Source organism: Periplaneta americana, chromosome 13, assembly GCF_040183065.1.
Source record: "Periplaneta americana isolate PAMFEO1 chromosome 13, P.americana_PAMFEO1_priV1, whole genome shotgun sequence".
NCBI lineage: Eukaryota > Metazoa > Arthropoda > Insecta > Blattodea > Blattidae > Periplaneta > Periplaneta americana.
Window position 1 is genome coordinate 56835118 of NC_091129.1, and position 288358 is coordinate 57123475.

The window sequence follows — 288358 nt, forward strand, 5'->3', positions numbered from 1 at the left end:
CGCTTTAATTGACATCTGTAGTACGTGTAATTCCATTGTTGAAGGTCTGTCATTATTTTTTTATAATATGTGACATTTTGCCTGTCATTTTGTACTTTGCATTTCAGTTGTGTTGAAGACTTAATACTGCAATCCTGTGTACATTCTGTGGATTTTTCACAAATGGATACAACTCCACGAAAATGGTCTAAAATTATAACATTAGCAGAGCATTCTTCTATGACACAGAGGCAAATTGCTGCAGAATGTCACATCGGTTTGGCTACTGTTAATTCGATCATAAAACGATACAGGGAGACTGGATCCATCACACCCCAGAAAAAAGGAAACTGTGGCCAGAAAAGGAAGACTTCACCTGCAGATGATCGTTTGTCAGGAAAAGTAAATTAAATCCCAGACTAACTGCTGTCGACTTGACCCACGAGTTAATGGCTACCACTGGGGCGAATATTCACGTCACAACAGTGCGGCGAAGGGCTCGTAAGCCTATTAAGAAGCAACTGCTAACCCCTGTTATGTGCAAAAAACTCTTAATGTGGACAAAATTACATCAACACTGGACAGTGAATGACTGGAAGAATGTACTTTTCCCCCAATGAGTCTCATTTCGAGGTACACGGCCACCGTGTTTCTCACGTACGGAAAGGATCCGAAAAAGTAACAGCAGCTCATCTCCAACAAGCACCCAAATACCCCCCTAAAGTAATGTTTTGGGGTTGTTTTACACATGAAGGGCCTGGAGCATTAATACCTATCAAGAGAATGATGAATTCTGACAAATATATTCACTTATTGGAAACCAGAATCGTACCCCAGCTGCAAAAATCATTTCTGGATGGCAGAGGTGTGTTCCAACAAGACCTGGCACCATGCCATACGTCTCGAAAAACTACAGAATTCTTCAACAAGAAGAATATTCAGGTACTCCCCTGGCCAGGCAACTCACCCGACATCAACCCCATTGAGAACTTGTGGTCAATTTGCAAAAGAAGAATGCAAAAAATGGATTGTTCTACAAAGGAGATGATGATTTCTGCCCTCGTTGGTTATGGTTTCGCAATGAAGAATATTTGTGGGAAATTAGTGGAATCCATGCCAAATCGTCTCAGAGCTGTTATTAGGAACAAGGGAGGCCACATAGATTACTGAGGTAAGTCTTAGATCCTTTTTTTTTTATATCCCGTTTGAATGTTTTTGCATAAGTAATTACGTTGTTCGGATTAATTTGCACGCTACTGTATTTGGTAATAATTTAGATTAATAGTATGTGGTTTTACTGATTGCTACTGTGCTGTTACTAATAATATGCTATAAAAACCAGAGCCTTCAAGTGGCTGAGCAAGGAGCAGTGTTACACTTTTTTCAGTATTATGTACAGTCAGAAGTTCAGTAACTGGTTTGACTTGGTTTTTCAAGGGCCGGACCTGGCATGGATTCTTGCACTTAAGCTTACTTTGACCTGTTTTGTACCCTATACAGGGTGTTAAGAAAAGAAGCATTCAATATTTTGAGAGGTGGTAATGTGTCAAAAACAAGAACAAAAGTTTAATAAAAATAGGTCCTAAAATTATCTTTTGATATATGAGTATTTGTTCATCGACATCATGAGAAGTTCAATGTGATTTTCATTAAAAAGGAGCACTCAATATATTGAGAGGTGGTCGTATTCATCAAATCAAGGGGGGGGGGGGGGGGAGTCTAAAAAGCATGGGTCCTAAAATTAATATCTTCCACGATTACTTGTTCATCAACATCATTGGAGATGCTTAATGTGATTTCCATTCATTGTAACACATTCTTCTGTGCTATATATTAGGTAATCACACCTTGTTACCCTTTGGTAAAAACGATGTTTTTCTCTTTTTATTTCTTATGTCCTGTAATTTAAGGAAATGGCCGAAGACGTGTTATTTGTGCCTATACGACTGTTTTAAGTACCAGATTCAATTGAATGGAAATAATTGTCAAGTTTCCCAAAAACAAAGAATTGTAAGGACCATATAATGAGGTTATGATTGATTTGAGTATTGTAGCTAATGATGAGAGGAATAGATAAACTCTCTCTTCCATTAAGGCTATTGTGGACGTTCAGTATAACATGGCCCATGTAAGCTGCACTGAATTGTACAAATTTATGTGCAGTGAAAAGGAATCAATGTATCTTGACCAAGTAAAGTGAAAAGTGGAAATAAATTGTCCTGAGATGTCAGAAATATTTGAAAATGATTTTCACAAATTTTTGTGAGAGTCTTCATGAACTTAGAAATAAGATAATTGCTTTCTAAAACATAATATAAATGTGAAAGTTCTTAGTAATGTTTGTATGAGATTGCTGGTAGATAAGTATTTCAATGTCCTTAAAAAAAAAAAGCACATGTAAAAAAATTAAACAATTCATTTGTGACTTTCAGAGGCGACAAAAATATTAAATGAAAGAAGGTAGCGCACAGCTAATATATTAAACAAATAGTTTCTTTCAAATGACTAGATAATCATTATTTTTATTTTTCTGGTAATTTTCCTTCCTCCCATTACCTTATTAAAATTCAGATTTTATTTTACAATTCATATAGATGACAAGGGTACAAAAACAAAAAGAAAGAGCTTTGAATTTATTTAGTTATTACGTTTCTTAAACTATTAAAATTCAGATTTTATTTTACAATTCATATAGATGACAAGGGTACAAAAACAAAAAGAAAGAGCTTTGAATTTATTTAGTTATTACGTTTCTTAAACTAACATTTTTCTCTTTAAGTTTAAATATACCCTATGTATTTGTTCTCATAGCGAGTCGCTAGATGGCACTGGCGACACTCGCTAACCACATGTGTGTTATTAATCATTACTTTCCACTATTGTAGTAGTAAGCTATTTGATACTACCACCTCTCAAACTGAATGCTTTTTTTTTTAATGGCAATGACATTGAGCACTACGTACAATGACAATGAACAAGTACTCATATCTCGCAAATTATTAATTTTAAGATCCATGTTTAATAAGACTTTTTTTTCTTGCTCTGATGATCAATACAATCTCTCAGAATAATAAATGCTCTTTGTTTTGATGGAAATCACATTGAGCATCTCCTATGATGTTGACAAACAAGTATTTATATCTCGGAAGATATTATAGAACCTACGTTTGTTAGACTTCTCTTGTTTCGATGGACACTACCACCTCTTAAAACACTGAATGCTTTTTATTTTAACAGCCTGTATATGCGATGGTGGCCTGGGTAGCATCCATAAATCTGATGCCAACATGTAGGCCATCATGCCTCAGCCCCAACAGAGCCAGGTCCCATTCCTAGACGAGTACTTGATAAGACAATAAAACCCAGGATTTGAAGCCTCAAACCATCTTATATAAGCACTGGAAACCTGTACTACACCAAAGACATTGTTCCGGCCTATTTTTAACTATTGCAGATGATAAACGAAATGAGGGGAAGATACTGTGTTGGTGGAATATGTAGTACCATGGATAAGTTATCAAGACATTTGCTAAGGATCTATTTGTTGGTTTATCTATTTGGTTTTAGTAAAGTTCTTGTGCACAAATGGTGAATTGTATTATACACTGCTGGGTTAAAAAAAAAAAAAAAAAAAAAAAAAAAAAAAAAAAAAAAAAACACACCGGACACCTCATATTTTCGGTCTCAACTATATTTTATGCTTCGAATATGGAATTTTGATACCGCATATCGTCGGTTTCTTGGTAAAAGTGACCAAGTCACATTCCAAGGCTTCCAAGCATTATGAAAATTTAAGACATAATTTTATATTAAAAACTAATAATGTAGTACATTTATCTTCAAAATAACTTTTTACTGACATCTAAAGAAGTACAGTTATCTTTGGATGGATCATTAAACCTTTAAATGCCTTTTTCCAACAATTTTGCATTTTGGACTTGGTCACTTTTACCAAGAAACCGACAATATATGGATCATTAACTATGAGTATGTAGAAAACAAAAGAATAAAAAAGTACCGACATTTTCATTTGTTTTTTATTTTAAAAACTAAATTACATCAAATTAACTTTGTTTCTGCCTTTGTCAATTCTTCTGGCATCTTCTCCTTCCGATTTTTATTTTCTATATCGAGTATTTCCTCCTTGGCCTCTTAATAATGATTCCCAAGCGACAAGCCATGCTACTGAAGACACAGCAATCTCTTCTTGATCGATATTCCTCCATTTTGATATGAGAACTTCTCGGAGAGCTTCCAGTTTTTCCAGAGGTGCTTCTCTTCTCCTAATATGTCTACCAAGATTGCCTCACACATGCTCTATGGAGTTCAGGTCTGCACTGCATATTAATTTCGACCTTTTGTAAGTAATCTGCACAATTCTTGCAGTGTGCATGAGCATTATCATGCATCAGCTGGAAGTTATTGCCTATAAATGGAGCATACAGAATGACATGTTCTTCTAGACATTGTGATGTATCTGGCTGCCGTCAATGATCCATTATCGATAATCGCCAATTCGGTATGAACAATAGTACTGATGCCTGCCCATACCATTATAGAGCCTCCATTGAAAGGTCTTCTTTGTGCAATAACACACTGTGCATACTGCTCTCCATGCCTCCACCATACTTTCTCTTGTCCATCTGGGGAATGTAGGCTGAACTGCAACTCGTCTGTGAATAATGCAGAACTCATCTTCATTTGTCCAATGGATGTGCTGACGTGCAAAATGCAAGCAGGCTATTCAATGTTCTGGAAATAGTTCTGGCCCAGTGGATAGTCTTCTGGAGTTAAATCCATGAGTACTTAATCTTCTTCTAATTGTTCTGGCAGAAACATTTACACCCCTCACTGTTAACAAGTGCTGACCGACAATTGACGCTGGTGCAAAGTGATCACAGAGTACTGATAACACAATAAATTGGTCATCCCGTTCATTTGTGACAGTTCTTCTGGTGTACTCACCTGTCTCCTCATTTTGTTTGATAACATCATATACAGTACTACAATCTGTACCCAAAATGTTAGCGATATAGCATATGCTATGGCCATCTTCCCTCAAAGCAACAGCTGTAATAACCTCTTCCAGCAACTTTGCTCATTTCTTTAGAATATGACCTTTTAACAAATTTAGACTGTTCAACTACGAAACAGTTATTGAAGAATGCTTCAGAAATCTTAAAAATCTCTGATTAGGACATTATAACTTATGCTCGTTTCATCCACTTTTGTTTATATTGTAACGTCATTGAATTTTGAGAGTAGTCTTTCTTTTGTTTTCTACATACTTATAGTTAATGATCCATATGCAATATCAAAATTTCATATTCGAAGCATGAAATACAGTTGACGACGAAAATATGAAGCATTAACTCTGCCAGCTTAAATAAAGCCATTATTATTATTATTATTACTACTATTATCCGTTTTTTTTACCAGCTGTGTATATTAAATTATCATAACTATCTATAAAATAATACTTGGTGCCAGTGGTGAACACATTTAAAAACCGTCAAAATCAATGCATTCTGATTTATCAAACAATATTTCATCCAGTGATTTAAATAAACAAGAGAGAAAGTTTTCGCTTCCAGGCGAGTTCACATTTGAAATGCCAGAATTGAGGAAAGAATATATAAAACAGTTCCAACAGTTTTTATCTATTTCTGGAGATTAAAAAAATAAATAAATAAATAAACAAATGAAGGTTGACATTTTTGTTATATTGTTTAGGTGAAGGAGCCAATGTGACATTATGAACTGCTCTTTTGCTCTTTAAATGAACTGATAGAGCAGTTCAATAATTACTTTTCCCTGAAAAATATAATCATTCATGAGAGTTTCAATTTAATACAAGTTTAATACAAGGAAACAATTGTTTTGAAAATGTTAATAATTTCATTACTGATCTATATAGAATTGTAGAAAAGTGTGATTTTAAAAAACTAACTAAAGAAGAGATTATGAGAGAACTGATGTCTGTGTATTCGATAAAACTATTTTTGAAAAACTACAATTTCAAAAACAACAAAAAGAACAAAATAAACTGATATATGCTTCACACACTGATAGTATGTATTAATAAACCACAAGCGACAGAAAAAAAAAAAATAAATAACATATAAAAAATGTTATCACTGTCTTGGCAGGGCACATCTACGTGAGATATGTCTGGCTAAAAATACTGTATGTCAAAATGCAAAAAACCTTGGCCACTACACCAGGGCTTGTCAAAACTAATGTAAACACAGTAGCTGATTAATACAAGACATCCACAATGCATGAAACAGTAGTGAAAATAAAGATCTGTGGTGTTCTTCTTTCTATATAAGGGTGTACAGCACTTGTAGGTACGAATGCTCATTGTGCGCCCCATAAACTAGAAATTAATCAAGAAGACTGCACTGTGTGACCCACTTTGTGATGCTGCTGGGTTTCATTTCCTGAAAATTCTTTGGGAGACAACACATATCTGTACCACTAAAAAATTTACAACTGAACTCTTGAACATGAACATCAGTTTGCAAATTGGTTCTTTTTACTCTAGAAGCAATGCTGGCCCATCCCGCTTAAGCGCTTCATACAGCTTAGATATAGTAGACTCTAGCAATGCAGATTTTTCAGTCATTCAGGTTAGTACATTTGAAACCTATTTATCACAAGTCCAATAACTGGCATAAAGAAATTTTTTATATTTGAATATTAATGCTCCCAGTAAACACTGATAGCACATGTACATAAATGCCTGAAAAGAAGACTAAATGACTCAAAATTAGAAGATAAAAAGGCCTAAAAATTCAGTGATCTATAAAATATGTACACACGTGACGTTTTATATATACAGGGTGTATCTATATATATGTGTCCACAAATGTGGGGGCGTATTCCTGACACCAAATCATAACAAAAAGTTCATATCAACCCTTCGTTAGGGAGTTATGGGTTTATTGGTACATTTAACAACACACATTTATATTGGTACATTTAACAACACACATTTACAAAAATTGCTCAAAGTGACCTCCTCATGCTTCGATGCATGCCCTGAGGAAGCATTGGTGGATGCGTGCAAACATTTTTCCACAAGGTAAGTGCCTCTCAGGGTATCTTTCTGCATAAAGTTGACATGCTGCTACCGTATTCCCATCTGCTAGGCCATAAATGTAGTGCATATCCGTCATTTCTCTCACTGAATACATCTTGTGATATGATGAATGTTACTGTGAATAACACAAAACAGAACAAAAGGCAATCAGACAAAACAAAACAAATGTCATGACCAACTGTAACGAAGAAAGTGGAAAATATGCAAGTTTGAGGTGAATTACATAATCGGAAGTCACTACAGGAAATTCCTTTCATAACTCCCTAAAGAAGGGTTTGCAGACCCATGTTCATATGAACTTTTTGTTATGTTTGGTGTCAGGAACATGCCCTCACGTTTATGGACACATATATAGAATACACCCTGTATGTATGTATGTATGTATGTGTGTGTGTGTGTGTGTGTGTGTGTGTGTGTGTGTGTGTGTGTGTATATTGTGACAGCGACGTGAGATTCGAACTCACGACCAGCGTCCCGCGAGAGAGAGCATATCGCGCGGGCTTCATGAAGCATGAGGGACGGCGCGACGAGGGGAAAGGGAAAGGCCCACGCGACGAGGGGAGAGTGCACGCGCAACTGCTGCTTGCGGAGTAAGGGAGAATGGACCTTCTCGACCCTTCCAGAAAATGCGTCGAAGTGGAGATATCCAGATAATTCTCTACACACCTGTAGAAGGTTCTCGCAACTATGATTTTGCTATAAAAGAAGCGCCAGCGAACTAGAGCAGAGTTTTCAGTTATTCCGTCAGTGAGTAAGCCAGAGCAAGCAAGCCAGAGTTCGACTCGAGTGTGCGTCCGCATCTGCGTCAGCATCCGAAGGCCTGAGTTCGAGTGCAGTGGACCGCAGTTGGAGGGACCTGAGTTCGAGTGCAGTGGACCGCAGTTGGAGGGACCCGAGTTCGAGTACAGTGAACTGTCTCTGAAGGTCTGTGGTTCGAGATACTGTGAACTCGAGTGACTGAGATAGAAGAACTGTGAACTGAGAACTGGTAGTTCTGATTTGTAAATAGTGCTTTGTAAATATTAGTTAAGATTAACAGTTCATTGTTGTGCGTAATAAACCAAGTAAACTGTCATTGTCGTCGGTGGAGTGCTATAACGAATACGGTGTTGAGTGAAGATCCAATTGTTGACGAGAGCGTTTAAGGCGAATTGTAGAAAGGAATTATTGTTGTGGCGAATAAATTACATTGTTGTAACTAATAAAACTCACAATATATATAATTTTAAAGGGACAGCATAATCAAAATCTGGGCACTGCTTTTAAATATATTTAAAGAATGAAGTGTACAACAGAATAAGCACAAGACGTTTAAATGCAACTGTTTAATATATGAAACAAATACAAAGAAGTTACATTCTAAACATATTGAAAACAAGTGAAAATGTTACAGTAAGAAACCCGAAAGTGGGTAACTAGGTTTGCCTGTAACATTCAATAATGTTTGCCATTCATACCATTTTTCTCATATTCACATTCACAATATACCCTCTTTAAATTCCATTAATAATAGAATGTTTGTTTGCCTAAATCATGACGTTTTTCTTAACTACACATTTGATGCTGCCAACTATCTTGGGAGCAACCTCAGATTCATGACTCCAGCTTGGCAAGAATATCTGATTCTCTAAATAGGTGGAATTCACTATTTTCTTCTAATTCCACTTTTGTACCACCATATTCAGGCAGCAGTACCTGGTCTCCAACCTTCACAGATAATGGCACATGTTCACCTTTCTGTAAGAAAGGAAAAAAAATCTATATAAACTTCTACGTATATAAAGATTAACAGATGGAAAAAGGAATACAATTTAATATGACAAGGCATAGTAAAAAGAATATTGATAAACTATATCATCTTTATGCAGCTTTGAAGTTCACATTACAGGAAACGACATTCCTCGTCAGGCTCATAATAATGGTCCTACCATGATCACCTTTCACAATGCAAAATAAAAACATCCGATTATTCTCTTCACAGCTTATAAACTGTCACTCCATCACCAATTCCATTGAGCTAAATAGCTTAAAAGTTGACACAGGATCTTTCAATAAGGAAAAAAACATGTTTGCTGAACAGTTGTGTAACATTTTTAGCATAATATGAAGTTCAAGAGTCTCCACCAGGTACTGTACATGTTAAAGCATAAGCATGCTGCCATCTGTCGAGTTTTGCTATATATATTAAATTAGTATTGCTCTGTCATGGGCACAAGACAACCAAGACAGTATATATGTTTATCGCAATTAATAAAATACAAAACAATAAAATAAATAACATTCACACAGTCATCAGGATTCTGTGAATCCTCTTTTTACAATATATTAAATGACTTTTCAGTTACAGCTTGTCCAAGTCAATTCTGCACATAGGATTATGAGAATGGAATGTGAAGGTAAACACAGTTGCCACATAGATAATTTGACACTGATTTCAATACGTGATACATCATTTAAAATATACTATAGAACACAGAATATTTTCTGTTCTTGTTTTCCAATCAAGGTAACCTGTGATAACATTTGTGCTCTCTTCCCAGCCCACAAATATTCTCTCCTTCACCCATCCTAACCACTAGGAAAGCGAAATCTCTCTCTCGAGTCTGTAATAACATCAAGCAGAAGTACAGTCTATTTCAAAGTCGCCTTATATTTTGTCCTGAGCATTTGAAATTACAGTTATTGTGTAATCAAGTTCTGTTGTGTGTGTGAGAGAGAGAGAGAGAGAGAGGGGGGGGGGGGGTCAACTGACGATGTGAAATGCAGTGGGAAAACTGTTGGATGTTATTATTAGAGAGCGGAATTTTAGGCTCTAAAAAGTGGCATTTTAGGTACCTAAAATAGGCTTTTAAACTCCTTCATTTAGGGTCTATAAAATAAAAAAATAGGCTTTTTTTTGTTAAAGAATGTCACTAATATAAGAGTGTTTTTCATTCACCAATCACATTTCCATAGTTTGCTTCACAGTAATGATCAGCACCTATTGTGTCGCTCACTGCTATACTTACGAATGGTGAGAAAAATGGAAGGGGTTGTTTCTGTCTTGAAATGTAAGAGAATGCTTATTCGAATACAACCCAGAGAGTTTGTATTAAATTGCTGACAGACAGAGGAAGATATATAGCCTAATAATAATAATAATAATAATAATAATAATAATAATAATAATAATAATAATAAAAATAATAATTTGTCCCGCAGGAGTTCTTTTACATGCCAGTAAGTCTACTGGCATGGGCCTGGCACATTTAAGCACACTTATGCCATTGACCTGGGCCGGGATCGAACCTGCAACCTCCAGCACAGAAGGCCAGCGCTATATCGACTACTCCACCCAGGCCGACTGAAAGTTGGAACTTTAGAATTGAAATATTAGAGGGGGTGTCCCAGAAGTACTTCTCTATTGGGTTGTTCACTGCTAGGAAGGAGTTATCAGTCTTGGAATGTGTACAGTGAAGGATATTAAGAAAAACAGTAAACAGTTACGAAAAATGATGCAAAAATTAAAAAAAAACTTAAAAAACAGGCACTAACATCGAAATAGGCATTTTTAGGCTCTATAAAACCCCTTTATTTATACCTATATTTCCACGAAAAATGTAAATATTAAATCTCAAGCCTGTATGAATCAATGAAAAAAAAAAAATAGGTTTTTGCCTAAATTCCTCTATCTAGTTATTATACAGGTTTCCTCTCGTTACCACCTTCTTTCACTAGAGCACAACCTCCAACTTACCCTCTTGGCTTGCAGACTTGACTTGGTAAGGCTGTATTACGGATTATTTTTATATAATTCTTTAGAAATTTGTAGACCACAGCTCTCTCTATCACTACACAAAAAACTCTTTCTTTCACTATGAACTAAAATTCAACTTCCTTGAGGTTAGTTGATACTGTAAATAGGAATATTTCACATATGCATGGTTGTTGAGGCTCAGAGATGACAAGTCATGCATTAAAAAAAAAAAAAGAGGTAAAGCATTATTAAATGAGTAACATTTAAATATTGATATAAGTTAATGTCGGCCTGATTGGCGTAGTTGGTATAGTGCTGGCCTTCTATGCCCGAGGTTGCGGGTTCGATCCCTGGCCAGGTCGATGGCATTTAAGTGCGACAGGCTCATATCAGTAGATTTACTGGCATGTAAAAGAACTTCTGCAGAACAAAATTCCAGCACACAGGCAACGCTGATATAACCTCAGCAGTTGCGAGCATTGTTGAATAAAACATAACATTTATAAGTTACTATTCACATAAATGAAATAAATTTTAATGTGGTTAAAATTAGGTTACAGACAAATGAATCGAGATTCTAAAGATATGTACTTCAGGTTATAAGAATGATATGATTAAAAATGTAGATAAGACAAACTAAAATAAGTTAGATCATTTAATACTTACAGATTATGAATTGACTAATTAGAAGGAGAAACGCAGTATAACCAAAAAGAAGATATCAGAATTGATCCGAGTCATAACAGAAAAAGCAGAAGAAGAAAAAAATAGTTTTAATATAATAAAATACTCAGAACACTGCATTTCCACCCCATTTGTTTTCTAATATACCACTAATGTCTGTGATGTTAACATTTTTATCTGAAATGTTGATAGCTTTGCAGTTTAGTATTATATTTTAATGGGTAGATTTAATTAATTAAAATGTTATAAATTTTAGGTTTATACCGAGTCCTTCATGCAGCCGGACACTAGTTAGTCTCTTGCATGCTTGATCCTTATTATAATAATGAGAAATCTACTTTGACACACCTTGCTATTAGATGTCGACGGTGTTAATGTCAAAGGTCGTAACTCTCAAAAATGGAAAAATTGAGAATTTCATACCATTCTATTTGTGTATGGCCATTCTACGTGTATGTAAAAAGGATTTTACCCTCAGACAATTATTTTGGTATAAGTAACAATTCTTAGAATTTCTAACCCTCATTCATTTAATAAGCTTATGTAGCTTGGTAAAATATCATCTTTTGGTATTGGGTTGCAGCATTTTACTGAACCTTGCTTTTAAATTGATGGTTACGACCTTTATCTTAACACAATGATATAAGTACAATCTTAGAAGGGGAAGGGGAGGAAGAAAGAAAAAAACAAAGAAAGAAGACCAACTGCCATACACTTCAGAAAACTTTGGTTGATTCCGTGAAAGCTTAGGTTTTCATGTGAACGAATTTATTATGCACAACTCTGCTCCGTTTTTTCTTTGTTTTGTTTGTAGCTTTTTCTGTCTGTTTATAGACTAATATCCGAGGAATAAATTAGGTGCAAATTAAACATCCTTTCCCTAGTCATGTGAACCATGTGCTGCCTGATGTGGATTAGACAATATGACACTACAGGAGATCGGTCATTTTTTATGTCTAACAAGGCTACACATGTTATTTGAAGTAAATGTTCGAAAGGATAACGAGCTGTTTGTACATACGAATGTTTGCAGCAATGGAATGTGTTCCTCAGAACCTAGTGGAGTTCTTTACATTAAATTAAAACTGGAGAAATTCGGAGATTACACAACTCAGTGACAGTCACCAAAGACTTCAGTTGATAATGAGTACAATGATATTATCCTCGATAAAGTATGTGTAACTGCTGTCTTTCTGTGTTAAGTTGGCGAAATATGGAGTCAGTTTTAAAGCAACATTTTTTTTTTCTGAAATTATTATCTAGAAAAAAGTTCAATAACCTTGTGAACAATACATTATGATTTTCTGCCATGTCATGAACAGTATGTAATTTGATATGCATCAAAATGTCGTATTCATGATTAAATACTGAAAACATGCTGAATAAAGATTACACTGTTAAATTCTTAGCACTAGACTTCTTTCTTTAGACATCATCCTAATAGTGCTGTATTTTCAAAATTGTCTCATAATAATCTCTTTCTATTATCTAATATTATTTGAAATATATTAACATTCTATGTATTTTAGCTTAATTCTGCTACACAGTTTATTTCAGTGTTTAATTAATAGTTAAAATAACAACCATATTAAGTCACGTATGGGCGAATCCAGAAATGCATATAGAATGTTAGTTGGGAGGCCGGAGGGAAAAAGGCCTTTAGGGAGGCCGAGACATAGTTGGGAAGATAATATTAAAATGGATTTGAGGGAGGTGGGATATGATGGTAGAGACTGGATTAATCTTGCTCAGGATAGGGACCGATGGCGGGCTTATGTGAGGGCAGCAATGAACCTCCGGGTTCCTTAATAGCCAGTAAGTAAGTAAGTTTAATTAATAGTTCATAGTATTTTGTTGTTTAAATCGTAAATAACTCTTGTATACATGTAACTCTCATCTAAATCAAATTTTTGAATTCTTTGTAAGTTCATGCATATGTATATATACTTTTTGCTGGTTGAGTGGAGGAGAAGGCCTTATGGCCTTAACTCTGCCAGCTCCAATCACCTTTTACCCTCAGAATAGACTTGGTACTCAATTTAATAGGAGTGAACATTGAGGCTGTTCTTTACCAGGCCACCATTGTATTCATTAGCTTAAAAGACACAAGTATCAGAATGCATGTGTGTACCTTACATAAATATATATCATTTAAATAAGCACAGGGACAATGAAGAATTGGCAACATAGCACTGTTAAGCATAGCTTGTCAATAGAACGTGATGTTTTGTTTGTAGTACGTGCAGTCTCAATGTGATAAGCAGCTTGAACTTTTTTTATAATATGGTAACTACAGTACATGGATTTTAATTTAAAAATATAACTCAAAACACAGACCCTCTCATCAATACATATTATCGACCTCTCTATAAGTTACTGCAGAAATGCAGAATAGGTGTGTAAATATTGTATACTCACAAAAAATAAGTTACTTAAGTTATGTATTCACAAATTCGTTTTTTTTAACATAATGGTGGTAAATTATCACTCCAGCTAGAATAAGCAGTGTACAAGATGGGGGGGAGGTTTTTTTCACAGTGAGTGGAATCACCCTCATACTCTACCTTCTCCTTACAAACCACACCATAATTAGTTGAGGAATTTTCCAACGTTTTATACGAATTTTTCATATTCCAATAACGTTAATTCATGAGATTGTATCACTGTTCACTAATGAAGTTATAACTTTATCAGCTAAATATTTATGAACATACTGCCCTGAAGTCTGACTAGCGTCAGCGATGTACCCAATGGAGGGAAAAGGAAATGACCACCCTACCCCATTATCTCCTGGCCTAGTTGCCTCATAAGTGGTGTCTTCTTGGTATCACTTGTGGGGTTCAGACCTGTATTCGGATAGCCGACTAAACAACAACTGCTAATATGATCTAAAAAAATTCACATTCCTGCCACTCACACTTGAACCAAGAAGATTTTTTAGTGAATGTTTTACAAATAAAAATCTGTTCAATGAAGACTACATTTTATAACGTTTTCATCAATTCAGTTTGGTGAGAGGGACTTGTCTACAAATACAGTAAGAGTCTCACTAATTCGGACTGATTTGAAGAAAAAATAAGTCTGAATTAGTGATGAAGTCCAAATTATTGGTTACAATTCACAAATTCAATTCATGTATACATCTAAATGAATCTTATGTTGAGTAATTTGAATTTATCACATTTTTAATTCTTTGTATTCACTTGTACTTTCAATATGTGGAATATTAATTTCCAAGTGTCTTGTGTGGAAAAAAACCTGTCCGAATTAGTTTCACATTTTTATATAGTCTATGGAATACATATACTTTTAGTCAGTTATTTAACAATGCTATACCAACTACTAGGTTATTTAGTATCTACGGAATTGGTGATGGTGAGGATTCACCATGGGTTTACCTGGACATTCGTCTTATAGTTTGGGAAAACCTCGGAAAAAACCCAACCAGATAATCAGCCAAACTGGGAATCGAATCTATACCTGAGCACAAATCCACATCAGCAGGCAAATGCTCTACAGTCTGAGCTATGCTGGTGGCTATATGGATTGTCATATTGTAACTACCTGGTTATCTTAAAAAAGTATTGAAAGATGAGGGTTAACTTAACGAAGATAATAAAAGGTTGAGTCATTTCCGTAAGTCCCGTGGTAAGTCCAAAAAATACCTTATACTCATGATTGATAAGTTAAAGAATAAAATTTAAAAATACAGCATGAAGTCTATAGACCTGAATCAATAAATTAGACAAAATGAACACTTTAACATGGATTCATTTCAAAACACTGATGTGATATGCACGTGTTTCACATGATCCAAGGTAAGTGTCTCTTGCGAATTTTACCATTTTGCCTTATTTGTTTGTGAATTGTAGACAAGACATCGTGTTCTGTTCTGTAAGAATCCTCTGTATTGTATATTAATTTGTTATATGAAATTGCCATGGTTAGAGAAAACAAAAATTACTACTTTTGTATTCTAGATTTCTATACAAAATTATAATAATATAAAGTTAAATATGTTAAGATATTAGCTGAAAAGGGGGGGAAATTTTGTATAATTACGTACCTAACTCAAGCATAAATTTTCCAAATCATAAATTTTCTGTTAATTACAGCAAAACATGGAAGTAGTGAATTATGTGTTACAATTTTCATGCTTATCTTATACTTTATGTGAGTTAATGATTCACTACGTCTATTATTCATTTTTATCTACTCTTCTGACAGGTGTACTGTAAAATATTCTAACATCTAGGAAAGTACAATTTATCAGACTATGCACATTTATGATTTTGGGTTTAGCTCTTTATGTCAATAAAAGGCTACAGAATATAATTTACATACCTGATTTCGAGCTCCTGGTCCAACTGCAACTATTGTTCCACGAAGGACCTTAGCCTGAGCCTTTTCTGGAATAACAATACCTCCCTTTGTTTTTGTCACTGCTTCTGCTTTCTGAACTAAAACTCTATCGAAAAGAGGAATCAACCGCTTTGCCACTTTAGTAGCCACTTGCGTTGCCTAGAAAGAACAAAATACAACAGACAGGCACTTCTGTAATATTTTGAAAGACCATGCTGATATTCACTACAATGTTAATTAAAATCCGCTAAACTGGAGAATTTGCTATGGTAGCTTTAAACCGTGGCATTACGGTTACGACCAAATTGAACTAAATATACAATGTCGCCAACATAAGGACATGGCATTGGTCTGTGGCGTCGTTAGAAGGAGAAATGTATTTTTTTTCTCTCTACCGCCTTCATTCTGAACATTACTGAGAGATAGCACCACTGTTAGCGACAAGATGTATTTAAGTAAATATTGCGAGTAGATTACGTAGCTTAGATGAGGGGCTCGCAACAGGAACAGTTTTCCTGTAGTGCATGCGCGGACCTCTCATGCAGTGGCAGCATGATCTTTACTTGAATTTATTTTCGTGTGTACATTCCAGATCAAATCAAGAAGATCCCTTCTTGCTCCGATTACACATGTTGCATATTATACGAGGGTTAGGTTTGGTTAGTTTAGGTTTTTATTAACCAAGTCCGCGCATGCACAGACAGACGAGATGATCCTGTCGGTCATGGCCCTTATGGTAGTTTTTGTTTCGTAATATTGATAAACAATATGATGAAAGCACTTGGAGGAGGAGAAATTGTGAATTGTATGAATTATATAAGGAACCTGACTTAGTGAAATATATTAAAATTAATAGACTGGCCTGGGCTGGGCATTTGATACGCATGGACAATAATAAAACTGTTAAAAAGATCTATATGACACAATCATTACAAACAAGAAAAGCTGGAAGACCGAAATTAAGATGGGAAGATGTCTTGCAGGATAGTAGAATTAGTAAAATTGGAAATTGGAAGAATTTAGCAGCAAGGACATTCTGAAGAAGGCTAGGGCCCATAATGGGCTGTCATGCCATGTATGATGATGAATATGATGAAAGCGGTGAATAATTTCATGGCCACTAAAAGTTTTTTTCATAAAAAACGAGATATTTTCTCTGGATCACAAATAAAATGGCAATGCGGTCATAATTACGTACAGTACTTAACGCTTTGGTGAACATTAACCGGAAATTTACCTTCCTTCATTTGAATGATATTCCCTAAAACATACATTTTCCCCTCTTTATTTCTTGTGATCACTTATTTTAAGATATTACTACATTTGCAATTTCTTTTGGTGCATTTAAAACACCACCGTTGTACTGCATAAACCTTGCACTTGAATAGTGGAGTGAATTATTTAAGAATATAGTCGTGAATTTTACTACCACCATTTCGATTGTCTTTTGTTTGACATGACTCTGTATGGCCCGGTGACTAGTGGCCAGCGAGCAACGTCTGGTATTACCACAGTCTAGTATATACAGTCGCGAAGCTCAATATGTAGTAAATATGCAAACATTAGATAGTTGCTCACCACTAGGAACGCTAATATCGCCTCATTACAGGCAATGCAAAATAGTACCATCACAGTCTATTGTTTCTCGCACCCTCAAAACTAAAGCTTTGTGACTGTATATAGTAGACTGTGGTATTACCGTGCATATTCTCCAGTTGTTCCTTAAAATCAATTATTAGAAACAATTTTACCAACTTCTAAGTTGGTTCGGAGTGAGACACTTTATACAGCCTGACCAATTCCTAGTTTTAATTTTATTGCATTACACTAGTAGAAATTCCGTATTATTCAATTATGTTTGTATCCTGTAGTACTGGCAATATTGTACTACTTTCCAGTTAGATAGGTTTTCATTTTACACTATATTACTGCCTTATAACTTCAGAGGACAAAACAAAAATTGTCATTTAACAATGCTGTATTACATAAGCGGTTATCTAGTGTTAATGAAATGAGAGAGAACGAAATAGTATTTTGCAATGAGTTCGAACATTCTTCATAAGATTATCTAGGATTTGTCCTTGCAGTTTGAGGAAATCTCGGAAAAGCGAGTCCAATCGAGATTCGAACTTGCATCTGAACAGTTTCGAAGTATCGTTCGTCACCTCTAGGTAATGTCAATAGCCTCTATTACTATGAAATTCATATAATAAACCTATTATTAAATGTAGTCTTTACTTGGTTTTGTGCATAACCATTTAGAGTTTCAGTTTAAATTTTTTTGGCACGTACAATATAGGCCTATTATGAATTTATTCCTACCTTTACAACGGAATCATTTCATAATTTTAGAACATCTCCCACAGGAACACATGATCTAGTCTGGATGGTCGACAACAATGAAATGACTGAATAACATGGAAGTACTACTACATGAAAACCAACACTACTTTTGAATGATCTAGATCTGAACTCGGATATTGTAGTACCATCCGATCTATGCCCCTTCAGCGCTGTCATCATTCTTGGAAAAGTTAACGCCTCTACTCACCCCATTCCACCCATTTCTCTCCCACTACGTCAAACAGCAGGCCACGAACCTTGCCGAATAGGGATGTTGCCAAACTTTCGTCAAACAGTGTCATGTCTCTTGAATATTGCTTACAATACTGTAAGGTTAATTATTACTTATTCATAATTTAATTTAAGTAGGTCTAATGACGCTGATTGACTTATGCAAAATGCTATTACTTGCTTAATAATATTTCTTTCACCACTCCGTGCTACAGTATTCATGTTGAGTTGACAACACTGGACCGCAAGTGCAAATAAACTGTCCCGCAAGAAGGCTCAAAATTGCTTAGTAGTGGGGGAGAGAAATGAATTGCCGAGGCTGAAAAGGAATTAGGGTTCAGTTCGCATATCTTACGGGGGCACAGAACCGATGGTCGGATTATACCTAGTGTAAAGACAAATTTATTAATTACAAAATTTCGTTTTTATATTCAAACACAATCTTTACTTCTCTGACATCAACAATCACGAATTGAAATTTAATAGATCTCTTTCGGCCTAATTCAGTAGTTTTTCCTATTACCGTAACGTGATTCTTTTTGCCTGCAAGAATAACAAGCCTGCGAACAAGAATCCACTGAAAATGCGTGAGGGTAAATTCCACTGTTGCAATTTAAGGTTTTAAAATAGGGCTTGAATAGGCACAATTTTCTTTTATTTCACTGTCTTCTGTGAAATATACACTTAGCGGCAAAAAGAATGGGTCAACTCTTGGTTGATACAAATGCTAAGTTCTATTGCGCGGTTCACTCGTGTAACAGTAACCCACTGCAAGGCATTGCTGTGGTGTCTCTTCATTGAAAGTCATCCATCTATAATGTAGTAAACCTTACGAGCAGTGTGTGGCCCAGTGGTAATAAGTCTGACATCCGTACCAGATGTTGTGAATTCGCCTCCCGGTACGGTAAAATTATTATTTTTTTTTATTTTAATTTTTACTTAATTTATTAGTTTAAATGTGAAATGGCTTTTGTTAACGAACTTCGTGATGCCTGCCTTGTAAAAATATTATTGCCCATCACCTGTAAGCTATTAATAGGCGAGACCTGACCTGTATAAACAAAAATACTTGTTTCACATCCTAAAAAACCGGACGCATATCAAACACAAATAATTAAATTAACAAAAACAAACAATTTGTTAATATATTCACAAAAAAAAAGGCCTGTGGTGGGGACTAGTATCTCGTTCACAAACCACCTGCGTCAACAACTGCCCTCATTCTGCGCGGCATGGAGTCCACAAGATTATGGAACAGGTCTAAATTCTTGGCCATCTCCTCCCACGCATCTAGAACTCTGTACCACAATTCCTCAGGTTTCCGAACGGGTGGTTGTTCTGCCCAATTAGAGCATAGGATCCTTTTCACTGCAGCCCACTAATTTTGAATCAGATTCATATCTGGTGAATTTGGAGGCCAGTCGACTGGGTCGACATCACGCCTCCTCGTAAACCATCTTTGAATCTGGTTGACGGTGTGTACCGGATAATTATCCTGCTGGAAGAAAAGTGTTCCTTCTGGATATTGTTCTTGGGCGGAAGGGATCATTACATTTGCCAAAATGTGTTCGTAGACTTCTGCTGTAAACTGCCCGTGGATCGTTCCAGAAGTCCTGCCTCAACATATGACATCCACCCCCAACACGCGACCCTCACGCAACCTGACTTGTTAATTCGTCTCACGAAGCGTTCATCGTATTGGTGGCATTCATACAATAAAATAGGGCAGTACTATCGTTGCTATTGGAGACAAATACCTCGTCGGAGAAAATAACATTTCTCCAATCGAAGTCCTGTCGGAGAGTAGCATATGCAGAATGCTACTGGAGACAATTACCTGGTCGGAGAATATGACATTTCTCCAATCTAAGTCCTGTCAGATAGTAGCATAAGCAGAATAACCTATGCGAACCAGGGCAATATTATTGTTTCTGTGCCATCTTCAATCGTAATGACGAGACAGAACGTTGTATTAACAGATAGCAATATTGCTTGAAAAAGAGAGGGAGGTTTATTATTTATTATAGCTTTGATGGCAAATTTGTAATTAAAAAAAAGATTGGGGGAGATTCGAACCTTGAGCTACTACTATCAACTTGTTCATTGTAACGACTTAAGCTACTGTGACTGTTAATATCCGTTCGGCATAATATGTGGTTTTCCTGTTCATATTCACTCCGGTTGATTTTGTATTTATCAATTTTATTATTATTTCACTCTTCAAGAGCCCTGATGTATCTATAATCAACTCGCCATTCGATTTTATTACATATTTTAGACTGAAACAAAATACAGCAAGTTTAAATGGTTTAATTAAATGTTACCTGGTTGACTACAGCTTTGACGAGACGAGTATGCGCAATGTTATGTCTCTGGAACTTAGAATTATGTCTTAGAATACTAAAAAGAGCAGATTTGTCTGCGTTTGTCGAATGCGCATCATTATATTTACGAAAAGGCACTTTTCAGTGCCAATAATTTATTTTGTGTGCACAAGGTTGGAATTTTGAAGTAAGAGGGAAAGGGTGCAATCCATGTTCTGGAGTTTATCCCAAAAATGGACAATGCGCAACAAGCAGATTAATTCAGTTTTAAAAAATAAACAATTCATTAGTTGAGCAGAAGCTATGAGTATACAGCAAGAAGACATGAGTAGACCTTGTGTATAGAGTAGGTTATAGCTATGTATAAAGTTGTATTTTTTTTTTCGTACGTTCTTAATACAGCATAGCTCTCAGACATACAATCTTCAACAAAATTCACAGCCTCCTTTATGCTGAAGTCATTGTATTAAATTCCAATGATAACATGAAATCTGATCAAGCATTAATCGTAAATGCTCCGAAATAGAAAACCCGGCTTCATTATGTTAATTGTATATTAAGTACGCAGAAGTAACACTTACCATTTTGACTACCGTCAATTTGAAGTATATAATAAATAGTGCGTACTCTTCACTATAAAATTAAGTTTTCTTCCAGAAACAAATCTAACTCCACTGCTCAAGAAACTTCGAGTCCAAACCTCTTGGCAACCACACGAGGTATCGTTGATGATTTGATAACAATTCATTTGTGCAAACTGACACTATGCAAAGTTTCTTCAATGTCCATCTAGTAGAATTTATGTTAAATTATTTGCGTTTGTCTCAATACATACTAATGTACATATGTTAAAAGAGCGATATTGCTGGTGTAACAATAATGTGAACAATTATATGGCTATTGTGTGCAATTTTCCTCACATGTGCATATAATTTATGATATTAATATTGGGTATAATGAATTAGTTACATATTATTGTCACTAGGTGACAGTAACATCATGAAACATATTGACGCAGTATATCTACAAAATTTACAAATCATTATACTGGTAGATGTAAATATTATTAACTGCACTCAAAAATGAATTTAAAGTCTTAATAAGACTACAAATTTTTAATGAATATACACTCTCCTGTGTAAATAATGTGGCATAATTGAGTGCTGAGATTTAATTTAGTGGAAATTTTGAAATATTATATTGCATCATCCTCATGGTACATTCTGGAAAATACGGCTCCGTAGTGAGCATAAAAATATCAAATGTACATTGATCAAATCAGTATAGATGTACTTAACTCTGACGTAAACTTGCAAATTTACATTTATTTTAAATAAATGGACATGTATAAAATGCATCAAGAAATGTAGAATCAGTAATATATAATTTAAAAGGAAATATATCACAAACTGAATTATGCACTATTCGGGGCCAATGATTGAAATTGCCGGCCATGTGCACTCCTCTGCCCTCTCTCATCGCAATCTAAAGCATTGGCGTGGTTGCTAGGTTTTATACGAAGGTTTATTGAGTAGAAGCGAAAAACTCACAAGGTAATAAATAACATATCAGAATTAAAAAGAAAAAGCAACCGTGTTTTGTTTAAACAATTATAAAAGTACATTCTCATGGCTTCTTTATAAAAACATCTTTGTTTCAAACGTATCTGTTCCCTCTGAACTTTGGCATAAACAAATTCTGGAAGCCGATATTAGCCTATATATTTCTTGATGTAGGTAGATATATTCATAACGTTATACATGGAATAAGTTATTGTGTAGTTTGTTTGAATATGGTGTAAATGCAACCCATTTCTTATTTATTGTATATGTTGTCTTTAGGTTAAGAATGAATTTTCCTTTTTTAGATGCATCGATTGCCAAGTGTTCTTCGCTCAAAAGCGGCAAGTCACTTGTCGTCCCAAGTCAGATTTATGGCAAAGGATGTGCGATTTGGACCAGAAGTGCGAGCTCTAATGCTACAAGGAGTAGACATTCTTGCTGATGCTGTTGCTGTTACAATGGGACCTAAGGTTTGTTTTAATGTCTATTTCAAGCTTAGGAATACATGTAAAATTCCAGGACATACACACGCAAAGGAACTAGATGTATAACATTATCAGCTGAGGCATAATTGTTACCTGACATGGTCACCGTAGCTATTTTATGTAAGTTGTAAAGAATACGATCATTCACTTTGTTGTGTGGTGACGTCTGATCTCTCATACAGTGAATGTGGTAGCTGTCTAAAACATTTCATGCCTCCTAACTTCAACAGTTTTACAATGAAATTTAAATTTTATTATTTACGTGTATGTCCTTTTTATGGTTATATTTTTGCATAGTTTGGTCCAAAGAACTGAAATTACTAAGTTAATAGGCCTGAAAAATAAATTATAAACTATTAAGCAAGATTTCAATTGTTACGATCATGCTATTGCAATCGTGTCAAACTTCGACGACGTCACAAGACAGGGAGTCGTATCATAAGTCAGTGTATTATTAATTATCAAATATCAAGTAGACCTTTCGCATAATTTACGGTAATTCTCTTAGACAATCACACTGAAGGAAACACAATAATTGTTTTTTTGTTTTACTGACTTCTGTGAGATGTATATAGTGATAGTGATAGGTTTTAGTTAACCGCCACAAATACTTTCAATATAAAAATTGTTTATTTACCTAGGCTAGGTCCATTACCATTTCTGGAATTCGTTCTGGGTCTCTCCCATGTTGCGTTAGTAATTAGTAAAGGGAGGAAATGCGTCTTCTTCAGTGTAATTCTTCTGAATTTTCCTTCCTCCTCTGCTAATTACCAACATAATATGCGAGAGGTTCAGGACGAATTAATAGGGAAATGGGTCGTTTTTCTAGATACAGGCAAGTATAAAAAAAGAAAGTATTCATGGCTGCAAACCATGTGTCTCAGAAGCCAGTGGAGCGAAAAAGAACTGCGCCTTCTTTATTGTAATTTTTTCTGGAGAATTACGAACTAGTAAAGTTGTTATAAATATAAGAGTCAGGCATACCAACGGTAGACTATCGTAAAAATCGCACTCTACTTTCTCAGTATCTGGGATGCTGAAATTTACTCTATTTGTTCTATTTTTTGTACAGGGAAAATACTCCCTGTCTGTTTTCAAAATACATGTCAATTTAATTCTTCCATTGTTTTATTCTCATGTGATGTTGCTTCAATGAAAGGGGAAAGTTTGAAGCACTGTAAGACACTTAAATAGGGCCTATTATGAATATTTGAAGACCCCACACACCCCTTCCCAAATGAACTGAGACGCAAATAACGGGTAAGTCCATGTGCGCTATTACACCCAATCTTGTTAATATTACCAGTGTAAAGTTTTCTTCTTCTTCTTCCTCCTCTTCCTCTTTCCCTTTTGCCTACTGTGTTGGGTCTGCCTCGATCCATCTCCTCCATTCCTCTCTATCCCTCACCATTCTTCTAATTTCCCCAATTCCTTTCCCTCTCCTCCCTTCCATCATGTGTCCATATCACTTACGTTGTTTTCTTCCTAACTTCTCTTCCATTGATTTCTGTTTTAATGACTCTCTAGTTATCTCATTTCGTACTTTGCCCCTCTTTGTTTGTCCTACTATTCTTCAGTAGCATTTCATTTCAGTTGCTGTTATATTACGTATTCTCTCATTCACCATTGGCCAACTTTTCCCTTCATACAGTAGGGTTAGTTCTACAATTGATTTGTATATCTGTAACTTTGTTTTAGGCAATATTTCTTTTATCCCCAAATATTAAGTTACTTAATGGTAAAATTTTTCATAACAAATATTTTACTATAATTGTCCTTTCCCATAAGCAGTTTATGTTATTCCTTTTTTGAGATATTTTTCCCGTAAAGACTGTAATTCCTGTCAGAATCAAAATACACCATACACATGTAAGACAATTTATTACAATATATATATTTAGAGTTCCTCTTCATCATTAAAATTCTATACTTTTATTAGTCTTTCCTCAGTAATGCTTTAGAAATTTTAAATACTTGTACATATTTTACACTCATATTAATTTAAGCTAAATATTTTAGGGACGTAATGTGATTTTGGAGCAGTCGTGGGGCAGTCCAAAAATCACAAAAGATGGTGTAACAGTAGCAAAAGGAGTTGAACTCAAGGATAAATTCCAGAACATTGGAGCAAAACTAGTACAGGATGTTGCCAACAATACAAACGAGGAGGCTGGAGATGGCACTACAACAGCAACTGTGCTTGCTAGGGCTATTGCAAAAGAGGGTTTTGAAAAGATCAGCAAAGGCGCAAATCCCATTGAGATAAGAAGAGGTATTTTTAACTTATCCTTTTATTGGACTCAGTTTCTGCAATTTCAGGATTTCATATACTGTATGTTTGAGTAAAATGTAATTTTTTAATGAAACGACAGCATATGTTACTGTGAAATTTGAAAGTAATTGGTCATGATGGGCTAATATTTAATTATATCTGCATAATAAAATAGCTTTAGAATTCAGCAGTAATATTCTTAGGTCATTCTCGCATATTTCCCTGAATCAAGTAATGGATTAAAAAAATGACATAGTTACAGAATAAATGTTGAAACTGATTTACTTCAAGAAATAAAGAAACCTAACCCAATCTCATTACCTGAAAGCTCGCAAAACTTGTAAAGAAAACATTAAATTAATTAAATAAACACTTTCAGTTTAATAATTTTACCAACAAAATACCATATATTCTTCTTGCCAAGTATGTTTATATTTATGTAGGTGGCAATTTATTAATATCCATGAAATTTTAAATACGTCACAACTCTCTTGCATAATAATACAGTGACGTGCAATAATGTAATGGCTGATAAAACACTTGTGAGAGACAACTATTTACTGCTCTCTTTAAAAAGAAAAGTGACACTACATAACTACGGGTAACAGGCATGCACCAATGATTTATTATGTTTTGTGTCGAGCATGTCTGGAAAGTGGTGTGAAGGAGGCCGTCTACTTGGCAAGAACTGTATATCATATTTTAATTGAAAGTCTGTTATTCATATTTTGCTATCAGATGTTTTTAATTAATAATTCATGATGTGAATTAAATTCATGTTAAATATTGGTGATTGTCAGGTGTTATGATGGCTGTAGAAGCAATTAAGGATAACTTGAAGGCCTTGTCCAAGCCTGTCACAACTCCAGAAGAAATTGCACAAGTAGCAACAATATCAGCTAATGGTGATAGAAATGTGGGTGATCTTATATCAGATGCAATGAAGAAGGTAGGTGGAATTGTCATGTATAGCTGCCTAAGGAATAAATATTTGCTCTTTAATATTTTACATACAACTTTTATCTGTCTAGGTTGGCAAAGAAGGTGTGATTACAGTGAAAGATGGAAAGACTTTGAATGATGAACTTGAAGTAATTGAAGGGATGAAATTTGATCGAGGATATATTTCTCCCTATTTCATCAACACTTCAAAAGGTACAGGTAATCTTGACAATTATTGTTCATTTCTACTTTGTAACTTTATAGGGAAATTTTAAAACCATATAGCATAATTAACAATCAAGTACTGGTTAGTTATTTGGTAGTGAACACATCTGCATGTCAGTAGTGTTGAACAATATCAGTGTAATGAATAGCCTCCCAGAAGAAAGATGGTGATTATCATAAGAACCCTAAAACTATTTACACATTTTAAGACTTGGTATTTTTGTTGATGGCATTCTTCATTTTCGGGAATATTATTATTTGTAAAACAAGTTACAATACTGTCAATTTAGGGTGGTGGTGTGTTTCTCAGGTGATGAAGATGTTGGTGAAAATATATTTAAAATAATTTTGCATTAATCAAGTCACAAAATTAAGGTAATAAAATAAAGGTGCTGCATCTGTAGAAATATGAAGTAATTGCAATGCTGTTTTACTTTCAGGTGCTAAAGTCGAATTTAATGACTGTTTATTGTTGCTAAGTGAGAAGAAAATATCCAGTGTTCAGTCTATTATTCCAGCTCTTGAACTGGCAAATTCACAAAGGAAACCACTAGTTATTATTGCCGAAGATGTTGATGGTGAAGCACTGAGCACATTGGTTGTAAATCGGTGGGTATGGACGAAAATTAGTTCGAACTATAAGAGTATAGGTCAAAATATTCATTACAACATTGAAACACTTGGAAGTTCATTTCAGATTTTTACAAATAATCTGCAGACCAAACAGAGAAAGTATTCTGAATTGATGCTCAGGTTAATTTGTGGGTTTCTTTATAGTATGAATGAATAAAGAAATGTTAAAAGAGATTGATGTAAATACAGATTGCACTAATATAAGATAAATATTTCAGTTTAAAAATTGGGCTCCAAGTAGCTGCTGTGAAGGCACCTGGATTTGGTGACAACCGTAAGGCAACATTGCAGGATATGGCCATTGCTACTGGAGGAATAGTATTTGGAGATGAGGCCAATACAATAAAGATGGAAGATATCCAGCTTGGAGACTTTGGTCAAGTGGGCGAGATAGTTATCACTAAGGATGACACACTTATTCTTCGGGTAAAAATGCTTATTTAAAGATGAATTTAAGGAGTGATGACTCAAGAATACATAAACAGTAAAATCGGAATCACGTTATTTTACATTAATCAGTTACATTCATTTTATACTTACACAATGTAGAAGATAAATCACAATCACACAACACTAAACTTAAGTTTCTCCGTGAGAGTTTCTTTGTTTGAAAATTTATCCAAATGTACAATTCAGATTGCACTGTACTATTACTATTATGCTATAATTTTTATATTTGCACTATGCTTACTCCTGTGCTTCAACTCCTGACACTTCTCTAGTCATCATTACTGCTCTTGTTACAGTCACTCGTCTCATTGTTACTTTTGTTCAGATTAACTGTATTTCCCTCCAGTCCCTTAATGGCGAGCTCTCAAAAATTGCTGTTATTCACCCCCAACTTTATGAGCGGTACTGAGTAGCACAGACCACACCAGAGTGCATGTCAGGTGATGAGATACATTCCATCACTTGTTTCCTCCAGAAAACTATTGTTCTGGTAGTTCTCGATATATTTAATGTGATTGTGCGTTCTTCCACTATGTTGCAGTAATTGTGTTCATAACTTCGCAAGTAAGATTTACATTTTTTGTGTCACCCATGTCTTAAAAATATTCCAAATATGTGGAATTCAGATCACAGTAGTAGGGCAATATTTGCATGACTCTGTGACTGCACGTGAAAAGAGATGACAGTTTTAAAGTTCTGAGAAGTGTGGAACATTTACAAGTTGTAATGATTTTTCTATTCTTCATTAGGATGTTAAATGAAATTTAATTTGTTGAAGCTAGCTCTAAATATGAAGACTACAGGAAGAAAAGGGGGAATGTCAAGATTTTCAGGAAAGCTAATTTAAAGTTCAAAACTAATTTATTCAAGAAATGTGTTACAAATGATAAATACCACCATGCATTTTGAAAGGTGGTTAATCTAGTAATCAATATGCTCAATTGTTATCTAACAATAAACTTCCAATTTTTACCATTATCTCAATTTTCACAAAAAAGTGACATTCCCCCTTTTCTTCCTGTGGTCTTCATATATTATTTCTTTGTGACAGTAGTTAGTAGGTGATTAGTTTCCCCCCCCCCCCCACTTATTATGATAAGGAATGTTATCCACAACAATATTATACAGTTGGGTGGAAAATTAATCAGCAACTTTTCGTGATACCATTTGCTGAAAATTCATAATTCATCTTGTGATAATCCTTGGTTTTCTTCTGCCTTTACAATTCTGTGCTAACAAGGAAGCCATTTTCTGTGGAAGTGTGCTTGCTTGTCTGTTGAGATCTATATTTATTTTTCGATCACCAGACTCACTTTCCCTGTCAGTGTTATGGTAGGGATGGATCGACATTTCATCCAGATAAATGATTGAAGTCGAAATTTTTAGTTTTAAGATAGCAAGCTCTCCATGCCATATGTCATATTTCCACTACAGTCTATACAAAACTAGAAAGGTATTGACAGTTCTCTCTCGCACACGTGGGAAGGGAGCGACGTGCGGTAGTGCAGTGCAGCCCTTTGCGCTGCCTGTCTGCCATGTTGAAGCTAAGCAGCTGACACGAAATCGTAAACTCATAAATTTGTATCACACGGTAGTCCCAGACTAATATAATAATAATGATAATAATAAACGTATGAATGAATGCAAATATGGTACATAATATAGACAAATGTACAAAGTGTGTAAGCGATAAGTTCTCTCCATTCATATCTTATGACCATTGATTTTTTATACTTGAAACGAATTTTGCAGCTTTTTTTAACGTAGTAGGATGCTCATTCCGTCTGTAATATAAAATACATATCACCAGATTGCATCCTTCTGAAAGGCATCTAAATTTGTCACCCACTTTTCCTCTTTTCTTTTTCTTTCCTGGGGTTTCAAGTCGGGAATGTCCATCCTCTCACTTATTCAATTTAAATTTCTCCTTTCCTATTTTAACAATGGTGTTCTTTCCTATTTTGAGAGCCTCTGCAGTACTATTTACCACCTGTTGTACAGGAATAAGAGGCCTGTCATTGTCTCTTCTTTCTCGAAATAGTCCCGCACATTACAAACCATTTCTCTCGCCTGACTTGTAAGAGGAGCACCTTTCCTGTTACTTCTAGACCTCTTGCTGTCCCTTGTAGCACTCCTTTCTCCCTCTGAGCCTGTGGTTTGTTTTGTGCCGCTAACTGCAGGAGTGATGCCTTGCGACATCGCATAAGTGAAACACACGGAGACTATAAATCGCATTACAAATACACTCACAACTAAATTAAATTTAAAATTAAACTCTAATTCTACCTTCAACAACAACAAAATATCTACAAAACCAATAGCCACGACAGAACACCAATACCTGATGTAACACAGCAACAAAGATTCACCACTTCTGAACAAAGCAATTGGCTACCACGTGCTCGCTGCAAAACAATCGGCATTTTGTCATGGTCTCTGATTGGCTAGTTTGAGTAGTTGCCATGGTGACACTTTGAAGCTGCTGAACTGTCAATACTGTCTAGTCTTGTATAAACTTAGGATGCATCTATTTTTACTCTTTTAAAAATCTGAAATCCATTTCCTTTAGACAAGTTATTTCCGAATTCTTTTCCTTTTTCTTCAGATCCACACTGCTTTTATGCTGCTGCAACATTTTTTCTATGGTGTATACATTGAAAATTGGTTAATGTAACATTCTGATATAAAACTTTACAGCAGTTGATAGCAAAAATGGACAAAATGAAATGTGTTGTATCTGTCTTAAAATATTATGTTACAGAGTAATTTATTTTAGTGTTCTTTTATTTGCAGGGTAAAGGTAAAAAGAGTGACATTGATCGTCGTGCTGAACAACTTCGTGACCAGATTTCCAATACAACATCAGAATATGAGAAAGAGAAATTGCAGGAAAGATTGGCACGATTGGCTTCTGGCGTTGCAGTGCTCAAAGTGGGAGGATCTAGTGAGGTGAGCAACAAGTGTCATAGTTACTCAAATAATTGTATGTCATTGTGTGTCTGTTAAATGATGACATTTAGGCCGAGGATTTGAGCATCTCCTGCTCTCCAGTTTGGATTGTAGCTGGGAGTTTCATGATCATAATACGAAGCGAATATTTTAAACTGATAACAGACTGATCTCACGTTATTTGAAACATGTAGCTAATAGAAATCTTGACAAAGTCTTTTTATTGTAGGTTGAAGTGAATGAGAAGAAAGATCGCGTGAATGACGCTTTGAATGCAACACGGGCTGCTGTTGAAGAAGGCATTGTTCCTGGCGGTGGCACTGCTTTACTGAGATGTATTCCTGGACTTAATAATATCCAGACAGCAAATGATGACCAGGAGACAGGTGTGGTATCATTAGTATTGCCTGCTTTGTTGAGCAACAAAGTTTAAGAGGATATACTGTACTTTCAATTCTGTGTATGTGTATCATATTCCTTATGAAAATAGTCTCTGTCACAGTGAGTAATAATCATCTATCATTACATGTTTTATCATAATGGCAGGAGACTTTGCATACCATCTCACATCATGTGCGAAATTCTTGTAGCAGAATTCTTGCATTTGTTGTTTCCATATTAAAGATAGTAGCTTTGAAAAGAGAAGAGTTTCTTAAATATGTAATTACATTTAGGATCATTTAATAATATCATACTTGTATCTTTTCTAATGTATAATTTTGAATGAATGGGATTATTCTATCAATGCAGTATTCTTCACGTTTCCATACTTAAAAATGGATTTGACTTGTTCCTTTGTTATGACATAGAAGAATGATGTTGATTTAATTTTTCAGGTATTGATATCGTCCGTAAGGCCCTACGAATGCCATGTATGCAAATTGCAAAAAATGCAGGCATTGACGCATCTGTAGTTGTTGCCAAAGTTGAAGAATTAGAAAGTGAAGTTGGCTATGATGCAATGAATAACGAATATGTCAACATGATCGAAAAGGGTATCATTGATCCTACAAAGGTACGTGTCGTTTATCTTTTTATCTTTTTACAGGCAACATATTTGCAACCAAGACCCCTTCAAGTGATATCTCTATCCAGGGCTTTTGCTTCAGTAGTCTCATTTTATAAACCTACGGATGAACAATTGGCTCTCTTCTGACAAAGGAAAAATTTTACAGTCTGTACAAAAGAAACCAAATGACCTGGAAATGTACAAAAACTTCCCCAGACATGTTCAAACAATTTTTAACAAGAGCCAGAACAGGTCACATTGTCACACAATTGTACCTATACCGCTTTCACATTTCTGATAATCCTACTTGACTGTGGTGTAATAATCATGATGAAGATCTGAAACACATTCTTCTATACTGTCCATCCATAAATCACAAAAGAAGTAAATTAAAATTGCAGAAGACACAGCCCTGCAGTGTATGTTGACTACACCCCAACTCTGGCTACTAGCAACAGGCATCTATAATGAACACAGATCAAAATACCCCTCATTTCTCGTGAAAAACAACTGAACAGACTACAGTGGACTTTATGTAGTCAGCAAAGAAGATTGATTGATCTTTTTTCTTTCCCCTTGTTTTCACTTAAGCCACTTTTTCCTCATCTACGAACTGGTTTATATTCAACCGCATTTTCATTCTATGTAATTATATCCATTTGTCTTTATTTTCGTGTATCTTGGTCATTTTCCTTGGAATTCACCTGGCTGATGTGAATGTCGTCATCTTCAAGAATCCTCACAAATCTGATTCCATTCTCTTAAAGAGGTATTCCTTCCATTGCCAACTGTACTTGGAGGAGGTAACTGAGAGAAGGACCATTTAATGGCTGTAGCTCTATCTCCAGAACCAGTAGGGATGGGGAACTCGTATTGTAAACAGAGCAGTCCGCATGAGCACTCACATATAACAGCAATTGAGGTAGCAGGAGAAATTAAGCTCTCTAAGAGAGGCTGTTCCCTGTCACTGAAGTAAATGTACATTCTGAGACTCCGAAATGGAAACATGATTCATTGTCACAGCATGTCATGTTTATGTAGTATAATTCAGTTAATATTAGTAGTAGTATTTACTGTTAAGACTAAAAGTTTCACTTAGATGCTTACCTTTCTGATGTTTAATCCAGATATCTTGTATGTAGGCAATTCCCTTGCATCATTGTCACTGGAACTGCTGTCACTGATGATGACTGTTCCTCTGCTGTGTCTGGTCATTCACAATTCATAATTTTCTCCCCCAGCCTCCAGGTTAATTTATTAGACACTGATTGTGACACATACAATACCAGTTTTTTTTTCTTCTCATTTCTGATGAGAAAGTTGTTTATACATTTCAACACATATATTTTTATTTCTGTACATCATATAATTACTTGTGTGTGCTGAATAAGAGAGACATTTTCATTCATTGCAAAGATATACCTGAATAAGTTAAGTCTATTTAGCTGAAATTACACCTTCCAGTGCATGAGTTCTATCATCACCACCACCACCACTACCACTGCCACTACTTTGCCATGGTTACCCAGTAGGAGTGTAAAGGCAGAAACACACATCAGGCCTTTATTTACTCTTTTTTTTTTTTTTAAGTCTGTGATTAAATGTAGCTATCTGAAAGTGAGCTGCTCCATCCACTATTCAGAGATATTTTTGGATATGTAACTTCGAGATTGTGATCTTTATTACATGACTTATTCTCTCTAGTTTATTGGATTTTAAGGCCATTTGCATGACATTTCTGGATCTATATATTGCATGAATTCAGTTTTGAATTTTGTAATATTCTTCGGAAAATTTAACATCAAATTGTCATTGTAATGTTGTGTCTAATTGTCCACTGCTTTGGTGTAGTGGTTAGCATGTCTGACTGAAACTACTTGTTACTGCTCCCACTACTGAGTTTTTGTGTGTAAGAGAACCTTTGAATAGAAATGTGGCATTCAATAAAAAAAATCACAAATTTAACTTTTTTGTTTTCATTGACAAACTTAAAGTGTTTGCCTTCTTACAGGTCGTCAGAACAGCCCTAACAGATGCTGCTGGAGTTGCATCTTTGCTCACAACAGCTGAAGCAGTTGTTACCGACATTCCTAAAGAAGAAATTTTAGGCACTGATGGTGGTAGAATGGGAGGCATGGGTGGAATGGGAGGAATGGGTGGCATGGGCGGAATGATGTAAATAATAGGCCAGTCAACAAATTTAGAATAAAAGACTGACACAAAGAAAAATATGCCACAATCCCAGGTAGTGTAATTGCGATAGGTACGAATTATTTTGCAATGTGTGTGGTTCATGTGTTGCGTATGTTGCGAATGTTTTTGTAGAAAAAAAATGTTTAAAAAAGTATAAAAACAGTAGTACAAGCTCGAAGTCTTCTTGGAATGTATGTAAGTACACGGGATTTCAATTGTTCAATGATAGGTATTTTTAATTGAAAATTTAAACTCTCATTTACAAAATGGGCAGTTTTGAGAGGTGTAAATGATTGTTAAATGTTAACCATTCAATAGGTCTGTTCACAGTGGACAAAGTTGTTACCATGTGTTATCTGCTGCTGAAGTACCTATTGGCTATTTGTTAATATTTAAATAAAAAATCTGGTGCTACTATCAGGTCCTCTCTCTAATTGGCAATCATTTCTGTCTGCTGATAATGTTATAATCTCATGGACATTGTTCTGACCTCATACATTGAAGCATTTATTCATTCCATTGTTCTCATGAACATGTTACAATAAATCGTTTGTGTTATGCTGTTACTAAATTTTGCATTTCTTGAAAGAATTTATTCTCCTATAAATTAATTTCTGGTCTGTAAAAAAAAAGAGGAAATGAGAGTGTCGTACACTTGTAAAATTCCTTGAGAATGAATGGAGCAGCTTTCTCACTTAATACACAAGAGATCTGAGCAATTGAACTGTATATAGCTAAGATTCAGAGAAATGGCTCACATCTTTCTGTGTCACACAACTGAATATACAATTTGTTTTGTTTTTCAGTTTTCATATTCCATGTGAATTTTGTTATACTGTAATAAAAATTTATATTGCAAAAGTGTATCCTTTTATTTAATACTCTCCAAACAATATAAAGAATTGCACAAGTATGTACAGGAAATTCGTACATAATACTTTAATAATTACATATGTATTTGGTCATTTGCAACACTTACATTTTCCATTTACACCCATACATAACTGCTACCACTGACCTTTTCCAAATGTCATGCTCTTATTGTTTTTCTTGGAACGTTTGCCCTTTTTACCCTGAAATAGAAAGTAAGCACTTTATTCACAATTCCAAGGTACATTCTTGTTGCTAAGTTAATAAATAATATCGTATTTCTGAAGATTTACTTTCAGTAGCCAATGAATAAACACCATCTTTTAAAAATGTCAAGGCATCATGAAGAATCTCTGTTAAAAAAGTGGTATTGGGATGTAAGACTGTAAATGAAGACTATCCAAAGTCAAGAACATTAGAAAATAACTTCCAGTGGTCATCATATCAGAGTACTATCATTCTTACAGGGAGAGTAAGACTGAATAGCCACCAGTGTAGCTCAGTCAGTTAAGGCACTTGCCTACCGATCAAGAGTTGAGCGTTGGTTCCATTCCCGCTAGGGCTGATTACCTAGTTGGATTTTTTCCGAGGTTTTCCCCGACCATAAGCAAATGTCAGGTAATCTAGGCAAACCTTCAGATTCATCTCGCTATCACTAATTTCATTGATGCTAAATAACCTCATAATTGATACAGCGTCATTAAATAACCAAGTTAAAAAAAAAAGACAACAGAATAAATTCAATTACAAGGCCTTAAAATTGTAGAAACTACTTCGTCTGAAAATATACAGATTAATGGGAATAAGTGGTCAGTGAACGTTAATGATTCAAATGAGTAAGTTAACAACTATGGTAGAGTTCAACTAATGTAAACAATGTTGGGAACAATTAATAAGAGTTTGAGAGAAGTGATTGTTTAGTTAAATGAGATTAGTAAGAATAAGATAGATAACTAGGAAAGGGAAGGGTAAATAGGTGAGTGACGAAATAGAAAAGTGATCAGGGTCATTTATATGTAACAGCCAGATGTTTAAAAAAGCATAAGGAGAATATTATGTATCCAATCAAGAGAGTGATGGCACTTTATGCAGAAATGTGAAGGGCCATCACGACCGATGTAAGCTGGTGGAATAAATATATATCAGAAAATAGGCTATTTATATAGATTTGCTCTTATAAGCGCATCAGACAAGGACAGCAAAGTTAGAATTAAGATATTGAAAATTAAACTTTTGTATCTAAATAGCATATAATTATGCAAATTTGATTTCATTATTGTATTTAGGAGGAGACAGTAGTATTAGAATTAAAATGTAGGAAGCTAACCTAAATTTAATTACATAAATTTGATTTTACGCATTTTAAATATCTTGGAGGAGAATAACAATCTTTGAATTAAAAAGGATGGCAGAAGGTTCTATGTTGTGAGTTGCATCAGTCCACTGTCACTAAGGAACGATATGTTGCAGATTGCATAGGTGCATCCCTCTAAGTAGCAAGAGACACGTGGAATATTACAGAAATGGTAACAAACGTTTTTCCCAAATAGATGTCCATTTAAACGTACCATGTTAATACAGAAAATTAAAATTAGCCTTCTGTATGTTCCTAAATGTAATTAAAATATTAACAAGTTATATACTGAAATATTAAGAATATATATATCATAAAAAACAATGAAAATATTACAATTGGTATTATATTACATTTATAAGGAACTATATTTGTAACTTTTAAATTAAGGAATTTCACTTATACATTTCGATGGTACTGTAATGGATAGGCTAAATCTTTTAACAAACCATTTAAAAATAATACAGTACATTACAAGCGATAAGGTAAAACCATTAGCAGAATATTACTTTTACTTATTCAAACTTCTATGATTCTTATTTATAGACGTTGTTGTTGTTGTTTTCTAATGCCAGGTGTTTGACAATAAAGTCATTTGACCTCTTGCACTCCAACATTTTTCAAAGATATTATCATGACCAGCCAATGAAGCACAGATTTTGAGGTGTTCTGAATCCATTTCTTGGTTTGAGTTGCACAGTGGGCAGTTAGGGGACTGATATATTCCAATTCTATGCAGGTGTTTGGCCAAACAATCATGCCCTGTTGCCAATCTAAATGCAGCTACAGACGATTTTCGTGGTAAATCGGGAATTAACTGTGGATTTTGATGCAGAGAGTTCCATTTTTTCCCTTGGGATTGTGTTACCAATTTTGTCTGTTGAAGTCTAAGTATGTACATTTAATAAATCTCTTCACAGAGTAATACGTAGATTTAGTAACAGGTCTGTAAGTAGCAGTGCTGCCCTTCTTTGCTAAAGCATCTGCATTCTCGTTTCCCAGGATTCCACAATGGGATGGTATCCATTGGAATACAATTCTTTTATTGAGTGATATTAATTGAGAGAGCATTTTAGTTATTTCTGCTGTTTGAGATGAAGGTGTGTGTTTAGAGACGATTGATAGAATAGCTGCTTTGGAGTCTGACAATATAACTGCATTCCTAAATTTATTGATGTGGCATAGAAGATTCCTGAGACATTCACTTATTGCAATGATTTCACCATCAAAACTTGTTGTTCCATATCCAAGTGATCTATAAAGTGAGAAGAGACAGCATGTAACACCTGCACCGGCACCTTGTTCTTTGGAGATCAAGGATCCGTCGGTGTATAAATGAAGCCAGTTTTGTGGAGGGTACCTAATATTAATTCGCTCTAAAGACAATTGTTTCAGTGTTTACTTCTGATTTCAATATTCCTTTGTTAAATTTAGATTATATTCTATATTTAATAGAGTTAAAGGGTTTGGTTTAATTTGTAAGTTTTCTTTTAAATTCGGGATATTGATTTTCTGTTTTAATTCTTGAACAATGGATATGAAACTTTTTTGAGTTTTCAATCTACAGAGAGTGCTGTGGCGGAAATATAAATTAAGAATTTGTATTCCATATTTAACTTTTTTGGAACTCCTATTCCCTTTCGACAGTGATAATTGTACAAATATTATATTTCATGAAGAAAAAATGCAAGTTGTAATGTTCTGTATTATACTGTACAGTACTATCTTTCACTCCTACAGCAAAAATGAAATCCCATTTGACAGTATGCAGAAATATTTATTAATTTTTAAATGCCGATCAAGGAAGGGAATTAATTTTTCTCCATGAAAACACACCATGTACAATTACAATGAAAATGTAGCTTACCTTTGGTTTTCCTCCGACATTTTGGTTTACTTGAGGAACTTTACTGCCTCCTTGGAATCTGTTAAAATTGACTCTGCTGTAGTCAAAGGGTTGGAATCCTTCTTCATGTTGCTTTTTCTTCCGTTTCCCTTTCTTATTGTTGGTAGGTGTAATCTCAACAGATTCCTCTAACCTCGGTTTCTTGTTTACATGCAAGTCTCCATCACCTCCTGCAAGCAGTTCCTTTTGACCAGCGAAACCCTTTTTGGGCCGTGTACGTTTTTTGGGTCTCTAAACAAATAGAGAAAAATAGTTTTTGAAATTCCCATTATTATTTTGTGAATGTGACTATTAAATAACATGGCATCTGAACAGCATTAAATGAAGGAACTGATTTGTACAGCTGTCAAAAAAAAAAGTGGCCGCACTCGTGAACAGCGAATATTTTCAAAGTCCACTTCGGGTCGCGGCGATGTTACACGATGCATGTGCTTGTACAAGCAGTTCCGGAACTATGAAAGTATTCCATATCTGCGCCTCGTAGACCAGCGGTAGAGTGCTTGTTTAATGATTCAAAGGTCGTGGGTTCGGGCCTTCTTCAAGTTTTTATTTTATTTTTTAATCTTTCTTTAGTGATGTAAATGATATTCAAATTATCATTTATATCCAGTTATCGTTCTTTATGGATATCACGTTATTTATATTTTGTTATCGTTCTTTAGAGATATGAATAAAATTCAGGTCATCATTTGTATTCTGTTATCGTATTATAACGATATGAATAATAATTATTATTGTATTTCCAATGGGGGTTAGCCCTATTTTACATATGTATGCTAGGGCTATAGTTTTATACACAAAAAAGATAAGCATAAAGAGAAATGGAAAAGAAAATTAAATTATCTTACGCGATGTAAACAAAACATAAACAATCCGTAAATTAGGCATTGCGATTGCAAAAGAAATATCAGGTATCAATTTGTAACATACAAAAACATTAACAACACACATACGTAACACTTCTATAACACAAAGATGCAGCTTTCCGTACCATACATCATAAATTAATACACAAGAGTCACACAAACACAATCAAACTATAATTACGACATTGCGATGACATCAAGCATCCCATAACTGACTCACATACATAACAAATCAAGCATCCGTTACAACACATACACTTCAACATAGTAACCACACTTTTAAAAGTTACAAATTTGGCTCCAAGAAGAATAAATAGGACACTGTTACTAATTACTATTCTTCTACAATTTCTTAAATACATCTGTAATAAATCTGTGAAATTCCGATATGAATAATATTCGCGTTTTTTATATTGTTATCGTTCTTTAGCGATTTAAATAATATTCAAGTTATTTATATTGTAATCGTTCTTTAGCGATATAAATAACATAAATTTAATATTAGGTTTGGAAAAATCCAGTTGCATAATACTGCTATTAGTTTTTCTTTTTGTATTATTACATTATACTATCTTGAACCACAATAAAATGAAAAGGAGTAACGAGGAATTGAACCTGAGACGTTGACATCTAAATTCCGACGTTCGTCCGCTGAGCTACGAGAGCAAAAGTGTGGAAACATTTTCGGAAAAATTGGCCCAATCACACTCTAGGATTTTCTGATGATTCGTAGAAGCTAGTCCAGGATGCGGGGGGCAAAGGCTAATTGAGATTTCCCGGTTTCTGACCGGGTCAAACATCCTGATAGAATTAATATTTAACCCTTGCCGTGACTTTCGGTGAAGTCCGGAGGCCCAATTAGTCAAATCCACTCTCCTCATCTCCACGCTTGGGCCCCCTGGAATTTAATAAGATGCGAAAGAGATAGTGGTGTGCGGAAAGCAACGGGATGTTACCGCATTTAGGCCTATCCTTCCCAAGAAAACTGCAAACATGAACAAAGGAAGCTTTTAATAGAAGAAGAAGGATCTTCTGCGGACCTCTGGAAAAAGAACTAAGGAAGAGACTAGTGAAGTGCTTTGTGTGGAGTGTGGCATTGTATGGGGAAAGAACATGGACATTACGACGAAATGAAGAGAAACGAATTGAAGCATTTGAAATGTGGATGTGGAGAAGAACGGTGCGTGTAAAGTGGACAGACAGAATAAGAAATAAAATTGTGTTTGAAAAAGTGAATGAAGAAAGAATGGTGCTGAAACTGATTAGAAAGAGAAAAAGGAATTGGTTGGGTCTCTGGTTGAAAAGAATAATAGACAACATTAGGATATGTGGATCATATGCGGAGACTAAGAGGAAGGCAGAAAATAGGAAAGATTGGAGATTGCTGGGTTTGCAATGTAAGACCTGCCCATGGACAGAACATTTATGTGTGTATGTTCAGAATGCCTGAAATATCGTGTCTCAGAACAGTCGCTATTTGCAAAGACTAGTCAATTCCATGCCCACTCGACTGCAAGATGATCGATATAAGAGGAAGATAGACTACATATTGAATTGTGGCTTTTTGTTTTGTTTTTTGAACGCTTAATTGTTTGAATGTTTTAAGGCCGATGCCAGTAAATTTGTTATGTTTATGCCACGAAAGATATTTTATTGAGAATAAAATCTTTTTTCTTTCCATTTGCAGCCACAATATCATAATGATAATGATAAAGTCATGGCATAATATATTAATGAACCTGATGTTAATTACTAAAATAATCATAAAAAAGAAAGGAGCCATTATGTCTAGTTTGTCTCTCTCAAAAACAGAACAAAAAAGGACATAAAAAGCACGAGGTTGTAGTCGAACGCAGGACCTCATGAATAAGAGGCCTGAACGCTACCATTATGCTATCGAATAACACACAGTATACTTCAATTATAACTGTAGATATCAGGCAACGTGGTCCAACAACATGTAACATCGCCTGTCTCCGAATTGTAGCGAAGATACCCGAAGGGAACTTTGATTCAGGAGAGCGGCCACTTTTTCTTTTGACAGCTGTACATAAAAAAAAAATATTGCATTTATCAAATAATATTGTAGACCAGATTCCCTGTTTTTTATGTTTCCGTCTCAGCAGTATTGATCTTGTGTTCTTTTTGTTTTGCATGGATCTACTTAATATCTCAGGAAAAGATCATACAGAATACGGATAGAACATATGATAAATTATTTTATAATCACCACTTCATTAAGATGCCAAGCTCAATAAATAATAAACACAGACACACCAACCTTTTGTCTCAAAGGTTTCAATTCAACCACTGGGTCTTCGACAAGTTCAAGCTCAGGAGATGGTATGCTTGTGGGAACATTTACTTCATCTGGTTTTCCATCTGTTACCTCTTCCTGATCTCTTCTCTTGGAACTTACGTCCATAAAATGATCTTTAATCTAGAAATAAAAAGTGTCAGTTATATTCATCATCACATCATCATATACCAAATATTTTGTAAGTAACATTGTTATATACCCTCTGAATTCTTTGTTCATTATCAACATCCACATCTTGTTTGTCACCGTTCACTGTTGGAACAGCCTTATTGCTAATGGCAGCAGCTGCAGCTTCAGCTTCTTGCGACTGTACGAATGGCTTCATCTTCTTGTATCGCTCATATGGACACACAAATGTAATGTGATTCAATGTGTCACTCTCTATTTCTGTTAATTCAGCCTGAAAAATATCAGACACCAGAACACACCCAAATTAGACCGACACTTAATTTATCATTTTGAACACTAAGAAACAACATTTTTGTCATATTTCTCAAGCAAAACTGGTAGATTCCTATGGAAATTAACTAGATACACATTGACATCATGCAGCTTCAGTTACTATTACAGTTACTCGAGTTCGTTGCCAGAACATTTTTAATGACATAGAAAAAAATCACATCTAAAGTATTTTAATATATTAATTTGTAATACAGGGGTTCAGAGTACAAGCAGAGCAACTCTGCATGAAACAATTGTAGAAAAGGTGCATAAATTCATAAAATGAATATCCATAGGAACAATAAAAGATCTTTATTAACATGTCGTATGTTTCAACATATGACATATTATGTCCATTTTCCTCATTAGAAATCTCACTGAAAGATGAGAAGACCACCATTTTGCTAATTTTTAAGTATGAAACGCAGGAGAAGTATGTCTAATAAACTTTAACATGTTTTTTTTTCTTTTCTGGAGGGAGGAAGGACAATTGTCACACTACATCTGAAGTCAGAAGTATTGAAGTCAGGTTTAGATAGCCTCAGACTTTAAAGTCCATTATTCGAATTCATAATTTGGGCTGAATCTCTCTTCAAACTTCATGCCAATTGGTGCTGCCCTGTCAAACTGTTTCCTTCTGACCTTTAGCTCTCATGCTTAACATGATACATACATCCAAGGTTTATAACGAGACCTTAAAGCGGGTAATAAGAATGTCAAATGGTTGCTGGCCCAAAAAGATATAGTTGTGGGGTTTCCACTAATACATGTAGCATTTCTCTACATTTTTAGAAAGAGTGAATGATTTGATGTATTTTGGTTATAAACTGTCATTTTATGATGAATTAGACATAATGGAAAACATTTTAAAATATTATAAAACAATGGGAATCATTAACAGCATAATGAAGCCTTCCCTAGTACAAAGGCATACTAGAATACACCTGTACACAACCTTGGCAAGACCTGTACTTTGTTATGAAAGTGACGCACGAACAATTAGAGAAAAAACAATGAAAGCAGAATAACAGCTAACGAAATGAGGTTCATGAAATCAGCAGCAAGATGTACAAGATGCGACCACAAGCGTAATCAAGATACAATGGCAGAATCTTCAGTTGAACCAGTTCTGCAATATATGCAAAAATATCAGACTAACTGGATGAATCGTCTACGATGTATGTGATCCTTCAGAATACCAAAAGCCATGTCAACCACACAGGAAGAGACCACTGGATCAGAAACAATAGTGTGAAAACTCCTCTTTAAGACCGTAACAGGCCATGTGACTTAATAATTGTTCTTGAAGATGATGATGACTTAAAATCATTTATTAATACTCCTTTTTCTAACTCTTATACCATCTACCATCTAATAGCTCTATCAGGAGATATTATTCTATCTTTTTTTCCTGGTCTAAAGGTTTCCACATATACTCACACTTTCTGTCCTTGGGTGAGGTGGGCAGCTATACTGCTGCTTTCCACACTTCCCAAGCTGATGAGGTGAACTGAAGCCGAAACAGAAAAGATAGCAAACTTATTCTTTGGGCAAATGCCCTAAACATTTTTGCATTTTGACCAAGTCACAAGCGTTCACAAGCTTTTCCCTTTGTGCAAAGAGATAACAGATTCAGAATCTTTATGATTATCCATCCTCCGCATTTTGGGAGCCAGTGAATGCCTTTGTGTCAAGGCACACAAACTGGAATTTTGATTTTATAACCTATTTTGCATCTTCCGGTTTTCGAACTGTCTGAGTCTCGTCAGCAGAGTGAAGAAGCCCTGAAACTAGGATTTTCAATTCTGTATTTCATATGTTGTCAAAGTCAAAGACAAAAGACGTAAGTCAAAAGTCAAGACAGGAGGCGTGACTTTGTATGGTACAAAGGAAATATAAAATAATTAAACGCATTTATAAAAAAAAGGCCAAAATATGCAACATAAAATTGGTTTGATAAGCTTAAATGTTGACGATTCATGAAGATAATTAATCAGCAATTAATTACAGCCAATGGGAAAATATATGCAAATGCATGAACTTCCTGGCCCTAGATTAAGCTATGTGGAGCCATGTGTCGATTCAGTCCTGTGGGCTCAAGATTCGGTGAAGTTCCACCACAGTGTCCTTTCACACCCCACTCCCCTGAGAGCATACTATGCCTCTTTAGACTAAAATGCCATCTGTGTGCCAGTTCACAATACTATATCACACTACACTATTTTGGGTAGATACTATTAAAATGGATGAATTCTGAAATGGAGAATTATGGTGGAGGGATACGAGAGAACCCTGAGAAAAATCCTCAGGAACTTTGGTTTTGTCCACCACAAATAAGACTCTGCCAACTGAGCTACCAAAAGCAGTTTAGGTTGGTAGTTAAAAGACTACTTACATTGTGCAATAAATAAAAGAAGAAAGCATTCAATGTTTCAACATAGCACTGTCATATATGAAAAAATAACTAGGTAGTGAGTTAGTTATAACATTGGAAAATACTTAATATAAATATAACTCAGTTCTCATAAAAAACAGTAGAGTTACGCTACATGACTGTGCTCACAACTCCTCAAATTTTCACAGGCATAAAAAGGATGCACTAATGTTTGAAATAAAAATTAATATGCTATAAAGTGGCGAGATAAATCAAGCATTTTCTGGCATATTAACTTTCCGAAAAAGTCTGGTTAATGCGTCTAAAAGTAGGCAAATCTTATAGTTCATCTATTTATTTGTAGCATTATCAAGATGGCTAGAATACTTCAGAAATTGAGTGTACAGTTAGTTTTCACAATGGAATCTATTCTCCAATAAATTACCCTTAATATAGTTTGTACAGTAGTTAAATGAAAAAGTGTGTGTGTGTGTCTAATGCTCTGGATTTAACAATGAAGTCATCATCCTTCTTGCTTCCCAATATTTTTATGGAAGGTCCACAAATGCCCTAAGAGTTTCACAATTAGCCAGGTGCTCCATCTCCATGTCCTCTTCTCTGGTGCACAGTAAGCATTTAGGTGAATTCAATACTCCATACGATGGAGGTGTTTACTGAGGCAATCATGACCAGTAATCAATCTAAACATGGCCACGGCAGATTTTCGAGGTAGATCAGGAATTAGTTTTGGATCTTTGAATGATTCTTTCCATTTTGAATTTTGATGTTTTGCCTGTTCGCTGTAACTTATTCTTTTTATGACTCGCTTTATTGATTCATATGGGAACTTGAAATTTGTTTTTAAGTTGATATAAGTTCCTTTCTTTGCTAACATATCTGCTTTCTCGTTACCGTTCAGTCCGCAGTGGACCGGGATCCATTGGAAGACCACTTTTTTATTTAGCATTTGAATTTGTTTTACCATGCAATGAATTTCTTTTACTTTTTCCATTTTAGGCGATGTAGTTGAGCTGATGGACTGGATTGCAGCTTTGGAGTCAGACAGGATGACTATGTTTTTGCACTGGTTTAGCCAAACAAATACATTTTGAAGTGATGTATAAATGGCTTCAACTTCGCCATCAAAATTTGTTGTGTACTTGCCAACATTTTTATAAAGAGAAAAGTATTGGCAAGTAGCTCCTGCTCCAGCTCCTTCATTTTGATCCATGAGAGATCCATCAGTGTAAATGTACAACCAGTTCTTTTGTGGATATTTTCTATTAATTGTTTGTAGGGCAATGGCTTTTGCTATTTCTGGATTTATATCTTATTTGTTGAATACTTCATCAAGATCAAGGCAGCAATCTACTTTGAAGTTATTAAGTGGATTATATCGAGACATCAAGTTTTCCTTTTCACTTGGTATTTCTAGAATTTGCTTAAGCTTTTCTACCTCTTGTATGTATCCATTTTGGGTCCTCAATGTAAATTTAGAATCTTTGTATTTATTCCATTTATCCCAATTTGGAAGCCTTCTTAATTTTTCATAGGTTAAAAGAGCTTGTGTTTCAAGATCTGTTACAACTGGTTTATTAGATGTGATTATTTGCATGGCTTCAATTGGAGTAGTTTTGATTGCACCAGTGATGAGACATAATGCTTGGTTTTGAGTGCGTTCTAATATCTGTTTATTTGTGGTTGATGAGGTTATTAGTGCTTCACCACAGTACATTAAGATAGGCTTTATGTATGTGTTGTAGGTTGTGTTGAGTGTACTCCTTGAGCTACCCCATTTCGTTCCTGCCTGTCTTTTTAGTAATTTAAAACGATTTGTTGCCTTTGTGCTGATCTGTTCAATGTGATTTCTCCATGTGTGCTTATTGTCGAAATGTATACCCAGGTATTTTGCATTTTCAGTTCTTTGTAACTTATCATCTCTATAGTTTAGATTTATTTTCACTGGTTTCTTTCTTAATGAGAAGAGTTGAAAAAGTAGAAATATCTTTTCACTGAGCAAAAACGATTTTTTTTTTAAAGAACTTTCTTGCTTCTTCCTGTAATAAATAGATGTCAGTATTGTGCTGCACGTTCTATTATATGTCCCTGGGAAGTGCAAACATATATTACTGTAACGAAAATGGAAAGCAAAACTCTTACAGGACATTCAAAGCACATGCTTCTTGGATACGTGGGTAGAATCCAAAGTGAAGGACTTCACAGAAATCAAAACCTATAATTCCTCCTCCCTGACATTGCAAATTAAATTAATTAAAGGGAAATGGTCTCTGCAAATCTTCACTAGGAGGAACTGGCCTGATGGCTCAAGATACATCAGAATGTATCATATTAGATCCCATTTTCCTAATCACAATAGATATTTCTAACATACAAAAGTAGCAACAATTTGCTGTATATGATTTAATAGTTCCCACCAAACCATGAGGACAGCAAGATTAAGGCTCTAAGTTCTCCATGCAACATCATCTTCAGATTAGTTGTGCAGATTACACAACACATTTTGGAGCCCACATTACTTCCCAATTGCCAATGCTGCAACCGAAATATAGAGAATATGCGGTTTTGTTTACAATGTAAACTTTTTTACGTTTAAAGGTAAGTGCTCACTTACCGGAGTGGATCTGTGGAGTGCGTTCAGATTTTTTTATTTGTATTATTTTAAATGGAGCATCGCCCACTTGGCCGTATCACCTCTGTCTGCATGACCGGATTCCGTCCAGAATTCTGGCCAGAGAATTCTAAACGAATTTCCGTATGGTCCAAAATCGAAATAGGGAATGTCACGGCAAATATATCGATTGCAAGGCCTCCAATCACAGTAATATTGAAGGTATAACAAAATGGATGACAAGAAGCTTATTTTATTAAGTTCAACAGTATGAAGAGCTTTATAATTTATGAAATTAGAATTACAGCAATGTAATATGGAGAAAGAATATATGGGATGAGATTGGGAAAATACTAAATTAACCAGGTATATCCTTCATAGTTTATTTAAGTTACAGAGCTATTCATTGTTTTCAGGTTCAGTTCAGAACACTACAATGAAATACTGAGCTCTAGCAGTAAAGTACAACACTATTTGATGATTAATTCGGAAATGCGGACAAGTGAGTGATACTATAATAAAAATCCAAACGCAATGAAAAAATTTTTTCCAGTAAGTGAACGCCTACCTTAAGGCTATGGTTTAAACCATTCACATTCATAATGAACTATCTGGGGGATTTAGACACTCTCTGAAGTCAATTTTAATTATTATGGGTCCAAATCAATCATTATTGGTGAATGTGAACTTACAACAGACGCCACTGACTTGTACTCATCAGCTAGCTACATTGCTATAGATGAACCACAAACAAAATGCATGCACTAGGATTAGTATGATGTCATGCTCCCCTGCCACTATCAACCACACAAACAAAATGCACTGACACTGAGCATGTGCTAGAATTGGTATGTCATGTTCCCCTGTGATCAAGAGAATTCCCTGCACAGCTGAATGTTAAGTAATACAGGACTGGTTAAACCCCAGGGCCATATGCCATGATGTGGCTGGAAGGATTTCATCAATTGGAGAAAATTTATGACTCCATTGGGAATCAAACCTGCGACCATCCAGTTTGCAGCATTATGCCTTAACTGTGACAGTATTGCATGCCACAACAACAATAATAATAATAATAATAATAATAATAATAATAATAATAATAATAATAATAACAACAAAAGACATTACTTTTTTTGTATAGTCTTAACTTTTCATGGACCTTGACTTCATGGATTTCAATTAACTGAAGTGAAGGCAACAGCTACTTTAACTATGACAGCTAGCTGACTATGATCTGTACATTATTTTCCTTAGGCACAATATTAGTCGAATGGCTAGAATATCTACTTTCAATGCTGGTAACCCAGGTTCGAATCCTGGTACGTCCAACTGGAATTTGTGGTGGACAAAGACTGTGTTTGGTGGTATGTTTTCGCAGGGTACTCCCATTTTCCTTACCAGCATTCCACCACTGCTTCATTAATCATACTCATCATATGGTGTTACGTAGTTCGTTTTGTATGATGCATCATGAGCAACACCTTCATGTCAGCTGAAAGTACAAGCTTTGGCATATTGCCCACTAGATGAGGACGCTTGGATGAATGATGCAAGTCAAGTGCCTGCCATCAGTAAATAAATATTACTTTTTCTAAACTTCAAATAATAGTGTATGTACTGACTTCCGCATTTTCTTTTCTTAATTTCTGTTCGAAGAATATATTCATATGAAACTGAGAGTTAACAACTGATCCGGTAAAATGACACAATGAGTAACAATCAATGAGGTAAAATTTAACATTGTTTATATTATGAACCTTTTTCTGAGAATCTACAAACTGAACAATATGTATGAGAAAACATGAACAGAATCGTACATAAAGGTTTTACTGTATTTTAATATTCTGAATGAAGGTCGACAGGAAGACCCAGGATGACGTATCTCAATAATATCAGCAGAAGATGGCGAAAGACTATGGTAGAGATGAGAGCAGCAGTGACAGAAAGGAAAAGTTGGACCACATGGACTGATGCTTTAATGCAAAACAGGTCAGGCAAAGAAGAATAAAAAGAATAAGAAGATTTTGAATGTGTTGGAAGACTGAATATACTATGTATGAGACTATTATACAGAGTGATTCACGAGTGAAAAAGTTCATATGAACATAGGTCTGTTTTCGAACGATGGCGGAGCTAGATAAATTTTTTTGGTAAAACATCTTGCCCCAATGTGAATCAGACGTTACCATATTCTGGTGACATGAGAAAAGGTCACCGATCGCAATGAATGACGTAACATTGGAATCTGCATTGTAAGCAATGTAGATAAGAGAAGAGAAACAAACCGGGTGGTGCGGCATTACAAATGTTACAACAAATACACTATCACTTATCGGTTCACAGCAGTTCAGTCAGCTATCTACAGTACAGTAGTTATACAGGTACAGTTATCGGAAGTGTTAAGTTGTGTTTTTCAAGATGCCTTATAAATTTTTGACTGCAGAATACGCTGATATTGTGTATGTTTATGGTTTGTGTGCCGTTGCTGAATATGAACGACGCTTTCTGAACAGAAGGCTACCATATCGAAGAGCATTTACTGTCTATGGGGTTGGATGAAAGACTTGGTATAGCAAAGGAATGGGGAAATGAGAGAGGCTCTAATCAACCGTATTTTGGATGCGGCATAAAGACAGCCATGTGCAACTCTCCCGACCAATGAGCGCAATTCATGCCCGAGTGCAACAGTGCATTGAAGCAGAAGGAGATACCTTTGAAAATGTGCGAAAACATCGACCCCGACTTCTAGAATATTAGGTATGTATGCATACGTGAATATAAACTTTAAAATTGTCCGTTATCTGTCTCTAAATGCGAGTTAGTACATTGGAATCTCAGAAGTTTTTGTGAAATCAAAGAGCCATGTCTCCGTAACCATTCGAAAACGGACCTATATTCATATGAACTTTTTCACTCAGAATGACTTCAGAATTCACATCCTAAATTTTTTACCTTTCCTCGTGAATCACCCTGTATAAATGAGACACTCGGCAGTTTAGTATCCACATGAAAAACTGATGGGATACCTCAAACACTGATATTGTCGGACTTGTCATCTGTATCTCCATGGCACTGGTTTCCAATACATTGGCACTGCCTCCAAGCAGGGTCGGAAGGTCATTTCTGAAGTCCTGACTGTATGTAAGATCGTGAGGGCAGTGAAGAGCTCCATCCAGGTTCACTTTAATCCAGGATTGTGTACCAATGCGACTTCTCGTCTCCTCTTCCAATATAGGCTAAACAGGATAGAAAAAACACAATACCAACAAGTTCGTTATGACCTGAGGATAACCTTCCACATTCAAAGTAAACATTTTGTCAGTTATTCGCATCATGCTGTTAGCATAAAACTTTACAACATTTATGCCCATGTTTAAATAGACACCTACAGTCTTGCTGCTCATTATGAATACTGCAAGTTAGATGGAACTGATACTCAACACAATGTCTATTTAAAAATACAGAGTAAAAGTTAAGTAAAATCTTTACAATTATCTCAGGCATTAAATGTTTGAGCATCAACTCTGAATGACAAACATATGTAATAATTTCACTACATGAGTTATGGTTAATTAAAGAAAAAGATTATTTATTAAATTTTTAATATAAAATTCCTATATATTAAGAAAATTTTTAATTAATAAGGTTGTATCATGTGTAGGACGACAATGTAAATGGATCAAACTAGCAAAATTGATTTCATATTGTACAATGGCTTTTAACTACAGTGAAACCTGTTCAAATCGGAACCTGAATAATCCGGAATCCTGTCTATTTCGGAACAATTTACTGGTCCCGGTGAAATTCCTATGTATTATGTGTAATTTTTCCTGAATAAAACGGAAACTGTCCAATGCGGAAACGGAAACTGCCTGCTACTGTTCAAAACGGAAGTAATATTTTGGACACACTATATTTTGTAACTATATTTTGAAACAGCGTGTAATTTCAAGGAATATACGAAATATGTAGGTCATTAAGACAAAAACAAGTTTTCTTTGCAAAATTTTAGAGGGTACGAGGTGTGTTGGCCTGTCGGTCATAAATTTTATTACCCTGTTGACTAGGCAGACGAGTCCCTTCAAAGAGTTGCAATGCTTCACCCCCGTATACTGTCTTATAGCTAGACAGAGTGCAAGTATAGCGATTTCCTGGTAAAAAAAGTTGCATAAAATGTGGCATTAACAATAAGTGATGAAGGAAAAGTTACAGAGTTAAAGGAAAATTAGAAACTAAGTGTATGTGAAATAATATTGAAGTTCAATTGTGGAAAACTCAGATGTGACACTTTAAGATAAAGATGATAACGAGTGAGTGGCTTTGGGCCAATGTTGGTGACATAAAAGAAACCAGAAAACAACTGTTTATGTGGAAATAAATGAACTGTTGTGGGAGTGAGTTCTTCATGACCTTTCAAAGAACACGCCAACTTTTGGATCTATTCTGCAAAGCAAGCCATTGTACTGGGAAAGAAATTACATAAACCAGAATTCAAGGCTTCTAATGGATGGCTCCTAGTCCAATTACGGTAATTAATAATGTGCAGTGATATCAGTGGCGGCTCGTGATAAAATATTATGTGTGTTCACAATTTTGTGGTTCCAAAATCGAAGAGAATTTGAAATTGTACGTTTAGTCTAATATGAAATGTCATGATTCCAATGTTTCACTATCGAAAAAAAAAAGTATATAAATTCAAAACGACATATAATAATAATAATAATAATAATAATAATAATAATAATAAGAGTAATAATATTCTTTACTGTTCCAAATTTCATTGAACAGAGTTCATTGTTTACGTTTGTTAATAATGAATACATACCACAATCCCATTATTTACAAACGTGTGTGTTCAGTAATATATTTTGATTCACAACACACTGATACACTATAGCCTATACCAGTACTGTAATCTCATTTGCATAGATTGATTGCTATAAATACATGCCAGTAAATATTATTCTTAAATATTATACACTACCATACAGATACTTAAATTCATACCACCACCACAATCAGCCAGCATGTGTTTGAAAGTCAAACTATGCTATTATGCCGACACTGAAGTATAGTAATTCACAAACTACACTCTCGTAGCAGCACTGTACACACATCTACGTAAAGTAAACGTTCCTACAGTCAGATGCTGACATCTACAGGCTTTTTAATTTCCTCCTCGAGATATAGCACGTGAACGATAGGCACCGATGCACCTGACATCTGTAGGATAGATTCACTGTTCACTTAACGCTTTGTGCTCTTGACGAGTCATAAGCGGCCAGCTAAAGACAATTTTCTCCCGCGCATGCGTGAAATTCCTGTAACCATCTCGAAAAGAGCACGGCTTGTACGTGAACGGATGTTGCCAAGTTTACATAAGAAGTTTATGCAAGATGCTCGATTCTGATATTATACATCCCCACTACGTCAATACGGTATCAAATAATAAAACTAGTAGTGCATTAATGGAAACAAGGTGTTCACGTGCTCTTGTGCTCTTATTGACGCACCGCCACTGAGTGATATACAGAACAGTATTATAATATAGTGTTAGATATTAAATTGAATGAGATTAGTAAACTTTACCAGTGTTTAATGACTGATGAATGAGTTACGATAACATTTACACAGAAAATGAGATTTTAATCAAGATGATCCACCAACGGAATAAGCGACAGAAAGCTGATTTAACGTGATTAGTATTAAACGGAATATTTTGTACTTCTTGCAGTTTGCGGCATGTCATTTTCTTTTTCATGTGTAAGAATGATGAAATATGCCATTTTAATGTATCACCTGAATAATACGAAAACCTGTCCACAACGGAAAAAAAATTAGGACCATGTCACTTCCGTCTTGAACAGGTTTCACTGTATTAGAAACAAATCAAAGTGAGTAAGCACACCACTTAGCTGGAAACTCCAGGCTAAGCATTCTTTCAATATGAATGTAGTAAAATCTCGATTATCTGTTACAACGAAAAGACGAAGAGGAACAGTTAATTAAAAAGGGGGGGGGGAAGATAATCTGGTAAAGTAGTTTATCGCAATTAAATTGTGTATATCAGACATATCTTTGTTTTTTTTTTAATCTATTATATTTTTCAGCACTTGGGCACAAGCATTTTTTTGACGTTCATTCTAATTCTTGTAAGCAAATAAAATCCGAAAATAAAGTATCATTTCGTGAGCAATTCAAATGAAATTTGTAAAAAAGCAAGTGTTTTTTCTTTCTCCCACTACTGATGGGCTCTCTATTCATGTTTACAATCTTACATCTGTGTTCGACAATAAAATTATATCATTGTCATCAGGGGCTGCTGGTTCTTCAGTGCTACTGGGGCCAGTTCCCCACTAATATTTCGTCCCTCATAATTTTTTTTCGCATATAAGATATGTAAATTTTGTTCTGGACAGTGTACTGGATTCATAATTGTTTAAGTAAATTTCGACACATTACGCGATGTGTGCCAGTAAAATGTCAAAGATTGTATGACACTAAATACTGTGAGCTTGGACCTGCGTCAAAAGATCTCATAACTTGGATCACTTTAGCACTCAACTTCCATGGTGCGCAGTGTGCAATATCGCATTTGCTACTGATGGAAATTTACAAAGCGTTACGAAGTTACCGTTAAAAGTATATGCTTCATTTGGGGCCCATCCAAGTTGGCCCGCCTGACAGATGGAAGCAACTGTCGCAAATATATGTTCTGTGAGTCGCAGTGAGTTGAATCTAGAAAATGCTTGTAAGTTTAAAATATATGGGACAGTAAATATCGCAGCACAAAATGATTCCACAGTCAAAATTTCAATCCAGAAACACAACGAACAGGTCACAAAAAACAGGTATATATTAGGGAGAATGATTAATTCTTTAGTATTTTGCAGAACTCACGAATTATCACTGAAGAGTCATAACGAAAATCAGGGATCAGCAAATCGGACAAATTTGTTAGACTTGTTATCTTTAATTGCCAGCCTTGATAATGTATTGGATGAACACTTAAGTATACAGCACTTCTGTTTTAAATATACTTCACATACTATATAAAATGAATTATTAGACAGTATGTATGAGGTATACATGGAAGATATGAAGTAGGACATTATTTCTACAGATTTTGTTGCTGTGCAGGCTGACGAAACAACAGACATAACCTGCAAAAGCCAATTTGTTATTATTTTGAGGTACATAAAAGTTGTAAACCTGTGGAAAGATTTCTTTCTTTCAAAGAGGTGAACAATCGCACGGTTAATGGTTTGAGTGAGGTTCTAAAACAAAGTCTACAATTTTTCTATTTAGAAAATAAACTCATAGTTCAAGTACATGATGGTACTGCAGTAATGAGTGGAAACCAGAGTGGGGTCCAGATTTTGACGCAGAAAACAATTCCTTATGCGAAATTTGCTCACTGCTACGTCCACCAATTTAACTTAGTTATAAAAGTGCATGTTCAAATCCCTTTAAATCAATGAAGTTGTTTTTCTGCAACTATTATTGGGTTCACAACATTTTTCTCTACTTCACTTAAATGCTGTGATTCACTGCGATCTGTGTGCAGTAAGCGCATACCAGCATATCAACTGTTTCAGCAACATGATGAAACTTTCAGTCCCGAGTTGTATCCTCCGTTAAGGGAAATAAAGTGGAGCTATCGAAATGCTTCGAAAAGGATTGAAGAGGGAGATGACTCAAATGAATGGGATGATATAACAGTGAGAGAAGCTTTAGGCCTAAAAAAAATTATGCATTACAACATTTTGAGTCAGTTTTAATTGAAATAAGAGAGGACACTAACAGATATGAAATAAATGTCGATGATGAAGAAGAATGTTCGTTTTCTCCAAGAGAAAGGCTGAAACTCAGTAGGCAAGTAAACCTGTCCACAGATGTCAAAGAAGTATACAATATCATTATCAATTAATTCAGTGGACGTTTCCTGCAATCACATATATTTGGCAACTTTAATATAGCCTACTTGATCCAAAGAAATTTGCTTCATACAGAGATAAGTCCCCCACCAACATGGCTAATATTTTTGTAAAAAAATTACAATCCATTAATTCTGAAAGAAGAATTTATTAATGAATTATCAATGATCTAGCGAAATGATACATTTAAAGACATTTCCTTTTTGTGTGATTTGTTCAATTTTTTTTATGGATTACTCCTTTGAAGATCCATTCTCTGAAGTGGGCAAAGCCTTTCGAATTGCAATAACAAAACCTTTTTCAACAGCTGAGTCAGAACGGAGTTTCAGCACATTAAACAGGATAAAACATTTCTCAGAAAATAGGCTGAATTCGTTGGCTTTCTGTTCTATTCATAAGAAGCAACTCCAAATTCCGAACTTCATGAACAAAGGCATCAAAAAGTTTGCTAGCCAGGGCAGATGAGCACATCTTCTTTATAAATAATTCTGCAAACTGGTGAGTTTAATGTTGAATTTTCGTTATTATGTAGTTGGTAGTTTTAGTTGTATTATACAGAAACAATTAACCAAAATTAAAAAAAAAATCTTGGTGCATTTAACGTATACCACAAAATTTGTGGAATATCTGGCCCACCAACAAAAAATGATCATGAGCTGCCACTGATTGTCATTCTTGTTTCATGCCTGAGAAGTGTAAAGGTCTGTATCCAGGCACTGTTTAATATTTTTAAATATTTTCTTCATTGATACCATTAAATTGATAATTTTTCTTGAGCAATTTTTAAATATTTTCCATTGATATTCTTTTCTGCATACCATCATTCTCCTACTTATTTCTCAACACTTCCAGCTTCACTTGATGGTGATAACTCGATGTCTTCTGTACACTTCAGCTGCCAATATCTATATGGATTTTCAATTATAATATTATTCAGTCTTTCGTGATTATTTAAGGCTAAATTCCATATTTAATTATCTGTTGTGCAATCCAATAAGATATGTCACAGAATAGAAGTGGTAAGCACTATAAGCCTCAGGCTGCAGTGCAAGTCTTCAGGCCACTCCTTTGTAAAAGGAAGAAACAAATACTGAGTAATGTGCAGCATCCATTGCAAGTTACATGGTTCACACATATAAAATCCTACATAAAATTTACCCCTGTAGAGGTCAACTAAACCATCACTCTGCTCTACATTTGAATATAGTAATTATAACAGGAATGTATTCTTTCAAGAACTAGTTGCTTACAAGCAAACGTTCTGATGGGGGCAGATAAAAATGTTAAATTTTTTCTTCCACCATGTTAATAATGTCAAAAGAAGTGCTTGTACAAATTTTGGCCACTCGACTGCAATTACGAGGGCCGTAAAAAAGTTTGCTAGGGGTCGTTAACAGAAAAAGAACACAAATTCATTGGACAAATTTATTGGAAGATACACAGCAATTGTTGAGCTATTTTTCAACATATTTTCCATCGGAATTGAGACATTTCTCATATCATGGAATGGACAGAGAGAGGTCAAACGCTGGTTCCGACCTGAGAAGGCTGACTTCTACGACACAAAAATTGGTCTCATTGTATGACAAATGTCTCAATTCCAGTGGGGAATATGTTGAAAAATAGCGCAACAACTGCTGTATCTGTTTCAATAAATATTTCCATGCAATTGTGCTTTTTTCTATAAACAGCCCCAGGGAAAATCACTTTCTGAATGGCCTCGTAATTGCGGTCGAGTGGCCAAAATTTGTATAAGCACTTCTCTTAACATTATTAACATGGTGGAAGAAAAAAATTAACTTTTTTATCTGCCCCCATCAGAACGTTTGCTTGTTAGCTATGTACATACATTCACTTTTGTTTACATCCACCTATATATTGTGTGATTCAATTCAATTATTAGGTTATTAGATATACAGTAATAGGCTTCTTTACAGATACATTGAAAAACATACAATACATTTGAAAAACACAAATATAATTGATTGAAACATAATTAATGCAAATGAAGAGATGAAACACATCATAAGATGCACAGCATCAGGTTCTGCTAGAAATTGCTCTTAAGGAATTTAACCTGCTTACTGTTTCCTCAGTGATGAAGTTTACATGATAGTTCCATAAAAAAATGGAGTCAAATTTAATACCTAATATCTTGGAGTTGGAATTTAATCGTAAATGTTATTTCTTTATGGATTAGGTGTGGTTTAAAGTCCTTTAACTTATAACATTATATAAAAATGCACTTTTAGTTTTTGCTATAAATATCTTTCTATTTCTGCGACCTCTCACAATATTACCTATTGCCTGTCATAAGTTTAAGTGACTACTTGTGGATTAACAATGTTGACCAAAAGTAACTTCATCTACAAAAATAATGGAATCTAATGATTCTTCAATGTCATTTTTTATATCGTGGAATGCAATGTTAAAAAGTGAAGAGCTAATCCTTGAGATATTCTGTTTTCCACTTCCTCCTCATTTAATTTGTCATCAATGATGTCGGTTTTAATTTTTCTTTGTTCTACAAAATTATAAAAATACTGTAATATTCTTCCATTTATTCCTAGTTTCATCTACTGAAGAATTATTGTTGTCTGTGCTATTTGAAGACTGCTTCAAAATCTATCATGACAGCATGTGTAACTTCACAGTCCTTAAAGTCTGTGGTAATTCTCTGAGTGAAGTATAAAAATACAGCCGCTGAACTACTTCTTTATCTAAATCTGAACTGTTTATTATTTAATAGTTTCAATGCTTCAAGCCTCCAGGTTACCTTATTATTGGCTATTTTCTCCAAGATTTCTCCAAACATAATGTTAGTGATATAAGTTGACAAATACTTACTTACGAATGGCCTTTAAGGAACCCAGAGATTCACTGCTGCCCACACATAAGTCCGTCATCAGTCCCTACCTTGAGAAACATTAATCCAGTCCCTAGCATCTATCTCACCTCCCTCAAATCCATTTTAATATTATCCTCCCAACTATGTCTCGGCCTCCTCAAAGGTCTTTTTCCCTTAGGTCTCCCAACTTCTGGATTCACCCATATGTGCTACATGTCCTGCCCATCTCAAACATCTGTATTTAATGTTCCTAATTTATATAAGCTGATAAATAGTAAGATTTTTTTGGCGTCTATTTGATTTCAAAAGGGTTATAATCATTGCTGACTTCCAACTTTCTGGAATATTTCCAGTTTCCCAGGTCCTATTGAATTGCTTAAGTAATGCTGTAAGCAGTTCATCTCAGGCATGGCTCATGAGGCTTTGTCATCTCCAGGTGCAGTCTAAGTTCCGACAAAGCTTTTTGTAGCTCATCTATATTAAAAGGATTATTGCTATTATCCTTGTGCTTCAAGAGGAACTGCATGTTACAAGTATCAATTTGTTTCACAGGAGTTAATTCATGGGCCATGGAATTTTGTTATCAGATATTCCTCAATAATATCAACTGAACAACATTGGTTTTCCAGAGTTCTTCATGATTACTTTATGTCTCTCATTTTCAAGATGTCCTATTGGTTTAAGAGTTTTCCTTTCTATTGTCTTGAATTTCTTCCATGCTGCAGATGCTGGGGTACTGCTATTTAATGTACTTACAAATTTCTGCCAAGCATTAATTTAAGCTAGTTTTATGGTTTTTCCTTCAAACAGCATTTGTCCAGTTGTATGACCTAATGCACTTCGTCCTGTTTCTTCTCCAATCCTTACGAACTTTTCTTCGTGTCTTCTTAATTTAGCAAGATCACAGCTCCACAATGCATTAAAGGATTTTGATGTGTATTCTTATTTGAGGTATGCTTAGTTCTTCGGAGGTTAATAATATAATCTATTACTTGTTTCTTATTCACCTTTTAGCTTAGTTTTATGGCTTGTTTTATTTCTCTTTAACAGAGTGGCCAATTTGCATCTTTGATTTTATACTTATTTTAAATTTCTTGCTGTCGTCATTGTGTGCACAGATCTCTAGTTTTAGAGTTATATATACTGAGAAATGATCACTTTCTAAATCACTATCCACATGTCAGTCTGATGTCTGATGGCAGATACTAAGTGACACTATTGTAAGGTTGAGTGTGCTCAGTCCTCCATTTTTGTTACCTTGAAAGGTGGAAATTTCATTCTGATTTGGTAATATTAGGTTACTTTCTTGAATCCATTTGAACAATACTGAACCATTTCTATTTTCGAACCCATCACTACAACTGTAGTGCCTACTATTTACAATAAATATCCCATGATGATAAAATGATTATGTTGTGGGATGAGTTCATCTAATTTCTATTGGGTAATCATTTGTTCAATTATGTAAATATTCACTACCCATATCAATAAACTTCTATTTTTATTGATATTAATCTCATATGTAGTTGCTTCCAATTTGTAGCTTTGATTTATTGTATCAGTTCTGTCACAAGAGTATTTATATGAACAAAGCTTGAAATTCGAGTACTCTAGTCTCAAAGGAACTTCAGCATAAAAATAGACTGACCGTAACAAGCCAGCTCTACCCATTTTATTTCCTGATGCAAATGTTATTGTAACATGTTTATAAGACTTATATGTATATTTCTCAACTGACGACCTCATGAAACAAAGGCAACATAACATTCGTACTTGTATAAGAAATAATTTTAATAAATCTCGAAAGCAAAAGAACGTCATTGATTATTTTTCATCGAAAGATAGGAAGTGACATTTTTATGATCTGTGTAATTGTATTACATTTTTACAAACAGCAGAAATTGTAAATACTTTGTAATTTTATATTTGCCTTTCGTATCATTAAAAGTGATAACTGGATGTGTTAAATGTCTGGATAATTGCATCTTAAAACATAATACTTTATGCCTAATAAATAATAGGGTTTGTTGTGTAGTAAAAAGCAAAAATCGTATATCTGTGTTTTTAGTTAACCATGTGAATTTGTCTGGTGATTATTCCACAAAATCGAGAATTTTACTGTATTTTATGTATATGTTCTAAATATTAATCTTCATCCAGTCTGGATGATCTATCTTTAAATATCTTATTACTGAAATTGGTATACAAAAGGACTCCCTCAAAAGCAAACAACTGCTGATGTTCATTTCACACTCAGTACTCTCCACTCAAAAGAATAAACTGATAATTATTTAGATCAGAACGGTTGCTATCCAAGGGCATTACCAGAAAGAATCAACTTCACCCCTCATTTTCTTCCAATCCTCCAAATTTCTCTACAACTTCAATGTTGGAATATAATATCCTCCATGTTTGTACAACTATGTTCTCACTTTTAATAAAATCCTATGAATTGTTTAATATGAAAATGAACGCTTTTATGTTCTTTCCAGAACTGAACCAATGGAACTTCGTCCACAAGTGAGTTGACAATTCCCTTCTGTAAAGCCTCTTCATTGTCACTATGACACCTTGATTCACTGATTGGAGTAATGACGTCAGATTTGGTAGAAAATATTAAACGGAAATAGTCCCACCAGTTGTAAATAATACATTGTCAAGAGTGTGGGATAGTGCATTATCTGTGAACAGTATACTTTCTAACTTGCACACTTTCAGAAGATAAGAATTTCGTAACACATATGACAAACTGCCAGGCTTGAATATATCATGAGTTATGTGCAGAAAAAAAAAATAATAATAATAATTGCAATGTTAGTCGATTGGCTAGAGCATCAGCTTTCCACACTGGTACCCTGGGTTCCAATCTGGTGGATCCAAGTGAAATTTATGGTGGACAAAGATGATGCTTCACCTCACATAGTGCACAGAAGGTAATTCCAATGGCGGGAAAAAGAACTAAAGAACTACAGCTTCAACTTATCGCTCATAGATGGGGATGGGGATGTTTGGACAAATGACTTAGTCAAGTACCCGTCACTGAATAAAAAAAATATTGTGACAGTCGGGAGTCAATCGAGTCCCACAGAGGTCGGGGGTGCACGAGGAAAATGAGTGACGCAGCCACCTTCTTCGCTGCGGCCACTCGGATCTGGAGGGGACAGATGTAAGAGGGGGGCACGAGGTGGAGGCGCGGACGTGACGAAGGGTGAGGAGGGAGTAAAGCAGCTGGTGACTGAGGGGAGAAATCCAGAGAAGTCTGGATAGGCGTTATCTTCTAGGTATCTGTCGACTGATCGCGAACTCTCCAGAAACTATGGTTTAGTTATAAATACAACACGTGAGTGAACTTGAGCAGTCGTTGTTGTAATCGTTGGACAGCAAGCCAGCCAGTCTTGTGTAGCAGTGAAGCCAGCTTCGAGACCGGAGTTCGACTTGAGTGTGTCCGCAGCGGTGTGAGCATCCGAAGCCCTGAGTTCGAGTGCAGTGGACCGCAATTGGGGGACCTGAGTTCGAAGTCCAGTGGACTGTCTCTGAAGGTCTGGGGTTCGAGATACTGTGAACTCGAGTGACTGAGCTAGAAGAATTAGCCAAGGCAAACGAACTGTGAACTGAGAACTGACAGTTCTGATTTGTAAATAGTGCTCTGTGAAATTAGTTAAGATTAACAATTCATTGTTGTTCTCAAAAATTCAAGTAAATTGTCATTGTCGTCTGTGGAGTGCAATAACGAATACTGTGTCACTGTGTGGAGTGGAAATCCCATTGTTGACGGGAGTAGAATTAAATTGTAGAAAGTGATTATTATTGTCGTAACAATAAAGTTACATTCTTATTTTGTATAAAAGTTACAATATAATAATAATAATAATAATAATAATAATAATAATAATAATAATAATAATAATCATCATCATCATCATCATCATCGGCAAGGGACTGTTCCTTTAAATGAACGCAGACATTTGTTTTACCTATAACCAAACGTTCTGGCTCATGCTTTCCAGTAAGATTTGCATAATATAACACAAATTATTAACCTCCTCTTACTTGATTCGTTTCTGGGGCTGATTTGTCTGGTACTGTGGTCAATCTTTCTGTTGGAAGACATTTTCAATAAATGTCTTACTTCATCGGCATTGTACACTTGACTTCACACAAAAACTATGATTCTCTATAGTATATTGAAGCTCATTTTAAAACACTTTATAGCACCAACATCAATGGTTAAGTTTTTGCCTTCAATATTTCATTTGTGGATGTCACAGTGATCTTTAAGTTGCAACCAGCTGATAGATGCAAAAAATAATGTAATAGTTTCAAGTTTCTCATGAAACATTTGTGCTTGTTTTGTTCACTTAGTCTCACTTACTGGAACTTTACCGCATTTCTGCTGGAACTACTTAACCCTCCACAAGCTGACTTGATATATACACACTATAAGCTAAGTGGATATAGGGTACAAAATGCATCCTACCCAGCTTGCTGAAAGTTAAATGAAGCATCCAGAGTCTTAAAAGTAGATTACTTTATAGCTTTCCTTTCCTACAGACTACCGAGATTCTTCGAACTCGAGCAAACTGAAACATACTGCCTTTTTTTAATCATATCCTATATTTTCGTGTTATAAACTCCAACTTCATTTGTCAATTAACCAATCACCACACATTGCATCTTTCTATAATTTTCACTTTAGTTTTGTTTCCAAAGTATTACATTTCCCTGTAGCTGACTTCAAATACAAGCTAACATGAACTTACACTACAACATAAAAATGTGGGGTGAGGCATGCGTGATGTTTTTCACTGTATGAATTTCTGTGTTATGTAATATTTCCGCATATAATAGCTTCATGCTTCTGCTTATGCTCTGTCCCTTTTTGTGCATACAGAATTCTGAATATATGTACACATGTCCAAATAAAGAACAGCTGATTTGAATTCCAATTAATGGAGAGATGGTAATAGAGGTTTTACTTTTTTTTTTTTTTTTTTTAAATCAATTTGCTAATTTCTTGATTTAGTTAATGTCTTATGCAATAATTAATAATTTCTACCTCTTAACGAGATACAAAGAGATTCAAGAATCAAGATAAAGTGAAACTAATGACTTTTACTATACAAAGCATTAGGCACATAGGTTAACGTCATTATAGATAATTAGAGAAAAATGTTTCTTTCTCTCTCTCTGTCTAAAAAGAAAGTTATTTGAATAGGTACTCTAAATTAAAAAAATACAACGTAAGTAATACTGAAAACTACCCACATGTTTTAAAATACTTTACTCACATATTTTCTATAGCTTTATATACAATACTCACACTGTTTTTGACATATGCATAAGATGTCATGGATATATTTCGACAAATATGCTTTAATGCATTATTGCAAGTTACAATTTTGTATGCTATGACAGGTCTGTAAATGGAATGGTAGCCTCACCTTGATCAATGGTTGATCTCGAGCTTGTAAAACCAAATGGTGGAGAGCAAGTAAGTTCTGTCGAACAAGAGGGGGGATAGGATTGCAGCATGCCAGTATGCCTTGCATCTCTCGAGGCAGAGTCTCTGCAATCTGCAGCATCATGTGGTTTGGCAACACATATCTGTGATAAACAAATACCTAGATTGTATTACGGAAGAATGGGTTAGAGACATGCACATTAACATCACAATAATTTTTTTAGATGAATAATCACTGGTTTTTCATAAGGAGATCATAAACATAGCCAAGCTATCTGAAAGGAGTTGCATCTAAACTGTTTAAATTCCAAAAATGAAGAAGAATGCATCCAAACTGATAAGACCTATATACATATCTTTGTATATGTGCATGCATATGCGTGGTGTGTATGAGTGTATTCAATTATACACCTACAAGAAAGAAAATATGTCGTCCAAGAAAAAGATAGAATGATAGTCTTAAAAATATTATTTATCGTTTCCACAATTGGATTGGAGTTTGCTGTAATCTGTGTTGCTAATAACATTACTGAAAATGAACCCATAGCAGCGAATATATATTTAATTATTAATGTCTGAAAAAGTTATGTTTGAAGTTATAACGATAATTCAATTTAAAGATAATACAAGGAGCAGAAGACTAACAATATATATAGCCTACCGGTACGAGTATGTATGTATGTATTATGTATGTATGCATGCATGCATGCATGTATGTATGTATGTATGTATGTATGTATGTATGTATGTATGTATGTATGTATGTATGTATGTATGTATGTATGTATGTATGTATGTATGTATGTATGTATGTATGTATGTATGTATGTATGTATGTATGTATATAGCAAAAAAAATTAAGTAAACAAAGTACACTATCTAATATTGCGTACAATATGAATACATTTATACTTCAACTTATATTTGGACTTCCGGATCTTACAGACATAGAGACAAAATTCAAAATTCTCCTCTTAAAGCTCTAACTCAACTACATGAATGGAATACATCAAATTTTATGACACTCAATTTAAGCAAAAGTAACTACCAAATATTTTCACTTGGTAAAAAAGAAAGAGAATTCAATATCCAATATAATAGGACTTACGAATCCAAATATCTTGGAGTTATTTTCGATAGTAAGTTAACATGGAGCAACCATTTGAAATACATTTCTGAAAAAGCTCGTAAAAGATTCTCCCTTCTAAGAAGACTAGCAGGAAAGAAATGGGGATGCTCTAGGAATACTTTGAACATTGCATACAAAATGTTTATACCACCAGTGCTGATATACTGCGCAGAAATTTTAATTAATTCACCTTTCATAAACGACGTAGAATATGTTCAAAACCAAGCTCTTAGACTCATTACTGGTGGAATCAAAACAACTCCAATAGATTCTATGAGATTCCTCACTAATATTAACAGCATCAAAATGACAATAGAAGAAAAAGCACTGATTCAATATGAAACACTTATCAGATTACCAGGAAATAATTGGCATTCATAGTCCTCTCTGTAGATTTAAAATTCAAAAAAGTTTCATATCCATTGTTCAAGAATTAAAACAGAAAATCAATATCCCGAATTTAAAAGAAAACTTACAAATTAAACCAAACCCTTTAAATCTATTAAATATAGAATATAATCTAAATTTAACAGAAGAAATACTGAAATCTGAAGTAAACACTGAAATACTAAAACAATTGTCTTTAGAGACAATTAATATTAGGTACCCTCCACAAAACTGGCTTCATTTATACACCGACGGATCCTTGATCTCCAGAGAACAAGGTGCAAGTGCAGGTGTTACGTGCTGTCTCTTCTCACTTTATAGATCTCTTGGATATAGAACAAGTTTTGATGGAGAAATCGTTGCAATAAGTGAAAGTCTCAGGAATCTTCTATGTCACATCAATAAATTTAAGAATGCAGTTATATTGTCAGACTCCAAAGCAGCTATTCTATCAATAGTCTCTAAACACACACCTTCATCTGAAACAGCAGAAATAACTAAAATGCTCTCTCAATTAATATCACTCAATAAAAGAATTGTATTCCAATGGATACCATCCCATTGTGGAATCCTGGGAAACGAGAATGCGGATGCTTTAGCAAAGAAGGGGAGCATTGCTACTTACAGACCTGTTACTAAATCTACGTATTACTCTGTGAAGAGATTTATTAAATCTACATACTTAGACTTCAACAAACAAAATTTGATAACACAATCATAAGGGAAAAAATGGAACTCTCTGCATCATAATCCACAGTTAATTCCCGATTTACCACGAAAATCATCTGTAGCTGCATTTAGATTGGCAACAGGCCATGATTGTTTGGCCAAACACCTGCATAGAATTGGAATATATCAGTCCCCTAACTGCCCATTGTGCAACTCAAACCAAGAAATGGATTCAGAACACCTCAAAATCTGTGCTTCAGTGGCTGACCATGATAATATCTTTGAAAAATATTGGAGTGCAAGAGGTCAAATGACTTTATTGTCAAATGCCTGGCATTAGAAAACAACAACAATAACAACAACAACTTATATTATTTTGTTTTATGATTTCAGTAATAGCAATGGAGTATGATAATAGTGTGCAGCTTTCAAGAACTTCATTTCCCAGAGAATCTTTTCACTAATCACATATGCAAGTAAGATGGTAAAGGGAAAACAGGGACATAATGGAAGAAGAAGAGAAAGCTCGCACACACAGAGAACGTTTTTCTACATTTCTATATTAGAAAAGCAGGTAAATATTAGCAATGATTGCAACATCATCATTATCATTGTTGTTATTATTGTTATTATTATTATTATTATTATTATTATTATTATTATTATTATTATTATTATTATGCAGAAGAGAAATCACGAATTCAAAGAGCGATTATTATTCACTTGATGATCATCCAGCAAACAAAAAGGTACATGAGAATTCTGCACTTAAGGTATAGGCTACATATGTATACAGTACGGTACTACAGAGAAGCCTCTATCTTCTATAAAGTTCTCTACTCTATGCTACTGCGAGTGTTAAAAATACATAGATACCGAGTTAGAGAACTTACTACAATGTTTGATATATTCCAGTAAAAGTATATTAATGAAACCAAACAGAAAGCTTTATGATTTCCAGAACTAAAAATTATCGCAAGTATATTACGAATGATATGGACATCTATGATGACAAATACAGACTGTGACATTCAGAAACGGGACTTCAAAGTCATATAATTCTAGTTATTTACCTGTTTAAAAAAATGCAAATCAGCAGTATCATTACATCTTTAAATAAAGAACAGGCATTATGAATACACTACTCTTCTTTGTATTTATCCTAAGCTAAACCAAGATAACCTAATCTTTTGCACAAGGGATAACTATTCCCTCACCAAATCCTCTAATCCTATCAATGAACTCTAGGCTGTCACAATTCTTAACCATAAAGTTCTAGTATCTTTGCTAACAATATCATTTGGTCATAATAGAAAGCACCAGTAATTATCAAATGATTGTGGCAGAACAGCAAGGACAATATGTGCATAATTGTGCTATGTGCTTGCAGGTGAGTGTATCCAATAAGAGCTCACATTGTTATATGAATTTTGAACTTTACCCTTTAAAGATTGGAATAGCATTATCATAGAATAACTTCTTAAATAATTAAATTTATATAGTGAACGGTTTTAGTTTCATCTATTACACTTATGTAGAGGCGGTCGGGTAGCTCAGTTTGTAGAGCAGCTGCCTACAGACTGGAAGGTCTGGAGTTCGATCCTGGGTGGTGAAGGCATTTTCTCGTTGTCAAACATCCAGAATGGCCAAAAGGTTCACTCAGCTTCCTATCAAATTGAGTACTGTGTCATTCCCAGGGGTAAAAGACAGTCAGAGTGTAGTGCCTACGATTCCATCTCATTCTAGTGTCAAGGTCATGGAAAACATGGGGCTCTACCTCCATGCTCCCCAAGTGCTTTCATGACATGTGAAGGGAATTCCTAAAGTGGCGAATCTATTTGAAATTTCGATCTGATAATGTTGCTTAGTTTCCTCGTTTTTTCATTTCGGAATATTGAATTTCCTAACATTAACTTGTTCTCTACTCGCTTGGCTACTGATAGTCCTTCTCTTAATTCTCCAATTACCAAATAATGGTCAGAATCACAGTATGCCCATCTGAAGGATCGAATGTCTATTATACTAGTAAGTCTTCGTTTATCTATCAAGATGTGATCTATTTGATTGTGTGTCAATCCATCTGGAGAAGTTCTACCTTTACCTTTGTACTTATGTAGACGTAAAACAATGACTCACTAATTAATGTTCTAATTAAATCTGTCGTACATATTTACGTTTTATGATTTTTCTATTTCATATTTTTGTTATGTTCATCTGGAAAAGTTAATATAATCCACATTACAGCAAATAGTAGTAAACCAATTTCAAATGCCTATGTCGCCACAACTTGGAAACATATAAAGGCCTATAAATAAGAAACACTATGTAAAACAATACATTAAGTACTGTAATAAACCCACTATCTTTATTTACATCCATTTTCTTAACTGAACTTGATTATCATGCTTCAGATTTGTCTGTGTCCCTGTAACATTATACACCACCAGATGTAAATACGTAGACTTAATAATCTAGCTCACTACTTCATTGTTATCCAAGAGCTGAAATGGCGCTGCTGAAAGTTGTTATACTATTAAATCATGATATTAAAGATATTTAGACGCCAAACATTTTATAGGCTCTAACAATGCAATTAATTCTCATGATTTCAGTTTATGAATTACAACTGACCTTGAGACTTTCACTACAACTGACCTGCATTATTATACAGATAAAAAAATCAATGTTTCATCTGCAGTATGTAGCAACAATACATTCAAATTATGAACTTAATATAACGAAGTTACTGAAACACAACTGCAGGAAGACATTCCTAAATAAACAACAAATAACTTAAAATCAGCAACAAATCATTTAAATTCACAAGACTTTGTGCATGTAATAATTATACTTTCTATATCTGCTCCGACCAAGTTCGTTGGTTACTACTAATTGCACCAAAAAGACTGCTGCTTCGGTGGATAATTTGTACCATATGCGGTGTATATAATAATTTTGCATTTTCTTACTAATTGGGAGAAATTCAATGGATTTTTACACACCACTGGTGAATGACTGTATAAGTGAAACAGACATTGAATTCCTGTTGCTGTAACCTGATGGTTGTTAAACAACAGTAGTCTTTCAGTTTTCTTTACACACAGTTCTTTAATAAGTAATTTGCCATGTATATTACCTACTATATTTTCCTAGTTAGTTATGTGCTGTTTATTCATACAGTTCATAATAACAGTAACTCTTGCAGAAATAATTCAGGATTTAATCTACCCTTAAAAATATAAATAATAAATAACGAAAAATCAATTCAACACAACTTACCCTATACTCTCATCTTCCTGTCGCGCTATTTTATCACGCCATCGGTACAATTCTCGCAAAGCAAAGAGTTGGCGATTGTCAAACAACTTCTTGTTTCGTCGATACAGAAGCATGTGACTGTCTTCTCGAAGGGCTGGCTTCTCATATCTCTGTATAAAAATAAATGTATTAGGAAGATGGCGACATCACTCAAAGAACGACAATAGAGAGAGTAGGGGAGGGACAGAAACAGAAAATATGTTCTATATGGAGAAGACAAATATTTTGTCAATGTGGGTGCTAACATAATCTAGTTGTCATTCAACTTTGTGGGATGTTTTGAAAATATGTGTTATCACTCACCGTCTTACAAATTTCAGTACTTTGTCTGAAGACTGACTGCAGGAGATTGTCTTTTCCATTAGCTGCATCCAACAATGCATTGTTCATCATATCATAGATGTAAAGCAAGTAGTGAGTATCTTGTCGGGCATACATCACCAACTCTTCAGGCAGAGGTCTGTATTAAAATCAAGTTGTACTTAACATTTCAGACTAAATCTACATACTTAGACTTCAACAAACAAAATTTAATAACACAATCCCAAGGGAAAAAATGGAACTCTCTGCATCACAATCCACAGTTAATTCCCGATTTACCACGAAAATCGTCTGTAGCTGCATTTAGATTGGCAACAGGCCATGATTGTTTGGCCAAACACCTGCATAGAATTGGAATATATCAGTCCCCTAACTGTCCATTGTGCAACTCAAACCAAGAAATGTATTCGGAACATCTCAAAATCTGTGCTTCAGTGGCTGGTCATGATAATATCTTTGAAAAATATTGGAGTGCAAGAGGTCAAATGACTTCATTGTCAAATGCCTGGCATTAGAAAACAACAACAACATTTCAGACTAATGACAAAGTACATCAATGCCATTAAAAACATAGAAAGTACCAAAAGATTAAACTTCAGTGCAGAAATAGAACTGAACTGAACAGTATGTCTCAAAAATAAGTTACAAGTTCAGTGATTATTTTAACAACAACAACAACAACGATGATGATGATGATGATGATAATAATAATAGTAATAATAATAATAATAATAATAATAATAATAATAATGTCGTTACTAATACTATAACATATTATATAATACGCCTTCAGGCATAAATAGTGATAACTAGACATCGGATCTTTAGGTTTTTACCTATAGTTTTCCTTAATAGCCTATCAGCCCTATCACTAACTGCTATTATACACTAATGTAGTGGTCATCAGCACTCGCTGAAATGGGTAAAGGGTATTCGATGCAACATCATATGCCCCATCGTGCAGCAGGCAGACAGGAGAGAACATACCTGCCAGCAGCCATGGATGCACCATAGTGCAGTCTCTTATCCGCAGGTAAGAGACACTAGCCCAAGGGTGCACTGTGCTGATGACTGCTGCACTAATGTTTGTGGAAATTGCAGCACCAAAAAAGATACATGTGACTGAAATGAAATTGATACCACAGATTAGGTACTTGACAATACACAAATGATTAGAATTACAGAACTGTACCTGATATGTGACCATGAGATTTCAGTATGGTGTGAAGCCTCCATGTGATGCAATCAGAGCCTTTAAGTGTCGTGACATGGAAGCAAAGAGGGCCAGGATATGTTCCTGGGGAATCTCCCTCCATGCAGTTTGTATGCGAGTCCACAAAGCATCAAGAATGGGTGCTGGAGGACCATGACGAACAAGATGCCGACTAACCATATCCCAGACATGTTCGATGGGCAACATGTCTAGCAAATGTGCATGTCAGGAAAGCAGTGATATCTGTCGTTCTTCAAAGAAGGCTTGCACAATCCTTGCCACATGTGGCCGGGCATTGTCCTGCCGAAATATGGCATGTGGAGTTGTCTGAAGGAGAGCTCTAAAACCTCCCTAATGTAGCAGTCGCTGTTCAGATTGCCCTGAATACATAGGGGGCGAGATCGCATATTGTATCCAATGGCGCCCCAAACCATCACACTAGGCGTTTGTCCACTACACCGCTCAGCAATGCAGGCTCTCAGATTGCATTCACCACAGTAGTATCTAACACGTATGCGGGCATCATTGTAGGACAAGTTGCAGCGGGACTCATCCGAAAACACTACATTTTGCCACTCAGCACACCAGTGATGGCAGTCACTTGCCCATTGCAGTCTGAGGCATTAGTGGTTTCTGAACAATGGAAGCCGATGCAACGGCATGTAACCCACTAGTCCAGCACTCAAAAGACGACGACGACGAACTGTTGACGCACACAGGTCCACACACGCTGCAGTACTCCAACGTCGACTCAACACTGTGGATGAAGCTGTTCAGTCTGTCATGGCCATGTGGACAAGATGGCGGTCATCCCATGCTGTTGTCACATTACGTGGTCCAGTATCCACTCGTCTCTGCATACGACCCTCTTCTATCCCTGGTTCCATACAAGCATCACTGTCATAGCAGCATCCCCTGTACGAGCTGAAATGTCACAGTATGTCAACCCTCCTTCCTGGAGACCATTCTGCTCTGTTCGAACTCACTCACATGCTGATATTGCGCCCTTCCATGTCAACGAGGACTAGCTAGGCAATACCAGCACGTGAGTTCCCCCCACCCAAAAACAAGCAGTAAGAATTCAAAATAGTCGACCTGGTTGGCGAGTTGGTATAGTGCTAGCCTTCTATGCCCAACGTTGCGGGTTCGATCCCGGGCCAGGTCGATGGCATTTAAGTGTGCTTAAATGCGACAGGCTCATGTCAGTAGATTTACTGGCATGTAAAAGAACTCCTGCAGGACAAAATTCCGGTACATCCGGTGATGCTGATATAACTTCTGCAGTTGCGAGTGTTGTTAAATAAAACATATCACTATCAATTCAAAATAATAAAAATATTAATCCTGGAAGACGGAATTGGTGAGGAACAGACACAGTCACAGCATAACAATAAATTATATTGCAGTAGTCGTGTAAACAGGTGCGGCAGTCTTTGTAGGCAGAAAAGTATTGGTCCTTTTATTTATGGCAGCAGTGGCAGCCAGATCAAAAGACCTTGTCAACAATAGTTATCCACGTAAAATCCATTGTGAAAAGTTTAAAACTTCTTTCTTCACACATTTCCTAAACAGTTGTAGTTAGGCAGTCTAGGGAAGTGCTTCATAATTTTGGCATTGTGCTTCTGTGCTTGTGCTACAAAATGCCGAAACTGAAAACTTCCGAAAGTGTATTAATAAGACAATGGATTACAGATTTCCAGTGTTTTACAACAGATGGGAAAGTGGTTTTGTGCCAGGCCTGCAATAAATGTTTATTATAAAAGTAACTTTTTTCTTATCCATGTATGAATATGGATCTGATTTTTTATTTCACAAAAATATTTGGCCCATGTTTATATAGGTCTACACGTTTATATTCAATATTTATATTCAATAAGATACCGTGGCAATATTTATTGACTTTCAATTAGCATATGACTCTGTTTGGAGAAATAAATTATTACTAGAACTCCAGAAATTAGGTATCACCAGCAATATGTTCAGATGGATATCAGAATTCCTTAGTCAAAGATTCATTGCAACTAAATTCAATAACTCACTTTCTAGTTACAGACAAACATATCGAGATCTACCCCAGGGTGCTGTCCTCAGCACTATTTTATTCAATATTTATATACTGTAAATGACTTACCCTCCCTATTAGAGGACTCAAACATGAAAACAGCACTATTTGCAGATGATATAGTTTTGTGGACTTCCAGATCTTACAGTCATAGAGACAAAATTCAAAATTCTGCTCTTAAAGGTCTAAATCAACTACATGAATGGAATACATCAAATTTGATGGCACTCAATTTAAGCAAAAGTAACTACCAAATATTTTCACTTGGTAAAAAAGAAAGAGAATTCAATATCCAATACAATGACCAACACCTTCCTAGGACTTATGAATCCAAATATCTTGGAGTTATTTTCGACGTAAGTTAACATGGAGCAACCATTTGAAATATATTTCTGAAAAAGCTCGTAAAAGATTCTCCCTTCCGAAAAGACTAGCAGGAAAGAAATAGGGATGCTCTAGATATACTTTGAACACTACATACAAAATGTTTATACAGTCAGTGCTGACGTACTGTGGAGAAATTTTAATTAATTCACCTTTCGTAAATGAAATAGAACGTGCTCAAAACCAAGCTCTCAGGCTCATTACTGGTGGAATCAAAACAACTCCAATAGATTCTATGAGATTCCTCACTAATATTAACAGCATCAAAATGACAATAGAAGAAAAAGTACTGATTCAATATGAAGAACTTATTAGATTACCAGGAAACAATTGGCATTTATACAGTCCTCTCTGTAGACTGAAAACTCAAAAAAGTTTCATATCCATGGTTCAAGTATTAAAACAGAAAATCAACATCCCGAATTTAATAGAAAACTTACAAATTAAACCAAACCATTTAACTCTATAAATTTAACAGAAGAAATACTGAAATTAGAAGTAACACTGAAATAATGAAACAATTGTCTTTAGAGACAATTAATATTAGGTACCCTCCACAAAACTGACTTCATTTATACACTGACGGATCCTTGATCTCCAGGGAACAAGGTGCAAGTGCAGGTGTTATGTGCTGTCTCTTCTCACTTTATAGATCTCTTGGATATGGAACAACAAGTTTTGATGGAGAAATCATTGCAATAAGTGAAAGTCTTAGGAATCTTCTATGCCACATCAGTAAATTAAAAAATGCAGTTATATTGTTAGACTTCAAAGCAGCTATTCTGTCTCTAGACACAGACCTTCATCTCAAACAGCAGAAATAACTAAAATGCTCTCTCTATTAACAACACTCAATAAAAGAATTGTATTCCAATGGATACCATCCCATTGTGGAATCCTGGGAAACGAGAATGCGGATGCTTTAGCAAAGAAGGGCAGCACTGCTACTTACAGACCTGTTACTAAATCTACGTATTGCTTTATGAAAAGATTTATTAAATCTACATACTTAGATTTCAACAAACAAAATTTGATAAGGGAAAAAATGGAACTCTCTGCTTCATAATCCACAGTTAATTCCCGATTTACCACGAAAATCGTCTGTAGCAGCATTTAGATTGGCAACAGGCCATAACTGTTTGGCCAAGCATCTGCATAGAACTGGAATATATCAATCCCCTAACTGCCCATTGTGCAATTCAAATCAAGAAATGGATTCGGAACATCCCAAAATCTGTGCTTCAGTGGCTGACCATGACAATATCTTTGAAAAATATTGGATTGCAAGAGGTCAAATGACAACAACAACATATTCAATACATGGAAATACAAACGTAGATCAGAACATAAGGACAGTTTTCGGTAACATGGTACCCCTACACTACATGGTACTAACTTAAATGCACATTACAAGTTTCAGCCATCAGTGAAATAACATTCTAAAACTGTAATCTGTTTCAATTTCGTAATGTTAAATTTATTTCAATTCCAGCAATTTATTGTCTTTAAAGCCTATATTTCTCAAGTATTACCAATACTGTCATTTCTCTATTTTTTAAATAGGTTTTTTTTTTTTACTTATATCCCTTATGATATATTTTCATAAAGTTATTGTACCTATTTTAAAACAATAAGAACCTATTTTACATATTATGTTTCCAACCTATATAGGCACCTAAAACTTAATTTTTTTAGGGCCTAAAGATCCGATGTCTAGTGATAACCTTCATAATTGAGAGTTACAATTTTCTGTCTGTAAACTGCCTGTAAGAGCAGACTTGCTGAAGATATATCACTGTTTGTGGCCGAGGATTAATTCACAGTTGATACTTCTCTTTAAACATCTCTTTAAACCAGACAATGTATTTTCGGTTCCAATACTGAATGTTAGTTGCAGGGAGGTCACTGAACTCACTGCTATGCTCTCTCTGCACGCAAGGGACGTGATGTAGTGTCGCTGTGTAGGGACCGAAAATCCACTGCCTGCTTATAACACAAAAATATAGGTTTAAATATAGGTTTTAAAATGTGTCGTGACAATTCAATTACATGGAGGTCTAGTGTATGTGAAGGAAACCACTACCTGAAAGCTGTATGATGATAATAAATATGAAATGTGAATAGTGTGATTACAAGAAAGTTTGTTTTTTCATCACTGTAAAAAGGAAGATATTATTGTAGCTTACTTCTCATAAGTTTGTTTGGTGACATAGCAGCTTCCTCCATTCTATTACGTTATGCCAAAACACCCACACAATCTGTGCATAGTGTATGATCTATGATAATCATCATCATTACTCTGACTTACAAATGCCTCAATTTCAGAATAGAAATGTTCAGGTCGAGGCTTAGTAAAATATCTGAAGATACTATTAAAAACTAACAACATATATTCAAGTAGTAGGTACCTAATTCTCCAATCGGCAAGCTGAAAGTGCTTATTTGCGTAAACGTTGCAATAGTGCTTCAGCAGATATGCCAGGGACAGCTGTGCGAAGTTGAGAGCTTTGGCAGCTTGGTGTGTGTCGAACATGTTCACGACATAGAGACACAAGTCTCTCTGCAGCCATTCCACATCACAGTCTGCCCCATGGAACACCTGAATATCAAGAAGTGTCACTTTAAAATCAATTTTATGTTATGTTACTATATTAAAGTTACAGTTTAGTCTAATGATCATTTTCCAACAAGATAAAAATATGAATTCCACAGATTCTGCGAGATGAGTATCCAAGTACTTAAGTTTCCACTACTAATTTCGCACCATCTTTTAAACAGCTAACTGTATTAATTGTTTAAAATTAAAGTGAACTTAAGTGACAAGAACTTACTGTTGGAAGAGTTAAATACGACAATTATAAATGAAGTAAAAATGGAAAGGAAACCTAAACAAAATGTCAAATAGTAGAATATCCTAAGCAGTATGGGCCTATAATCTTCAAGGGAAAAAGAATTCAGGAACACTTAAGAAAATATGTTCTCAGTAGTTTGAAGTTGAAGCCACAATGGACTGAAACCCAAATGGTGGTGGTGGTGGTGGTGGTGGTGGTGGTGGTGGTGGTGGTGGTGGTGGTGGTGGTGGTGGTGGTGGTGGTGGTGGTGGTGGTGGTGGTGATGATGATGATGATGATGAGGAAGAAGAAGAAGAAGAAGACGAAGAAGAAGAAGAATAAGAAGAAGAAGAGATGATGATGATGATTAAAGTGCGGCCAGTCAGAGTTGATCTGGTATTTGCTGAGAAGGTGATTTTGCTTTTTTCACCTTTCAGTGTGAGCTTGTTTTTCGAAAATAGGAGTTACTGGTTGACACAGCGAACATGCATATCAGCAACTAGTGGAATCGTACCATGTGACGTCATATGTCTTGACATACAACTCACTGCTACCCAAGGTTATCAACACTGGAGAAAGGTCGCTAAATGTAATAGATTTAGATCAGTGAAGCAATTTTTGACGTGGAGGATTGTTGCAACTAACTAAATGTACTTTTAATGAAAGAACACCGTACACAGAAATATCTTCTTCATTGCTGCTTGCTTTCAGACTGACTGACTGACTGATGGCAATGTGTAAAGTTTAGCGATGTTCTATATATGACCGTTGGTACAGCTAGCTATTGTGGCGAACTTCACATAATCAAGCAACAGCAGCACCTCAATCCGATTTACATGTTCACTGTGTCGACCAGTATTATTTACGAAGTTTCATATACTGTTTTGAAATAAATTATTTGTTTATTGTTTATTTATAATCTCCTTCTGAAATAAGTCTTTAGCAAATGCACGGAATTGTAGTTAACTTTCCTTTATTTATATAAATAACACAATACAGTGGGATGTCGATAATTCGAACGTCAATCATCCGATACGTCAAATATCCGAACTCGTATTTCCTATGAATAATTTTTTTTTAATTAGGTATACTGTACACATTCTACAGTACATATTTATTTTCCTCTGTAACATATTGAGAAAGATCCCAGCTGACATGATCAACAGTGATGAAATATGAACGAGTTATATTATTGTACACTGTATTACAAGGCTCTTCTCAGAAATTCCTTGTGCACTTTGTTTATGTCAATCATCTCGCTTCAGTGAGCTTTGACAAATTACCGACAGTAATTGCTTAAGAACTCTCTCACTCAGAATGCTTACTGTTTGCAGAAATAACCAAATTCTTTTCATTGCCTTTTAATGCAAGGAATCTAACGGTACATTGACAAGCAGTAGTCTTATGTTATTGAATAAACACGAACAGTTTAATTTTCAGTTTGAAGAAGTTTGTTCAAGTGGTGGGTTGTCTTGTGTTCTGTGCTAAAGTGATTGGATTGTTCTTTTTCGATCGTCCTGTACACACTACGAGGCATGGCATCTTCTAATACAGAACGAAAACGTAATTTGTTAACTATAGACACAAAATCACTTCAGCAACGAAAAATCAGCAATTTCTTCAAGCAATAAGGTACGTACTGTACTGTGTCATTGTTATCATTATTATGTATAGTACATATTTTGTATGTGCAGTGCAGTATTTTAATGGTACATTATCGTAAAGAAACTTCATACATATTTTATGTTCCATTATCTGACAACTGCATATCCGAATTATACTTCGTCCCAATCAGTTCAGATAATAATCGACGTCCCACTGTATTGTACAAGATATTTTTTTATAACGATGTTAATACAAGGTATGTTTATTATTATTATTATTCCTACAAAGGTAAAGTTATAAATTGAAAGTAGCCGAGAATGAACTACGTTCTTAGGGTTATAATTAGAAAGGTTAGGGTGCTAGTCAAGCATTTTGTGAATGATGTGAGACGTGTCTAATGTTGTTCTCTGTTAAGTACTGAAGTCTGGTGCTCCAGAATGTTAGCAAGGTATTCAGTGAACTTTCTGTAACATTTCCTACAGCACCAATTGCAAGTGGTGTGCTCTGTAGTCAGGACATTCCACATGCGTCTTATTTATACTTTGAGATCCATATATTTATTTCAGCAGATTTTACCTTCCTTTTTTACTAAACAGTATGTGCACAGAAAATCTTCATAATTACAAATTAGCACAATTTTGTAATGGTTTATATTAAGAACCCCATTCTAGACAGAAAACCTGACTTTATTGAAACAAGATAGAGATAAAGCAAGAACCAAAGCAGAACATAGCAAAACACCAGAAGATACTCAAGATTGGAGGAAAAAGACTGCCATTCTTAAAAAAGCAATCATAACAGCAAAAAAGAACAGTTTCAATAAATTTATTGAAAATATTAATTACAGAACCGATAGCGCTAAAACATATAAATTTCTGAAGAATATTTCCAATACACAGGAAAATACTAGCCAACCTATTATTCATAATAACAAAACACTAACAGATAGTAGACATATAGCAAACGCATTTAAAAAACACTACTCAAACCCTCACAGATTACATCCCAATACCAAAAAAACTGACAAATTTATCAAAAGAGAATTACATAAAAATAATAAAAACAATATTACTAGTACAAAACCTGAAATATTTCATCAAAATTTTACTTCCAAAGAATTAACTCTAGCTATACAAAATTTAAAAACCAAGAAATCTCCTGACCCCAACAACATTCATTCCGAATTTTTTAAACATCTGGGGGAAAAAGCCAAGTCTGTACTTTTATCCATTTTCAATTTATCATGGAACACCTCAATTCCTGCAGCTTGGAAAAAAGCAATCATTGTACCAATTCACAAAAAAGGGAAACCTGCTCATGATGTTAATAGTTATCGACCAATAGCACTATTAAGCATGATAGCAAAAACCATGGAGTCCATGATCTCCAACAGATTAACTTGGTATTTAGAATCCCAAAATCTTTTATCACCACGACAAGCCGGCTTTCGACAACTACACTCTACCAATGAACAAGTCATACGCCTCGGCCAAGAAATAAAAGACAGTTTTAACAAGAAAGAAGATACCTTGGCAATATTTATTGACTTTCAGTTAACATATGACTCTGTTTAGAGAAATAAATTATTACTAAAACTCCAGAAATTAGGTATCTCCAGCAATATGTTCAGATGGATATCAGAATTCCTTAGTCAACGATTCATTGCCACTAAATTCAATAACTCACTTTCTAGTTACAGACAAACATATCGAGGTCTACCTCAGGGTGCTGTCCTCAGCACAACTTTATTCAATATTTATATAAATGACTTACCCTCCCTATTAGAGGAATCAAACATGAAAACAGCACTATTTGCAGATGATATAGTTTTGTGGACTTCCGGATCTTACAGACAAGGAGACAAAATTCAAAATTCTGCTCTTAAAGCTCTAAATCAACTACATGAATGGAATACATAAAATTTGATGACACTCAATTTAAGCAAAAGTAACTACCAAATATTTTCACTCGGTAAAAAAGAAACAGAATTCAGTATCCAATACAATGGCCAACACCTTCCTAGGACTTATGAATCCAAATATCCTGGAGTTATTTTCGATAGTAAGTTAACATGGAGCAACCATTTGAAATACATTTCTGAAAAAGCTCGTAAAAGATTCTCCCTTCTAAAAAGACTAGCAGGAAAGAAATGGGGATGCTCTAGGAATACTTTGAACACTACATACAAAATGTTTATACAGCCAGTGCTGACATACTGCGGAGAAATTTTGATTACTTCACCTTTCATAAACGACATAGAATATGTTCAAAACCAAGCTCTCAGACTCATTACTGGTGGAATCAAAACAACTCCAATAGATTCTATGAGATTCCTCACTAACATTAACAGCATCAAAATGACAATAGAAGAAAAAGCACTGATTCAATATGAAAAACTTATCAGATTACCAGGACACAACTGGCATTCATACAGTCCTCTCTGTAGATTGAAAACTCAAAAAAGTTTCATATCCATTGTTCAAGAATTAAAACAGAAAATCAATATCCCGAATTTAAAAGAAAACTTACAAATTAAACCCAAACCTTTAACTCTATTAAATATAGAATATAATCTAAATTTAACAGAAGAAATACTGAAATCAGAAGTAAACATTGAAATACTGAAACAATTGTCTTTAGAGACAATTAATATTAGGTACCCTCCACAAAACTGACTTCATTTATACACCGACGGATCCTTGATCTCCAGAGAACAAGGTGCCGGTGCAGGTGTTACGTGCTGTCTCTTCTCACTTTATAGATCTCTTGGATATGGAACAACAAGTTTTGATGGTGAAATCATTGCAATAAGGGAAAGTCTCAGGAATCTTCTATGCCACATCAATAAATTTAGGAATGCAGTTATATTGTCAGACTCCAAAGCAGCTATTCTATCAATAGTCTCTAAACACACACCTTCATCTCAAACAGCAGAAATAACTAAAATGCTCTCTCAATTATTATCACTCAATAAAAGAATTGTATTCCAATGGATACCATCCCATTGTGGAATCCTGGGAAATGAGAATGCGGATGCTTTAGCAAAGAAGGGCAGCACTGCTACTTACAGACCTGTTACTAAATCTACGTATTACTCTGTGAAAAGATTTATTAAATCTACATACTTAGACTTCAACAAACAAAATTTAATAACACAATCCCAAGGGAAAAAATGGAACTCTCTGCATCAAAATCCACAGTTAATTCCCGATTTACCACGAAAATCGTCTGTAGCTGCATTTAGATTGGCAACAGGCCATGATTGTTTGGCCAAACACCTGCATAGAATTGGAATATATCAGTCCCCTAACTGTCCATTGTGAAACTCAAACCAAGAAATGGATTCGGAACATCTCAAAATCTGTGCTTCAGTGGCTGGTCATGATAATATCTTTGAAAAGTATTGGAGTGCAAGAGGTCAAATGACTTCGTTGTCAAATGTCTGGCATTAGAAAACAACAACATATTAAGAACATTCCATTTGGGATAATGGAGACACTGTTCTGCAAATTGTGTAACTCTAATACAGAGATGGACCGACATCACCTTTCAGTATGTCCTGGCCTAAAGTCACTCATGGAAGTGGAATGCTACTGGGAAGCCAGGAAGATGTCTTTTTTTTATAAAATTGTTTCTTAATGTCTGTTCACTTGTTGTTTTCTTTGAGGGTTAATGATTCTATAATCAATTTACCAGCCATTGGACAAATAAATATTAAGAACATTATACTGTACTAGTGTCATAAGAAAGAATGACTCAAAGAATTTCTGTTTTGAATAATGCAGTACATTATGTTTAATTGCTAGTGGAAACAACTGATGGCAGCAAAAATTAATAGAAGCTGTTAATATTGGTTTCACTCATTTGGATTTCCAGTCTGTTATTTTCAGTTTACAATTCATTGTTGAATTTCTAATAAGTCAATTTCTAATCACAATATCCTTACTTTATTAAAACACAGTCAATTGTATAATAAGTCACATTGACTGTGTTTTAATAAAATTGGAATAATGTGATTTGTTATTTTTGCATTGCTGAATTGTAGCAAATAATGGGAAAGTTTATTTCAACTCATTTCTGAATTCTGCAGCTATTTAGTGACTTAATGGTGAACCTGAAGAAATGTAATTGGGATAATACGTGAAGTCAAAAAGTGTTGTAACAATGTAGAGTGTCTTTAAATGGCAGTTTCATCATTAGGCACCCAGTGACAAAGGCAATAGTGAAGTGGTATAAACTTTCTGGAGAAGAGATGGCATGTGGTCAGAGGAAAGGTTGTTCAGGAAAACGACCTGTCAATGTGGAAATTACGGAATGAGGGAGTCATTTATACATAATCCTAAGTAGTTTGTGCACAGAGCTAGTCAAGAGTAATTACACATACTTAAATCTACTATGTCTAAGATGATATATATATATATATATATATATATATATATATATATATATATATATATATATTTTTTTTTCGTCTGAGGTTTCACTCTTACAAACTACAATTATTAGTACTTAAGTTGAAACCGAATGACCCTCCAAAAAGACTTGCTCTCTGTGAAAATTTACTGGCACTAATAGAGGATGATGAAGATCGACTTTCAAGAATAATTTTAGTGACATGGTAGTCTTCCACATCTGTGGAAAAGTGAACACGCACAATGTCATGGTTTGGGGAAGCGAGAATCCACATTGCGTTATGGAGACTGAATGTCACTCCCATAAGTTAAATGTCTTTTGTGTTACATTGGAACAGAAAATGTACAGCCCCTATTTCTTCCAGGGACATCGTTGAGTGGTCACTGAGGTCCCCCCCAACTGGAATGTCTGCGACTTCTTTTTATGGGGTTACATAAAATATATCATCTATGTACCTCACTGCCTCAGAATCTGCAAAAGCTTTGATACCATATCTCTGGTGCCAATGATTTATTTCTAGTATACATGTTGAAGAGAATGTGGTATGCATGGGAATAACATCTCAATGTGTGCTGTGTGACAAGTAGGGAGCACAGTGAGTGTCTGTGAGGTAGGCACTATAAAATTTTTTGGTTGCACCATTTTCATGTACATATGACTATGACAAGGATGCTACATCCATTTATAATAACAGAGGTGTCCAAATAGCTATATCAATAATGTAGCAAATGTTCGCGTTATTGTCACGTATTCTGTCAAATTTATTTGTTTGTACAGTTTCTAACTTTAGAATCTTTAATAAAAATAACTAGTCTACTGCTCTAAATCAAGAGTTTCACGGTATATTTAGTCTATAAGATGCAATCATGATTATAACATTATACCTTATGTAGGATCTTCAGGGCTGAGTCAGAGATTTTCATTTGCCTACTATTTGTCCTAATCAAACATTATTACTTCAGCTTCGAACGTCTGTGGTTCTATATGTTTATCACTCAAGTAAATTAACTCTTGAATAATGAAAAGTTTAAAATGTATATATACAGATTATACAGAGACGAGGCAAAACTATACTTTCGTAATGAGAAATCTATGCACGTCTTGAAAGGTAAAGCAAGCTAACAATATACAATCCATTGCACTGTGCAGAATAGTAGAATTATATGTAGATTCTGACCTTGACAATAGTTGGCTTAGTGAAGATCTCGTTGAGGCAGTGTAGTTTATCCCTGAGAGTCAATGTGTCGATAATGTAGTCTGTATCCCTTGTTGAGATCTGCATAAGGCAGGTGAACCCTTGGAATGAGCGGTATGAGTGATGCTGAAACAAGCGACAAGTTTACAATTAGTAACACTTGCAATGTAATACTATATAGCAAGTCTCTTATTTTATTCTGACAGAAGAGAACTCAATAAGCATTTTGACAATTCACAGTACTTTAGAGGTAAATGTACTCTCTTCTTTCTTATTGTGGGTCCAAGAATAGTGAGTTTGTTTGGTGAAAAAACAGAAGCAAAAGTGTAGATCCTATGTCACACTAGTTCTGTGGTATTTGAAAAACTTATGACATCCAAATGATTTAAATCATAAGAAAAATTCCCAAAATAGTTACCGAACTGTCCGCCTACATTACCTACTTTCCATTGTGGATGATCCTAATAACTCAGATCTCCAATGTTGCTCCCTAGTGAGACTCATGATCTAACAGACTGATGTGGATATTGTGTAATTGACTAATAGTAACGTAACCAGAGACATTCCACCAGTAACCAGAACCATTGTTGCTCATGCCCAACAAGAGTAACAATTGAGTTGGTCCCTTACATCATGTTTCGGCCAACAGCATAGTTCAGACAGAAGCAAATTCGACTGGAGATGAGGCTGTCCTGGATTCGAATCCTGTTTGTGTTGATTACCTTTTCTTTTCTTAAATTGGTTATTTAATAATGCTATATCAACTGTTAAGTTATTTAGAAATGATGGAATTGGTAACAGCGAGATGAGGCCGAGAATTCGCTATGAATTACCTGACATTTGCCTTACAGTGACGAAAACTTTGGAAAAATCCTAATCGGATTATCAGCCCAAGCAGGAATCGAACCCACATCCAAGCTCAACAACTCCAGAACAGCAGGGAACTGGCAGCTCAGGTTTCTTCAATGATTTTCTCCAACTGTTTAAGGTGAATGCCAGGTAATCCCATGGTGAATCTTCAGATTCATCTTGTCAATATCATCTCACTATCACCATAATAAGCACAGAACAGAAAGAGAACGATAAAAACATCCAGACAATAGAGGCTGCAGCCACCCACTCAGCTACCAGCAACAATGTTGGACCATTAGGCCTTTGAGATCATGGCACTGTCATCATGCCAGTACTGTGCCTGAATCCTCAATGACAGCAGCCCCAGGAGACAAGAGAATTTAGAGGCAACTCAGTAACTTGAACCATGGCAGAAAGAGAGAAAGAAAAGTAAAAGGGCACTAATATATTGAGAAATGAACTTAAAAACAGAAAAAAAAAAAAAAAAGAACTGCAGGAAGTCCACTGGAACCAGATTTGTCTTTGGTCACTCCCCCCCCCCCCCCCACAAAAAACCGCGCACGCACACGCACACGCACGCGCACACACACACAGACAGGGCCAGATCACACATATCTGTGTACAAGCATTCTCACTATGTGATCATGTCACTGTTTCCTCCTATTTATAACTAATGTAACATGTGTAAAATGTAGTTGGTTTGTTATTTTTGTGTTTCTTTCATTATTTTGTAACAAACAATCTTAGTACACGCACCTTTGTAGTAGCCTGTATTCTTTTAATTGTGTTGTGGTCCAAGTGTATGTTTCTGAATCATATAATAAAACAGAAAAACTATAATTTTCATAAAATTTCATTTTTTACTGAAAAAAGCATAAAATTCTAATTTCCCATTTATCCTGGAGTTGCTGCAAATCTGAGACTCATTCAACAACAAAACACTGAACCAGTGAAGATCTAATAAACAAATCTTAGAATGCAAAATGAATAATCGTCAGAACAATGGATGTGGAGCACTATGAGGTAATGGTGAAACATATTATATACAACTATAGCCCAAACTGGAAATGAGCTACTTACTGCACTGATCCAGCAGAAGTACAGTTGTCATGAAAAATTACACGTAACTTATTACAAAATTATTTAGGAACAAATAAATGTATTACATAGTTTAAAGAAATATCTTGGCCTACTTACATAATACACATTTCATCACAAATGTTACAATATTAGACATTAAATATTTACAAACATAAACCTCTTAATCCTTTTATGATTTGTTATAGGACACAGTGACTATTGTGACTTTCTTCTATTTTAACCACAGCACACCCGACAACAATGTGACTTTTATTCTTAATAATTCACCCTACAACAATGGGTATTCTACTCAACACAGCAACACAATAGTCGTTATTACACTCCACACAATGACAATGACAATACACGACGTGTATTATTGAGAACAACAATGTACTCCTAATTTCAATTAATGTTCACAATGCACTATGTGCAGAACAGAACTGTCAGTTCTCAGTTCACAGATCGCTTGCCTTGGCTAGATCTTCTAGCTCACCACTCAAGTTCACTGCACGTCGAATTCGCCTGGTGGACAGTCACAGTTACGGACTCATTCACTCAGTTCACTGCACGTCGAACCCGAGTCTCCCAGCGGCAGTTCTCTGCACGTCGAACTCAGGTCTCCCAGATGCGGTTCATTGCACGTCGAACCCAAGTCCCCCAGATGCGGTCCACTGCACGTCGAACCCAAGTCTCCCGGCTGCGATCCACTGCACGTCGAACCCAGGTCTCCCAGATGCAGTCCACTGCACGTCGAACTCGCCTGCTGTCCAAGACTTGAAGACTCAAGACTGACTTACGACTGCTCGCACTTTTATTACTACACCACATATCCTGAAATCTTCGATTCGCGTGGCTTTCTGGATCTTCGAGAGAATTCCGCTTCTAGATGTTTCCCTTGCTCTCTCCACTCTGGGTCGTCACTGTAGCCTTCTCCCCTCGCTCCATACCACACTACAGCTCCTACTGAAGCTCGAGTTTCCGTTTCCCCGCGCCTTCCTTCTCGCTAGATGTGTGTGCACACTCCTGACGCAACCAGAACTTTCCAGACTGGCGCCACAATATAATTTTTAAATAGTCCATTGAAAACGATACTCTGTTACAAAAGAGAAATACTTATATCTGGAAAAACTGTGTTCCACGTCAGCTGATACAGTTGTACATACTTGAAATTAGGCACATCACTTAAATCTACACTTTCAATGACGTCATCATGATGTGTTCGATAACACATTTGTAATTTGACTATATGTATTATATCCACTATTCTGACATATGTCTATAAGTTCGGTCCAGTACTAGGACACCATCCTATAAGCTCAACGGACACATTTTCAGGTGAGGTTTGTTGCACCTATAATTTCTAAACTACACAACATATTTCAATGAAGTAAAGAGTGATCGACAAACAAAGAATCATAACCTTAAGTTGAAGCGGGTAATGCCATCCAGCAATACAGAAGAGAGAGAATTTGAGGCACGAATTGGTGGATCGCATGGCAGCCGAGGGAGTGTAACTTGAGTTTCAGAATTAAATTTGTCACCATAAATACGTTTGTGTTTAACATTACTTACATAATGCTTCACGTTGACACCAGTGGCATATACTGGTTTAAGGGTCTGGGCTACCACTGACCCTATTATTACACAAAATATATTTTAAAATCCCTATAATAAAATTCCTTACCTATTTATATGTGAATTCCAGACGTCTTGATTGGGACGAAAATACTTTGATGACTTCGTCATTGAAATTACAGTTGGGCCGCTTGCGAAGTTTCTGTAGAAATGACTTTTCAATGGACATCAGTGCCAAGCCGGATAAACGTTCTTGTGTATGAGTTGACCTACAGTAGGATTTTATTCTCTTCAATGCAGAAAATGTTCTTTCTACCGATGCTGACGTAGCTGGTATTGTCAGAATTAATGTTGCCAATTTAAGGACTTCAGGAATAACTTGGTTCAGCTGGTTTTCATATATGGTAGATAATATTTCATGGATAGGTTTGTTCGAAAAATCAAAGACTTCTGCTGAATATATTACACTTAATTCATTTTTCAAACGTACTTGATCAAAGTGACTGTTATAGGACTGAAATAATTTGTTTAGTGCCTTATTCGGGAAGTTTTCTCTATAAGCAGAAAATTTTTGAGAATCTAGAAGATGTGTGAACTGAAGCTTTCCATAATCAGAAAATCTGTCAGTAATTTCCATGTGCATACGATCTAGTATGCTGTAGTACAGCTGCCTGTATTTCAATTCATCTCCTTTTCTTCGCTTTAATGGTGGTTCCATTGTATTGGCTGAAGAATTTTCATTTTCCATATTACTCTATATGGACGGAAACTCACTACGTCTGAACTCGGATATAGTATTTTTTAACTTTGATACCTCTTGCAAGCAGTATGCTATGTCTAGAATTTTTGTCTGAAGAATATTGTAGAGCACATCTGTATGTGCGAACACTCTAGCATAGACTTCAAGAAGAAATATATTCTGAAACTGTGTGAAAAAATACAAATATCCTTGAGCCTGCACAATTACATCATTATCCTAGTTTTCTTCAGAGTCATTACAAATGATATTTTCAAAGAAAACAGTCAGTTGTTCTCTGTATTCCTTTACTGTATTTACAAGCCGAGATGTAAAATTCCATCTAGTTGGTGCTACTTTTGGGAGTTTCTTTTTCATAAATTCTAGAGTTTTTCTGATCTTTTAGGAGATGATGAGAAAAATGCAGCTAAACCCGACAGTGTTTTGAAAAAAATGCGGCATTCTGGAATGGTTGAAGTAGTTTGTTGCAAAACTAAATTGAGAACATGGCTGTAACAATGGACAAATAGTGCTTGAGGATACTTTTCCTGAACTTTTGTTTTTAAGCCATTAATATTTCCTGCCATAACTGAAGCACCATCGTATGTCTGTGCAATTAACTTATTGCCGACATTGTATTCTGCTATAACACCTTCCACATGCTGAAACACAGCAGCAGCAGTTTTGCCCGAACTGACATTTGTGAATCCTATAAACTATTCTTGAACATTGGCAGTACTGTCGACGTATCTTAAAACAGTGGACAATTGACTCTGATTAGAGCAGTCACTTGTTTCATCAACAACAATGGCCACAAAAGGTGCTTCTTCTATTTCAGATTTTATGTTCTTTATCATAACCCCACTTACAGCAAATATTAAGTCATTCTGAATTGCGGGAGAAGTACCGAGGAATACTGTTGAACTCTCAAGAGGATTGGCCAGTAAATGTCAAATTCACTTAAGGAACTTAAATATTCAATATAATTTCCTCTATTGTCTGATTCCACACTCTCATTATGACCCCGAAAAGCCAATTCTTGTTTTCCTAGAAAGCAGACTGCGTTAATAAGACGCAGTAAAATCTCTCGATTTTTTTTTCACAAGAGCATTGTGTTGGTTGATGTGTAGAGCTTTTTGCTTATCTAGCTGTAAATCAATTCTTGTCTTCCCAAAGTTTGCAAAGTTCATGCTACTATGAATATGAGCTTTTGATTTGTCGTGTTTTAGGACTGCCGTTCGAAGGGAGTTTATATTAGAAAACCCCTCTTTTGACCACACATTAGTTTCGCGGCTAAATAACAAACATGGCCAGCAAAATAGTTTAGACAGTTTAGAACTACCACACAACCAATTCCACTTACCATATGATGTTGAAGTGAAATGGCGTGTGTACTCACGGTGTTTTTCTTTTACGTCCATGGACAAATTTAACTCAGGAGTTGGTCTTTCCATTTTCACAATTTCAACTTTCTCGTGGTATGTACGACGGTTAAAAGGCACTTTTAATAAACCTTCTATTACACAGTCATTTTCAACACAAACCTCTCCAGAAACTTGTTCTGCCATATTTTTCACAATATCACTTAATTGGGAAATTAAAAACTTAATAATTCACAATTAGTATAACTCTTAGACACTCGAACAAATCACAAATTTAAAATACTGCACTGCAAGAACACAATCACATTAATGAGCTAGCGTACTAAGCGTATTGTTGCTTCGCGCCTTCGAAGAAACCGATCACGAGAGCGGCAACTCACCCGGCCTACACTGCACGATAGAAACAGAAGGGAGAGGGGGACGGGCAGTTGTGCGACGTGAGCGGAACGGCCACAGGCTACCCCTCGTAGCAGCGGTTTCTCCAGTGATGCCGCCTTGACAACTTGTTTCTTTTCGAGAGCAGAGAGCGCATATAAATCTAACAATTACTTTAATTTTAATTACTGTGGTAAAACTAATACGGTAATACAAAATTATTACATTATGTTATATTATAAACCTTTTCTTTTGTAATTTCCTTGGGCTACCGCCGGTAGCCCCGGTAGTCCGCAAAATACGCCCCTGGTTGACACTCCTAGAATCTAGCACGTAATATTTAAAACATTTGCAGATTATATAAATCTGGCTTTCAGGTAGTAGCTCCCTGTAAAGCAGGTTTGAATAATTTCAAGGAAAAATTGTTCCGGAGCCGGGTATCGATCCCGGGACCCTTCGCTTAGCGTGCAAACGCATAAAGCAAGTTTGAATAATTTCAAGGAAAAATTGTTCCAGAGCCGGGTATCGATCCTGGGACCCTTTGCTTAGCGCGAGCGGGAGCTACTACCTGAAAGCCAGATTTGTATAATACATTCGTTACTGGAGATACGTTAACAGAAAGCCACAAATTAAATCACACAGTATTGTGTGTAGTTGAGTTCTGGCGTCTTGTCAGCTCATTTGAGTTGTGTGGATATAAAAAGGAAAAATTGTGACAGTGTCGTGTATAGTTCCTGGGGTGGCTCAGTCGGTAGAGCGTTCGCGCGCTAAGCAAAGGGTCCCGGGATCGATACCGGCTCCGGAACAATTTTTCCTTGAAATTTGCAGATTAGTTAATTTTTTTTTTCAATAATAAGCACACCATCAAATTCTGAAATACATGCTCTTAATTTTGTATACACTGTACTTATTTTATTTTTTGACTTATCTCTGCAAAAAATGTGCGCAAATTGATGACTGACACACTTCAACACAACTGCAATGCTAGTTGTTGCTTATACTCTGACGGAGCAAGTACTGTGCAGATTTGCAAGGAGGGTGCATGTAATCAGTGTCACAAACTCATAATTGGGTTTAGTCATTACTTGATGAGAAGAATCGCTAGCTTGTCTACACCTTTTGCGAAGTTCAGAAAGAATTGTTTAGTTCAAAATGAAATGTATATTATGTATGTATATCAAAATATTTCTTTAAACTATTACATTCATCTGTTCTCAAATAATTTTTCAATAAGTTGGGTGTACTCCTGCTTGCTCATTGCAGTAGCTCAGTTCAAGTTCATTACACCTTGGGCTATATATGCAATGTTCTACCATTATTTTATAGTGCTCCAAATCCCTTGCACTGATAATAATTCAGTTAGAAGACGCCAGAACACTGGATAATTTAACAGCTTAAAAGTTTACATAAATTTGAATACTGTAATTACTATCTTCTAAAGGTTATAATAAAGGAACTAGGTCCTGATGTTACAGCCACAGCCTACTTACCTCCAGATCTATAGCAATTTCTGAGTACTTGGCAAGGTCTTGCAGCAGACCTGGCAATTGATCTGGCATATCCACCATGACCAGAGGTGTATCCTCCACTGCACTGTACATACGTGGCTTAACTTCCTTGAGTCGATCAGCAGGTGGAGAAAAGCGCATCAATTCATATTCATATGGATGACTATAGCTGAAAGGTAACACAAATAAAGTGTAAAATGATTTTTAATAGTATTCAGTTTCAAATAAAGTTGCATCTGAGAAGTAACTTTTGATTACATGCTTATAATTCATTCATTGTTCTGGCCAAGGGCAGGTCTTTCACTGCAAACCTAGCTTTCTCCATTCTTTCTTATTTTCTGACTTCCTCTTTGTCTCCTCATATGATCCATATATGTATCTTAATGTCGTCTATCATCTGAGATCTTCTTCTGTCCCAAACTCTTCTCCCATTCACCGTTCCTTCCAGTGCATTCTTCAGTAGGCAGTTTCTTCTCATTCAATGATCCAACCAATTCCTTTTCCTCTTCCTGATCAATATGAAACCGCATTTTGTACCTTTCCTGTATCAGTCTGTATCTATATTTAGCTGGCTGAACAAAATGTTAACATGTGGCATTATTCTGTGAAAGAAAGTAAGCCAGAAAGCAAACTCTTTGTCCTTCAAATTGTGATGCAGACCTCTAACTTCTTGTACTGTTGTGTTTGACAGTGAATCTTCCAGGTTTAAAATCAGCCAATTGAAGAGTCTTTGTGCTCATATATAATACTGAGAGAACGATATTTGAAATTCTACCTTACTGTTGACACACCAGGAATTCTCAGAGCTACAACTGCCTTTAATACTGCTGAACACTAAAGAGACCTTGAAAAAAATTGGAAGTGCTGAAAGACTATAGAAGAATACTATTGCGGACTTATTCTGGAATGCTGCCTTCTCCATTATGAGGTTTAGTTGATGTGCATAACAGTGCACGTATTGTGCAAGTGGACAGTGCTCTTTCACTCTGGTTTACATGCCTCCTGTGTTGCCACTGATGCACTATCATAGAACTGAGTGATTATTTTCCTCCGGTCATCTTCAGAAATCTTATCTACCTCTTTTAAGGTAGAATCTGTAATAGAGTTCGCAGTCTGATCTGCAGAATTAAAAACTCCCCAAAATCGCTCACAGACAGGCCCATTCCACTCATATCTAAACAATTCAGTGTACTATAATAGCAGCACACTTAGCGTCCTTCAGTTCTTCAATCTTTTCATGGCATACTTTCAACATACAATGAAGTAAGTCATTTTGAATGGACTTAGAAGTATCTTTGAACGCTTTGTTATTGTCAATGTATTCTCTAATTGCACAGTCTAGGCTTCTTATCAGATTAATGAACTATGAACACACTGGGATTGTCTGATGTTTCTATGTCATTAATAGCCATGCAACACTAGTTCGAATGCCCCACAAAATTTAATGCACTCTATAATTTTCGACAAAATGTATCGATTATTTTAAACTTGGCCATTATGTTTCTAGACAGATTCTTGATAAGCTCTACTTTGTAGCATTGCAATATTACACTGCCAAGTGTACCAACATCCAATGAGTTTGTAATATGTTTCTTTCTGTTTCAATTCTTCTTTATACATATTCATTCAGATGACCAAAATCTTTAACACTTGTTGTAGATCACTATCGAATAGGAGGAAAGGAAAGAAGAACAGAGCATTTCGTATTTCGCATGAACATACCAGTCATTGTCACAAACAGTTCTGTTAAATTTCCTAGTGTATACATAGTTTTTACCAGTGTATACATAGTTTTTACCACAATTTGCTTTCTGCACAGTAATAAGATCTGGCATTGGCCACCTTAGATTTTAATTCTAGTTTTGACTTCTAATGGGTGCTTTGAGAAAGTAGTCTAGAGTGGTGAAACAAAGGTTCGTGATGTACTGTATATTTTTTAAAACTGTTTATACAATACAGTAATTCAAATGATAAAACTTACCTCTGGATTAACAGAATACTTAACTTATACCCTAGATATTTCACAATAACTAGGCATAAAATATAGAGAACAGCAGAAAATACATTTAAAATTACCACAATACAAGATGATGAACCACACAAACTTACTCACACTGTTTTGAAAGTGGAAAATAATCTCTATTTTAACGAATTCCCCTATAAAAGCATACCTACTGTACACAGACCCATACTGGAAGACAATAAACTTAACCATTTGTTGAGATTATATGAAAATAATGGACCTGTTTACGCATATATTAAAATGTATTGTATTATAATTATTTGAAAAAATGTAAAGGACAAAAATATATATATATAAAATAAACATCTTTCAAAATTATATTTTTAGTAGTGCCTAGGCAACCTTGTTCCATCACTGCTATGTACCAGAGTATAAAAGGTAAGATAGTAAGTTTCACCAAAGAAAATGACGAGCACACCATGCTGGATAATAACAAGCATGGTATTGTGTGAAAAAAATGCCTTGGAGGAGAAAGGTGAAGTACTGTTCTGCACATAAATAGACACTGCTATCCATGCAATATGTTAGTATGAAGGGAGAAGCTGTCACTGGACTAAACACCATTTTAACTTGGACAAAATATGCAATACTACACTACAAACTATCGTAAATGTACTGAAAAAATCAATATCAGAATTCATTAGACTCTTCACTGGATATGACTGTCTAAATAAACACAACAGAATAGGAATAGCAAAAATAAAATATGCAGCTATGAATGAGAATGTTTTCAATATACAAAACTATATGCAGAAAAGCAAAGAAGACAAGATCTGTCAAGCTTACATCATTAGAAAGCAAGAGGAATGATGCCTTGGAGTTTTGTTCTTCAATATACAAAACTATATGCAGAAAAGCAAAGAAGACAAGATCTGTCAAGCTTACATCATTAGAAAGCAAGAGGAATGATGCCTTGGAGTTTAGACTAACATTCAGTTATTAAGAAAGGGAAGAGAAGTTTAATAATAATGGGTTGTCTGTTCAGTCAACTGTCTGAAAACAGGTTTGAACCTCATAAGTGACACCAATAAGGCACCACTCATGAGGGAACTAAACCAAGATATAATGGGAGGTAAATTAAAGGTTATAAATATTTAAAGGAACACAAATCTTTACCTACATATTAATTTTCTATTATATTCAAATACCCTTGAATGCTACCAGTATTAAGGGTTATTTCTGGCTACATTATGAATACAGTTTGTTATCAGCACTTCATTTTTTGCCTCCAAATTTGCAGGGTGCTTTCGTAAATTTACCATGCCTTATGTCTATATCTTCACCATAGTTCTGAAGTTTGCCTACTCTATTCATCGACTAATGCCAAGAGAACAATTCCCGAAATAAATAACAAAAAATCTGAGTATAAACTCAGAGGATATTGATATACTGGATGACCTCTAGTTAGACGAGAGGAAAATTCCTTTCAAATTCGGAACAGGCCAATACTCATAAACCCAAAATTAGATGACGATGATGATGGTGATAATTATTGTTATTATTACAATCATCATTATGATTTTAATTAAAATACTCTTGCTATAAGAATTAACAAAATTATGTACCATATTTTGGTAATTTTTAACGTTTGAAGTAGAGAGGCATAATCTATAGTAAACAATACCTTTCTTCTCCATCTTCTGATATCTGCAGCATTATTGATAGAGGCTTTAACGAATTTGGTTTCTCTTTTATCCGAGGCTCAAATGGAGATAATGTGTTATCTATCTTATCCTTGAACTTGATCTGAGGGCGCTGGATATTCTTCGCAGTTAGCAGTCGGATGGGCTGTGGATTTGGTATGTCACTGTTGTTTGCAGCCTGTTGCAAAAAAAAATCACTTTTAATAAATATACCTAATTTACACTTACGGCCATAGACCATTACAATGATTTAATTCATCATCTTTTGATAGTAAATCTGTTTTGTAATGTAAGCATGTATTCCGATGTAAACGACATAAAGGCATAGTGGACAATTTACCTTTGGGGAAAGCTCAAAGCAATTGAATATGCTATGGTAATAAAAAAAATTGTCTGGCCTACAATCGAAATGTGCCTTCTTCTCGTTTGCTTAAGAATTTAGTCCATTTTCTGCAATATGAAAGTTTTAACTTTCCAAAGAAATATTGAAAAATAAACTCCTGTAATTTTTCTAACCTAAGTAATTGTTGCAATGAAACTGATTCGTTAAAGCAATGATTTGATATTTCTCATCATAACTTAAGAGAATTATGTTTTCACAATCAGTACTACAGTCAATAGTAATGATAAATAACTCCGACAGTTTGATTCACACATACTTCCAAAATATCGACCAGTAGTTTAACAATAAGTTAAATGGTTATACCTTACCAGTCTATTTACATTCCAGCTTCCACTGATGGGTCGAGTACACGATCCCACGGCTTCAACGAGAACAGCTGGTTCTGGATTTCGCCGAATACCAGATATTTCATCAAGGTTAAAACCCTATCACAAAAGAAATGGAATGAAATAGCTATTATATATGTTAAAAAATTAGGTAATTCGCTAGAGGTGAACCAAAGAAGGCACAATTACCTCCCATTTATCCCCTTCCTGAAGTTCACACCACACATCACAATTCAAATCCAACACAGGATTGCATATTATGTTGAAATACGATCTCCTCCGACAATAATCTTTGTCATGGGCTTCCACCTTGCCACTGATGTAACTCCACAGCCCCACAATGCACTATACCATACGTTATGAAGGAAAAGATTTTGGTAATTATGCAGCATGCATTCGACCAAGCAGCCTCATAATGTAAATTATCCATTTAAGGAAGTATGTGCCCTGGACCTCTATTGTGGAAGGCAGTCATAGAAGTAGACAAGTTTGTGAAATATTAGTATGCAGTAATACACACATAAGTGCTTGTATATGGGAGTAAGAAAAATGGTGACCTGGTCAATGCATCCTGCATAATTACAAATATTTCCATTCTATTTCAATATTCAGTTACATATTATATCATAATAAGATGCTTTTACACAATAACCTCTTTTCTAAACTTCCACTTTGCTGAGTGATCCAGGAGTATTACTGGAGAATCGAAAATTTCAGTTCACATATTATGCTGATTCGTTTATTCCCACACAATAAAAAAATCCTACATTACACCCACGATATAACCCACACCAATTCCCAACAGACTAATTATGCCTAACTATAATTCCCTTTCATCACATCATTGACAACGCACAATCTTAGAAACAATAATTGATGGTGCGACTCTTGGTGGTGAAAAAGTTCAAGTTTTGAAGATTGATCACACCAGTACATTTTTATGTCTGCTGTCTTCTTTGAGTTCAAATAGGGCAGCTGTACCTCTGTTTGTGCTGTCTCTGTACCATTCACAACAGCTGAGCAGTCAGCAACATGAAGGCTTGCGACATCAGGGTCCTGGGTTCAAGTAGGGATTTCAATTTTTTTTAAATAACGTCGCTAATTTTTATACCTGTCTGCATTCAATTAAAAAAAAAGTGGAACAACTTATACCCAACACCTGTGCGTTAATACTTGGCTCAACTTGGAGATTAAAAAAATATATAGTAACTTTTATACAACCATGTAACTTTTATTTCTACCTTTAACCATGCACCCGTCAACAATGTGTATTCCACTCAACACAGCAACCCAGTAGTCGCTATTGCACTCCACACAGCGACAATGACAATACACGGGTATTATTGAGAAGAACAACAATGTACTCCTAATATCAACTAATGTTCACAAGCACTATGTGCAGAACAAAACTGTCAGTTTTCAGTTCACAGTTCGTTCGCCTTGGCTAGTCCTTCTAGCTCACTCACTCAAGATCACTTACGCCGAACCCAAGCCTTCCAGATACAGTTCACTGCACTTCGAACCCAAGCCTTCCAGCTACAGTTCACTGCACTTCGAACCCAAGACTTCCGGATACGCCGCACTCGCCTGGACGCTACCAAAGTTACGGACCTACTCAAGTTCAATGCACGTCGAACTCAAGACCTCCGGACGCGTCGTCTTCGCCTGGACGCTGCCACAGTTACGGATCTACTCAAGTTCACTGCAAGGCGAACTCAAGACCTCCGGACGCGTCATCTTCGCCTGGACGCTGCCACAGTTACGGATCTACTCAAGTTCACTGCACGTCGAACTCAAGACCTCCGGACGCGTCGTCTTCGCCTGGACGCTACCAGTTACGGACCTACTCAAGTTCACTGCACGTCGAACTCAAGACCTCCGGACGCGTCGTCTTCGCCTGGACGCTGCCACAGTTAAGGATCCACTCAAGTTCACTGCACGTCGAACTCAAGACCTCCAGACGCGTCGTCTTCGCCTGGATGCTGCCACAGTTACGGACTCACTCAAGTTCACTGCACCTCGAACTCAGATCCTCTGGATACGTCCCTGGTGTCTAAGACAAGACTTGAAGGCTGACTGAAGACTAACTACTGGTAACTGAAGAAGACTGCTAGCGCTTTTATTACTAAATCACATGTTCTCGAACCTTCGATTCGCGTGGCATTCCGAATCTACAAGAGGATTCTGCTTTTAGAGGTTTCCCCTGCTCTTTTCGCTCCGGGCCGTCCCACAGCCTTCCTTCCCCTCACTCCGCCACAGCGCCCACAAAAGCTCGAGTCTCACCTCCCCATGCCCTCTCGCTGGATGCGCGCAGTATAACACAATAACTATTCCCAAATTTCTGATGTGGTAAAGGGCATGAAATTAAACATTTTTTCTTAATAAAATAATGTCCGGAAATGCTTCGTTTTCAAGTGATAGTGGTATGAAGGAAAAAAAATTAAAGAATCTCAACTGGGAAAGTTACTTTATTTACTTTCTATGGTTACACAGTAACTTTTTTTATCTAATACTAGATATTAAGAAAATTGACAAACTCTAGGAACTGTTCAAAATTGCGACTGGCAATGTTGATACACAAAATATAATGCCGTATGATTGAACGATGAATCCTTCGAAATATCTGTGGTCGGTTATGTAGATCGTCAAAGGCAAGAATAATTCTAGTAACTAATTCTTCTGCTGTGTTGATGGGTGTTTAATAAACAGTTGATTTAATATGACCCCAAACACAAAAATCAACTGGAGTCATATTTGGGGAAAAAAACGTGTCGGCCAAGCAACTGGACCTGCTCTCCCTATCCAATGATTCAGAAAATGTACATTTAAATAATTTCGACAATTTAAGCCGAAATGTGTGGGTACACTGTCGTGTTGTAAGATCATGTTTCTCGGAATATTAATCAAGACATCTTCAAGTAGCTCCGGAATATGGCTCCTCATAGATTCACTTTGTCAAATTAGCATTGCCATAAGCTACTCCAAATGTCTTACGGATGTCTGCAATTTCAATATCTGTATACTGATGCATTTTAATACCATGAAATTAAATAAACAGATCTTACGACGATATTTTGTGACATACAACAACAAACTAAGTTCAATTATTATTTCCATGGCAACAAGAACAGCTGAAACATAAATGCAGGCCATAATGTGAGTGATGAGGTCTGTCTTTTATATGAAGCATTTCCGGACACTACTTTATTAAGAAAAAAATGTTTATTTTAATGTCCTCTATCACATCAGAAAATTAGGAATAGTTATTATGTTACATCCTGTATATCAGTTAGGAATTATTTTCTTCCCAAAATAAAACAAAGATAAACAAACAAATTAATGCAAAAATATATATGTCCACCTGTCACCAGCATTTATCCCCACCTGGCATCTTTGAGGCACAGAGTCGACCAAGTTGTGGAAATAGTTCTCGTTCTGAGCAAGATCTTGCCAGGTAGCCAGAACTTGATCCCACAACTGAACTGGATTTTCAGAGGTGGGTTATTTAGATATTTTCCAATCCTCCTCCATTTCAGTTCAGCCCATACATTCTCAATAAACATAATCTATACTAAAAATAAATCTGTAACCGAAACTTTTCTGGTAATTTTCGCTTTTTCAAAAATAATTAGTGTTAACATGTATAATTAACCATCCTGAAACCGAAAATCGCTTCTTTTTTTTTCTTTTTTTTTTTTGTAAGTCTGTCTGTCTGGATGTTTGTTACCTTCTCACGCGATAATGGCTGAACTGATTTATATGAAAACTGGAATATAAATTAAGTTCGTTGTAACTTAAATTTTAGGCTATATGGCATTCAAAATACTTTATTTAAAAAAGGAAGTTATAAGGGGACCTGAATTAAATAAATCGAAATAGCTCTTTTATTATTGATTTTCATGAAAAATTATACATAATAAAAGTTTCTTTAAAAATGATTTCCGTTAAGTTTTATTCTATGCGAAATTTTGATAGGAGTGTTATTTAAGGACATACATTAGATTTAAAATAACAATGTTTTTTGTGTCATGGCCATCTCAGATTATACGAGTAATAAAGATAAAACAAATGACTGCATTTATTTAAAACGGTCTTGGACAATCAAATTAATATTCATATAATCCATTTATACGGATGACATTCATATGTGTTTATAATAACAGGGCTACTACAAAAGAATAATTCGTTTTCAAACTGCTATATTTTCTAAAGTATTACTTGTACAACAATGAGTGATACATCAAAAGAACTGTACACGCAACACATTTATTCCCACACTCTACAAATGTTCTGTGTGTGCTCCTTGGGTGACACAACATACGTCCAGGCGGCAGGCCAGTTCGTTCAATACATTGTGTAGCATTGTCCTGTCAATGGCCATTACTGCATTATTGATGTGCTCCCTCAGCTGTACCAGTGTTTGTGGCAGTGGAGGTACATAGACGCGGTCCTTAATGTACCCTCAAAGGTAGAAGTCACATGGCGTTAGGTCTGGTGACCTGGGGGACCAAGGGAACAGAGCTTGGTCATCTGCACCAACACACACAATCCAGCGATTCAGCAGTTCATGGTTCAGGTATTCACGAACATCAAGCATCCAATGAGGGGGTGCCCCATTTTGTTGGAAGACAAAATTGTCTGAATCTTTGGACAACCACAAAGTCAACATATCTGGGGTAAGATGTACACGTAACAGTGTTCTCACAAAAGAAAAATGGACCACACACCTTTGTCTGTGTGACATCGCACAGAAAACATTTACCTTTGGTGAAGCTCTTTCAAGCATTACAAATGCATGAGGATTTTGACTGCCCCAAATACGCACATTATGACGATTAACAACCACAGACAAATGAAATGTGCATTCGTCACTAAATATCGACTTGGTGGCGAAATATTCGTCCTCCATTGCTTCCTGCATTGTGGTGCAAAATTGCAGATGCCGGCCATAATTTTCTGCTTTCAAATATTGCAGAAGCTGTACACAATATGGTTTGAACTTTAACAGTCGTCGCAAAATCTTCCACAGAGTTTGCTGTGGTATTTCAAGTTCGCGGCTTCCACGGGCTGTTGATTTTTGTAGACTACGCACAAAAGATTTTCGCACTCTCTCCATTGTTTCATCAGGCACTGTCGGTCAACCGGTACTTTTCCCCTTACACAGACAACCAGCGTCCTTGAACTGCTGATACCACCGCAAAATCTCTGTTTACATGGCGGTTCGTGTCCATATTCTCGTCTGAATGAAAAGAATGAGATAATGGAATATTCTTAAGTCTCAGATGTAAGACACTGTGCATGATTGGAGACCAGAGCACTGATACACAAGATAACGAATATTTCAGTTACTTAAATTCAGGCTATTTGGTTTGTTGCTAGCATCGTTCTGAAATGCATTTCAAAAACTGCAAAAAATATGGCACTATGACGTAAATAACAGATAAATATATACATAAATCGTGTAGTTAAATCGACATTTGAATCTTCACAACTAGATCGACACTCACGCAGAAATAGAAACTCCCATGTCATCTCAATAGCTCAGACGCTAAGACTTTTGTGTATTGTGCAGAAGAAAGTGGGTTCGATTCTTAGTCTAAACCAACGACTTTTTTTTTTGTCTGAATAACGTTGAAATAGAGTTTTACAAAATCCTGAGATTAAGTGTTAATGATCACAACAATACAAAATTACAAACTGTAATATTATAAACGCTAATCTAATGAATGTAATCACGCACGCACGCACGCGCGCACGCATGCTACAAACTGTAATATTATAAACGCTAATCTAATGAATGTAATCACGCACGCGCGCACACGCACACGCACACGCGCACACGCACACACACACACACACATTGAATATATAAGTGTAAATGCATATATATTAAAAAGTAACAATTACAATGAAATAAAATTGAAAAATGTAAAATCCTTTAACAACAAGCATTACGAAATTGATTTTAAATAACTACATTTAAATATTAAACATATCAGCTACCGAGACAAGATGGAGAGATAGACATTTATCCAGCTTTTTAGTTTCACCGCAGGCAGGTTCCCATTCAAAATACTGACACAGAATATTATAGCCAGGGCCCATTTAGAAAGACGTTCCCAGAGCCAAAACATGCGAGTGAGAGTGCTGACTTCCCCTACTCGAGAAGGCTTTGAATCAAGTTTTTTTTAATTTAATTTCATTTACTGTATTGTATAGATGCTACATTAACATTGAAGCTTTAAGATTTGGAATAAGTCAAAATTTTGTAAGATTACATAGAATTGTACAAATTTTTGTACTACAGATGAGGAGGTGACATATGGCATATGAGCTGTGCGACAGGGGAAAGAATGAGCTATCAGAAAGAGAGTTTGTTTCATGATGGTTAATATTATACGAATCTAATGACACGAAAGTTCATCCATCTTCCCTCTCTATACCCCAAAAGTACAATAAAGCATAATTATCAAAATAAGAACAACAAATAAAAAAAAGTTTCTATAGATCAACAGATGCTCCGGCATGAGCAATACCTCTTGCTAGTGGTGGGTACACTGTTCATCCTGTCCCTGCACCTCTTTCTACTATACTACTGGCTAGTAATAAGGTTAATGAAGGTGGTAACAATCAGAATCTTATATTATTTATTCGTGGGAAGGCTATATCTGGAGCACCCCATTGGTGATATAGCCACGGCACATGATAAGGGCACAGCACAGGTCCTGCCTCTTCTATTACAGTATAGCTCACCTCAAAATTAGTTACATGGCGCTCAGTAGAAATATCCTGAGTAAATCTGTGATCAGTCAGGTGCCGTACAGCACCTTAAGACCCAGCTTTGAGGACATTATCTACCGTGTGAAACAATAGTCACTTGCCAAAGGGGAAAAACATTATTGTTAACCCTCTGCTGGGCACGTCCAAAATGTTATGTGTATTGGCAAATGGGTTATGGGGTCTCAAAAGACCTACGTGCCAATCAGAGGGTTAAAATGAAAATAATTGTAGGAGCATGATAAAAGCAACAAGGACCACAAGGACAAAGACGAGGACGACGACAAAGATCACAACATGAGCTGCGACAAGCACCACAACAAAGATCATGATAAGATCCTCGAAATAAACCACGATAATGAATAAGCCCACGATAATGATCCTGAGAAAGAAAGTAAGTACAATGATAAGGACCACAATAAATACAACAATCTTCGTGATAAGAACCATGACAAAAACAAGAATCACTAAGGACCACGCCAAAGACAACAAGATCAGCATAAGGGCCCTGACAAAGACAACAAAGATGACAAGGACTACAAGATCAAAGACAAGAACCATGATAGGCCTAAGTAGGCTATCCCGACGTGAATCATGGTCCTAGTCGTGGTCCTTGTTATGATGTGTCTTGGTACTTGTGGTCCTTATCGTGATCGTTGAGTATATCTTACTATGATCCTTGTTGTCTTTGTCACGGTCCTTATCGTGGTCACTGTTGTCTTTGTCATGTTTCTTAAAGTGGTCCTTGTTGTCTTTGTTATGGTCTCTATCATGACCCTTGTCACTGCAATGGACCTTATTGTTCTTGTTGTCTTTATCATGGTCCTTATAGTGGTATTTGTTGTCTCTGTTATGGTCTTTATAGTAGTCTTGGTCCTTATTGTGGTTCATGTCGTGATCCTTACCATGAACTTTGTCCTCATCATGGTCCATTTTGTAATTATTATCGCAGCCTTTGTCCTTGTCCATGTCGCATTCTTATATTGGTCCTTGTTTTTATCATGGTTCTTGCTGTTTTTGTCATAGTCCTTATTAGCTATTTGTTATCGTCATTGTTCTTATCGTGGTCTTGGTCCCTATCATGGTTCTTGTGATCCTTATCGTGGCCCCTATCATGGTCATTCTCTTGGTGCTTGTCGTGGTCCATGTTGGGATCTTTATTGTGGTCCCTGTCTTTGTTAATGTCATGGTCTTATAGTGGTCCTTGTCAATCTCATAGTTCTTATCGGAATCCTGTTCCTTGTGATCCTTATTGTGGCCCAATGTCATGGTTCCCTTCATGATCATTCCCCTGGTGCTCGTCATGGTCCATGTTATGATTCTCATCGTGGTCCTTGTCTTTGTCCATGTTGTGGTCCTTGTCATTCTCATAGTTCTTATCACAATCGCTGTCCTTGTGATCTCTATCATAGTTCTCCTTGTGATAACTGTCGTGGTCCTTATAGTGATTCCTATCAAAGTAGTTTTCGTGGCCCAATCGCCATTCTTATCTTTGACACAGCCCTTACCGCGATCCCTTCATGGTCCTTTTATGGCTCTTTCTTGGTTCTTATCATAGTCCTTTCGTGGTCCTTGACGTGATTCTTATCGTGGTACTTATCATTCTCCAAGTCGTGGTCCTTATCGTGATCGTTGTCTTTATCACAGCCATTAGAGCGGTCCTTGTTCTTTTCTCCATGGTCCTTATCATACTGCTTGTTACCATTGTAAAATTCTCTATCATTCCACTCGTTATGTTTGTCATGGTCTTTATAGTAGTATTTCTTGTTTTTGTTATGGTCCTTATCTTGTTAAATTTCGAAGTCCTTATTGTGGTCCATGGCGTGATCCTTGTTTTGTTTGTCGTCAATGTCGCGATTCTTGTCGTAATCTTTGTCATGGTCCATATCTGTGATCCTTATTGTGGCTCATGTCAGAGCCCTTATCGTGATCCTTGTCATGATGCTTGTCGCAGTTTACGCCGTGATCCTTACCCTGGTCCTTGTCGTGATCCTTATCATGATCCATGTTGTGATTCTTATCGTCGTCCTTGTCGTAAACCTTATCGTGGTCCTTGACGTGATCGTGGTCCATATTGAGATCCTTATTGTGATTCTTATTTTAAAGCTGGCCATGTTTCATGACGTGATCCTTACCGCGGTCTCTGTCGTAGACCTTATTGTGCTCTTGTCGTGGATCCATGTTGTGATCCTTATCGTTTTCCTTACTGTGGTTCATATTCGTGACTCTTATTGTGGTCCTTGTCGTTCATATCTTTGTCCTTTTCGTGGTCCTTATTAAGGTCGTTGATTATTTGTCGCAGTCCTTATTTTTGTCCTTGTCTTTCTAATAGTCATTTTCGTGGTCCTCGTCCTTGTCATAACACTTATCATGAATATATTAAAATCACCACATAAAGTATAATAGAATAAACGAAAAGAGTAACAAACAGTTAAACCAGTAGAAAAATAAAACAAAAAAAAAAATCCAAAAATATTTACGTATCTTAAAGAAACTATCTCCAAAATTAAATCACAATTAATTAATTTTAACATAATCCTTGTCGTGTTTCTTGTCGTATTATACTATCGTGGTCCTTGTTCTCTTTCTAATGTTCTTTTCGTGGTTCTGTCCTTGTAATCCTTATCGTGGTTCATGTGTATTTATCATAATCCTTGTTGTGGTGTTTGTCGTATTTCTTGTAATATGTTATCGTGGTCCTGATCTTTGACCTTGTCATGAACCTTTTTGTCCTTGTTGTGGTCCTTACAATGTTCCTTGCTGTCTTTTCCGTGGGTCTACATTTGTAATATCAAAATTAATATTGTACTCCCTCTTTGGCGAATGACTTTCGTGTTACACGGTATATTTCAAACTTTCATAAAAGGTAAACGATCAAGGACGTAAAAAGAGACCTACACCAGAAGCAGACTGACAACTGCTAATATTTTGCACTGGTGTATACTTTGGAGTAGAATGAAAATAGGCCTACGAATGCATGAAGAGATGTCTTCCTGGCTACGTCGATATCGCGTGAACTGCGCTGCAGAACTTCAACTTTCGACGACCAAGAGTCGTCTCATTCTTTTTTAAGGGAACTGTACATCTCGCCTATTCCAACACAAAAAACTCTTTCCTTGTTTTGTCACAATTTTGTGCAGGCACTACACTCGTGCTGCTAACTGGTGTACACAATGCAAACCAGGTGCGTTTATGGTTCTTTTGATGTGTCACTCATTGTTGTACGAGTAATACCAAATACCTTACTATAATAATACCGGACAGCTAGCAGTTCTGCGCGCGAACGACGCTGGTGCTGCTACATAGGCGGCCGGTGTGGCGATACTCGCGAAACAAGTTGTAATCAACTGCAATGTATATTGTTGCTGGACTAGTTAATAGTTTTATTAATTATTGCTGTGTTAAAATGTCAAGGTGTATATGTGGTGTTTATAATTGCTACAAAATTACAGCATTACAAATTGCTCCAAATTGTACTTTCGATTTCCGCGAGTCAACAACATTCTTCAGTAGGCCTAATTACTTCGTCTTTGTTTGATAGAATAATACAAATTAGCTGTTTTATTTAGACCTAATAAATGATTAGAAGTTAAAATGTATCGGAAATTTTAAGTTTTTATCAAAATAAGTTTTATTGTTCACATGGCTTCATTAATTATTACAAGCATCAGATTACTATCAATTTTATCTTTGCAGTTGTCAGCAATGCGTATATAAAGCATTATTGTAAATTCATTCTTAATGTCAGAATTGATTTTGTCTTACTAAACCAAAGAAAAAAATATGTAACAATTACGGAAAGTAATACGAAATATGCAATATTTCTCATAATATGCAGCTTTGATATAAGATAATAATTTTAATTTCTTAAGTGTTTCATATATTATTCCACATTAGTAACTCACGTTTTAAACAATAGTCCGAATCCCGCTATGTTAATATTCGTCTTTGTGGACGTAATTCCACGCCACTCCGCTAGACGTCAGGTCCGCGATATTTCGCACTCACGTCAATACTGCTGCTGCTACTACACAGCTGTCCGGTATTATTATAGTAAGGTATTTGGTAATACTTTGGAGAATACAGCAGTTTGAAAAAGAATGATTCTTTTGTAGTAGCCTGTATACTAAATATTAACTTATTATAAATAGAAAGTGTTTGTATGAGGCAATCTTAGGAAACTAATCGATTTGGATAATTCTTTTATCATTGGAAAGTGTAGTTCCTTCATAGGCTTTACTTTTTTAGTAGGTTATTTTACGACGTTGTATCAACATCTCAGGTTATTTAGCGTCTGAATGAAATGAAGGTGATAATGTTGGTGAAATGAGTCCAGGGTCCAGCACCGATAGTTACCCAGCATTTGCTCATATTGGGTTGAGGGAAAACCCCGGAAAAAACCTCAACCAGGTAACTTGTCCCAATCGGGAATCGAACCCAGGCCACCCTGGTTTCGCGGCCACACACGTTAGCCGTTATTCCACAGGTATGGACTCATAGGCTTTATGTCACTACAGAAGCTCCAGAGTAAATCGAGGACTGGGCTCAAATGCACGATAAGGTATGACTAAAAAGACTCTTACGCACAGAAAACTTAATATACTGTCGAAACTAACGATGAATGAGCGATATGTAGTTAAATTTAATGCTATTAGAAGGTAATAAAATTTTATGTCTGCTTTGCGTTGTATTAATTTATGAACCAATGATAGTCAGGGATGTAATAAATTTACAAATATATTGTACATGCGAAACATACATATTAAGTATTAATTATTCAGTAAGATAATCGTATATATTTTTATTGCTTACTTACATATTTGGGTGAACTACGGTAATGTATATTTCAACTTTATTTGGTCCATGTGAAATATTGCTTTTTACTAGATTTTATTTTTTTAATCCATGGAATATAATCGTATTTTTACGAATGTTGTTGTAAAAGGCAAGTAGGCGTATTTCACCTGGACCAAAAGTAAAAAGAAATTCAGTAAAAGAGTCATTCTAAGTTAGAGTCTGCACGTGATGTCCCTTAAATATTACTTCCTTTCAAATGTAGCAATTCTAATTTTATAAGAAATGTATATTACAGCATAAATTGGATAAAAATATCCCAGCAGTAAACAACAGATATTATAATTTATTTTAGTTTAGAACATTTGTAAAGAAGCAAATTGTCACGTAAGTTACCTGTCCCCCTAACACAGTCGACGATACATTGATATAAATTTCTACCAGTAGTGACATTTTGTAACTTTTTTAATATTAATTAAAAATATAAGAATTAGTCAAATAAATCCAATGAAGCAGTATAGTATTTAATTAAAACATGCATATATAATTTATGAATGAAATTTGTCCCAATGTTTTATGTCAAGTTACCATACAAAGATTATGATTTCTGAAAGCAGTCTGCATTGGTATAATATTTTTACTTCTTAAGTTAGCAACAACAAACCTTTATGAAAACAGTTGAGGTAATGGACTCTCTAAAATACTCACAGTTTAGCTGTTATTTCACATAAAGTTTTCAAAATTGGGTAAGTGTTTATTGCACATCACATAAGTTACCATAATTACAAAGAATCTGGTCAAAAACCATTATTTAAAAATATTTTAAGTTATGTGTTCTGAGTTCACAAAAATTAATACAAGAAATTAAATGCAGATCTTTTGAGGGTACGTCAGAATTAACCCTTATATCACAAAATGTCACGTAAGTTACTGTCACTTAAGTTACTCATGCTTTAGTAAAACTTATGTGACTGTAAAGTAACATATGTGACATGAAACATCAAAATCTTCATTAAATGGAATAAAGTATAAATCTAACATTGGTTATTTATATTTATTAATGATTTTTATAACACTTTATTAATCAGACATTAAATTAAGATTATCAAGCACTCGTTTTTATTTTCATAGGAAAATGCCCCTTACACCATCTGACAAGCAAAGACATCACAGGGAGAGAGTAAAAGCAGATGAAAATAGGAGGACAGAATATCTGGGGGGGGGGGGGGAAGGAAGAGAGCAAAGTTGAGAAGCTAGTTAAAGCTTGATACATCTGTAAAAGATAATATGAGCCGTTCAGAGCAAAAGCGGTGTAAGTCAAAATTGGATAATGGGGTTTAAAGTAAAAATTCTGTAAAATACAGTGCAAAGTATCGATTAATATGTCCTTCTTGATACTCACTGACTACTAATAGTTTAAATAAATTGAATATTAATTGCTACTTTGCACTGTACATTACAGAATGTTTACATTAACCCTCATTACCCATTCGTGACTTACACCACTTCTTCTCTGAAGGGCTGATATGTCTGAAAGAGAAAAATGCCAGCAGCGTAGGTCAAGAGAAAACAGAAGAAATGTCAACAGACAACTAATTGTTGTTATCAACATAACTCCTCCACAGTCTCCAGAGCTTGTTCCAGGAGTCAAAATAGAAGCAGAGGAAGAAAGATGGTGAGAAGAGATAGAAACAAAGCCCATAGAGAAATTAAAAAGCTTTCAGAGACCCTGGCTTCTGCTGACAAATGTGCCAACCAACAGGTACAAAAAGAACATGCAAAGGCTGAGAAAGAGGTTGAAATTGTTGGAAGAAAAAAAATAAGAAAGTTAATGTCAATGCGTCATCACCACAGATGAAAAAAAAGTGTGATCAATGCACACCAGAAATAACACTGATGTCCAAAGTAATGAAGGACACAGAATGCATTATAGTGCCTGAAAATATAAAAAAAAACTTCTGTTTCATAATGCTATCATTACATGCATCCAGTCGAAATGAGAAGACAAAACAGTGTATTGCACAAATATTGAAAGGAAAACTTCTTCGAAAATATGGTTTGATAAGAAAATGTATGAATGCTGTTCGCTGTTATTCAAAGTAAAGAGAATTGAGAATCGTAACATATCCTCTTTCAAGAACCTGCAGCAAAATAGTGTTTTTTTTTTTTTTTGTTGTGATGATAATTCTAATGTTACTCCAGGAAAGAAACGAACACTTGTGAAGAATAAGGTAAAGAAACAGAAAAAACTCCTTTGTGACACAATAGAAAATCTTCATAGGAAATTTTGTCATGAATTTCCTTATTATAAAATTCGTCCCTAGAATATCCCAGAATTTAATAATTTGTACTCAGATATTCCTGGATTTTAAGTGTTACTTATTATAATTTTATGAAATTTCATGGCAAACGAAATGGCATTTGGAATCTTCAGGGAAGAATATTATCTTGTTTTTGTAAGAAAGCACCAGCAGTTTGCAAATGTTATGGTTTAACAGATTTGAACAAAAACATTGTTAACCCAGATGAAGAAATCCAAGAAACTTCTCAAATAATAAGACCCAATAAACAAGAATTCAGTGAAGGAAAGTGGGTTGTAGTAAAGTACAGTGAAAAACACTATGCAAGAGTTATTACAAAGACAGGGGAAAATGATAATGAAATAAAAGTTCTTCACTGCATTGGTATCAACAAGTTTATCTGGCCTGTATCAGAAGCCAAGATATGTTATTGGTGTGAAAATACATTTAAAAGTCCACACCTGTGGAGTAACGGTCAGCGCGCCTGGCCGCAAAACCAGGTGGCCCGGGTTCGAATCCCGGTCGGGACAAGTTACCTGGTTGAGGTTTTTTCCGGGGTTTTCCCTCAACCCAATACGTGCAAATGCTGGGTAACTTACGGTGTTGGACCCCGGACTCATTTCACCGGCATTATCACCTTCATATCATTCAGACGTTAAATAACCTAGATGTTGATACAGCGCCGTAAAATAACCCAATAAAATAAAAATAAAATACATTTAAAATAAATTCTCCCCAAATATTTAAGCAAGTGTTGCCTCTCTCCAGATAAAAATACATGGGAAAAGTTCTTTACTCTAAATTGTAATTCCTCTGCCAACATTCTGCACTCTTCTTGATAGATGTTTAATTTTTCTTTTGAAAAATAGAGTGATACAGTAGCGTGCAAATTGATCCGAACAACGTAATTACTTATGCAAAAACACTCAAACAGGATAAAAAAGGATCTAAGACATACCTCAGTAATCTATGTGGCCTCCCTTGTTCCTAATAACAGTTCTGAGACGATTTGGCATGGATTCCACTAATTTCCCACAAATATTCTTCATTTCTTCATCGCGAAACCATACACCAATGAGGGCAGAAATCATCTTCTCCTTTGTAGAACAATCCATTTTTTTGCATTCTTCTTTTGCAAATTGACCACAAGTTCTCAATGGGTTGATGTCGGGTGAGTTGCCTTGCCAGGAGAGTACCTGAATATTCTTCTTGTTGAAGAATTCTGTAGTTTTTCGAGACGTATGGCATGGTGCCAGGTCTTGTTGGAACACACCTCTGCCATCCGGAAATGATTTTTGCAGCTGGGGTACGATTCTGGTTTGCAATAAGTGAATATATTTGTCAGAATTCATCATTCCCTTGATAGGTATTAATGCTCCAGGCCCTTCATGTGTAAAACAACCCCAAAACATTACTTTAGGGGGATATTTGGGTGCTTGTTGGAGATGAGCTGCTGTTACTTTTTCGGATCCTTTCTGTACGTAAGAAATACGGTGGCCGTGGACCTCGAAATGAGACTCATCGGAAAAAAGCACATTCTTCCAGTCATTCACTGTCCAGTGTTGATGTAATTTTGCCCACATTAAGCGTTTTTTGCACATAACAGGGGTTAGCATTTGCTTCTTAATAGGCTTACGAGCCCTTCGTCCAGCTTCCAAAAGCCTACGCCGCACTGTTGTGACATGAATATTCGCCCCAGTGGTAGCCATTAACTCGCGGGTTAAGTCGACAGCAGTTAGTCTAGGATTTAATTTACTTTTCCTGACAATTAAACGATCATCTGCAGGTGAAGTCTTCCTTTTCCGGCCACAGTTTCCTTTTTTCTGGGGTGTGATGGATCCAGTCTCCCTGTATCGTTTTATGATCGAATTAACAGTAGCCAAACCGATCTGACATTCTGCAGCAATTTGCCTCTGTGTCATAGAAGAATTCTCTGCTAATGTTATAATTTTAGACAGTTTTCGTGGAGTTGTATCCATTTGTGAAGACGACAGAATGTACACAGGATTGCAGTATTAAATCTTCAACACAACTGAAATGCTTATAAGTACAAAACGACAGGCAAAATGTCACATATTATAAAAAAAATAATAACGACAGACCTTCAACAATGGAATTACACGTACTACAGATTCAATTAAAGCGATATGAGCAGCTGTGAGGCCAACAATGATAGAAAATGTAAAAATATATCGTGTTTGGATTAATTTGCATGCTACTGTACATGTCACATAAGTTACTTGTACTGGATTAGCAGTTTTACTTATAAATCTGAGTATATTCTGCAAAAAAAAAAAAAAAAATGTACAATTAAGTAATTTTACACTGAATTATTAAGATTGGTTGAACAAAGAGTTGTTTTCTTTTGAATTTGTGATAAATAGAGACCATGGTAACTTATGTGACACAGTTCCCAAAATATTTTTAAAGAAATATAAAAAATATTTAAGCCAAAAAAAATGCACTGCCAATATTTTTCCATTTATGTAGATGTTATTAGGTGTTCAAAAATAAAGTTAATTTAATTTTTCTGCAACTTTTGTATTTATTTTTTTCCCCTCCTGTAATAAGCACTTTAATTTATAATGACCCAAAAATTAGTATTTTTACCTCGAAGCTCACTGGAACTGTTAATTTTCTAGATTATCCGAATCATTTTACAAATTGCCATGAAATAGTGTTCCTTTGCTCATTATGTACCCACATTTATTTCCTATAGTTCTTAAAATAATATTTATGTACTATGTTAACCTTTAATGTGTTTTTATTTATGTACCGGTAAACAAAGATGAGCAATGAGGCCAACAAAAAATTACCTTCGTACATATTCCACGCTATATTCATATTGGTTTGGAATAGTTTGTTAAGAAATGTATTCAAGACTAATTTAGAAACATGTTAAACGAATTATTCTTGCACCAAAAAACGAATGCTCCCTGGACCAAATAGTGGTATTTCAATATGTAATTACTTCATAGTTCCATCTGGTATTGTCTCATGTTATGACTGAGATACCTATTGTTAATTGTTTTTACTCATAAAATTAAGCCATAACAAGCAGAGTATATAAGACCTCGTGCGCAGAGGTATGGAGTTCGAGGTTTGGGGTGGCCTACAAACCACAAATCGTGCTGAAGATGTTGTTTTGTTAGTTATTCAATATGATGTGTTGTGCACTATACAGAACTCTTACCTATTAAGTACATTTATATATATAACCTTCTCAGTGATCACATCGGGTCTGTAGAGTAGTGTGTTATAATTTTGAGGTTATTTTCACTGATTTAAGTATGTTGTGATGTGAGAGGATATCGAAGTTTCATCTTATTTTGTTTTGTAGGTTGGACATTAACAAATAATGTACCAGTATCCCATTTTATAGGTAATATATACTAGAGAGCCTACATAATCTAGATCGACCAGGCGACACACGACCGGGACGAAGACCATGCCACACGCAGCAAACCGTCTCACGTACACTCGGCAGTTTTATTATTACTGAACTTACCTGGAATATAAGAGGTGTTGGAAATGACGACCTTCTGCTGTGACAAATCTCTGATATCTTTTAAGGATTTAAGGATTTTAATGGCTTCATATGCTATGGTTTTAGAGATACCAATTTTTTGCGCAAGATGACGGAGATATTTTATGAGGTGTGATCGAATCTTTCTCATATTTCATCCAATTTTTCCTCAGTAAGTACACAACGTGGTGTAACATTAGAAAATCTTCTTGCAAATCATCTTTTTACCTTTCCGCAATCACTCTTTTCCAAAATGTCTCTACCATGAAAATCCTTTGCTTTAATGTAAATTTTAAATTTCTGTCAATGATATTTATTTATAAAAAGACGTGCAACGAAGTGCACGGGTACGGATAGTATATTAATAAAAGTTGATCACATATAGCAAATGAATGACGATTTTCACACCCCATTACTTAATTTACTTCATTTATAAATCACAGGACATAAGATAATTTATTTCTATAACTAATGCAAAGCATGTTTAATTAATTTAAAGTAAATCAAGTTAATGTCCAATTTCATGATGTAATTAAGTCCTGGAGTATTGCATTGCTTCATACAGACCATTTCTATCATGGATGGTGGAAAGAGAACCTGTTTCCCAAGCAATCGGTCACCTGTCTGATCCTGTTGTCATGCATTCTTTGGCATTATTTTTCTCTTCTTTTTTATTCTTTTCTTTTTTATTCTGTTTCATTTACAGTCTTTATCACACTACTTATTTACAATAAATTTCTTTCCTTGAATCTTGTCCTAGCTACTTAGGGACGACATACAACAAAACAGAACGAATGTTATTACCTCAACTAGTGGTTTGCTTGTGAACTTGGTTGCTCGTCCTCTGATCATGTACAGTGCCTCTTTTCTGGGACTCTGAAAATATCTGTGTGCCATCAATTGTTTCTAAGACTGTATATTATTATCACTGATAGAGCTAAATAAAGTATCAAAGAAACCTTCTGACCAACAAATGCAAAATGCCTTGGAGGTACAGAGGATGGCCATAAGCATATAAAAATTTTCAACTGAATGCAGAAGGGCTAAGAAGAATTATAAGCAACTTACTGAGTGACATCTTGAGTGATTTCGATATTTGCATATTAACATAATCATTCATCACCGCAGAGTCGAGGTAGAAGTGAGAGGAGTTTACAATATTCACGCACTAGCAAAGAAAGTAAATAGAGGAAGACCATCCAGAGAAGTGACAGGTCTTATTAAATTGGAGGTAACCCCTTTCGAAATCCTACTAAAGGAAGAGAATCACCTAGTGGTGAAAATGAGAATAGGTGATGTGTCTGCATATATTACAGACCAGACTGCAGTGCAATAGATGTGGTGAACAATATACATAAGGCAATAAATGTCATATCGACCAATGAACATTTATAATACCTGCAGATAATCAATCAATCAGTCAATCAATCTTCCTAACGTATCCAGCTGTTTGCTGACAACATAAAGTCCACTATAGTCCATTGTAGTCTATTCAGTTGTTGTTTTTCACGAGAAATGAGGGATATTTTGGTCTCTGTTCATTATAGAAGCCTATTGCTAGTAGCCAGAGTTGGGGTGTAGTCAATATATACTGCAGGGCTGTGTTTTCTGCAACTGGTACTGATGATTTTAATTTACTTCTTTTGTGGTTTATGGATGGACAGTATAGAAGAATGTGTTCCAGATCTTAATCATGATTATTACACCACAGAAAAGTAGGATTATCAGAAATGTGAAATTGGTGTAGTTACAATTGAGTGACAATGTGACCTGTTCTGGCTCTTGTTAAAAATGTTTGAACATGTCTGGCAAGTTTTTGTACATTTCCAGGTCATTTCGTTTCTTTTGTACAGACTGTAAAATTTTTCCTTTGTCAGAAGAGAACCAATTGTTGATCCATAGGTTTATAAAATGAGACTTTACTGAAGCAAAAGCACTGGATAGAGATATCACTTGAAGAGGTCTTGATTGCAAATATGTTGCCTGTTTTGCAATATTATCGACAAAACAAATAGGAAGAGAGTAATAGTTGCCAATCACCTTTGGGAGAAAATTCTACCATAGTAAATGACAGGGAAATGCAGACTTACATATTATGTCACAGTGGAGGTAAAGCAACAGATTTGGTGTTTATGAGGCTAAGATACATCAGATCACGGACTTCTGGCAAGTAATGATGTAGCACTAATAAGGAAACATTTCCCAGTCATGACAATGCTGAATATTAGCATGACCGTACAGAGCCAAACAGAGCAAAAGCTATAGAGAAGAATAGATCCCAGGTTACTCATGTAGAACGAAAATAAAACAATGGGTATTCTGCAAGCAACCACAGATGGAAACCTAGACAAACAATGTCAGGCACAGAAAAATATAAAGAAAACAATTGAAACAAGATACAATAATCGAGCACAGAAATGGTTTGACAGAGAATGCTATAAAGGGCTTTAAACTAAGACAACGAAATAACATTAAGTAAAACAAACGATGGAGAAGAGTGACTTAGAGTGCTATCAAATAACTAAAAAAGGAGTATAGACAAAAGGAAGGTGAAATGATCAAAGAAATAGATAAAAAAAATTTCTACATGGCATTCAGACCTCGATAGCTATGCTTCCAGGCAGACATCAGAATAGAAAGAAGGGAGAAGCACACAAGAAACGTGTCTTAGCTTCCAAAGAAACAAGACCAGCACTCAGAACACCTATAGAACTTGAATGCCTGCATCTCAGAGTTCTGTCAGGGTGCCTGGAGGGTTTCTGTAACACCTTACTGCAGATTTTAGCTATTCCCAGGCATGTTCAATAGGATTCATGTTTGCTGAGTTCGCGGGCCACTCCAACCTCATAATGCCAACTTCTCTAATGTATTCTTCTACAAGATGGCTTCAATGTGCTCGGGCATTATCATCTTGTAGAATGAAGTTATCACCATACTGTTGGCGAAAGGGTTCAACAGTGGGTTCTAGGATATAGTCTCTATACTGGACTCCAATCATATTGCCATTGTCAGGCACAAGTACTGTCCGGTGACCCTTACAGATACCGGTCCAGAACATGATTGAACCACCTCCATATGGGACACGAGAAACTGCATGTTGGAGACAGGCTGTTTGACCAGATTCTCTCCACACACGTTGACAACAACAATCAGGTGATAAGCAGATCCGCACTTCCTCAGAAAACAGTACTCGGTGCCAATCATCTAAAGACCATCCACTATGATTTCTTGCCCATTGGTACCTCACATGCCATTGTGCAGGAGTTATCTTCAGTGTCCTCCAGATACATCTTGAGCGCAAATTTGCAGGATGAAGACGGTTTCTTATTGTCTGTGTAGAAATGCACCTTCCAATAGCATCTAAAAGCCGTCGGTAAAGTTCTGTTGCATTCTGCAGTGGGTTCCTACGAACCATCAATACGAGATAGCAGTCTTCGTGAGCTCTAGTTGACCTTGGACGTCCACTTCGTGGTCTGTCCTCAGTATTTCCAGTGTCTTGAAATCTTTTACACGCCCAAACAACGTCACTATGGGATCTTCCGACTTCAAGAGCAATTTCTCTCGTACTTCGATCCTATTCAATGCCATTTTAAAAAATAATATGCTTGACACCACTATATTGTAAGAAAATTTAATTTGCCTGTACGTTTACAATTTGTAGCTAATCAATAAACTATAATGCTGAAACAGTTGAATTACTGAAGCTAATTTGTTTTATAAAATTTGGTTCAGTTTCACATAATGATATGTCTTCTTCATTGATTTTAAAAAACAATCCATAACTGCCAGCACTCTTGAGACACATTATTTTAATGTTACCTTCATTTACAGAATTTTGCAATGTATTTGACACTTCGGTCATACTGTCATTAAATTTGACTAACAATACAAGAGTTCCTACTTCCGTATCCGTAGACATTAATTCACTCCCTTCCTTGAAAGAAACTCTATCTGGAGACCATGCACCAAAGAATTCTTAGAAACAGACTTTGAAATCGAAGGACTGATAGATACCTATCTGATAATCATATCTGGTCTCCTTGCTTAAAAAAATATAGAAACTTTTCCTTCTTATATATTAGACTTAATGCAGTGCACTTGTGTTAGGCCTATCCCTTTTATGGTTGCGGCACTTTGAAACATCATAGTTAATTGTGCCTGCCACAAAGCATTCAAGCAACCGAACACAAAGGCAGACGTTAGACCAAATCCAAAATCTTTGCGGTTGATACACGTTGGAAGTAATTTTGCTTCTTGCTTTCTAATTTCAAGAATTTTAACCTCTCATTAAGTGCAATATTTAAGGAAAATTTCATCTAAATGTCGTCGTAACTAACGTTACACGTGCGTAATTCCCGCCATCGTCACTCACGTTACAACTTTCAGATTTCAAAATAGGTTCTTGTATGATACCAACAATACATTTTTCAGCTACGATTAAAGATAAGGATGAATTTTTTATTTTTTTATTTTAGTCGGTTATTTAACGACGCTGTATCAACTACTAGGTTATTTAGCGTCGATGAGATTGGTGATAGCGAGATGATATTTGGCGAGATGAGGCCGAGGATTCGCCATAGATTACCTTGCATTCACATTACGGTTGGGGAAAACCTCGGAAAAAACCCAACCAGGTAATCAGCCCAAGCGGGGATCGAACCCGCGCCCGAACGCAACTTCAGAGTGGCAGGCAAGCGCCTTAACCGACTGAGCCACGCCGGTGGCTGATTAGGATGAATCCTAAGAGGACTAAACAATTTAAGTGACAGATGTGATTGTTAACACATTTACGAAAAAAAAAAAAAAAGATTATTTTCGTAATTCACATAATGCGGCAAATGGTTGTATTTTAACTCTCATTATAAGCAAAAAGGATACGTGATATTCCAGTCTAAATCTGTCATAACTTACCTTAGGTCACTACCTCTGTGTTTATAATAATATGTAAGTTATATAAAATAAATCTCCGAACCAGTCAATTTTCTACACTAAAAGAGTTGCCTGTGAAAAGATGTAGGATGCGCTAATAATTACCAAACTAACTCGCGGGAAAATACAACAATAACACATTTCCAGAAGAAGACACATTAATGTTGTGAAAGTTCACGTCCTGTACTTCAAGAAAATTTCTGAAAAATGATAATTTAAAAATTCAATGCTTTTGTCTTCAATTTTGTGGAATGACCCCTATGCAGAACAAGCTATGTACAAGAACTGCGAATAAAGAGGAACTCCATTGGGGAACACTTGTACACCACGACAGCCATGCAAACTATAGACTGAAGGCAAGCAGAGTATGAACTGAGACATGTAGTGACACATCACGATGCCTGGATTCTACCATCATATCTGTATGATGAAAACTTCCATCAAGACTGAGCTATGAGTGTGTGTTCTACCTATGTGGGGAAAAGTGCGGTATAAGTTATAGCCTACCATGCCAAGATTTGTGTTAAAAGAACAGTCTCATTGACGCAGTTTTGTCTGGAATAGCTGTCTCTACCATTTGATAAACAAACAATGTCCATTGGCAGCTCCTCTCTTATCATCATAATCATTATTATTACTATTATTATAATATACCCTGGACCTGCATGATTTTATCCGAGATGTTTTAACTAACTGCTACTGTAGCATAGTGGATAAAGTGTCTGGCTGTGGATTCAAGGATGGATTGTTCGAGTCTACCTCAAGTATGGAATTTATAACAAATACAAAGTTATATGTAATTGTACCTCCTAATTGCAGGAACATCAGAGAGAGAGAGAGATGAGAAAGAATTGAAGAAAAGGAAAGGAAAGACATGAGAGAGAAAGAAAGATAAGGATGGAGACATCTAATAATGATATTTTTAATCTAACATCAGTTTCTTTCATTTCCTAGATGCTCCCCTTCTCTAAACTACCGTCCTCTTTCCCCACCGCTCGAATGTTTCTGGTAATGGGGGAATGTGCGGTGGTGGTTCACTTCTTTTAAAGAATATAATTAGGTCTATTCTGACATTAAATTAAAGATACAGATATAGCAAAATATAGCCTACAGATACATTACCAATGCAATGGAAGATGAAAGTAATTGTTTACGTGAATGACAGAGTTGAAAAGAGAACGAAAACATATTGTAAGCAAACATGTATGTGCATGGAAACCAAAAGCAAATTAAGTAGCCCTAGACCTAGTTATAGTTTGAAATTGCCATTACTATTTTGGTCATTCCATGTAGGCTACGCTCTGTTCATAACAAGAATATTTATTTACCTTTGTCCTATAAAATTATTCTTTCTCTTTATAAATAAATGACAACTCTCTCAACATTTATTTGGCTTTTCTATAGCACGCGACATTGTAACTTCAATATACAGTTAATTTTATATTCTGTATTGCATGCCTCTCTTGAAAACATACATTAACGCTGGAGCTTTTTATTATTAGTGTTAATATTTTTCAAAAGGTTCTTACCACTCGTTCTAAAATGTGATCATTAGCGTCTATAATCAGGTCAAACTTTTCTTCAAAATCTCTTCTCAAAATGTTTCCTTTCACACCTTGATGATGTAATAACATCGATATCCTAAAAAAAAATAATAATAATGCATCAAAACTTAATATCTGCTAAACATATGAAAAGCACTTTATAATCGTTAACTTTTTTCACTTTATTATGCTTTCCGGCGCTAAAAGCCTTACAGCTTATGTTTTGTAAACTTTTACAATATTATACACTAAAACATTCAAAATTCAACTTACAATTCTAGCACTCGAGTACCTTCAGCATCCATAACCTTCTTAAACGATGGGAAGCTTGTATAGTAATCCCAATTATGGCCAGAGGGTAAGTTAGTTGAGTTTCTTGTTGCTTCCATAAGGGTCTTGAATCCAGCCTAGAACAGATTCAGTGTGCAATGTACATAAAATGAAACGTTTTCGAAATAAATAGCAACCATGTGTTCTGAAAACTTGACAGTAGAGTAACATAATACCAACAAATTTGTACGCAAGGAATTATAACCTGCTAACCTGTCTAAATTCTTCAAACGTTTTAAACCCTGGAAGAATATCTGGTATAGTTGTAGTATCTTCATTATTTTCTGGTAATATTTGTTTAACATTTACTTCTTTGCTTGTACTTGGATGACCATCATTCTCCATTTTGAAAAATGAATGTCGATAAATTTCGTATATTTCGCACGACCTCTGGCGGAGAAGCCTGGAATCAGCAGGTGATTCCGGGAGGCAACAGGTGCATGGTGTTTTAAATTAATTGTGAATATTAGGTTTTCTTATTTAAATTATATTTGTCAAGGTCAAGTCGCATATTTAAACCAACCCCATTAATTTAATTGCTGGTCATAAGGTACGTAGCTAATAACTCTGTTTTCTCCCTTAATACCCACTTGTTTTGAAATAAAATCATTTCAACGTGTCAAGAAACTCTCATTATTGACATTGATACAAGTTGAGATTCTTTACATGTTTGACTTTTCATTTTATTTTTTTAGGGATGAATACATTGTTACTCGCGTATCATCGTCATTAACTTCTAGATGTTTAACACATCACCAACACAGAGGTATGTTTAAAGCAAGAGGAGTAGAGGAGTAGTACTCCTCTTGGTTTAAAGTGAAGTTGATTTCTAAAATAGACTAAATTTTCGATTTTATTATTATTATTGATGAGAGAAAATTGGGCCTGACGTTCGCTTGTGGCATGTTTGCACGAAGCACTTGTTAATAATCTATCTCCTAATCAAACCCTACTTATCCTTATCAGTATCACTGACAATGGTGCTATAATCTACCGTATCTCCTCATCAAACACTACTTAATCTTATTACTGACAGCGGAACTATATGCCACTACAGTACGCTAATTTATCTTATCAAACTCTATTTAACCTTATCACTGACAATGGAGCTACTTGTCATTAAAGTATCTCCTCATCGAATACTACATAACATTGTCACTAACAGTGGAGCTACTTGTCACCGAGGGTGAGGAGGAGAAGGGAGAGAAGGAAAGTAAGTTCTTCCCAATAAGAACGGGACAAGTGAACGTCAGGCTCATTGTCCTTCTGTTAGTAGGCTATTATTGACTTCGCCTGAATTACTTTAATCAGGGATGACGCCCCTTCACAAGCATCTGCGTCTCCTGCTGTGACAATGGAAACCATGGAAACAGTTGTTGCAGTGGCAATAGGAATTCTTGCTGCTGTTTTTCTGGGAGCTCTGATAGTTCTTGTTGTGATATGCCGACGCCACAAGGGCAGTGGCAATTTCATGAATAAACAGAGCGGAGATATGAGGTATTACCTTGTTTTTCCTAATATGATGTTTAAAGTTAATTTCTTTCCTATACTTTTATAGGGATATAATTATGCTACATACCTAATAAAAATAAATTGATAGTGTACGTATGTAGAGTGAAGAAGTTAGAAATGGCTTGCAAGTTAAGTTTGATCTTTTGCAGACCAGATGTTCATTTGATTGAATCAGACCGTCCAGAACTGGAGTTGGGAGAAGTGCGACTGCACCCAGACATTGAGCAAATTCTTGCGGATGAACAATGGATAGGAGATGCAACTGGTCTTGTGCCACATTGTTTGGCTGTTCTTAAAACTTGTCACACGTTGGCAGAACGATTGGCAGCACTGGCAATGGGACCTCTTAATCACAGTAAAACCGGTCATGAGATTGTCGAGGTAAAGCAAACAATACAATGTGCATATAAATAATAAGAATTTTCAATAAGTCTGTAAAATAACCACAACAGATAACAAATAGTTGCTGTACCCTTATGGTTGCCCAACTTCCTCCCCCCCCCCCCGCACACAGTTGCAATTAACACCAGGGTGGATGGTTTTTAAGTATGGTCAGAGTAGACAGAAAATACTTCTTTAAGGGAGAGCATTAGATGTTCCAAATGCCCTCATGAAACTGAAGTAGAAGACAGGATTAAACATGCGAGAACAGAATAATGGAATTAGCATAATTATTGTTTTAGTATTTATTGGAATATAAATCCCTCCCCCTTTTTTGCCGAAGATGTGAAGAAAATGTTATAGCTGACACAACAAATGTGGGTATTAGGAGGCAGTAAATGAACTGTATTACTTGCGAATAATTTGAAAATACTTAAGATAGGGTTTTCATTATCATATATACAGAAATATACCAGTATACCTTAATTAAAGACTAAAAAAAACAATCTGGTACATTTACTACTCTTCGCACCAAACAACGAAACCACAGTAGCCTAATTCAAACAGTTCTTTTGGCAATCACTTTTTCTCTCTCTTATTCATTGACTACTAACGGCTGAGATGCCACGCACATAATGATTAAGATTAAGGAGAAAGAAATGCACCCATCTTTAATAGTGTAGGCCTATAATGAACCATGAACACAAGTTGCCATGCAAAATAAAGTAGCGATATTTTTATTTTTGACTCTTAAAAATGAGGTGGTATTACAGATATGTGATAGAGACCTATATTCCAGTTACTGTTTTTACATATTCAATTAACATATTTTTTCAGGCAATGTATACAAAAAACTTTAAGAAAACCAAATTCTTGAATTGTCTACTTTTCACCAGGTTGCACGTCGAATTTCTCCACGTGTGGATGATGTAGTTCGCAGCATGTATCCACCTCTGGATGCCAGGCTGTTAGAGGCCCGTACAGCTGCTCTGGTGTTAGCTGTAACACAGCTTGCGCTCGTTACACGTTATGGATGTAGTATGGGGCGGTCATCTCGTCGACTGGCTTGGATTGACCAAGCCCTTGCTGATATGGAACCACATTTGTTGGTAAATTATAACTCACATTGTTTTGTTTCACTTACAGGCAACCAAGAGCAAATCTTTTTCTGTACCGATGAAATTCGAACTTCCAATAGAGTATTACTTTGTTGGTACTATGGATAGTGTAAAGCAAATGTCAGATAATCCAATTACGTATCCTCGAATTCATCTCGCAAAATACCATTTCACTATCAGCAGTTTTACTAACGCTAAATAATAATGTATGTAGTTGATACAGTGTCGTTCAGTGACAATTTAAAAAATATTGGTTTTGTACATTTTTGTGTTTTGTCTTTCATCATCTGAATTACGATATAATATTTATTGGTTGCTGTCTGTTACAACTATCATGTTGTATTACTTTATCACAAAGTGAAATGGTACTTAATTCTGATGCTGGAATAGGCATCTAAGTGTAATCCTTGAGGCTTATGTGTCATTCTGCAATTATACCAACATTTGATAGTGTAATGTTTATTCATACCAGATATAACATCTTTCATGATATGTCATTGTTGTTTTGTATTTGTTTTTCTCTAGGTATTGCGAGAGGCAGCTCTGGCACAAGAAGCTTCATGCAGGATCCAAAATGTGATGTGTCCAGGTTCCTCTAGCACTCCACTTTAACATTTCAACACACACTTTTTGTCCCATCCCATTACTCTTCTTATGCAGAATTAATTAATTTATAACACCATTAGTTTTCTTTGCTGTGCTGCTTTTGGTGAATTTGTGATACTCCTATGATAGAGGAAGATTGGCAGCTGACTGCAAAAATGAAAGCATACAGCACTGAACAGGTGGTGTTTATTGTGAAACAGTATTACATCAGTGGCAATTTTATTGTTACTACCCAAAAGTAGCATTAACATTTCAATGCACATAAGAAGATAGTGTTTCTCCAGCACATGAAGGGCCAAGGCTGATCACCTATCTGCTGGCCTCACGTCCACATGCCTCAGTAGAGGTGAAAGATCATCCAATCAGAACAGCGGTATTGTGTAGTCAGCACGATGATTCCCCCTGCTGTTAAACCCGATTTTGCTATCTATTGTAACTCCCCAAATTCACCACAATACTGGGTGAGAACTGATTTTGTACACCGGTCGAAATTTCATGAGAAAATTCCTTCTCCATAAGGATTCAAACCAGCGCACATTCTGTAATGTGAGTCCCATGTATGATGCCTTAGACCACAGTGCTACAGCACAGGACCAACTCAGCCAACTACTCACCCCAAATGCTAAAGAGAGACGAGACATCTTCATTTTGCCAGGGCATTCAGTGAACTTTTGAAAGAAGTATCAGTTAATTTTAATGCTGTCTTTATACTGGGTCCATCACGTAAAAATTGAAATGTTCCCCTTTGGGCAGTAACAGTAGAATTTGTACAGGTATAATAATATTTCACAATGGTATTATGAATAAAAAAAAGTCGCATTGTACAAAGTCTAAGAGGATCACTGTGATGTGTATAGTTTGAGCACCAAACTATTGTGTCAGACTTTCCATCTTAGATATGTATATAGACATAATTAAATGTCAGAATAGGAAACAAGCTCTGCTGAGGCATGTGGACGTTAGTTAGCTGGTAGGCCTTGGCCCTTCATGTGCCTTTGCACCATGGATTGAGGAGAAAAAGAGCAAAGTTCTTCGCATCTTTGTAAGTATGAGATAATAAGGAAATGAGTATGGCATTTTTGTTGTTACTCATATTTAATAGCCAATTTTTGTGTGTATTTGTACCTTATGCATTTAGTGCTAAAAGTAATTTCTGCAATAATGTGTGAAAAATAGAAATATTTATTTCACATTTTAATCAATTTTTCAGCAAATATATACGAACCATTCAATTACAGCTCATTTTTTTTTTAAATAAAAAATCCTTCGATTTATCTTGTTACTCAAGTATTAATAATTGCTGACTCAAGCAGCTTTTAATACGTCACAAGTATGTATTACTGAAATAGTTAAAATTGATATGTACAAATTTATATGCAAAGAAACAGTTAAATGGAGAAATGTGATTTATATAGTTGGTATTTCAAATTTACGAATGAAATGTCACTGAGAGAATCTCCAAAAACTTGTCTTTCAAATAGGTGCCTTAGTCCCACTATCTTTGTATTTAACAAATCGTAAGGATTGTAATATTAAAAATAATAAATACTCGAGTGATATATTTATGTACTTAATTCAGGGCATGGAAATGATTTATATAAGTTTACTAGGCTCGAACATTGCATTTCTGTATTCGTAAATTAACATAAATGTCTTCTGGCTATTGATCGCAATACTGGAATATCTGAGAGGTTCTTCTACTTTGTTATGTAGTTCCTCTGCTTTACTTCCACGTAACTTGTTCCATTTACCATGTGTAAAGAATGTGCGTCATCTCTGCCTACATTCACTGCAACTGCTTGTTGCACTTACTATGGCAGATATATTTGATGAGCCCAATTATACATTATTATTCTAATGGAAGAAACAATAATTTCAAGTGTTCCATCTCAACTGATATTGTACAACATATTTTTAATGATACATTTAATACACAAACTGTTAAAATCATGACTGCATGACATTCCAAGAATGCATTCCTATTTATATGAAATAATGTTCACATAACAGTTTAAATATAAATTATCTAAATTAAATTTAAACTGTTGTAGTCAACATTTCTGAGCTTGAATGCAAAACAAACTGGATTACTCTCTCGATTTGTATGCTGCAGGATATACAATATTAAAATATTTGAAATAAATGGAAACCATTAAGAAAAGAAGGCAGTGTATTAAAATTTTGACAGATTTGAAAATATTACTTATATTATAAAAAAAAAAAAGTTCTCTTTGCGGTCTAATTTACAAAGTTTCAAAGATTTTCCCAAATTTTATCAGCATTTTGTTAAGTCAATATCATGCTCCTTTATTTAAAGTATATTTTTTTCATAACTCAGAAATACTTTTTTATATTATTTAACCATATATAACAGAACACATTTGAAATGTAGTCTGTTGTGCAGTACTTTTTAGCATACTGCTTGTTTCCCTTCTTATATGTCAAGATTCAAATATTTCGATTATCATTACATTAAGATTACTCTTTAAAAACTGTACATTTTAAATTTCATACGACATCATGTCTAATTTGTAAATTACACTGCAGCCATCTTTGAAAGTTTTTGAGTTTTAACTAATCTTAATGTAGGATATAATGAATGTTGTCTGTTGAGTAATTTCTTTTTTTGTACAGTTACTGATTTATATATATATATATATATATATATATATATATATATATATATATATATAATAATAATAATAATAATATAATACTCTAGTTCATGAACAAGCTAAGAAGGCCAATTAGTATAAGTGTGGACTATTGTTCAATTTGTTTGTAATCTTTGAAACAATATGTAATCATTATTTTAACAATAAAATGTACATATATAGAAACAATACTATACTATTGAACAACTTTATTGGAAAATTTATTAATTTACTCCTGTCCTCCTTTCATGTACATAGTATAAAGAGTCTGCGGTGCTCTCTTCGAAAGAGCCAAGACTTTAGATATGTCCAAAGATTTTCTTCCAAGAATATTTCGTATTTTATAAACCTGTTGATATCCAGGATTAGAAAAAATAACATAGGCTATTTTATTTTCTGTCCTGCACTACTTGCAATTGACATTAACTGGATATGACATTTTATGAATAATTCAAGGAAGACCTGCTGTTTCCAATGATGTAATGACTGCTGACGAGGAGAAATGTGCCAATATATAGCTAAGGTTTTCTTCAAGTTTTTCATTTTACAGAACATTTTGAGCTATTTCAGTTGACATGACATCCCTTAAATATATACTGAATTAATTACATCTCGAATCGACTATAGATGTTTAGCATAATAAACCGCAACTATTAAGCATGACCTCCAATAGATCAAAACAGGTTCAGGAGGTAGTGGAGTATTAGATACCATTATTTTGAACAATTAAATCCAAGATCCACATTTTCTTTACTTTGGGTACTAACTCCTCTACTGTAAAAAAAAAAAAAAAAACTATGTCTAATTGTTTCTGCAATGCAATGGAGAGTATGTAAGAAGGCATATTAATGAATGCTACAAGGAAAATTGTTCAGTGTATGGCTAACAATATAGTAGGGACAATAAAGTTCATAAACAGTATGCACCAGAAATTTGAAATCTTGAAGAAAATTGATTTTTTAAAATCATTACTAAGCTAGTTTAAATCTTAATGCCATTTGACAAAAATAGTTAATATTTGAAAGTGGTTTTCAAGAACTTTTTAAAATGTTTTAATTATTTTTACGAGACATAATGGTATGTTAAAATTATTACATTATATTAGATTATGTTTATGAAAATATGATAGTTATTTAAAAGTGTAAAAGTATGCATTTATGATAAGCACAAAAAAAGTTAATCTAAAAGACTAGAATATGCATGATTCCCACAGATAATTAATCAGCATATCAATAACAATTTTCGAAAAAAAAAATGCAAATGTGTCAAATTCCTAACCCAAACCATTCCTTAGGTAAGACAGTGTCTCAAACTTATGTGCATAAGCTATTGAGGTTTTGTAACACATTTCTCTAAATCAATGCTCACAAAATTTCACATAAGCCATTCATTTACTTAAAAATATGCATTAGCAAATAAGAACTGGAAATCCGTGTGGTTGATAGGAAATGTAATTGGTAATGAAATAATAAAACAGGAATAGATGAAATAGATAGAAGAAATATGTGCAAGAGCTATATGAAACAGGATATCGTCCAGATAACTTAGCTATACAAGATGCAGGGCCTGTATCAAAGACGAAAAAGGGATTTTCTATTCTAAGGAAAGAAGTTGAGCTAATGCTCAGGGAAATCAAGAATGGGAAAGCAATAGGAGTTGATGGAATCTCCATTGAATTACTGAAATGCTTGAGTGAAGGCAAGAAAGAAATTCTATCATTATGCAACGAAATATATATGAGAAAGACGAATGGCCTGAAGATTTCATGGAGACAATGTTGCTGCCAATACTGAAGAAAAATAATTCCAAGAAATGTAATGTCTTAGGAATATGTATTATATATCTTTCGCGTGTTAAATATGCGAAATACATATTCCGAAGTGATATAGTGTTAAAAGTTGTGTAATCAAGATGTATAAATGTAATGTGTTCATGACTATCAGCCTGATATTGCACTTGGCAAAGAATAGAATGATTTATTTTTGCTGGCAGAGTTAAGGCCATAAGGCCTTCTCTTCCACTCAACCAGCCTTAATCAATACAATACATATCTAAATTACGAATATTTACACTACACTTAAAAGATTCTTCAGCAATATTCCTCAATTAAGTTTTAACGACTAGTACATGTTTATTTAAAGTTAGATGAACTTATAAGATAAAGTAATAACATAATTTATGAACTAATTTAATTCAATCAATTATAATTAAGCTGAGATAGCCAGTAAAATGATAATTCATTTAATATAAGTTTACTAGAATTATGTTATAGGGAGAAAAAATATAAATCTATTTTACATATATAACGAGAATATTAATGTAATGAAATTTTGTCATTAGAAGTTTTGTATTCTATTTAGAGAAATTAATGATAATAATAAGAATAGACAGATGTTAGTTTTATTATAAGTAACAAATCTCAATCCGTAGTTAATCTGTTAAGTAAGAATTTATGTAATTTTGACCTAAATGAAGTTATTGTCCAACAAATTCTCTTACAATTTTATATTATTAGATGGAAGGAGAGTTGGTTGGAGAGCAATTTAGCTTTAGAAAGGGAAAAGGTATAAGAGATGCAGTTCGACTGCTGCGAACATTCAGTAAAAAAATACCTACAGGAAAACAAAGAAGTGTATGTAGTATTTGTGGACCTGAAACAGACTTCTGACAGAGCGGGTTGAAATAAACTTAAGGGGATCCTGAAAAAATTTGGTGTGGACTGGAAAGAGACATGGTTATTAAGTAATCTTTATAAGAAACAAGTCAGTCAGGATCAGTGTCAAAGCTAGGATGTAAATATAGGTAAGCTGAAAAAATCTGCCTACCTTATATGTTTTTACACAACAGATGTTTCTCGGCTTTTCTATCAAAAGTTCTGTGACACATCCACAAGATGATGATCACTCATTTTCACCCCCATACAGAATACAGGTATAACAATGTAACTTATTTGTCTCAGAGCACCCTGTTAGCCAACCATGAAAATTGAAATTTTCTATTTTGCCTTCCTCCGTCTGCTTTTAATATGGAAATGTAGTGTGGATTTCCTATCTTTGTAAGCTCATTTTGTTTCATACACCCAACTTGAAAATAGTTTCTCTTTTAATTCTGCAAATGACCTCAACATTCTCTTAGTATGAGTCATTTTACACAAAATTAGTATGTAACACACACACACATGCACTTTTGATTAATGTAACACTCAACAATACAGCTCATTCACAGAACACAAACAGAGCGCAGCGTAATTGCAGTCAAGTGGCTAAAATTTGTATAAACACTTCTTTTGTCATTATTAACATGCTTTTGCCACAAGCCTCTCGCAGTGTAATGACTGCCAACAGTGAATTTAATATATGGAAGTATCAGAGTGAAACCAAGTGTTACAATACATCATTATTAAGAACTTAATATACTGTTACTAGATATAATAACTCAAATTTTTTTGTTAGGCTAAGCCTCTTAAGAGCTTCGCCATTGATCAAGATAAGAGAAATGTCAGAGGGAAGAGAGTTACAAGGATCACCTAATCGGTTCAATATCTACTTGGAGGATATTTAGTAAAGAAATGTTTCCAGAACATGGGATGGGGTGATAACAGGAGGAACAAGAATAAAGTGCATAAAATTTTCTCATATGGTGTTATTAGCAGAAGAGGAAACAATAAGAAGGAATATGCTACTAAAGCTAAATGACAGTTGTGAGTAATATAGGATGAAGATACATGCAAACAAAGACCATGATTATCGAAAGAAAACTAAACAAAGTAAACATGTAAATTTGAAATGAGGCAGTGGAACAAGTGGACAGTTTCAAATACTTGGGGTGTACTATTAGTTAGTAATATGAGTGTTGCCAGGAAGTCAAGAGGAGGAAAGTAATGGCAAATGAAGCTTTTAATAGGAAAAGTAGCAGTCTCTGTGGACCTTTGGAAAAAGAACTAAAGAAAAAAACTAGTAGATTGTGGTATTGTATGGGGCAAATGTAGCTGCTGTAATTGTTGGAAAATGGGTGGCCACATGGGCATGACAATTACTACTCAATTCTGTGTTAAATGTCGCTATGTGTGGCCACATGACATGCCACACGTAGCGACATCTGTAGCTAGTTCTTTTGCGTTTTGCAGCACTCAGCAGTAGTGTAGTGGAAGCTTTCTTCCGAGATGGATTATGAAGCCAAAGTCGCTTTGTGTGTGTTTTTAGTGTACATTATTATGGTCACACACAATTGTAATGCGCATGAGAAGAAAATTTATAACAGTGCCATAAAGTTAACTTTTATTCCTGTGTCGATCTTACAACAGACAATATTGTTCATCAGTAACAATCGGAAGTACGGTATGGGTGAAGGGTTTGCTGAAAGGCTGTATGAAGACCTAATTTCTCGTGGTTCTGTAGAAGGGTCATTGGTATTTACAACAGATTAGACATGTCCTTGTCAATACATGAATTTCTAAAGCATCTCCAAGTAAAAGAAATGTGCTTTTTTTTTTACCAAATGAAGTCACTGTGAAGGGTTTACTGGAACACTATTGTATAGATTTTATTATTGAAGGCTACCTTTGGTCGAAAATGAAAGAAAGAAAAAATATGTACTCTCAAAGAACTTTATTTTGAAAAGAGTATAAGTAAACACATCTATTATAAAAGTTCTCTTTTTCTTGGTTTTGCAGAATGCTTATTGGACGTTGCGGCAATTTAAACTTGACCCTTATAATCTAAAATACAACTCAAAGTGGAAATGTCTTTATAAACAATACTGATTTGTGAGGTCTGTCCTGCAAAAGAATTTTACTTTTTTTTACCAAACAAAACTGCTGTGAAGGGTTTACTAGAACGCTTTGCATACATTTTATTACTGAAGAATTATTTAGGTCGAAATTGAAAGGAGAAAAAATGTATGTACTTTTAAAGAAAAATATTTTGAAAATTTAAAAAATAGGACAACTTAGCCTGGACTATATATGAGCGAAGCAATATGTATTGGCACCGTTTTAGTAACAAAATATGTCATATATATTGGCATCGTATTGTTATAAATCGATCATGATAATAATTTCCCATCTAAAAGCCAATCTCCCTCTCTACTTCACTCCCTCATAAACACAAGTTGATTCTGTTATTATGATTACATATACATACTGAGAATTTCAACCATTAAAAATAGAGTTTACGTTCTCTTAAACATGATAGATCACGTTTCTCAGATTATTAAATTTTGGGGGAGGGGGAAACTGAAAGGTGAATCTTAGGGTATGTTACAGTCTCATGTCTCAAAGTTTTTGACAAACAAAAGATATTCTAATGCTATAAGATAAGTGAGGTCGTACAAATTGCGATATCTTATAGCTAATTCGAGGGACAAATTTCACTGCACTCATCAATGTCACTTGTTTTATTTTTGAATACATTAGGCCTGAATAAAATGGCAAGGTATTGTATTTTCAAAGGCATATTGGTTCCGTTAAGTTCAATGTTAATTGAAAAATGAGTTCTATTCAATCAATACTTAACATAAACACAATAAAACATGTTATGATAACATTTACACAGATTTAAAAACAAACGTTTTCACCAATTTTGATTGGCATCTTCAGGTCGTGTAGGTCGAATGGAACATGTTATAAAAAGTGAACACTTGGTATATGACGTTACAAAGTTACAACTGTAATATCACTTAAAAACAGAGAATAGAATATAGCAAAAAGCCTCCACGATGTGTGTAGAATCACTGTGTTGAAAGAGGCGTGTGTGAACCAAGGAAACAGCAAAACTCTTCTGTCATTGCAGATACAGTTTTCAAGATAGATTTGAAGATGCTACGAACAGGTCGGTCGTGTGGCCGTTATGGAGAGCAGGAAAAATCCTGTAAATTGTAAGGATAGAATGAAAGAATATTTAGAAGCATTTAAGTATTATTTAAATCTTCTAAAACAATACTTACAAAAAATGGAAGAACGTCTTGAAATCCATGAGAACTCATTTTTCAATTAAGGTATTGTATGCCTGGCTGCAAATTCAATTACCAGAAGGGCACTTAGTGGCGATATTTACTTTTCCTTCTGGTGAAGTAACAAAAAACAGGAGTAAGATTAAGAAAAAAAGTATTCACAATTAACTTACGCATGTATTCAGACGCATTTGTAAATTTACATTGCACTAAATTATTGTAATTCTCTACTGTAAAATGAATAACATTGACTTGTTATTTCACTATTTTTAAAGTCTTAATCTGTGTGTCCTCTACATGACATTTATTTTCGCTTTCTATCTCATTCCTAAAAAATTAAAGCATGGCCATTCATTTTACATGGTTGTTTGTACTTCTATTACAATTTTTTTTTTTTTGTTTTCTTTTGCATGATATTTATTCTTTATTTATTGTCAGTTAGTAGATAAAAGTCTTTTGACTTGTATATTCTTTGACTCGCTGAGTCTCCTTTGGGAATTACTAAAGTGGAAATAAATATATTAATATAAATTTAAAGTTTAAAAATATGGATTTCATAATAAGAAATTCCCAGTAACTAACAACAATGTTAATTCCTTTAATAATGTTAATAGTAGATAAAAGTCTTTTGACTCGTATATTCTTTGACTCACTGAGTCTCCTTTGGGAATTACTAAAGTGGAAATAAATATATTAATATACATTTTTTAAATTTTAGTTGGTTATTTAACGATGCTGTATCAACTACTAGGTTATTTAGCGTCGATGAGATTGGTGATAGCGAGATGATATTTGGCAAGATGAGGCCGAGGATTCGCCATAGATTACCTTGCCTTCACATTACGGTTGGGGAAAACCTCGGAAAAAACCCAACCAGGTAATCAGCCCAAGCGGGGATCAAACCGCGCCCGAATGCAACTTCAGACCGGTAAGCAAGCGCCTTAACTGACTGAGCCACGCCAGTGGCTATATATTAATATAAATTTAAAGTTTTAAAATATGGATTTCACAATAAGAAATTCCCAGTAACTAACAACAATGTTAATTCATTTAAGGAGGATAATTATTGGTCATGAATAGATCTAACATGTCAGACGCTTGCCCCTAAGTTTTACTTTATTACTATATTATTATTCGTTGTTCCTAAAATTAATTTTCCCTAATAAAGGATTATTACATGTGGGTAGTCTACTGAGAGGAAATTTTTGTAGAATAACTTTATAGCATATTTAAATAACTTGAAAGTTTTTCGTTGAATAAAGAGACACACGAATATCACTTTATTAATTATTTTATTGCTGATCATTGCTTGCTACTATTATTATTATTATTATTATTATTATTATTATTATTATTATTATTATTATTGTAAAATTAAGAAATGTATATAAAGTTTATACAAGGTTTTCCTACGTATGATTTAAAAGCTACAAAATGCCAGATTGTGCCGTGTTCGGATGCAACAATTATGCGAAGGAAATCAAAGGCAGAGAAATCAAATACTTCCAGGTTACAAGGAATGATGACCTGGCTACAATATGTAAACAAAATGACAAACATACTGACAAACCACACATCGCAGTGACATTTGTAGCTGCACGTGTAGCCACCCAACAGCAGTAAATGTCACAGAAGAAATGGACCTGGACCCATTCGAGTTGCGACACGACCTTGGGATGTGCCAAACTTGCTACATTTACTGCTCCGTGTGGCCGCTTCCATTTAACTCAACGCAGTCTATAATTTCAGCTACATTTGTTGCAGAAAACTTGCTACAAATGTAGCTCATGTGGCCGTACTGTTAGGAGTGGGTGAAGAAAGAATAATGCTGAAACTTATCAGGAAGAGAAAAAGAAAAAAGCTGGGTAACTGAGAAAGGAGAAACTGCCTACTAAATGATGCAATGAAAGGAAAGATAAATGGGAAAAAAGTTCTGGACAGAAGAAGACATCATGTGAGAGAGAACATGAAGATATATGTATTGTATGTGGAGATGAAGAGGAAGACAGAAAAGAGGGAAGATTGAAAAATGCTGGGTTTGCATTGAAGGATCTGTCTTGGGCAGAAAACTATGAATGAATGTATTAGAAATATTGTCTTTTTTTTTTAAGGTTAACCAGAACCAGAAAAAAAGTAATGGCCAAACTGCTGGAGGTCACATCATAGTGAAATTCACACAATAACGTTCATTGTCTGTATTTTGGATCTGAACTTCATGAGAAGGTCCATCTTGTCTCAGTAGCTCAGATGGCAGGGGCATCTGCATGTGATGTGGAATCCTCGCCCAACCTCAACTCTGGATCAGCAACTGAGCTACATTCATCTATTATTTACAGAAAATCCATTTTTCTCCCATCTTTTCAACTGCGTTTCAGAATGGGTTATAAGTGGTTGCTCTAATGTTCTTACCAGTCTTTTTCAACATGTGGCACACTAAAGATGTAATTTAAAACACCGCAGCACACATATGATCTAAGTCAGTGATTTCCATCCAACCAGGGGGAAATTTAGAGGGTTTTGGGATGGAATGTGTTTATTAATTTTGGACACTAAAAAAACTGTCTTGTGCAGAATAATATCACATTCAAGATTGAAGATGTCGTCAAATTAACTGATCAGAAGTTTTCAATTATATCTGCGCAATGTCAATCATGATCTACATGGTGTCCAAGATACAGAACTGGAATCACGTGGAACTTCAAGTCACAGGCTTAATTAACTCCAGTAGCATAAATATTTTTTGGATACTTGTGCAACATTCTACATTGTATTGAGCAGAGTAATTGTGATTAACCTGAAATTAGGGAAGTGACGTCATTAGATGTGATCAGTTAATTTGTTGTACATCTAAGTAAAAGAGAGAGGATGAACATTAACAAGGGCAAATGAAACATGAAAAGATACAGGTTACACTGTATACACTATACTTACGGCTTTTAGAGAACTTTCAGCTTTTTTCAGAGCATACTGGATGACAAAAGCTTCTCAACCGAATAATAACAGCCATTTTCATATTTATTCTGCATTTAATTTCCTCCCGAGTGTCATATTTGTTCCACTGTATGAGTAAACCAAAGCAATTTTTGAGAGAGGGAGGGAAGGGGAGAGATTCTAAAATTGAAGGTCCAGCTTACCTTTGATTTCAGCTTATGACTTAAATATGGAAGCAATTAGACATTACCATTTAAATAGAACTCCATTCTCTTAATATAACACAAGAGCTTAGCATTGAAAGGAACAGGACAAGAGATGTACATGTAAATGAAAACTATCAATTAAGTAATAAAGATTTTGTAATATCATTTCTTGATCATCTTCATTTACCATCCATACAACCATTTCATGTGCAGCATAGCATGATGAGATTTTGTGAAACATGTTACAAATATGAGAAGAAAATCATACTGAATTTGCATAATCTGTTAATTTTTTTTTACAAATTACTGCAATACTGTTGTTAGCATTCAACCAGCTGAAGTTAACGACTTTTACAAACTTTTCTCAATTAAATAGCACGAAAATAGTTTTAAATTTAAAGGAAACAAATACTCCTCTGAAACATCATTCAGTTTTATAATTTATTCTCAATACATAATTGCTAGAGAAAAAAAAAAGTAATGACAATCACGTCCTCTGCACTGCAGGGACAATGGCATCCACCTCTGCTCAGAGACATACGCACAAAAAATAAAGCAATAGTCAGTTAAATATTTCAAAATTAAATAGTACACAAATAAAAAAGATATGAGACCACAATCTTCAATAATATGAGACAACCATTATAATAACAGTCCTGTAGCTAATTTCTGATATCACATTGCAACAATAATTACAGTGTAGCCTTTTTATGCAAGCCCTCCTCCACCATCTTGAATCACTTCTCACAAATTGGTCATTACGTTCAGAGTTCATATTTCGAGTTTTCAAAGATCAGAAATGGCGTAATTATTCCATACTTCTGAAAAATTCCATCACTACCAATTATGCAACCATTCTTTGTGTATGAATTTTTTAGACTCATATTTTGTAGCTCTTGCAGATGAGAATCTCATGCTGTAACTGATAATTTTATGTAAAAGGCCAAATGTCGAAAAGCACTTGATGGTTTTCAATGCCTTAAGCTATGACTAATTAAGTTACAGTATATTTAATGGAATTCTACTAATTCGGCACAGATAATTTCCATTTCTGACATGAGATACCTGCAAGTCAGAATACATTAACTCCAATTAAAGAATAACTGAGGAAAATAACTTAATTTCGACATAAAGGAGAAATGGTCAACAGATAAATATTTATATTTACAGCTCCATTGAAAAATGTGTGTGTGGTATGTTCTAACATTAGTTCAGTTGTTGAAACTCAATCCTGACTCACGTAAATTAGATTTCTTTAATTTATGTAGCATTATGAACAGAATCCCATTCTCTTGGGATCTACATTTTATCACAGACAAAGGAAAAAAAATGTATGTATGTTATACTTCTTTTTTCCAAGACAAAAACGAAAACATACAAACAATAAAGTCGAATTTATTTATACAAATAAAGTATTTTCAATAATAACAATTTGGTTCTTGTGCAAATCTGGATTTCAGGTATAGTTCCCTGTGAAGCAGACTTGAATAATTTCAAGGGAAAAATTGTTATTATAGGTACGTTAACAAAAAACCACAATTGAAGTCACAGAGTTTGTCATGCACCCAAGAGTTGGATTTCTGGTGTCTTGTTAGCCCACTTGAGATGTGTGGATATAAAAGGAAAAATTAAGATGGTGTCGGGTGTAGTTCCTGGGTAGCTCATTCAGTAGAGCATTGGTGCACTAAGCCAAAGGTCCCGGGTTCGATACCTGGCCCCAGAACAATTTTTTCCTTGAAATTATTATATAAAGTATGTGGTTCTTATTTTCAGGTCATGTTTAAAAAAATGACATCTCTAGTGTTGTCAAGCAGTTTCAATCATGTGGCTTGTTTTATTCTTATGTGCACAATCTACTCATGGCTAGCCATTTAAATGGTCACACACCCCAGCATACCAGCCAATAAGTATTTTGAAAGCTACGCAATACTGAAATTTGTACGTTTTCAGAAATATCATAGTACCTTATACATTTTCAATCCTTTATCATAAAACAAAAACAAATTAAATGAGACCCTTTGCCATCATTTGTAAGAATAACTAATTATAAATGTGATGTTATAGAAATTTTAATAGAATATAAACTTTTCTCTTACATAAATACTTCGACACTGCCACACTATTTTCATTACTTGTGCATATGCCCACATACAACTAACACATCGGATAAGAATGTGTGTGTAGAGAATATAATATGGTAAACTCGTTCATGTGGACAATTTGATGTCAGAAGCTACTGAAGTGCTAGATTCTCTAAGTGACAAAGAACTAAATGTCAGTGATATAGACACTAAACTCAGAGCTAGTGGACAATAAGTGACACTGAGGAAGACTACCCAGTTAGGTCTAAAGAAAAGGCTACAGTATGGAAGCCTAAAAAAATCCAAAATCAAAATACAACTATATCTCTAATAACATGGCAGTGTTCAGCCACCTGCAGAACTGAACTATAGCAGTCCACCTGTAGAAATGTTTACAATGAATTTCTTGGCATGACTAGCAGAACAAACATTTTCAAAAAGCAGAATACACTTGTGGTTCGATATATCTGAAGATGACATATTAAGTTTTGTTGGTTTATTATTTTTGGGAGTACAGTAGAATGTCGATAATCCGAACCTCAATAATCTGAATGCACTACCGAATGTACGTACGAAAAGCACAGGAAATGAAAGAATACTAGAAAAGAAAATCCAATGAAGCTCCCTCCTCTATCCACAGTGTGTGTAAATCAGATAAAAGGGGATGTTAAACAGAATAAGAAAGAAATGATTTGTACCACCTTTCTATACTTACAGTAATGTACAATGAGTTTTTTTTTTTTTTTTTTTTTTTAGATCAGGAAGAGTAATTCATATATTTCATAATCCCAACAAATTCATAAGCCAAACTACACCAGATCCCAATTAGTTCAGATTATAAATGAAGTTCTATTGTAATTCACAAACCAAATTTAGAAAATTATACTGGTCCACAAACAAATGCTTGCTACGAAGTTCTTTGGAAAACGCAAGTAAAAAGTAAATTCATCTCTATTCCAATACTATTATAGAAGGTGATGAAATAAAAAATCATCCAGTTTCCAACAATCTAATTAATACATTATGACAGCTTTACAACTACAACATTACAGTAAATAAGTCTCATGCCATGAAAAGGGATAATGGGTTCAACGCAGTTTATCAGAACAAAGCAAATCAAATTTTGTATAGAAACTTTTAACCTACCGATATATAATAATAGTGGCATTTATATCGAAAAGGAATAAATAATGCAGAAGATAAAAAACTTGGACCTTCCAGAACAACAGTTGTGTGTTTGATAGACAATTTAATGGACATGGGCAGAACTGTTTTGCAGCATAAATGGTATAGTTTACCAAAATTTTACCTTAAATTGTATAAAAGAAGAACAAATGCATGTGGGACAGTAGGAACAAATTGTGCTGACATTCCAAAGAGCTGTATTTCAAACCTGGCAATTCATGAGTACTTTCAGAATATGGGTATGGTTTTAATGGATCAAGTAATAGAGACCTATCAATCCCATAATACCTACAAAAAAATTTGTTTTATACATGTTCTATTACCACTTACAACAGTCTCGTCAACTGAAAAAACTCTACATAATGGGATAAAAAATACATATCTTAATTTATTTCAGGTTAGCTGTTATATATAGCTTCATACAGGAAAATGTTCACTTTCAGTGCATATAGGTGGGAAAGAAAACACAAAAAGTGACAGTCTCGAGACTAAGTGTTTCATTTGTAAAATAAAGGGAATCAGGAAAGAAGTCCGCATCATGTGCACTGAATGTGGAGATTTTTTTCTATGATTTTTATGATATTGAAATATACCACACTCGTCACATCTAGGAGTATGGAAGTATGAATTTACCCCAACTCTGGCTACTAGCAACAGGCATCTATAATGAACACCGATCAAAATACCCCTCATTTATCGTGAAAAATAACAATTGAATAGACTACAGTGGACTTTATGTTGTCAGCAAACAACTGGATACATTAAGAAGATTGACTGAAGTATGAATTTGAATCATATAATTATATGTTTAGATATATTTCAAATAAACATAATGCTACATAATACCAATTCTGCAAATTCTTTGTTCATATTTGGTAGTGAGGTGATGAAACTACATCCACAGCGGCAAATGGGTTAAATGCAAGATTTCTTTCTGAAATACAACGGAAATTCTAATTCATATTCTTGCAAATTTCACATTTAGCATTAAGGGCAATTTTCGAAACAGACAATGACAATTTGATCTGCTAATTTATTTTCATTTTTTTTTTTTTCCGCAAAAGACATAATTTTCATGTAAGAATAATAAAATCAGATTTGCACTATGAAACAACTTCCCCAAAAACAGTTACAATTACTTCCTACAAGTATTCAAGACGGACTTCCAAATGACTCTATTATGAATGACAGCCAACTTGAAAAATATCAAAGAAACTGTCAAATGTTCCTCACAAATCATATTCATCCAAATCAAGATGAGATCATAAAACTATATAAGGAGTACATATAATAGTCTGGAAGAGTTTGGTTTTAAAATGCCATGCCTACAATGTGTCATGTACATAAATGTACAAGGAAACTTTCAGTCTAACTCAATTGGGAATTATAATTAGATATCTTATGCAACAGTGGCAAGAAGTGAACCTGGCTTGATTCATATCAGCTTAAAGAGAGCAAGCAAAGTTTCTGAATTCATGTTGTCTTCTCAAGCACATAATCTCGCACGCATGCACGCACACACAGACACACACAGAGGGTGATTCATAAGTGATGATACAAAATATAAGGATAGAATGTACACAGTAGTATAGAAAAATCTCATTCAACGTAGATTCATAAATGAACAGTTTGCAAAATAACTGCAGAAGTTATGTGACGACCAGCCATTGGCTTGTTTGTTTATACTCATTCTCATCATGTATGTTTCACTTGGCAAAGAATGGTTTTTATTATACATAAGGTAATTTCAGTTTTACTGATTTTATAAAGCAAGACATTACATGCTACAAAGAAATGAATCGGAAGTGTATGAAAGAATTCGAACTCAATGCTAAGGAGGATACAATGTTATGTAGACACAAGAACAGCATTTTGAACACCATCTTTAACATGTTGTAGCATATAAATCTTGCTCACTTGCTTGTTGATTCAAGACTGCACTTGGGCATGGGTTCGATTCCAACTTGAGCTGATTATCTGGTTGAGTTTTTCCTATGATACAGCATCATTAAATGACTGAATAATAAATAAAAAGAACAAAAAAAAATCTTGCTTGATAACATCAGTATAACTGAAATTACCTAATGTGTAATAAAAACCATTCTTAGCGACGTGTATGTTTTATTTTTATTATTTGTTTCTACATTAGCACTAAGCCATCAAGATAGCAAGTGTACAAGAAGCACTCATGATGAGAATGAGTATAAAAACAAACACAAGTCAGTGCCAAATCATCATATAACTTTTGCAATTACAGTAAACTGCATTTACTCGTTTTTATGGGATCTGAAGGAAAAAACGTGTAACTGAAATGACATTTAATAATTTCTGAAATAGCATTTGAAGACTATATGGGAAGAACAAATTAAGTCAATTTCGTAAAATTTTCACAAGAGAAATTTTATTTAAAAATTTACAGTTAAACCATCCTTGAGTCTATAATAAAGCATTCAAATTTATAATTTATAACACATATCTTAAAGAATATAAGATATTTGTAAGAAATCTTAGCTGCTTAGAGCCAAAGCTGGCTAATATATTACATTTCAAACTCCAATCCTTGTTATCCAAGTCCACTTTAGTAGCGAGAAAGCCCAACAAGAACCTCGAAAATGGCGACTGATGAGTTTCTGGTAACCAAAAGCCAGGCTAAGAACCTACTTGAGGTGTCAACCAATTGCTCAAAGAACTACTAAAGAGAGAAGTTGGCCAGACATGAATGAAGTAATAAAATACATTAAAAACAAAAAAGGATATAAAATAGGCAGAAAAATAAATATTATTTATGCAGATGATGCAGTCCTTATTGCTGACAGAAGATAACCTGCAAAAACTACTCTCCCAATTCATGAGTTGCCATAAACATAACATGAAAATATCAGTTGGTAAAACAAAGACTATGAATGTCAGCAAAGAATTTATTCGCTGTAAACTGGAATTGCAAGGAAAGATCATAGAACAAGTAATGAGATTCAATTATTAACTATGAACAGAAATAACTAGTAATGGTGGGCTTCAATATGAGGTTCATCAACAAGTTCATAAACTGCAAGAATTTCAGGATGCCTAAAAGACACAATATGGCAAAATAAGCATTTAAGAATGGGAACAAAAGTAAAAATTTACAAATCTGTTATAAGATTGATACTCAGTTATGCAGCATGAAGCAAGAGTTGACATAAGAACAAAACAAAACAAATTACTGAAACCACTGAAATGAACATATTAAGAAAGATTGTTAAAAAGACTAGATTGGATTACATCAAGAATAACAATATTAGAGAGAAGTTCAAGCTGTAAGGGAACGGAGCAATGGAGAAGAGTAGAATGGAAGGAACATGTTGATAGAATGCCAGAAGTGAAGTGAAGATTGTAAGGGCTAACTCTCCCATAAAAGATGGCTGGATTTTTGTCTCTGAATGAAAGCTTGTAGTCTATATGGAAAATAGAAAAAGAAGAAACTCCAATCCAGAAAATTTTACGAAACTGACTTACCTTGTTATTCCAGTGTGATCTTCATTTAATATTATGCTATTATTTTACAAAGAAGTCCGTTATTTTGGGCTGCCTGCTCCTAAGGAATAAACCATGCCCTCAAATTGTGATAACTGTTCCATAATTTGTATAGCCACGTCATGGCATGTTACAAAATGTTTGTTTTTAAGGCAGTAACAGTGTCATTAAAGAACACAAGACTGTTGAAGGCAAGCATGGGCAGCATCGAATTTCCACAAATTACAAAGTGGGCCACATCTTAACAATAAACATGTGTTGCATTTTCTTGTCATGACATTTTCATGTCAAACCTAATTTTGAGCAAAACTAAATGATGTTTTGTATCTCCAGGAGTTTAAAATACAATCGTGTGAGGGGGGGGGGGAATAATAAAAAAATGAAAAATTATATTAAAATAAACATGGAAAGTATAGGAATTTTGTCCAAACTTCAGAAGAAGAAAAAACGAATAAGTGTGAAATGTATAAATGAAGTTTTATTGTGTTTTGCAAACAGTTAATTTGTAGACCCATGTTGACTGAGACTTCGTTGCTTACACTATTTTGTATGTTCTACCTTACATTTTGTACCATCACTAATGAAACATTCTGCATAAAATGCAAAATTGTAATGTAATTACACCATTCAGATTTTATATAGGACTATGTATAACCCTTCAGGAGAAGAGTTCGGGGCAGAAGAAGATATCAGATGAAAGACGACATTAAGATATATGAATCATACAAAACAAAGAGGAAGGCAGAAAATAGGAAAGATTGGAGAAACCTGGGTTTACAGTGAAAGATCTGCCCTTGTGCAGAAACTGAATGAATATGTATAAAATTATTTGCTTATTCAAGCTTACATTTTATTGTGGTGTTTTAGTGAAATCGCAATGATTAAAAACATATTTTTTTTTTTATAGAAAACGGATATGTAATAATGTTTATTAAAATAATTAAATATTTATTTTAAAATACTGTACCACATTTAATCTGCAAGTGAATGGCCGAGATTCTACTGTACTTGCCTACATATGTATGCTGTAATAAAATCATCATACTTGCCTCCTCAATATAGGTCATAATGCACTTTCAATACAAGATAAAAACTTTCTTCCAACATTTTGTCCGCCAAAATTCTCCTCTTTCATTTTGTGATTCCATGCAATGAATTATTTACAATATTATGCTGTTATATTTCCTGGAAAGAAACATTTAGAATTCTAACAAATATATACTGATTTTTAACAGAAAACCTCCAGGAGTATTGGCATAATTAAGCTTTACAGAATGTATTTTTTATGCTTTGATTAGCTGTTATCCTAAATGATGAATGTGGCACTTGCACTGACTATTTAAATTTTAAAAGCAACACTGTTCATCACAAACTGGCTACACTGTAACTACAAGAATGTCTAACGAAATGACTTTTCTCACATTAATGCAGAGAACTGCATTCATGTAGTTAGACGCATTTTGAAACAACAGACTTGAGCATCAGAATCTTAAAGTGTTATTCTGCTCCCTGATCACAATATTTTGTACAATTTCTCCCATTTCCATAAAAATGAACAAATTATTACCTGCAATTTAGTTTAAGAACGCAGTCTACAGTTCACTTCTATTGGGAGCAGCATTCACACAATTATTCTCCTTGTGACGGTGATGTACAACACAGATTCCCTGTGTCTGGATCATTATAACTAGGAACCAACAGTCTGTACAAAAATGTACCGGTCTCAGATCCATTCAACTCATAATTTCGTAATTCACAGTAGGTCGTTTCTTAAATACCACAATTACTTTACTTCCCTATATTAATTAGTATTTATAAGGTGAGCCTAAAAGATTACTTAAATTGCTTTTTGCTGGACGCTTTGTCTTTGAGAATCTTCTCTTTGAGATGCTCCTTGTAAGTTTGAATGTCACCTTGCCATTTGGTCACAGTGCCATTCTCACAAACCCAAATCTCCTCAGCAACCTGGAATAAATAACACAAAGGGATTACCTCATCATTCCTGTATCATAGAGTATATGCTATTGCTTATATCGTTAAGACATTTCTCCATACTATTAAATTCAGACTTTGATCACTTAATATTTCAATTAACATTATCAGAAAGTGAAATCTCCATACATTATAAATGTACTTTTCTGTACACAAAGTCAGCATAAAAAAGCTAACATACGTGAAATATGTTTTTCAGCTGTTAAATATGTAAGTACCATTTTTCTTTATTAATTCTTATTTTACTGCTACAAATATTTGACTATAGCACACTATTAGCCAAACAGCCAGTGTCGGTTTTCTACATTGGTAAACCAGGTATGAATCTTGGCAGGTTCAAGTGAAATATGTTGTTTTCTAATGCCAGGCATTTGACAAAGTCATTTGACCTCTTGCACGCCAATATTTTTCAAAGATATTATCATGGTCAGCCACTGAAGCACAGATTTTGAGGTGTTCCGAATCCATTTCTTGGTTTGAGTTGCACAATGGGCAGTTAGGGGACTGATATATTCAAATTCTATGCAGGTGTTTGGCCAAACAATCATGACCTGTTGCCAATCTAAATGCAGCTACAGACGATTTTCGTGGTAAATCGGGAATTAACGTGGATTATGATGCAGAGAGTTCCATGTGTTATTAAATTTTGTTTGTTGAAGTCTACGTATTTACCAGTGAAATATTTAGATGGTGCTTAATGGTAGGTTTTCCTGAGGTACTCCCATTTCCTCTACCAACATTTCACCATTGCTTCATTAATCACCATGATGCAGTGCTATGTAGTTCGCCTCCCATTGTGCAGCAATGTCTATGGTGACAAAAAGAACTACAGCTTCGACATGTCACATACAGATGGGGTGCTTGCGTAAATGATGCAAAATCAAGTACCCACCCACCACGATATATGTATAAACAAAACTGACTACTAGCTGAAACAAAAAAAAAAATGGGAGATGAAGTCAGTATATATATATATAAACAAAACTGACTACTAGCTGAAAAAAAAAAAAAAAAAAATGAAGATGAAGTCAGTATGAAACATGGATTTCCAATGTCAAGTATTTCACAACAAAATCAATGACTCTTCTTGACTGCTCTCAGTTTAATCAAAATCCATTATCATCATGAACAATTCTGGATTAGGCGCACTAAGTCCTGTTCTGCTATTGCTTTTGAAAGTGCTTAACTGACATCTATTTCCAATTTATGCAACTATAATGTATGACAGAAGATTGTGCACCAATGGGATTTTTAGTCAACATATTCACCAATTTTTTTCACAGAGGTCTTCAGGATAGTTATGGTGGTGAATACCTATTGCCAAAAGTTGGACCATAATTGAGGGGCTCACAACAAGAGTGGACCAAGTCCACCAGTGATCAGTTTGTGGATTAATACAATCTCGGATGAAGAAAACTTGGATTTATTCATTGCCATAACAAACGAAGTCCATAACTCATTTGTTACTCCACAGAGGGCAGCATTTCCTATGGAAGGTGAAGGTTGCTAAGCGTGAGCCAGGAACTTTAAGACTCAATATCTCAGGACAACTATTCTAGATGGACTTGGTGTGAACCCCTCAATTAAGAGCTTTGTCTTTATTAATGTTACTATTGAACAAAGGAACCTTTCACATATATTATACTATTTACTACATGGAGCCAACAGATTTACTTGTCATCTCATGGAGACCACACTAATGCTGGACTACAAGAAAATAATAAATAAGTTATTTTATCGTCATGTGACGAATTTTTGAAGTTATTGGATCTCTAAATTATAGAGCATTGCATTGCTTAAGTAACTTGGGCCAGTTGTATAAAAATCTCCTGGTCTGTGGTTGTGCACACTACTCGTGGAATCTGCTTGTTTTCTTTCTGCCAAATGATGCATTGCCACATGACTAACATGTGCAACTTATAAATAAGGAACCCTGTACAAGTATGACGACATAATGTAATTAATTTTAACACATATAATCTAATGTCAATTCGTTTCCTAGCTGACCTTGAAATACAAGGAATCCAAGCTTCACTTATTATTTTGGAAGCTCGCAGCTTAGTCACAGCTTACTAAGAAAGTGTTAACTTAGAGGACCAAAATAAGCTCTAAATTTAGAGAACTGTTTAACAAACAACAATGCTAGTAGTCAATTTAAAAAATTTATATTAATAGTTACAGGACTGTTAAAGATTAAATAACCAATACATACGTTCCTGCAAGCCAGTATGACTCTCCATTCATCATCTCGTGTTAATGTAATCTGATAGCTATGTCTAAAGACTTGTAAAAGTAAAGCTTCATGTAGATATACAGTAAAAATGTCAACTCTGAGAATACATAATTTAGTTTAGAACTGAATAAATTTGAGCAGTTTCTTTAATCCAAGGAAAGCAGAATAATACCAAGATATTTCAATCTTACTGGCCAGACCTATACTCTGTTTTGGTAGTGAAGCTTGAACGATTCGTAATACTGATTCACAAAGATTAATGGCGGCAGACATGAGATATATGCGTTGTACAGTGGGATACATGAGAATGGATCACATTAAAAATTTTGGCATTGTGAAAGAACTGCAGATTGAACAGATTACGGAATACCTACAGAAATACAGACAAAACTGGAGATCACATGTCATTAGAATGCAATGCCTCGTTCTAGAATTCCACGCCAAATTTTAAATTACCATCCTGTGGGCTAGAGATCCTTGGGCAGTCCGTTCAAGCGTCGGCAAGAGACCATAACGGGCCACTAGGCCCAATACTGCAAGGATGATGATGATGATTTCAATCTTACAAACCTGACTAATGAGCCTGAAGTCGTGGCTAACTAATACCATGCCTCCTTCAAAATCATTGATTGCATCAGCCAGAGCATCGATAGTTTCCATGTCCAAATGGTTGGTAGGTTCATCCAGAAGTAGCAGGTGAGGAGCCTGCCAGGCCAGGTATGCAAACACAACACGACAACGTTGTCCATCACTCAATTGTCGAATTGGACACACCTAATGCAAAGAACTGGGTGTAATATACATAACTGACCACAAAAAAAAAAAAAATTATAAACTAATGAACAAAATTGCACACATCAAAATTGTTGTATTTTATGATAAATACATAAAAATTACAAAGAGACATCACATGTGTGTGTCTTTATTCACCCCAACTCTATGAGCAGACTCACAGAGAGGGCAAGTCTTTTTGGTGACTATTTCGTTTATATGACATCATTCCATTTTCGACCAATGAAGTGTATTGTCATTTTTAATTCCAAGGGTCATTCCATGAAAATGCGACATTTTCACGAAAAATAAAAATCTCACGAATCTCTGTTTGTCATATGTAATTTTTTTTCGTTATGATTCGAATTTTTTTAACGTCACAATATTGATTGTGTAACAACATGTATGTGGGAGAAAAAGCACAAAGAAGTCTGTGGTTTAAGAGCGAGGAAAAATCCATTAAAAATCACATATTTGAATGCACATTTAAGGCAAATAAATCATTGCTTCTGTATATTAAATTCAATTAATAATGAAGTGCTGACCTTTGTTAATAATGATAACTCATAGAAACTATAATACAATGATTATTCCGTGCTTGATTACAATTATTACAAAGAAAGGTTGAGAGTTCGTGTGTCATGCTCAAATAGACATTTGTTTATATTTCTTCAAAACCATTTCATTTTTTAATCATAAATGTAAAAATGAGACACATCACATAACAATCAACTTCTTATATAGACAACATTTTGGTTATGTACAATTCTACAAGAAAAACACGTGACACACGTAACACAATGACTGTGACACACGAACAAAAATGTTATGTTCGTGTTTCACTAAAGTTTATCCTCAAATCCAGTTACAATTTTTGTTGTTATTGGAAGTCTTTACGCCTAAACATAATTAGTAGTGGAATTTCAAATATTTATTGTTGATTTAGATAACTGTGTGTGTGTGTGCATGTGTGTGTGTGTGTGCACACGCACCTGTTGTTTTTTTTTTCAATGTACAGTTACCCTGAAAAAGAATGAGACGATTCTTGGTCGTCGGAAGTTAAAGTTCTACAGCGCGGTTCACTCGATATCGACGTCACGATATATAACATGACAAATAGTACAAGAATTGTTACAAGGACAAGGACCAGAATAAGGATCACGAATAGACAGCCATTTAAGGCCAGGATTTTACAACATAGCTCGAGTCACAAAATATCATTGCTTCACTGTACCGAACGGCAAATGCCTGCTAAGGGATCTACATTCTGGACTGCTGCTGTCACTGTCTTGTCTCGTTAGCTCATATAGTAGCGTGTCGGTTCCACTGTATGACCGAAACATCTCGTGTTCGATCCCGGGTAAAACTTTTTTTTTTATTGAGGTGTAATTAATTTGTTCAGAGTTCCTCGACTGTCTATTTTGTCGAAAAATATGGAATAATTTATGCCCAATTTCTGGGTCTTACAAGTGGGCTGAACCTCGTCAAAAAATAAATAAATCTTACTTGGAAGTTAAAAGTATTCTTCCTCAAACAAAAATCATAAGAAACAAAAAGAGACATGTTAACTTAAAATCTTGTCCACATGCCATCAGCTTCTATTACAGCTCTAAGTCGATCCGGCATGGATGTCACGAGATTGTGGAATAAGTTCTGATCCCCGGCGAGATCTTCCCAGGTGTCAACAACTTGATCCCACAATTCGTCTCGATTTCAAGGGCGTCGGTGGGCATAGGTGGCTATCCTTCTCTTTTTCAATTCCGCCCATAAATTTTCGATGACATTCAAATCGGGTGACTTCGGAGGCCAATTAATGATTTCGATCTCGGGTCTCCTTTGAAACCATCTTTGAATGCTTGCAGCATAGTGCACGGGATGGTTATCTTGCTGGAACAGCAATGTTCCTTCGGGAAAACGTTCTCGAGCGGAGGGAAGGAATATATTTTCCAGAATGTGCTCGTAAGTTCCCACATTAAACCGGCCATCGATGCGTTCTATAACGCCAGGTCCATCGTAAGACATCCACCCCTAACACGATATGCTAAAGCGCCCCGATCTTTCACGTCGGTGCACATAGCACTGATCATGTCGAAGACCATCCTCACGATAGACACGGACAGGACCTTCGTAATCACTCGAGATGGTTGTTTCGTCGGAGAAAATTACATTTCTCCAATCGAAATCCACTCGATTGGTAGCGAAGGCAAGATGGTCGACAGCTTGTGCTTCCCCCAATATTTCCATTTGCGCAGCCCTCCGGCTCCTAATACCGCGGTTCCTCAACCTGCTGATCACAGTCTGTGAAGAGCCGGGAAAGTTAGATGCTGCTCTTATTTCCTTAGCAGTCAGAAAGGGGTCCTGTCGAACTGTCTCGAATAAAAGAGCATCCTCTTCCAATGAAGAAATCCGCGAACGCCCAGGAATAGGGCGATTTTCGACCTCCTCTAAATTTTGGTAACGATGAACCCACCTCGCGGCTGTACTTCCAGGAACACCGACCAAACGGCCAGCATATCTAGCCCCATATCCAGCCTCAACTAGAGCTATAACTCGCTGTCTCATGTCACGTCGGTTCGCCATTACGATGAGAAATGAGGGATGACGATAATACTTTAGTGTAGACAATGACTATTTAACGTGATATAGAATTATTGAAATAACAGGCATCTTGCATAGTAACAGTTAATAAATCAACCCTAAATTAAATATCTAAATAACAGGATATAACAGGAAGTCCAATTGTTGCGAAACTAATCAAATTAAATCTAATTACATTAAGTAAACAAACCCCAAGTTATGACACCACATTGCTACAGCTGTTAATAAAATATTGTAATAATTACTTAACAAATGACTTAACCTAAGGACTCTAAACCTTTGTAAAAGTTTGTCCATTATTACATATATTTTTTAATTTCATTTTAATTGTTAGTTTTTAATATATATGCATTTACATTGTGTATGTGTGTATAAATGCATTCATTAGATTAATGTTTATAATATTATAACTTGTAATTTTGTATTGTTTGCGATCATTAACACTTAATCTCAGGACTTTGTAAAACTCTATTTCAACGTTACTTAGCTATATCAACGTTATTTAGACCAAAAAAAATCGTTGTGTAGACTAAGGATCGAACTCGCACTCTTCTACACAACACGCAGAAGTCTTACCGTCTGAGCTATTGAAACGACATGAAAGCATTCCTTTCTGTGCGGAGTGTCGATCTAGTCATGAAGGTCCATTGTCGATTTAACTACACGATTTATGTATATATTTATCTTTTATTTACGTAATATTATAATATTTTTTGCAGTTTTTGAAGTGAATTTCGGAACGATGCTAGTAACAAACCAAATAGCCTGAATTTAAGTAACTCAATATTCGTTATCTTGTGTATCAGTGCTCTGGTCTCCGATCATGCGCAGTGTCTTACATCTGAGACTTAGGAATATTCAATCGTCTCATCCTTTTCCAGGGAAACTGTACATATACTGTAGGTTAAACACTCTTGAAAATATGTGTTCAATAACTGTTGTAAGGAGGAAAGGAACTGGCCACGCTAGCCCATTATCTCCTGGCCTAGTTGCCTCATAAGTGATAAATATGTGGGCTAGAATATCTGTTTTTGCTTCTATTCCCTTCAAAAGAAACAATTTCATCTCCTTTGATACTATTTAAATAATTCCGCAGTGTTTCCAATTTCGTAATAATTAAGTATGGCGGGGTAAGATCATTATTACCAAAATTTATTGGTTAATATGGGAAACTATCACGGAGCATTATGTAGGGATCACAAAAGAACATCATGATAATAATAAGGAAATAAGTTTTTCATTATCAAAGAAGTAAACTAAAATAAATAACACTGCAGTTTACAGAATTTATAGAAATATTGCAGTACTATGAATCTCTGCTATATGTTACCTTAAAATATGACATTATGATTAAGGAGACAAACATAACCTAATTCGATGAATGAAATACGAAGATAAACAACTGTTTCATGTTATGACTAGTATATTTATTGATATGATGTGACTTATATCAATTCATTGGTAAGGTACAAGACACTTTAATTCTTTTGTGGAACAGAACGATAAAACTCCATACTTTAAAACATCTTTCATAAGTAATTTGTAATATACATGGGTTGGATAAAAAGTAATGGCAACAGTTCGATATTTCTGACATGGCTTTATTCACAAGGGTACAACATTTACATATCTTAAATATAGTCGCCTCCCTTATTTATCACCTTTTTCCAAATATTTGGAAGGCGTCGTACACCATCAGCGCATCCATCTTTGTTGATGTTCCGTATTGACCGCCCTATAGCACGGATAAGTTCATTTCTGGTATTGTACCGGGTCCCTCGCAGTGGTTCTTTCACTTTGGCGAAGAGATCGTAATCGCATGGACTCATATCGGGTGAGTACGGAGGATGTTCCAGAATCTCCCATTGCCAGCGATGCAAGAGGTCCTTGACAGCAGCAGCAGTATGACTCTTTGCATTATCATGAAGAATGATGGGGTTCTGTACCCCCAAGTGTCGTCGTTTTCTCCTGAGGGCTGGACGAAGGTGGTGCTGCAGGAACCTGCAGTAGTAGTCCGCGTTTACCGTCTGCCTTGGAGGTAGAGCGTAGTGCAGTATTACCCCATCAATGTCATATGCCACAATGAACATCACCTTCACAGCACTTCCAACAAGGCCTTCCCGAAACGCTTTAACCCATCGTGCCACTGTGTGATATGGCAACGCTGCATCGCCACATGTTTCATGCAGTCCCTGAAAACATTCTTGTGCACTACAACCTCGTGCCACTTCAATTTTGATCCAGGAACGTTGCTCTAGTTTTCTAAACATGATCTTAGGGCGCTTGCACTATCCCTATCAAAGTCAACATTCTACACACTGCAGTAGATTGACAGAGTACTGTCGCCGCTGGCTGCACTAACTCATCTAACAGTCCTTGTTCATGTCCACACAGCTTGCAGCTCTTGAACGCACCATCGTCACGTGACTGCAGTATTGCCATTACTTTTTATCCAACCTCTGTACAAATCCATGCCATTGCTTAATAGGTCCCAGGTAACTTGTTCCAACTAAGATATGAACCCAGACCCACTTGTTTCACGGTCACACATGCTGTTACTCCACAATGGTGGGATATTGATGTTAATTCATTACACAAAACTGCCCCCAACTAATGCCACCAGGTTGTCCATCACACAAAACTGATGTATATCGAAACTATTATAATAATGAATCATACATATCAGTTAGCAATGCAATTCATTCTAAAAATAAAACCTAGGCGCATATAAACATTTTTACTTTATATGAATTTCCAGACTTCCACAGTGACTATGATCTGAATTAGGCTTTGGGATATTCTATGTTCTGGAACTTGACAGATTTTTACTTTAGGTTATAACTTTGAACAAAATTATGTTACAGTATAAGAATATTGTTCCTTAGCAATATCACATAATTTCGTTTAATAAGAGCTAGTAAACCCATTACATAATTTACACAAATTTAACAGAAAAGCTTAATATAAACATGTAAAACTAGATAATAAAACCTAATTCTGTGTTTTGGTAGGACATTATTTACCAACTTTGAAAGTAACAGATGACCTGCTTTTAGATACCTACGCCACAAGAACACTGTGCCTATAAAATGCTATTATTACATATAGAAATCATGATTGAAAACTGTCACTCATTTCAATAGATGTAAGAATTCTGTTTAAAATAATTCAGAAGACAGAAAGACAAATGCATGTGTTGAAATATTACATATGCATACGAAATGCAAAAATTAAACAAAAGATAAAGAGTTTCTTGTGGTTTCGAGAAATCGAAGTCCATGATCAAACTGATATCCATGTTTTTGAAGTGAACGAGTTTTGAAGTGGCTAGATCACACTGCTTACTGTAAACTAACAACACTTGTTTCATAACATTCCTTTTTTGATTGAAAGAGTGGCTGGATGCTTGAGATTGTCCACATGTTGCCGTCATTCATGAGAAATGTACTGATAACTGATATGGCAGAAATGACGATTAGTAGAATTTTGATGATAAATTTTAATTGTATTAAATACCAAATGACAGTAGAGACAACAAGAGTCGAAAATGGTAATCCAAATTCCACTGTACATACAATATATGATAAATTACTTTAAATAAATTGTAACTCTTCTCAATTCAATATTAGAATTTGTTCCCAAGAAAATGTAAATGTATTGTACCTGTTGTCGGCCAGTGAGTCCATAACGACCAATTATCTTTCTCATTTCCTCTTTTTCTTTCACTTCAGGGAAGGACTGCATCATGTACTCTAGGGGCGACTGATCCAGGTCCAATAGTTCATGCAAATGCTGGTGGTAACGAGCAAACCGAAGATGCGAGTTTTTGCGAATCATTCCCTCTGTGGGAATTAATTCTCCACACAGCAATTTCAACAGTGTACTCTTGCCAGCCCCATTGGGACCCACCAAGGCCAACCTGGTGTCCAGGTCAATTCCAAACTCAAGATTCTTGTAGATCCAAGGAGTTGACTCCGAATACCGAAAACTCACGTTCTGCCAACACAACAGAAAAATATTTAAACCTTCCATGAAGAATCCTGAATTGCATAATGGAAAAAAAAAACAGTGAAATATGAGGCATAAGTCTCATCACCTGTGAATAGTAATATAATTTTAAATATCTATGTAAATAAGCCCATGATATGTACAACAACAACAACAATAATAATAATAATAATAATAATAATAATAATAATATTACAGTAGAATCCCTCTTATCTGGCACCAAAGTGACCAGGCTAGTTCGGATACGAGATTTTGCCAGATAATTGAATATATATATTCAATTATCTGGCAAATATATATATAAATACAGTAAAACCCCGATAAGACGCTGTTCAAGGGACCGGGTGTGAACCACGTATTAACCGGGACTGTGTATTAGGCGGGTATACTAATTTTGACTTATATACAGTATCTATTTGCATTTTTCTTTATTGAAATACATGATCCATGAAAAGTAATATAGTATTACTCCATTATGTAATTACTGTACTGTACGTCAAAGACATTTACAATATGTACTGTACTTAATTCTTTCGGAAAAAAAAAAAGTCATTTATAGTTGTTTGCCATGTGCGTGTTCTCCAAGTCCTCATGTTTACCACACTTCAGTTTCCTGTGATTATATCCTCCCGACGACGTCACAACTGTAATGATTGAGTCGCGATTTTTTATCATTCTTAATATTGATGATGGGATTCCTAATGAATCAGAGAGTTGTTTCTGAGTAACAGTACTGTTCTCATCGTACTTTCGTAAGATTTCCAATTTTTCCGACACAGAAAGCGCTTTTCGTTTAACACTCATTGTAATGACATTCACAGACACTTCAATACACTAAAGGACAACAAACTGCCCAGCAAAAATTTCCATAATTCTATTACGGCCGAGTGAGGAATGCTGAGAGGGTTAGCAAGAAGGTGAGGTATTGTAGGCTTTAAGCATGTAGGTAAAGAGTCGAATAAGAGAGTGTAACAACAGGGTGGAGTATACTAAGGTATGAAGTATGAAGGTTTAAATGTGCGGGTAAAGGGTCGAATACCAATACTTTTCAGGTTAATGGCACCTGTGAGTTCAGTGACCAAGATTTTCATTGCTGTTACAGTACATTGCCGAAAATTACATCGAAAATATTCCACAAAAACAGTGCATTGTGCGAGACTTGAGCGCAACAAACGGGGTATTTTATTAAGGGGTTATATATGAAATGTGCAGGGACTGGACAAAAAAACGTATTACATGGGATAGCATAATAAGCGAGCGCATCTTATCGAGGTTTTACTGTACATCACACAACACAAATAATGCACTAATTTTAGGTTCGAATATTCATTGAAAACGAAAGTTCGTGTGAACTTCCTAATGTGGCAGCACTGACAGCCCGACCATAATTAAATAAACATAAAAGCTGTGTGGATTTTCTTTATTAAAACCCATCACACAACACAAATAAGACACTAATTTTAGGTTCGAATATTCACTGAAAATGAAAATTCGTACGAACTTCCTAATGTTGCAAAACTGCTGTGGCAAGGTGGCAGATTTAATTGATTCAGCCAAAAGTACCATTGTTTTGGTATTGCCGGTTATTTAGGTGCTGGTTACAAGGGATTTTACTACAGTGCGTTCGTAGCTCGGCCGGACCGTTCTGCCAAAGGCCTTGGAAATTATAACACGAAATTATGAGCTACAGTTGGGTAATTCCACGTGATCAGAAGTCAATTATTGTACTCATCTACTCACCTCTTTAAAATAAACACTCATTTTTATTTTATTCTTCACCCAGTCCAAGGCCGCTGCAGAACGGTCTGGCCGAGCTACGAACGCACTGTATTATAATAATAATAATAATAATAATAATAATAATAATATTGTTAAAGTGATAGAAAAAAATGCAGCTAAGATGGTATGTGCTGTTATAAGAAGAGAAAATAGATTAAATAGAGAAGTCCTAATTTGGAAACCAGAAGGAAGTAGGAAAAGGTAGACCACAACCCACATGGGCAAAGGAAATGAAGATTATGCAGATGAAGATTGGCTAGAAAGAGAGAACTGGAGAAAGAAGATATCTTTTGGTTGAGAAAACCTGTGTTACCACAGAAAATTCCTTTATAAATAATAATAATAATAATAATAATAATAATAATAATAATAATAATAATAATAATAATAACAACAACAACAACAACAAACAATGTACATGCTAATAAAATAGCATCTATACTCCCATGGTGGTTGTGACTTTCTTGCTGCCCAAAACAACACAAGCTATTTGTGATTAAGCAATATTGCCTACATGTATTGTTAAGACTCTGTCACTGTTAGTTACAGCAAGTTAAATATTACATGCACACAGACAAAATGTTGTAGCCATAAATAAAGACAAGACATATGAACTAAGTCACGTGAAAAGCATTAGAAAAAATCTCAAAATTATTCTTAAAAAATTGGATACATATCTTTTCTTTACAAATACAATATTCTGTACAAGGAAAAGCCTGTGTAACATTACTGTCATGATTAAATGTGAGTCAACCACAGAGAAAGTTAACAACATCAATGTTATAATATTATTAGACTCATACCTGCACCATAATAACTGGAGGAGGGATGGAGCCACAAGATGGGAAGTAGAAATGCACTGTCTTATCACTCGTCACTTTCTCAGTCAGACCTTGTGCCACCATCTTGGCTAGAGTTTTTTCCTTACTTTGAGCTTGTCGAGCAAGCTTAGCTGAACCATGACCAAATCGCGCAATGTAGTTCTGAAATCAAAGTCGAACATTAGAAATTTAATGTTAAAATTATTTAATGTACCGAAGTACATATGATATTTCCATGCAGATATTCTGCGTCATCATACGATGAAAGAGTAATGGAACGGAGAAAAATTCTCTCCGGTGCCGGGATTTGAACCCGGGTTTTCAGCTCTACGTGCTGATGCTTTATCCACTAAGCCACACCGGATACAACCCCGGCGTCGGACAGAATCGTCTCAGTTTTAAGTTCCAACTCTTGGGTTCCCTCTAGTGGCCACCCTCTGCACTACGTCATAGATGTCTATGAACGAAGGACTGAAGTCCATACATGTGCTGAGGTGCACTCGTTATGAGTGACTAGGTGGCCGGGATCCGACGGAATAATCACAAGTGATTACGCATATCTATTATTTAATGTACCGAAGTACAGATGATATTTCCATGCAGATATTCTGCGTCATCATACGATGAAAGAGTAATGCAACGGAGAAAAATTCTCTCCAGCGCCGGTGTGGCTTAGTGGATAAAGCATCAGCACATAGAGCTCAAAACCCGGGTTCAAATCCCGGCGCCGGAGAGAATTTTTCTCCGTTCCATTACTCTTTCATCGTATGATGATGCAGAATATCTGCATGGAAATATCATATGTACTTCGGTACATTAAATAATAGATATGCGTAAATCACTTGTGATTTAAGACGGCGCTTATTCCGTCGGATCCCGGCCAACTAGTCACTCATAATGAGTGCACCTCAGCACATATGTGGACTTCAGTCCTTCGTTCATAGACATCTATGACGTAGTGCAGAGGGCGGCCACTAGAGGGAACCCAAGAGTTTCCGATGCCGGGGTGGTATCCAGTGCGGCTTAGTGGATAAAGCATCAGCATGTAGAGCTGAAAACCCGGGTTCAAATCCCGGCGCCGGAGAAAATTTTTCTCCGTTCCATTACTCTTTCATCGTATAATGTTAAAATGATAACTGATAAGAGTATACAAGTGGAAGCACAAAAATATACACTGATATTGTTAAGTCATTTTCATTGGGTAAGGAATTACCCATGCTTGCTATTAGATCAGAGATTCACTGGTTAAAACCTACCCGATGGTACAAACTTTTTCAGTTCATTGATTACTGTCTTTGACATTAGATCCGAGATTCATAGGTTCGAACCTGTCCAAGAGTACAGTCATTCTCAGTTAATTGATTACCATGCTTGCCATCAGATCCGAGATTGATAGGTTCGAACCTGTCCAAGAGTATACTCATTCTCAGTTAACTGATTACTGTGCTTGACATTATATCCCAGATTCATAGGTTCAAACCTATCCAAGAGTATAGTCATAGATATACAAAGACCAAAACAACCAAGAACTACACAACAAAGCCAAGGACACAAAAAGTGGAATATCATTATTACTAAACTAGAAATCATCTCTTAAGCACTTAGCAAAAATAATGATCATCATCGTCATCATCATCATCATCATCATTGTGTCCTTCATGTATTAGACCCCAGTGGATCTCTTACAGTCTCATGTCAGCATTTTCGTGGTCTTCCCAAATTTCTTCTTCCTCTTGGTACATAGGCAAGGATTTGTGTAGGCCATCTAGTACAACCCATCCTTTCAATATGTTTCTTACACTGAAGTCTATATTGTTGAACAAAATGAATTATAGGGATCTATTTTTAGTTCTTTTAGTATATCTTCATTCTTATGGTGTTTGAGCAATGAGCATCCCGCTGTTCATCTCATAAACCTCATTTCAGCTGCTGTGAGCCTTTTCTCATCAGCTTTTCAATTGTCCATGCCTTACTGCCATTAAGTCAGAACTTCTGGAGCTAGTGTTTTATAGATTTTTAGCCTCGTATAGTAATATAAGATAAATTATATCCTAATTAGTTAAATGAATTGACAATTTCAATTAGTTTATTATTTACCATGATTTTACTTGAAATTGGACCTTGCCCTAAAATTGCCATGATTTTTATTTTCTCTGCTGAGAATGAAATCTGAAGCGATTATTTGTAGATTATGAATGGCTTATTGTACATCATCATCTATTTTAGTGATAAGAACCTGATTGTCGGCAAACAGTAGGCCTAATGTATTGAGAAACGTGTTTCGATTAATTTGAATTCCAGCATGATAACTTTGCTTCCAAAAGTACAAAATATGGTTCGTATATATGATAAATAGAAGAGGAGAAGAATGTACCCTTGTCTAACACCTTGTTTTATTGAAGTCCTGCTAGTCCTCGCAAAATTCAGACTGATCACAGAACACAATTCAGACTTATCACAGAACACAACTATTTAGCGAAGCACTTAAACAAAATAGGAATTTACAATAACCCAAACTGCCCTCTATGTCATCAGGAAAAAGGAATGACTTAAGATCATCTTCAAACCTGTAATGCTCTACCTGCTGGATCCATAACAGAAAAATATTGGACAGCAAGAGCGCTTCACTGCCAAGGGCCAACCATTAGATAACAACATACCATATTTACCCGCGAAATTGACGCACTCCAATTTTTCACGCAAAAAAAAAAAAAATATATATATCCGCGCGTAATAGACACATAGAGGAATGTGAATCTGTGACAATTGATAGCAGTTAATAATAACAATAAAGTGTCTCGTCTTATTGTCATTGTATTTATTATTACAAGTTATCATCTGCTTATATAACTGCTGCTAACTATCAATCATCTTAAGTGTGATGCATTCAAAATATAAATTAATCACAGCCCATATATCATTACATATTCTATCGATTATTTCAGCATTTGAGCTGGCGCACTTTTAATGTGTTTTTTTTTTTTTTTTTGTTTTTTTTTTTCACTAAAATTTTTTCCTTGCACAAAGGATGCACTCTAGTTTTTTGTTATAAGAGTCGAAAAAAAAAGTGCGTCTATTACGCGGGTAAATACGGTATTCTTCGAAAATATAAAAGATGATGAAACAATAATTCCAGAGCTTGACAATACAGAAATGATAAAGTACATAGTGATGCAAATGTCAGTATTAGTGTAAATTTAATGTGCTTTCATTCTATGGTACATAACACTTCCTTATCATTTTCCAACAGCAGATATTTCATTTTTGTTTGTCAGGGTCAAATTCTCATGCAGATCTGGCAAGATCAGAGGCATAAAACTTATATCTACTCTCAACACTGCAAAAATTGTAGAATGTGACAAAAGACACAATGAGGGCGAAAAAGTGAAATAATTGGTGACTATAATACAGTCATGAAAGTGTTAACAAAGCAGTTCAAATGCTAGCACTGGGTTTCCCCCCGCCGTCGTCGTCGTCGTCGTTGTAGTCGTCGTCGTCGTCATCGTCATCATCGTCATCATCGTCATCACTCATTCCAGACACTACACTTAGACGAACACTTACACATACACTCACCCTAGTACACGATATAACTCTCCACAGGTTCACATTGTGTATAGTGTGGCCCACCAAAGTGGTGTACAACCAGAAAATGGGTCACAATCCTGCCATCTATCCACAATATGTGGAACCCAAATCACGTAAAGTGAAGTGGGCAGGCATTGGATACATACATACATATTATTGCCCCTCTATAGTTCGAAAACTATAAAATGGACAAAAAAAAAAAGGGGTTAAATTTCCTTCTTGATATAGATGGCTGCTCTGACCAGTTTCATTCTTTCGAAAAAACGAACAAAGAGGAACTAATATGAGTATTGTTTAAAAGATTTTCTGTTGGTTTGTTGCAAGCAAAGACAGCCTACATGCAACACACAGCTGAAATAGAAGATCATAGTGGTAAGGAATGTATCACATCTACATCCATAGCAGTGACATCGCCATCACAATGAAAAAGACCACCTGTACAGGATCTCAATAACTGGCTACAGGATGGTCTTCATGTTTTTCTTTTTTTAATCCAATGACGGATATTTGACTCACCCAAGCATACCTATCTATGAACAAAGTTTCGAAGCTATAGCTATTTTTGTCACTGCATGTGTTGCACTCAATGCTCCATGGAAGACAAACTACACAGTACTACATGATTATGATTAATGGAGTAATGGGGAATGTCGGTAGGGGAAATAGGAGTACCCCACGAAAACCAATCACTAAGCACAGTCTTCGTCCACCACAATTTCCACTTGGATCCATTGAAATCTGAATCCAGGTTACAAGCAAGGAAAGCAAATGTTCTAGTTGTTTGACTAATGATGCACCAGGATAGTTTTAATGTTCATAAACTTAGACATGTGCTTCTCCCCCATGGGCTAGGAAGGAGTAACAATGAAAATGTGTAGTTTGTTCATTCCAAGGACTTGAAAATGAGACCAATGTTATGCATGCAAGTTGTGGCGTGGTATTGTGTAAAACTCCCATGTTTCGGTACATGTTACACAAAGAAAAACTACTGAATAGATATGACAGGACAGCATATTTAATGTATACTCAGTTCATATTCAAATATATTTACATAATTTGAGCTAACAATAGTATTCCTTCGTGGGAGAAAAAACTGAATGCACTTCAGCTGCCAGGGAAAGGGAGGAAGGCTTACCATTCACTTATAAATGTATACGAAACAAATTAAAATTTTGAAGCCACCACGGTGGTCTAATCCATCATCAGTTCATCTCATTGTGGATGTAGCATATACCAGCCTGATATGGCACACTTTGGACAACGACTCAGTTGGCAAATTGGTCTCCACAATGGTTCTTATGGGTGAATGAAGAACAGTAAAGTACCCAGCATTAGTAAAGAAAAATCAAGTGAATTGAACTTACCTTCATATGTGAGATCTGATCCTGCTCCCAATTATATTGCTTCATCTGGTTTTCAAGTAGTTCCAATCGTGTCCGAACAAAGGCATCATAGTTTCCCTAAAAATATTTTTTTAAATAAGGAAATGCACTAAAAATATTTTAAAAGAATTCTGCAAAAATGTATACGAATTTGTAGAATTGTCAAACTTTAATGAAACTTGTAAACAGAAGAGGAAGAAAGATGTGCGAATTAAAAAAAAAATTCATTAATTAAGCAAATACTTTAGTGGACCCCATGCACAGAGAACTTTGAGGAAAAGTACACATCAATTGTAGAGGTAAAAAGAAAAATAAGAAAAAAAAAAAAAAAACAATATCTACCAAACATAATATAAGAATAAAACAACAAATCTCAAGGGCAAGGAGGGATTGATCCACAGCATTGTGCACAGATTACAAGTTGAATCATAAAAGGGATGTGTCTTTGCAAGTGAAAGGAAAGAAGTGGTAGCAATGTAGTAGATGGCTATCACTACCTTTGGTGCTGGAATTTAAATCTGTGATACATAGCTGATCATAGATTTTAAATGCCATAATATCCCATTTTAATGCATACTTTAGTCTACTAAAGTCGACTTTCGGTTTTTTCAATGTCAACTAAAGCTGACGCTATGAGTAAAAAAAATAAATAAATTTCAAGGGCAAGAAAGGAATGGTCCACAGCAATGTGCACAGATCACAAATTGAACCACAGAAAAACATGTCTTTACAAGCGAAAGAGAAGAAATGGCACATGATTACCGTTGGTACCACCATACTTGATAATATTCAATCCCCAAATAATTAACAAGATGAAGTTACAAATTATCAAACTGACTGATTTTTTTTAGTCAGAATGATGGACTATCATTGCTGGTCTATGGCCAATGTATTTCCTTTCAAAGAGCTCGCTCCAAGTCCCAATACAAATTCGTTTTCTCTACCTGTTATTCACTACCCACTGCAAGTATCATCTTGTGATGTGTACTGTAAAAAAAATTATGGAAGATAAACTATACAAGCTAAGAACACAACACGGCTCTCTTGCCTAATATTTATACAAAATAGGGAATTTTGGATTCAGCCACATTCACCCTCTATGAGAGACAAGACTACCGCTCAACATACGAAAATTTAAACAAGAATGGAAAAGACAGCCTTATACTGTGTTGCCACAAGACAAATAGATTAAAACATGTTCCATGTCATTACAGAACAATAGCAATATAATTTAAGAGGAAACTCAATGCTCTTATGGTCAAATATTATTATTCATACTCTAGCATTACATTTCAAGACTTACTTCACTACGAATCTAGTATTAACAGCAGTTATGAAAACTTTCTAGATGCTAGGCTAGAAATATATATAATATTGTGAATAAATAAATACTAAATATAATATTGTGATCTTACAGTGTAGTACTTGAGCCGCTTCTTGTCTAGGTGGATGATATTGGTACAGACGCCATTAAGAAAGTCTTGTGAGTGTGAGATGATTACCAGAATTCTCTTGTATCTGCAAGAAATTGCATATTCGTTGAAGATGAATAAAGAAACAACTGGTTACAAGCTGAACTACAATTTCTCGTTTGGTCATGCATGCATACACACAAACTGCATTTTACTGAATGCTGATATGTAGCTGTGTACTTGCTGTTTGGTTTTTGCATTAGATCAAAACTTGAACCAACGCTTATATTTTTTGAGGCCATTTGTTTGCAAAGTCCCTTAACAACTAATCACCTAGTCCATGATTCATATGTTATTGTATATGTATACACCATGTCTAGTGAATACACACGTACATGAATGCATTGAATTTTATTGCATGCCCACATATAGAGTATTGCACCAGGTTAAGTTGGAGCTTCGATTCCTTATCATTACAGCACTAATCAGTGTCAAACACTCCATACATTTTGTCATGTATTATAAAATCGATGGTTTTTGAGTAAAGGGAGATAAGTCAAGAAATGAGTTTTGAGTTCAATAAAAATTAAATATAGGAGCCTTATTGCAAAAAATTTTCTACACATAAAACAGATCAAATGCTAGTACAGTGGATTCTGCATAATAGGTGCTGTGGTTAGTAGGACCAGCTGCATGTTAGGACTAAGCTTAGAGGGACTTATACAGTACACGTCAATATATGCATCTAATTCCAGTTAAGAGGACCTGCTATTTATTGGACCAAAGTGCATGGTCCTATTAAGCAGAATCCACTGTATTCTTCTGTTTTTTGCACATTTACTCGTAGAATTTTACTACTGTATTCCCTTGGGGAACAAAACTCCACATGCACAAAATAAATGACTTAACCCCCTTTATTCGAACACCATTGAAATGCAGTCATGCATGTGCAATATGAGTGTGGATGTGGTCAGGTAATGGTCCAGCTTGTTAACGAATACCTAAAAGACAGTACACAGAACTGTTCAGAACTACATCTTTTATTTGAATATTTTTTTAAAATTTATAACAGGAGTTAACAATCACATTAGTCTTTCCATAGCTTTCCAGTTTAGCCTGATGAGGTCTTTAATCTAAGGAACTCCACTGCTTTATACTGGGTAATGTAAATAACGTTTATTAATTATTTTAGCAGGATACGGACTCTTGAACTTACAATAATATAGTCTGTTTTTGTAATAAACATACTTACGTTTTTAATTCTTCTTCCAACCATACACATGCATCTAAATCCAGGTGGTTTGTGGGTTCATCTAACAGCAGAAGATGAGGTGTTACATACAGTGCTCGTGCCAGTGCAATACGCATCCGCCAACCACCTAAATAAATATAAATGTTAATAATTAGGGTAAGCAGTAATATTTAAATTATATTTTTTATGTGTCTGATACAGAATACACAATATGCAATGGCCCATTTCACAGACTTAATACTGTTAGCTTTAACTCGGCATAAGAAGACATAAGACCTATTTTTTACAATGACTTAAGGTGACACACTTCTAATATCGTGTATGTATGTATATATGTATATATACATACACATACATACAGTAAAACCCCGATAAGACGCTGTTCAAGGGACCGCGTGTAAACTGTGTATTAACCGGTACATCATATTAGATGGGTATACTAATTGAAGAGTCCACTGTAAGAATGATGGATGTCATTTTCTTGTCGAAAATGAACCAAAACTGTCAATGCATAGCTTAAGACATAAAGACTGTACATAGAGAGTTATATGGCATTAACACTGACAGTCATTGTCCAGTAATGATTGGAAAATCACAGTTAAGCTTTGAGTGCTAAGCATTTCAAACTTTCAATTGCTTCTCCTGAAAAATATATTCCAAATGACATCCATCATTCTTGCAGTGGACTCTTCAATTTTGACTTATTTACAGTATCTATTAGCATTTTTCTTTATTGAAATACATGATTCATGAAAGGTAAATACAGTATTACTCCATTATGTAATTATTGTACTGTATGTGAAAGACATTTAGAATATGTACTGTATCTACTTAAGTCTTTCGAAAAAAGTCATTTATAGTTGTTTGCCATGTGCGTGTTCTCCAAGTCCTCATGTTTACCACACTTCACTTTCCTGTGCTTTCATCCTCCCGATATTGCAGCTGCAGTGATTGAGTCGTGATTTTTTATTATCGTTCTTAATGTCGATGATGGGATTCCTAATGAATCAGAGAGTTGTTTCTGATTAAGAGTACTGTTTTCAACATAGGCCTTCTTTCGTAAGATTTCCAATTTTTCCGACACAGAAAGCGCTTTTCTTTTAACACTCGTAATCACACTCACAGACACTTCAATACACTAAAGAACAACAAACTGACCAGCAAAAATTTCCAGAATTTTATTATGGCCGAGTGAGGAATGTTGTTTGATGTTAACAATAGGGTGGGATATTGTAACTGTATGTAGGCTTTAAGCGCACAGGTAAAGAGTCGAATAAGAGAGTATACAAGAGGGTAGGGTCTTCATATTGTACAGTATGAAGGTTTAAATGTGCAGGAAGGGTCGAATACCAGTACTTTTCAGGTTATGGCACCAGTGAGTTCAATGGTCAAAATGTTTCATTGCTGAAAATTACATCGAAAATATTCCACAAAAATAGCATGTTATGTGGGACTAGAGTGCAACAAACAGGGTATTTTATAAAGGTATTATATATGAAATGTGCAGGGACAAGGCAAAAAAAAGCATATTGCATGGGACAGCATAATAAGCAGATGCATCTTATCGAGGTTTTACTATATATATGATTTTCCTTTATTATTTTTATGAAGCTCAGGTACCAAATTACTTTCTTTTGCTTAATGTGCTCTCATATTAAGCATTTAAAGCAAAAATTGGACAGTGATATTTTTAACTCCATATCATGTACAGCCTTTGACACAAAATATGACTGATCTCCTATGGTGTGTATTTGTGAAAGTTCATTTCAGGCAGTGCCTAGTTCACACAACTAAGGAAATAATATTTATTTTGCACCTAATTTACCCTTTGAATATATCTTTGTTACAGACCAGTTATAACTTGATCTACAAACAAGAATAAAAAGAAACAAACAAAACAAAAGAAAAATAGAGTGGAGTTATTCAAAAAGAAATTCCTTTATGTGTAAATGTAAACTCTCACAGAATCAATCAAAGTCTTTCGAAGTCAGCTGGTATTTTTGGAGGGGAAGGGATCTAAAATGGTAATCAAATTTATATAAACAACTTTCACTCAAGTTCATTATTACATGAAGTCTGAGTATGCAGAACATATTTTATGTTGAATCAACAAATATGTCTCTTCTTTCTATTAATATGCATAAAATAGAACAAGATTTTAATTTTTTAACACTGAATTTTTTAATTATTTTCAGCTTATGTGCAATGAAGACAGCTTCAATAATTTTATATTTATTTTCATGTACCAGATTTACATATGACTCAACTATAAGGCTCAATATTTTGAGAATGGAGACTGAAATCTTCTTCTGAATTAAAACAGGACTATATCACTAATGTGTTCTCATATTAACAATGAATGAATACAAGTTCAATACATTACTAAAGAATATATCATGCCCATAAAGAATTATGGATTGTAGCTATATTTAAGAAGTTTATGTCTAGCCACTTATTTCAACAAGGTTGAAAATTCTGTAATACTACTAAACTAAGATAAAGATAATACTATGTACTCTGTTCCCACTGACCTGCAACGTCTTATCATTACTTATCTAAGGCTTTAAGTATTAGAATTTTGCTTTAAATACACAATCTTTCATAATCACCTGAAAAGTCCTTGGTTTTTTTAGCTTGCATTTCTTTCGTAAAACCTAAACCATGAAGAATCCAGGCTGCTCGTGCTTCTGCTGTGTCAGCACTGATGTCATCCAAACGCTCATATACGTCCATTAGTTGCTCCTGCGATTCTGTGATATAAGACAGAACAATTTAATGGACTATAAAATAAATTATTCAATGATGAATGAAATAGGAATGAAGTGAATCAATATAGCATCAATATTTATAACTGTATAATATATACAGTGAAGAATTTTCTGTACTTTATCAATAAAGTAACAAGCTGATACAAAGATATATTTTTTTCTCACTTAATTCCAATTCACAAGTCACACTTCCTTCGCAAAGGTTGCTTACATGAGTTACCACGCATTTCAAACTTATTTGTTCAGCTCCTTTTCCTGCTACTCATATGCTAACAGTAAAAATACAGGTGCAAGAAATTATACTACCATATGCAAATTAATTTATGAAACAATCTCTTTTTAAATTTTTCATATGGCAAGTGCATATTCCTCAGTGGTCTTATAGTTTATGTGCTTTTTTCTGAATAAAAAAAATCAAAGATTCAAACCCAGTTGACAGCAACACATTTTTGCAATGAAAGAATGCTAAAGAAGACTTTCTCTGGAAAGCAGTAAAATATATAAACCCTTTATAACACTAATGGCCACATGCATCATCAATTAGTATAACCACCATTTAAAAATTCCAATTAATCCATAATTAAGCATTTTTATGGTGCATATGGTGAATCAATTGTTGGTTAGGATCTGAACAGGAGGATAACCACGGTAATCTGTAACTAGTCAAATTCCAACTGTTAAAGGAGATACCCATAGATAACAGTACTTAATAATAAAGTCAAAGAGCAGCCAGGGTTTGCAGCTGACGATTTTTAAGATAAATTATTGTATTTGAATTGTTTGGATCAGGATGATAATGAGTGTGAAGTTGTTGGTGAAGAGAGGGAATCCCTTTCGAGGAATTAACTGACAAAAGACTTCAGATGAGATTTCATTTACCGAAACTTGCCAGTCATTTCAGCTGCAATAGATGAGGAATCACTCTGAATAGCCCACGAACATAAATAAACCTGTTTCTCTTATTAACCAGCTGCTTACATTACAATTCCACGTATCTGACGTTTTCTATATTTTAATAGGGGACACTGCATAGATGCACAGGACAACACTGCTGTATGAATCATTTCCGATGTGAGCAATGTAATAACATTATTTGCCCAAGCTGTACCTCTTTTCCTATGTTGCAGGCTGAATGAAAGAGGTAATGAATGGATTCTACAATATTACACAGTTTCTTTGTGTAATTGGGACCCATGATTGTAAACATTTGCATTATCTTCTGGTGATTCATGTTTCATCCTTTTCCTTATAGCCATTCCTTCCTTTTTTTAATTATATGCTTATATCTATGTAAATCAATTAATATGTCACACTCGAACTGGGGGAAGATGTTTTATGCCTTTTATTTTTCCATTTTGTAACATTTTAACCTAACAAAAATGAAAGATAAACATTTTTAGATTTTGACTATCATTTTTGCAGCAATGTGGATGCTTTTCTTGTAACACTTTGTACAAGATGTTACCCTGCTTACATAAGGTGTCAGCTGTGTGTAACTGATTATAAATGGTTCACCAGAATTACATTTTAACTATGATTAATTTTACTATGCTTTTAACTGAGGTTGCTTCACTTCGACATAAGTTTGTGAAATGAGGATCTTATGACAATGGATTGATTAATGTTGTACACAAAATTCTGAAAATCACAAAGTACAAAGCCTACAATTCTCATTTTCAACTTCAGACGGCATTGCCAATTCACTTCCAACAGTGTCTCTGGTACCTAATGTATAAATTATATGAAACTTTCAGAAGATACCTATTAGCAAAATATGCTGTGAGCTCTACAGTCCTACAACTCTCTTTGCAAAACTCTCTTTACCTGGTTGGCAACAGGATACATAAAGAGGATATGAAAAGAGAGGGTTATGTACATAACCATTGCTTCAATCTTTCAAACACATTAAGCTGAATGATATATCAGAAACCATAGAACACAACACTTGACAATACTTATTTAAAACTGTACACATGATCACATTCTGCAAAAGCTAAATCCCAGTAGGTAGCCTAAGAATCTCAATTACCTGAAATTCTGGCTATTAGTGTTTAATTGTCGATGTTTTGTTTCTACATTATGGACAAAATATTTTAGTGGCAGAGAAAATGTGTTCCCATTCAGTGACACTGGAGACATTACCATCATCCTCACAGGCCACAAGTTCTTCAGCAAGCTTCTCTAGTCGAACCCTCTCCTCATCTACCTCCATCACACACTGCAGTGCTGTCTTATCAGATGCAGGCATCTCTCGTGTAAGGTGGAAGATATCAATGTGCTCTGGAATAGGCACCTCTCTGTTACCCAGCACAGACAGCAGGGTCGATTTACCTGCAAGATTTCAGACACATTTATTCTTCAATTCTGAATCTTAACTACAACAGTCAAACAATGAATGTACTATAGCAGACATGGACACAATTTTCTATTACGTGAGGCACTCATTGTTTATTAGGAGAGGAGACTGCAGAGTAGAATGGGAAATATAAATTGCTGTGACCTACGTCACCTTATCGTAATCGCTAAGATGGTCAGTGGCGAATTATTAGGAAAGCGCCTGATTAACATAAGACTCTCGAAAACTTTTAATTTGGGAAACTTAATTCGGCAGCTTTAATCATAAACCTCTTTACTGTTTCTCTGTTTAAATAACAGGAGAGTTCCCAAGAAATTACGTAACTAGCCAATAATATTTCATCACATTGCCTACATTTATTTTCTTGAATATTTTGGCGTTTCTCAAGATTACTTAATAAATTTGCACGTTCTCGACCTAAAAATAATTTCAGAAAATCTTATTTCGTTTTCTACGCACATTTGATATTTATAAATTTTCTTGGAAAATAGTATGTATAAACAACATTAATAATTTCTCGTACCATTTAATCCAGCGTGTTTAAGAAGTAATGGCACATAACATTTATTAGACAGACATGGGAAGTTGCATGTAAAATTAATTTGTACATGATGCATAAAATACGCAATTTGCTATAGATGTAAAAAGAAAACAAAATGTAATAAAATCACAACTTCCTCTAACAAACTGAATAAGCAAAGTATTAAATAATTAACTCGAGTTCCTAGGCTATCAACATGCATTACTTGCGGTAATTCATACGTGTTCTTCATAATTTTTTTTACTTGGTTATTTAACGATGCTGTATCAACTACGAGGTTATTTAGCGTCTTGAGATTGATGATAGTGAGATGATATTTGGAGAGGCTGAGGATTCGCCATAGATTATCTGACATTTGCCATACAGTTGAAGAAAACCTCGGAAAAAATCCAATCAGGTGATCAGCCCAAGAGGGAATCGAACTTGTGCCCGCGCCAACTCCAGATCGGTAGGCAAGCGCCTTAGCCGACTGAGCTACGCCAGTGGCCTTCTTATCAAGTGTTATAATATCTACTATCATTTGAAACGATTTGCTGACATCACACAGTGTTTCCATGTGTTGCTTAGCTAATCGCCACGCTGATACATATACCAGAGTTTACTTGCATTAGTCATCAAAGCTGTCGACGATTTTTTAATTATTTTACGACGCTTTTTCAACTGCTATGGTTATAAGCATCTGAATGAGGTGAAGGTGAGAATGTTGGCGAAATGAATCCAAGGTCCAATGCCGAAAGTTACCCAGCATTTGCTCTTAATGGATTGAGGAATTATCCCAGAATTAGTTTTTCGACACAACATAAATTACGTTTAACATATACGTAAGATATGTACCATGTAATTTACGCAGTCAAACCTGATACTACGATTTTCGAGCTTAACAGACAATGTATGTTCTCCCCCTCTAATAGGAAAAGAACTTTTCCCATTCCACATGAGAGTCATTTTCAGCTCGTACACACTAATTCAATAAGCCATGATTCCACCACTGTTAACTGAACATACTGTCCACACTAACAAGCTACGAGTAGAGAGGAAAGGGGAGTAAGACGCTTATGTCATGCAGAGTGATAAGCATTGCCAAAGCCGGTGAGGCATCAATTCTCAAATGAGGCATCTTTGCCCATGTATGTACTATACAAATACTTACCACTGCCATTAAGGCCCAGCAAACCATATCGCCGACCACAATTCAACTCTAGTGTTGTATCTTGAAGTAGCTCGTGGCCATGAAATGAAATAGATAGATTATCGATCTTGACATCCCGACTACGAGGATGTACAGCTAAACTACCAGTGCAAGCACGAGCTTCTGCATTCAATTTGGCATCTGCTTCCAGTTTTCTGCACAGAGCCTCTGTAACAATCAACAATATAAGTAAGCAATACCAGAAGAGTATAAACAGCAATAACGATATGTTATTGTTATTGTTTTCTAATGCCAGGCGTTTCACAATAAAATCATTTGACCTCTTGCATTCCAATATTTTTCAAAGATACTATCATGGTCAGCCACTGAAGCACAGATTTTGAGGTGTTCCGAACCCATTTCTTGGTTTGAGTTGCACAATGGGCAGTTAGGGGACTGATATATTCCAATTCTATGCAGGTGCAATATCAATATAAATAATATATTCACACTTGTAATTAACCTCTCAAAGTGCTGTGACCTTAATGAAGAGGACATGACATACGCAATGAATAGGCCTACATAAACAACATTTAAAACCGAAATTTCATACATGATTTACTAAAAGCATATTATTAAAAGGAAATAAACATTATAATGTATGGACAAATGTAATTCTGAATTGCATACATTGCATTTAACAGAATTAAACTATTAGTCAAAGAATAACAATAAAAAATACTGTGTGTCACACACAAAAATACAGACTATGTGACATTAATTACAATCATATGCATGAACAAAGAAAATATCTGTTATTCAGCGGCATGCGGTGATGACGTTTTCGGGGAAGCAATTCCATGGAAACACTGTATGTAGGCAACAGGCATCGAAGCCCTGTCAAGCAATGCCATACATATTGGCACCACTTCTCTTCACGTCATGCTACCACATGCCACTGCTGTTATTTGGGTAATGTAAGGAATACAAAAATTACAGTGACCAGCTAAATTTTATGACACATGAATCCAGCAGGCTAGTAGGCCTACTCATACTATCTGCAGCAACAAGCCCATAATAGCACTTGAGTCCTCAACAATATGAGCTACTTATTGTATAATTATGGCGCCAGTGACTTAATATTGTTTATTTATCATCATACCTTTCAAAGAAAAAGGACAGAAGAAACTGCAACTACTAAATGAGGTATCATTCCAAGCATCATTTATCTTATACATCTTGATTACACAACTTTTAACACTATATCACTTCGGAATATGTATTATATCATCGGCTTAGAGAGTAAACCTGCTAACCACCAAAAAGAAAATTTTACAAGGGAGCAAAAAACTGAGTTTAAATTAACTCTGAAACTTTAGGATCAAATCCAAAATATAGGTACAAATGCCACCTACACTTTGGATTTGATTCTAAAGTTTCAGAGTTAATTTAAACTCGGTTTTTTGCTTCTCTTGTAAAATTTTCTTTTTGGCGGTTAGCAGGTTTACACTCTAAGCCAACAATATGTCTTTCTTGTGTTAAGTTCTATCGTACCTGGTTAACATGTTTCGGTCTCTTATTGACCTCCTTCAGAACTGACATCATTTATGGTTATAAAATTACATGCACAAAGAGCTCTCCTGATAATAGCAGGAATTCAACCAATATTCCTAAATGGAATTATAAAGGCTACAATAAGAAAAGTGAAAAGAGGATCAATATGTTGTTTTCTACTGCTGGACACTTGATAATGAAGCCATTCATCCTCTTGCACTCCAAAATTTTTCTATATACATTTAAATAGGCAATTTCCAGTTGAAATGTCTGAGAAAGGAATTGAGAGGAAACTATGTACTCGCATTTGTTGTGTTTACCAAGAGTGTGGAAATGTATGTGGCTGAATTAAATCTCTTATAACTCTCCAAGTAGAGTTATCTCTGCTCAGAGAAGTCACAAAGGAATCCTCAGAACAATCATTCTGTTTGCATAATGATTGATTCAAAATATAATCTCACGTCAGTGAAAGACAGGTACAACACAAACACAATCATTACAGAAACAAGACATTTCATCGATAAGTCTCCATTTGTATTATGGATAACAAGTAAGCATACCAATTGACAGAATCATCAGAAAAATCTCAAAGACAACATTTACACAACCTCAGCTGTCTTTTGATGAAAACAAATGAGAAAATGTAGGCCTATTATCGAACAGTGGAACCATCTGTGAGGGGATAATATGATATTGTCTCTCACAGGGATTTGTACTTCCTTTTTGTACTCAACACTCTTAATTGCAAAATGAAAACACCTAATACTGTACTACCATAATTCTTATCAAGTTATCTGTTCCACTACTCTTTTATCGTAAGTTATGGCAAATTTAGAGAACATCTCGCAAATTAGTTATTTATGTAACTAGTATGAAAAACATATCTTTAGTGGACGAGTATTGATGTTTATGGACGAGGCATAATCCAAGTCTGTAATATTATACGACGCTGCCGAAGGTTCCACGTACTTGTTACATAATAGTAATACGCGTTACAAGAGCAGTATGTTGACGTTTTCATGTTCGAGGAAAAGACTGAAAAAGCGAAACGTAGTTGAGCTTTTTTAATTTCCGAGAACATGAAAACAAACATACCACTCGTGTATCGTACATTATTTTGCGCGAAGATCGTTTATTACATACCTGAAAGAGGAATTTCTAATTAGTTGCAATGAAATCTCCATCTTGGTTTCTGTTCAATGACGGCAACTTTGAAAAACAAATATATCTATCTTCAACATTGTTCCTATAAAATGTTTTCTGTGTTTACTATACTCCAGCACGCCGTGATATACGTCTATCTTTTTTTTCCCCCAGTCTATGATGAGTCTGGAATCTTGTTGATTTTTTCATGGCTTCCTTAATGTTACTTGCATTACAAATGCAGTAACTTTTGTGGTGTTGTAGAGTTTACTTAATTTTTGCAAATATTTAAAAACAATAATTAACAGTGCAATTTAGGTGAAATTGCAGTGGTAAGTGTCCAATTTATAATTATTACTATATTGAACGTCTTTAAAAATAATATGTTAAAAGCCTAACGCAGTAAAATGAATATGACGCTTAAGCGGTAAGAATAGGGAAATTGTTATGTGAGTTATGTTGGGAATACTGAATGTGGTACTTCACACTTACCACGTATGGTTTTGTGCGGAAAGCAAGCAAATACGCACGATCTCGCACAAAATATTTTTTGGTACTCAGGCCGTAAAGTGGTTTCTAAAACTAGTATTAAACTAAAATATAATCTTATTTTCAATATTTATTCATACTAGCAATGGCCCTCTATTTATTAGAATGTATTTCTGATACCAATTTTACTTGAATAATGTGTTACTGTTACGACAAATTCAATCTGTAAAGTGTTGTCATGAGGACTTTCTAGGATTGATTCCTATTATAGTTCATTTTATAGACTGTTACCTGTCTTAAAGCAACCATTTTACAGACTGAGTACCAATAATGAAGTTACAGAACACAGTGCTCTGTAAATGTGGTGGGGAGGAGGGAGGGAGGGAGAGAAACAAAGATCAATGAGGTGAGTCGCATTTTATTTGACTGTCCTCTATTCTCAATTAAGGGAAATACTTAAATAAAACTAGTATTGAACTTATCAATTTCTGTGATTGCTCATATACAAGCACTCTAAAAAAAATATTCTTGATAATGGTGTGTATCTTAAAGACAGATATTTTCGTTAAGGTACATAAGATTCAAACTAGAAACCCATGTCCATCCGTAAATGATATTAGCATTCTCTCATATTATCTACACAGTAAGTATATTTTCAATAACAATAGTAATAGTAATAATGATCTCCAATTGAAGGATTCAGAACCATAGTGAGCCAAGCGTCATTTACTAAAACCATAGAAAACAAGGGTTAAAATGAAGTTATTACCATAATTCAATGGAAACATATAGCAAGTAATTAATATAAAGTATACACATTAAAACTAAATGATATGTCAATCTTCATTAAACTATGGTATTCACTTAACTTTAACCTTTGCTTTCTCAGTTTTTAATAAATGGCGCTTGGCCCACTGCGGCTCTGAACCCTTCAATTATGTATGTGCTATGTAAACTTCCCATTGCAGACCGGCTAATATTGTTTGCGAGAATAGTATTGTTTATTATTATTAAAATATAATGGAGTTTTTCATACATATTTATAATAAAATAGTGTCAACTTTGAACATTATTTCAGAGAGAAAAATAACAGATTTACAATAATTTAAGTAAATTAGTATATTACCAAATTATAAACTATAACATCAATAACAGACCTACTCGAACAAAGGGAGTGCTTAATGAATATGTAAATGTTGTGAGCCACAATAAAAAATAAAAGGTGGTTCACTTTAGCAGAAATTGCAGTGCAACTAATAGTTCCAGTATATATTGATAAAAATACATTTCTGCTCTTACATTAATTTAAGAAAATATCTGTTATCAAGGACAGCCATGATATTATCTTTACACAGGATTATGCAACACTCAATTATAGTTAACAAGCACCAATCGCCTTTATTTATATAATTACATGCTTGAAATTTCCAAACATTTGTCCAACCATAGATTCTAATTACATACCTGAAAAGGCCTTGGTTTCTCACGTAATTTGTACATTGCATATGTAGATTTTTTACATCACTATAGAACAATGGTTCTATGGTAAAAAAGTATGTTATTTGTATGGAAACTGATGCCAGAGTTCTAAAATAATTTCATTTTTTATGTCTCACGTCTAGTTTTGCGAAATTTCATTTTTTTGGTATGTGCCGCCACGTCACATTCACTATATATTATGCCAAGGTGCCCCCTTGCTTATCTCACTGTATATCCACAACCAACATAATATAAATATTTTCGTTTTACATCTTATTGTCGGCACAGTTTGCCTGTACTTTCTGCTATTTATCTCAGATTGATGTTCCATCACCCTAGCAGCTTCTTCACTTTGCCCTGAAGTCGTTTACAAAACACCCTAATACAGAGTTCATAAATTTTGTTAGTTGAGTTAGTTCGTTCAAAGTCAATGTTGGAGATATGGATAAACCATTTGCACCTCACAGTGTGTGTGTAACAGTTGTTTAGAAGGATTGCGTTATTGGTATGCAGGAAAATGGAAAGTAATGCCATTTGCTATAGCAATGATATGGTGTGAGCAGAGGAATCATTGAAGATGACTTATTTTTGTATGTATAGTGTTACTGGTTACAACAAATCTTCAATCGACTTTGAGGCCTGTTCCTCATGGGTCTGACTTACCTGTACCTACAACACCAGCAAACTTGAGTGACAGTAAATCTGAAAGCAGTTCCCTGAATGCAGCCGCCATGCTCAGGAGATGTGTTCCAGTCCAGAAGAATTTGATAATTCACCGAAAAAATTTACCTAATCCGAAATTAATAATTTGGTAAGAGAGCTAGGACTCACCAAAAAAGAAAAGTAAATTATTAGGTTCAAGGCTGCATGAGAAGAAGCTGTTGGCACCTGAAGTAATATTTTCGTGGTACAGAGATCGTAAAAAACTTTTCCGAAAGATAGAAAGATAAACAAGTATATTGTACTGATGTGAGAAATCTTTTAAAACAATTGGGAGAGAAGTATAAGAGCCCAACACATGGAGGCTTTTTATAGACTCTTTGCAAAGATGTCTTAAGGGAGTTTTACTTCCTCATCCGTAGCTCTAATACAATATCAAGTGAGAGTCCGGAAGGCTGTTGGTCTACTATTGGGACAACAAAGTGGGTACCGGTACACAAAATTTCCATGCTTCCTACGCGAGTGGGATAATAGGGCCTGGGACAAACATTGGAATATTGTATACTGGACTGAAAAAAACAGCTAACACCAGGAGACAAAAATATTAAAAACGTAAGCCTTACTCATGAGAAAATAATACTCCCTCCATTATATATAAAACTGGGAATTATGAATGTACTAGATAAAGATCTTCCTTGTTTTTAGTACTTATGTACGAAGTTTTCTAAACTGTCAAAAGCTAAAGTCAGGAAGGGAATATTTGATGGCCCACAAATTCGAAAGCTAATGATGGACAATTTCATCAGTAAGTACAATGAACGAAACAGAAGAAAGTGCATATATACGTTTTATTGCTCTTTCCTTACTGCAAATATCAAAAACTGCAATGCAGGTATGTGAATATTTCAGTAAATGCCTCCAGATTCCATATACAAGAGAGAATCACTGTTTAAGTTCACTCAATTCTGAGACACTGAGTTTACATAGTTTCTAGTTCATATTCCTTTTTTGAAATGTGTCTTCAGGCCATCAGATTACTGTTTCATATCAAGTTCTGTACAGCTATGTAAAGTGCAGTTATGATAGGAAATGGTGAATTGGAGCTGTGATTGATAATATTTATGACTGCTTAACTAAATTAAATGTTGAATCATCACACTTTATTCATCAGCCCCAAAAGGAAAATAGGCCTATGGTATTTGTTAGATTAAAGCAGGAGACATACTGTCAACAATACTATATCGTGCAACAGCAATTGGATGACGAGTATCTCATCAGTGAAAAAATAATGAAGGATGCGACAAGTTTTCCACAGGAAATAAAGATTGAAAGGTCACTGTCAAGTTTTAATGCATATCAAAACAGATATAAAATTATTTTTGAGGAACCTCTTTAATACTATGTACAAAAAAGTGTAAAAGCTTTTAGTCTCTGTATCATAATTTAGATGATTGGTAACAAAGAAACAAACTGAAAATTGCATTTTACCTAGGAAGTATTAGTATCTAATAAATATCACCTAAAATTTTCGTTCACTTTTCTCCATGCCAAATTAGACTATGTAACTTCAATTCAATTCAATTTTAGAAGTGAAAAAATTTGGTTGTTTCCTTTTTATCATATTGAATAACTGGAGCAACAATTTAACAACAGCAGGTGGTGTTCTTAATTTCACTGAGCTATCATATCTCTCTCATTTGTAAAGTAACAGCACTCTTAGAAGAACGATGAACTATAGCCAAAGTACAAATAAGAGCTTCAAGCAAGTTCTGGCCTACTCCCATTTTAGAAAATGTTAAGAATAAAGGTAAAATACTTTGCAGTTCTCCCTGAAACTTCTTTAACTACATTTACACAAAGTTTTATTCAAATACGAGATAAGAGTGCCATCGATTTTTGTCCAATTTTGCTGTTATGACATGAAATGGCCCTTACCCTTCACCTGTAAATACAGGGCATTCCAAACCATTCACTACGAGCCCAGGCAGCAGATAATGTGACATGCTGACACAATAGCATGTGAAGTCAAAATTACACAATTCTTCAATTTCTGAAAATAATATTAACTATTAAAATGTTTCATTTTTGTACATTTCTTGGTTATAAGAGAAGTTGCAAGTGACTACACTCCACTGCACATTTCATGCATCTCTTCAGAAAACTGGCATTTACATATAGGTACAAGGTCTTCTTCTGTGATCCTCCCAATTTCTCCTGTGATACTATCTTTCAGTTCCTGAATTGTGTGTGGATTACTTTTATAAACTTTGCTTATAATCCTATTTTCAAATATTTCCTTTATATCCAATGTCTTATCTGCTGTATGTGAAGTTGTCAAATCCTGTTGCAATGACATACAATATCACTCAGTTGTTTAAAAAATGGCTCTAGTGATGGCTTTAGTACAGGGCTTCTAGTATATGAAAAGCACAGGGGAAAAACATGATAAATCCAAAATTATCGATTTTCTGTTATACAGTAGATGTCATGTAATAGCTTAGGTTGTGTAGATTTATGTAGTTTAACTGTATGGAATAACCTCATTAGTATAAAAAAAAATTGCTCTCCCATAAAAAGAGTGAAACCTGACTTGTCAGGTTTTTCCTCTGTACTCTTCATATGTAATGACCAATAGCATGATGTTTTGCTTCTTGGAGGTTGGGCATGTCGCAGCCAGCTACACATGTATGTTAACCCCGCAGTGTTTTGCTTCTTGGCAGCTGAGCATGCCACAAATGACCACACTCATACGTGAACTTCACTACTTAAAATGTGTATAAAATTGTACCATATAGAAGATGCTGGAAATGTCGTCCTCCTTATGCTAAACAGGCAATGTATCAGGAAAACACATTCTCATCGACACAATTAAGTTCGGTTCCTGTAATGTTTCTGGTTTCATTTGGTATATACAATATTTAATCTCTCAATAATTAAAATATTCAATTTAAGAACAATGAAGAGTAGACAAAGTGTGTGGCTTTTTTCATCAGTGACTGAAGGTTTAATCAACCCACAGCTCATGTTCTTTTCAGACAAGGCATGGTTTCACATGACTGGTCGTGTAAACAATCGTAACACCTGCTACTGGTGTTCTGAAAATCAACATTGTGTATAAGAAATCCCTTTTAATAATAGGAAAGTTGCAATTTGGTGTGCTGTTAGCGGAAGATGAATAATCAGTCCGATTTTTTACAAGTAGAACACACTTTAATATTGTGGTTCTATGTAACCATCAATCTGTAAGGCTTCAGTTTAAGAATTTTAGTGACCCTAAATTCTAAAGTTTTTAAAGATGCCTGTTTCTTGTGGAAGTCGACAGAGAGATCTCTTTGATGTATGATCTAAACTTTCTCCTATTTCAATTAGCTTTCTTGTGTAAGAACATTACGTTTCTTACTTATACTTTTATTTAATACCGAACCTGTTTCCGTAAAATTTTTTACGAGGTTTAATATTTTGGTTCTATATGGAACAGTAATGCTCGGAAATGTTCTAGTAAATCGCCTTCTTACTTTCTCACAATCACCTTTTTTCACGTAAGTCTTTGCCATAAAAATTCCTTGCTGGAGTGTACACTTTTCTGGGGCCTTTTATACTATAAACTACACTAACAATCTTACACAGTCTTTTCCACAACAGCGTACACAAGTGTCTAACAAATAACTGCGCACTGGGGTCTGGTCTGGAATAAGATTTCCTCATATAGCTGACATGTGGTGACACCAAGGCAATATATTCTGCAGAGTGAGACATAGCTGAAAGCACGTGAAATTTTTGGTCTCATGCAACGGGTTCCAATTCAATGCGAGCTGCTCATCATCAGACCGTACCTACTGCAGTGTGAGCTCGGTAGTGAATAATACGGAAAGTACTGTATAACCAAAGAAATTAAATGTCAAGACATATAAAATATATAGATGATATAACAATATTGGAAAAGCATGGAGAATGGAATCATGGCAATTATATAAATGAAACCACTTCAGAATATAAAGTGTTAATATTTTACCTCAACTGTAGCTTATTTACGTACATTAGCTATGTAGGCCAATATCTACACAGTCTCTTAGAATTCAACAACAGTAAAATTAATGTAAGTTAATTAATACTACAAAGTGAAGGTATTCTACTCCTATTTAGTGTTAAGAACTCACAGTCAAATGTACTACATGTAGAAATGAATTTGGTACAAAGGGTAATCATTAGACATCAATAGAACTTAATATATTTACAGTTTTTACAAAGCTAGAAAGGTATTGACAGTTCCCTCTCTCACATGCAGGAAGGGAGCGATGTTGTGTGGTAGTGCAGTGCAACTGATTGCACTGTCTGCCTGCTACGTCAGAACTGATTAGTTGACGTGAACTTGTAAATTTTTATCATATGGACTCTTTAACTAGACAAACATAAACATAATAATAATAATAATAATAATAATAATAATAATAATAATAATAAATTTGAAGTTATAAAGGAAAGATATGGTACAGTTTTTAACTCCATGAACTATACCTTACGTCAGCTAATAATATTTCGTGGAGAAGTATTAGGGCACATAAATCTTAGTAGCATAATGTGGAGAACAGTACACAAAATAGTGGAGCATGTGCCAGACATTTCAGATATTAGCATCAATAAAAATGACGCAGAATCAATTTTATCCCGATGACTTAAATAAGGCGAAAGATGATAGTGATTCTATTTGACGATCCTACAAGGTGGATAATAAATATCCCTACAAAATTATATCGCTAAATGAAGTTATGTTACTCAAAATATGAACAGTGATTTTAAGAATTCATGCAGGCAATATAGACTTTCCGAGATGTAAATTTACTTAAGTAAAAGTTTGTTTTACAGAATCATGAGGAATGATGAGAAATAAGATAGTGTGAGTTCTCTCCATTAACAACATCTTGCGACCATTGATTTTTTTTATATTGAAAACCTAAATTCTTTACGATAGTTTGCAGAGAAAGAACACTACTGTGGAAGATTCCGCATCTTGTAGCAAAATTTGCATTTTTTTTAACGAAGCCGGTAATGTAAATAGGGTAGGCCTACACATAACAGAATAACTATGAAAATAATAACCACAACAGAACATCAATACTTTCTGTGACACAGTTAACGAAAATTAAACTCTTCTGAACAAAACAGCTGGCTACCATGTGCTCACTGTGAAAAAGTTGGCAATATCGACCTGTTACCATGGACTTGGTTGATTGATATGAGTGGTGACACCTTGAAGCCACTGAACGGTCAATACTTTTGCAGTTTTGTATAGATTGTAGCAATTAGTTACAATTAAAACTGAATTACGGGCAATACAGATTAGAATGGTTTGTAGGCAATAAGGAATAAAGATAAACTTTTACTGCCAACACCATAAAGTATAATTTTTTATGTTATCCAATGCTCAGCTATCTTAGCAATGAAGCCATCAGCTGATGAAGTACTATATGTAAATGTAAAAAGTTTATGGCTCTTATTTCAGACAGTGGGTATATCAATGATCCTCAACGACATTATATAAGCTTATGTAACTTAAAAAATCATTACTACATGCCAAATATACATATTACAACTATCTCAATGTTCTGTATATGTAAAAAATATAACAATTTAATTATATTCCACCGAAACTTACAAACTTACTTACTGGCTTTTAAGGAACCCGGAGGTTCATTGCCGCCCTCACATAAGCCCGCCATTGGTCCCTATCCTGAGCAAGATTAATCCAGTCTCTACCATCATATCCCACCTCCCTCAAATCCATTCTAATATTATCTTCCCACCTACGTCTCTGCCTTCCCAAAGGTCTTTTTCCCTCCGGCCTCCCAACTAACACTCTATATCCATTTCTGGATTCGCCCATACGTGCTACATGTCCTGCCCATCTCAAACGTCTGGATTTTATGTTCCTAATTATGTCAGGGGAAGAATACAATGCGTGTAGCTCTCTGTTGTGTAACTTTCTCCATTCTCCTGTAACTTCATCCCTCTTAGCCCCAAATATCTTCCTAAGAACCTTATTCTCAAACACCCTTAATCTCTGTTCCTCTCTCAAAGTGAGAGTCCAAGTTTCACAACCATACAGAACAACCGGTAATATAACTGTTTTATAAATTCTAACTTTCAGATTTTTTGACAGAAGACTAGATGACAAAAGCTTCTCAAGCGAATAATAACACGCATTTCCCATATTTATTCTGCGTTTAATTTCCTCCCGAGTGTCATTTATATTTGTTACTGTTGCTCCAAGATATTTGAATTTTTCCACCTCTTCGAAAGATAAATCTCCAATTTTTATAGTTCCATTTCGTATATTCCACCGAAAACAAGTCCGAAATATAATTAGGCCCCTACTATGTAGCAATAACATTTTGCAATACAGTTGACACAATATTGTGAAAAAAACTCGCACCAATGTCCTTAGTAGCCTTTGATCATGCAGAAACTACATGCAGATATGTTTGTTGGCTTTTCTATAGCATGCGACACAAACTTCCAACTTGAATTTTTCTAAATTGTCCAGTGCGGGAATCTGTGACAGGTTAGGTTAGTTTACAGTAGGTTCTTTTGTATGCATATACGAATCTGTGGCAGGTTAGGTTAGGTTTTTTTATACGCCTTGCATATACGAAGTGAAGTGAAATGTTCGTTTCGCGTTATATTTTGAAGTGTTCTACCTCTTTATTTCACGTGCTAAATAATCACTTTTAGGTTATATACACCAATCAATTGTTTCCAATTTTTACCATTTTCTAATATGTTTTCAAGTCAACTGATGATGTCCTAGGCCTACACGAATTCTTCACATTCCAAACTACCTTCCCTCTGAAAATTAGACCATTTTTCCACTTTTCTCGTCAGAAAACCTTTAGTGTCGCGTGCTATAGAAAATCCTGTTTGTCAATAATTCTACTGATAAGCCTACACAGTAGTTATTTTCTGTAGCAAGTGTATAGTGCAAATGACAGCTGACATGCGTCCCCATCTGCATAAATCTCGCACATGCGTACTGTAATTTCCTCGCACAAAATATTGCGCTCCCTATTCGAAAGTTTCTTCCTAGAACGAACACTGAGTTAAAATTCAATATGCATCCATATCCCACACATCTCAAAGTAAAGCTAAAAATAAACCCGAAAAGCCAAGAACATCAATGATTAATTATGTGTAGCGAATTGATGATAATGCCATCTGCTATGTGGAAAAGATAATACACTGCATTCACTAACAATATTGTGTTTAATCAATGAGAACGGCGAATAGTGAGTTATAATACACTAAACCCGTAACTGTATATAAATGGCCAACAGAAATTGCCTTGCCTTCTGTACTGATGCCGTCTCCATTTTCTCCATTTCCATTCATTACTGCATCGTCGGGTACTGGACTCTGCTCTTTTTCCGCTGAACCATTTTCAGTCTTGTTTGGGCCAGTTTTACGACCTGCCTGTCTTGCCTTTGCTGCTTCCTTCTTTTTTTGTTGTTGTTTCTTCTTGGCGTCAGAAGGCATGTTTAATGGCTGTATAAAATGACAGAAACAATTAATTTGATAACCTAGGAGTGAAACTTGCTAAAATTCCATGAGTTGAAAAATGATAGGTTAGACACCTATTGTTGAACAAAAGTGTTCAACGCCTAATGCAAAACTCAATGACGTACAATCTTACATTTCATTTCAAACGATTGTACATGACAATTTATTAGAGCGGAAAAGTATTCCATTGCCCAACTTTTATGTGACATGGGCAGCAAAGTACCTCGCAAACAAAGTTTCCTATTAGAAAATTAATGTAATTCTATTAGACTCGAGTGAAGCTCAATTCATAATTAGCTCAAGTAACATCACATCCTTTAATTATCTCCAACTCACGGGATTCTTAAACAAAGTACAGCAACACTACAAAATGAGGCCATTGTGAATAGTGAAATTTCAGCACTCTGTCGAATTATTATAAATGTACTCATGTAATATCACATTGTATATTATGTAAGTAATAATAATAAGCAAATTACCTTTGGTAGGAGTTGTACTGTAAAATTTTGAAATAATCTTCTTGATGACAAATTTATTCACGTGCAAAAATCCGTCAAGCAAACTCCAGCCAGCAAGTTATTAATAGAGAGCAGCACAATAGAAATTGCCGGCAAAATGAACTTGACGTTGGTAATACTGAAATCATAGCGTGAATGGATCGATGTTCTTCCTACACTCTTTGCTATGCAAATATACTTTCAAGCCAAGAGGAGTAGAAATATAAATATTTCTACTCCTCTTGTTTCAAGCCTATTCGTAGAGATGGCAACACTTATTACAGCTACACTTCTCAACAGCTACATTATCAATGAAGTCAAATCGATGATAGATGATATAATTGGATTGAAAAAAGTATATGGTTTTCAAATTACTTGTCATAATTTAAATATGTTTGGGATATTATAGACTTATTTAATAATATTTTATTCGGAATCGCAACAAGAACCGAAATTGAAAATATCATAGACAAAGAATGTTACACTCTACTAATTAATTAGCAATATGAAAATGCATTATAATTATTAGGCCTATGTCTAATACTGTGAAAAAAAAAACCGATCCCTTCAACAAGAAATGTTTGTACAGTTCGTTTTCAGTTAAACATATTTATTGACGTATAGTTGGAATTTTATTTCCTGACCACATTATTTTTACTCTGACTACACCACCGCCGTCTGGACTACACCTACCTATAAGCATCGCTTGTCTCACAGCCTCCTTGGCCCTTGACGTTCACCGTAACCTACTCACCAAGACATTTGATAATCTGCCAGTATTTCTTTTGTAGAACCAAGACTGGATTTATGCACAAGTCGAAAAATGTCCGGTATTTATCTTAACGATCAACCCTATTAAGCAACCACTTCAGTTAAGAGGAAATTTTTTCTGCCAACACGATGTAATAAATGTAGGGTGAATAGTAGTGATGGGCGAAGTTGTTCTTTTCCCGGAACAGTTCCGACTGTTCCGGTTCCGAAAAAATACTATGTTCCAAATAACAGTTCCGAAATAACAGTCACCAGTGGTGATGAGTCGGAGTCGTTCAAACTAGAGTTGGGCAACGCGATTCTTTTTCAGAAGTCGATTCCAACGATTCAATCACACATTACGAATCGATTCTAACGATTCGTTCACGATTCTTCTCAGTCTGCGATTCCAACTATTCTTTTGAATCGTCAACGAGTTCACGATTCTTCCCAGTCTGCGATTCCAACTATTCTTTTGAATCGTCGCAAGACACTTTCCTTTGCAAACCACGCGTAGAACAAAAACGTTCTACATCTCTCATAGATGGCATAAGTGGCGAGACATTGGATTGTCTCTTTCTCATTGGCTGGAACCATTCAGTATTAACTCCATTAGTCTACAAAATTACCCAAGATAATGTCTCTAAATTATGATTTATCAACTGAACCTTATTATGAAGTACATTTTTTGCATTACATCTCTATTTAACTATGCAAATTTCAGGTTTGTGTTCATTATTTTCCATACTTAACAAATGCAGTACATATTTTGAGTTCACTCTCGCTCGGAAGCATTCGACACGGTTCGGAAATGTCCGTTGACAGGTTACATCAAACAACGAATAGAATCGTGGGTTACGATACCATGCCGATTCCTTCATATTCTTTTGAATGACGATTCGTTACGATTCGTTTGAACGACGATTCGTTACGATTCTTTATTATTAGTCGTTCGAATGAACGATTCGTTCACGAATCGACCCCAACTCTAGTTCAAACGAACGGTACAGTACCCTCCCTCTTCACCATGCTGCTCACACTGGAGCACTCATAGGCATGACATAGTACACATTCTTATCTATAGATGGCACTGCAATGCACATTCGAATCGATTTTGGAAAATTGCTGTGCATGCGGACAGAACTCAAAAGCTTAATGTTAGTAATTAAACAGCTGTTGACTACAAGGACAGAATACAACACTTTGTTTTCGTACATAAAGTTATAAAGACATGGTAGCCAACTAAAAAAAAATAACATAACATTTAAAACATATGGTATGTAATTTCTGTTCTCTCTATTACATAATAAAAAAAAACAAATCATTAATTTTTATTTTTCTTAATGCTCAGTTATAATAATAATAATAATAATAATAATAATAATAATAATAATAATAATAATAAATATTATAATTTCATAAATAATAAAAAAGATATATATTGGCAGTACTGAAACCTGGAAACCCCGCAGTGGGTTAGTAAAACGTTGGAATCGCATCTTTACCAAAGTGTAATTTAAACTTCGCATTAAACCTCGCTCTCCAAATCAGTACTTCTATGGGTAGTTTCCAACAAATAATGCTACAACATTTTTGTCGTTCTTTGATAACAGAGAAGATAGCACAAAAACTTGTGCTTGTCAGACTTAACCTCAACAAACGACATACAGACATTGTAACTAAACCACTCATTACCATTTACGACTTTAACCTTTGTATAGAATCAGCTGATCAACGAATTAATAATAGTATGCTTACTTTATGACTTTGTAGAATGTTTATAAAACAGAATTAGTCAACTAATGGTGAAATAAACCATAAAGCGGGAATGAATATTACAGATTATTAAATACTTACTATAACATTACAGATGATTGGCCAGTCTTACAAATGTTGATATTAAAGTTCGCGCCACCGCAAGGATTTCAATTTCCATGCGCCCCCCTCCAACCACGTGAGAGTTTCAAGTACCAACTTCATCCAACGAAGTTCCAAGTATAACATAAAGAACAACGAGAACAGTGTAACTGCAGCTGTCGTTGGTTCATCGGAACAAGCTCCGACGCTTCGACGTTCCGACTGTTATCTCGGAGTCGGAACATACCTTGTGCAACGCGGTACTGCGAGCCCGCAACAGCTGGGCAAGTGAGCAGCTCGGAGTCGGAACCAAAGACGTTATAATAGTATACTAGACTCACACAGAGCGCTGGTGTGCTGTCCAAAATTGAAACCAGTCTGCGCATGTTTACGCCGCCATGCTACTGGTAGAAATAGAGCGGTAAACACGATTGTCATACTTGTCCTTTGTTTTGTCTCGGGTGTTTTTAGTGGATAGTGTGAAAGTAATGGCAATAGAATTTTGAAAGATGATATATTATCGCCGCGGACTCATGCTTAACATGTCGGCATCATACAATAACGTGCGGTGTGGTTTAAAAAAATAATTTTGCCGACCGATTGTTGCTCTGTAGGTTTCACTCTAAGCGTCACGTTGTCACGTCTACTTTCTCGATAAGAATAAGCACTAGTTTGTTATATTGTTAAATGGCTATTATTATTATTATTATTATTATTATTATTATTATTATTATTATTATTATTATTACGTTGGCTTTCTTAGCTCTTAATAATAACTCTTTAATAATAATTTTTAATCACATACCTTAATGTTCGTCCTCAGCACAAGACATTGCAACCTCGGGTTTAGTCTACATGGATTAGACAAGTAAGTGTCATTTAATAATAATTGAAGCAGCTTATTGGTTGCATTATTGAAATTGAGGCGAGTGATTGGAGCGGCGACACAAGAAATTGAAAACAATATTACAATTAAATTTCAAAGACCTGCCGAACGCATGAGGCCGCTCAAAGACCTGCCGAATGTTAACCATGAGAGCGCGGCGATAATACCATCCCTGTTTAATTTTCCAAGCTATTTGCAAAAGGTACGATATAATATTATCTCTGTTGTTATAATATCAATATCATTAAAAATCAATCAGTAGTTTACGACAATAAAGAATACTTAATTGTTAGTACAGGTATGTCAGACTGTAGAGAAATCCCACTGAGTGAATTATTTAGACTTACACATCAGATGTTAAAACATTAGTGGAAAGATAACTTTTTGTTTTTATTATGTAAATGAATTTATCTGCAAGATAATAAACTTTCATTCAAGATCCATATATGGATAAATACATATACAGATAGCAAATAAATAAATAGCTATAATAGCTAAGCCTCCTTTGTGAATTTATGATTCAGAGTTCACCTATAAATAACTTTTTTACATTTTGCCGGATATATTTTATTAACAAAAGCATATGTGCATAAAATTATGTACCATCACTCCGCAAGCAATGATAATATATATATTTTATTTATTTAAAATAAAAATACAATATGTAAAAAACCCACACATAAAAAGTATGTGGTTTTTTTTATCTTGCAAAAAGTGATTGTTTAGTTTTTAGGTCTTCACGTTACCTATTGTTTGCAATGTATTAGGTACCGATACTTTTTATAATTGATAGTATTCCCTTTATTAATTGAAGAATGAATTCAATGTAATTTGGCTACCTTCGCATATTATATTTTGCCAGATTACCTATGTCCTGTAGTCTAAAAGTACCGGTAATATAATTTATTTTTGATTCTCTAAAACTTAACAAGTCTATACTGATTATCGCATATTTATTTCACTTAGGAATTGATTATAACAAGAACTTGAGTAATCAAGGTGCATATATTTATGTCTTGTGATCTAAGAGTTAATATGTTGATATAATTTTAGATTCTCTGAAACCTAACAATTTGCTGATTATCGTAAAATTATACAATCTATAATGTGTATTGTGTAGGCCTATTTATGGATGTATCAGTATGTTTTCTATAAATTGCTGCGTAGGTATTTTCTTTTCTTTAATGTTCTAACTACTAAAACTTACCCTAGTACAAACCCTAGTAATGCCGCACTTCGATTATTGTGACGTTTTGTTAAGTGATCTAAGTTCTGAACTGTCAGTCAAGTTACAGCGAGCTCAGAATATGTGCATCAGATACGTGTGCAACATCCGACGATATGATCACATATCACCGTCCTTCGCAAGTCTCTCGTGGCTCCGACTTAAAGAACGCAGAACTTTACACTCTTTGTCTTTACTCTTTCGAATTCTGCACACCTCAACACCAAATTACCTTTCGTCTCGTTTCTCTTATCTATACTCTAACCACGACGTAAATACCAGATCACTTATCTGTGGCACGCTAAATATACCTCTTCATAGAACATCTTGTTATTCCTCATCTTTTACAATATCCACCTCGCGTCAATGGAATTCCTTGTCACAAAGTATTAGGGGCTGCAAGACAACAAACACCTTTAAGAACAGCTTAAAAGATAACCTTATTAGCATTTCACTCCAATCATACTGATTTAAAATATTACTGACTACACTGTTGCTTTTTTTCTTTAGACATCATCCTGATTGTGCTGCATTTTCAAAATTGTCTCATAATAATCTCTTTCTATTATCTAATATAATTTGAAATATATTAACATTCTATGTATTTTAGTTTAATTCTGCTACCCAGTTTATTTCAGTGTTTAATTAATAGTTCATAGTATTTTGTTGTTTAATTCGTAAATAACTCTTGTATACATGTAACTCTCATCTAAATCAAATTGTTGAATTCTTTGTAAGTTCATGCATATGTATATACACTTTTTGCTGGTTGTGTGGAAGAGAAGGCCTTACGGCCTTAACTCTGCCAGCTAAAATAAATCATTATTATTATAACACATATCAATGAAACTTTGAATATGTTTATTTCGTCCTAATTTTACGTTAAACGTCGAAAATGGCCATAATATGTCAAATTTAGATCATCACAGCGTTAAATTGCGTGATTTACGCACTGCTATTATTTGTCTGCTCTCCAACAATATGGCGGCAAGCGCAGCGTTCAATTTGCCCCGGTTTCCTCGTTTCGCGCAGCCGAGACTGTAGGGGCTTGGTCGAAACACTGTTATTTCGGAACAGGAGGTTCCGACCTACTGTTCATTTTTGCAACAGTTCCGAGACCGGAACAGTTCCAAAATAACTGTTGTGTTATTTTTTACCCATCTCTAGTGAATAGATTTTGATAAACAAAAGCAGAACACACACCGTGACACAATATAGTCAATCTGACCCGAGCTTGCTTCAATAAAAAATAAAGACATAGAGTCAACCCGAGTCTAAATTGATTCAACAAAAAAAATAAAGACATAAAAAATAACATAGTTTCGGTAAAAGTTCACTGTGTGAGAAACATTGGAAAGCAAGAGTTAACGGTTTTATTGCCAAAAACTCTGTTAACTACAACAGTTTTTAAAAGTAGTAACTATTAAGAGAATCCAAAAACAAACTGTATGAAAGATATAAAACAAAATTGAAATGAAAAATGTTAATACATTCAACAAAATACACAACTAAGCAAATTTTATTGCCAATATGTCAATACAGAGAGATTATTACTGTTTAGGTCCGCGCCATGACATTTTGGTTTAAGGCATCCTGCCTGGGACTTGCATTACAGAATTCATGCTGGTTCAAGTCCTTGTGGGATAGAAAATTTTCTCATGAAATTTTGGCCTCTGTACAGGATCAGTCCCCATTCAGTGTTGCGATTAACTTGGGGAGCTGCGATAGGTTACAAAATCCAGTTACGAAAGCCAATTATAACGACTGGGGCGGGGGGACATCATGCTAACCAAACAATATCTCAATTCTAGTTGGATGATCGTCCACCTCTGCTTCGGTATGTGGACGTGAGGCTAGCAGCCGGCTGGCCAGTCTGGTCCCTTAAAAGGCTGATGCACCACGTATTTATTATTATTATTATTATTATTATTATTATTATTATTATTATTATTACTGTTAAATTTAGACCTATTACTCAGCTGCAAATGTTTTGAACCCAAGGGTGTGCCTGCATACATATTATATGTGTTATGTAGGGGATGGGATCTATCCTATATCTTCATTAAGTCTAATGGGCTACCAGTGCAATCAGATGAATGTGGATGTGTAGAGCGAAGTTTCAATAATTTAAAGATAGAGGTGCTGTTCCATCGTAATTCTGTGCAGTACAAGTTTGGGTGTGCACATCTGTGCAGTATTGAAGTTCGCTACTGTTCTGCACAGTTATTCAAGGTTGTCTCCACCAACAAAGAAATAAGAGATCTTTGTCGCAAACAGCGCAAAACAATTTGAGCGCAAACATTTTGTATGTGAAAAATGTATGCTTATTTTCTCGTCGAGTATCCAACAACATGATGACTGAGGAGGACGTTTTGCTTTGTTCTTCTGCTTGTGTCATTTTAGTTACCGTACCGCGTAATGAAGAATCAAGTAGCGGATGCGGCCATCCCTATGAACGAGAAATTAATGAAAGAATTAAAAATTTGATCAATTGAGTGGGTTTAAATGTTTTACACGAATTTACTGTCAAGGTTTTGAAAATATGGTGAAGACCATTGGACCAGAAATTGCAAACAAGGCAAAAACTACAGAAAAATATATTCCAGTAGTTAGAAGCAAGAGACTCAATTACACTAAGATACCTTTGGCCGGTTTGTCCAAGTATTGTTAGAACACTTAACGACTGTTAAACCTTCAACAGTTTGTTAAATACAGTTTTTCCATTTGTTCAACACCAGTTTGGCTTAACAGATTCTTAACCGTTTGTTAACTTTAAATGTAGGATTTCAGGCCGCTAACTCATTTAACAAACAGTTAAACATGGCGGATAACACCACAGCTGTTCAGACAAAAGTTGTGAAAATAGCATGTTATGTTTCTCTTTGAGGAATGTTTAGAGTAAGGGCCGGTTTCACCAAGCTTCAGTAAATCAGTCCAAATGAAACATTTGGCCGGTTTGTCCAAGTAATGTTTAATTTGGCTTAACAAATGTTAAATTAACAGTTGGTTTATTTTTAACGTTTTGTTAAGATTTTTTTTCATTTTTCCAACATAATTTTGTTTAAAATAACCAACACTTAACTTTAACTGTCGTTAATACTATTCTAACTACTCAACAGCAGTTGGTAATGATTTTGCATATATAAGACAACATCTTATTGGCTGATATTATTATTTAAATTCTGTACTGTAAAGTATGGGGCGGCCGGGTAGCTCAGTTGGTAGAGCAGCTGGCTACGGACTGAAAGGTCCGGGGTTCGATCCCAGGTGGTGACAGGATTTTTTCTCGTTGCCAAACTTTCAGAACGGCCCCGAGGTACCGGGTCTTTCCCGGGGGTAAAAGGCGGTCAGAGCGTGGTGCCGACCACACCACCTCATTCTAGTGCCGAGGTCATGGAAAGCATGGGGCTCTACCTCCATGCCCCCCAAGTGCCTTCATGGCATGTTACGGGGATACCTTTACCTTTTTACTGTAAAGTATGTCATGAAACATGTGTAAAATCGTAACCTGTTACAGTAGCCAGTACAGAGAGTTGATAAATGAAAGTTGACTACTATTGAATAATAATAATTATTATAAGTATGGTTATATTTTATAATGCTAAATATGAATTTCTGTTTAGAAAAACTCAGCATTATTACCACCAGGCGACAATAATTACACGAATGTGTGTGTAGTCAACTGTACACAAAACCCCGAGGAGAATTCCGTATCATATAAAATTCTCTATTTCAGGTCCATGTATAAATTATATGTAATTTCGTCCTAAAGAAGCAATTGCTGCTGAAACATTTTATTATTTACTCACTGCGTATTTTGAAGCACTATTGACATCGGCTATAGTTGAAGAGCCAGTAACATAGAATCTACAGTTAATAGTAGCTGGTGAATTGGAACAAGTGGCCTATTTCTGTTTATAGGATATTCAAATCTGACTTCAACTTCTTGCCACATTGAGATCGCACATTTCCTCAATATTAAATGGATAATAGCTCAGCATCGAAATAAGTGTCAGTATGATAATCAGTTGACTTATAAAGATTACCTTCCCTATATTAACATTCCAAAATATTTTTGAAATTATATATTACCAGTCTTATGGCCGGTTTCACAAAGCTTCATTAAGGTTTTAATGATTCATTAATGTATTTACTGGTTCATTAAATCATTTTTATATCTCACCAAGCATCTTTAGCCTAACAAACCAGTAAAACTATCATTAAATTTAGTGATAGAAATTTCCGTCTTTAAATTTTTAATTATTCATTAGTTGCAATATAAAATGGCGGAACGTTTCGACGCAGAATTGTTATATCAGGAACTGCTCGAAAATTAATGGAGATAATGTTAATCATTTAAAAACCGATCATTTTGAAAATTTGAATGACATAAAAATTCACAAAAGATACCGCGTCACGAAGATCGTGGTACCGGTACTCAAAATTTTAGAAGAAACTGATTGTAGGTTAGAATATCATAAAAACGGCTGAGACAAAGCTGAAACTAGTCAACTAGGTAACATACAACTGAGTTTTATTTTAAGACATGAAAGTGATTATTATAACTACATACCGGTATACCTAAGAAATATTAGTAAATTAATACATAATGTGCATTCAAACATAACAAAACTTAATTGGTATATTAACTTTCATTTATTAGAATTATATTATAGCTAGCGATAAGATATGTTTGCACTGGCTTTAAAACAGAAGCGAAAGAGCTGGATTCTTGGAATTTATAATCGTTTTCTTTCCGATGGAAATTTAATTTTCCAGCAGGATAATCACCCCGCGCACTCCGCCATATACGTTCAAAGACGGTTCACGGAAAAGCATGAAAAAGAGGAGGATTGACAAATATCGAGACATCCCACCTCAAAATCCAGATCAGTTGTACTGTATTGTATTGTATTTATTAACATTCCATGGTATTCATATATGCTTACAGCTAGAATATGGAACAAGTCAAAAAACTTAATACTATTATAAAATCTTAATTTATAGTCACAGTCTAGATGAAATATATACAGACGAGATTTACAATATAGTCTATTAGTACAACACATAGTTTTAGTATCAATTTCATGAAGTGTTATTGAATGTCATGAATTCACCTACAGAATAGAAGGCGTGAGAAATTGGGTACCTCTTTAATTTGGCCCTAAATAATTTTATGTTTTGAGTTTCATTTTTTATATCGATAGGGAGGCTATTAAAAATTTTTACTGCCATATAACGCACTCCTTTTTGATAGCACGATAGACTTGCCAATGGAGTATGAAAGTCATTTTTTGACGTGTATTTATGCTATGAACTGTTGAATTAGTTACAAAGTTTTCACGATTACATACGAGGAAGACTATTAATGAAAAGATATACTGACAAGCCATGGGCATTATTTGTAGTTTTTTGAAAATAGTCCTACACGATTCCCTAGATTTGGCACCTACTATTATTGTAATTACTCTTTTTTGTAATAGAAATATATTGTTATTATCTGTAGAATTTCCCCAGAATATTATTCCAAAACTCATTACCGAGTGGAAGTATGCAAAGTATATTGTTTTTAAGGTATTGATATTTACTATCTTTTGCATAGATCTAATAGCAAAACAAGCTGAATTTAGTTTGGGGGTAATTTCTTTAATATGATTTTTCCAATTTAACACATTATCGATTTTTAAACCAAGAAATTTGGTTGTTGTAGTTTCTAATAGGGATCTATTGTTAATTATTGCGCTAGAAATTTGCGACGTCGAATTTGGACAGGATTTAAATTGAATTATGTTAGTTTTGTTACAATTTAATACTAATTTACAAGTTCTGGGATCAAGTTCTTGCTACCTGGGAAGATTTCGCTAAGGACCAGAACTATTTCCGCGATCTGGTGGACTCAATGCCCCGAAAATGCCAGGCAGTGATAGACGCCGGTGGCATGTGGACAATTATTAGATCCACATGTGTATTTCTTTTATTTTTCTTTAATTTGTTTGTTTACCTTTGTTTTATTTCGGGAAGAAAATTGATCTCCCAAGAGTTTTTTAGATTCTCCTAGTGGAGCCAGAGTTGCGAAATAATTCGTTCCACTACGCAAAATTAAAAAAAAATGAAAGGTAACATGCATAAAAATTAGTTACGTTGATAAAAAAAAAAAAGGTTACTACCGAGAATCGAACACGGGTCCCTGGGATGAGAGTGACGTAACCAGTGCGACGAGGCACATATAAGAGCTCGGCTAGACGTCTACGGAGACACCGAACATATAAATGTACTCGTGTAAATATTTTAATGTTCGTACTAGTTAATATTTCATTTGGACTGATTTACTGAAGCTTGGTGAAACCGGCCCTTACTCTAAACATTCCTCAAAGAGAAACATAACATGTTATTTTCACAACTTTTGTCTGAACAGCTGTGGTGTTATCCGCCATGTTTAACTGTTTGTTAAATGAGTTAACGGCCTGAAATCCTACATTTAAAGTTAACAAACGGTTAAGAATCTGTTAAGCCAAACTGGTGTTGAACAAATGGAAAAACTGTATTTAACAAACTGTTGAAGGTTTAACAGTCGTTAAGTGTTCTAACAATACTTGGACAAACCGGCCCATTAACTAGTACTGAACATTAAAATATTTACACGAATACGTTTATATTATGTGCGCTCTCCGTAGATTTCAAGCCCAGCAGCTATATGTACCTCGTCGCGCTAGCTACGTCATGGTTGTCTGGTGGAGCAGTCAGTAGCGATTTGGATACCTACCCCAACGACCCGTGTTCGATTCCCGGCGGTAACAATTTCTTTTATTAACGTAACTAATTTTTATACATGTTATCTTTCTTCTTTTTTTTAATTTTGCGTAGTGGAACGAATTATTTCGCAACTCTGGCTCCGCTAGGAGAATTTAAAAAACTCTTGGGGGAGATCAATTTTCTTCCCGAAATAAAACTAAGATAAACAAACAAATTAAAGAAAAATAAAAGAAATACAAATGTGGATCTAATACATCGTCCACATGCCACCGGCGTCTAACACTGCCTGGCATTTTCGGGGCATTGAGTCCACCAGATCGCGGAAATAGTTCTGGTCCTTAGCGAAATCTTCCCAGGTAGCCAGAACTTGATCCCAGAACTGATCTGGATATTGAGGTGGGATGTCTCGATATTTGTCAATCCTCCTCTTTTTTCATGCTTTTCCGTGAACCGTCTTTGAACGTTTATGGTGGTGTGCGCGGGGTGATTATCCTGCTGGAAAATTAAATTTCCATCGGAAAGAAAACGATTATAAATTCCAAGAATCCAGCTCTTTCGCTTCAGTTTTAAAGCCAGTGCAAACATATCTTATCGCTAGCTATAATATAATTCTAATAAATGAAAGTTAGGTAATATACCAATTAAGTTTTGTTATGTTTCAAATGCACATTATGTATTAATTTACTAATATTTCTTAGGTACCGGTATGTAGTTATAATAATCACTTTCATGTCTTAAAATAAAACTCAGTTGTATGTTACATAGTTGACTAGTTTCAGCTTTGTCTCAGCCGTTTTTATGATATTCTAACCTATGATCAGTTTCTTCTAAAATTTTGAGTACCGGTACCACGATCTTCGTGACGCGGTATCTTTTGTGAATTTTTGTGTCATTCAAATTTTCAAAATGATCGGTTTTTAAATGATTAACATTATCTCCATTTGACTCTTAATTTTCGAGCAGTTCCAGATATAACAATTCTGCGTCGAAACGTTCCGCCACTTTATATTGCAACTAATGAATAATTAAAAATTTAAAGACGGAAATTTCTATCACTAAATTTAATGATAGTTTTACTAGTTCGTTAGGCTAAAGATGCTTGGTGAGATATAAAAATGATTTAATGAACCAGTAAATACATTAATGAATCATTAAAACCTTAATGAAGCTTTGTGAAACCGGCCATAAGACTGGTAATATATAATTTCAAAAATATTTTGGAATATTAATATAGGGAAGATAATCTTTATGAGTCAACTGATTATCATACTGACGCTTATTTCGATGCCCAGCTATTATTCATTTAATATTGAGGAAATGTGCGATCTCAATGTGGCAAGAAGTTGAAGTCAGATTTGAATATCCTACAAACAGAAATAGGCCACTTGTTCCAATTCACCAGCTACTATTAACTCTAGATTCTATGATACTGGCTCTTCAACTATAGCCGATGTCAATAGTGCTTCAAAATACGCAGTGAGTAAATAATAAAATGTTTCAGCAGCAATTGCTTCTTTAGGACGAAATTACATATAATTTATACATGGACCTGAATTAGAGAATTTTATATGATACGGAATTCTCCTCGGGGTTTTGTGTACAGTTGACTACACACACATTCGTGTAATTATTGTCACCTGGTGATCATAATGCTGAGAGTTTTCTAAACAGAAATTCACATTTAGCATTATAAAATATAACCATACTTATAATAATTATTATTATTCAATAGTAGTCAATGCAACTTTCATTTATCAACTCTCTGTACTGTATGAATCATGGCTACTGTAATAGGTTACGATTTTATACATGTTTCATGACTTACTCTACAGTACAGAATTTAAATAATAATAATATCAGCCAATAAGAAGTTGTCTTACATATGCAAAATCATTACCAACTGCTGTTGAGTAGTTAGAATAGTATTAACGACAGTTAAAGTTAAGTGTTGGTTATTTTAAACAAAATTGTGTTGGAAAAATGGAGAACATCTTAACAAAACGTTAAAACTAAACCAGCTGTTAATTTAACATTTGTTAAGCCAAATTAAACATTACTTGGAAAAACTGGCCACTTGTCTTTTATTGTTCACGCACCTGATTAAAACTATAAAGCTTTCGGTCCATTCTAGAGTAGTTCGAAGGACATTGAAGATGACACCACACCGGTGTTGAAATGCGGCTTGTCTGTCATAAAGATACATGACCTTTTTTCTTTAATTGTAACACTTTTAACGCTTTAACTCTAGAAAGTTTTATAGAGATACCTTGCTATTGGACATTCTTTCAATAGTTTTGATGTACATATTTGTTCAAAGTGTCTAGACAACCGATAGTTCGTATTTCCCCAGAAGAGTGTAATTCTTTATTCTCCACATTGAAAGGCTCTGTAATAATAACTGAGCATTCTCTGGAATTGAACTTAACTACAAAATCTTGAATTTGAGATATAGAGCATCAAACATTTTAGATCTGGTATAATAACATTGTGCAGAACATTAAAATGTTTCTAGAAGGCGTTGTGTTTGTTCACAGTAAATCATATTCTGTTAAGCGGGAGTTATCTTATTAAGAATTCAATATATGCTGGAAATAGAAAAAAACGACGCAAGTACATTAAGTTGTTATTCCAGGGAATGCTTCAATTGGTTTAATTTATTATTATTATTATTATTATTATTATTATTATTATTATTGCATATAGAGTATTAGTTGGGAGACCTGTGGGCAAAAGACTTTTGGGGAGGCCGAGATGTAGATGGGAGGATAATATTAAAATGGATTTGAGGGCAGTGGGATATGATGCTAGGGACTGCATTAATCTTGCTCAGGATAGGAACTGATGGTGGGCTTATGTGAGAGCGACAATGAACCTCCAGGTTCTCTGAAAGCCATTTATAATAATAATAATAATAATAATAATAATAATAATAATAATAATAATAATAATAATATTATTATTATTATTATTATTATTATTATTATTATTACTGCTTAAAACAAATATAAGATTAAATCATCTGTGCAGAATAATAGTTGAACAGGCGTATAAACTCTAAAAAATAACTGTACCGGTAACATAATAGTACATTATGCAACGAGCCTATAATGATAGTAATTAAGAAGCGAGTATGGATGTTTATGAAATGAGCGCAAGCGAGTTTCATAATTTTCATACGAGCTTCTTAATTACCATCATAGGCGAGTTTCATACGACTTTTTATGCTCGACCATATTTCTAACTTGAAATTATTCAGATGTATACATTTTATTTGTATCTTACAAGATCGGAAGTGACCTTGTTCTAGGTCGTGAATTGTGAGATGTGCGCAGACGCGAAAGTATTGATTTTTTCTGAGGAACAATAATGTCATTGACCTTCATGTAATCCCGTTAAACTTGATATAACCTTGATTATTGAATTCGACATTGAAAAACGAGATGACAAATTAAATTTATTTGAATATTATTTACAATTAACGCTAATTATTATAGTAACAGAACATAACCTTCTGCGACAGTATTGGATTTCCAGCCTCTGTGACTTTTCGCTAATTCTCTTTCGATTGCATATCCGAGAATAATTGATACTTGCGGTTTTATAACGGTACAAAGCTGACTTGTCATTGGTTGAACACCTGTAAGCTGAGTTGTTATTGGCTGAACACCTGCACTTTAATAAGTAGGTGTACTTTAATGACATGCATTAAAGGACTGCTACCAGGTGTATAATTACTACATTTCGGCATGGTCGAGCATAAAACTTCTAAATAATAATAGGCCTATGTATTTTACATTGATTTTTGTTGAGTAGGCCTACATAAATTCATCTCACCAACAAAAATTAAGTACCGGAAAGAATTAACATATTAACTGAAAAGATCGTGCTAAATAACAATGTAAAACAAATGTTTGTTTTTGTTTGTAACTCAGCCATTGTAATAAAATGTGAAAAAAGCTAGGGATTATATTATAAGGGATATTTTTTTTATTCATCTCCAAAAATACAAACATTACAAGTCATTGTTTCATGTACCAAGGTTCATACCTTTCCTCGCCATTTTCTTGACTTTATTCGCTCGTCATGGTGCTGTTGTTTGTGCAAACCATCAGATTAGAATAGTCATCATTTTCAGGAGAAGATCAAAATGATGTAGAAAAGAGCTGGGTCCCGGAAGACAGTGATGGCATTAGAGTACTATTATATTTGTTACTTTCAATAAGTGCGTCATATAAAAAATTGTCGATATCTCTTTGCACAAAAAGTTTAAGATGTTCATTTATAATTTTCCTTACTTTGGTAGCAACACCAGCAGCAAAAATATCTACTCTTTATCTTATGTTCCTTCCATTTTTAGCCTCACATGATGCATGACTGCAAAGGATTCTGAAACCCTTGCTTTAAACATTACATTGATTTTCATCGCGTTTCGATTTTTGTAATTTGCATGAGATGAATCCCATATTATAGGTCGAACTTAAATTTCTTTTATAAAGTGAATATTTATAATTGATTAAATGGCGATCTTACTCGTGTTAATTTGTAAGCATGTGCAGCTTACAGCTGTTTCGGTGCTTCTTCACACCATCCTCAGAGCCTACTAGATCTCAGCATCATCTCGAACTTCGCTGCCTGTTGTGTGGGTTGTTGTGACCTGTGTGCTGTAAGCCGCACATGCTTACATAATTAACACGAGTAAGATCGCCTTTTAATCAATTATATATATTCAAGTGTTAAAAGTAGTGTACGAAAGATTCAACATGGAAAGTGAATATTGTTTTCTTTTGCCCACTCCATTTATAACTAGGTAGTTGGAATAATCTACTTCAATGAACAAAGAGTTGCTTCTACAGCAGGAATTAAATTGGGTAGCATTAACAGTATGTCCCCACAAGGTCGTTGTATTAACAATATTTAACCCGAGAGAGCTTGCGCCTGTAAACTGTACGTCATGGCTCGCGCACGGTCGATTCGACCGTGCGTGGAAATGAAGCAGAAACTATATTTTTTTGCAAATATCTGTTAGCACAAAAGTTACAAAAACATTATTTAACTGTATTTTATTCATTAACATCACTGTTATTATGTATTAAAAAGAAGATAAACATGCCAATATCCAAGTAACCTTGAGTGTTCTTTATACTGTGAAAAATATATAAATCACATTATATGTTAAATATTTTCATCAACGTCATGGCCTGGTATAGGAGTAACACAAAAATATTACGGTATTTCCACTTGTCCTATTCATTATAGTCATTATCGGTGTGAAATAGGCCTGAATTCAACAAACACGGAAGAAAATAATATTAGAAGATGAACTCACTTAGTCACATGACCTCACACGTATTACATATCTTCATCACTATCACCATCGGCACTTTCTTCAGGATTAGCACAAAAAGTGCAAGTTGACTGTGTATGTTCTTTGCAGATGAAGTGGCGGCATACATTACACCTCGTCTTAGACTTACGATTTTTCTTCCAATCGCAGAGATGGCACCTTTCTGGACTCTCATCTTCTCCAGATGGAGGTGGATTTCTTTCTTCGGCAGTTCCAGTAATTTCTCTGATGTTTCTCTTCAGTTCACGCGGCAGATTTTCTAGTTGCAGTCTTTCAAGTAGATAATTTCTAGACAACTCCTTGCTGAGTGTTTGTAGGAATTTTCTTCGAAACATGTAAAATTGGCGAATATTGTGTTTCAGTATAATGAAACTATTGATGCCTGCTATGTTCAGTAGTGTAAAGAACAGAGTTAGAGGCCAGCGGTTACTGGTTCTTGCAACTGAATACCTAGCCTTGTACTCGTCCACCATGTCCACTCCTCCTTTCGTTGAATTATAAAACGTCAATATGTAAGGTTTTCTAAATTCTTCAGAGTCTGGATCAATTTCATCGGTATGATGCATGGTGGATAACAGCAACACCACCTTCTTCTTTTTCGGACAGTAGGACAGAAGGGTATTGTCCTTGGTGAACCCGAAAACACTGCTATTTTCCATTGAACGACTTTGCAAAAATAAAGGGGGCACCTCCCTCTTATTTTTTCTCAGCGTTCCAACTAATGTTAACTTGTGAGTTGTTAGAAGTTCATCAGCAAGCGGCACTGAAGTGAACCAGTTGTCAGTGGTGACGTTTCTCCTGGATCCACTGATTGGCTGCACCATCCTGTTCACAACACATTTAGCAGAGTTATCAACTTGGTAGGGCCTTTCAGGCTGCTTACCAGCGTAGACTTCCATATTCAGTGTATAAAAGGTTTTTGCACATGCCAGAGAGAATACCTTTATTCCATATCTTGCCGGTTTTGTTTTTATGAATTGTTTGAAACTGCACCTTCCCCTAAAAGATTCCAACATCTCGTCGATAGTGACGTATTCGCTAACAGTAAAATTCTCGGAGCATTTTTGAACAATTTGCTCAAAGAGAGATCGAATAGGAGCAAGCTTATCAACACTTCTGCGCTCTTGTCGAGTATTTGAATCATCAAATCTTAAAACTGTCACCAGGAACTTGAATTGTATCCGGTTCATACAAGTTCTGAAATAAGGAACACCTGTCCCATCAGCAGACCAAAGGTCGAACAGGTTCAGATGAGATGCTCTCAAAACTCCAGCCATATAAAGAAGTCCTATAAAAGCTTCATTTCAGTTCTCGTATTGTGTGCATCTCTTGGGCGGCTGTAATTTGGACGCACTTTTTCAATTTTTTCATTTGTATGTCTAACAATTTCATCAATGATAGTGTCAGTAAAAAATAACTTCCAACACTGGAATGGAGTCGATGTGCTCCTTGCTACCTGTTTTACACCAGGTATAAACCTTACTATATTACGTTCGCCAACACGTCTGTTACGTGGTGGACAGTGCATTTCCCATGTTGTTACTCCATCTTTCCCTGTATAAATTGGACCTGGAACAAGGTCTACTTCCTCATCTGCTGATTGAGCAGAGTCTGTGTTATGATCGATTCCTTCAATCATATCTTCTTCTTCAACGTCCGATTCAATGCTATCAATTGGTCTGATAATTTCTTCTTCACGGAACAATTGTCTTCTGACTACACCAGCTTCCCTTTTTGTTTCTTCTTCCCGGGCCATTTCCTTTTCTACACTATCAATAAGGTTCCTTATCCTTTCTCCCTCTTCATCCATATTCCTACACGGCAATGTACGGGGATCAGTAGTGAAAATAAAGTATTACACTGACAAAAATATAAGAAAAAACTACATTATACTTATACACCAAGTAAAACAATACGAAGTTGCGTAATGACTCGCACACGGTTGAAACGACCAGGTCTGTATAACAACAGTTTCAAATCAAATTGACCAATAGCAAAGTGCATGACAACAATCACATCTTATTCTGGAAGAGTCGAATGAAAGGTACTGAAGGGGTGAGCGGCAGAACTGAAGTGACCTTGAAGCAGAAGCTAAACGTTTATCACACCCGGTCGAAAAGACCGTGCGCGAGCTCTCAAGGGTTAAGAGAGTGTGCATATGTTCACACTTGTTCGTGCACTATGCATTTAAGTGCGCGCACAGTTTTTACATGTTCATTAAATACGATACACCAGAAGAAACATTTGTACACATTTGTATCCTGCAACATTGCAGGAATATTTGTGACCGTTAGCAAGCATCTCACTGAGAATTAGGCTACATTGCTTCCTTGCTTGCAATGCTTCCTTACTTTAACTTAAGTATTTAAAAATCAATGTTCATATTTTTATTTCTCAACAATGGTGCAATTGCAAGACTTGAAATTTTCAAGTTTATTTAATTTATAATACACGAAAATATATTTAAATTTTCAGAAGTGTATTATTAATAGTTTTTGAGTTATTGGGTTTCAAACTTTAAAATTGCTCTCCTGAAAATTTTAATAAAAGTGACTTACCTCGTTCTTCCCGTGTAGTCTTCATTTTATATAAACGCCAGTAGCCTCCAGAATATTGAATGTAGGCAGAGTAACAAGACGGTGTGGTATTGATTTCTTATAGCAATTGTTGTACCGGTACCACCACCTTCTCGTTCCAATCAATCAGAGCGATAGATGATATAATTACATAGTCTAAATTTCATATGTGACTTTAAATGAGTTCAGTGATGCATCCCACATCAATACTAAGTATATTTAACAATTGCTTGAACTCGTATAATTGATTAATTATGCCTTTGGCATTAAAGTTTAGCAAAATCAGATCTTTGAGTAAAGATAAGGATTTAAGGGCCATATTCAGATTCTTAGTTTGTAGCCTTCTATTATTATCAAAATTTTTTATATTGAGTCACTTGCAGTTTTTAGACACTGTAGAGTGTGCTGGAAGATATTAAGAATTTTTGTAATATTTAGGCATCGAATTAAAGTTATAATATCTTTGAGTGATTCTGTCAATGATTCTGAACCAGAAGAAGAATTAAATGAGTTCTAATATGCATGAACATACATGGGATCTGGTTTTGGTAATGTAGGAAAATCAAACAACTGCCACAGGGGGCGTACTCTCCTTTATTGTATTTTGTTTGTTTCTAATCTTTTGCTGTAGAACAGCTCGTTTTGCAACTTGTATTGGATACTGTCCATAGCTAGCTGTATGGTTTCCATTACAGTTAGCACATTTTGGCAGAGTTGAAGGACCCTTAAATGGACAGTCTGCAAATAAATGACTATTGCCACATTTAACGCATTTTATTTGTAAATTACATCTCTTAGAAGTGTGGTTAAATCCCTGACATCTGTGACACTGAATCACTTGTGGTTTTGGTTTGTATTTTTCTATTTTTATTATGTGATGATCTATATCTTTCAATTGAAAAGTTGTCCTTGAATGTTCGTTGTTTGGTAAGGCCTAGATCAATCAATCAATCAATGGTTTTGGACGTCTTTGTGTACTTCCATCTTTTATCAAGATAGGGACAGATTATTGTCGAACAAGTTCAATCAAATATGATAATTTTTCTAGTTCTGTTTTCAATGTTTCTGCTTCGACGAATGTAGGAAGTCATTTAATAACTACTTGAAGCAATTTGTTTTCTCCAGGTTCATGAGAATAAAATTGTGTATTTTCAGCTAGAAGAGTTGAATATATAGCTTATCATAGTCAGACCTGTTGGCAGTGTAATATCTTATACCTTCGTGTGTATAGCTAATTTTCATTGGATTTGAGAGCAATGATTGTAATTCATTATTTTGGGCAAAGAAGTTTCCATCTGGTAATTTACTCACCATTATCGGTGGCATTCTTGGCTGTTTTAAGTGTTGAGGCTTATCTCTTGGTGTAGTTTCTTGATTAATAAGTTGTGAAGTTCCTGTATCAGCACTATCAACTGTAGTTTCAAGAGGGGAAAACCGATTGTTCAGAGTTACAGATGGATGTATCATAATGTGTAAGTTTTGAAATAGAAGATTCTGAAATGCTAGATATAGCAGGATTTGGTTTCATCTTTTTAGATTGATCTTGCACTTTCGCGTCATTACGCATTCGTGAATAAGTTTTCAGATACATAGGAAGCTGAAATTTAACGCTCTCTGACGAGACGGCATTAATTGTATTTTGTAAATCATTCACAATATTTTGAATGTGTAACCCTTCAGCCAAGTAAAAGTTTGCACTGTTAATAACACAATAACTTAAATAAAATTAAAAGAAAAAAACAACAAACAGCAATTCCTTAACACTGAACACAATAATATATTTAAACTTTATGTTGTTTTTATATTCCTTAAATATTAAATTAAAATAATAGCCTAGGCAAAATGTGCGTGTTGTTTACTTTTCCACAGCCATTGTTCTGTGGAAACACTGAAGTGTTGTGTATGTATCAGTTCAATTCTTCGGTACTAGATGGCAACCATATATTTTCTGACATGTATTGTGTTACGGCCTAGAGTTACGGGAAACTGGTGAATTTAAATTGTTGATAGAAAATACAAATTAAGAAATTATATAATAAAGAATATACTTAATTTCTATTTTTTGTATGTTGCCAGCAGCAACACCAGCAACGTAGACGCCATGCCCCTGCTTAAAAATACACCATGAATAACATACTTCTCAAGTTTGGAAAGTAATATACTATGATTAACACAGTCGAACGCCCTACTAGGGACACAAAATATCCCTTGCATATATACAGGGGCTCTTGTTTACTGCACATGTGCAGTGTGTTGTAAGAGAAAGTTATATAATAAGGGAGCTCGAAATTTTATTTCCATATCTGTATATAAAGGACTAATATATACTCTTATATAACTAGGTTTGCTTACTTATTGGCTATGGACTGGAAGATCCTGGGTTCAATCCTGGGAGGTGACGGGATTTTTCTCATTTCCAAAACTTCCAGAGCTCATTCAGCCTCTATCAAATTGAGTAGCGGGTCTTTCCCGAGGATAAAAGGCAGGCGAAGCATGGTGCCAATCACATCACCTCATTCTAGTGCCGAGATCAAGAAAACATGGACCAATCCGAAGTTTCGCTCGGGCGTAGGTTTGATTTCCGCTTGGGCTGATTATCTGGTTGGGTTTTTTTCAGAGGTTTTCTCCAATCGTAAGGCGAATGTCAAATAATCTATGGCGAATCCTCGGCCTCATTTCGTCAGATACCATCTTGCTATCACCAATACCGATGCTAAATAATGTAGTAGTTGATACAGCATGGTTAAATAGCCAACTAAAAAAAAAAAAAAAGAAAGAAAACATGAAGCATGGAGCTCTACCTCTATGCCCTCAAGCGCTTTCTAGCATATATAGGGGATGTCTTTACTTACTTGTTTTGTATTTTATATCATAGCTAAATAATTTACAGCATACACTTCAAATTTCAACACATACTGGTTTTAATTTTAATACACAAAATTCAAATACACACAATACTTTACAAATAAATATGTATCGTATTCAGCAGTTTACAAATGTCGATCCTGTAAACCATAATATGTTAATTTGTATTTAAATATCAAGATGGAATTAAATGGAATAGGCTTTACTGTTTTTGGGAAATATCATGCAGGACGACCTGCATCCAAAAGGAAAACCTGTGCAAGTGTAAAAATAAAAACAAAGTCATTCTTGGTTTAATTTTATACAAAAACTATATATTACATTATATAAACATTATGGTAAAAGTTTTCCGTATATTTACTTCAATTAAAACTATAATTTAAAAATTACTATTTATTGTTCTAGCTCTTTCCACAGCACAAAATGGAACCTGTAACACACAATTATTTAACATAATCTATATTTAGTAATAATTATTTTATATTTTCCATCTACAACTTATCAATTAAAACAGAAACAATTTTCTGTTATTTCACATTTCCACTAATATTTTCGATTTTTTAAAAATCATCTTCAGGTGGAAAGACATAAATTGACAAACTGAGCATAGGTGAAATACAAGAAGAAACATATGTGCTTATTATAAACTAAATTAAAAACACGTATAAAATCAATTTAAAATTATGTAAGATGGGTTCTAAGTCATTTTTAACATGTGATAAACATGTGTAAAGTTTATAAACTAATAGTCTTTTTTAAAGGTGACCACACTATTTGAATCTTTGAAGTTATATAACCAGTTTCAATCATAAAAATTATACATGTATTGACAGTCAAAAGTTTAAAATTTAAATTTAAACTCGTTAGTGATAATCTGTATTATTTTGTACAGTAGAGTACCGGTACTTAGACTTGTTTCCCTTAAATGAGCGAATTTGTAAAAAAAATTGTTGCTTACCTCTCCATGTCCATTTATGTGAATGCAGTGGCACTTTGTCTATAAATATGTAAAAAATTTAACAACTGCATGACCCCACATTTGCTTAGAATTCACGAGATGCAGACTTTGATTCACAGTTACTTATACTGACCAGAGTATATTCAAAATAATGAAGGACATTGGGGCCCTATGTCTTCTCTTACCAAAAAATTCAATGAGGTTATCTGCTTGTCTTCAGAAGAGTTCCAATCTACAAAGAGCTAAATGAAATAGAAGATTTGCGCGAAAGCCAATGATTACGATGATTTTCTTTCCAAAACAGAATAGGTATTACAATGTTATCTGGATACACCACTAATACTGATTGATTTTTCTTAACAATTTGCGTGTATGAGTAAGTTTTCATGAAAATACTAGGTACCGGTACCTCAAACAATGAATTACTTGTCTCCTACATTTTTTAGTAGTATATGTTGCTACAAAGCAGCTGCTTATGCTCACCTATTAAAGTTCATCATGAAGTAGCGAACGAGCAGCTCTTGTAGGCCTTAGAGGTAGGGAGGTCCAAAACTGGACTCTGTCTTGTAGAAGACCATTGTCCATGTGGATGTCACTAGGTGAACCAATGTGCAAATACTCGAGATCGTTTGTAGAAGACACAGGGAGCCACTTTGTGGCCACTAGCTCCGACTTCGAATTCAGTGGTGTTGGATTTCTGAAATATAAACATTAGTGATAGCAAAATTGTCTTTTTGGGATTAAGATGAAGACTTTTTCTCTCTCTTTGTCTTGCACGATTGTTACTACGTATAATAATTATGAAAACAGACTTCGTGCCAACATACTATCAATACTTATCTCATTTCAGTTTGCAGCAACAGGAATGCGGACTAAATATACTGATATTAGATCACAACTGGTGGAATTGTTTATGCCTTAAATTTAATTAACTTGTTTTGTATTATACATATAGCTCAACTGATGAATGATCGTTTGCGTTTGTAAATTTAATAATCTGATTGGCTATGTATTGTATACTTTTAGTAGAGCCATCGATGTAGCTCAGTCGGCAGACTCACTGGGCTGCTGATCCGGAGCTGCGTTCGGGCTTGGATTGGATTCCACCTTTGGTCTTCGGTTTCTTCCGAGGTTTTCCACAGCCGTGGGACTGAAGCCGGATGGTCTATGGCGAGTCCTTGGCATCAACCTCTTTGATTTGATTACCTGGTTGGGGTTTTTCCGAGGTTTCCCCCAACGAAAAGGCAAATGCCGGGTAATATTTTGGCGAATCCTCGGACCTCACCTCATCTCACTACATCTCGCCAAAATGTAAAAAATTGCACAAAATTGTAAAAATTGTAGAAAATTACTAAATTGTAAAACTATAAAAATTTGTAAAAATTGTAATTGTAATATTGTAAAATTTTGACTTGTTCCACATCTTAAAGCTTCATTGCTCATGTAAGATTTATGGAATAAAATAAATGAATGAAATGAATGAATGAATGATCAACGTCCTGCACTGTAGTGTCGTGGTCTAAGGCATCATGCTTACACTCGCATTACGGAATGCACGCTGATTCAGGTCCTCATGGGGAAAGAAATTTCGGTCAGTGCTCACCCAGCATTGTGATGAATTTGGGGAGCTACAGTACGTAGCAAACACTCGGTTCTAAAACTAGCTATAATGGCCGGAGGGGGGGAGGCGGGATCATCGTGTTAACCACGCGATATCCCAATACTGGTTGGATGATCGTCCACCTACGCTGAGGTATGTAAACGTGAGGCAACAGCCACCTTGTCGACACTAGCCCTCTATAGGCCGCCGTGCCCAGGTGTGTATTAGGCCAACAGTACCAAGCTTGTTTGTGCAAACGGTTCATGTACTGTACTGAAAATCAACTTTATTCTACACTTTCGCAGCTAGGCTTAAATTAAGTGTATTTTGAGACAGATTTTGTCTCGCGTAATAGTTGAAATCAATTGCAGTTTTCAGCTCTGATTTGATGTGTCGTGCTCATGTTTCTAACATCTGTCCAATTACTGTTCATTAGATGAAACACCCTCTTTGTATGAGCATTACTACTTGGTGTGCTTAGAACAAAACTATCCAGCTTTTTCAAATTTATAACAGAAGTTAAAATTGGTTAAACATTGAGTGGCTGTGTAAAAATTAGGCTACCAGTACATTTCAAAGATTTTATTGAATATTCACGACTGTGTTCTAAGAACATGGTATAATATTAATAAATACACCTTAACATAATAATAATAATAATAATAATAATAATAATAATAATAATAATAATAATAATAATAATAATACATAAAATTTAAAATATCGATAATGTAAATTATAAATAATTTTAATAATGGCCCCGCACCTTGACAAAATTCTGTGTACGCCACTTATGAGGTTTTAGAAGTAAGCTGACGATATGTTACTATATGGTAACCACTTTGTAAATGCAATTGTAATGCATTACTATCCCCTCCCCAATTCTTGGTCATGGTGAATGCGTGAGTGCTGTGCTAAGTTTGTAGAGAGTATACAATCGTGCCAAAATAAAGTGAAGTGAAGAACAAAATAAATAAATTAATAATAGTAGTAGTGTTCTATATTTAAGTTATAACGAGAGTATTGGCACATTTTTACATAAGAAAGAGAGTTCGCGCATAAAACTAATGGATGTGAGGAAGGAAATGAATTGCCAGAGATGAATTTTCTAAGTCTGTAAATTTCAGGAAAACCTAGTGATGATAGATAAAGTTAAGGTAAGATGGAAAGTAAAATTATTGTTAGTAGCAATTTATGTCGATTGTATGCAAACCAACCACTTGTGGTGCAGTTTCTGTGTAGTCTAGAATTTAATAAAACAGCTCAAGTAGTTGAAAAAAAAATTGGAAAAGTAATCCTGATTGATCACAGTAAAGTTGGAGAAACTCTCATCCTGTTTAGAAGATATCAAGTACCAGTACCTAACCGAAATAGGATGAAGAAGAACACTTACCCTGTACGGGCAAAATTTGTCCATGTATGAATAAGATAATCCGTCATTTTCTCTTCTTCTGGTGTGGCTGTGAAGTTGCCGAAAACTCTTGCAGCAGGAAATAAATATATGAGCTCATCTGCATGACAAACTCCTGAAAATAAGCACCATGGTTTTGATGATACTTTCGTCTCTCAGAGTGTTACAATCTTTCATCATTTCAATTCTCTTGTCTTAACTTTGCACTCACTACCCTTAAGTTTGGAAAGTTTGAATTCAAAATTTCAAAATTAGAATATTTTTAATGACACTTTATTTTAAACACTGATTAAAATTTAATAACAGTGTAAATATTATTGTTAAAATTTAAGTTCTATTTGGAGAAACAAGGATTATTATTCTTATAACACAGAAAGGCTTCTGACTTTTGTTCTGTAGTACATAGTTTGAGTACTTATGAAGAATCTTCTACCTACTTGGTAAATAAATTACAAAATTAAGATAAAGGTCATATTTATAAATACGGTAAATGTTTTAATCCACTTGAAATATGTTTTCAAAGAAATATAATTATTGCAGTTCGAGAATATAATATATAATTAAGGATTATAAAATTATGTATAAAATGAAAAGAAGCTTCAAAGGAATATGAGAAAAAAATAAACGAAAAGACGATTGAACAAACACTGAAGTTACTCAGATGCTTCAAGAAGTATCTGTGACGATCTCCCTATTAATAACACGTCTTAACTTTATAACTCAACAAAATTGTTTCTGTATGTAGCCATTAAAATTATTGTCATTTGAATAGCTGAACACTTTAAGCCCATACTAGTACTAGTATGCTTCACATTTAAAATGACAAGAACCCTGCGTAGTACTACTACACCCACGTCTCACTCGCATGCTCAAACTTGCGATTTTTTTATCGAGAAAACCAACTGTAATATCGATATGAATTCTTAACACTCCATATCATCTAATATTTATGGTAAAAAATACATTTTCCCTTTGTCAAATGCTGCTAGCTCACGAAATTTTTTTGTAGTAGGGACATTTAGAAGTACTGGCACAGGGATATGCTGGATATTTAAATACTCCGAGCTTAAAGTGTTTAGTTAGCTACCCAAATCATATAAATAATAATTTAAGATCACAGGGGAATGAGACAGTATCTTTTAATACATCTGTTTTCCTGCAATAAAGCTAGACGAAGCAATATAGGCTATATGATAATGTAATATTCCATCTTAAATCTTGCGTACACTACTTTTAAGGTTCTGAGGATGGTGTGAAGAAGCACCGAAACAGCCACACGTGCTTATGTAATTTAACACGAGTAAGTTTGCCAATCAACCAATCATTTAAATGTAATATTGTTCTAGGTTGTACTAGAAATTAACTATATATCTGTATGTATGAGTGCGTGTGTAGGTACAGGCACACACACAACTGTATGTTAAATTATCTTAAAAGTTATTATCCTTTTATGTTGACTAATAGTGGAAACTAATTTAATATAAATATACCATGTATAAATCGTCTTTTTTTTTTTTTCACTGTTATCAGGCTGGTGGTATTTAAACCATTTTCTTCGAGCATCCCAATACAGTGCTGTTATATGCACTTTATATTATCAAATCTCTGAATGGAATCTAGATAATTTAATCCATACCAGTACATTTGCAAGCACAAACATCTATAAAAACTCAAATTACAGAAGTCTGAGAGATATCAATAATTTAAAGCAATTTTCATAAATAAATACATAAATAACAACTAAATTAAATTACCAAAATCTCTGGTGGGATCTCCAAAGAGCTCACTGAAGCTATGTGGCCCTCTGTATGCAAAGTAATAATAGTATATTGGGGCTCCACCTCCAGCTAACAAGTTTCTAGACAGCTGGATTCGCACTGCTTCATCGGCTGCCCACAGGAAGAAGCTGTCAGTGTACATCTGAAAAAATTTTGTCATAAATAATCAAATAAAGGGTGCCATAAACATTCCATGCTTTCAAAGAAACGCTTGATTTCTACCTTATAAAATGATGAGAAGAAATTAAAAACAACATTTGAAAACTATAATGTTCAAACAAACTTCTTAATAATGAACATACTGCAGTATATCTTTCAATTGTAACTTGAGTAGCAATTTTCTGACAAGTTCTTCAATAGTAATACATAAAAGTTCCTTGCTTATGAAGAATTCTTTAAAATTAAATGTAAAAAATGAAATAATTCCATTGATAAAGTGAAATGACGTAATCAGCATCCTGTAAATAATTCTTAGCCGTTGCCTATTCATTATCAGTATTGTGACTTATCTCTGAGATTACAATTTCGTATAAATACCCAGAAATGTGAATTTCATTAGCTTAAGTAACTTACATTTAATTTCTAACTAACTACCTTGTAGGTCACTTACATCCACGACTTTGAGCAAGGTGTCATTCCCAATTGGCAAGTCATCAAAGTAGAATGACCTAATGCGTTGGCTGATCTCGACAGCCATATCCGGAGAACTGAGGTCGCGGTATAGCAAGGTGATGGGAGCCAAACGCTCAAATTGTGAGTTCAATTCAATCACTAATTCTTCTTTCTCGTAGATCGCTGTATCACAAAAATAAGTAATACCTCACTTAGTTACACTGCTTTCATTAGGAGAGTGGGATAGACTATGATACTGGTTCTACTAATAAGTTGCAGCATTCTAAACTCTGTTGAGTTATTATATCTTTAAATTCTGCATTGCCTAAATGCGACTGTGGCAATTAACTAGAACCTAGTACATATCGAGAAGAAGAAAAAGAAGAATAAACTCGCATTGAAAGAAGAATTTATATGCACAAAATTTATTCCTATAATATGATTTTCTAGATTATTTTAGATTTGGAAACCACTATTTCCATCTAATTGTAACAACTATAAAATAGAACGTAACTTCAGGTAAAGAAATGTTAGGAAATAATTTTAAATGTAAAATTTCAAATTAATCGTAAAAGATAAAATAATTCCGGTACTGCATTTTCCAGTACATTTAACCAAACAAGCAAGCAAACAATCGAGTAAATGAATGAATGAAGAGTGAGTGAGTAATTAATAAAGAAATTAATGTTATTTATAACTAGTACCTATACAAACTACACAGTTAGTTCACAAAATCAAGATAAAACAGAAATACCAGTATACTTACCTGCTGCTTTCAGCGCACCATCTCCAGAATTGATTCCTGTAAGCCAGGGAATGGACTGGGGACCTTCTTGCAGAAGTTGCAGAGGCTCAGCAGGAAGAAATGCGTCCAGCATATCTGTGGGCTCCACAACTGGTTTGAATGGAATCAATGGGTCAACGTCCCATTCCTGAAAACATGCAGTACTCATCCTGTTTTCAAGTTGTCGGTTGTATGTTATGTTACATTTTGAAACACAAATTGTATTCATGGACACATTTTAAGACAATAAGAATTGTTGTGTGTTAGAGTACAGTAGAACTTGGTTATAACAACATCCATGGGACCTTAAAAATTATGTTGTTATAAACGATTGTCGTAGTAACTGAGATTCACATTATCAATCTAGTGAGGTGGAAAATGAAAAATAACAAACTTAATTAGACTTATTTTAGATTTATGTATTGACTTTTAAGCCTAAAATGAACATAAGAAAATACACGTAGGCCTACAATTATAAATACAGTATTCTGTATTAAAACAGTTTGTTCAGTACTCACCAAACTACTTTACTTAGAAGTGAAGTATTCAGTCATTCTACTCTGTTGTCTTCTACTTGCCCAATACACACTTTCTAGGGCTAAATTACGTTCTCTGTTCATTATTTCAGTTGCAATTTCACTGCTCCCTCCCCTAGCTTCATAGAACATGTTCATAATTCTAATGACTTCTAAAGGGTCACTCACTTCTTTTAATGGCCATACTGCGTTAAAAGGCGTGCACTTAGAGACAACTTTCTGTCAAAACTGACCTAATACCGCATGAATTCGGGCAGGTTACAATGAGGTGGGGAATCCGCCTGCATTCCAGTGGTCTATGACAGAAGGAGACTGTAAAGAATTTGTCAGGATCAGATTTCTTAAAATACTTTGGTTCTTACAAAATCTTATTCCAAACTAAGGTTGAAAATGACGTTATATTAGACGCATATGCGTTTGTTGTATTAAGCAAGGTAGGAAAGCATATGTCTTATGGGGAATTAGTTGGGACCACAGAATATTTGATGTTATAGGCGAGGTGTCACACAAAACGAGGTCGCTATAACCAAGTTCTACTGTATTTAAAAAGACTGAACTTGTTAATATTGTGGAAGAGACTTTGCTGGTCAATGTTTATGGTACTTCAAAATCGAATGCAGTGATCTATCATACAAAACTATGAACAATAGTTTCTTTTGTGCCTTATTGTACTTTTTAGTCACATATTTTAAAGAACGACCACAATACAATCCTGTTCGGATCTAGACAAATATTTAAAATAATTAAAGGAGGTAATATCGATGGCTAAGAGCACAAAAGTTGTATGTCCAAAAAATTAAAAAATGAGTTATTGGTACTGGTTGATTTGTCTTGGTGTAATATTCATTCTGGACTAAGGTAGTATGTCTTTTCTTGAAGGAAATGCCATAAAAATGACTATAACAACAAGACAAAATCCCACAATTGACTACTTTCAAAAACTTATTTTGCCATTTCCTAGAAATTGTGCAACCAGCAACAACCAGTTATGAACAGCCGAAACATGTTAACCAGGTATGATAGAATTTAACACGAGAAAGACGTATAATAGGCCTACATATTCCGAAGTGATATAGTGTTAAAAGTTGTGTAATCAAGATGTAAAACTTTTGTATTCTTATCCGTCAATGTAAGTGTAGACTTATAATTTCTTTTGTTTTCTAACTACACAGCATCTCTAAGGTAATAAAATATGCCTATTTGGGTCGTATAATACATAGTTTTTTTTAGGTGTTCCCACTTTTCAGCAATTACCTCAAATGCCCTTTCTTCTCAACAGAGGAAAGCACACCAGGCCAGTTGAGATACTCGTACTTCTGTTGCAGAAGGTAAAAAGATGGGAAATGAAGTATTATGGACTGTATGTTGTACCGGTACCTATGGTCTTTGAGAAAGTAAATATTCTGTTGAATGTTTAATGTGATTATTTAGATATTGCAACTTCATTCAGAAAACTAAAATACAAGATAGCATACAAAACAAATAACACAACACAGAAATATCTAAATAATCACATTAAACATTCAAATAAATATAATTCAACTGGAGTTTACAAACTAAAATGCAATAGTTGCCCACATTTTTACATAGGACAGACAGGAAGATCCTTTCACACAAGATATAATGAACATATTAAAGCTATAACCAAACCCTACATCACATCAAATTATGCAGACCACATTATCAACAATAATCATGACTACAATAATATAGAAACAGATATGGAAATTTTACACATCACACCAAAAAGTTCACAGTTAAACATCCTAGAACAATACGAAATATATAAACATACAATAACATACCCACAACATATACTTAACACACAATTACAGTTCAATACCCACACATTATTCGACGTCATGATACGTCTTAACACACAAACAACCAGCCCCCACCATAAGAGCAACACACCCCTACCCCTACTATCGACAAATGCACATCGCAGAATTCAAGATCACCAGTAGTTCAGGAGATACTGAAGAAGACGTGACATAACGTCGAAACGGACCGTCTGTCGAAGTTATATACCTTTTTTAAAATTTTAACACTTTTTAACATATGACTAAGTAATTTTATGCTTATTTAATAGGGTACCCTTCCGGTAGTACAGTGCTAGAGTGAAGATTCATCATTCCATGAACTTAAGTTCGATCCCCGGTGTTGGCAAGAATGATACTTGTGGTGAAGATAAGTTTATTTCAAAGAGTCTTCAATTTCCTTCAGTTAAAAAATTTATATTGTCTATTTCACTTAATCTTTTTCTTTTCCTACAATTTTATCACATCATACAGGGAGGCATATGAGGCTCGGTGATATCAGGTGGAGAGCTACAACCTTCTCTACGATACAGAGCATTAGATCATGATCATGGACTGGTGCCAGTAGAGGAGACTTAGGGTGAATCCCATTTCCTTGGTCTTTCAATTTGATGACTACCTGGCTTATTTCTGTGGTACATTCGGGTTTGCAAATTCAGTCATAGAAGTCCATTACTTCACTCAAGGGAGTCAGTGTGTACTTTGTACCAGTCGTAATACAAATTACCTCTATCTACCCTTTCCAAAGACTAAGAGAAAATCTACATATTACAAAATTTTATGTGATTTTTCAATATAACAATACAATAATACTTGGGGTGTACTATAAGCAGTAACATGAGCTGCTGCCAGGAAGTCAAAAGGAGGACAGCAAGGAAGCTTTTAATAGAAAAAGGAGTATCTTCTGCGGACCTCTGGAAAAAGAACTAAGGAAGAGACTAGTGAAGTGCTTTGTCTGGAGTGTAGGATTGTATGGGGCAGAAACACGGACATTTTGACGAAGTGAAGAGAAGCGAATAGAAGCATTTGAAATGTGGATATGGAGAAGAATGGAACTTGTGAAATAGACAGACAGAATAAGAAATGAAGCTGTGTTGGAATGAGTGGGTGAAGAAAGAGTGATGCTGAAACTGATCAGGAAGAGGAAAAGGAATTGCTTGGGTCACTGGCTGAGAAGAAACTACATACTGAAGAATGCACTAGAAGGAATGGTGAACGGGAGAAGAGTTTGGAGCAGAAGAAGATATCAGATGACAGCAGTGGCGGCCGCTCTTTATGTGCTGCAGTGCTGCACACAGTTAATTTTCTGTCCCTAGCATAATCTTATTTATGTTTTCTTTCTTTCATTCGTGTTACGCATTCCAATGCACGAAGAATCGGGAACTACTATTGTCTATAGCTTGTGCGTCGTTTGCAAGTCCCAGTCGGTAATGTGTACGGACTTCCTTATCGCAATGAACAGCAGTGAAATGCAGCGAACCTTGCACATGCGCAGAGCTTACATTCGCTTGTTGTATGACGTAATCGGAGGTTTCCCATTATAAACAGTGTGAGCTGCAAGGAAAAGCAGCGAGTTGAAATAAATCGTTCGCATTGGCGTTTTATAAAATCTACGACCAATAAGGAGTGTGTGACTATTTGTATAGATGGGTTATACAATCTACAAACAATTTCGCGGACGTCACAACATCTCTGAGAAGCAGTCGTGTACTATTTGTGAGTTTGTGTCTATTTTACAAGTCCTGATTTTAATCGTTGGAAAAAGACACAAAGAGAAGAGGACAAACAGGACTATATAGACAAAAGGAAAAATTATAAAGACTTGATAATTAACAAAAAACAAAGTTTCCTTATGAATGAATCCAAAAAATTAAATAATTGGATAAATAACAATAACATAAATGAAGTTTGGAAATATCTAAAAAGCACTAAATTAAATGCTAGCTCAAACAAAAAAATTGATAAGATTAAATGGAGGGAATATTTCTATAATATATATAATAAAGGGGATATAAATAGAGAATTAAGCTTTATAGGACCAATGAATAAATATAACAATGACTTAGATTGTGATTTTAAAATTAAAGAACTACAAGTAGTAATAAAAAAAGCAAAGAACAAAGGGGCGGGTAGCGATGAAATACCAACAATTTTCTGGAAGAAAATGATGACAAAAAACAAATATCAACAAATGATATTAAAACTATTTAATAAAATAAAAAATTCTAACTATTATCCAGCAAATTGGGCTTGTGCAAAAATAATTACAATTTATAAAGGAACAGGCGATAGGAATAACCCTGGAAACTATCGAGGTATCTCTATATTATCCAGCCTTAGTAAACTATATATAAGCCTGATTGCACAGAGACTTGCAAATTGGCTGGTTAAACATAATATTATTAACAACTTACAATTCGGATATAAAAAAGGAACATCGACTGTAGATAGCTTAATATTAGTTAATGAATTAATAAACAAATACACTAAATACAAGAGAGGGAAATTATATTGCTGCCTTGTTGACATATCAAAGGCTTTTGATTTTATAAATAGAAATAAACTGTTTTTTAAATTGGCGAAGATCAGTCTGAGTAGTAGTTTCATTAAAAATATAAAGGCGATGTATGAAAATGCTTGCATTATAATAAATGAGGTAACGGGGGCAGACAGCGAATGTGAAATTCCCATGACTAATGGAATAAATCAAGGATCAGCACTCAGCGGTTTACTGTATATATGTTACGTAAATGATTTAGCTGACGACATAGAGAATAACTGTGGGCACTGGCCTACTCTTGGGAATGTGCAAGCACCTGCATTGCAATTTGTTGACGATACACTTCTATTGTCAACAACGGTAACAGGTATGAGGAAATTATTAAACACTATGGAAAATTATTGCTTAAACTGGGACCTGAAGTTAAACAAAGATAAAACAAAACTGTTAATATGTAAACAGGGGTGTAAACGATCAATGTCTGAAAATATACTTATCAATGAATTTAACTTAAAAAGGACGACGAACTTAAGATACCTCGGAATAAATATAAACTACAAAGGAGAATGGTCTTATCACATAAATAATATATATAATGTTGGTAGGGAAACTGTAAAGATTATAGACTGTACTATGTATAAATTGCCCAACATCAAGGTTAATATGCTTAATAGAATTTATTTCACTACGGTTGAAGCTAGATTATTATATGGATGTGAGATATGGGGATTAGAAGATAAAGCTATAATGAAATTAAATAGAATAAGAGCAACTTATTGTAAAAAAGTATTAAATATTAGTTCAAATTCTTCAAATAATGCTGCTAGAATAGAAATGGGAATGGATAGTATCATGAGCACAATATTAGTCAGAAGCACAAAATACTTAATTAAAAGACTCCAAAGTGAGCAAAATAAGTTGATGAACCAATATTTACTAAATCAAATTGATAATACGACAAATAAAGCAATAATGAATATTAAAAATTACATCTTTAAAATTGGGCTAGGGTGGTTATGGAATAGTTTAGCTACAAGAGATATGTCAGCAAGCCTAAATCTAATTAAATTACAAGTCCTGATCACAGGATGTAGGGACGAGTATTTTATTCTTATGCTAATTATTAAACTTTCGTGTAAAACTGAAACTTATTTATAGGCCTACATCTTGATTACACAACTTTTAACACTAGGCCTATATCATTTCACTTTAACAGAAGAAAGACAAATAATACGTTTTCCGAAGTGAAACTTATTGTTTATAACATTTATTATTAACTTATTTATACGTACGGTACTATATTTAATACAATTTAATTAAAAGATGCTGTATCCTATTCCACGCCTTCAACCTTCCGACAGATGGCCTGAATGCACCGAAATGCTATTCGAATTTAAAATTTTGATTGCTGGTTGCCGACATGAAGGAGTTGAAATCCAAAGTAACTGGCAGCAGTGTTTCCAACTCGACGGAAATTCCGTCAGTTCTGCCAAAACTAGCGGAATTTCACCGTAACGGACGGGAAAGGAATGGCTTTGACGGGTGACGGACTTTCTGGCGGAAATTACGATTTACATCGTCTTTTTACTTTTTTAGCTGCTGTCATGTTTGATTGTTTAACTTTTGGGGGGACGTAGACCAACCCAGCACATCAACTGCAGAACTAGAGGCAGATGATGTGGATGAATTATTATTATTATTATTTTAATCACGATTGGTATGGCATTTGCGTTAATATTTGCTTTCATTTGTATATAGATATATTGAGTGGGTCTTATTTGTTATTTATTTTTTAATTTTAACGAATTCTGACGGATTTCCAGGTGTTAAACAGACAGGGATGCAATTTATGTGTTGGGAACACTGACTGACATTCTGCAGCATGAACTTCACACTACTCCACTAGTGAGTAGATCAATCAAATTTTAACGACTTTTTAAAAGTGAATTTCCCATATTGTAGCACACTCTCATTTTCAGCGAAGAGCCGCCACTGGATGACAGATATTAAGAATATAATATAATTTTCGTTGAGAGGAAATGGAAAATAGGCTACATATCTATTCCTAATTAATATCTATCTCGTATATTATTCTTTCATTTAATCGATTTAGAGTGTTCATTTTACTTGACAATGTCCTTAACATTTCAGTCTGAGAAATATAGAATGACTAATGAACTGTACCATGAACTTTTTATCTGTTGAAATGATGTCCTTAGCATCTTTAGTCCTGAGACAGTCTACCAAATCAGCAGTATGTCTCGTAGGACAATTCAGCAAGGTGGCAAGCTTCTTGGCTTGTTCCGTAGAAGTCCCGTTGGCAGCTATTGCCCAGGTACATAGAGCTGTTCCACTCTGGGATATGCCTCGGTGAAAGAGTCCTGTCAACAACATCAAACTCTCAGTCTTCGTAAATGTGGAGCCTGCTTTGATACACATAATTTATGTATGAATATATATCGAGCAATTCAATATAAATATCACAATGTCAGTTAAACTTTCTAACTGCTTGCACAAGAAAACAAAACTCAAAATATATAATACAATTGTTAGAAGTTCAATCGCCTTTTCGTTTATTTTTTCTCATATTCCTTTGAAGCTTCTTTTCATTTTATACATAATTTTATAATCCTTAATTATATAATCTCGAACTGCAATAATTATATTTCTTTGAAAACATATTTCAAGTGGATTAAAACCTTTACCGTATTTATAAATATGACCTTTATCTTAATTTTGTAATTTATTTACCAAGTAGGTAGAAGATTCTTCATAGGTACTCAAACTGTGTACTACAGAACAAAAGTCAGAAGCCTTTCCGTGTTATAAGAATAATAATCCTTGTTTCTCCAAATAGAACTTAAATGTTAACAATAATATTTACACTGTTATTAAATTTTAATCAGTGTTTAAAATAAAGTGTCATTAAAAATTTTCTAATTTTGAAATTTTGAATTCAAACTTCCCAAACTTAAGGATAGTGAGTGCAAAGTTAAGACAAGAGAATTGAAATGATGAAAGACTGTAACACTCTGAGAGACGAAAGTATCATTAAAACCACGGTGCTTGTTTTCAGGAGTTTGTCATGCAGATGAGCTGATATATTTATTTCCTGCGAAACGTGGACATTATCCAAGGAGATAGAAGTTAAACTCGCTATATTTGAGCGTAAAATGCTCAGAAGAATTTTTGGACCTGTGCAAGAAAATCTGCTATAATAACGAGCTATATAAATTGTATAGAAGCCTCGATATTGTTAGTTTCAATAAATTAAAAAGGATTGAATGGGTCGGTCATGTTTATCGGATGGAAGGAAACAGAATACCAAAGAAGAATTAGAAGGGAAAATATATGGTAAAAGATCAATTGGAAGACTGAAAAATATGTGGATAAATGCGGTAACGATCAACTTACAGAACTATCTTGGAACAAGTGTCTGGACAAGATTAGCACAAGACAGGGACAGTTGGAGGATGAAAATTGAAGCCCAACTTTGGGCTGTGATGCCAGTAGTAGGTAGTATAAAAAAAACCTGTTTTTTTTAAGATGGGGCATGACAGGAGCGTTGCGATCGGAAAAACAACTGAATGTGACATAGCGTGGTTAGCCTGTTGCTATGGCAACAACGGTTGAGTTACCAAACTTACCGTTCCCACGTGGGGAGTGCTTAATAGCTCTCTTGGCGACATTTATTGTGCACACATTGTTAGCATTGGTATGTTTCGTCTTTGATTATCTGTTGATTTTTGTATTGTTTTCTTACCTTCGCGTCAATTTGTCAATGAATGTTTTAACGTCAGCCATCTTAACGTCAATTGCTAGCTTCCATCAGCAGACAGCATGGTAATACATATTGGCAACATAGCACTGTAGTTCCAAGCTCGGCCGCTTAACTGTCATGACCCATCTTTCAAAAAAACAGGTATAGCAGCAGCAGGAGTAGTAGTAGTTAATCTTATCACAAACATGAGGATATTATGTGTATTTTATAATAAGGATTAAAAAACTTACTTTAAAAAAATTTCCACGTGTATAGGAATTCTGTTTTTATGCCTAGAATAGTTTGTTAATACAATGTATAATCTTGTCATGTAAAAGGATTTTTTTCAAATAACTTAAGAATCTTTGAGGTCTTTCGGTCAATCAGAATCTCCTGAGACAACGGGTATAGTACAGTTTGAAGAACAAAGCCAATACAAGTTTGTCTCACAAAACACTAAATGTCCGATGTATACAAAAGTATACAACTGCCATCTATTGGTCTTCATCAGCACATAGGCAAAACACAGAAGGTCATTACCTATATTAAATAGGTAAGATTCTATTTGTGACAAAAGGGGCACTTTTAGGACACTGGCCTAGGCGAGAAAATGCTGTTAGGAGGGCAGGGGTGAACGAAGGGTTCAATGAATTGGGTTACGATATCCATTTGAGGAATTAGGTAAAGGAAAATCTACAAAATACATTCGTTCAATCGGTCGTATTTTCGTTCTAACGAAATTTTCGTAGAACGGGAATTTACACAAATGACATTATTTAACATTGCGCCTTATGGAGATATGAACAAGCATTACGAATTTTTCTTGAACTGAAAAATTCTTTGAAGTCGTATTTGTTATAATTGAGATTTTTTCAAGGTCCCCCCAAGTGTAGAGCGAATCTTCGGGTTAATCTCGTTATCATCAATTTTACCGACGCCAGATACAGCATCGTTAAATAACCAATCGAAAAATAAATTCCTCCTTCTACGCCGTCACAATGTCGTTGGAGACCACTTTATTTTTATCACTATATTCGGATCCTTAGCTGAGGGTAGGCAAGATAATGTAAGATGAGTAGTAGTGTATAGTATACAAAGTGTAAAGAATATAAACTGCCAAAAATATTGGTGGTAGAACATAAATATCTGAAGAAAAAAACCCAAAGAATGTTTTTCTATAACTATCAAGATTTTCCCAGAAAAAAATATGTTTATCAACAGTAATCTCACTAGACGTTTTGATTTATCTAGAGAAAATCAAAACTCGAGTGGGATTTAATTGACTATTACACGATTAGAAGAATGTATATAAAGATTAGAAGTAACGAAGTACTCCAATACAATAAAATATTAATTGACTTACGAAAATACAAATGTATTATTGTACCATCTCAACATTACAAATATTACGCAGATGCATGCTAGATGGCAGTAGTGAGCAATGCCTTCTCGTCGAGAAGTTCTCGATCTATACATACACGATGGCAATGTTACTAGTCAAGAAGGCTTTGTTGATTCAGTTTCATTTTTATTATTAAAACAGTTGAATTCCACTTCAATTATCCGAATCCCAGTAATCAACGTCACTTGACAGATGATTTTCAATAAATCTTAATATTAAACAATCTCTGATACGTGACTATCCATAATATCATATAGCAGAAGCTATAACATAACCTAACTAATATACTGTACACAAGTGTTAGAAAAGTTTTAATTAACGACGATGACATAAAAAATAAACATTAATAATTTTAAAAGGAATAATTATTGAATGTACAATTTTCAAATTTGAATGTGGTTGGTGATTCAATTGGTGTTATATTGGACGTGTGCGTAATAGAAGTGGAACTCGTTGATTTAGGCCTACATGGTGTATTCAACTTATTCAGGATTTCCGAATGAATAATTTTAAAAGGAATAATTATTGAATGTACAATTTTCAAATTTGAATGTGGTTGGTGGTTCAATTGATGTTATGTTGGACGTGTGCGTAATAGAAGTGGAACTCGTTGATTTAGGCCTACATGGTGTATTCAACTTATTCAGGATTTCCGAATGGTGCTCTTCATTTATTTGTAAATCGGATTTCAGAAGATGCATTGGGTATGATCAGTGATTTTTATTAATTCTTGTTCTTGAATGCCAATGCGAGTCATATTTGAAACTGCTGTGCATCGACTGGAGTGGTTTGTAATTATATATTGACGTCCAGACCAGCGCAGTTTCAAATGTTGGCAAACAAAGAAACAAATGCTAGGGACGCGATAAAATTAAACAAATGCTAGGGACGCGATAAAATTGTGCGATAAGCAGCCATGATTGGTTGAAATACGTCCTTTCGTACCGTTTTATTGGTCAAAAGTAGTATGACGTAGTAAGAGTGTAATAGTCAGTCTAACTTCTTTGAAAAAGAGAATAGACAGTCATTATTTACTTTGCCTGATACGTACAGTCTTAGGAAAAAGTTTTGTCACACGGATACTTTATAAGTCTCAGTGCGCATGATCAGACATACAACGAAAAAAAAACTAATTTTATTACCTCAACTAGTCGTTATCTTGTGAACCAGATAGCTCGTCCTCTGATCATTCGCACTGCTTCCTTTCTGGGACTTACAAAGTGTCTGCGACAAAACTTTTTTCTAAGACTGTAAGCTGAAGAGCCGTTTGTTGCTCTGTTGTGTATTGGTATGTATTGGGCGCAATACCATTGGTAATGGATTCACGTATAGTCGGAAATGTAAACACATAATTAGACTACTCTCAATCTTAAAAACATGGTATTTTACAAATTAAAAATAAAATTATAAAAAATAATTACATTTTACTAGACATTTTGTTCAGTAATCCGATATGTACTGTCTGTCTGTCTCTCTCTCTCTCTCTCTCTCTCTCTATATATATATATATATATATATATATATAGTGAAACCTGTTCAAATCGGAACCTGAATAATCCGGAATCCTGTCTATTTCGGAACAATTTATTGCTTTCGGCGAAATTTTTATGTATTATGTGTAATTTTTCCTGAATAAAACAGAAACTGTCCAACGCGGAAACGGAAACTGTCTGCTACTGTTCAAAACGGAAACAATATTTTGGACACACTATATTTTGTAACTATATTTGAAACAGCGTGTAATTTCAAGGAATATACGAAATATGTAGGTCACTAAGATAAAAACAAGTTTTCTTTGCAAAATTCTAGAGGATTGTGTTGGCCTGTCGGTCATAAATTTTATTACCCTGTTGACTAGGCAGACGAGTCCCTTCAAAGATTTTCAATGCTTCACACTGTATACTGTCGTACCTAAACAGAGCGAAAGCGTAGTGATTTCCAGGTAAAAAAAAAGTTGCATAAAATGTGGCATTAACATTAAGTGATGAAGTAAAAGTTATCGAGATAAAGGAAAATTAAAAACAAAGTCTATGTGAAATAATATAGAAGTACAGTTGTGGAAAACTCAGGTGTGACACTTTAAAAAATAAAGATCATAATGAGTGAGTGGCGTGCGGCCAATATTGGTGACACAAAAGGAACCAGAAAGCAACATTTTATGTGAAAATAAATTAACTGTTGTGGGAGTGGGTTCTTCATGACCTTTCAAAGAACAAGCCAATTTCTGGATCTATTCTGCAAAGCAAGCTATTGAACTGGGAAAGAAATGAAATAAACCAGAATTCAAGGCTTCTAATAGATGGTTCCTAGTCCAATTAATTAATAATGTGCAGTGATATGCAGTACAGTATTAGAGTATAGTGTTAGATATTAAATAGAATGAGATTAGTAAACTTTAGTAATGTTTAATGACTAATGAGTGAGTTACGATAATATTTATATAGAAAATGATATTTTAATCAAGATGATTCACCAACGTAATGAGCGACAGAAAGCTGATTTAATGTGATGAGTGTTAAATTGAATATTTTGTACTTCTTGCAGTTTGCGGCATGCCATTTTGTTTTTCATGTAGCCTATATGAATGACAAAATATTCCATTTTAATGTCACACCTGAACAATACGGAAACCTGTCCACAACGGAAAAAAAATTAGGACCATGTCACTTCCGTCTTGAACAGGTTTCACTGTGTTTATATAATTGTGGCAGTTTATATCGTTTACACTGTACAGTATTTTCACTCACCTTTGCTCAGGGGTGAAAGCATGTGGTAGTGAACGCTACTGCCACCAGCACTCTCTCCAAACAGAGTTACACTGTCAGGATTCCCTCCAAACACTCGGATATTCTCATGCACCCAGCGAAGTGCTGCCACCTGGTCCTTCAGCCCAAAGTTCCCAGGCGCAACAGCATCTCCGGTGCTGAGGAAACCTGTATAACATTGCAACCTATTAACACAGCAACAGGAGCCACGGTACCATAACGTTAGGAGCTAAAATACTAGGTTGAATTATTACCACTATATATCTACGGCCTCAAGACCTGAAGAAACATCTGTCTATAAAAGAGAAAAACGGTGAGGAGCGAAATAGCTAGTTGATCATATTTACCTAATTATTGTTCATTATAGTAGCCGTAGATATACGACATGAAATCTCTGGTTCCACTCCCCTTTCAAAGAAAGCTATACTAAGAATATATGAAGAGCTTGGGCTCAGATAGTCCTATGCCACGTCAGACTGAAATTGAGATATAAGACAAAATATGTTTAAAAAAATCTATAAATCATAAAATCACATCATTGGCATTCTTACATTTTTCATTGTGTTCGTAGGAGTGTTTTAAATTTTATTGACTATTAATGTACGTACGTGCAACCATCGTTGTGAAATATTAATAGATTTCCAAAGAAATGTAGGGGAGAGTCGGGTAGTATCGGACATCGGGTAATATCGGACAGTACGTTTCTTTCATCTACCACCATATGGTAGTACCTGAATGACATGGTTACGTTTCTCTATGCGACATTACAGAAACGTAATCATGTCAATCAGGTACTATCATCGTGTAGTAGATGAAAGAAACTCACTGTTCGATATTACCCGATGTCCGATACTACCCGATTCTCCCCTAATTCACATGTGGCATAGGACTTTCTTGCTGAATTAGAGTTTTATGTATATTTTACATTAAATGGCTTATGATTTTTTATTCATTTTTATTTTGAATTTATGCAACTACTTACCCACAATTATTTGCATGGAAACATATAACTCCTCAACTTCCTCTGAATTATTTTGCATGGATGCACATACGATTAATCAAGCGCAAACGAAAATATCTGAAGGCAACATAGTTTGCGTCAACTACAATAACTACTCAATATTATGTTAGTTCACAGTGGTATCTTCAGACCTGTCACCTGGTCGTGTGATTCACTGCAGGAATATAGGGGAATAGATCTTGATTAACTTCGAATTTCAAAGGATTAAGTCGGAGTCGTTCTGAGTATTTTAATCCTAATGGAATTTGTTCATATGGTCGAGCACGTTTCTGTAATGAAACTGCTAGGAAATCATCATTGCAGGCGTACTTTACAAACATAGTATCTGGATTTCTCTGCGTGAACCTAAATGTGTAAATAGTCGAAAACAGAAGATCAGTCCCATCATCATATTTACTCGTAGTTGTCTTTCTTATCAACTTAACTAGTTTGTACACAGTGTGTGACCTGCTATATACTTGAAAATGTTGCTCAATACTCTCAACGAACGAGGTGAATCCACAATGCAGTTATATTTCAGTTCTTGTTTTGCCCTGGACAGTTACATGAACAAACAACAAGTAACACATGAATAATAAATTAATTGCTTTAGTATGCTCTCTTACATATGAGCTACAAAGTCAGCATCAAAACAATCCTATACCACAATAACTAATTATTATCATTATCTTACATACGGATTATTATTTGTTGTATTGTCCTCCAATTCATTTGGTACGAGTTCATCTGAACTCTCTGTAGCTATAGCAGTAGATTCTTCATCATTCTCACACACAAATAACTTTTTTATACGGTCGCAACTTTCTACATCGCTCATTTCCCGCCATCTTAAATCCAAGTGGTAGAGGATTATATAAATCAAAAAGTATCAATCTAGCACAGGAATCTAAAACAAACAAAACCGTATTGCTATGCAATCTGTTGTGAAAAGGTAACACTATTCCCACACACAGAAACTAGAAGGCATAGGACTTTATAGATGGTAAAATCTCAATTTTTGCCTAAATGTGGCATAGGACTATCTGATCCCAAGCCCTTAATTTGTAGTGTCTTAAAATTATTGTTCACTGCTGATTTTGAATCGTGAACTTTGAATTCAATAAGAAGTATAAATTATGACGATCCCAGTCCACTGATAATGACTAGCGGCTCAGCAGTATGAGAATTAATTGCATACTTTTGATTCTAAAATTAAATAACAGAATTTCAGGTAAATCTGAAATGAACTGAACTCTTTAAAACAGGCAAAACAATTCTGGAATTCTTCCTTAAAAAGGGAACTGCTTACCGATCGGACCAAGGCGGTAGTTGACGGTGACAAGCACGATGTCCTCGTCCAGAAGGTGCTCTGGGCCATAGAAGGATCCCGCCCCTGACACGAAACCGCCTCCGTGAAACCACACCATCACGTCCATCCCTGCATTAGTTGCCACCTAGTACAAGGATTTGGACTCACTTCTTATCTTTTCCATTACTCACGAAAGTGAAGATGTAGACATAGTACACATTGGATTACAATAGACAGTGCATATTCCTATAAGATTATCGACTTCAGGCGAGGAGCAACTGTCTGATATAATAATAGTTTTAATAATAGTATTATTTTCCCTGGCAGAATTAAGGCCATCAGGCCTTCTCTTCCACTCAACCAGGATCAAATCACACACAGAAAAATACATACCGGTATATAAATATTAACTTAAAAATAATAATAAACATAATTAAGTAAAAAAGAGAGATTGAATACATATACACAATCAGTATTAACTTTAAAATAACAACAATAAAAATATATATAATAAAAAAAGAAAGAGACTGAATACATAATCACAAACAGGAAAAATACATCTTTCTTATTAAGAGGTGACGACGGAGGACAGAGGAATTAAGAAATGAAGACTCCGTAACAAATCATATTTTTAGCACAGTTTTTATAAGAGAACACAAGTCTGCTTGACAATAAATAATGGGTTTAAATATGAAACTGTTTCATGTGTAGGCTATTGATAGACAGCTGAGTCAATAGCGTTTACGCATTATTTATACACGTGCTACTTTTTGTGTGCATCTGCTACACTGATCAGTCTTGTCCAGCACATGACACATTATGGAGTACATATCAACCTCAAATTATCGTGTGACAATTTGTTTCCCCAGATCGCCAGAAATAATAGTGAATGACTAACGTTTTATAAATAATTTAAGAGTAGGAGTATCATTTTGTGTGGTGAGCGCCTTTCTCATGCGGCAACAACTCCAACATGATGTACTGGCGGGTTAGTCTTACTGTTGCTTAAAAGGCGTTAAATATTCTTTTGAAACACTGACCAATGCAAGCATAATTTTATTACTTCTATGGGGATAGATATAATGTTAAATATTGGAATCCCACTTCTGAAAATTTAAAAAATGTGGCAGATTTTGAGAAAATCCAAATATGGACTTGAGTTTAGGTCCGTTTTTGGTCTGTAATGTCACAGAAGAAAAGATGCTAATACAGTGGGCAAAAATACTGTCAAACATCAACTTTGGAAGTCCAATATTCGTCTGAAGAAAGACAAGATAATGTTGAACTTTTCAAAAAACACTTTTTCGAAAAAAAAAAATAAGAATGGCAATTTTGCAAGCCTAATTAATTTAAATATTGTTGCATAGGACAACATAATTGTGTTCTTGCGACTGTGTACGAAACTTTAAGGTTGTGTTTCCACAAATATATAAAAAAAAGTATTCTTCTATTCTGAACGTTTATACGTTGAAAAAAGACGTATTATTATACACTGAAGTCTAATAGTATATTATGCAACGAGCCTATAATGGTAGTAATTAAGACGCAAGCATGATTGTTTATGAAACGAACGCAAGCGAGTTTCATAATTTTCATGCGAGCGTCTTAATTACCATTATAGGCAAGTTTCATACGACTTTTTATGCTCGACCATATTTATAACTTGAAATTATTTAAAATTAGGTCTTCTTATGGTTATGTGCGAACTGACCTGAATTGTGAGATGTGCGCAGACGCGAAAGTATTGATTTTTTCCGAGGCCGAATGTCATTGACCTTGGCAGAGAATAAGATGAAGATTACTCTGATATAACCTGGAAATTGATTTAGAATTGGAAAACGAGATGACAAATTGAATTTATTTGAATATTATTTACAATTAACGCTAATTATTATAGTAACAGAATATAACCTTCTGCGACAGTATTGGATTTCCAGCCTCCGTGACTTTTCGCTAATTGTCTTTCGATTGCATATCCGAGAATAATCGATATAACGGTACAAAGCTGACTTGTCATTGGCTGAACACCTGAACTTTAATGAGTAGGTGTACTTTAATGACATGCTACCAGGTGTATAATTACTACATTTCGGCATGGTCGAGCATAAAATATATTACAAAGCGGATTTTAATAAGGCGAGCTTAACTATAAACGAAAAATAAGAGTGTAGAAGCCACTAGAAACAGAATGATTTTGCTGAATGTTACTAGAAAAATATACGAGATAAATTGTATAAATAGCGAAAGTATATAATATGTTTTTAATAATGTGGTATAATGAGAAGTCAAATCAATCACCATACATGTTACTAACACGTGGACAAAAGATCGGAAAAGCTAATTAATCAATAAGACGCATATCCAACTACTGTCCTTTCTGTGAGATATAGTGACTTTTCACATACCCGTCCCTAATTTAGATACTTCAGCAAAGTGTAAACAGTATCCTGTGAAGAGAGGAAAAAAAGAACAGCTCCAAAACATTTAGTACTTAGACACAGAAAGTGACTTTTCAGCATGAAGTTTCACATTTGGAGAAAACCCACAGATGTCCGTTTGATAGCAGATTTTTGTGGGCCAAAGTACCTTTCAATAAACTATGACGAAGAGAAAGCCTCCTTCCTGCCTTCTACGTGATTGTATAGTGCATACATTTTATCTTCCCCCGCTCGCGGATGTAGAGCGGACGCGGCAGTGCACAAAGCAGCTGCACATATGCGAGCGGGGGAAGATAAAATGTAGTATCTGCGTGTATTCACTCATAAACATGGTAGATAAATTATATCATAACAAATCATCAATATTAATGTATCATTTTAAACTCTGCAGTACAAATGTTTTTATGTTTTAATTTAATATAAGACAGGAAATCGGGATCCGCAAGTTTCAACTTTGAATTTCAGTTGTCATTCACAGTTTACTGTTTTAGTGTCATTTATTATTTTTCTGCTTCATTTCAACCGAAATGTATATTATATTGTCATTCATAAAACCGAATATTGTAAATATTGTTGAGAAGGAAGATTATTAGTATTAATTATTATGATCATAACAGTGTTGTCAAGTTGTTTTCGTTTGTGAGGCGATTCTTTCAAGAATAATTCCGATGCATTATCTCTCCTACCATGTTAGGGTGTTTTAACATACATTTTCTTACAGATATATATGCATACATATCATTCGTACATACATACATACATACATGCATAGAAGCATACAGTACACTGCATACTTTAAGGATTGCATTCTTTGGTCAGTTCTATTCTCATATTTGTGTAACTTTTGAACCAGCATTAGACATTCAAAATAGCGAGATTCCCTCGTCATGTGGTGATCATCGACAATAACCAAACACAAGAAACAAGGTCACACACATAGAATATTTGAAAAGAAAACAACACATCTGCAATTTTTGTGTCTGCTGTATTTGTAGCAGGATATGCTACCATATGGGGCACAGCACAGGACTAACAAAATTACGCAATTACACACCAGTTAGGCAATTGCATTCTCCAGGGTGTCTAATAAATTTACCAAAAGCATTACATATATTATCAGGAGGAAGAGTTCTTTTACTGGCACCATGCCATGGGGGAACTCTAAACGACCCTTGTAAGGCGTCTACTTCAACCATTAATTAAAAGAATTAGTGGGTTTGAGGGCGGGCTCTTTTATCCCTCTTGGTCAGCGGTCAGAAATTATGACCTGATTGAATACGTATACAGCAGAAGCAGCTGATCGCTGATCGAACAGGGGAAGGAGGCTTTCATTTGTTTGCGTTGCTTAGCAACAACTTTCCATATTTCTGGGCGCCAGCTTATCGCAGAGCTGACAAGTGCAGCTCCTTCCTGTCCGAACAGAGCAGTTAATCTTCGTCACCTTCCACCCGGATCCTCTGTGCAAGAGCCCGTCAAGCACTGAAGCTAATCTGTGGCTAGTGAGTGAGTGACGGAAGCACCCTCACTTTTTAACTAACGAGGAAGAGAGCAGAGGTGAGTTTACCCTCTCGGCTTCTCGTTAAATATGCTACATTATTGTAAACTTTTCCGTATCCATATCATTAATGTGTATGGGAGAGGGGAAAGCACCTCAATCTTCAATGCTAGAGGACCTCTCTCTGACCGCTTTTGCCAAACATTTTTATTTATTTATTTATCAACGACGTATTAAACTATAAATGTTGTTCTGCGTCGATGGAATCATGGATTAATGATTGTGAATGTAATACAGTTTTAAATATTGTTTTTTCTTTTCTTATACACTTTTATAATGATGATGATAATGGTGTCGGCCTATTCTGATCAAAGCACAGTCGCTCCATTTTGATTATGGCCCCTCATACCTTCTTTTTCTTGTTGGAGAACTACTTCTTGCTGTTTTCACAATCCTTTTCTCTCAGTGAAATATATCCATTCTATTCTTTTCTTTTAGCCACATCCATTATTTTCCTCAATGCTCTCACTGCTATGGTATCTAAACTACTTTCAGCTTTTGTCCGCAGGTTTTATTCCTAATGCGTTTATGAGAATGGACCTAATTACGCATTTTTAAATTATAACTTTTGGGTCTTGATACAAATACTTATTTTGTTTGCATAGTGTAAATTACGTTAAATTAAATATCAAAATAATGTTTTTGAGGCAGACTCTTCACACGGCTAGCGTGTAGTTCTCCATGTCGAAGACCCGAGTTAAATTCTTAGAGAGCCCAAATGGAATCTATGATACCAAAGGTGTATAGACCAGATCTTCAAGGGGTACTTTCGTTTCTTCTGTCGACATTTTAACAATTCTCCATCAATCATAATCATTTCAATGTAATTTAGGTACACCTTTCATTACACATCACGGGAAATCTGACGGCATCTAAGTAGCCTAATCAACAAGTTTGGTGAGTTGCTCATAGAGAAAGAAGTTTGAGATAAAGTGATAAACATCGAGTAAGCTCCATTTAATAAAGAATACCTACCTACTATATGTGCTTTAGCATCTGTGATATTTCTCCCTGCAATATCCCAGAACTGTCTCATTCTTTTATTCACAAGTATTGAAAACTCATAACTTGTTCTTATTAATGCGTTGAGATAAAATTTACGTATTCCAATCCATATTTTGAAGCTTTGGAAAAAACTGATATAATAATCTTTGCAAGCTATGCCCAGAGTATGAGGTTAATACCTCATCATGTGTATATCATAATTTATTTATATTTGTGACCAATATATTATTATTATTATTATTATTATTATTATTATTATTATTATTATTATTATTATTATTGAGCCTTTCTAAACTTTTCCCGTACACTTAATTGCACGAGTCCTGCCTATGTAAGTAGTAGGCCTAACTCTTCCAGTTACATCCGTAGCGTGACTTTCTTTGGGAGGGAAGTAAAGCTGTCGATCCCGTGTCGTAAATTTAAAGCAAATAAATTGACTCTGTTCCCAATAGAGGACTCCAGGCAAAATTTGTCGATCGTTTCTCACTCAATATGATGTTAAAAACCCGTGTACTTTTTTAAATCGGTTATTCAACGAAGCTGTATCAATGGGAAGTTATCTATAGCCGCGTCGCTGTTATGTCCGGCAACCAATCACGCTGCAGTTCGGCTACATTCAAACGTGCGCGTCTTGCCATTGGCTGCTGATGACGTTATGCACTTCCGCTGTTGCCACATTTAATACACAACTGTTAATTAATATACTATCGGCATACTAGTTATAGAATGTGCAACAACACGGCCAACTAAAGATGTAAACAAAGAGGAGCCACGTCGGAAATAACAGCAATGCGGCTACAACGTCGATGGAATTGGTGATGGAGAAGTTCTTTGGCGAAATGAGAACGAAGATTTATCATGGGATTATCTGGCATTCGCCTTACGGTTTGAGACACCTTCAAAGAAACCTAATCATATAATGAACCCAAGCGACAATCAAATTCAAATTCGAGAGCAGCCTCGGATGAGTAGAAAAACGCGCTACCGTCCGAGCTACGACTGTGGTCCTCCGTAGATGAAAGCTTTGTTAAAACACTGCTATTACTACTGCTACTACCACTACTACTATTACTATTTTTCCTTTCCATTAAGCACTTCAAACATTTTGAGGTCACCTATTTTGAACAAATCGTAATATTAGACGGTTCAATATTCTTTCTCGAGCTGGAATTTCTTCCACAAACCTATTTAATATTCTCTCTGTAGATGTTGTAAAACGTATTTCAGACCATTTAAAGCATTAGGTATTAATTTTTCCCCCAATATCACGTTATTTAAATTTGTTATCAATTTCTCAGTGTTTTAATGTTCTTCACTCCGCAGTAACAGATCCCCTTATTGCTCCAAAAATGATTCTTAGTGCCTTCCTTTAAAAACGTTAATTTTTGCCCATTTACTTTTGAAAGCCCATGTTAAAATTGGCCGTATTAAAGATTTCTGCAAGTAGATATTTAAACTATATGTCTGGATTTACTCTATAATATATTTGACGTCGCCTTGGTACCTCTGTTGGCAAAATCACTGATTTACGACGACTCATTCTTTATATCATTTGATTTTAAATGTTGTTCTTGTTCATACGAGTGACTAGTGTTAATAAAATTATCAACAGATTTGCGGCATTGCAATGAATTAGAATGCTAGATGATTCGGAAATAAATTTGTTGTGGGCTAGTAGGTCTCGTTGATAAGGTAGCTACCCTACATGCTTCTAGAGCTATGGCACGTGGGTTGAATTATAGCCGAGAGTTAAGAATTTTTAGGCAAAGAAATACAAAATTCGGTTTCCACTGGGTGAGAAAGTGAAGATATTATTCTCTGGTAATAGACTTTCTTCATATAAAAGCCCCGTTTGTTGATTCGCAAAGAATATTTTATCGTGATTGAATGAAAACTCCGATCGTAACTTGATTCGAGGTGACAGAAATATCCTGTCTATAACATAAAACACCATTAGGTGAATGACTACAGCGTCAGATTTTCTTATTGGAAATCCGAGTTCAAATTCTGGCGAGCCCGAGTGGAATTCCTTGTCGACGAAGATTGTGTAACAATAGGCTTTATTTTCCCACATAATTCCATCATTTCTACATAATTCATGACAACTCTATAACCAATATAGCAATAGGGGGGGGGGGGGAACGAAACCTCCCGAACAGGCGTGCGGAAACAGAAGCCGCGAATAACAGGTGGAAGACACCAGAAACGGAAACTTCCAGAATCGTACTTTCTGGAAACTATGGTTTAGTAATAAATACAGGACGCGAGGAGAAGAGAGTTCAGGTTTTGGTCAGCAAGCCAGTCAGTCTTGTGTAGCAGTGAAGCCGGCTTCGAGACCGGAGTTCGACTTGAGTGTGTGTCCGCAACTGTGCGAGCGTCCAGGCGAGTGCGGCGTATCCGGAGTCTGTGGTTCGAAGTTCAGTGGACTGTCTCTGCAAGTCTTGGGTTCGATATACTGTGAACTTGAGTGACTGAGCAAGAAGAACTAGCCAAGGCAAACGAACTGTGAACTAATAATTTTGTTTCGTAAATAGTGCTTTGTGAACATTAGTTGAGACTAGCAGTACATTGTTGTTCTCAATAATCCAAGTGAATTGTCATTATCATCTGTGGAGTGCAATAACGAATACTGTGTTGCTGTGTGGAGTAGAAATCCCATTGTTGACGGGAGTGTTTAAATTCAATTATAGAAAGTGATTGATTATTGTTCTGAAATAAAAGTTACATTATTGTTTGAATTAAAAGTTACAATATGTAAACTGAAATAATTACCACAATATAAAATATGCCAGCATTTTTACATAGGTACACAGTCCAGTGGATCAGTGAGATACTTACCTCGCGTACCATAGATAGAATACCACTGCTCTAGAATACCCACCTTTCTCAGCGATTATGAACTGGTAAACCCTTCCTCAGCATGGAAACCGATCTCTGGGGAAGACCCAGCAGGAAAAAGTTGAGTAATAATTCCAATAACAGCGACAGTCGGGATCGAGATGCTAGATGGTTTTCTTTCAGGGTTAAATATGAACAAATTATCTATGAGTATTTTAAAATAAAATCGTTTGTTAGGTGGTTAGACTTGAATGATCGGAGTCAGTGGTTAACGCTCTGTAAGTGACTGTATGAAAAATGTGCAGTGTATAAGGATGCATGTTAGTTTGAGGATGGCGGCATCAGATCAGATATCTGTACTGTACATTAATAATGCCAAAAATAGTAGACTTATATATTGGAAAGGGGCTATACGTAGAGTCATATATTGAATTTTCGCGGTTCCAGTTTAAAGGGACGAAAGCAGAATATTGTTTGAATTCATGGCGTCCACACACACCCGGAAGCTACCACATCGTGCTGTGGTCTGGCGGGATGACCGGGCTACACCAACATGTTCGTTTAAATGAGAGCATCCAGACAGTGCAAATGTGCCGCTCCAATTTGTCCTGTGCTATTCCAGCTAGATTTTAATGTGTGTTGGTTATTTTTAACAGTTCTTATTTTCACTTCTTTCATATTACGTGCACAGAAATTTGTAAAATACTACTAGGTTCAAAAAGTTCCCGGAATTTTACTACCATTTTTCGTATTAATATATAACAAGGGATATTATACATTTGTTTTGTTGGTAACATTCATGATGTCATTTCCTTAAAGTTTGTTGATAATGACGATTGTTGGTTTTGAGTTGTAGGCAATTGTTTATCATAGTATTTTGTTTGTTCGTCGCTTTTTGTAATTATGTCCACAGAGCAACGTACAAACATAAAGTTCTGTGTTTTGTTACACAAAACTCCTGCAGAGACATTAAGATTGTTGGAAGAAGCATATGGCGAAGCAGCAAAGAAAAAAACTCAAGTGTATGCCTGGCATAAACGCTTTTCTGGTGGCCGCGATACGAACGCAGCGGCCGACCAACAACTACAACAAATGAAGCAATCGCTCAGCATGTGCGTAATGTTGTGAGGGACGACCGACGTAAAACCATAAAAGAGATAGCAGCAGAGGTCGGAATATCAGTCGGAAGTGTACACAATGTTCTTCACAAGCATCTCAACATGCATTACGTGTCTCAGAAGTTAGTTCGAAAATGTCGGCAGAACAGAAAGAAACAAGAATGACTCTTGCTGGGGACATGATCAGTATGGCTGATGAAGATGGTGATTTCTTAAACAAATTATTGCTGGTAATGAAACTTGGTGCTACTTGTACGACCCAGTCCCTAAACGACAGTCATCTGAGTGGAAATCGAAAACATCTCCTCGGATGCAAAAATTTCCTAGGGACACTTCCAAAGGCAAAGTTATGTTGGAAGTTTTCTTCGACTCTCAGGGTCTCATCTACCATGAGTTCATTCCAGAAGGTCGTACTGTAACGAAAGAATTGTACGTAGAAATCCTCCGTCGCCTCCGGGACGCAGTGAGAAGGAAACGTCCAGAAAAGTGGGTAGAAATCAATTGGTTCCTTATGCGTGACAATGCACCTGCTCATCGCGCAATTATTGTAAAGAATTTTCTTGCCAGGCACAACATAACTGCTTTGGATCATCCACCATACTCTCCTGATCTCTCACCACCTGATTACTTTCTGTTTCCCCGTCTGAAAAGTCATCTGAAAGGACGGAGATTCAATGCTGAAGAGGTTATCGCAAACGCGACGAGAGCACTAAGACGGGTTTCACAAAATGGCTTCCTGGCCTGCTTCCAGGAACTCTACACGCGTTGGCAAAAGTGTGTTGTTGCGGAAGGCAACTATTTTGAAGGGAATGCTATAGAATAGTGTTTAAGGTACGTTGTTTCTATGATACTAGCAAATTCCGGGAACTTTTTGAACCTAGTAGTATAAGTGGACGATTCAATAAGTAATGCACATCATTTTTTTCTCGGCTGCCTTTCACTGGAAAACAATGAAATTTTATATATATCATCTTTAAAGCGTTCTATATTTCGTCATATTATAGTTTCGCCGTTTTCCGTTAGATGGCTGTGTTGTAGTTTAGTTTTAAAATGGCGACTGCACGTGAAACACGTAAAAAGCAGAGAGCTGTGATTGAATTTCTCTTTACGAAGCAGAAAACCATTTCAAACATTCACAGACGCTTACAACATGTCTATGGAGATCAAGCAGTGGATAGGAGTACTGTCAGTCGTTGGGTTAGCAGAGTGTCAGCGACAGAACGAGGTAAAGCGAGACACTCAGATCTTCCACGCTCGAGATGACCACATGCTGTTGTAACACTGGAGACAGTTGAACGCACCGATAGGCTTATTCGAGATGACAGGCGAGTAACATCCAAACAACTTACTGTTCAAAAGGGTGGAGTGAATCTATACATGAAATTATTTTTTATCTGTTTTCTAAATGTAATAGTTGCAAAAATCTGTATTTTCATTTAACTTAGGAATGTGAAAAATATAGAGTTTCTATATTTAATTTCTGAGGTGCCCCAAGGGCTTTGAAGTTTATTAAAATTAATTCTTTTTGCCTCTTTGTATATTTGCTCTATTATTTTATTTTTCATTACATAGCTAATGAATTACTGTAAGATCACATATTGAAACTTTATTTGGAAGTCTCTAAATTGGGGTTGCAGTATACAGTATTTTCGAGGGGATCCAAAGGGACAAAATATGTAGTATTTTACATAAAATATGAAAAAAAAAAAATCCATTTCAGCCCATTTATTTTTTTAGTTAGAATTTATTCTTGTCTTCTTTTTCATTTCTTTCTGAGTGGCAACTATATAAACAGGTCCAATTATCATCCTTCTTTCTGTTATTTGCTCTAGTAAAACATTTTTTCTTGTTTTGGAACACGGCGGTCTTTATCACAATTAGGCCTACAGTATTACTTTTTTTGCATTTGCACCTATATATATATCGAATAGTTTGTTTGCTTCTTCTTTGAATTTTGCAATGTTGTCATTTTAGTTGTCGTCACTATGTCGTTTCTTACAAGGCTTCATTAAGTTTGTGTATTGATCATGGTAAACACGAATCAGTTTAATATTCTTGTATGACTGATTTTCGGAATTTATGCCTTTACCTAGATTTTCTTAGTTTTGATATCAACTCTTTCTAAAATTTCTCAAACAGTAGATTTTTTTTATTTGAAGTCAGATTTTAATTCATTTCTGATCATAGATAATATTTCATTACGTCATGATAGGTAGTTTTGATGGGTTCAGCCCCTCTGGCATTGCGAATACAAGGTAGAAGGTCGGATTTCTTGTATTCATTAAAGATATTCTGATTTAAATACCTTGCAACATAAGAAGAATGAATTTCCATTAATTGTATTATATTACATATATTGTATTATATTACATATTGTGACAGCGACGTGAGATTCGAACTCACGACCAGCGTCCCGCAAGAGAGCAGATCGCGCGGGCTTCACGGAGTACTGATGGATGGCGCGGCGGAGAGAGGGGAAAGGGCCCACGCGACGAGGGGAGATCGCGCGCGCAGCTGCTTACGGAGGGAAGGGGGAACTGACCTTCCCGACTCTTCGAGAAGTCCGCCGAAGCGGAGATATCCAGATAATTCTCTGCACAGCTGTAGAAATTTCTCGCAACTATGATTTCGCTATAAAAGAAGAAACGCCAGCGAACTCGAGTAGTTTTTCAGTTGATTAGTCAGCCAGTCAGTGAGAAAGCCAGAGCAAGCAAGCCAGTCTTGTGTACCGGAGTTCGACTCGAGTGTGCGTCCGCAACTGTATCAGCATCCGAAGGCCTGAGTTCGAGTGCAGTGGACCGCAGTTGGAGGGACCTGAGTTCGAGTACAGTGAACTGTCTCTGAAGGTCTGTGGTTCGAGATACTGTGAACTCGAGTGACTGAGCTAGAAGAACTGTGAACTGAGAACTGATAGTTCTGATTTGTAAATAGTGCTTTGTAAATATTAGTTAAGATTAACAGTTCATTGTTGTTCGTACTAGTCCAAGTAAATTGTCATTGTCGTCGGTGGAGTTTTATAACGAATATTGTGTTGAGTGAAAATCCAATTGTTGACGAGAGCGTTTAAGGCGAATCGTAGAAAGGAATTATTGTTGGAAGAATAAAATCCTATTGTTGAGTGGAAATAAATTCACAATATGTTATACATTACTTAAGAGTTTTGTAATTATTCCCAATTTTCTTATAAATTGAGGTTTTTGTGGCACTTCAAAATGAAACAAAAAGGGACCAAAAATATGCAGATTCATTTAATGCGTATTCTTTAAAATGTACTTGGTAGCCTGTTCAGTCTAAATCACTGGAGAATGTTCTCTCGCTAAAAAATCCGAACCTCAAAATCTTGTGAAATTTTCAAAATATAATGCTCTTGGGGCATCTCTAAATATTAATCTAGAGAAAAAATATTTTGCGTTGTTCTTTATGATATCACCCCACAACTTTTCTCTGGTATTACATTTTGATTCCATAAACTTCATATTTTCACTCCAGCCTACTGTTCAAGTCGACATCTCTGTGGGTAGTGTTCACACAATTAGGCCTATCCACCGCTTAGACTATTCAAAGGTTTGTGCCAAGTGGGTCCCTAAGTGCATAACTGACGACAATAAGAAACAAAGAAGACCATTTGTGCAGAGTTGCTTGGACATCACGAGGTTGACGCTGATTTCTTATCCAACACTGTCACAGGGGATGAGACATGGATTCATTATTTTGAGCCTGAGACCAAAAGACAATCCATGGAGTGGCATCACAGAAATATTCCCCTAAGAAGAAAAAGTTCAAATCAGGATCCACAGCCGTCAAGGTAATGGCCACAGTCTTTTGGGATTCTGAAGGGGTGATTCTGATTGACAAATTGCCAGCTCGTGAAACAATGAAGTAGACTCTGAAGAAGTTGAAGAGACGTTCGTCCTCATAAAGATGTTAACCAAATTCTCCTTCTCCATGAAAATGCGAGGTCACACGTAAGCGTACGCACTCGTAAAAAAATCACGAAGTTGAGTGGACTGTCCTTCCTCATCCGCCCTACAGTCCGGATCTCGCATTATCTAACTTTAATTTGTTTGGTCCCCTGAAGGATGCGATCCATGAGAAGCGCTATGACGACGATGAGCTGGTCATAGGAAACGTCAGGACGTGGCTAAAAGGAAGACCAGCTGAATGATACCGAGATGGCATAATATCTAGGTGGCGTAGGGCCATAGATTTGAATAGAGACTATGTGGAAAAATAGGTATTTGTAGCCAATTAATTGGTGAATAATGTGGTATATTTGGATTTGTAATAAAATAAACTTTGAATATGAAAAAAATGATGTGTATTACTTATTGAGCGGCGTAGTATTTATACAATATAGTACGCAAAAACTTAACCCACTTCTTCTTCTGCATGTACTGTGTACTGTTATGTTATGTGAGTATTAATGCTTAATAATATTCATCCAAAGAAGATATTATTATAATAATTCTTCTCACGTTTAATAGAGGCATAGTGGTATAAAGGTGATTTTCGGGCGGGGCATGGAGCATTCCTAAGCACTTCAGCCTAAATAAGCTGTTTATACATCCGTGATGGAATGAGTTGCGTGCGGGCGAAGTCGATTTCCTTGCAGTTGATGGTAAGTGGATAAAGGCACAATCGAATTCCTTCCTGGGACAACCAAGTACACAACCGAATTCCTTGCCGTTCTTACTTGAAGTCTTCACAGACAAATATATGGCTAGTGCTGCAGTAAAATGACAATCTACTCTATTGTGTTTTTCGATGAATGTTGCTTCAGTTAACTCTGAGTTTATAATTGCTGAACTGGACTGTAAGGGCTCTTCGGTGAATGTTTGTCAGGAACGTAATTCGGTAATCAGTGAATTTTTTAAATTGTTCTTCTGCTTCTCTTTCCTTCCAGCAAGTGAAGTTGAAGACTATTTTAAGGACCTCATGGTAATTCAGTCAAACGACAGCAAAGAACGTGCATTTTGTGACTATAATTTAGAAAATTAACATGTATTACTGAAGAGAGTGAATTTCCCTCATGTGTCTGGGTACAAATATCATAAATCTCAATGAGGACACCGAATATCTGTGAGGACAATCATAAACCACGAGACGCCGCGCAACGGCAAAAAAGTAAATGTCAGTACAGTCTGTCATCAATCGGTACAGCTGTAAGCACCAGATGACGAGACGAGTGAGTACGTGAAGGCAATTTGTTGCAGACAGCTCCAGAAACAGTGAGAGTGTAGGAACAACGTTCTAGAAAACACGATATGGCATTAATATTTTGATGTTAATAGGGATAGATATACCATATTGTAGAATAATACCACAAGTCAAACGGTATTTCTGTCGTGATATGTGCGCTTGAAAATTAGGTTTCGTGGAGAAGGCCCAAAGTCAGTGACAAGGCTAACACAGAATGAACAAAACTATAGCCTGCGCTGTTGTGTTTGGTAAATTAATTATTTTGTAATTTACAATTCATTTTGATTTTAATGATCAGCTAAATCAATTACTACTCTTACTTATATCAGTATTTTGAATAATCAACAAAATGTACAAAAAACAAGTTACATATCACTGTTTTTTATATATTTACTTTTAATTACATTTGCAAACGTTTTCACCCTCCAAAGGGGTATCATCAGGCATGAAATAATATCCAAATATCTAAAATCAAATGTATAAAGAGATGTACAAAAATGTGTATTGTGTTAGTGTGAGAATGTTCTGTATGCGAGAGACTGTCATATTGTGGTTATACACATAAATATAAAAAGCAATAAATGTTATACAACGTGACATGAGTAAAAATATCGTGAATTACCTAAAAAAGATACAAATTACATATTATGTACACATTACAAACACTTGTGAATGAAATATGTGCTTGTACAAATTTGTGTACAAAAGTCTTGTGTTTTACGAAGTGAAAAAAACAATATTGTATAACTTTGGATAAGAACTGTCTTTGAAGACTGTTAATTGTCCCACTTAGACATTTCATGCCTGTTGATGCCCCCTTTGGAGGGTGAAAACGCTTGAAAATGTAATTAAAGGTAAATATATAAAAACAGTGATATGTAACTTGTTTTTTGTACATTTTGTTAAGCCATAAAGATTGATTATTCAAAATACTGATATAAGTAAGAGTAATTATTTTGTGTCTGAATTTTGGATATCTTAAAATAATGTTGTTGGTTTTTGTATAATATATTATTGTATTAGATTATGTCATGCATAACTTTATTATATATGTCCTTAGTGACAGGTTAGAGTAAAATTTGTTCACATGAAGCAAAAGTTATGAAGTCAGTGTCTAAGTACTGGTTTTGAGAATTAAATTCGTTTTATTTTTGAACCAAATTTTCAATTATTTTATGAAATAAAGAGATTGTTTTGTTACATCTTTACCAGATTTTAAGAAACTCCGTAAGTCAAACGTTTTGAAACATGAATATCGAGTCATAGCCTATTCTATTTAAAGATATTCTTTTGCATACAGAAACATTTGTTGTGTTTTTACCAACATTTTCCACTTCAAATATTCCAATTCTCAACTCATGCATTTCTTTTAAACAGTTTTTTGTGTTTCCTCAAAACTTTGTATTTCGTGGCAAGGGGTTTCTCAAATTTCATTAATAAGTTATCTGCTTTAGTAGTCTTTATTAAACATAACTGTGTACATCTTTCAGACATTTTTATTTGTTCTGAAGACCTGGCTCGAGGCCTCAGTATTTACTTTATTTTGTGTATAATCTTGTTGCTGACAGTCCTATGTATGCAAAGTGGAAAGAAAAATATTACTTATTCTAATGACAAGGAATTCGGTTGCCTTCTCAAATTACCCCCGCACGGAATTCTAATAGTTTAGTTTCGCGTTCTCTACAAGGAATTCGAATACTCTGTTGCGTACTGACTGTCCTTCCCAGCTAAAGGCTGCTTCACAATAAACTGGAAAAGGAAACGACAACGAGAACGAGAACAGAAATAATGTTAAAATAAATGTATTTAAATGTGAGTATTTACAACAGTTAATTGTGAATGTTCACATTTAAATACATTTATTTTAACAACATTTCCGTTCTCGTTCTCGTTGTCGTTTCCGTTACCGGTTTATTGTGAACCAGCCTTAAGTCGACCTCGTCAGCCAACAAAACCGTATATCATACCTCTAGTGATGGTCTTCCGTATCTCATAGATCTAAATGAGCCGTCATATCCCCGTGGCAATATGAGCAAATGCTGGGTAACTTTTGGAGTTGGACCCCGGACGCATTTCACCGGCATTATCACCTTCATCTAATTCAGACGCTAAATAACCTAAGATGTTGATAAAGCGTCGTACAATAACCTACTAAAATAAAATATCCCCGTGAAGAGGAAGGTAAGATGTTAGGGGGATCGGTGTCTCTGATGTAGATCTATGAGTCGCCTAGTCTCCACTATCACTACCACCTACCAATCTTTGAACAAACCTCGAGGAACATTTAACATGGTGATCTGTCCATTTTGCGTCACGCAAACATAGGAGATAACCTAGGTGATAATGAAATGAGAATTATGAGTGCTGATAGAAATTCAAGAGAAAATTCGAAAAGTTGGAGAAAAACCTTCAACTACATACAAATAATAAAACTCCACCATCGCCAAGATTTTAACTCGGATGCGCGGTCGTCGTAAGCCAGAGCTCTGTAAACTGAGCTACGGTACCAAGGCAGTTCTCATGTTTACTAAAATTAGGAGCTCTGAAACAAAATCGGTAACAAAGTTTCGAACGGTTTCAGATTCTCGAAAGGCTCCTACATCGGGCTACAAACTACATTCGATAGGAAATAATTGAGTTAGAAGCGAATGAAATTTTTAGCCTGATGTAGAGCCCTTCCATTTAAAATTCTTGTTACGATTGTAGGTGGCCCTAACGGGTTTTGTTTCGGCGCTTCTCCATTGTTCTACTGGCTTACTAAAATATAATCCAGCTATTTTAATGATTTCTGTACATGTTACAGCACTCATCGACTGTTCAATTAGAGTGATTGTACTGGGTGTCTATTGAGTTATGAAACAATCTGTGATTCCAGTGACAGATTTTTTTTAAACTGGACACGCCAGAATTAAGTGTACAGATCCAGTATTCAGTTCAAAGCCCTGCCCAATGATAAAACTATTTTGAAGATAACTGCACCAAGAATTTTACCCAGAGTTCGATCATTTTTGTAGAATGTGACTTTACATTACGTTCGTTCTTAGATACTGCATTAAAACAGAAATCTCCTTCAGTATATTCTGCAGAATATGAACCGCCTGAAGTGGAATATTTAATATATTAAACGACCTTTGCGTTTCTGCAACGGAGAAAAAGGATGGAATATTAGATAGAGCGAACTCAATTAGAAAACGCGTTACTATAACAACAGAGAGTTATATATCTTCAATCAATATGGAACTGTTTCGCGTGATTTGCGATCTCGTTGCTATAGCATCTGGAAACAAGAGAACTGCGACCAATATCGTTTGTGTCCTCGATTCTCATATTTTGTGAGAGTAGTCCATGTTTCTAGTCCAAGGTGTCCGTGTAAACGAGAAGTAATGGTCTTATTGCCATAATAAAATAAAACGAGGTTATTCCACGCATGATCTATCAATTTAACAGGTTCTGATTACAACCTAAGTTAAAAAAAAACGTATTAAAATGGAAGCTGATAAAAACAGAATCTGTCTATGGCGACAGCCTTCGGTCTAGATGACCTGAGTTCATTCTTTAATGTGACGAAAAGAAATTGAAGATGGAGTCGTTATTACGAGTACGTATAAGTAGCCTACTCTCGGTTTCCTGCATTGCTATACGAACTCTGCACAAATATACTCATATGATTGTTATCTATGTTGAGCCTTGCAAGACATCTTAAAGTATAATTAATATTTATTATGATATATGTTGTAAAAAAAGCACAAACAGGAGGAAAATATAAGCATAAATAATTTTAAAAATAAATGAGGGAGTAGTCCTACGTCAACATTGTCCACTACCATTTGTGTTATTTAATTTACAGTACATAACGACAGCAGAGAATGGCAGAAGAATATTAATAAAACCATCACAAAATAGGGAGATTATAGACTTAATACAATATTTGCAGATGACATAGTGATTCTTTGCAGACAATGAAGTTTTACAGTTTACAGTCAGACATACAGACTAAACAAAATAATAAAATCAACGTAAAACACACACAAGATTGCAACCTCATTCAAGAAATTAAATTACAACATCACATACAGAACAAATAATACTCTACAAAAACATCTCAACACACAAACAACACAAACAAACAAATACAACCACACAGGCGTATACAAACTCAAATGTAACACCTGCAACATCTTCTACATAGGACAGACAGGCAGATCATTTCAAACACGTTACAAAGAACACGTCACAGCCATAACAAAATTACAAAACACCTCCACATATGCAAAACACATCACAAATGCTAACCACACCCACAGAGACATCAACACAGACTGAAAATTCTACACATCCAACCAAAAAGCCAGAAACTAAACACATTAGAACAATACGAAATATACAGACACACAAAAACTCTTCCAAATTAAATTCTCAACACACAACTCAATTTCAGAACACACTCTTTGACTCCACATTACATTACACAAACACACACCCACAGGAAACAAAACAAAAAGTGTCAAAATCAGCAACAGCCAGTTCTGAAGAAGGCCCTAACAGGCCGAAACATGTTAACCAGGTACGATAGAATTTAACACGAGAAATACATATAATAGATATTCCGAAGTGATATAGTGTTAAAAGTTGTGTAATCAATATGTATAAAATCAATAAATCTAATATCCGCTACAATGGCTTTTACTGCAAAAGCTCCTGTCAGAACCAAAATAATAGTAATAACCAGGGAACGGATTTATATGGACTAAAAATATATGAAATATGTAAATATATATGTAGTTATTTTTACCAAAATATGGAATTAAATATGGATTTTTACCAAAATATGGAATTAAATATGGACTTAAAATTATAAAAAAATGACTATGTACGTTAAATATTGGTACATTTTAATCAAACTAAACAAAAAATATAATGGACGTACCTTATCTTCCAATGTAGTTTCAACAAAACACAATTTTTATTGTCTGTTACCATAACAATAGGTTACAAACATTTCTTTCAAGTGCTGAAAAGTGAATCTTCTTCTATTGTCTCTGAGGATAGATTTATACTGACTAAAAGAGCGTTCGACGTCACAAGAAGTAACTGGTACATAATTCAATTTCACAATGTCTGCTGGGGATAAGTCCAAGTTAATCTTCACTGTTGATTCACCACTCATCACAGCAACAACCTTTTGTAGTTCTTCATATCCAGGGTTTTTTGAAAGTACAGTGTCCACCTTAGCTCTTACTGCATCTGCAACTTTACCTCTACCACGATTCAGTTGTTCCACAGTACTATTTATAATTTCAAAACTTTCAGATAGTGAAAGGTGCCTATTTTGGAGACTTTTGAGCGTTTTTATGATGCATGAAAATGTATGCTGAATGTGAGCTAAGTCATTCTTCACACTTATGTCACAGGTAACTGTTTTCGCAGTATCAATTGAGACTGCATCTTCAGAGTCCAATGCAAGGAGAACATTGTTAATAGAGTCTATATGTTCGGCATAATATTCAACTGCTTCTAGCCATGTACCCCATCTAGTTAAAATTGGCTTTGGTGGCAATGGAATTTCAGGGTACATTTCTTTCAACACGTTAACTCTACTGGGAGCTTTGAGAAATACTTTTTTCACTGATGAAATCAACAAATCTACTTTAGGGAAATTGTCTCTGACCACTTCTGCCACACGATGAAATGCATGCGCCACGCAAGTAAAATGAGTCAATTTAGGATATACAACAGATAATGCTTGTCCAGCTTTGACCATATAAGGGACAGCATCGCTAATAAAGAATAACACATTATCGTACATAATACCCTTTGGCCACAGGATACCCATAGCTTCGTTGAACAGTTTAACTATAGTTTTGTTATTGCACTTTTCTAGAACATCACAATGTAAAAGAATTCGTTCAGAATATTGTTCACTTAACAAACCGATAACTACATTACCAACAAGTCTACCTTCTTTGTCGGGAGTCTCATCAATGGAAACCCAAATTGAACTATCTTTAATTTCATCTCTTATCTTCTGTATTGTCTCATCGTAGATGGATGGAGCATACGTCTTCCTAAGTGTTGACTCATCCGGGATTGTATGTTGAGTATATTTTTCAAGGAATTCCCTGAAGACCTTATTCTTTAGTTTGTAGAGAGGAATATCAGCAGAGATGAGAGAACGGCACAGGTCGATGTTAAACTCAGATCTTACATTCGATGTTGTTGGTTGTGTTAAAAACAATTGTCTCTGCTTGGAATTTAGTTGTTTGTTGGCCTGATGTTTACTAGTTGTAATGTGTTGTTGCACCAGGAACTTTTGTGTAGATGATACTGCACACTGACACAAATTACAAAATAATATTTTATTGTCAGTTGATAAACCATCTTCTTTAAATTCTGAAATGTAACTTGTTAGTTTTGATTTTAAATTGACTGAATGACGTACTTTTGGCATATTTACCGTCTTTATAGTATGATTTACAAAACTGAACCTATGTGTACTCTGACTGGCATTTAACTGTTGAGCTGCACAACTGAAGTCTGTTAAAAATTTTAAATTAAATTAATACAGTTTTGTAACTTACTTTCCCATTGTTGATAGGACTGCTAATTTTCAAATAACTCTGATGTTAAAGGGATTACTGAACATGTGTTTAAATCTCTATTGTTGAAATGTATTTTTAAAAGTTAATGGAATTTTGTTTTGTTTTATTGTTAAACCTAATATAATATGGACTGTTTTATATGAAATATGGAAAATATATGGAAATTAACGAAAATATGTACTAAACTCTAAAATATGGAAAAATATGGAAAATAAAAGTAGGATTTTTCAACCCTACACATTGTGAAACATAAAGATAATGCAAAATATAAATTATATTAGCTTTATAAGTAAATATGTATTTACATATAAATCCTTTCCCTGGTAATAACTGAGTGACAGAACAGAACAATGTATTTAATTACTTGGGTAGTAACATTTCAATTCATGAAAAAAGAGAAAAAACTTAATAAATTTCGAATAATGTGCGTAACCCGGTGTAACATACTGCATCGACACTTGCCACAGCTTTCGTGATGCGTGGTTTCAACTCACATGAATCACTACAACGTGGGAGGACGTAGACATTGTCTTCCACAAATACTCAAATAAAAAATTCGTACGGTGCGAGATCGGGTCTCCTTGGTGACCACCGTGTGAGAACGCGATTGTTGTCTGTTGCACGACTAATCCAGCGCTGTGGATGTTTTCGTCCGGATAATTTCAAATTTCTAATATCTCGGTGGCAGTGGGGCGGTGTTTCATCCTGTTGGAAGACGAAGTTCCCCCATCAACAATACAGCGCAAAATGTATGTCGATGTCACAGCTATTAGCTATTACGCTTGTGTCAGCGCAACAATAAGCGCAGTAGTACCAAATGTGTATCTTGTACAGTTCCTCAACCTAACAATACAAAAGCATATCGATATCACACTTAGCTTTGTTTTATACAACACTGAAATTGTGTTTTTTCTACGACCATACTGAAATGAAGTTATTATGCAATGATTATCTGTATCGAAATGACATATAGATTTCTTATTTCAATAAATACCATTGATTTCGAGTTGTTAAAGCTTTAATCAAACTGCAAAAGTGTACTAAATTCAGTTAAAATGGAAACAACTAGAAAACTACACATTTACTGTTTTATTGATATACTGTACATATTATGAACAGTAAAATTTTCGAACACAATTTCTCGTACACGTTAAAACTTACAAAAAGGAACTGTGATTTCATTTATTCATTTTCGTACCTATAGGAACTGCAAATAAGAGTCACTTACATTATTTTGTTTCCCACTGTCTCAAACGTCACTGTTTTCTTTCTCACTACCTAAAACCATATTCATATTTTCATAATTGTCCATATAAAGAAGTATGTATCTAAACATTAATTTTAATTTTTAATTAATTAATTAATTTGTGTCTAACCTAGAGGTCGTAGAAAAACAGTTGTATGTAACTCTCATATTTATATGCCGAAGTAAACTGCACGAGTGCCTTAACAGCCATTATAATGGCTGTTAAGGCACTCGTGCAGTTTACTTCGGCACTCATGTCTCAATAGCTATCATTATATGATCGTTGCGTAAATAACTAATTCACTTCGTAGTAGATTTATCCTGTATGTCGAACTCGTTAGGTACAGTACTATAGTCTACCAATTGGTATAATGTCTAAAGAAATAGATACATCTCTCAGCTTCAAGAAGAAATATATCATCGACATCATAATCATCATTATTACCATCGACCACGTGAATTAGATCACATGGCATATTCCGTCTTCATTGTCAGGATCATCTGTTGGGAAGCAATCGTCCTATCATCTACGGAGTCTTCATGTGAGACTTTTTCATTGTAGCTTGTATTTCTGTATTTGTCTAGGAAGTCTTGTTTCGTCCATTATTTTAATATAATGAAGCCACCAGACTTTGACTATTTTATTTTGTCTTCTTGGTTGATTAAGTATTTACTTGATGTGTAAGACTCAAACCCGAATTAATATTTAAAATTTCATTTCAGTTGGCTACCTTAGGTTTGCCAGATTTAAACCCTTATCATTAAGCGCCACTTTTATCCACTCGCAGCTTGCTACTAGGACTTCCATCATACGATTCGCAAAGTAGTCGCATAAGATTCTTTGAACAGTAACTCATCATTACCACTCATTTTTATTACATTGTTGTTTAGTCAACTGTCCGAAGACAAGTCTGAACCTCACAAATGATACCAAGAAGGCACCACTTATACAAGCAACTAGGCCAAGAGATAATGGGGTAGGGTGACTAGTTCCTTTACCCTTCCATTGCATACAGCGCCGACTAGCTACATATTACACTAGTCAGACTTCAGATGCATATAAAAAGTAAAAATTAAATATACATTTAAAACCACTCACCAGTCTCAGAGATGTTGAAAATGTTTATCTCTGAAACCCACACATTCTGTATATCTGCGAAGGAAATTCCTTATTATTTGGTGCGATTCTTCTCTTGTTACAGAGTGAATTTCTCACCGTATGGTTTTTTACAGCTCGTCCAGAGAATGAGGATTCGTCCTGTACACTTTGCCTTTAATATTCAGTCAATGGTAAAATAACAAGTGGTTTATGTCCAGGGATCGTGGTGACAACAGATTTTTGCTTATTAGTCTGGCATCGAAAATACCTTCTTTTGCCCTCAGCAGTGTTACAAGTTTTCGATTCGCGTCTTGCACTGTGTATGCTGGTTAAGGGGTTAGGTACAGCTTACAGCAGTAAAATTTTGGAAATATTCAACAATTTTTTCCTCCATTACTGTATCTTGTACAACAATGTAAATTGGATGTGTAAAATACTGTCCTTCTGCTATATGAAAGAAATATTTTTATGATTAAAAAAACCATTTACATTTCTTTTTTCAAAATTAATTTCACTGTTCAGTGATTAAGCATTTCCCACATAACTCAAAAACTATCCAATATTCTGTGATCAAAATTTTTTTATGTATATTTGTACATGTTATATATACAATATGATGCAAGATCACTTCTCTACCTTTGATAGATTGTCAGATAAAAGATAAATTCATTTTCAAAAATGGTCAAGTATCAGTACTTTCTTTTAACACAAAATTTAAAAAAAATATATTTATTAAGGTATGTAGTTGAAAGCATGATATTGTAAACATGAGTTTCAGCAATAAAATAAAAGAGCGAGAACATGAAAAAGTTAACAAGTTTATGAATTATGAGGAAAACGCTTCATCACTGCACAGTGAACTGCTACCATTTTGAATTTGTAAAAAAAATATATATAAATAATTTTTTAAGTCGTAAAATTATTTTTTTTAAATATAGCAGAAGGACAGTGTTTTACACATACCAATTTTCATTATTATACAAGATACAGTAATGGAGGAAAGAAATGTTGAATATTTCCAAAAAAAAAATTCTGCTGTAAGCTGTACCTAACCCCGTAAGATCAAGGCCTGAATGGACAGTAAGGTAATCTAATAACTAATACGGTTATAAACACAAAACAATAAAATTTGACTCACTAAGTCCTCATTGAAGAGAGTTAAGTTTTCTCCTGTCTGGCAGTCGTCAATGACAGAAAGCTACAAGTAGATCTTACGTAATACCCTAGATCATATAAGTAACAGATAACTCATCACTATATTAAAATCGGCAGCACTTTGAAGAGAACAACCGCCAGGATCGCCACCCGCCCGCTGTAAACGAACACGAGATGGCAATACAGTTGCTAATGCAATTCACATGGGAATTATGACGTGACTCCTTATGTAACAACTAGATGGCAGCGTAGTAAACCTGACAAAAGTTGTTAACGTCAAAGCCTATAACGCCGACCTATCTAGTTACATATATGATCTAGGGTAATACACATGACGACTGCGGACTCCGCGACGTTCATGATCGGCAAGTTAAGAGAAGACAGACTACGAATTCTACGTTTTTTCAGACTAAACATTCTTCTTATTAAGGTGCTTAAATGTGCAATAATGGTTTTCAAAAGTAATTTTTATTTAAATAATCTGTTCATAACAATTCGGGAAAATATGAAAGATAGAAGATTCAAGCCTTTTTAAAGAATTGATTTCTTGTTTTATCATATAGCGACTTACTATGTCATGCGACGAAAAGTTGCTAGGATACCAGAGACAGGTCTAAATAAAAGTCGTCATGGCGACGTAAGGAAGTCTTTACATATTGTGCTGCCGTCAGATTATGCGCACACATGTTGTGCATTCAAGCAAGAACACTTTACGTCAGAAAATATGTGTAATATTGCTGTTACAGGAATTTTAATATACAGTACAGTAGCTCCAACGAGGCTTTAAACTACAAAGACCACTCAGTGCCTGCGTTATGATGGCATGACGCTAATAGATCAGTGTTTAAACACTTCACAGTTGGCGTGGAAAACTTAAGTACCTACTGTCTCAAACCTGATTAGTTCTCCATATAAATCAGTTACAATATTAGGCCAAGCTTTACGCAAATAGGATATACCACCATATCTTAATATTCGATATGGGAAGAAAATTCACGATCCGATCCGATTGTCGATATTTGAGCCGTTCAGAGCAGTAATGGTGTAAGTCAAAAATGGGTAATGAGGGTTAAAGTAAACATTCTGTAATATACAGCGCAAAGTAGCAATTAATATTCAATTTATTTAAACTATTAGTAGTCAGTGGATAGCAAGAAGAACATATTAATTGCTACTTTGCGCTGTATTTTACGGAATTTTTACTTTAAACCTCATTACCCAATTTTGACTTACACCACTTTAGCTCTGAACTGCTCATTTCATATCCGGTACTTTCTTAATCTTCTCTAATCCATAATTTAAGTACAAAGTAATATAAATAAATATGCATGTATATTTAGTCAGCAGTCCGAAGACTGTTGGAACCTCATAAGGACACCAATAAGGCATCACTCATGAGGCAACTAAGCCAGAAGATAATGGGAATGGGTAGCTAGTTCCTTTCCTCCTCCTTTGCACACATCGCTGAGTAGTAACTATTACGCTAATGACACTTGAGATGTAGGCAACAATAGTTATTGTTCTTCCTCTGGTGCACTGATGTTCAAAGATATTCTGATCTACAATTTTATGATCGTGTAAGCGAACTTCCTAATCACGGGATAAATGAAAACCAAAGACATAAAAAACTGACAAACTTTGAAATAGTTCTGTTAGTTCTCAATAGTTGGCACCATTATTGGAGAAAATTGATGAAGTAAATTAAGAATAAATTATTCTCATAATTTATAATAGGCCTATCAGCGGTTTCCCGCTAAACCCAGTGTTGTTTTACAATCAGCAGACAGGGATGAAATATTGAATTTTATAATGCGACTATATTTTGTACTATTGGCAACACTGACTACTGTCTTCGCAATCCATTCATAGAAGTAATAACTAAAGAAACTACACTTACACCAACAAATTCTGGATCACTACCGATTAATAGGGGTCAGGTATCTTTGAACGTCAGTGTACATATCGTCAAGTGAGATGTACTGCCTGATAATAGATGTACTGTACTTATCAGCCAGAATCTCAGTCAGAGGTAATAGAAAATGACCGAACAAACAAAAAACAAACAAACAGACAGATAGATAGATAGATAGATAGATAGATAGATAGATAGATAGATAGATAGATAGATAGATAGATAGATAGATAGATAGATAGATAGATAGATAGATAGATAGATAGATACAGATAGATAGATAGATAGATAGATAGATAGATAGATAGATAGATAGATAGATAGATAGATAGATAGATAGATAGATAGATAGATAGATAGATAGATAGATAGATAGATAGATAGATAGATAGATAGAGTGTAATTAAAGCAGCCTACACCACCATATGGCATATGGCACCAAATATGGATAATTATATAGGTAAAAAAAGTAAACATTCAGAGAGAGAGACACGTAGACAGAGGCAGAGAGATAGATGGATAGAGTGATGCATGGGTGAATGAATATATGGACGAATGAATGGATGGATAGATGGACACATGGAATGAGAGAGGGAGTGAGAGAGGGAGGGAGAGGGGAAGGAGGGTGAGAGATATCACTGCCTGTTTGGACAGACTAATTTATTGACCAAAACAATTCACTGAATCTAAAATGGCGAAAAATTACGATGATGATTACATTATATGAGAATGATAATCAAAGTGTATAATGCACACACGAGAATCCTTCAGTGGCAACAGAGACAATTTTCTCTAGAACGAAAGTGCAGTTCACAACGAATTAGTAACGTTCCAGAATAAAGCACTCCGAATTTATCTTCTAAAATCTGAGGACGTATCTTGGCATGACAATTTCATGCCGGTACTGTACATTTATTTATTTGCTACTATTTTAAGAGTCCTTTCTTACTTCAGCAATACAAAAATTCGCACTCTGAATCTATGGTGGTATGCCTTGACAAGAAATTACTCACAGATTGAAAAAGACATCTATCGCACTTCTTGCATAAAAATAAAAGCTTTGACCTGAGAGACAATATTTAACGGTAAAATCTGTCACTAAAATTGAATCGGTGAGATGCAAAAGGAACACATTCCACTTTTTGGTAATTTCAAAATGAGATAGTCATTTTGTTACTTAACACAAGCCCCCATCTATTGGTAAAAAAGAAAGAAAATATTTCTTCATTTTGACCCTGTTAAAATCGGCTATGAAAGTTCCAATGACATGCAGAAGTAAAAGATTCCACTAATATTTTCCTTCTGCACGATTCCCCTGTATGACAACACCATCTGAATTACAAAGAAGAACGGACCTGCCTTTGAAGTGAGATCTGTGCAAACTCAGCAGATAATAAACTGCAAGGAGTGGTATTCAAGAAGCAAATAAAAAGTCTTCAGTATCGAAATGATTTCCAGATTAGTCATTAGTTCATTACAGTCAGCTCGTCTACAGGAAGAATCGTAAAGGGTTTATTGATGCATTCAGATTCATAAATGGACTGATCAGTGATTTTTTAATCTTTACAAAGGTCGTGAGACTGCTGCTGCTGCTGCTGCTACTGCTACTGCTACTGCTACTGCTGCTGCTGCTGCTGCTGCTACTGCTACTGCTACTACTACTACTACTACTACTACTACTACTACTACTACTGCTGCTGCTGCTACGACCACCACCACCACCACCACCACCACCACCACCACCACCACCACTACCACCACCACCACTATCACTAATAATAATAATAATAATAATAATAATAATAATAATAATAATAATAATAATAATAATAATAATAATAATAATATATTTTTTGATTGACCATATTTATTGTGTTGCTATTAGAATAATTATTTTTCGGTACCGGTACTTGATATATCTGACGTGTAAAAAATTCAAAGACTTAAGGACACAAATTAGAAAGAGGAAAATATACATATAACAATATTGGTTTTCTTGTTCAGGAAATCATTCCAACATTAAGTTTTTAATTTAATAAAACACTTACAAAGTATTTTTTGTATGTTGATACAGTTGACAATATGAATGAAATATGATTTCATATACTTTTTCTCAAATAATGTGTGTACATATAAAATTCTCTGTAAAAAGTGGATATGTCTAATTGTTTTTTTTTTCAAAAACCCATACAAAAAAAGAGAACAGTGAAACTTTTTACAAAAGTTGGTGGATATATGAGATACCTGTATAATATAGCCTATGTCAGATTATTTTATTGTATGAGAAACGAGAGGGACACTTTTTTTCGTTTTCTGAAAAATTAATATTTTAGACTTGTCCGGTTTTTGCTATCAACCCTTCATTTTAAACCAAAACCACATTAAGACAATATATTACATGTGTCAAATATCGTGATGTATTCTTAGAAATTTATTTTTGTAAACTTGTTGATTGCATTAAATATTCATGAAATCAGAATTTTTGTCTAATACAATCTACAGCTTCTCATTCTCGACACTCCATTCACTTTTAATGCGTTGCTTTGTACTCGTCATATGAAAAACCGGAATGTGTACCTGCACATGAAATTCTATTACAAGAATCGATTCTGTGAAAATGAAAGGTATACAACGCAAATCCATGTCCTTGTGTTTGTGCAGATTCGTGCGCAATGATTCCAGGAATGGTTATCACAAAAAATATGATTTCAGGTGGTACACTTTATATTCCCGACGTCTGTATATTGACGCTCTCTTTCTCTTCAAGGTTCTTAAAGCAAATTTCATCTGCGAATCAGTTATGAACAATATTAGTTTTCGTGGTCTTATAAAGCGCGTGACAACTCAAAACAATTCATAAGCAAAATTCCTAATCTTCTTTCTCGATATCCAGGTGTATTAAAAGTATTAACTTGTATAATAACATTATAACATTGTGATGCTTACCAACATTTTAAATATAGAAATAGCAATAGTCCTTGAGAAATTAGTCACCTAATAACCATATACCTTTTGTGAATTATGTACGTTGAGGTTCCATGCTGTAGAATGGGTTTACATATGACTGAAAAATAAATATTAGTACTTAATTCTCATGTTTAATTTCATGTTTTTCCAGACTAACCACTATGCATTACTGTAGCATGCAGTCGGTTAGCATAATAATAATTAATATAAATAAATCACCACCATTATCATCATGATGAATCTCTTCGTTCTCCATAATAGAGCCATAGTGGGCCAAGCGCCATATATTAAAAACGCAAAAAAAAAACAAGGGTTAAAATTAAGTGAATACCATAATTTAACGAAACATATAGCAAGAAATATAAAGTATGCACATTAAAACTAAATGATAATGTCTGTCTTCATTGAAGTATGATATTCACTTAACTTTAACCCTCGCTTTCTCCGTTTTTAATTAATGGCGCTTGGCCCGCTATGGCTCTGAACTCTTCATATTATATGTGATTCCTCTTTCTTTTCGAAGGACTGCCAACATCTCTTCAAGTCTGTAGTTCCACATTTTTCATACACTTATCTGCAGGCATCCTCACTATGTGGCAGTATAATTTCTATATTTATACAGTAGGGCCTTTATTCCTTCTTAACGCAAGTAATATTCAGCTGCTTTATTTCTACATTCCGTCTATGAAATCAAGAGCTTCAATAAACGCATATTTGGAACCCTTACTGGTTTGCTATGGAAGACCTGCCCTTGGGCAGAATACTGTAAATGAATGGATTCTTTAGACCCATGTTAAAAGTCCAAGGATTTGCAAAACTAATAAAAGATGGCATACTCATAATTTAATAAAACTTTCAAGTACTAGTTTATTTCACTCACTTTTTAAAAAACCGTTTGTTCGAGAAGTTCGAATTGTTATTGGATAGGAAACTTTGATACAAAGCGGGAGGCTCCTCTGACCGGAAGAAGAGCTAATACAAGTAGAACAGTGCAATTATTGAAAAAAGATTGCAAGAGTTTTTAACGCACGCTAAGGATAAAAATTAATTTTTATTAATTTCTCTATATTGCTAAACATTTTGCCTTGCCTTTTAACAAAGAAACATAATTTCTGCATTAATCATATTATTTTTACGACGAAATAAAACACATAAAAACTGAATCAAATTAAAAAACATAAAATTAATATTTACTTAAAATGTACGGAAAACTTTTTAGTACGAACGAGAGCAAGCTTACCTTGGGCGAGAATACGTTGAGGTAGAGGCAATCCTCGGAGCCCGCCACCTCCACCTGCTTCGCAAAGATGCTTCTCTGGATGCAGACAGGAGAATAACGTGTTGCTTCTCGCATTCCATTCCATGCCTCCGGAGGTTCTGGAGCCTGAAACATATTACAGTTTCCTAGTAACCCGAGTGTTAAGTTAATTAATATTGACACATTGCTTGAAAAGTGCTGAGTTATCTGCGTCGGAAAAGACTGGATGAGCCACAGCTCCATCTCAAACAAAGACGGAACATTTCATTTGATTAGCACTTTGAGAATCGTCTCGGGGTCCACTGAGCTTCCTATAAAATTGAATATCGGATATTTCTCGGGGTAAAACGAGGCCTGAACGCGGTGCTCACAACATCCCTTTCTTCTACTGCCTGGGTGAAAAAAACAGGAGCTCTACTCCCAGACCCGTGTGTCATATGGCGTGTAAGTCGACACATTTCTACTTTTTACATTACATGGATAAAATCAGATAAATGGATAGTTTACGAAGTCATACGAGCATTTACGAATCTCAATAAAATTAGGAAATTTTTGGTAAACGAGTTCATATAAGCACGGTTCAGATTCAGAATGACATACAGAGTGGACCGCTCGAATGTACCTAATTTCAATTGTATGTGACTGGTAAACGGTTGAAGATAGAAACCTAGAGTAACGTTTATAAGAAAGGAAAACTCAACAAGTTTCGATATGCACATCACCATATCTCTACGTGAGCTCCAGCTGTCACTGTGACGATATCGAAGAAATGAACGATTTCTTGCCAAGCACGTTGGAGCATGTCTTCTGGAATGCTCTCAATAGCCTCTATGATGCGCTCCCGAAGATCACGAAGATCTCTGACTGGGGTGGTATGCCGGTTTACTTTACCTGACACATGGAACGTGGCTTTGTCCGAGAAGAAAATGTTGGACATAAAATCAGGATCAGCGCCGAGACAGTCTAGCATCATATTGGCGAATTCCACTCGTTTGGATTTGTCATCCGGCTCCAGACGTTGCATTAACTGCACTTTGTATGCGTACAGTTTGAGAAGTTTGTGGACAATTCGTTGCAATGTTGATTTTGGTACTTAAAGTTCCCGCGAAGCTCTTCTTAATGACTTCCGCGGGCTTCGCTCATACGCGGCTTGAACATTTGCAACCATTTCGTCGGATGTTCTACGACCACCACCATGCTTCAACACCGATCCTGTAGCTAAAAATGTATCGTGCCACTTCTTAATACTTTTAGCAGTTGGAGCGGCGGAGCATCATGGTTAAACACTCGCCGATACTGCCTTTGAACTCTAACAATTGATTTAAACTCCGCATACCACAACACAGTTTGCGCTTTCATCTGCGGTGTCGACATTTTGACAATCGATACAATCTACGAAAAGAAACCGTGTCTGCGCACAATCTACCGACAGAATTCGAAACTCGTTGAGTTTACCTTTCATATAAACGTTACCGTAAGGTTCTATCTTCAACTGTTCACCAGTCACATACAATTCAAATTAGGTACATTCGAGAGGTCCACTCTTTAGTCTGTAAAAGAATTTCTCGCTTGAATATTTGTACAACTAATAATGGTGAGATGGTAGAAGTACACAAAATAAATAATATTGCAGATTATAATATTAATTCATTTGAAAGAAAAATCTATAAACCAATAAATGATCAGACATAATAGAGAACTAGAAGATACAAGGAACTGAAACAGCTTTACAGAACAGTCCTTTTAAGAGATGGATCTTTAAGATAGTATGAATGGAAAATCCTCTATCATTTTGCTCCTTTGCGTTTAGATTACCCACAAAATTATTTTAACAACATATTTGGTCCCATCATATAAACACATTTATAAATATGCATTTTATAAGGTCTTTACATTCGAATTTTTATCAGTTCCAAGAAATATGTTGCATAATGTTCCTGTCACGTTTACGGTTTAAGAATATTTTAATAATTTAATTATCAATCAAGCTCTTTAAGTAACAGGTGTTTGACAACGCTGCTATCGAAATATATATGCCTGCTTCACCTTATGCTGTGAGTATCGCGGGACGTATAGCGTTTCATAGAGCGAAGCGTACAATAGGCCTAAGCAGAGTTTGTTTACATATTTCCCCCCTCAATAATGCGGAGAAATGTTACTGAATTTACAGCGATGTTGAAATTATTTCTCGCTTTCCCACTAAATAGTCCACACCTATGGAGTAACGGTTAGCGCGTCTGGCCGCGAAACCAAGTGATCCGGGTTCGATTCCCGGTTGGGACAAGTTACCTGGTTGAGGTTTTTTCCGGAGTTTTCCCTCAACCCAATATGAGCAAATGCTGGGTAACTATCGGTGCTGGACCCCGGACTCATTTCACCGGCATTATCACCTTCATCTCATTCAGACGCTAAATAACTTAAGCGTCGTAAAATAACCTACTAAAAACCCAAATACAAAGAAATAATGCAAAATGGCAAAAGGAAAATTCTGTTTCCTTTATCTTAAGGATTTACTCTGTGACGTTACTGTCATTGAACACCATCTACTCTGTGTAGAGAATCTAAAATAACAGATACATTAGACTAAAAACTCCGAAGAACAGTGAAGAACAAGAAAAGCTACGCAAGAGCATTTTGGAGGAAAAAGGATGATAGGAGGCCAAGAGAACGCTGTAAAGAAATAAAATAAATGTGTATTCTAAGAAAATATTTGTGATTTTATCAAGTAATATTTTTACAGGCGCTTATTCTGGTATTTTGTACTTCAAGTTAACTCATTTATAATTTAGATTACATTTATAAAACATTGTAATGATTAAGAATCGAACCTACGTTCACATGAACTTACTTACAAATGGCTTTTAAGGAACCCGAAGGTTCATTGCCGCCCTCACATAAGCCTGCCATCGGTCCCTTTCCTGTGCAAGATTAATCCAGTCTCTATCATTATATCCCACCTCCCTCAAATCCATTTTAATATTATCCTCTCATCTACGTCTCGGCCTCCCCAAAGGTCTTTTTCCCTCCGGTCTCCCAACTAACACTCTATATGCATTTCTGGATTCACCCATACGTGCTACATGCCCTGCCCATCGCAAACGTCTGGATTTAATGTCCCTAATTGTCAGGTGAAGAATACAATGTGTGCAGTTCTGCGTTGTGTAACTTTCTCCATTCTCCTGTAACTTCATCCCTCTTACCCCCAAATATTTTCCTAAGCACCTCATTCTCAAACACCCTTAACCTATGTTCCTCTCTCAGAGTGAGAGTCCAAGTTTCACAACCATACAGAACAACAGGTAATATAACTGTTTTATAAATTCTAACTTTCGTTCACATGAACAGTTTTACTCAAAACAATCTTGAGAAAAAGCTTCGTGAATGCTGGTGTAACTCAGTAAATCTTTCTAAATATATTTGAAGAATTACGAGACATACTGCGGATTTGTAAAGTATAGGCCTATGGAAGGACTTCAGGCAGACAATTTCCATCAACATGTGTGTACACTAGTGTCGTGCGATGTTCGAACATGAGAGGGGATATCAAGATACTACAAACTTCGCTCTATTCCATAGGCATCCCAACAATACGTTGAAGTGAAGCATATAAATTAAAATAACCGAGTCCATTGAAAACCGGTAAGAGGCCTTATGTTCGGTTCATATTTGCCGAGTCTTTGTAGCACTGAAACTCCCTTTCCGTTTGTTCAATCTTTTCCCTTCCTTACATATGTTCGGTGCCTTTCTTCTTAGTCTCTCCTCTCCCTGCGCCTTTACGCTTTAGCTGCATAAGGATATCAGGCACATATATTGCGAAGTTCCTCATAGTAATGAGTATAGGTATTTTTTATTGTTATTAATATGACTAAACATTCACATAAATAGGCCTATACGTAGTCTATAAATAAATCAAACAAAATATATTTAGAAAACGTATATGTTCAAAGTACCGACTAGTATGGGCAAAGTTCAAACATGAGAGAGGAAAGCAAAACCTTGCAAACTTGTCTTATTCCATATGAAAAAACTAATCGCAAGATAGCCTATATGCTCAAATCTTTAAGCGGTTTACAATAGTGTCCTGCAATGTTCGAACATGAGAGAGGCAATCAAGACATTTCAAACTTCGTCTTATTTTATACGAAAAACTAATAACAAGGTCTATGCTAAAACATGAAGGGATGGGAGTGGAGGACAGCAAATATTTTATAACAAAATGGAACAAACACGACAGGCCTTCTTCTGCAAAGCGAACATCGATGAATTTTGAACTTCGTCATACTCGACTAACTTGAATCGAACATAGTGCCTGTAACACTTCCATGAGCCATATTGTCACCGAACAACTGTGATTTATTTGAATATTATGTGAAGAATGTAATTATAGCTATTTTCTTTCGGTAATTGGTATAGTAACAACTGTAATGTATTTTAAAAACATGTGCTGTACCTATGTGTACGTATATTTCTGACGAAATTTAATCATATTTTTATAATAAAAATTACCTGTCCTTACATCTAAATAAAATTTCACAAGATTTGTTCTAAAATTCTTACTCAGCTAAAAGCATGAAGGATTGGGAGAGGAGTGTAGTAGAGGCCAGCGAACTTAAAGGGCACAGATCATACAAGGGGCAAGACCGAGCGAGCGAAACAGATTCGCTTCTTCAAAGCAGACATCGGTTCTTGTCACGCTCGAACATAGAGCATGAAATACACGACACTAGTGTATACACCTGAGTCGCTATGGCGCTATATGCCATACAATTTGTGTATCAACACCACAGAGTGGGCAACCATTCATGCAAGAGCTGATGTCACTCAATCGATTTTTTATTTATTTTAGTAGGTTATTTGAATCCTATAGATTCAAAATCCCCTATATCCATTTGGGCAAATTGAAGAATTTTGACAGTAACTGGTGGCAAATAGAGAGAATTTTCAACCTAACAATGACTTTTAACAAACCTTTTTCTTTAAATTTAATGGGTTTTCGAATTCGAACTATATAAATCATTAGAATTCATTCTTAGCAAGCAATATGTGGGCATAACTAAATTATGAATAAAATGGTCTTTAGAGGGTTTTGAATTTAGAGGATTCATTTTACGACGCTTTATCAACATCTAAGGTTATTTAGCGTCTGAATGAGATGAATGTGATAATGCCGGTGAAATGAGTCCGGGGTCCAACACCGAAAGTTACCCAGCATTTGCTCACATCACAAACATTTAATGAGAAATGGGTTAGGAACCGAGGCTCCGTCACATGATCTGCGTGTTCGCCGATTATCAATTCCAATGTCTTGCGTAGGGGAAATATACAAATCTCGTGTACCGTACACATCTGTTAAAAGAGCCGATGAATTGTCGAAGCCAGTAATACGTTTTCTGTTTCTGCGGCGACTAAATGGTTTAGACCAGTGTTCCGCAACCTTTTCTACTTACGGCACTCCCTAGACAGGCCTAGACTCAACACGGCACACCAAAATGTTAATGCCCTCAAAAACATATGATGTGACTCTCCTAATATAATTACGTAATGTAATCAAATTTATTGTATCATTATTATTATTATTATTATTATTATTATTATTATTATTATTATTATTATAAAACAAAAATCGACTCTTGCATTTATTAACAATTTAGGAACTTTAATTCACTGTAGAAAATACACATTCCTAATACTAATATTAAAGAAAATAACTCTACTCAGATCTTCAATGTGATACTTGGGCCTGCTTACCTGCACACAGGTGACTGATCCGCGGTAGAATTGTTGACAGTGCAAGCCTAATTTCTTCATCGATGGATTTGAGTCTCTCCCTCTTTAATGTTTTAATTTCGGTTAACGTCGAGAAGCCCAGTTCACACATATATTATGTAGTTGCAAATGACAATAACATATTAACTGTCATCTCAGAGATAGCCGGATATTCACTCCTTATTGACAACCGAAATGTTTCCAAAGGCACTTCGAAAAGTTCTAATTTCAATGTTCTTATGTAGGAGGAGTGTAGTGTGCTCTGATCCCAGTTCCTGACACAAAACAGAAAAAAGTAGCATATTTAGGGACCGCAATTTGATTAAGTTCACGACTTTTACTACTTAGTCCATCACAATTTTCATAGAAGATGGCAAAACAATGGCTTCGCGGTGAATGAGACAATGGTCGCCCTATGTTAGGATATAGGCCTACTTCACGTACTTTAGCCATGAATTCTTTCACTCGGCCTGTCATAGAAGCGGCTCCATCTCTAAAACACTAATGCCCATGTTAATTCATTACGGACCACATATTCATTAGTTGTACGAAACATTTCTTCACCGGTTGCTCGCTCGGGTAGTTTGCACAAAAAAAAATTTGCAATTACATCCCCATCAATGTACTGAGTGTAGAAGAGAAGTTGTGCGTGACCGCTAATATCGTGGATCTGAAGTGAGAACTTCTGACTGCTCTTTATTTTATCCTTCATAATGTCTTGGATATCATTGGCCATGTCACTAACTCGGTGGTTAATTGTGTCAGCAGAGAGAGAAATTAAATTTTTATTAATTTTATTAATTTCTTACAAAAATAGGTAAAAGATCGCGTCACACCTTTCACCTTGTGGTGGCACACCAGTGTGTCGCGGCACACTGGTTGCGGAACACTGGTTTAGACTGCATTCTAGAGGTTTGGAGCAGCGTTTTTCAACCTTTTTCAACATGTGGCACACTAAAGATGTAGGCCTAACTTAAAATCTCGCGGCTCACTCATATAATTTAAAGTTGTGGTTTCCAAACGTGGCGGGAATTTTGTGGGTTTTAGGGGGGGGGGGTTGAAGAACATAAAATACAAAGAAATCGGATAAGTGTATATATGCATTAATATAAAATGAATAGTTGTATAGTGAACGTATAGGGGAATAATGGACTGATGAATGATGAAAGGGCGCATGGAGCAAAAAAGTTGAGAAGAGAAACAAAATACACTTCTTTCACAAATAGAGATAACAAAATTGTTTGTATTTTTATTTGAAGTTTATGATGTAAATGTAAAATTTAATGATAGAAAATTGTTACAATGTAATATTAGTGTAATAATTATTGTATTATGCATGTTTTCGTAATTTGTTATTTAGAAAATATGAAAACATACAATATTATTACCATAGGTAGAAAGTTCGTACCAAAACAGTGGATTCCAGTTGAGTATAGCAAGGAGTATAGATGTCACCCACGCCTCGTTCTGTCCCCGCTCGCTACTGACATTACGCAGTTCACAAACAACGCATATTATCATTCTGTGTATAGTCGTATTTCTATTTTAAGTTCTGAATAAAGTTAGTTATTTTGTTAGTATTGTATTATTTACGTAATGTTAATATTATGCATGATTCAAAAAAAGTAATTCATCTGTTATTAAATAATTATGCAAACAGGAGTGTGTAACACGTTTATTTATTTTTTCCAGACTATTCTTCGTTAAATGTTGACGTCTCGTGCTGCTGTACATTCGGTTGCGTTACAGCCCAAGTTCAACATCGGGATTACGATACGAACTTCCTATATGCCATTGCAATAGAAATGAAACATTTTCTTGAAAACAATTATGGGTTTAATATTATGTGCTACATACGAGATACACTATTAGGTTCACAAAGTTGTTGTTCATCTGATGATATGTATGTATGGGTAGGCCTAAATTATTTTAGATTGGGAGTTACGAAGTTTATAATTACAAATTATTATTTTTTTATTATTCGTTTAGGCTATTATTTTCTTGTTCCAAAGGCCGTGGACGATTGGACCACGTTTAGTTATCATCCTGCAGTGCTACATGTTTGTCGTTCTGGTTCGCTGACATTGAGAGCTGTGCTGCTAGACTTTCCATTCGGTGAAGAAATAGTCCAAGCTCATACAACTTAACAGTTTTGGTACCAACTTCCTAGCTCTGATTAGTACGTTTTGTCAAGGTATTTAACGTAGGATATTTTTTATAAGGTCACAAGTAAAATACGACATTTTTTAAAAACCGGCACGATATTCTAACTTGATCGACCTGGAAACCCTAGATGTGTTTCTGTCAATCTATTCTCTGCCGCTCGTACACCTACACTGTGTTTACTGAATGTTGACTTGTCCCGCGTTTGCTGAAAGTCGACTCTACCTTAAGGGTAAGCGCAGTAGATCTATAATATATTCTACAGAGTGATTCATATAAAACTCATGATTTTATTATGTGTTTATTTTAACAAGAAGGATGCTGGTAACGTTGTATTGCGTCTTAAATGTACAAAATCTCTGGGAGATTGCTTTACCTTTACATTAAGTGCTGAAAATGCCTTCCGTCCGCTTCAAGGTACAGCTGAACACGTCGTTCCATGTTTCTGGTCGTTCGCTGGAGCATTGCGTTGTCAATATCGTTCATTTCGCGTGTGATGCTCCCCTTCAGATCATTAAAATTCCGAGGGTGTATAGCGTAGACTATTCGCTTCAGGGAACCCCACAAGGAAAAAATCTGGTGACGTCAAGTCCGGTGATCTTGATGGCAAAAAGTTCCGGCGGTTGCTGAGGACGTTCGGGAGCGACTGCAGCAGTCACCCCGTAAGTCATTAAGGCGTATGTCGCAGGAGACCGGATACTCGTAGTCAATATGTCAGAGACCTGCGAAGAAGGTTAGCTTAAAGCCGCATAGGTTGACGTCTGATCATGAGCTGCTTGAGCCAGGTAAGGCTAAAAGAGTGGAATATTATCGTGGTTTCAGGTGACCATTGTTCAAAATCCTGGCATACTGTCCATTACATGGTTCATAGACGAGGCATGGTTTCACTTATGTGGCTGCATAAACTCACAGAACACACGCTTGGGCCTCACAACATCCACTGACATTCATGAAACGCCTATGCACCCATTGAAAGTAGGAGTTTGGTGGGTACTATCAGTAGAGGGAATAGTGGAGCCATTTTTTTTCGACGGAACAGTGAACACCGTACAGTACCGTCGCATTTTCAAGGAATTCGTTAAGCAACTGGATGTCATTGAGCTGCATCAAAGGTACTTTCAACAGAATGGGCCACTTGTCATACGTCACATGAGTCCATGGCGCTGATGCAAATTTTATTTGACGATCTCATCATCTCCGGAAAAATATGGCCACCAAGATCACCGGACTTGATCTCACCAGACTTTATCCTGTGGGGTTATCTGAAAGGAACAGTCTACGCTAAACACCCTCGGACTTTGAACGATCTGAAGGAGAACATCATAAGCGAACTGTACTGACAACGCAATGCTCCAGCGAACGGCCAGAAACAAGGAACGACGTGTTCAGCTGTGCCTTGAGGCGGACGGAGGGCATTTTCAGCACTTAATGTAAAGGTAAAGTCATCGCCCAGAGATTCTGTACATTTAAGACTCAATACAACGTTACTAGCATTCTTCTTGTTAAAATAAATACATAATTAAAATTATGAGTTTTATATGAATCACTCTGTATAAAGTCGCAATACTTGGTCGTAGTGACTCTCCCTCAATAGAAAAAAAAAGTTTTTAACTACACCTGGCATTCTTGAAAAAGTGCGCGAGTCAATTTGTAGAACAAAGAGAGGGCCAATTTGAACATTTGTAATGAAGAAAACATGGAACGATTAAATTACGACATTGCATGAATGGCTGCCTACGAGCAGGCGCTCTGAGGCATATTTTACGACCTGCAACACACCGATGGTGCGTGAGCTGACACGCATCGCTCAACGGATAATACTGTTCTTATCAGCTTCGAAGTCTGTAACATAAGCTTCAAAATATTCTCTATACACTGATATCATACAAAGAAGTAACATTTTACTTCACCAAACACGCTTTATGTCGGGAATGTCGGAGATGGCGTACAGTTACCGGTTTAGAGCATCGGTTTAACACCTTGAAAACCAGGATAGGGTTCCTGCGAGATCAAATTGACATTTTTATGCATAGAGATTCTGTTAAAAGTTAGATGAAAACGGTAAAAAGCTACAAATATGGATATTGAAACCCTACAATAACATATTCAGCTACACTTACAAAAAAATCATTACAAAAATACTGTATTAGCAGTATAAAAAAGTGAAATACAGTATAACAATACAATTATTATGTGACATATTGAAGTCTGTCCATGAATTTGATTAGGCCTACATGAAATGAAATAAAAGTAGCTTTAACTACCTTAAGGCTAAATTCTATATAAACATGGTGAATGGCTCGAGTACAACTATTTTTTGTTCAGATTTCCTTGTACCGTACCGAGAAAGTAGGAGAGCGAGTATGCATTAATCTGCTGCGCGAGTAGTCAAGGAGAAGAAAACGGTTGCCCTCAATCTACCAAATTGGGTTTCTCAATGCACTTTAGAAGGCATTTAAGTGACATAGGCGAGGTCTGAACTGAATTGATTAGGTCGTGATGGGACTAGTTTGAATTTTTATTTGGTTATTTGACGCCGCTGCATTAATTACTATTTTACTTAGCGTCGATGAAATTGATGATAATGAGATGGTATTTGGTGAGGTGGAGCCGAGGATTCATCGTGGAGTACGTAAAATTTGCCTTATAGTTGGAGAAAACCTCGAAAAAAAAATCTCCAACTAAATAATAAGCTCAAGCGGGTATTGAATCCACGCTCGATCGCAGCTCCGAGCAATCAGGGAAACGCCAACCGCTCGGGTTAAACTGACTAGTTTGATTGAAGAAGGGTTCGGTTCAATATTTTTCTGCTGATTCGTATTATACGTGAGGCCCGAATATGTATGAAAAACATACACTTAAAGGTACATGAAAATATGGAGAAATAGTGGCATATGTAGACGTGTAAATACTAAATTTAAATTAATACAACTATATTAATACCGGTATTATAAATACAGTAATATTATGTATAGCTATTTATCTTATTCTTTGTTCTGGCAGTGTGTAATGAGAGTTAAGAGATTTTCTATTTCTGTTGTTGAAGAATGCTTAGTACGGTGAACAATTTCTTTAGACGTCACATAATCACTGCCACCCACAGATTACACAAACGGAAAAGTGTAGAAATGCAAATTTTATGTAAGAATCAAATAATTAAAGGATTACGAATTTTTTGCTTCTGATTATAGAAAGTATTGTGATGTTGAACACTGAAGTTTCGAGATTTTAACGGAAATACAAGTATTCAGCATCTCTGATACCAAAAAGAAAAGTTTTGGGTATGCTGTCTGTTCGTTGTCCGTTTGTCTGCGAAAAGTGATTTCTCCTAAACTCTCGGCAATCCGAGATAAAGGTGGGGGGGGGGGGTTTAGGAGTACTTCGGATTTGGAATATCCCGAATTGCTACGAACTTGATAGGAAAATCTTAAGAACACGAAATAAATCCAATAATAACAAAAGCAAGAGGTATTTTATTGTAATTTATTACAGTGTTATGACTCGGATTGATTGTTTAACTAAAAAGAAACAGCTATATTGAGGTTATTTTTTAAGAAGTCTTACGCAACTTCTTCAGAATGTTGCATCGTTTTTGCGCTGCAGTGTTACGCCATCGCTTGAGTAACAGGAGCCTCCTATTGTTGTAACAGAGAGATGCGGACTCTGGCGGAGGGGATTCACATTACGGCAACAACCAGGTGTTGTAGGTGGCTCGGGTTTAACGGAGCCTCGGATTAACGAGGTTCAGTATCTACTACGCGCCCAAGTTAAATCTGCGTCCAGAAAGAATGTGAGTCACCATTCCCTCTCCCTCTGGCCTTTGCAGTGTTGCCAACTCGATTCTTAAAAACAGCTATGAAACAGTACAGAAACCGCTAAATTGCTATATTTTCAATGTAAAGTGAAATTGTTTTCCCTATGAGTGCTCAAAAACCCGCTAAATTCCTGTATCAGCAATACAAATTTAATAAATTCTACCCGCTAAACTAACACAGGAAAACGCCAGATCTAGCGGGAAAACCGCTGAAATGGCAACACTGAGCCTTTGTGACTGAGTTGATAAAGAGGTGGTTACTGTTCGTGCCAGCGAGTTGTATGAGATAGTGGGGAATACATGTGTATAGGAGGTGTTGAAAGTGTTATACCCTTATAAATATTGTGAAAGTGTTAATATTATGCACCGTATTTCTTACACACATTGTGTAGGGTAAACTAGGGTCTGTTGGACAGTCGGGCATGTTGGACACTCTGTACTTTAACGTGTTACCCACTCGTGGCTACTTCCGTCATTGACTTCTAGCAGAATGTGGTGCCCACAAGTGGCGAGGTAACACCTTAAAGTACAGAGTGTCCAACATGCCCGACTGTCCAACAGACCCTAGTTTACCCTATATCACGTCACTCATTGCATTATCTCTTGTAACATGACCTCACTCACAGACGAAACAGTAGTTTTATACTAACAACTAGAGCAATTAGAGCTACTAGCGCTCGTCTCTTGCATTCACGGGACGTAAGTTTAACTTGGGGGCGTAATACGAGTCAAACGAGTGAACTTACTCGATAATGCCGCATACGAAGTACAATAATTTTTAATAAAAATTCATATATCATTATTTGAAACCAAAAAAACACAAAGTCCCACTGTTAATGAAGTGTGGACGATGATATTATTTTATATTATTTTATTAATTATCATTTTATGTGCTTGTCAAGTACAAAATAGTCATTAAATACCTTAGCAGCTACATATATAAGGAATCAATGATTAACGTTTTCAGCAATATTTGCCATCTTCAGGTCAACAATACAACGATATCATGTGTTAGCTAAAATCTTTTAATGGCACCTGCTGGATTTATCGCAAATTCTCTGCTCTGGCCTTAGAACTCTGGCACTGACCTCTCAACAACTTTCCTTTCGTCACCTCGTCAACGAGGTTATCTGTGGCAAGGGCGTCACAGCACTAGAAATAAATAAGCGTGGAGCCGGACTATATAGAAAGCGAGTCCCACGATGTGTTTGTTAATGAAGGAAATGACCTCAGACAAAGTAGATACATATCTGTGTAAATGACTGTGGAACCAAGCAGTTCGACAAAGTTGGAGTAAAACTGCAACTCATTTTAATTTTTATGTTGCTGGAAAAGCAGAAATGTATAGTTCCTATAGGACATACATGGGCAAAAGTGCTTCATTTGAGAATTGGTGCCTCACCGACTTCGACAATACTTATCATATGTCATATGTCATAAGCGTCTTGGCAGATTATATGTTCAGTTAACAGTGGCGAAATCATGGCTTATCAAAGTAGTGTGTACGAGTTGAAAACGACTCTCATGTGGAATGGGAAAAGTTATAATACTTGAGGGGGAGAACATACATTGTCTGTTACGCTCGAAAATCGTAGTATCAGGTTTGATCGCGTAAATTACATGGTACATATTTTACGTGTATGTTAAACGTAATTTACGTTGATCCGAAAAACATATTGCTTCACGATTTTGTATGCGGCGTAATAAATTATTTTCATTTTAATAAAATGCCATCACAATATAACTGGCAAGCATTGTTTTAAATAATTTCATTTATAATCACAGAAAACAAAATAATTTGAATGGTGACGTGTAACGTAGACCTACATACGTGAAATTAAGAAAAAGATTATAATATTTTGAAACGTGGTAGTAGGCCTATTCATAAAAACAAGGAAAAAATCTAATAAACAAGGTACTAAAATAAATATTTCTGAAGAAACAAGGACTATGATATTCGTACTGTAACAATATCTAATATTAATTTATTTGAAGAAACAAGGACTGTGAAATTTGTATTTTAACAACACCATAATTATCTTACAATGTCAGCATTTTGCTTGTTTCCTATTGCAATACAGTACACTAAAGAGTAAATAGATGTGACATACCCAAAGAGAAACGAGCAAAGAGTTCTCATGAAAATATGTGCTGTTGTTACAGTTGGCTTACCTACTAATTTTTCTTCAAAGATATTAATTTTTGGACCCATATTTATTATACTTTTTATCTTGCAAATCTAGTCTTTCAGGTAAAGCTTCCTGTAAAGCAGATTTGAATAATTTCAAGGGAAAAATTGTTCCGGGATCGATACCCGGCCCCGGAACAATTTTTCCCTTGAAATTATTCACTTTTTATCTTGTTTGTATGAATTCTTCCTCTTCTCAAAAGATTATACCATTTTTTTTCCTAACATCCTGCTATCAGATTACAATATGATCACGAATAATCTAGAAGTGTGTATTAAAAATCAAAGCAGTCGCCTCTGGGAAAATGTGCACAGAGAGTTCTCATAAGGACAAGCGATTTTGTTTATTCTCTTTCAATATTGGCCCTATCAATAGGACTTCTTCTGTCAGCGGTTGAAACAAGTTACCTAGCTGAGGTTTTTCCGGGATTTTCCCTCAACCCAATAAGAGCAAATGCTGGGTAACTTTCGGCGTTGGATCCCGGATTCATTTCGCCGACATTATCGCCTTCATCTTATTCAGACGCTATATAACCATAACAGTTGAAAAAGCGTCGTAAAATAACAAATTAAAAAATAGTCGACAGCTTTGATGACTAATAGGCTACGAGTAAACTCTGTTATCTGTATCAGTGTGGCAATTAGCTAAGCAACACGTGCAAACGCTGTGTTGTGTCGGCGAATCGTTTCAAATGATAGAAGATATCAATATAACACTTGTTAAGAAGAACACGTATGAATTACCGCAAGTAACGCACGTTGATAGCCTGGGAACTCGAGGTAACAATTAAATAACACTTTGTTTATTTAATTTGTTAGAGGAAGTTGTGATTTTAATACATTTTTTTACATTTATAACAAATTACACATTTTACGCGTATTTTACGCATCGTGTAGAAATCAATTTTACGCGCAACTTCCCACGTCTGTCTAATACGCACTAATAAATGTTATACGTCATTACTTCTTAAACACGGTGGATTAAAAGATACGAGAAATTAAATGTTGTTTGTACGTACTATTTCTCAAGGAAATTTATAAATATCAAATGTGCGTAGAAAACGAAATATGGTTTTCTGAAATTATTTTTTAAGTCGAGAACGTGCAAATCTATTAAGTAATCTTGAGAAACGCCAGAATATTCGAGAGAATAAATGTAGACAACGTGATGGAATATTATTGGCTAGTTATGCAATTTCATGGGAACTCGCCTGTGATTTAAATAAATTCAGTGACGGAATAACAGTAAAGAAGTTTATGATTAAAGCTGCCGAATTAATTTGCTCAAATTAAATAAAAGTTTTCGAGAGTCTCACGCTAACCAGGCGCTTTTCTAATAATATGATTCGCCACTGACCGCCCTTACGATTACGATAAGGTGACGCAGGTCACAGCAGTTTATATTTCCCATCCCACTCTGCAGTCTGCTCTCCTAGTAAACAAACTATTTAAAATCGAGTTCCTCACGTGACAGAAAATTGTGCCCATATCTGCTATGGGAATTCGAAATCGATAAAAAAAATGCATTTATAAATGTATGCAGATGATCAAGCAATGATACTGGGAGGAAGAAATTACTTACAGCTTGACGTTATTAAGCTAAAAGCAATCGCTAGTACTTGATATAGTCCATTAGGCTCAGGGAGTAGCAACAAAATGCCCACAGGTAACAAATTAATTAGACAAAGAACAAATATCACTTTCATTACCTGAAAATATTAAAAAAGGGAGGCCATACTCGTAATATTACTGCTTAACTTAAAATAATAAGAAAGACGAGTCAAAACATAACACGATACATACAAACACATTTTTATAAAAACTAAGTATTTATTATGTTTAACATACAGAAATTAATGATTCATTACAATTCAAAATGATAAAAATGATATAGTCAGTTAAAATTAAGTTTCTAAGGACTGTAGAATGTTAAAAAAATATGCGAATAATTACATATTAAAATGAAATTGAGTTTTATGTCAGTACAAAAAGAGGTTGATAGAAAAATACTTAAACTATTTATTACACAACACACAAAAACAACATGGCAGTACAAACCCAGAGCGCAAAGAGAAATTTTGTAGGCCTATGTTGAAAGGAACAGCTATAGGATATAAACAGTGAAGTTAATGATGATTATGATAATGATGACGATGGTGATAATCTGAGTAAAAAGTTAAGCATTTTAACTCGACAACTGAATTAAATAATACTGATAAATAATTTATTCCTCGTCCGATCATTAATGCATTAGATCTTAAACACCGTCACCGTCATGATTTTAGTAATGGTCGATAATGGACAGAGTCCGAGGGATTCATATTATGTTCTATCCAAGTCCAGACTGCATCGATGAAACAATATGGAAGAGAAATACTTCATGAAAATATTGATGACTTGTATCGAGCATGTCACGCTACTGGCGAAACCATTCATCATATTATTAATTCTAGATGCCAGACTCTTGTCCACACTGAGTATATTAACTGAAATACCGGTAAATAAAATTTGGAAAATCGTACCTCAGTTGTTACTACATGCTAACTAGATTATGAATACAGTCCTCCCTAGTTCTTGAAAACGACACAACCATGATGTTCTGGAATAAACGAGGATAAACAGGAGAGTAGATTACAAGTAACCAGACATTAAGTGAACAAGAGCAAAAGGAAGACGGCACATGCTACAAATGTTGATGTTTCTCTCGCTGCTAATTTAGAACAAGCAGAATATACTATTCGCAGCTGTTTTGATATGTCAAGCATTGAAAAGAAAAATTCAGAAGATGTGGAATGAGGAAAAAGTTGTAGGGAATTTACATCTATACCAACCATTATATCAAAAGAGGATAATATCAAAATTATTTAATACAAAACTGTCATAATTAACATTAACAATAAATAACCTACCTGAAAATAAAGAATGCAGTAATGATGCACAAATGTCATTCTGAATTGACGTATTATTTGCCATAGAGAGTTCACCAAAGAAATAAAGTGAAATAATAATAATAATAATAATAATAATAATAATAATAATAATAATAATAGTAATATTATAGAAGTAGGCCTAGTAGTACTAATGATCTATGTGCGAAGCTTCTCTGTGGTTCCTGAATTTTAAATATAAACAAAAGAGCATGAACGAAAAATAAAAGGTGGCAGAAACTGAGTTATTGGTTGGTTATTGAGAAGTCTGTCAGGATATAAACCTCGAGGCTATCAAATATCTGGTGTATAGCTGGGCCGCCCTGTCTTCGAGAGTTATAAAGACTGAGACCTCGTCCTCCAAGTTTAAAGTGGGCGCGGGGCTGATAACCCTACTCCGGAAAAAAAAAAAAAACTTCACATTGAGAAATCTCACGGAAGATGTTGGACTGCTTAAAAAAAAAGACTTGATGAACGAAAAAAAGGATTCTGTGTTTCTGGGCACATGAAATATCCATATATGATAAGAACCGGATCCCTGTCGTCATTTATGGGTCAGAAGCATAGGACGTAAGAGACAAAATGGAAAAAATTCACGACTTGCAAAGGAAAATATTACGATGAATTTACAACCCAACAAATGACAATTAGACTGGAGTATTAAAGAAATAATGAATTCAGAGATAAATATAAAAGCTCTGAAATCTTGTTTCTACAATGAAAGCAAGAAGATTAAAATGGGTTGGCCGTGTTAGAAGAATGAATAATGAAAGGACGATTAAAAGAATTATGAAAGAAACTTTGAGAAGTAGAAGAACAGGTGGAAGATCCAAACTTACAATTAGATGGAGTGATGATGTGAAGGCAGATTTAAGAAATATAAAAGATGAAGAAATAAAATATTAGACCGTGCTGAATGGGTATCAATTGTGACGGACGTCAAGGCTAAACTAAAAGGTCGTAGTAGCCTATTATTAGAAGAAGGAGAAAACAGGATATATACTTCAAAATAAAAATCGAATGAAGATATCAGGTGATCATTACGAATATTTAAGCCAGTGGACAAAATAAAATAGTACCAAAAATTTGCTGGAACATGTGCTGTGTGGTGAATTAGGATACTATTTAATACACCTACAAGAATAAGTACTTAAATAGAAAGCGTCTCTTACATAACTTTACAGCTAAACGGCATTGTCAAGAGCTGTATTATGAGTTTTCTTCATGCTGTGTATGCTGGTTAAGCTGAAGGCCAGAGTTAACAATAAGATGATGCAGGACAAACACAATAAAATCGGACTGATCAAGTTCCTATGAAAACGAGTTAACCTTTCTGCTGGGTGTGGCACCATACACGAGCGAGAATTTCTTTTGTAGTGATCAAGTGATTGGAATTGATGTGTCTGGATTCACTGTATAACAGCAAATAATTGTTACGTACTCACAAACTCTACCCAAGACAAATGGAAAGAAGGTTTGCAGACAATTTTTCAAGTGTCAAAGCTCTTATAATCCTATAGGGCATGATCTTTTTAGAAAGCTGAAATACTGAAGCTGTACCAGGAAAAAAGCGTAGGAGAAGGCATCATGTTTCGATTCTGGGAACACTACGAGATAATGCAACACTTTGTGCATTCGTGTAAATGTTCTTAAATAAAGTATTAGATTTATATTTTAATGTCACAATGAGTGAGTGTTCTAGGGATTATTTTATGATTATCTACAAAAAATTACAATTAAATCCAATTTCATAATAAAATTTCAAATAATAATCCAATAATAAATATAAATGTAATCCATCTCCACCAAAACATAAACTGCACATTTCCTTTATCAATAATTTGATTTACTTCATATTTAGCTGAAACCAACCGTACTCCTTCCGGGCAGCACGGTGGAAGCCGGTAGCGCTGTTACGAGCAATAAAAGTGCCACTTATCGGTAAGGTTCTGAAATATGTTTCACTGTGTAAACTCACAGGTTAAAGAAGCACAGATCGAGGAAGAGATGGACTGAACAGTTCATGAACTTAAACCTGTAATAATTAATGATGATGACAAGATGATAGTAGTAATAACTATGCACTAAAAACGGCAAAATATGCATGCACATATGCACTTAAAAACCAGGATATATGCACCAAAAATAACAAAATATTCACTCTTAAAATTAAAAAATATATATATTAATTTATTACTATTGATGGTTTTTCTGTTATACATAAGAATACTGAGACACAATCAGTTGCTAAAGTTGCGTGTCCTTCAACCCATTGCTTAAGCAGTACACTTCTAGAAAATTTTTCGTTAGGCATCGTTGATAAAACTAATTAAAAATTAATACTTTTTTGCAGCTAAGCTGTTCTAAAATGCAATGCACTCTACACACTGTCGAAGTTTCTGAGACCTGTCACTATAATAAAATGAAATATTCTGATTAGCCACGTTGGCAAGTAAAAACAGAAAATTGCATTATCGTGCCTATATTATTGTTGACAGATGGAGAAATTTGAGTTTAACGAGTGAAAAAAAGCCTATGAACACTTTCTGTAACTTCTGCTCCAATCATATTGCAACGTTCTAGTGACAAAATCTTATGCACGTGCGGAGTAGACAATAGGGTAGCTTCCTGTTTTGAATATCTGTTATTTTAATCACAACTTTCATCCATCTTAACATTGCAATATTGTATATTTGCACAGAGTCAGAAATCCACTTAATTGAGTGCTCTGTTGATTGCCAAAGATTTGTCCAAAATGATTCACCGACAACAGTGGACTGTCTGCATGTTGTCAGATTGAAATAAATAAAATAAATAACTCCTGTAATTTGTTTCAATGTCTGAGTTTCTTCTGTGGTCCATTTTCCCGATTCTTAATCATGGTTTAAGCACCACATTGCTAAACAAAATAGCAAAATATGCTATTATATTATGCGCTAAAAGCTGAAATATGTATTAACCCCTTAAATATGCATATAATATGCACTATAAAATCTTGGCCTTTGGCTACAAATAACTTGAAATCCATTTATATAATGGTAGCATATGAACCGTTCAGAGCAAAAGTGGTGTAAGCCAAAATTGGATAATGAATTTTAAAGTAAAAATTCTGTAAAAAACAGCGCAAAGTAGCAATTAATGTGTCGTTCTTGCTATCCACTGACTACTAATAGTTTAAATAAAGTGAATATTAATTGCTACTTTGCGCTGTATTTGACAGAATGTTCACTTCAACCCTCATTACCTATTCTTGACTTACACCACTTCTGCTCTGAACGGCTCATATTGCAATAAACATACAAATATGCTAAAATCCATCACTTAGTAAAAACAATAATAATAAAAATGCTAATATAGTCTATATTACGCTTGATAGCTTGTTATGACTCCAAGTAATACTTCCAAGTCTGCTATTAAGTGATCAGTGGTGATGTAAAAATCTCTGTTAAACTGTAATTTTAGTGTTGGTGAGAGATAACAGTTATTTTTCCAAGCGGGATTAATATTCTCTTGTAATCCAGCCATAAATATCTCATCTGGAACTCTTGTTTAACTTCCATGCGAAGAGAATTGTGTCATGAATAATTTACATCTCTCAAAACCCAACTACTTTAGGTCAGATTCAACCTAGGAATTTTAAATGTAGTGGCCATACAAAGATTTCAGTTATTATTGTATATTTTACTTACATTTATTAACGCCTAGGGTTCATTACTACTGTCATAAAATTCCGTCATTTATTGTTTTCGTTGCATCAGGGTGGTGATAATCGGTTAAATTTTGATAAGCAAATCGAGAGCCAGCCAAAATTTGAGTACAGTAGTTCGAGCAGAGGACCTCCATGTCAGCAACGTCAACGTTGATAAGAGTCACAATCAACGCGTCTATTGACACAAAAGTGTCGCAAACAAGTGTTTGTTAAGCGTGCCGAGTTCCTCTTGTTTTTGTCATACAACTTATCAGTGAGATACACACCGCGTGGGACGTTGTGCCCGCGCTGGACTCTTCATATATAATAGCACCGTGTTAACTTTACGCTTGATTTCGGAGCGTTGCCTTCAATTCCTTTCCAACACAAATTTAATGCTCAAATGCGAAGCTTAGTGACAAATTCGAATTGTTGTTTTTGTTGTTATCATAGTTTATCTTTCTAAAATATGGATAGTGTGTATGAAATATGTTTCATCATTAACCACTGCCCAAGTCTACCGCTGTGGAATAACGGTTAGCATGTCTGACTGAAAAACGAGCGAGTCCGGGTTCAAATCCTGGTTGGGGTTTTCCCTTGGTTTTCCTCCTCAACCAATTAGAGCAGAATTGCCGGGTAAATTTCGGAGTTGAATCTCAGACTCATTTCGCCTTAATTAATTTTGACTTCATCTATCATCTTTCAATAGTTTCAGGTGGACCGGAGATGCAACAGATGCAGTGCCATGATTTGAATTTAAATGACATCTGTCTGAGGAAGCTGCAGAAGTCCCAGGGAGACGGAGAGGCTTTCATGGCGGACTGTATCAGACCTGGGTGCTGTGTAACTGAATCGACAGATTGCACCATATCACGATACTTATACTGAGTGTTCATTTCAAAGTGTGTCATGACGTCACTGTTGTTGGGTCACCGATTTGAAGCGAGTTTCAGCTTATATGTTAGAGAAGTTGCCTATTATTTAAGGCGTTCTTCAATCTGAACTTGAGAACGTGTACGGTATAACTTGAACGTCGTAGCAACAGATGGTCTGTACGGTCTGTGTGCTACCATAACCTCTTTCGAACTGTGTTTTGCGCTGGCAAGTCGTACGCAGGGTATTTGTTATCATCGGTTGCGTACGGTAACATTCCACAACACAAATCAAATGCTCCGTGTCCATGTTGACCGCCGAAGTTAATGTCAACAAATACGTAAGTAATCGTCTTAACCTCTCCCCATATCCCGACAGTACGTATTTCCAAACAGTTCACATTCCTGCCACTACCGGCGTTACCGTACGTATCGGTACGTACTCTTCAGAATGAACGCCGTACTTGCTAGGCAGCTTCTCTACCTCATAGGTTATACACCTCTGCGGAAGTGTAGTAAGATTGAATTCTCTAGGCTCATCGGCTAACCACATGACGGCATACAGCGAGCCATGACACACTTTGAACTGAACACCCAGTAGTAATGCGATATTCAGGTGAATAGAATGCAGCAGGATGTAGTAATGTGTTCTGCGAACAGATAACATTAATTTAAGAAGGCTGCAGAATTCCCAGGGAGGTGGAGAACCGTGGTTGATTACGCTTTGGACGCTGTAGCTGACTCGATCGATGACACCAAACAGTGAATTACGATACTTACAGAAATGCGGTCCTGAGGACTTCGATAATAATCCCTATAATTAAACTTCAGGCTGAGGTGCAACCTTCGGGCACTCATCAGTTGGAAAAAATCACTGCCCAATGTATTAAGTCATGTCTGTAAGGTCCAAATCCAATTTTTCCGACGTAAGTTGTGTGCCTGCGCTATTTAGAATCTGCTTTTAATAGCATAGTGTTCATCTTATACTTGACTTAGTAGCGTTGCTTTAATTCCTTTCAAAAAGAAAGAAAGAAAGAAAGAAAGAAAACAAATCCATTGCGCGATAACCCATGAAGTGCCAAGACTTTACAACAGACTGCTTGTCTCACGTACACATGCAGTGATGGACGACCATACAATCAGTAAGGGGCTAATATGTGGTTGATGCGATGATCCTCCCAGCCATTAAGTTATAGTTGGATTTCGAAACCGGATTTCGCTACGCACTCTAGCCCCCCAGATTTATCATGATGCTAGGTGGGCCGAAATGTAATTATAGATTTTTTTTATTTTATGGGGTTTCCAAGCAGCGCTTATTCCGCATGACACTTCGGAACACGCTGCGACGACGCGATCTTCTACTAATACAAATATGATGCTAAAATATTTCGCGAAACTTTGTGAGCGAATTCCAGTTGTTATTTTTATTCTGATAAGTACCACGTTATCTAACGATTCAGCAACTTTCCAATGTATTGGTTGGTAGATCGCTAACACGGTCTGGACCTAGATGGCTACGGCAATTTGTTAGTTACATACCAGCTTTACTACAACAACGTATAACATTAATAAGTGGTAAAATACATACAGCATGTAATAATAGGGTCTATATACAAAAAGAAAATACAAAAGTATATGAATATTCGAGTATCAATTTTTAACTCAATTAGCTTAAACAAATAATTAATCTGATTTGTTTCTTAAATCTATGTGTGTTAAGTGTACTTAGCTCAGGGTAAGCTCTAATTAATGCATTATATATTTTGGATCCGAAATTTCTGCTGTGTTTCAATCCAGCAGTTGTGTGGCATTTGGGAGTATTTAGAAAGAAACTGTAGTTTTGTCTCGTATGGTATTCATAAGGATCAAATTTAAATTTATTGTGGTTTTTATGGAAGTAAATCAGCAATGTTTGTTTATAAATTTGTTCTAGATTTGATACACCAAATTCCTGAAAAATTAATTTTGTTGGGTAATCAAAAGGTTTATATAGACGAATTTTGATCATTCTTTTTTGGAGCAAATTTAAAGGATGGAGAGTCGATTTTGCCATTCCTCCCCAACCTAATATACCATACTGAATTACTGATTGAAACAGAGCTAAGTACACAGTACCCAGAACATAAACAGGTAAATAAGAGCGTAGAATGGAAAATTTGTGGATTGTTTTACGCAATCTGTTACTCAGGAAGGAGATATGCTTGTCCCATTTTAAATGTTGGTCAATAATAATGCCTAAATATTTAACTTGTGAGGATATACTCAAAGCGTTACATGAGCAAGTAGGTAGGTTACACTTATGTATTGTTATACTTCTATTTTTGTTTATTTTTAGTTGCTCAAGGTCATGTGATGTTAATGAAAATGTTATTAATTTTGTTTTAGAAGCGTTCAAAGAAATAAAAAAACGTTAATATGTACAGAAATATTATATCTGCAACAAAGAATCTATTATTATTCCAGTCTGTGAAATAATCTCCCTTCTTGGGTAGCGATAATTAAAATTTTTATATTAAAGATGAAAACCAAATGACACTAAGAGGGAATTTTAGAATGATGATAAAATAAAGCAGCCGACTAGCGTCGAATAGTGAATTCGAGCATGGACTAATTATGGACTAAACATTTATGAAATTATTTTTGAAGTACCGGTATCTATATTTAAAAATGATAACGTATAATCCAAAATAGAAATAAGAGTTATTTGGAATGTGTAATTTAAATTATAATATATTATATTTGACATACTATATATTTAAATAATTATCCTTGAATTTGTGACAGACTACCGGTACTTCAATTTCATTCATTTGATTCTCAGTTTACTCTTAGCCTACAAAACTTTCACCCTGACTTCTCACTAATATTACATTATTCTTACTAAATACTATAGGCTCTACTTGAATTATTTTCATTTTAAGTACATATAATATTATATTCGTTTCTCGGTAATGATATATCAGATCTAAGCTAATCTATGCTCATTGTCAATTGTCCCCACGAACACGAGCTTTACCCATACGAGGATTAGATTTATATTAAATAGAACATAGTGCTTTCTAAACGTTTTATCTAAATGTTGTTTCTTTTATAGTAATCTTATTATTTTCAGACAAGTATATTTCTGTGACCTACATATATTTTATAATTACCGTACTGTATTTATGTCGTTTCTTTTCCTTATACTGTAATTTATGTACAATTACAAAAGAAGTGTTATATTCTAATAATAAAGTATTATTATTGTTATTATTATAACATTAACTATAATAATAATAATAATAATAATAAATTATTATCATAACAATAATAACAATTATTATTATAACAATAATAACAATTTTTATTATTATTATTATTATTTTTATTATGAAAATTGTTACAAAGTACCTCTGTAAATACTATTGCCCTGTATAACTATTTATAGGCGTAAGAAAAATATTACGTTTCTATACCGGAGTGAAGATAATAGGCCTACAATGTATTCTGACCAACATAATGTTTGTTTGCCCTTCAGGCGAACATTTAATTGTTTGCAATTACTCCATTCAACTGACATGATATGAATATGAGGGGAGAGGACTACCTTGCCAGCTGCTTTCCACGAGAATACATTGTACTATTCTGTGTGTACTTAACTTCAGAGGATAAGTGGAACTTCGAAGACTAATAATAATGAATCTGGATAATTACATAATATATTAAAAAATAAGCAGGTGAACCTCGATTCTGATATCACCACTGAATAACGTCATGTAATGTACTTACATTCCAAATGCCATAATATAGGAAAATACTAACCGTTACTCCACAGCGGGAGACAAAATAATAGACATAATAATGTAGGAAAATACTAACCGTTACTCCATAGCGGTAGACAAAAATAATAGCCATAATATAGGAAAATGCTAACCGTTACTCCACAGCGGTAGTCAAAATAATAGTCATAATATAGGAAAATACTAACCGTTACTCCACAGCGGTAGTCAAAATAATAGTCATAATATAGGAAAATACTAACCGTTATTGCACAGCGGTGGACAAAATAATAGCCATAATATAGGAAAATGCTAACCGTTACTCCACAGCGGTAGTCAAAATAATAGTCATAATATAGGAAAATACTAACCGTTACTCCACAGCGGTAGTCAAAATAATAGTCATAATATAGGAAAATGCTAACCGTTACTCCACAGCGGTAGTCAAAATAATAGTCATAATATAGGAAAATACTAACCGTTACTCCACAGCGGTAGTCAAAATAATAGTCATAATATAGGAAAATACTAACCGTTACTCCACAGCGGTAGACAAAATAATAGTCATAATATAGGAAAATACTAACCGTTATTGCACAGCGGTGGACAAAATAATAGCCATAATATAGGAAAATACTAACCGTTACTTCACAGTGTAGACAAAATAACAGCCATAATATAGGAAAATACTAACCGTTACTCCACAGCGGTAGACAAAATAAGTCATAATATAGGAAAATACTAAGCGTTACTCCACAGCGGTGAACAAAATAACAGCCATAATATAGGAAAATACTAACCGTTACTTCACAGTATAAACAAAATAACAGCCATAATATAGGAAAATACTAACCGTTACTCCACAGCGGTTAACATAATAATAGCCATAATATAGGAAAATACTAACAGTTACTCCATAACGGTGGACAAAATAATAGCCGTAATATAGGAAAATACTAACCGTTACTCCACAGCGGTGAACAAAATAATAGCCATAATATAGGAAAATACTAACCGTTACTCCACAGCGGTGAACAAAATAATAGCCATAATATAGGAAAATACTAACCGTTACTCCATAGCGGTGAACAAAATAATAGTCATAATATAGGAAAATACTAAGTAGCCTTGAGCAACCTGTAAATTTTAAGACATGCCAAAGAAACTTAGGGATAATTATTTTTACACAAAAGATGAACAAAATATGGCGGTGAGAACCAATAAAAACAAAAAAAAAATATTTTTCACCATATACCTACAGTATTTGAGTGGCACCCTAATTGGGAGTGAGTGAAAATTGTTACAAGCTTTCAATAATTATTAAGCAATGTGTACAATATTCATTATGTAACAAAATAAACTATTCTGATATAAAAGCCGTCATTTACTCTTTAATTTACATACAGGTTCGTGTTTTGTATCTTATACAGGTACTGAGTTATTGACATTTAACAATGTTACTCGTCAGCGTGACTTAATATATATTTTGTGTCTAGCGCAGAATCGTAGATAAACATTATCCAGCTACTGAATTCTTATTTATTTATTTACGAGTAGTAATTAATTAATTAATTAATTTTCATCATCATAAGCTTTGATTATATCACGTGCCTTGTAGTTCAAAAGTTAATGCGAAGTAACAGAATTCGTCACACGAAATACGCTTTCATTGAGGTGGCGATCAATGAATTGGTAACGTTGCATTCCTTGTGCATTGGTTGTTGTTCAATACGCTTTAGTTGCGACATGCCGTATGTACCAGTAATACTATTACTACTGCCAATTACTGCAATAATTACGTAACTACTACTGCTGTTACTACTTCCACTACTACTAGTGTTACTCGTACGAATATTTATGGTGGGATTTTCAGTGGATAACAAACAAATTTATATAAAGCAAATTTTAGATAGTGTTTTCTTGTTTACTTCCACATCGGTCGAAGCGCGTGTACGGGTAATGAACTGATGTTATCCACAGTCCGGCTTCAGAGTGACCTCCGCGACAGAGAACGAGAGACATTTGCACAATCGTCCTAGAATTATGCAATGTTTGGGTAAGCTTATCTTTCGCTCTTTCTTTCACTCTTGATCTCGCACTAAATTCCCAGTAGTTAGAGGTTACATACAGCGAAAATGAATGTTAATGAAAGAAATTATGTTCCTCACGTTTGAATTCATTATTTCACATATCATTTAAACACATCATATATATGCACAGTCATTATATAATTTATTTATTTAATTTCTTCCTGTAACCACTACAGGTTGCCATCGACAAAGAGTACCATGATACAATACAGTAAATGCCTTGAGGCCTAGTGATACATTGTTGTTAGAGTGAAAAATAACAATTTGAATTATATTGAAACACATGATATTAAACGAAGTAACGTCAAGGAGATGCGAATTAGTCATGGTCCATATGTATGATGCCTGAAAATAGCTATTGAGCCTTTGAGTGCTGCCATTGTTATATCTCTTAAAATATTTCTATGCAGGCCAAAAGATTTACAGAAGTCGACTAGGAACCGGGGTATGGTCCCACGGGTTCCTATCATTAATCCCGTAATGACGATGGATTCCAGATGGTATTTGTCCTTATAAAAACTGATGGAAGGTTAATATATATTCCTTTTTTCCTCGTGTACTTCTTCTGGCTGGTGTTCGTGCGATTCGAATCTCACAGTAGGGTCTATGATGTAACCTTCAAGAGAGGGAGGTTTAAATGCAATTATGTCGATTCTTCGATTACTGCCCTCACTGGATATGCCGTGTACTTCTTCATATACTGAATAACCTTTGTTCCTTAAGGCAGTTGTTATTATAGATCTTACTGTATGATGCCTCGTATTTCGTAGAAGGTCACCGTGTGGACAGGCCCCAGGACATGGGCAAGGGTTTCAACTTCCCTGTCGCAACGTCGACAGAGGTTATTAACTTTGTAGCATCATTTCCATTCATGCAAAATGCATAATGTACTTATTATTATAACATTCTGTAGCATTATTTGACTGTTTTATATAGTACTTTGTACTCGTATATAGCACGTTGAATATAATGTTTTTTTCTATTAAATAATAAGACGTTATGATACCCATACATCATAGGAACGGAAAAAAGTAAAGTTCCCAAATTAACATATTAAGTAGCACACTGATTTCCATTTTTGTAATTAGTGTGAAACAAAATGTTTCTTTCTTAACAACTTAGAGTTTAAAAAAGAAAAATAACAATACGAGAAGTTTCTTGTAAAAGCAGGAGAACATGTACACAATTTTTTTTAGTGTTATCTCATTGCTCTAAGGAATTAAAACAAACACTTGCAACAAATCAAAATTATACGTACAACATTATTATACAACAAGAAGATATATGTATGACGCGCAATTGCAATATTCTAACAAACACTAATTAGTGTAGATTTTGTTCCAAGTGTGAGCCTCCTACATCAGTATCATTTAATTTAATTTCCAGTGGCCGCTTGACCTTTTCTACGTATCGTATTATTTTGATTTGTTGCAAATAATTAAGTTTGCACCAATTTCTTAAAGTAAGGATATAAAGCGCAAATAGCTTCCAAATAAGAATAGCCTGCTACAACTTTGTTGTCTTGCAAATAATTGGCTTCTGCCTATTCATTTCCTACCTCATAGGATATTGTACTCTGTAACCATTAAAAGTTTGTTGGCAAACTTTCGGTTCACTCTGTATAATATTAATATTATTTTGAGACTTCAACTAAAGATAAATATTTATTCTGTCTTTCTATAATAAAAAATTCCACGGCTTAATACAAATATTTCTGAATACGTTTTCTGCATCAGCATCTATAGGTCGAATAACCGACGAGAGTAAGGAGATTTATTTCCTTCTGTAGGGAATAAGTGATTTTTCTCCCTTCCTTTTGATTTGTTTTCTTATATTAGACCTACGCAATAGTATTGTGTTATTATGAAAACACGATATTGGAATTCTATTAATTAAGAAATTCCAGCATAGGTGCGCAATGTAAATGGAAATCGTTGAAGGAATGATATGAACCACGATGCGGTAAAGAAAACCAAACTTTCTATTGACATTATAAATATAGACGTGAGAGAGATATGAAATAACAGCACTAGATTCCGTCGATAAATAACATTTACTGTCTAATTTACAACCATTTTCGAGGAAGAAGCTAGAATATACAGTCTCTTTTTCTTCATACTGATATTTTCGCTATAGTCGCACCGTTAGCGAACCCCTATCCTGTAACGTCGGCTTTTCATGCTTGTATTCAAGTTCTAATCCGATGAGTCCAAGTGGAATTAGTGACAGTGAGATGGTATTTGGCGAGATAAGGTCGAGAATTCACCATGTGATTACTTAATATTCGCCTTGAAGTTGGACAAAGCCTCGGAAAAATCCCAACCAGGTAATCATCCTGCAGGAATCGAATCTATGCCCGAGTGCAGTTTTCATCAGGAAGAAAATGCCCCTACCGCCCGAGCTAAGAATGTGATCGTTCTTTGCTACGTACGGCGAATCTCCGTAAAAGTAGAATTAACTTTTTAATGGGTTTATTTTACGACGCTTCTATCAACTGCGATGGTTAAGCGTCTGAGTGAAATGAAGGTGATGTCACTTATGAGCTTCAAATCTGTCTTCGGATAGTTGACTAAACAAAAACAATGCCACCGAAATTAATCTAGTATCCAGTGACGAAAGTTACCCAGCTTTTAATGGGTTGAGGTAAAAGCTCGGAAAAAACTTCAACCAGATAACTTGTCCCAACCAGGATTTGAATTCGGGCCCGCTCGTTCCATGGTCAGACATGCTAACCGTTACTCCACAGCATTGGACAGTAACATTAATTAGTTTCACACATTTATTGTGGTGTTATTTCACGGTACTGCTGATTGTATGATAAAAAGGGACATACTGATGGTGTATGTAGTTATCCCTAAATCACTAATAGGGGAGAGTTGGGTAGTATCGGACATCGGGTAATATCGGACAGTGATTTCTTTCATCTACCACCAGATGGTAGTAGCAGTGTTCAGATGTCTCATACAGAAACGTAACCATGTCACTTAGGTACTACTATCTGGTGGTAGATGAAAGGAACATCACTGTCCGATATTACCGATATCCGGTACTACCCATCTCTCCCCTACAGCCTATTTTAATATTCATATATTGTCCGTTACTCAGGAGAAGACGAGCGGAAAGAATGTGACCTTCTTGACTATCGTTGTTGATTATTATAAACATCGCTCAGATAAGCATCCCAGTAACCAGGATATTACTCGTGCAGGAAACATGAGTAACAATGCGTATGGAAGTTAAAGCTAACTTGAACAGAAGGAGACCTAATGTTTCCGTTTACTGCAGTACAAATATTGCACGTGTTGTCATACGTTTTCTCTTCACATCCCTTCCTCCTCAGTCCGCTCTCGTCTTCTCCTGAGTCACCGACAGTAGGTCATTCGTTATCTCTTGAAACCTACTTGTGTGTAAGGGGAAGAATAAAGTAGACTAGGAAGATTTCCTCCCTCGCTATGCATCCATTTGTAGCTAGCTAGCTCATTTACCCCCACCATAAGGTTCTTACGGTGTGCTACGGCGCACGCATTCATTTGGTTTCACGAGATAACGAATGACTTATACCAGTTTTTAAAGTAGCCCGATAGATGAGTTTATAGAGCAACTGGCTGCGGACTAGAATATCCCTGGTTCATTTTCGGGTGGTGGCGGGACTTTTCCCGTTGCCAAAGTCCATATTTGTCCCAGAATCCACTTAGCCTTCTTTTAAATTGAGTACCGGGTCCTTACCGGGAGTAGTAGTGCCGAAACTTCGTGTCTTCATGGCATCAAAAAGGGAAGTTTTTTTTTTCGTTAAATTTATTTATACACGCTTAAAATCTGTGGTCATATCGCGTGTTTAGGATCTGTGGGTATACCAGTAGGCCGTTTTTATTATTGTCGAGTTCCTGTTTCTATTGTGTGTTGTAGATAGCTTGTGTTCATGTAACTAATTATAGATTTTTGATTAA

General features: G+C 35.2%; 6 protein-coding genes across 10 annotated transcripts in view; 2 read left to right on the plus strand and 4 right to left on the minus strand.

Annotated features, from left to right (window-relative positions):
* Positions 1 to 8394: 8394 nt before the first annotated feature.
* Positions 8395 to 21504, minus strand: LOC138711973 (10 kDa heat shock protein, mitochondrial). Its single transcript, XM_069843293.1, has 3 exons — positions 21346 to 21504; positions 15849 to 16025; positions 8395 to 8821 (listed from the first exon to the last, which is right to left on the minus strand). Exons 1-3 carry the CDS (start codon positions 21346 to 21348, stop codon positions 8678 to 8680), a joined length of 324 nt encoding a protein of 107 aa, XP_069699394.1. The 5' UTR covers positions 21349 to 21504; the 3' UTR covers positions 8395 to 8677.
* Positions 21505 to 22171: 667 nt separating this feature from the next.
* Positions 22172 to 34123, plus strand: Hsp60A (Heat shock protein 60A). 2 transcript variants are annotated; one of them, XM_069843288.1, is made up of 11 exons: positions 22172 to 22317; positions 22632 to 22796; positions 24831 to 25083; positions 25884 to 26032; positions 26115 to 26244; positions 26691 to 26859; positions 27102 to 27309; positions 30127 to 30282; positions 30512 to 30668; positions 31119 to 31297; positions 33303 to 34123. In XM_069843288.1, the coding sequence occupies exons 2-11, from the start codon at positions 22632 to 22634 to the stop codon at positions 33468 to 33470; spliced, it is 1734 nt and encodes a 577-aa protein (XP_069699389.1). In that variant the 5' UTR covers positions 22172 to 22317; the 3' UTR covers positions 33471 to 34123. The 2 variants fall into 2 exon arrangements, with proteins under 2 accessions (XP_069699389.1, XP_069699390.1); XM_069843289.1 differs by having other exon boundaries at positions 22173 to 22317; positions 26115 to 26238.
* On the minus strand, positions 33623 to 118495 carry Rrp6 (exosome component Rrp6). The gene is made up of 16 exons (XM_069843286.1): positions 118340 to 118495; positions 118070 to 118203; positions 117782 to 117893; positions 93909 to 94025; positions 93179 to 93375; positions 89514 to 89700; positions 82003 to 82146; positions 74385 to 74575; positions 68300 to 68456; positions 67958 to 68106; positions 62474 to 62636; positions 49274 to 49483; positions 41000 to 41200; positions 40762 to 40920; positions 37576 to 37845; positions 33623 to 34557 (listed from the first exon to the last, which is right to left on the minus strand). The coding sequence occupies exons 1-16, from the start codon at positions 118469 to 118471 to the stop codon at positions 34492 to 34494; spliced, it is 2589 nt and encodes an 862-aa protein (XP_069699387.1). The 5' UTR covers positions 118472 to 118495; the 3' UTR covers positions 33623 to 34491.
* Positions 118496 to 118517: 22 nt separating this feature from the next.
* Positions 118518 to 124416, plus strand: LOC138711972 (transmembrane protein 98-like). 2 transcript variants are annotated; one of them, XM_069843292.1, is made up of 6 exons: positions 118518 to 118562; positions 118822 to 118892; positions 119438 to 119623; positions 119788 to 120019; positions 120916 to 121128; positions 121663 to 124416. In XM_069843292.1, the coding sequence occupies exons 2-6, from the start codon at positions 118867 to 118869 to the stop codon at positions 121747 to 121749; spliced, it is 744 nt and encodes a 247-aa protein (XP_069699393.1). In that variant the 5' UTR covers positions 118518 to 118562; positions 118822 to 118866; the 3' UTR covers positions 121750 to 124416. The 2 variants fall into 2 exon arrangements, with proteins under 2 accessions (XP_069699393.1, XP_069699392.1); XM_069843291.1 differs by having other exon boundaries at positions 118534 to 118676.
* Positions 124417 to 133621: 9205 nt separating this feature from the next.
* On the minus strand, positions 133622 to 182393 carry LOC138711970 (ATP-binding cassette sub-family F member 2). Its single transcript, XM_069843287.1, has 12 exons — positions 182248 to 182393; positions 181558 to 181753; positions 168914 to 169120; positions 167009 to 167197; positions 164708 to 164848; positions 162099 to 162225; positions 160850 to 160952; positions 159417 to 159512; positions 154447 to 154626; positions 151520 to 151852; positions 145058 to 145261; positions 133622 to 142227 (listed from the first exon to the last, which is right to left on the minus strand). The coding sequence occupies exons 2-12, from the start codon at positions 181742 to 181744 to the stop codon at positions 142096 to 142098; spliced, it is 1899 nt and encodes a 632-aa protein (XP_069699388.1). The 5' UTR covers positions 181745 to 181753; positions 182248 to 182393; the 3' UTR covers positions 133622 to 142095.
* Positions 182394 to 199801: 17408 nt separating this feature from the next.
* Positions 199802 to 288358, minus strand: part of LOC138711974 (venom carboxylesterase-6-like) — a 125609-nt gene continuing 37052 nt past the window's right edge. For 2 of the 3 annotated variants that reach the window (XM_069843294.1, XM_069843296.1), the window contains exons 2-11: positions 257128 to 257271; positions 226757 to 226901; positions 224430 to 224615; positions 218705 to 218901; positions 211647 to 211812; positions 210879 to 211063; positions 210245 to 210410; positions 208473 to 208605; positions 205963 to 206176; positions 204807 to 204951 (exon numbers count right to left, since the gene is read on the minus strand). In XM_069843294.1, the coding sequence (XP_069699395.1) occupies positions 205966 to 206176; positions 208473 to 208605; positions 210245 to 210410; positions 210879 to 211063; positions 211647 to 211812; positions 218705 to 218901; positions 224430 to 224615; positions 226757 to 226901; positions 257128 to 257271 (1533 nt within the window). In that variant the 3' untranslated portion in view covers positions 204807 to 204951; positions 205963 to 205965. Of the gene's footprint in view, positions 204412 to 204806; positions 204952 to 205962; positions 206177 to 208472; positions 208606 to 210244; positions 210411 to 210878; positions 211064 to 211646; positions 211813 to 218704; positions 218902 to 224429; positions 224616 to 226756; positions 226902 to 257127; positions 257272 to 288358 lie in introns of those variants that run through there. The other variant, XM_069843295.1, reaches the window with a different exon arrangement.

Bases quoted from the DNA above. Each gene is read 5' to 3' on its own strand.
- LOC138711973 (XM_069843293.1), bottom strand. The intron at 8,822-15,848 runs GTATGTAAATTA...CCTTTCTTACAG, and splicing joins GACCAGGAGCTCGAAATCAG to AAAGGTGAACATGTGCCATT.
- LOC138711970 (XM_069843287.1), bottom strand. From the start codon at position 181,744: ATGCCTTCTGACGCCAAGAAGAAACAACAACAAAAAAAGAAGGAAGCA. The intron at 159,513-160,849 runs GTAAGATCACAA...AAATATTTTTAG, and splicing joins AGCGGCTCAAGTACTACACT to GGAAACTATGATGCCTTTGT. The intron at 145,262-151,519 runs GTACAATACATT...TCTTTGCATTAG, and splicing joins GACTCACTGGCCGACAACAG to GTGTGTCCAATTCGACAATT.
- LOC138711972 (XM_069843292.1), top strand. From the start codon at position 118,867: ATGTTTAACACATCACCAACACAGAG. The intron at 119,624-119,787 runs GTATTACCTTGT...GATCTTTTGCAG, and splicing joins AAACAGAGCGGAGATATGAG to ACCAGATGTTCATTTGATTG. The intron at 121,129-121,662 runs GTAAATTATAAC...GTTTTTCTCTAG, and splicing joins ATATGGAACCACATTTGTTG to GTATTGCGAGAGGCAGCTCT.
- Hsp60A (XM_069843288.1), top strand. From the start codon at position 22,632: ATGCATCGATTGCCAAGTGTTCTTCGCTCAAAAGCGGCAAGTCACTTG. The intron at 22,797-24,830 runs GTTTGTTTTAAT...TAAATATTTTAG, and splicing joins CTGTTACAATGGGACCTAAG to GGACGTAATGTGATTTTGGA. The intron at 31,298-33,302 runs GTACGTGTCGTT...GCCTTCTTACAG, and splicing joins GTATCATTGATCCTACAAAG to GTCGTCAGAACAGCCCTAAC.
- Rrp6 (XM_069843286.1), bottom strand. From the start codon at position 118,471: ATGGAGAATGATGGTCATCCAAGTACAAGCAAAGAAGTAAATGTTAAA. The intron at 49,484-62,473 runs GTGAGGCTACCA...TATCCTGTTTAG, and splicing joins GAGATCAACCATTGATCAAG to CCTATATTGGAAGAGGAGAC. The intron at 37,846-40,761 runs GTTGGTGTGTCT...CTATTTGTTTAG, and splicing joins TGAAACCTTTGAGACAAAAG to AGACCCAAAAAACGTACACG.